Raw genomic sequence first — 252,500 nt, 5'->3', positions numbered from 1 at the left:
AGACAGAGATACAGTCTACAGACCAGACCAGACACAGGATCAGCAGTCTGGGAAACAGAGATACAGTCTACAGACCAGACCAGACACAGGATCAGCAGTCTGGGAAACAGAGATACAGTCTACAGACCAAACCAGACACTGGATCAGCAGTCTGAAAGACAGAGATACAGTCTACAGACCAAACCAGACACAGGATCAGCAGTCTGGGAAACAGAGATACAGTCTACAGACCAGACCAGACACAGGATCAGCAGTCTGAGAGACAGAGATACAGTCTACAGACCAGACCAGACACTGGATCAGCGGTCTGAGAGACAGAGATACAGTCTACAGACCAGACCAGACACTGGATCAGCAGTCTGAGAGACAGAGATACAGTGTAGCTGTGCTGTGGCCAGTAGAGTATAGATATAATTTCACAGGTAAAGAGTTCTTAACATTGACCCATAATGCATTAACAACTACCTTATAGTCCAATCAGACATCACTGTTCTGAAACTGTGGTGAGTGGTGACGGCTGGTGAGCCACACGTGTCGAAGACACATGACGAGTGTGCAGATCTGGCTGTCTGTCTGTCCAGCTTGGTCTCGCTGTCTCAAGCTGCTGTCTGTCTGTCCAGCCTGGTCTCGCTGTCTCAAGCTGCTGTCTGTCTGTCTGTCTGTCTGTCCAGCCTGGTCTCGCTGTCTCAAGCTGCTGTCTGTCTGTCTGTCTGTCCAGCCTAGTCTCAAGCTGCTGCCTGCCTGTCTGTCTGTCTGTCTGTCTGTCTGTCTGTCCAGCCTAGTCTCAAGCTGCTGTCTGTCTGTCTGTCTGTCTGTCTGTCTGTCTGTCTGTCTGTCTGTCTGTCTGTCTGCCTGTCTGTCTGTCTGTCTGTCCAGCCTAGTCTCAAGCTGCTGTCTGCCTGTCTGTCTGTCTGTCTGTCTGTCTGTCTGTCTGTCTGTCTGCCTGCCTGCCTGCCTGTCTGTCTGCGGTTAATCTTTGACTCGAAGAAACTTGACTCCCTCTATCTGTGTTTCTGAGAGATGAAGTGAGCTGTTTAAAGTACAGGAGCTGCCTGGGGGAATCTGATCTCCTGCTGCCTCCTCACCTCACCTGTAGCAGTCAGGTCACAGCCCTTCACCTGCCTGTCTGCCTGTCTGTCTGCCTGCCTGTCTGCCTGTCTGTCTGTCGGGGCTCTTGCTGTCACACAGCGTTTGAATCCTGACGTGAGTGGGATACAAAGAATTTGAAAACAAACCCGATTTTGATAAACTCCCATATCTACTGGGTGAAATACCACAGTGTGCCATCACAGCAGCAAGATTTGTGACCTGTTGCCACAAGAAAAGGGAAACCAGTGAAGAACAAACACCATTGTAAATACAACCTATATTTATTTATTTTCCCTTTTGTACTTTAACCATTTGTACATCATTACAACACTGTATATAGACATAATATGACATTTGAAATGACTTTATTATTTTGGAACTTCTGTATGTGTAATGTTTACTGTTCATTTTACATTGTTTATTTCACTTTGTATATTATCTACTTCACTTGCTTTGGCAACGTTAACATATGTTTCTCATGCCAATAAAGCCCCTGGAATTGAATAATAGGGAAGGGTAGAGTCTACCTGTTGTGAGTGTGTGAGCTAGTTTGTTACAATTGGTTAGGAGTTGACTTGTGTGACTATGCATGTGCCTGCTCTGAGTGTTTCAGGCCAAGGAAGTAGTTACCTGCCTGGAGTGTGTGTGTGTGTGTGTGTGTGGTGGCTGGGGGAATGAAGACAGTGTGTGTACAGTTACATTTGAACCTTTATTTAACTAGGCAAGTCAGTTAGGAACAAATTCTTATTTACAATGACAGCCTACCCCGGCCAAACCCAGACGACGCTGGGCCAATATGTACGCCGCCCTATGGGACTCACAATCACAGCCAGTTGTGATTAGCCTGGAATTGAACCAAGGTCTGTAGTGACGCCTCTAGCACTGAGATGCAGTGCATTAGACCGCTGCACCACACGGGAGCCCAAACCTGCATGGAGTGTGTCTGTGGTGGCTGGGGGAAACAAGAATGATAACCCTGCAAGATAAAGGGGGACTACCCAGCTGTGGGTTGACCCGGGATTCCCCTTGGCTTATCTTACTGTACTCCACAGATAAACACAGGTGAAGGCACTGTGCAGAGCAGTGTGTCTAATTCAGTGGATGGTTCTAGCAGGAAAACTGAGCATCCAAAACACATTCAAACACTTCACACTTAAAACAACGTAAAACAACAACCGACCTTGATTCAATAATTGTGCAGACTAGTGTATCAAACTGAACCAACGAGGCGTTTGACAAGCAGGTTTGCATTTCTTACTCTCATCTTCTCTACCTGAAGAGAAAACCCTGACACTTGGAAAGACAATGGCCAACCTTCATTTAAATAATTGTCATTGTGCAGAATAGTGTAACTGTCATCTTGTCTACCTGATAATCAGGTTATCTGTCTTACTGTCATCTTGTCTACCTGATAATCAGGTTATCTGTCTTACTGTCATCTTGTCTACCTGATAATCAGGTTATCTGTCTTACTGTCATCTTGTCTACATGATAATCAGGTTATCTGTCTTACTGTCATCTTGTCTACATGATAATCAGGTTATCTGTCTTACTGTCATCTTGTCTACATGATAATCAGGTTATCTGTCTTACTGTCATCTTGTCTACATGATAATCAGGTTAGTTGTCTTACTGTCATCTTGTCTACCTGTTTGTTGTCCTCTTCCTCCTGGGCCTTCCTGAACTCCTGTTCTATAGAACAGTCCAGCTCGCTGAACAGACCCACCTCCTCACAGTTCTTCAGGAAGCGCGTCGGGGTCGGCGTCTGGTCTGGAACACAGGAGACACCACTGAATTACATATAAAACTCACACTAGAATGGATATTAGCATCCTAGCAGGTAGCGACTTGGTCTGGAAAACATTAATTCTAGAGACAGATCAAAAAATGTTTAAATATCGTATAAAACAGTACATTTGTAGATAAATCTGCACGGTATGTTTGCTGCCTGAACTGTGAAGTTATGATAGTTTGCTGACAAAGAAGAACAGCTGATGAATATGAAGTGGGCAGAGGCAGAGAATACATTGACCAAGCTAATGGACATTCCAAATGGTTAGAACAGCCACTCTCCTTTTACATTAGACAGAGATACTACTCTCACTAGCAACATTTCAGTTAACAATGTCCAGACCTCACCTACAGAGAGGGGGAAGGGGGGGGGCTCGTTTGTCCCCTTCAGTCAGGCAGTGTTACTCTGCTCAGCATCAGGGGGCAGAGAGACCAGAGAGACCGGATCGTGTTTCAGACAGTCCAAGGTGATTTTAGGATCATGTCCTTTTCAAAGGCTAAAAGCATACTCCACCACAGCCTGTTTATCCATTCTGGCTAGACTGGGGATTGACCACCAAAATACAGTTTGACCAAACCAGTCTGTCTTTCCCCATAGGGAGTATGAGAGCTTAACTCTTCAGTTAAAACGGTTTCAAAAACTGGAGCGCAAGCGGTGTTCATTTCCAGAGAAGTATGATGACGTGACAACTCACCGCATATGTCAGGAGAACAGACAAAACGTGGGTGAAATCAGGTAAGCTTGGGTGTTACATATCAAAACGGGGAAGGGGCTGGGGGTCGTTCAAATCTCTCTGGGTGACATGTTGAAGTTGTTTTAACCCCAAACAGGAGAGTCAGACAGCCAGGTGACTTATGATCGTCAACCCTCTCACATCCCAGCCGGAAGGCTCCGAGGTTTCAGAAAGACAAATGGACAGAGCAGTAAGAGAGAGAGGGGGGGGATAAGGACACTGACTCGGCCGGGTCAGAAACCTGACTCTCCTGGTCGCTCAGTGTAAATAATAAAGAAGACCATCTCAGTCAGCATCAGCCTAACACACACACACACCACAGGCGGCCCGTAGCACCTTCATTGGGGAGGACGGGCTCTTAGTAATGTCTGGAATGGAATTAATGGGATGGTATTGAGCACATCAAACGGATGGTTTCAAAGTGTTTGATACCATTCCACCTACTCCATTCCAGACATTATTATGAGCCGTCCTCCCCTCACCAGCCTCCTGTGGCACAGACGTGCCCGCACATACACACACACACACACACACACACACACACACACACACACACACACACACACACACACACACACACACACACACACACACACACACACACCTACACACACAGTACCTTCAGAAAGTATTCATACCCCTTCACTTTTTCCACATTATCTTGTGTTACAGCCTGAATTTAAAATGTATTAAAATTGATGTTTGTGTCTCTGACCTAGACAAAGTGGAATCATGTTTTTCAAAATATGTTTACAAATGAATTAAAACTGAAAAACTGAAATGTCTTGAGTCAATAAGTATTCACCCCCTTTGTTATGGCAAGCTGAAATAAGGTCAGGAGTAAATGGACTGTGTGTGCATAGTGTGTGTGTGTGCATAGTGTGTGTGTGCATTGTGTTTAACATGATTTTTAACATGATTTTGAATGACTACCTCATCTCTGTAACCCACACATACAATTATCTGTAAGGTCCCTCAGTTGAACAGTACATTTCAAACACAGATTCATCCACAAAGACCAGGGAGGTTTTCCAATAACACAAAGGGCACCTATTGGTAGATGGGTAAAAAAAAGCAGACATAGAATATCCCTTTCAGCATGATGTAAGTTATTAATTACACTTTGGAATTGTGTATCCATACACCCAGTCACTACAAATATTTCACCATTAGGACAATAGTGACTTTAAAACAGTTACAGTGTTCGGCTATGATAAGGAGAAAAATGAAGATGGATCAACAACATTGTAGTTATTCCACAATACTAACTTAATTGACAGTGTGAAAAGAAGGAAACATGTACAGAATAAAAAATATCTCAAAATATGGATCCTGTTTGCAACAAGGCACTAAAGTCATACCTCAAAAAATGTGGCAAAGCAGGCCTCCTGGGTGGCGCAGTGGTCTAGCTGTGCCACCAGAGACTCTGGGATCGCGCCCAGGCTCTATCGCAGCCGGCTGCGACCAGAAGGTCCATGTGGCGACCCGCATTTGGCCTAGCGTCGTCCGGGTTAGGGAGGGTTTGGACGGTAGGGATATCCTTGTCTCATCGCGCACTAGCGACTCCTGTGGCGGGCCGGGCGCAGTGCACACTGACCAGGTCGCTAGGTTACGGTGTTTCCTCCGACACATTGGTGCGGCTGGCTTCCGGGTTGGATGAGCGCTGTGTTAAGAAGCACTGCGGTTGTGTTTCGGAGGATGCATGGCTCTCAACCTTCGTCTCTCCCGAGCCCATACGGGAGTTGTAGCGATGAGACAAGTTAAGATAGTAACAATTGGATACCACGCAAAAGGGGGTTAAAAAAAATGTGGCAAAGCAAATAACTTTATGTCCTGAATACAAAGTGTTATGTTTGGGGCAAATCCAATGCAACATATTCAATACAATATTTTGAAGCTGTATCATGTTATGAGTATGCTTGTAATCGAAGGACTGGGGAGTTTTTCAGGATAAAAAAGAAACGGAATGGAGGCACAGGCAAAATCCAAGAGGAAAACCTAGTTCAGTCTGTTTCCACCAGACACCGGGAGATGAATGACAATAACCTAAAACACAAGGCCAAATCTACACTGGAGTTGCTTAGCAAGAAGACAGTGAATGTTCCTGAGTGTCCGAGTTACAGTTTTGGCTTAAATCTGCTTGAAAATCGTTGGCAAGACTTGAAAGTGGTTGTCCAGCAATGATCAACAACCAATTTGACAGAGCTTGAAGAAATATGAAAAGAATAATGGGCAAATATTGTACAATCCAGGTGTGCAAAGCTCTTAGAGACTTACAAAGAAAGACTCACAGCTGTAATCACTGCCAAAGATGCTTCTAACATGTATTGACGCAGGGCTGTGAATACTTACATAAATGATATATTCCTGTATTTAATTTTCAAGACATTTGCAAAAATGTCTAAGAACATGTTTTCACTTTGTCATTACTTTGTCATATATTGTGTGTAGATGGGTGAGGATATATTTGAAATCCATTTTGAATTGAGGCTGTAGCACAACATGTGTGGAAAGAGAAGGGGTCTGTATACTTTCTGAAGGCATTGTACAGACACACACGTCACATCCTCATTTCACACAATTTGCTACACTCTTTGAAGAAGAACTGTTTTTCATTCCAAGTAGAACCCTTTTTGATTCTAAGTAGAACCCTTTTGGGTTCCATGTAGGACCCTTTCCATAGAAGGTTCTACTTGCCCCCAGAAAGGGTTCTCTTATGGGGACAGCGGATAATCGCTTTTGGAACCATTTTTTCTAAGAGTGACAGCAGGAAAATAATCCTGCTGCAACAGGAGAGTACATTTATTATGTGGGTTATAATTCATGGACATTTTTGGAGGGGTTGATACATTTTTCTTAAGGGAAATTACAAACTTCAGAAGTGCTTTTAAAATCTCACTACAAGTTTTAAAGGTCTCCTGCAAAAGGTTGATCAAATTGAGATCCTACAGCTGTACACACACACACACACACACACACACACACACACACACACACACACACACACACACACACACACACACACACACACACACACACACACACACACACAGTCTTCTGTTGCCTCAGCTGGGCTCTGTCTAGGCACTAAAGATCTGGAAGTATGACTTAGCCTGGGGGTGACACTTACAGGTGCTGAAAAAAACCTATAAATCAGGTATTCCTTTGAACTGTGGATCAATATGTCACCCCCAACCACACCCCATCTCCTCCCCTCTGTATGGTGGGGCAGGGAACCCCTCCTCCACCACCCCTCCCCACTGTCACAGCAAGACTAATGACATCTGTGATGATGACAGGGAGCCAGCGGCATCTTTGACAAAACATTTATCTTAACTTGGAAAAAGGAAAAACATGAATTTCTCCGACGATATATCATTGTCTCATTGTCCTGCTGCGTACTGCAGAACTACAAGGTATGGGTTAGAGATTAGACTCAATACACAACGAGGCTTTCACCGTAGGGAAATGAGGAGTCACAACAGAGTCGAGGTACAACACAGTAGTGAACCACAAACTCTCCTCAACACAACACACAGCACAGTTGGCCTGAATTCAGTTGTCAATTCAGTCATTCATTAAATGAAATTCAATAAATTGACTGAATCCAAAAAACTGAATCAACCCCAACCCTGATGTAGACTACACAGTACTGTTTGTTTATGGCCTGACTGACTATCTGCCTGGCGTAGAGAGTTGCTACTTCCTGAGGGAGAACTAAAACACTCATCTATTCCAGAACACCACGATGGGACCAGACTATTTGTCAAGTGTACTCCCGCTCCCCCTCTCCGGCGCTCCACGTGCCACTTGTCTCATCATCACGCATACGTGCCACCATCGTTACTCGCACCTGCGCCTCATGAGACTCACCTGGACTCCATCACCTTCCTGGTTACCTCCCCTACATCGGTCACTCCACTTGGTTCTTCCTCAGGCGTTAGTGATTCTGCTTCTGTTTCATGTCTGTTTGCTTTTCCTGTTTCTAGTTTTGTACTATGTTCTATTTATTATGACCTTTTCACTCCCTGTATTTGCTTCCCGACTCCCAGCGTACATGTTACACTATTAGACTAGAGGATGTGTCGCAAATGGCATCCTATTATGGGCCTTGGTCAAATGTAGTGCACTACATAGGGAATAGGATGCCAGTTGGGATGCAACCTAGAGAGTGAAGTTACAGCATAGAGCATGAAGCCATTTGTCACCTGATAACATGCTGTCGATCTTTATGGAGGGGAACTTCAGAGTCATCTCATGCTTGTGCCGGTGAATCATCAGGTGGTCCTCTGTGGGGAATCGCTGTTGAGACAGTATGATTTGATTTATTTTGGGGTGAAGAAAATGGTACTGTTAAAAAAGATGAGGACAACACATGAAACAATAAATATAGTTATTTTAAAACAAAAATACCGTTGTTCCAATGTGGTCCTCCTTGATAAAGAACACAACCACTCAGTTCTCTACACACACAGGCTCAAGCCTGGAGTCCAGTGATATTCAGTGATATTTTGGATGATATTCACTAGTGTTAATTCCAGGTTAAAAAGGCATGCAGAGACAGTTAAAGGAAAACTGCACTCCAGGAACACATTCCTGTGAGTGTTGTGGTTGTCTATGATCACAGAGTAAGAAAACATGTAGTAGTCCATCATCTTCATGTCCCTGCATGTGGACAAAATACCTGAGAGGTTAACACTGAACATACGGTATGAAAAGGAATTTATGAAGTCTAGAATGACTTCTCTATAATCTATACCTTATTTGTATTTAACTAGGCAAGTTAGTGAAGAACAAATTCTCATTTACAATGACAGCCTACCCCTGCCAAACCCTCCCCTAACACGGACCAATTGTGCACCGCCCTATGGGACTCCCAATCACGGCCGGTTGTGATACAGCCCCGGGTCAAACCCAGGTCTGTAGTGACGCCTCTAGCACTGCGATTCAGTGTCTTAGACCGCTGCACCACTCGGGAAGGCCCAAAGCCTTACATCAATATAAAATAGGACAATACATATTTGATCTTCACACTTCACCTCTACTGTGCATCCTAACAAAAGGGTGACAGACGTGGCCTTATTATGAACCATTATTCTGTGGTGTTTTTCTGCAGCAAAAAGCTCCTTTCTTTACAGCTGGAGTTTGACTGGAAGTCGGTGCTATTCTGTTTCTCCTGATGTGTGAGGCAGCACCGTGCTTTTCAGGCCCCCTCTCCAACCTCTTCTTCATGTTACAGGCACTCACACACCAACATGCACGAGCACACACACACACACACAACACACACACATAAGCAGTGGTGTAAAGTACCTAAGTCAAAATACTTTAAAGTACTACTTAAGTCGTTTTGGTGGGTATCTGTACTTTACTATTTATATTTTTGCAAACTTTTACTTTTACTTCACTACATTCCTAAAGAAAATAATGTACTTTTTACTCCATACATTTAGCCTGACACCCAAAAGTACTCATTTTGAATGATTAGCAGGACTGGAAATGGCCTAATTCTCACACTTATCAAGAGGACATCCCTGGTCATCCCTACTGCCTCTGATCTGGAGGACTCACTAAACAGAGAACATCCCTGGTCATCCCTACTGCCTCTGATCTGGAGGACTCACTAAACAGAGAACATCCCTGGTCATCCCTACTGCCTCTGATCTGGAGGACTCACTAAACAGAGAACATCCCTGGTCATCCCTACTGCCTCTGATCTGGAGGACTCACCAAACAGAGAACATCCCTGGTCATCCCTACTGCCTCTGATCTGGAGGACTCACTAAACAGAGAACATCCCTGGTCATCCCTACTGCCTCTGATCTGGAGGACTCACTAAACAGAGAACATCCCTGGTCATCCCTACTGCCTCTGATCTGGAGGACTCACTAAACAGAGAACATCCCTGGTCATCCCTACTGCCTCTGATCTGGAGGACTCACTAAACAGAGAACATCCCTGGTCATCCCTACTGCCTCTGATCTGGAGGACTCACTAAACAGAGAACATCCCTGGTCATCCCTACTGCCTCTGATCTGGGGGACTCACTAAACAGAGAACATCCCTGGTCATCCCTACTGCCTCTGATCTGGGGGACTCACTAAACAGAGAACATCCCTGGTCATCCCTACTGCCTCTGATCTGGGGGACTCACTAAACACAAATGCTTTGTTTGTAAATGATGTCTGAGTGTTGGAGCCCCTGTCTATCCGTGTACCATCTGGTTTGCTTAATATACACAATTTGAAATGGTTTATACTTTCACTTTTCAGACTTATTAAGTATATTTTAGCAACTCCATTTACTTTTGATACTTACGTAAGTATATTTAAAACCAAATACTTTTAGACTTTCACTCAAGTAATATTTTACTGGATGAATTTCACTTGAGTCCTTTTCTATTAAGGTACCTTTACTTTTATTCAAGTATGACAATTGAGTACTTTTTTCCACCACTGCACATAAGTGTGCACACACTCACACACGCTCCCTCACAAACACACATACACCGACGTGTGTCGACACACTCACCTGAGAACAGCCAGGGGCACTGCACACAAACGGCCTTTCCTGCTCAGAGTTCATCACTCTCACCAACTCCTCATAAGTCTACAAACAATGAGAGAGAGAGAGAGAGAGAGAGAGAGAGAGAGAGAGAGAGAGAGAGAGAGAGAGAGAGAGAGAGAGAGTGAGAGAAAGAGAAAGAGAAAGAGAGAAATAGAGAACAAGGAGAGTTTAGCTCCCAGCTCACATCAAGACATAGACTTCTCTTTCTTTCATTGAGTCGTTCTAGATTACTCTATTTATTGATGTTGTGCCTAAAAATAGCAGGCTTTTCAGTCGTAAACATACAACATATAGTATTCCATTCCCTCCTGGCAGTAGCCTACAGTCAGGTGTTCATTACTTCACACAGAGAGTGACAGGACGCTCTGTGTGAAAAGAGCTGTTGCAGATTCAAGGCAGGGCCCAGCCTGGTCTCTATGACCAGGGGTACGTCTCAAATGGCACCCTATTCCCTATAGGGCCCTGGGCTCTAGTCAAAAGTAGTGTAATATATGGGGAATAGGGTGCAATTTGGAATGTAGGTTGGGTGGTAGTGGGAGTTCTATTACTGAGAAAGAAAACAAGTAGGAGGCCATTACGATGCAGAAAACTTTACAGATTAGACTAGAGTTTTCAACACATATAATAGTAGGAGCAGATTAGAGTTTATAACACAAGTTTTTTTTATTTAACTAGGCAAGTCAGTTAAGAACATATTCTTTTTTACAATGACAGCCTACCCCAGCCAAACCCTTACAACGCTGGGCCAATTGTGCACCACCCTATGGGACTCCCAATCACGGCCGGTTGTGATACAGCCTGGAATTGAACCAGGGTCTGTAGTAATGCCTCTAGCACAGAGATGCAGTGCCTCAGATCGTTGCGCCACTCGGGAGCCCAAGATAATATATATACATATAATAGTAGGAGCAGATTAGACTAGATTCTACAACAAATAGTAGGAGCAGATTAGACTAGATTCTACAACAAATAGTAGAAACAGATTAGACTAGATTCTACAACACATAGTAGGAGCAGATTAGACTAGATTCTACAACAAATAGTAGGAGCAGATTAGACTAGATTCTACAACACATATAATAGTAGGAGCAGATTAGACTAGATTCTACAACACATATAATAGTAGGAGCAGATTAGACTAGATTCTACAACACGTATAATAGTAGGAGCAGATTAGACTAGATTCTACAACACATATAATAGTAGGAGCAGATTAGACTAGATTCTACAACACATATAATAGTAGGAGCAGATTAGACTAGATTCTACAACACATATAATAGTAGGAGCAGATTAGACTAGATTCTACAACACATATAATAGTAGGAGCAGATTAGACTAGATTCTACAACACATATAATAATAGGAGCAGATTAGACTAGATTCTACAACACATATAATAGTAGAAGCAGATTAGACTAGATTCTACAACACATATAGTAGGAGCAGATTAGACTAGATTCTACAACACATATCATAGTAGGAGCAGATTAGACTAGATTCTACAACACATATAATAGTAGGAGCAGATTAGACTAGATTCTACAACACATATAATAGTAGGAGCAGATTAGACTAGATTCTACAACACATATAATAGTAGGAGCAGATTAGACTAGATTCTACAACACATATAGTAGGAGCAGATTAGACTAGATTCTACAACACATATAGTAGTAGGAGCAGATTAGACTAGATTCTACAACACATATAGTAGGAGCAGATTAGACTAGATTCTACAACACATATCATAGTAGGAGCAGATTAGACTAGATTCTACAACACATATAATAGTAGAAGCAGATTAGACTAGATTCTACAACACATATAATAGTAGAAGCAGATTAGACTAGATTCTACAACACATATAATAGTAGGAGCAGATTAGACTAGATTCTACAACACATATAATAGTAGAAGCAGATTAGACTAGATTCTACAACACATATAATAGTAGAAGACATTAGACTAGATTCTACAACACATATAATAGTAGGAGCAGATTAGACTAGATTCTACAACACATATAGTAGGAGCAGATTAGACTAGATTCTACAACACATATAATAGTAGGAGCAGATTAGACTAGATTCTACAACACATATAATAGTAGAAGCAGATTAGACTAGATTCTACAACACATATAATAGTAGGAGCAGATTAGACTAGATTCTACAACACATATAGTAGGAGCAGATTAGACTAGATTCTACAACACATATAATAGTAGGAGCAGATTAGACTAGATTCTACAACACATATAATAGTAGGAGCAGATTAGACTAGATTCTACAACACATATAATAGTAGGAGCAGATTAGACTAGATTCTACAACACATATAATAGTAGGAGCAGATTAGACTAGATTCTACAACACATTTCATAGTAGAAGCAGATTAGACTAGATTCTACAACACATATAGTAGGAGCAGATTAGACTAGATTCTACAACACATATAGTAGGAGCAGATAAGACTAGATTCTACAACACATATCATAGTAGGAGCAGATTAGACTAGATTCTACAACACATATAATAGTAGGAGCAGATTAGACTAGATTCTACAACACATATCATAGTAGGAGCAGATTAGACTAGATTCTACAACACATATCATAGTAGGAGCAGATTAGACTAGATTCTACAACACATATAGTAGTAGGAGCAGATTAGACTAGATTCTACAACACATATAGTAGTAGGAGCAGGTTAGACTAGATTCTACAACACATATAATAGTAGAAGCAGATTAGACTAGATTCTACAACACATTTCATAGTAGAAGACATTAGACTAGATTCTACAACACATATAATAGTAGAAGCAGATTAGACTAGATTCTACAACACATTTCATAGTAGAAGACATTAGACTAGATTCTACAACACATATAATAGTATAAACAGGTTAGACTAGATTCTACAACACATATAATAGTAGGAGCAGATTAGACTAGATTCTACAACACATATAATAGTAGGAGCAGATTAGACTAGATTCTACAACACATATAATAGTAGGAGCAGATTAGACTAGATTCTACAACACATATAATAGTAGGAGCAGATTAGACTAGATTCTACAACACATATAATAGGAGCAGATTAGACTAGATTCTACAACACATATCATAGTAGGAGCAGATTAGACTAGATTCTACAACACATATCATAGTAGGAGCAGATTAGACTAGATTCTACAACACATATAATAGTAGGAGCAGGTTAGACTAGATTCTACAACACATATAATAGTAGAAGCAGATTAGACTAGATTCTACAACACATTTCATAGTAGAAGACATTAGACTAGATTCTACAACACATATAATAGTAGGAGCAGATTAGACTAGATTCTACAACACATATAGTAGTAGGAGCAGATTAGACTAGATTCTACAACACATATAGTAGTAGGAGCAGATTAGACTAGATTCTACAACACATATAATAGTAGAAGCAGATTAGACTAGATTCTACAACACATATAGTAGTATAAACAGATTAGACTAGATTCTACAACACATATAATAGTAGGAGCAGATTAGACTAGATTCTACAACACATATAGTAGTAGGAGCAGATTAGACTAGATTCTACAACACATATAATAGTATAAACAGATTAGACTAGATTCTACAACACATATAATAGTAGGAGCAGATTAGACTAGATTCTACAACACATATAGTAGTAGGAGCAGATTAGACTAGATTCTACAACACATATAATAGTATAAACAGATTAGACTAGATTCTACAACACATATAATAGTAGGAGCAGATTAGACTAGATTCTACAACACATATAGTAGTAGAAGCAGATTAGACTAGATTCTACAACACATATAGTAGGAGCAGATTAGACTAGATTCTACAACACATATCATAGTAGGAGCAGATTAGACTAGATTCTACAACACATATAATAGTAGAAGCAGATTAGACTAGATTCTACAACACATTTCATAGTAGAAGACATTAGACTAGATTCTACAACACATATAGTAGTAGGAGCAGATTAGACTAGATTCTACAACACATATAGTAGTAGGAGCAGATTAGACTAGATTCTACAACACATATAATAGTAGGAGCAGATTAGACTAGATTCTACAACACATATCATAGTAGGAGCAGATTAGACTAGATTCTACAACACATATCATAGTAGGAGCAGATTAGACTAGATTCTACAACACATATCATAGTAGGAGCAGATTAGACTAGATTCTACAACACATATAATAGTAGAAGCAGATTAGACTAGATTCTACAACACATTTCATAGTAGAAGACATTAGACTAGATTCTACAACACATATAATAGTATAAACAGGTTAGACTAGATTCTACAACACATATAATAGTAGGAGCAGATTAGACTAGATTCTACAACACATATAATAGTAGAAGCAGATTAGACTAGATTCTACAACACATATAATAGTAGGAGCAGATTAGACTAGATTCTACAACACATATCATAGTAGGAGCAGATTAGACTAGATTCTACAACACATATAATAGTAGGAGCAGATTAGACTAGATTCTACAACACATATCATAGTAGGAGCAGATTAGACTAGATTCTACAACACATATCATAGTAGGAGCAGATTAGACTAGATTCTACAACACATATAGTAGTAGGAGCAGATTAGACTAGATTCTACAACACATATCATAGTAGGAGCAGATTAGACTAGATTCTACAACACATATCATAGTAGGAGCAGATTAGACTAGATTCTACAACACATATCATAGTAGGAGCAGATTAGACTAGATTCTATAACACGTATAATAGTAGGAGCAGATTAGACTAGATTCTACAACACATATAATAGTAGAAGACATTAGACTAGATTCTACAACACATATAATAGTAGGAGCAGATTAGACTAGATTCTACAACACATATCATAGTATAAACAGATTAGACTAGATTCTACAACACATATCATAGTAGGAGCAGATTAGACTAGATTCTACAACACATATCATAGTAGGAGCAGATTAGACTAGATTCTACAACACGTATAATAGTAGGAGCAGATTAGACTAGATTCTACAACACATATAATAGTAGGAGCAGATTAGACTAGATTCTACAACACATATCATAGTATAAACAGGTTAGACTAGATTCTACAACACATATAGTAGTAGGAGCAGATTAGACTAGATTCTACAACACATATAGTAGTAGGAGCAGATTAGACTAGATTCTACAACACATATCATAGTAGGAGCAGATTAGACTAGATTCTACAACACATATCATAGTAGGAGCAGATTAGACTAGATTCTACAACACATATAATAGTAGGAGCAGATTAGACTAGATTCTACAACACATATAGTAGTAGGAGCAGATTAGACTAGATTCTACAACACATAAAGTAGTAGGAGCAGATTAGACTAGATTCTACAACACATATCATAGTATAAACAGGTTAGACTAGATTCTACAACACGTATAATAGTAGGAGCAGATTAGACTAGATTCTACAACACATATAGTAGTAGGAGCAGATTAGACTAGATTCTACAACACATAAAGTAGTAGAAGCAGATTAGACTAGATTCTACAACACGTATAATAGTAGGAGCAGATTAGACTAGATTCTACAACACATATAATAGTAGGAGACATTAGACTAGATTCTACAACACGTATAATAGTAGGAGCAGATTAGACTAGATTCTACAACACGTATAATAGTAGGAGCAGATTAGACTAGATTCTACAACACGTATAATAGTAGAAGCAGATTAGACTAGATTCTACAACACGTATAATAGTAGGAGCAGATTAGACTAGATTCTACAACACATATAATAGTAGAAGCAGATTAGACTAGATTCTACAACACATATAATAGTAGGAACAGATTAGACTAGATTCTACAACACATATAATAGTAGGAGACATTAGACTAGATTCTACAACACGTATAATAGTAGGAGCAGATTAGACTAGATTCTACAACACATATAGTAGTAGAAGCAGATTAGACTAGATTCTACAACACATATAATAGTAGAAGCAGATTAGACTAGATTCTACAACACATATAATAGTAGGAACAGATTAGACTAGATTCTACAACACATATAATAGTAGGAGACATTAGACTAGATTCTACAACACATATAATAGTAGGAGCAGATTAGACTAGATTCTACAACACATATAATAGTAGGAGCAGATTAGACTAGATTCTACAACACATATAATAGTAGGAGCAGATTAGACTAGATTCTACAACACATATAGTAGTAGGAGCAGATTAGACTAGATTCTACAACACATATAATAGTATAAACAGATTAGACTAGATTCTACAACACATATAGTAGTAGGAGCAGATTAGACTAGATTCTACAACACATATAATAGTAGGAGCAGATTAGACTAGATTCTACAACACATATCATAGTAGGAGCAGATTAGACTAGATTCTACAACACATATAATAGTATAAACAGATTAGACTAGATTCTACAACACATATCATAGTAGGAGCAGATTAGACTAGATTCTACAACACATATAATAGTATAAACAGATTAGACTAGATTCTACAACACATATAATAGTAGGAGCAGATTAGACTAGATTCTACAACACATATAGTAGTATAAACAGATTAGACTAGATTCTACAACACATATCATAGTAGGAGCAGATTAGACTAGATTCTACAACACATATAATAGTAGGAGCAGATTAGACTAGATTCTACAACACATATAGTAGTATAAACAGATTAGACTAGATTCTACAACACATATCATAGTAGGAGCAGATTAGACTAGATTCTACAACACATATAGTAGTATAAACAGATTAGACTAGATTCTACAACACATATCATAGTAGGAGCAGATTAGACTAGATTCTACAACACATATAGTAGTATAAACAGATTAGACTAGATTCTACAACACATATCATAGTAGGAGCAGATTAGACTAGATTCTACAACACGTATAATAGTAGGAGCAGATTAGACTAGATTCTACAACACATATAATAGTAGGAGCAGATTAGACTAGATTCTACAACACATATAATAGTAGGAGCAGATTAGACTAGATTCTACAACAAATATAATAGTAGAAGCAGATTAGACTAGATTCTACAACACATATAGTAGTAGGAGCAGATTAGACTAGATTCTACAACACATATAATAGTATAAACAGGTTAGACTAGATTCTACAACATATATAGTAGTAGGAGCAGATTAGACTAGATTCTACAACACATATAATAGTATAAACAGGTTAGACTAGATTCTACAACACATATAGTAGTAGGAGCAGATTAGACTAGATTCTACAACACATATAATAGTATAAACAGGTTAGACTAGATTCTACAACACATATAATAGTAGGAGCAGATTAGACTAGATTCTACAACACGTATAATAGTAGGAGCAGATTAGACTAGATTCTACAACACATATAATAGTAGAAGCAGATTAGACTAGATTCTACAACACGTATAATAGTAGGAGCAGATTAGACTAGATTCTACAACACATATAGTAGTAGGAGCAGATTAGACTAGATTCTACAACACATATCATAGTAGAAGCAGATTAGACTAGATTCTACAACACATATAATAGTAGAAGCAGATTAGACTAGATTCTACAACACATATAGTAGTAGGAGCAGATTAGACTAGATTCTACAACACATATAATAGTAGGAGCAGATTAGACTAGATTCTACAACACATATAGTAGTAGGAGCAGATTAGACTAGATTCTACAACACATATAATAGTAGGAGCAGATTAGACTAGATTCTACAACACATATAATAGTAGAAGCAGATTAGACTAGATTCTACAACACATATAATAGTAGGAGCAGATTAGACTAGATTCTACAACACATATAATAGTAGGAGCAAATTAGACTAAAGTCTACAAAACATCAGCACGCATTTAACTGCTATTTCCAGGAATGATTATTTCCAGGAATTACTATTTCCAGGAATGACTATTTTCAAGAATGACTATTTCCAGGAATGACGTGACCACTGGGACTTCATGTTTTATTCAGACTAGAGGTTCTACGTCTCACTAAGTCTTATAACAGTCTAACCTCTACTGTCTTATAACCAACCCCTCCACCCTCAGAACCTTGCCTGACCATTCAGCCCTCTGGGAGACTAGAGCCTAACAGCTTTACTGCCTAGTGTTTAGCCTGTGAGAGGGATACAAATGTTAAAGACACTTTACATTTTTATTTTAGCTAGAAATCATGTTTTGTCATTGATTAGTGAGCAGGCGCCCTTGTTCTTTGGATGAAAATGGGTGGGACATGTTAAAACCAAATGAATCCACGGAGAAGCACTCATACGATAAAGCCTAACACAAATGACTCTTCAAATGTACGCACAGACCACCGTATTAGGCCGCGATTCAATCCGACTGCTCATTCTCCACAACAGTAAATGCTGTATATATCGGTTCAATAGGAAATGGCCTTTAAAAGACACATTTTCCACCATGTGTGATCTGATTGAATCCCACAAAATATTTTTTTTGTGTCTCTCTATTTGAATCAAATAAACATTTGAGCTAAGGCCACACATGACTTGTTTAGCATGAATACCTTCATACATGATTAGCATGTGTGATTTTTTTTAACCTGTACAGACTATTTCCTCTAACAAAGTCAAAACATTCAAATGGCGTGTAAAGTTAACCAGAGCCTTCTTTCTTACAGGCTACATCTGTGGCAAAGCCTGCTGGGAAAGGTCTGGACAGGGTCCCTCTGACAGAGGGCAAGGAGGTCTGGGTCTCTATCTCTCCCTCCTCTCGCTCTCCTCTCTCCCTCTCTCCTTCTCTTTCGCCCTCTCGCTCTCCTCTCTCCCTCTCTCTCTTTCTATCCTTCTCTCTCCTCGTCCTTCTCTCTCTGTCTCCCGTGCTTCTCTCTCTTTCTCCCTCATCACGTTTTTCTCCTTCTCTCCTTCCCCCCCTCTCTCTCTACCTCTCTCTCTCTCTCTCTCTCCCCCATTCTTCTCTCTCTCTCTCCCCATCACTCTCTCTCTCTCTACCTCTCTCTCTCTCCCCCATTCTTCTCTCTCTCTCTCTCTCTCCCCATTCTTCTCTCTCTCTCTACCTCTCTCTCTCTCTCCCATTCTTCTCTCTCTCTCTCCCCCATTCTTCTCTCTCTCTCTACCTCTCTCTCTTTCTCTACCTCTCTCTCTCTCTCTCCCATTCTTCTCTCTCTCTCTCTCTCCCCGTCTCTCTCTCTTTCTCTCTACCTCTCTCTCTCTCCCCCATTCTTCTCTCTCTCTCTACCTCTCTCTCTCTCTCTCTCCCATTCTTCTCTCTCTCTCTCTCCCCTTCACTCTCTCTTTCTCTCTTTCTCTCTACCTCACTCTCTCTCTCGTCCTTCACCTGTTCTGTTTCTATTCATAACAAAGTCTCAAAGATAAACATGCTCCATCATCTCTGAACATGCATGGGCAACATGACTGATATTTTCACCACTCGCTGAAATATGAGAATCACTTTACTATCTTAAACAACACTTTTCAGAGCAACAGCAACAACCTTATCGATCAATTGTTATCTAATTGTACACTTAGTGAGCCTTGGCCACTCCAAGACAAAGAAGCAGGCTCTCCACATACTGTAGGTATAATACTGGTAGTAGACTCTCCACATACTGTAGGTATAATACTGGTAGTAGACTCTCCACATACTGTAGGTATAATACTGGTAGTAGACTCTCCACATACTGTAGGTATAATACTGGTAGTAGACTCTCCACATACTGTAGGTATAATACTGGTAGTAGACTCTCCACATACTGTAGGTATAATACTGGTAGTAGACTCTCCACATACTGTAGGTATAATACTGGTAGTAGACTCTCCACATACTGTAGGTATAATACTGGTAGTAGACTCTCCACATACTGTAGGTATAATACTGGTAGTAGACTCTCCACATACTGTAGGTATAATAGTGGTAGTAGACTCTCCACATACTGTAGGTATAATACTGGTAGTAGACTCTCCACATACTGTAGGTATAATACTGGTAGTAGACTCTCCACATACTGTAGGTATAATACTGGTAGTAGACTCTCCACATACTGTAGGTATAATACTGGTAGTAGACTCTCCACATACTGTAGGTATAATACTGGTAGTAGACTCTCCACATACTGTAGGTATAATACTGGTAGTAGACTCTCCACATACTGTAGGTATAATACTGGTAGCCCAGATATAATATAAAAAGATTGGTCTGAACAGCAGGATCCATTCTCTAACCTGGATACTTTCAATTCATCAAGCTTTGTTCACTAAGTAGAACTCTTCTCACGGTATTATCAACAACTTAAACTAGTCCATCAAGTGTTTAACAATGTGATTTGACTCATGTTCCAAAACCTTTTCTCCAAATGTCAATCAGAAAACCAACCAAGACTAACATTCAAAGAGAAACATTTTCTATTCCATTTCCACACATTAGGCCTATACTTTATTCCCGAGTCATTACCAGAATATGAAATAGGATTGGTTTGAGGCTTTTCCTTCAGAAATACATCAACTCAACACGTTGAAAAGGAAATTAAAACCATAATACGCATAAAAACACTGAAACAAGGGCTCCATGTAAGCCCCAGTGAGTTGTCCCACCGTCTACTCTCGCCTCTAAATCGCCAGAGCACAACGCCTTTCCCTTCAACGGGGCACTTGGCTTTTATTTGATATGGATGTTTTAGTTTAGCAGAGGAAATTTGGTTACACTTTACATTAACTGGGTCCCGATGTGAGGGAGGGGAAGGATTAGTGAGCGGAGTACGATTTCAACGGGGACCAGGGAACGAACTCTTCAGGTAGGGCACATATTACAATTCAAACAGTATGGTGTGTGTGTGTGTGTTCGGTGTGTGTGTGTGTGTTCGGTGTGTGTGTGTTCGTTGTGTGTGTGTGTGTTCGGCGTGTGTGTGTGTGTGTTCGGCGTGTGTGTGTGTGTTCGGTGTGTGTATGTTCGGTGTGTGTGTGTGTGTGTTCAGCGTGTGTGTTCGGTGTGTGTGTGTGTTCGGCGTGTGTGTGTGTGTTCGGTGTGTGTATGTTCGGTGTGTGTGTGTGTGTGTGTTCAGTGTGTGTGTTCGACGTGGGGGTGGGGGGGCCTTCAACAGTGCAGGTTCATGGTGGGATCACAGCGATCCCTGAGGCGAGGAACACGGCTTGCTCAAACAATGCTGTATGTGCTGTGAACTCCTCATATAGGCCCTATAGTATGCTGTACACACACAGCACAGAGGGGCCCCTGAGAGGCAACCCTCAATCACTGTCAATCACCACCTCTCAGTCCCCGCACGGTGTGTGTGTGTGTGTGTGTGTGTGTGTGTGTGTGTGTGTGTGTGTGTGTGTGTGTGTGTGTGTGTGTGTGTGTGTGTGTACATTTCCAACAAGCATAGTGACACCTCCACCCCAGGGCTTCATCAGACAACACACTCACATCCACATTGAGGACAACAAGGTGTAAACTAACGCTGAGCTGTGGAGGGGCCCGGCATAATACACAGTCAACCACAGGGCCTTTCTACACTATTACAATACCTGGAGTCAGATCGGCCTTTATTTATAGAGGGGACTGTGATTGTGTGGACGGTGTCACTCACGGCAAATTGTACGAATCACCCTCTTTATAATCATGTTATTAGAGTTTGTTTTATAAAAGTAGACTATTCAAAAACAACAAAAAAATCTCATAAAAATACAAACATTTTTGTAATTTAGCAGACGCTCTTTTCCAGAGCAACTTGATATATTTATGCACTTTTTCCCCATACCTGTCCCCTGTGGGAATCGAACCCGCAACTACGGTGTTGCAAGCACCACACACAACAGAGCGACACAGGACCCTAACTAACCCAAAGTATAATATGTAAAACCATGAGGATTATAACACCACATCTTAATCTATACCTAGTTAAATAGACTCAAAACTGGAAAGTGGTTGAATTTACAGCTGGTCAAAAGCACACATATAGTGGTGTATACCTGTTGTATTCACTTAACTACACTGACTAAGTTAACTTAATTAGTTCACTTAGATGATTAAGTAAATGTTTCACTCTGTGTTACTGTGTTCATTATTTTATACCAATGTGTTGATCATGGTAGCTGATCTATGGTGACAGATTTGATGAATATCTTCATATATAATAATTAAATTAGGAATAAACACATTTTTAAGAAGTATACTTCCGTCTACTCTCCGTTTAGTGTTAGATGTATTTTTTATATATACCCACTATCAGGCTTCAAACACAAGGACATTCGCTAAGAAATAATTAGTCTGTCAATAACAATGACAACTTTTTTTCCAGTCGTACCTCCATCAGTCAGAACAGTTATATTCAGTAGGCCTAAATTCCAGCACACTCTCTTTCCCTCGCTTCTACTAGTCTTATAACGATTATTTTTTATTTTAAGTTAAGTGCCTCAAATAATTTGGGTCATGTTCTTTTTAATTTAGGCTATTTAATACGAGTTTTTATTTTATTTATGAAGATGGATTCAGCGGATATTATAATGTTGCACATGAATCATATTTAGTTAAACCACAAACTCAATAATAATAGTTATTAACATTGTCATCATCGTCATCGATAGTGAATAGTAATTGCAGAAGAGAGGCACCCAGGTAAATTTAGAGAGGGAATGTTTGATCGTTATAGGCTACAATAATAATAAAAAACTGGAAACTGACAAACGGAGAATGGTTCGCCATCATTTAAATTCAATGACAATCTAATCATAAGATTAAAACATATTTTTATACCGCAGGCACTTAACGTAAAGTGTGCCCAGTCAGCAGAACTCCTCTGAAACCTTCAATTGCTCGGCGGCGGTTAATCAAATAGCGACTGCTGGCCTGCAGAATGACGTAATGTTTCGGTTAGATTACTCTTCAAAATGAACAGTATTATAGGCTACCACAGTATCATAAACATGTATTGGTATTATGGATGGAATGACAGCTCCTCTTTAGCTACTTTTACCGTTGTCGAGGACGTGACCGTTTGTAAACTGCGTCCGCGTCCCGTCCCGCAGTCCAGTTTGACACACAGGACAACGTCTAGAAGTGGGATGCATCCAACCATGGGACAGTGGGACAATGTTGCAAAGCACTGCAAACTTCAGAATCATTAAAAATATTACTTTGTAAAGCTCTAGATTTTTTTTTATAAGTCGACACGCATAGCCCACGCTGTGTCAGTACTTGCTGTTGATAACCATTGCCAATTCATTCCTCCAAATATTATCTTTAGTAATTGCGCGCCATAGGCTACCCTGCACTGGCACATCACTGGATACTACACATAGCTAACCTACTCACACATCCAGTTTGTGGGGTAAATTACTATGGTAGCTAGAAGCTACGGCTCTGACAGCTCGCGAGCAGAGAGCAACACTTGACATCTCTGCTCAACTTCAAAAACATTCAACAGTCAGTCCACGCGCGTCCTGAGACTTCTAAATATTGTACCGAGATGGCAAGCCTGCCACTATACGAGTAAATAACGGACTTAAACACATTTCTGCACATAATACAATATGCACGAGACAACAGAAAATAATATTCAAAGAAATCTGTAGAGCGCCGCAGCATTCTGTTGATGCGATTCTCTGAGCAACTTGTCACATCAACTGAAGTGAAAAGAAATAACAATGCAGTTGAACAAAACGAAATTAACAATCCATAATTGCATGTTTATAATTTACTGTGGTGGAAAGCAATTATTTTAACTTACCAAACAAGTGTAGAAAATACGCAACAGACTCTCAGAAGGAACCACGTTGGACTGAGAAAAGATTACAATACGTTCTATTTAGAGAAGCATTACATCACCCCTCGGTGACGTCACGTGGGATTCCTGAACTTCTGAATCATCGTGGGCCGCTTGGAGGCGGGCTGTTGGGGCGAGCAAGGCAGAGTTTGCAAACTGCTGGACATAAGGTACGTATGGCACAAAACTGAGAGGGTACACCACTATCAACTTGCACCAATACTTATTGAAAGGCTACCTTATACAAATGGGTATTCACGTCTTGTTAGAAAAAAAACTGATCAGCCGGAATAGTGGCTGCTTTTAACATGGTAAATAAAGTTTACATTTGAAATTGATATTTAATGATTTAATATACAGTAGTATAGTAGACCGATAGCAATTTGATTCATCTCCACTTACCCAAGTTCACAAACGCAAGAAAGTTAGCCTTGAATAGCAGACTTGGACCTTGTTTTGGAGAGAGCTCAAGAGAGAAAGAGAGAGATAGATAGAGATAGAAAGAGAGAAGAGAGAGAAAGAAAGCTAGACAGAGGGAGAGAGTTTATTTCACTTTTGTTTATTATCTATTTCACTTGCTTTGGCAATGTTAACATATGTTTCCCATGCCAATAAAGCACTTGAATTGAATTGAATTGAGAGAGAGAATGTTCTCCTCTCTCCATCCTCTACCTCTTAATAATGAATAATCATGCTGCTGCCTTGAGTAAATAAATCATTGGAGGCATTATATCGACCTCTAAGTGTTGGATTTAAGAGATGCTGTTACACAGACAAAGAACAAGTGAGATATTTTTCCAGAAGTAATGCTAGGTAGGCTAGAGGTAATGTGATGCAGGGGAAATCAAGGACAGACAAAACATCATCCTGGTTCTACCATCAAATTAAACAACCATTTGTCTGTAGAACATCATCCTGGTTCTACCATCAAACTAAACAAACTAAACAACCATCTGTCTGTAGAACATCATCCTGGTTCTACCATTAAACTAAACAACCATCTGTCTGTAGAACATCATCCTGGTCCTACCATCAAACTAAACAAACTAAACAACCATCTGTCTGTAGAACATCATCCTGGTTCTACCATCAAACTAAACAACCATCTGTCTGTAGAACATCATCCTGGTTCTACCATCAAACTAAACAACCATCTGTCTGTAGAACATCATCCTGGTTCTACCATTAAACTAAACAACCATCTGTCTGTAGAACATCATCCTGGTTCTACCATCAAACTAAACAAACTAAACAACCATCTGTTTGTTGAACATCATCCTGGTTCTACCATTAAACTAAACAAACTAAACAACCATCTGTCTGTAGAACATCATCCTGGTTCTACCATCAAACTAAACAAACTAAACAACCATCTGTCTGTTGAACATCATCCTGGTTCTACCATCAAACTAAACAAACTAAACAACCATCTGTCTGTAGAACTCATACAGACTCTTTCTATCTATGGCACTTCTCCATGTTTATGTCAGGGGGTGGTTTATGCACACATGAAATGGATGACAGACAAGAGAGGTGCTTAGTGATGGATATGGACAAATGAATTGCCTGTCACTTGTACAATGATCATCCCTTCTCCCTAATTCTGTCACTGTCTTAGATACGGTCATGTTTCCAGACAGAGCAGTGTTGTGTTTCCTCTACTCTGGTGTTATTTATTTCAGTTGTTAATGTAGGAGCCAGGAGGATAGTTAAATCACGTCATGATCTTGAGTCTTATTCATGCAACTGTTTGCAGCTATCCTACATATCATCACTTCATCCTCTGAATTCCACTTAGCATTTTTTTTTAGAATGTGACATAGGCCTAAAGAGACATGAAATGTGATGACATGCAATATTGTCTTTAAAAAAGAGTCTACAGACAGCCCTCCCTAACAGTGTATCAAGAGTTATTATAATCATAATGTAATTTAATAGAAAGGCCATTAAACAATGTAACCACCACTACTACCACCACCAGGATCATTGAAATTTAAGCCTCAGTTCAAATTTACCCAAAAAATAAAACAGACATCTGGATGGTGAAAAATCATGCAGGTTGGAGGTTATTGTGACCTGCTGGTGGCGGCTTGTAGGCTGGGCTGGACTGGGGGGCTGGGCTGCTAGGCTGGGATGCTGGGCTGGACTGCTAGGCTGGGGGGCTGGGGGGCTGGGCTGGACTGCTATGCTGGGGGGCTGGGCTGGGGGGCTGGGATGCTGGGCTGGACTGCTAGGCTGGGGAGCTAGGGGGCTTGGAGGCTGGGCTGGGAAGCTGTGGGCTGGGAGCCTGGGGGGCTGGGCTGGGGGCTGGGAGGCTGGGCTGGGGATCTGGGAGGCTGGGCTGGGGAGCTGGGAGACTGGGCTGGGAGGCTGGGCTGGGGAGCTGGGAGACTGGGCTGGGTTGTTGGCTGGGCTGGCTGGGTGTGATGTCTTCCCTCCTCCCCTCTCCTCCTCTCCTCTGTCCCAGCCTGGGGATTAATGACTTTCTCCTCTCCTCAAAGAGAGAGAGATGTCTACCGCTGCACCGTGTCGTCCAAGATGGCCCAGCCAGACACAGGCAGCAGCATTAAGAGGTCTCTGTCACAGAAACAATAACGGCGACTGAAACGCCTCCATAACTCAGGAACCTCTCCCGCCTGGCTCCTTTAAGAAGAGCTTTAATCAACGTTTATGACACCCCTTTGTCCTTTATTGCCTATATATTTCCAGAACAATCCAAACATCATATCCCCGGAGAACGGGACTATTAACGGTAAAAGAGGCATACAGTGAGGGGTCGTTGACCTCCACTAAAGGAGATTTGATCTATATTGTACAGGACGTGGTTTTATCCTTCGTCCTCCTCCTCCTCCTGAATGTGTGCTTTGCTTTCCACAGTGCTTTTGAATGGGATCACCTTGGAAAGGTTTCTTAGTGCACACCCCTATGAAGACAGTGGTGTACTGTACTGTTTAATACCTGGGCAGGGCTGTGGATGGCTTCTCTGTTTGATCTTGTTGATGGAATGTTACAGTGTCAGGGTGTTTACTTCTTACCATACCTTGGGAAATGATGGCTGGTTTGTGCCTGCAGGGCTGGAAACATTGGCGTTAGGCTTTATGTAATACTGTAATGCACTACATAGCCTTTCCTCTGTACAGTCCCTCAATATGGCAAAGGCTACGTCCCAATGGCACCATATTCTCTTTAAAGTGCAATAATTTTGACCAGAGCCCAGGTCAAATGTAGCACACGACATAGAGAAAGGGGGCCATTTGGGACGGAGACAATGCCTGTCTTAGGCAGAGCCAGGCATTTACCTGTTACTGTAATACTACAAAGGCCTACGTAATATATTTAATGCATCATCTGTAGCTACGTTGATGTTGACTAATGTCTCGGTGCGCTGCAAAGGTACAAAGCGAGGGAATTCATGAGTTTTTATGTCCCGACAATAGAAGGTTATGATATGAGAATGTCATGTTTATAATATACAGTAGTATTAGGAAGACATTGAAGATTTAGGATATAGCAGCAATGTTTTGTTTGTTGATGAAAAGTTGAGGCTTGTACAGAACCATACAACCTTAATGTGTAGAGTAATGATATCCAGGTACGCACATAATGATGTCATTAGCAAGTAACCAACTGTTTGTTTTCGCTTGCTCTTTCAAGAGATTCAATTTCATGTGAGGACATATTGTAATTGCTCGCTGCGTTGAAAATGCAATATTTGAACTTGGTCTGTAAACTCTGAGCTGCCCTTCCAGCACTGATAACTACGCCAGATTACACTTGATAAATAAACACAACGTATGGATTTGGAATTTAAACAAATACTGGGTTCCCAGGAGGCCTTCTGCTCTGTTAAATCTGTGTGTCTGATACTTTCCTCCTAATGCTTATTTTGAGGGACTTTGTGACATCAGAAGCTTCTCTGTCTAGCCAAGATATATGGTTTTGCATGAACAGGCCAGGTCAGCCTTGTAAAATAAGTCTTCTCACCTCAATGGGACTTCCTGAATAAATAAAGATTGAACACAAAATAAAATAAACATGATTTCAACAGTCATAGAGCAGTTATGGACCAGAACCATGGGAGAGTGATTCAGTAGATACATCCATACGGATATCTGTGGAAGTTCTGATTCCCAATCAAATACTGACAGTAGTCTGTCTACCCCACAATACCACATAGTATAGAACTAGTGTGTAGGTTGGTTTGCCAGAGGTTCAATGTCTTCACTAAATCTCTGATGCAGAAAATCACACATAACTGCTATGACCTCATCCGCTTTTATGAGCTGTAATGAATTGCACAGTAGTGAATGATGTCTGATTAGTAGCAGCTTTACTCATCAAGAACGACCATGGATAAATAGCCGTGGAGACTGGAGAGGCAACAGTGGCAGCATTTCATATGAAAGCCTTTGACTCTCTCTCTCAAACAGTACAGGGAGATGACTGTGATGTCATTATGCCATGATGCTTTCACTGTAAAGATCCCACACTACTCAGCCCAGCAGCCCTGGATTGTGTCCCAAATGACACCCTATTCCCTATATGGGGTTCTGGTCAAAAGTAGTGCACTATGTAGGGAAGGGGCCTGGTTAAAAGTAGTGCACTATATAGGGAATAGGGTGTCATTGCAACCCTGGAAAAAACAGGTTTACCAGCAGCAAGCGCGATGCTGCCGGTTCTGATGCTGCCTGGGCTGGGCCGGTGAGGAGGACCCAGTCCATTACACCACCACCGGGCACACAACCAGGGCCAAGTCACGTGCCAAAGAACGTGAAAGGAAAAAGTAAGGAGAGAAGGAGAGGTACTGTAGCTTAGGTAGGACTGGATGGAAGAGTTTTACTTACTTAATGAACCCTTTTCTTTCCTATGTGGAACATAAGGCTTCCATTAGAGAGCACTACTGCTGCCGATCTCCTGCCTTTTTGGTGATAGGTTTCTATGACAGACCACAGTCCTTCTTCACCTCCTACGTACGGTTCTGGATGGAAGGGTGGAGGAGGGGAAGGTACAGCATGGTTTGTTTATTTTTCATGTTTGAACTGACGTGAGAGAGAGCCCATCAGATGTGACAGGGCCTCAGGCCTGCAATCTGAGGTAGACTTCAGATGCCCCTTTTTTCCCTGTGGATCGCTGTGTGCACTCATGGTCAAAGTTATGAACTGTGTCTGTATAACTTTCTGTTGACAACAATGTATTTTCTTTCTGAAAACAATAAATATGAAAACAATAACTGCTGATCAGGCCTTATGTAGGGGATGCCAGTTTCATAATAATCCTTAATGTATTTAGTCAGTCCTGTAGGAAGCTTTCGCTAGGTAAGGACCCAATGTCTCTTTTACTAGTTGTTTTAGTTTTCTGTCACACACTCCCACCCTGTGGTCATTACCAAGAACTGTACAAGAAAGAAGTGAATGAAACATATTTGAATCTCTCTTAGATGTCTGTCAAACACACACTTATACACACAGTGAAAAACAAAACTATAGCATGAAAGAAAGAGAAAGTTAGCCACTACATGTAAACATAAACAACAATATTGTAGAAATATGAATACATAACTGAAAGACTAACCTCAATAGAGGCCAGGTTCAATACTGCTTGGACCCATGGGTGTCCAAACATGGGGGTCCAAACACAAACTGCAAACAAAAATACATTACTGCAGTGGCATAACTTTCTAAGCAATAAATAGTATTTTTGTTTGAATAAACAAACAGTGATAATCAAAACAAACAGATACATTAGTGTCAAATTTACCAGGCTTCAAACATTTCTTCAAAAAAGCATTGGCACTCATCAAAATGGTTCTCATAGCAACGATCACACACAGCCACTACACATTTGTCTACTGGACAGTTTTACCTCGAGATCCTAGTAAATTGTTCTAATTCCAAATTCTATGGAACAGACCATCTTTGGTCATCATCATTTTCACATGCTCAAGGGACTTGGAGGGAGGCACTTTGACGTCAGCAAATAAGCACATAAAGATACTTTTAATCATGTGTCTCATACATTGATGATGACCATAATGTGGTCTTGACACAAAAAAGAAAACAGAAATGGGATATTGTGTTCATTAGCCAGGAGAGATATTATGATGTAATTAAAGACACACTGAGTATACCAAACATCTCAGAACATCCTTAATTTGTCGGGGCATGGACTCTACAAGGTGTCCAAAGCATTCCACAGGGATGTTGGCCCATGTTGACTCCAATGCTTCAAACAGCTGTATCAAGTTGGCTGGATGTCCTTTAGGTGGTGGAATATTCTTGATTCACACTGGAAACTGTTGATTGTGAAAAACCCAGCAGCGTTACAGTTCTTGCCACAAACCGGTGCACCTGACACCTACCACCCCATACCCCGTTCAAAGGAAGGCACTTACATGTTTTTGTCTTGCCCATTCAACCTCTGAATTGTCTCAAGGTATAAAAATCATTATTTAACCTGTCTCCTCCCCTTCATCTACACTGATTGAAGTGGATTTAACAAATAACATCACACCTGGTCCGTCTGTGATGGAAAGAGCTGATGTTCTTAATGTTTGTATATTCAAGATGAAGAAAATGCAATGACAAACAAATAAAACAACTGAACACATACTGTCATTTATTTTGGATCAGTTATTTACTGTGGCCAAAGTATAAAATAACTGCTTGAATTAATTGGCTAACTTAGTCTACAATGTTTCCATAAAATACATATAAATTACTGGTATAATGCAACTTTCTATTTCTTCAAATGTATCCGTTTGATAGCTACATTCCTCACACGCTCACAAAAAATATAGATATTTTAGATATTTAAAAATGTCGTTTAGGATGGAATAAAGTTTAAACGTCGTTTGTGTTTTAGGTTTGGAAAGTGACGAAATCATCGCCTTCCACGCGCCCCTTTAAATGAGATCTGCGCGTGCCTCCAGTTGAACTCAGCCGTTGAATTTCAACTCAAAAACCGTTGGCTGTCTTTTTCACCTCCAAGTACCGTGCTATTAGCTAACGTAAGCAAATAATTCACAATTAGCTAGATATTAATTCGCGTAATATATTAGGGAAATATATTTCGTTTTCTTGTAAATGTGGCCAGTCTCCGACCGCAACATTTATTTTTCTAGTAACGTTAGCTAACGTTGCCAGCATAGCAGTAACAGTAACGTTAGCTAGCTAAAATTAGCTAGATGTTTGCTGTTTTGACGAAATTTCAGTTTGCTAACTAAGGTTTTATGAAGAAAAAATTGCCAAAGCCCCATGCTTGCTACTTTACTAAATGTCAATAGCGTATTGTTGTCAATTAGCTACTATAGCTAGCTAACATTAACGTTACCATTTCGTTTTCAGGATGGAGAGAGGATTCAACTTCAAGCTGTTGGTGCCTCCTAGAGTCAACCCAATCCCAGGACAGGTTTCTACCGTCAAACCACAAGAAATAGTGGAGGATGGGGGATGTTTCATGCAAACTTTGCAGCAGGTACCTCAGCTTTATGTTTTGTTTGAATTAAAATTGTTTGGTATTTTGTCAATATGAATGACTTTACACTGATGTGCTACTTCAATTCTTAGGGTTATAATAAATGTTTGGACAAAGAATCAAACATACCGTTTCCCTCTATGAATATGGTTGTGCCAACAAAACCCACCAGATCAGGTATTTTATTACCATATGCATTATAATTGTACAAATTCATATGGAACTTTAATTTCAGAAATCCCTTTTTTTTTTACATTTAGGGCTGGTTTGTCAAACCCAGATACTCCATTGAAGGTGTTTTTAGTCCAGGAAATAGGGATAGGCTAAACCGGTCCCTACAGTTTTGTGCAAAATGTATATATTCTGAATCATGAGTTGCACATGCATCTCGAGTTAGAATTATTTTCTCATAGATTTTCTCTCCCCCAAAAGATGTATTCAAGATGAAAGTTGTGCCACCAATGGAAAATGAAGAAGTAAGTAAACTTAGTTTGGTGTGAACACAGATGAAAACATAATAGTATGTGATGTGACTTGGAGCTGGTGGGACGTGGGGGAATAAAACTGCTATAGAGAGCAGATGGGGATGTTTGCTTTGCCCCTTGATTCCTGAAGTTTCCCTATACATTCACCTGTTTATATTACACCAATGAGTATCAACAAGAGTGGGTCTTTAGAAAACAACTTGGGATGTTCCAAACATTAATTTCTGAAAAGCCGTGGTCACATCAACTTTAGCACGCCACAATATTAGAGGTTGACCGAGTATGATTTTTCAACGCCAATACCGATTATTGGAGGACCAAAAAAGCTGATACCGATTAATAGGTTGATTTTTAAAATGTATTTGTAATAATGACAATTACAACAATACTGAATGAACACTTTTTAAAACTTAATATAATACATCAATAATATCAATTTAGCCTCAAATAAATAATGAAACATGTTAAATTTGGTTTAAATAATGCAAAAACAAAGTGTTGGAGAAGAAAGTAAAAGTGCAATATGTGCCATGTACGAAAGCTAACGTTTAAGTTCCTTGCTCAGAACATGAGAACATGAAAGCTGGTTGTTCCTTCTAACATGAGTCTTCAATATTCCCAGGTAAGAAGTTTTAGGTTGTAGTTATTATAGGAATTATAGGACTATTTCTCTATACCATTTTGTATTTTATATATTTTTGGATGTTCTTATAGGCACTTTAGAATTGCCAGTGTAACAGTATAGCTTCCGTACCTCTCCTCGCTCCTACCTGGGCTCAAACCAGGAACACAACGACAACAGCCACCCTCGAAGCAGTGTTACTCATGCAGAGCAAGGGGAACAACTACTCCCAAGTCTCAGAGCGAGTGACGTTTGAAACGCTATTAGCGCTAACCATTTCACATCACATCGTTACACCAGCCTAATCTCGGGAGTTGATAGGCTTGAAGTCATAAACAGCAGAGCTGCTGGAAAAACGCACAAAAGTGCTGTTTGAATGAATGCTTATGAGCCTGTTGGTGCCTACCATCACTCAGTCAGACTGCTCTATCAAATCATAGACTTAATTATAATATATTAACACACAGAAATACGAGCCGTAGGTCATTAATATGGTCAAATCTGGAAACTATCTGTTACGTTCTGACCTTTATTTCCTTTGTTTTGTCTTTATTTAGTATGATCAGGGCGTGAGTTGGGGTGGGCAGTCTATGTTTGGTTTCTGTTTCGGCCTAGTATGGTTCTCAATCAGAGGCAGGTGTCGTTAGTTGTCTCTGATTGAGAATCATACTTAGGTAGCCTGGGTTTCACTGTTGGTTTGTGGGTGTTTGTTTCCGTGTCAGTGTTTGTCGCCACACGGTACCGTTTCAGGTTTTGTTTCTTCACGCTTTCTTTGATTAAAGTTAGGGACACCTACCACGCTGCATCTTGGTCCGATCCTTACTCCTCTTCAGACGAAGAGGAAATATGCCGTTACACTATCATCTCGAAAACAAGACGTTTATTCTTTCAGTGAAATATGGAACCGCTCCGTATTTTATCTAACGGGTGGCATCCATCAGTCTAAATATTCCTGTTACATTGCACAACCTTCAATATTATGTCATAATTACGTAAAATTCTGGCAAATTAGTTCACAAAGAGCCAGGCAGCCCAAACTGTTGCATATACCCTGACTCTGCGTGCAATGAACGCAAGAGAAGTGACACAATTTCACCTGGTTAATATTGCCTGCTAACCTGGATTTATTTTAGCTAAATATGGAGGTTTAAAAATATAAACTTCTGTGTATTGATTTTAAGAAAGGCATTGGTGTTTATGGTTAGGTACACGTTGGAGCAATGACAGTCCTTTTTCGCGAATGTGCACTGTATCGATTATATGCAATGCAGGATATGCTAGATGAACTAGTAATATCATCAACCATGTGTAGTTATAACTAGTGATTATGATTGATAAAGTATAATGCTAGCTAGCAACTTACCTTGGCTTCTTACTGCATTCGCGTAACAGGCGGGCTCCTCGTGAGGCAGGTGGTTAGAGTGTTGGACTAGTTAACCGTAAGGTCGCAAGATTGAATCCCTGAGCTGACAAGGTAAAAATCTGTCGTTCTGCCCCTGAACAAGGCAGTTAAACCATTGTTCCTAGGCCGTCATTGAAAATAAGAATGTGTTCTTAACTGACTTGCCTAGTTAAATAAAGATTGAATAAAGGTGTAAAAAAAAAAAAATCTGCCAAATCAGCGTCCAAAATGACAAATTTCCGATTGTTATGAAAACTTGAAATTGGCCCTAATTAATCGGCCATTCCGATTAATCGGTCGACCTCTACACAATATACAGTGCATTCGGAAAGCATTCAGACCCCTTCCACTTTTCCACATTTTGTTACGTTACAGCCTTTTTTATTTTTGTATTTTTTATTTCACCTTTAACCAGGTAGGCTAGTTGAGAACAAGTTCTCATTTGCAACTGCGCCCTGGCCAAGATAAAGCATAGCAGTGTGAACAGACAACACAGAGTTACACATGGAGTAAACAATTAACAAGTCAATAACACAGTAGAAAAAAGTCTATAAGTCTATATACATTGTGTGCAAAAGGCATGAGGAGGTAGGCAAATAATTACAATTTTGCAGATTAACACTGAAGTGATAAATAAATGATCAGATGGTCATGTACAGATATTGGTGTGCAAAAGAGCAGAAAAGTAAATAAATAAAACAGTATGGGGATGAGGTAGGTAAAAATGGGTGGGCTATTTACCGATAGACTATGTACAGCTGCAGCGATGTATTAAATAACGTTTTCCTCATCAATCTCCACACAATACCGCAAAATGACAAAGCGAAAACAGGTTTTTATATTTTTTTGCAAATTTATTAAGAATTCAAAACTGAAATACCTTATTTACATAAGTATTAAGAACCTTTGCTATGAGACTCGAAATTGAGATCAGGTGCATCCTGTTTACATTGATCATCCTTGAGATGTTTCTACAACTTGATTGGACTCCAGATGTGGTAAATTCAATTGATTGGACATGATTTTGAAAGGCACACACCTGTCTATATAAGGTCCCACAGTTGACAGTGCATGTCAGAACAAAAACCATACCATGAGGTCAAAGGAATTGTCCATAGAGCTCCGAGACAGGATTGTGTCGAGGCACAGATCTGGGGAAGGGACCAAAACCTATCTGCAGCATTGAAGGTCCCCAAGAACACAGTGGCCTCCATCATTCTTAAATGGAAGACATTTGGAACAACCAAGACTCTTCCCAGAGCTGGGCGCCCGACCAAACTGAGCAATCGGGGGAGAAGGGCATTGATCAGGGAGGTGACCAAGAACCCGATGGTCACTCTGACAGAGCTCTAGAGTTCCTCTGTGTTGATAGGAGAACCTTCCAGAAGGACAACCATCTCTGCAGCACTCCACCGATCAGGCCTTTATGGTAGAGTGGCCAGACGGAAGTCACTCCTCAGTAAAAGGCACATGATGGCCCACTTGGAGTTTTCCAAAATGCGCCTGAAGAACTTTCAGACCTTGAGAAACAAGATTATCTGGTCTGATGAAGCCAAGATTAAATGTTTTGGCCTCAATGCCAAGCGTCACGTCTGGAGGGAACCTGGCACCATCCCTACGGTGAAGCATGGTGGTTGCAGCATCATGCTGTGGCAATGTTTTTCAGGGGCAGGGACTGGGAGACTAGTCAGGATCAAGGGAAAGATGAACAGAGCAATGTACAGAGAGATCCATGATGAAAACCTGCTCCAGAGCGCTCAGGACCTCAGACTGGGGCGAAGGTTCACCTTCCAACAGGACAATAACCCTAAACACACGGCCAAGACAACTCATGAGTGGCTTTGGGACAAGTCTCTGAATGTCCTTGAGTGGCCCAGCCAGAGCGCGGACTTGAACCCATTCAAACATTTCTGGAGAGACCTGAAAATACCTGTGCAGCGACGCTCCCCATCCAACCTGACCAATCTTGAGATTATCTGCAGAGAAGAATTGGAGGAACTCCCCAAATACAGGTGTGCCAAGCTTGTAGAGTCATACCCACGAAGACGCTAAGCAGTAATCGTTGCCAAAGATGCTTCAACAAAGTAAAGGGTCTGAATACTTATGTACAGATTTGCATTTTTAATACATTTGCAAACATTTCTACAAACCTGTTTTTGCTTTGTCATAATGGGGTATCGTGTGTAGATAGATGAGGGAATAAGAATAAAAATACATTTTAGAATAAGGCTGTAAGGTAACAAAATGTGGAAAAAGCCAAGGGGTCTGAATACTTTCTGAATGCACTGGAAGCCTAGATCAGAGGTATTCGAAGTCAGAGTCATGGGGGAATTGGAGTAGGGTCCCCCCAATTAAAATAATAATAATAATTTTGGGAGGAACAAAAAATGAGTACAAATTATTGTATGGGACAACATACAAACATTTTTTGGGAAAGATACATTGATAAGAAATATGAACATTTAATGAATTTAAGGTTGTTTGTTGATGTAAACATTGAAATTGACTGATTTTAAGGTTGTGTCATCAGATTTGGGGAGGGATGGGATCACCAGAAATTCTGGCTAAAGATATGGGGTCCCTTCTGAAAGAGTTTGCGTACCACTGGCCTAGATAGATAACACATTGTACAACTCACCAGCAAGCCAATATTAGTTGAGTGTTGATCTCTGGTGGACAGACTACAGAAACATAAATGGTACCGTAGGTCTGTCATGATACAACTGGTTGCGGGAGATGGTGAGCAGCATTATTTCCGGTCCTTGGGTTTTTTGTCACCGGTTATTTGGAAAAATCAAGATTTGGTGTGGTGTGTCGAATTTCGGAAGGGGAGGGGACATTTGACCCATAGACTTACCCGTAACTTGCAAAGAGAGAGGGTAGAGCTCCTCGTTCTCTCAACACTTCTTTACCCAGAACTTAATCGAGCATCTGATCAATTACGCAAGACTTTAGTTCTGGGTTAACCGAGATTAGTCGCATGTGAGCAAATTAGCCTTTATCTCAATTTAGCCTTTATCTCAATTCTCAGGAGCATTAGTTTTACATAATAGGCTGTGATTCAGAGGAGACTGGAGGAAATAGCTATAGGAGGACGGGCTCATTGTAAAGACTGGAATGGAATAAATGGAACGTATCAAACATATGGAAACCACATGTTTGACGCTGTTCCATTGATTTCATTCCAGCCATTACAATGAGCCTGTCCTCCTATAGCTTATCCCACCAGCCTCCGCTGATGTGATTATGCATAGATTATGCTGTAGAGTTCTGACATGTGTTTTCTAAATCTTCTTAGACCAATTGCAAACCCAGTCAGCTGTATTCAAAACTGTTTGAAGAAGTTCAGAAAGTAAAGTATTGGAAAGTCAAAGTGGACTCAGAGGCAGTGCAAAAAGACAGGAAGCTGCAAGAAAACAAAAGAACAATTGAAACCCAACGTAAAGCCATTCAGGAATTGCAGGTATGTACCTGTAAATGTACAAATGTGCCTATTGAAAAGACAGAGTAAAAATGCTAAAGTCCTTTAAAAAAAAAAGTATTATTATTATATATCCTATTTTTCCTTTTCTTTATGTTTTAGTTCGGAAATGAAAGCCTCAGCATAAAACTAGAGGATCAGATCAGTGAGAATGATGATCTGCAGAACAAGTATGTATTTGATTATAACATGATACTGTCACTATAGATTGTATCATCATTCTGTTTTTTTCTGTAATGTTTATTTTTCCAACAGAAACAATGCAACACGGAACCTATGTAATATACTAAAGGATACGTTTGAAAGATCAGCTGAGAAAATCCATCTATGTGAGTAAAACATGCCGACTACTCAGCCTAAGTGTACATACTAGTTGCCTGAATGCGAAATGATGACATTTTGTGGTCTACGTTGTCCTCAAACCAACCTATGTTCTCTTAGTTGAATCTGAAAGAGAGGAAACCCATCACTTGTTCATGGAAAACAGTGAAACTATTCAGGTAAACGTTATAATTTTCTGTTCTTTTGATTAAAATAACATAATTGATTTGTTATCTTCATTAATACACCATGTATGGCGTCAGTTATATGATGCTAGTGAAGAAGAATATTTGTTAAAACATTTTTATTCATTGTTATAGAGGATGAATGCTGCCTTTGAAAGCCTACGTATTCAAGCAGAAACTGACCGCCTTGAAATGCTGAAAGGTATATATACTTGAAATATATCATCATCAATGCACTTGTATTGTGTTGTTGTGAACATAACACTCGGCACTTTACACAGTATATAAAAAGAGAACAATAACGCCAATGATGTGAATATTTTACAGTTAAAGAGGATTTGGAAGAATTTGCCGTTTTAAAGGAGAAGTTTGAGAAAGAATTCAGTATGAAAGAAGAAGAGGTTGGTCTGACTGAACATGAGTAGAGTAATGGACACCCTCTGAGTGGTTTTTAAAACACATTTTCGGTAACCTATTGTTGTCACAAACAATATGAACAGTATTTGGCGTTGTGTATGTAGACTATATGGAAACTGAAAATGTCTCTTACAGGTTGTGATACTTCAGATGAAAATGAAGGACAAAGAAAAAGAACTTCAGGCAATCCTGCTCAACCTCCATGAAACCCGAGAGAGTTGCAAACGGTTACAACAGGCAGCACGTAAGATGGGCACTTTTTGTTCATTGATTAGGCCTAGGTCTTAAGCCCTATTTGGACAGGACTAGTATTACTAGAGACGTTGATTATGTAATTACCCCAGCATGTGCATTATTCCAGAGGATGATTTGCGTAGGATGTTTTTCCAAACAGCCTCCTATAATTCTTTTTTTTTCTTCATTCAAGGTGTGAAAATATTTAAAGGTCATGTCAAGATAGTAGGCTACATTGATAACTTGTGCTTGGCTGCCAACATGTGTAGGTGCCCTCATAATATTTAAATTGAGGAAGTGTGATCAAAATCATTATTTTAGAGATCCACGGTAAAAGTTCCTCCTAATAAAAATGCCCCGCATCCTGCTGATATGAGTTGCTGAACAGTAGACCTATTTGCACTTGAGATGCGTTTATGGATGAGAAAGTGAACTTGCCTTGTCCAACAAAGTTAACCTCAGTGGATCGGGGATGCTTTGTGTTCTATTGATCTACTGCCTACTACATCAACAGCCAGGGTTTCTTTAAAGAGACAATCAGCAGTTGAAACACTAACAATGCCTTCTCCCGCCCCTGTTTTGGTAAAAAAGCTTAGGGATGGGGTTGACCACTCTCAAATCCATAGACAGAACAATGGATGCTTAGTCTGGGCATCCATGATATCAACATTATAGTTGTAATCATGTTTTTAGGCTATGTAGTGTTTGTTTACATTTACATTCTTTACAAACAAAGTAAAACAAGCTTATATTTTTGTTTTTGATGTGGTACGACAGTAGAACTAAGCTCATGAGTCATTTATAAATTATATTCTTCAAGAATCAATGGCTACATATCAATAATTCACAAATCTCAAAATGGATGTAGCAAATGCAGATTGCCCCTTTTTAATAAGCTTATAACTGCAATACTTTTTTATTGCGTATTTAGGCTTAATTAAACTGATGCATTTGACAATGTTCAACTTCAGTTCACTGGCACAAAAGGTATAAACAAAAGTATTCACTTTGAAAGTTGATAAAGGCAGTTATATGAAATATACACTGTACAAAAGTATGTGGGCAACTTTACCCTCCCTCCCCCGTTCACAAAGCGAGGTCCATACAGAAATGGTTTGTTGAGATCGATGTGGAAGAACTTGACTGGCCTGCACAGAGCCTTGACTTCAACCCCATTGAGCAACTTTGGGATGCATTGGAACGCCGAATGCGAGCCAGGCCTAATTGCCCAACCTCACTTACTCTTGTGGCTGAATGGAAGCAAGTCCCTGCAGCAATGTTCCAACCACTAGTAGAAAGCCTTCCCAGAAAAGTAGAGGCTTTTATAGCAGCAAAGGGTGGGATCAGCTACATATTAATGCCCATGATTTTGGAATGTGGTGTTTGACGTGCAGGTGTCCACATATTTGATGTGCAGCACTTTGTTTTAAGCTTCAATTGATCAAATCAGTTCTATGTTTTCTTGCTCAAACTGCAAGCAATACCTGTCAAACTCTAATGTCACGGAAAACACAGTGATGTCGATAAGAACAAGAGTCGTAATATCAGAGGACCTTGGTTATTCTGGCTGGAATTGTTACTCTCCTGCCATGGCAGATTCAGGACTAAAATTACAGATGTGGTGTTTTGTTCTTGTACACAATTACATTACGCTCAGTAAAATGAATTCCATTCGAATAGGTCTTGGTGAACTTTTAAATCCATTTCATGCATTTTACTGGAAGTGAAACTTCCTTACTCCTGTATAATATCATATTTTACGACAAGAACATAACATCTTATTTCCTTTGACAGAACAACACCAGGAAGCCCTTCAACGTTCCAAACAAGAACAAGAATCTCTGTTAGAAAGTCTGCAAAATGCAGAACAGCTCAATGAAGAATGTGAGGTTAGTATGTTGTTTTGTACTCCAATATGCTATTAAAAAGTATATTTAAAACGCAAGTTATGCAGTTCATCATGTATAATCCAAGGAGGCATATGTTTGTCATTTTACATTCTAAGTTGTTATATATCTTCATGTGGCTGTGGACAGTACATAATGGGACAATGGAAAATGTGCATTGTTACTTTAAATCTCTATAGGAAAGTAGAAAAGCTATTGCTACAGCATTAGAGAGCAACAAAGAGGAGAATGCAAAGGTTATTGCCAAGAAAGACTCAAGCTTGGAAGAGCTCAACAAAATAAAAGATCAACAAGCAGACAAGCTTGTACAGATTCAGGCCACAGCCCAGGAATTTCAGACATCATTAACAGTTGAGATACAGAGGTGGGAAATTAATAGAGGTACTATTTTGTCCCCTGTTTGGTGAACCCCAAAATGGTAATCAAGATTCTTATATTACTTTGAATGTTAACTTGTTTCTCAGGGCAAAAGAACTTGAACTGAAGCTTACGGCAGTCACAGAGGAACTTGACAGGAAAAACCTTGAATTAGGTAAAGTATTGCTCGGCTTCGCCTCGTACTTGCGACTGTGCTAAAAAAAAAGTGTATCACACACCCTTTCGTGTTACAATTGCATTATTTTTTCGAACATTGACATTTGTTTTTAGCTTGTATGCAACCAGAGATTTAATATAAGTTTTGTTTTCTAGGAGAGATCAAAGAACAGAAAGAAAAGAAAGACAGACAGCTACAAATCCTTGAAGATGAATTGGTAAAGATTATATGTCCCCTATGTTTTGTGAACTCAAATTGGCACTTCCCTCATAACTGTCATGTCTAGTCCATGGTGAGGTTAATGAAAGAGCAATTATTTTACTCTTACCTTTTAGGATGTCAAAAATAAATCCATACAGTCACTAGAGGAAACAATTAAAGTTGTGGAGGCCAGAACATCAGAACTCACCACAGAGCTTGAGGGGAAACATGCTGAAATTCACCAAGTTAAGGTGAGATGATGTTTAGATGATTGTTGTGTAGATACATTTATAGTGCTACTTATTCAGAAGGATATTGTTTGCATAAATCTTATTATCTTTTAATATTGGAATATGTTGTACCCTTCTAGAATAAAGTGGAAACCATGTCTGTTGAAAACATTTTACTGGAAAAGGCTCTTGGAAATGCTGAAACGATGCAAAACGACTTGAAAGAAAAAGCCAATATGACTGAGGTTTCATTCTATTAATTATATTTTCCTTGCACAATATTGGCAATGCATATTTGTGTTTACATGTTTTGTTTGACACCTGTATGTACATAGATGAGTCCAGGAAAGAAATTGTTAATATGTTGTATCCCACAGAGGAAAATAAAAGAGATTGAGGGGCAGTTATCTGCTGCAATGAGAAGAGATGAAAAATCCATCAAGGAGAAAGAGAATCTAAAGACAGACATTGTACAGCATGAGTGAGTCCTTGGATGTTCAAGTATAAAGTATTCAATAACCTGAGGGATAGTTTTCCTCCATGTCTCTGTAAATGCTGAATGTGAATTATTCTCCAGGGTGAAGTATAAGGAGCTATTAGCAAGTTTCAATCAGCTGCAGCTTGAGAAGAAGACTATTCTGGAGCAGATTCAGAATGAATCCTCAGAGGCAAACATTCTGGTAGCACAACTTAAGGTCTGTATGAATTGAACATGTGATGCTGTCTGTATAGAATAATGGAGCAGTTTGCTGATAATTCATTCTTGTGTTGTAATGGGAATATTCTTGTCATTCAGGAGAGTGAGGCAAAAGAGATGAAGATGAAGAAGGAAATTGAAAGACTCCAAGAAGAAAACCACCAATTACGGTCAGTTAGAGTTAATTGTTTATAAATCTTTAGTAATGATAGTCATTATACAATGCTGCATGCAGCAACATTCGTTTTTTTTCTTCAAAATCATTCACCTTTTTCCTGTAGAGAGGAATTGAAATCCTTAAATGCCAAAGTTGAAGAGCAAGGCCAAGACACTGAGAATCTGCAGAAGAAACTTGAAGAAAGTGTAAGCAAATCAACTGTCTATGAGGTTGGAATAATATTGTGAAAATTATGATAATGCCCCTTTAGTGTAAAAGCAGTTTGAAATGACCACCTGAAATTTCTGCATGTTTTGGTGGAATGGAGTTTTGGCCTGCCTGATGTCATCACCATGTGGTAAATTAGTTATTAGACCAATAAGAAAGAGTGTTCCAAACCTCTCTGCCAATAACAATAATAGTTTTCAGTTTCCCCCTCCCTACTCAAACCACTCCCAGATAGTCCTAGCAAAATTCTTGCTTGAGAAATTGCTATTTGCTAAGAAGTTATTTTTATTTTTTACTATTTTATTTAAAACAATCACAGTAAGGTGCTTAATTGTTACCCAGAAAATATTTGATATTGAGATAAAATGTCTGTATTGGAACTTTCAACATGATGTCAGTTTAACACTGTTTTTAAAAAATATTATATGGCCGAGTAAATGTCCAAATCTAAATGCACGTCTGTTTTATTCTATATTCACACTGATGAGTGATAGTAAATAAAGTTCACTATTTTCTGTTTGACTTCATGTCTGTAGTGTGGAGATCTGCAGGCTGAGCTCTCAAAGAAAGATAAACAAATGAAAGCAGTGGAGTCAAAGGTGATTATCAAAGTCATGTCTACACTTTGATTATTTTTTCTTGAATTATCTTATCAAACACTTTGCTTTTTCTCTATAGCTGTCCAACCTGAAGATAAAATTAGAGAGTAAAACTAAAATCCAGGACGAATACCAAAAAGAGGTTTGTGTTGACAAAAAAATCGATTATAAAATGACAAATGAATTATACAATAATATAAACTGTTCAGCTTTCTATAACCTGTTTTTCATTTACTTGTTTGTTCTCAGAACAAAACTTTGAAGAAACAAATTGCAATTGAGACTGCAAAATCCAGTGAACTTGAAAATGAGGTACCGCGTTGCTTTAAATGGTAATTTACAAGTGCAAAATTGTAGTTCAGTTGTGATGCAACTTGGTTTTTCATCCATCACAGATAAACAAATTGAAAGAGGAGTCAGAAAATGTTCAACGATCAAATGAAGAGGAATGTAAAAATTTGCTTGATGACCTTGAAACCAAAGCAACATCTGAGGCAGAGCTTCAGAAAAAGGTGCTTATTGGAAGTTAATAATATGGTACATTCTGGTAGATGTGGCAACATACTTGCTGCACATATTGATCCCTGCAGGTGAAAAAGCTACATCTTACAGCAACAGATGCCATCAAGAGTAAGGAAGATACTGAAATCAAATGTCAGAACAAGATAGCAGACATGGTTGCCTTGATGGAAAAGCACAAGGTAAAGTTATCTTTAGGTCAATATCCACCGCTGTCATCTTGCATGTTGTTTTAAATGTTATCCATGTGTGTTTGTTAACATTTAGTTCTCTGTTGGTATCAGAACCAGTATGACAAAATGGTTGACGAGAAAGATGCAGAGCTTGATGAGAAGAAGAGGAAAGACATGGAGGCAACTGCTAATAGAACATCACTGGTATGCTACAATATAGTAGAGAAATACACATGAGATTGGATTAACTGGGAGCATTTCAGTAGTGTTATACCTCTGCTTCTTGGATATTTTTCTGATTTTTCCTCAGGAATTGGTGCTGTCACAGCAGAACATTGAGAATGACCGTTTGAAGGAACAACTAAAGAAAGAAATGAACGAGAGGGTAAGTGGTCATGTCCCATGCTGACAAAGCTGTGTCAAGTGACAAATGTTGTCTCTTTACTCAGTCATGATGTAATGTTGTGTTGTAGGAAAGCTTACTACAAGAGATTACAGCCCTGAAAAAAGAAAAGAAAATGAGCAGGCAACTGGAGACACAGGATGAACAGGTAGTTATTCAGATATCAGAGCATAACAACAGTTTTTGTTGTTTAAAAGTGTCTGACAAAAATTGTTATTTTACATTTACATTTTTATATTTACAAATTAGCTGCCTGAGCCAAAGTCCAAAGAAGTTAGGTGTTCTGAAACCCCCAAAGTATACTTCTCCGCCAAGATGCCTATGTTCCGTTTGGCAAAGGAAAGTCAGAGAAAGACAAAAACTCTGAAAGCCTCTGTAACCCCATCCCAAACCTCAGAGAAAATAGTTGTATTGACTCCAAACATTAATGTAAGTGATCATGAACTTCTTAAAAATGATTGTGTTCGGGTCAAACATTTTCTGAAATGTTTCTCCACTATATCCATGTGCATCATCACTGTATAATACCTTAGATGAACTGATAGTGTTGATGTGTCAAAGGAAATGGAAAACGAAGCCCCAAAAACTCCATCTTGGAGCTCCATGACTAGAGTTGCAGCAACACCACGAATTAAGGTATTGGAATTGGTTGATTATTTTGTATGTTGTATTCATAATGCATAAGTTAGGCTATTCAATAATAAAGGATCTGTATGTTGTATGATCACCGTAGAATTGATTAGATGAACTGACATGGTACTGTATGTTTGATGCGTCAAAGGAAACCGAAGCTCTCAGAACTCCATCTTGGAGCTCCACCAATATAGTTAGTGCAACACCACGGATTAAGGTATTGGAGTATGTTGATAAACATAAAAAAAAAATCTAAGATTCATTAACTGTGTTTTCATTTATTGACTGAGCCATTCCCCCAGAGGATTCTCTCCATCCTATTTCTTTGTGAGTGATTGAGTGATTTTCTCCACAGTCTTACAGAATCAGAACTCCTCCCTCCACTGGGAAGTCTGTGCCCTGGGGGATGAGCACCCTGGAGCTTGACCCCAAGTCTGACAGCTCGGAACATAATGATTTATTGGTAAATAATGCTTCAAGATCTAATGAACACACTGCTTGAACTTGGATAGACTTAAAACATTGGATTTGTTCAAACTCAGGATGTATTATCATAACTCTATATGCAAGCTGTATGGTGTGCACATGCACATTTAATTGTGGAAATCATTTTGCTTTACATATCACTTCTTCTAACTTGGGTCTTTCTGGTTCGTATAATGGCAGAGCATTGCAGTTGCAACTGATCCATTCAAGAGCCGCCTGCAGTCAAGTGTCCCAGCAGCACAGAATCAGAAAGTGGACATATTCAGGAAGGTAGAATGAGCCAGCCTTACATTAACACCAAATACTTGACTTACTTGGCAGTACACCCTCTGTATTATGAAATAAGTTGTGAAATACCATATTGTATGGTATAGTCTATACTCTGCAACTTCTAAAATATAGTCTGTAACTTAAAGGTAGTTAATGCTGTGATGTCCAGGTCAGTATTAGTCTGTAATGTTTCAGATCCAGAGCCCTGCCATTCAGAAATCACCTGGGAGTACTTTAAAGCTCGCCGCAATGAAAAGGATGCGGGATGCTGGTTGGACATCTGTCACTGGTGCTGAAAAGAAGAAGAAAAAAACAGTTGAAAAGATCTTTGCATAAAAAGCAAGTGCTGTGCTTTTCAAGATAGACCGTTTTCTGTGTGTCTGACAAATCTGAAAACAGTCTGCTATTTTCATTATACCACTGCTCTCAAGTTCATTCATGTCTATAGTTGTCTGATGCTGGGAAAGCTGTTGACCGAAATAGGAATTTCAAATGCAAGTCAAACGAATTTGAAATGAACCAAGTATGTTATATTGTTTTGTTGTTACTGTTTAGCAACTTACTCACATTATTCATGGAAGAATATGTCAAATGCTTGTTGTTTTGAGCAAACTTGCCTCCTTTGACTCCATTCAACATGAATAAGTTCATGTTTTCATGAAATTGTATTTATTTGTTTGTAACATTGTTTTTGCTTGTGTGGTTTTAATGAACCTATACACTATATATACAAATGGATGTGGACCCTCCTTCAAATGAGTGGATTTGGCTACTGCCGAGTGCTGAAGCGCGTAAAAATCGCCTGTCCTCGTTTGCAACACTCACTACCGAGTTACAAACTGCCTCTGGAAGCAACTTCAGCACAATAACTTTTCGTCGGGAGCTTCATGAAATGGGTTTCCATTGCCAAGCAGCCTCACACAAGCCTAAGATCACCAAACGCAATGCAGTCAGATGGACAAATCTGGGTTTGGTGGATGCCAGGAGAATGCTACCTGCCTGAATGCATAGTTTGGTGGAGGAGGAATAATGGTCTGGGGCTGTTTTTCATGGTTCGGGCTAGGCCCCTTAGTTCCAATGAAGGGAAATCTTAATGCTACAGCATACAATGACATTCTAGACCAGTCTGTGCTTCCAACATGGTGGCAACAGTTTGGGGAAGGCCCTTTCCAGTTTCAGCAGGACAATGCCCCTGTGCACAAAGCGAGGTCCATGCAGAAATTATTTGTCAAGATCGGTGTGGAAGAACATGACTGGCCTGCACAGAGCCCTGACCTCAACCCCATTGAACACCTTTTGGATAAATTGGAATGCCGACTGTGAGCCAGACCTAATCGCCCAACGTCAGTGTCTGACCTCACATGCTCTTGTGGCTGAATGGAAGTAAATCCCTGCAGCAATGTTCCTACATCTAGTGGAAAGACTTCCCAGAAGAGTGAAGGCTGTTATAGCAGCAAAAGGGGGACCAAATCCATATAAATGTCCATCATTTTATAATGAGATGTTCCACGAGCAGGTTTCATATTGTTATTTATATTGCTACCAAATAAAATGATGCTTCAATTTGTTAGTCATTTATTTGTATTTACTCAGATGGTAATATTATCCCTCTGACTAATACACTCGTTTTAAACCTTTTAATGTGACTCCCTAATTAGGATCCCAGGGGAAACAATGACCAAAAGTAAGGTTCTTACTACCCTATCACATAATTCAAACAAGTATGGTGTGTTTTTGAAATGTGTTGCCTACTGTTCTGGTCTACAATTCACAATATTGCAACGTAATACGTCAAGTATATTCGTGACGTTGATTATAAAGTGAGTGACCTAAGGGGTGCTCAAACGCAATGATATTGTCACTGTCCCTATTTTTTTTTTATTGTATTTTTTAATTTAACTAGGTATGTCGGTTAAGAACGTTTTATTATTTGCAATGACTGACTAGGAACCATAGGTTAACTTTTCCTAGGGGCAGAAAGGGGATATTTGTACCTTGTCAGCTCGAGAATTCGATCTAGCAACCTTTTGATTACTAGTCCAGTAGCGCTCTAAATACTACCTGCCGCCCACTAGCCGCAATCAAGTGCTAGTCGAAACTAGGAAACTCGGAAATGTTCGACTTGCTAACTGGTTGTAGTTATTCACGTGCCGCGTTCAACAAATGAGCAGATCGAAATTTCCGAGTTTCCTAGTTCCGACTAGCACGTGAACATAGCCCCTCTGCCCTTTCTCGCTCCACTCTCCCACCCCATGCTTATGCTCCAGCTGCTAGCTGGTGTCTGTAGCTGACTCCCCTCACTGGCACACATATTCAATGTACAGGTAGCTTAGACCATGACAGGCATCGCCGCTGCCTCCTTCTTCTCTAACATTTGTAGGTTCGGTGGTTGCGGACTCCACTTCGAATCGTTGGCCGAACTCATCGTGCACATTGAGGATAACCACATCGGTAAGCATTGAACGAACCAAACAAACAGTCAATCTGTGCTCATTCCACTTCTGCAATTGCCCTGGCTAGGGCTAGCTCGAACCAGTTAGCTAACTATAGCTACTTCCTGCGTCTGACAGCGGTGTTGTTAGGTGTGGTATTGATGGGACGTTTGTCTTTAGATTTTGTTTACTTACTGTCACGTTATAGCATTGCAATATATAGCTACAAACTGCACGATTGGGAACCATCTCGTACTTCGGGAGCGCCAGTTGGTCAATGCATTCAACGTTTACGCACGGAACCGTGTTGAGCTATTGCTCACTCTAACATGGCATTTGCAGCCCTGTCTGTTTGCAGCACCAGGCCTAGGCAAGCTACGTTGCAAACACTTGCTAGATACTGCAACTAGCAGCGCAATGATAGAACGAACAGTGGTGAAAAAAATACTGATTTGTTATACTTAAGTAAAAGTAAAGATGCATTAGTAGAAATTGACTCAAGTAAAAGTGAGTGATCCAGTAAAATACTACTTGAGTAAAAGCATTTGGTTTTATGTATACTTATTAAGTATCAAGAGTAAACATAAATCATTTAAAAATCCTTATATTAAGCAAACCAGACGGCACCATTTTCTTGTTTTTTATTTATTTACGGCTAGCAAGGGGCACATTCTAACACTCAGACGTAATTTACTAACGAATAATGTGTATTTAGGGAGTTCGCCAGATCAAAGGCAGTAGGGATGACCAAATATGTTATTTTGATAAGTGCGTACATGTTTCTGGCCTGCTAAGCATTCAAAAGGTATCAAGTACTTTTGGGTGTCAGGGAAAATGTATGGAGTAAAAATTAAATTTTCTTTAGGAATGTAAGGAAGTAAAAGTTGTCACAAATATAAATAATAAAGTACAGATACCCCCAAAATCTACTTAAGTAACACTTTAAAGTATTTTTACTTGAGTACTTTACACCACTGAGAACGAACCACTGTTGACAACTTGAGTAGCTTTAAATAAACCTAATTGAAGATCAAGCTCCTTGGTAACTAGTTAGTTTGTTGACAATTACTGTTTTTACACTTCTAACGGTGCCTTCCTTGTTACTATGAGATTACAATGGCCATGGGGCTCAGATCACAGTGCAATATAAGTTTAGTTACAATGTTATACTCATGCATTATAATTGCATTCAGAATGTGTGAGTCTCTCGCTCTCACACAAACTGCTAGAGTATGCAGTTGTGCAGCAGACAGTAGAGGAGTACAGAACAGTGAAGGTGAATGTTAGTCACCCTGGGAGACGCGTGGGCGTGAGTCTTGTGCTGCACAGAGTTACTGAATATTGATGAACCTGGATGTGGGTCACACCAAGCCCCCACCTCTTCTCACTCACACATGATGTTGTCCCTCAAGGGTCACAGTAACAGAAGATCCTCCCATATTGATTAAGCTTCTATCACTGTGAACATGATGCCTGTCTCTGATCAGCTGGCAACCATTCCTAAAGACTCCAACCAACCACTGCATTCAGTCAGGCCTGACAGGATTCTGGCTCAAGATAAAGGCAGTCTGTCTTGTTGGCTTTTTAGCTCCATGACATCACCCCAGTCCAGAATGATAAACAATCTGTTCCAAAATCAATTGTATCCCTTGGCTGAACCCCAGACAGAGCCCCTTGACACACAGAGAACCCCAGACAGAGCCCCTTGACACACAGAGAACCCCAGACAGAGCCCCTTGACACACAGAGAACCCCAGACAGAGCCCCTTGACACACAGAGAACCCCAGACAGAGCCCCTTGACACACAGAGAACCCCACACAGAGCCCCTTGACACACAGAGAACCCCACACAGAGAACCCCAGACAGAGCCCCTTGACACACAGAGAACCCCAGACAGAGCCCCTTGACCAGTCCAAAACCATGAGATGCAGTGCATTCGGAAAGTATTCAGGGCCCTTGAATTATTCCACATTTTGTTACGTTAAAGCCTTATTCTAAAAATTATTAAGTTGTTTTTTCCCCTCATCAATCTAATCAATTTTTACAAATGTATTAAAAACAAAAAAACAGAAACATCACATTTACATAAGTCTTCGGACCCTTTACGCAGTACTTTGTTGAATCACCTTTGGCAGCGATTACAACCTCGAGTCTTCTTGGGTATGACACTATAAGCTTGACACACCTGCATTTGTGTAGTTTCTCCCATTCTTCTCTCCAGATCCTCTCAAGCTGTGTCAGGTTGGATGGGGAGCGTTGCTGCACAGCCATCTCCAGAGATGTTTGATCAGGTTCAAGTCCAGGCTCTGTCTGGGCCACTCAAGGACATTCAGAGACTTGTCCCGAAGCCACTCCTGCGTTGTCTTGGATGTGTGCTTAGGGTCATTGTCCTATTGGAAGGTGAACCTTCACCCCAGTCTGAGAACCTGCTTGAGAGCACTCAGGACTTCATCAAGGATCTCTGTACTTTTCTCTGTTTGTCTTTGGGCTCCCAAGTGGTGCAGCGGTCAAAGGCACTGCATTCTCAGTGCAAGAGGCGTAGTCCCTGGGTCGAATCCAGGCTGCATCACATCCGCCCGTGATTGGGAGTCCCACAGGGCAGCGCACAATTGGCCCAGCGTCGTCAAGGTTTGGCAGGGGTAGACCGTCATTGTAAATAAGATTTTGTTCTTAACTGACTTGCCTAGTTAAATAAAATACAAATAACATCTTTCCCTCAATCCTGACAAGTCTCCCAGTCCCTGCCTCTGAAAAATATCCCCACAGCATGATGCTGCCACCACGCTTCACTGTAGGGATGGTGCCAGGTTTCCTTCACGCTTGGCATTCAGGCCAAATAGTTCAATCTTGTTTCTCATGGTCAGTCTTTTAGGTGCCTTTTGGCAAACTCTAAGCGAGTTGTCATGTGCCTTTTACTGAGGAGTGACTTCCGTCTGGCCATTCTACCATAAAAGCCTGATCGGTAGAGTGCTGCAGAGATGGTTGTCCTTTTGGAAGGTTCTCCCATCTCCACAGAGGAACTATGGATCTCTGTCAGAGTCACGATTGGATTCTTTGTCACCTCCCTGACCAAGGCCCTTCTCCCCCGATTGCTCAGTTTGTCCGGGTGGCCAGCTCTAGGAAGAGTCTTGGTGGTTCCAAACTTCTTCCATTTAAGAATGATGGAGGCCACTGTGTTGTTGGGGACCTTCAATGCTGCAGATAGGTTTTGGACCTTCAATGCTGCAGATAGGTTTAGGTCCCTCCCTATAAATCTGTGCCTCGACACAATCCTGTCTCGGAGATCTATGGACAATTCCTTCAACCTCATGGCTGGTTTTTTACTCTGACATGCACTGTCAACTGCGGGACCTTTTATATTGACAGGTGTGTGCTTTTCCAATCCATGTCCAATCAATTTAATTTACCACATGTGGAGTCCAATCAAGTTGTAGAAAAATCTCAAGCATGATCAATGGAAACAGGAAGCACCTGAGCTCAATTTAAGTTCTCATAGCAGAGGGTCTGAATACTTACATAAATACGTTTTTTCAGTTTTTTATTTTGATTACATTTGCAAACATTTCTAAACCTGTTTTTGCTTTTTCATTATGTGGTATTGTGTGTAGATCGATGAGGAAAACATTTTAGAATAAGGCTGTAAAGTAACAGAATGTGGAAAAAGGGAAGGGGTCTGAATACTTTCAGAATGCACTGTAGGTTCATGGCTGCCACGCTACGTAAAATTAAACATGTCACTGGGTGGAATGCAGGGAGAAGTCCTGGCAGGGTTGTAATCATTGCACCATTTGCTACTTTTAGAGGACATCAGTTTAATGACTAGGTCTCTGTCTAGTTTGTTCCACCACATCCTTTATCACTTCCTTTATAAAAATGGCATTACCAAAAACTGTTGAGGGAACACTGAAATCCAAATTCAATATATTTGCATTAATGCTGTGTAGACTAGGCCATATCGTAATGCTGTGCAGACTAGCCCGTATCGTAATGCTGTGTAGACTAGCCCATATCGTAATGCTGTGTAGACTAGCCCATATCTTGTAGGCCTGTTATTTGTATGTGTGTATTTAAAAATGGATCAAATTGAGGGGGCACGTGCTTTAGTTTTACTGGTGTGTGTTCATTTTGCGTGGTGGGGTTTTCTCAGGATCAGTGGGGATTGGAGAGGAGCTGTATGGTGACGAGGCATGAGCACTACTTTTGACTGGAGCCCTATGGGTATCCAATGGGCCATGGTCAAAGTAGTGCTCTATAAAGGGAATAGGGTGCCTTTGGGATGTAGATAATGGACTGGCTGCATGGAGAGTGGATGGGTAATGAGAAATCCCCCTGTTCTCTCTGCTAGGCCTGGGAGGCTATAGGGCTGATCCCCCTGTTCTCTCTGATAGGTCTGGGAGGCTATAGGGCTGATCCCCCTGTTCTCTCTGATAGGTCTGGGAGGCTATAGGGCTGATCCCCCTGTTCTCTCTGATAGGTCTGGGAGGCTATAGGGCCAATCCCCCCTGTTCTCTCTGCTAGGCCTGGGAGGCTATAGGGCTGATCCCCCCCCCCCCCCCCCTGTTCTCTCTGCCAGGCCTGGGAGGCTATAGGGCTGACCCCCCTGTTCTCTCTGCTAGGCCTGGGAGGCTATAAGGCTGACCCCCCTGTTCTCTCTGCTAGGCCTGGGAGGCTATAGGGCTGACCCCCCTGTTCTCTCTGCTAGGCCTGGGAGGCTATAGGGCTGACCCCCCTGTTCTCTCTGCTAGGCCTGGGAGGCTATAGGGCCTATAGGGATAGGCTATAGGGATAGGCTACATGGGGCCTTCCCGTCAGTGTTCCTGCTGTGGTAGCCTAACATACCACTGTTTAGCCGTGATATGGCTGTAGCCTCCATGATGCTGTTTAGAATGTTGAATTTTGTACAATAACTCATTGTATTAGTAATGACACAGTCTAGGCCTAAACTATCTATTTCAGATGACATTTTAAATCCCATGCATTTCCCCAGTATTCATAGGGGTCCTAGTTTGATTGTTAAACATTCAAAATGTTTAGTTGTATTTATTCAGAAGCCTATATTAGTTTAGTTTGACTGTGTTGGTGCAGAGAGGGAGCAGATATTTACATTGAGTTAATCTGACCAACAGAGGGAGATGTGTCCACCGTCTGAGAGTGAGACAGCTGTGAAACTGCCTGCAACACTTCAGGTTGCCACAATGGGCTCCCAAATGGTGCAGAGGTCTAAGGCACTGCATCACAGTGTTAGAGCCGTCACTACAGACCCTAGTTCAGTTACAGGCTGTATCACAACCAGCCGTGATTGGGAGTCTCATAAGGCAGTGCACAATTGGCCCGGGTTAGGGTTTGGCCGGGGTAGTGGCCGGGGTAGGCCGTCATTGTAAATAAGAATTTGTTCTTAACTGACTTGCCTAGTTATGGTTCAAGATACACACAGTGAGACAGTTGGGGAATCTGCCTGCAACACTTCCGGTTGCCACAATACACAGTGACAGCTGGAATATGAGGGTCATTCCTAGACTACAACACCTGAGGAATTCCATACCACCAGGAAGCTGAAGGACATTCTAGATTGTAGATACTGAGCACTACACAGTCAAACTAGCCTCTCTTGAAAAGAGTTTAGAAAACATCCACTACATATGCTCCAGTTTTACACGTTGGCCTACATTATATCTGCAGGTTCTGACCCAATCAATCCACCATCCTAGGGATCCAGACTGCTAAAGTATGGAAGCCAACCTGGCCCAGCCTAAACAAAGGCTCTGGCCCAGCCCAATAGAATGACCTGGCCCAGCCCAAACAAAGGCTCTGGCCCAGCCCAAACAAAGGCTCTGGCCCAGTCCAATAGAAAGACCTGGCCCAGCCCCAGCTAGAGGTTGACACAGGAACAGAATTCCTGCAGGAACGGGATTGAAATTCTAGAGTCAAATTTGGGACAAGATGGTCAGTCCACAGGAAGTACAGGAATTTATTTTTAAACTGAGTTATTTTTGTGTTATAAGCAGTTTTAGGAGGCCACATCATTTTTGAACAGTAACACGATTTCTTCAGTCTTCAATCACTAATTAAAACATATAGAATTGGCCTTTATCTGCTAGGCAGGCAACGAAAAGTAGCTAGCTAACAGTGAACTAACTGCTCTCTCTTCTAATGAGCAGCCCAAAATGAGTCTGTTGCTATGGAAACTCACACATAGCAGAGTGCAGGGAGGGGACAGAGTGGAGCAGCTAACAGAGGAAGGTATTTCTACTCGTTAAAATGAGGACAGGAAGGGAGGGATTTTTATCAGGACAGAAAAGTTGTGGGGGTTATAGAACTGTTGCGGGATCGGGACTGTACGGGAAAACATTTGACAGGACAAGACGGCACAGGAATGCATTTTCACTCCCATGTCAACCTCTAGCCCCAGCCGCCCAGACCCAGCCCAGCCATAACCCCCAGCCCAGCCCAACCCTCAGTCCTAGCCCAGCCCAACCATAACCCCCAGCCCAACCCTCAGTCCTAGCCCAGCCATAACCCCCAGCCCAACCCTCAGTCCTAGCCCAGCCCAGCCATAACCTCCAGCCTAGCCCAACCCTCAGTCCTAGCCCAGCCCAACCCCCAGGCCCAACCCTCAGTCCTAGCCCAGCCCAGCCCAACCCTCAGTCCTAGCCCAGCCCAGCCCAACCCTCAGTCCTAGCCCAGCCATAACCCCCAGCCCAACCCTCAGTCCTAGCCCAGCCCAGCCATAACCCCCAGCCCAGCCCAACCCTCAGTCCTAGCCCAGCCCAACCCCCAGCCCAACCCTCAGTCCTAGCCCAGCCCCAGCCTTAACCCTAGCCCCCAGGCCCAACCCCCAGCCCTCAGACATAACCACAAGTGCCAGGCCCAGCCCAGTCGTGCCGAGCTCAGTCCGGCCCAGCCCGGTCTTTAATATCCTATATCCCTCCTTTAGCCCTCTGATTGTGTGCTGTGCATGTGTCCAAGGTGTTAGCCCAAGGAGGGGGGCTCCCAACACTTCCAACGACTTATTGGGGAATAACGAGCCAATTAGTACTGCCCAGAGTGGAAAAACTCCACAGCTCCCCTGCCTCTCAACACACACACACACACTGATCCCTCTCTTAGGTCTGCTGCCCTGTGCCCGCCTTCGCCTCACAGGAGTGCGAAATCTGCCGCATCCTGCCAAGCGGATTACAACGAGGGTGCTTGATTTGGCGTTTCTTCCTCCTCATCTGGTGGCCTGCTGCTCTCAAACACATTCTGCTGTATAATTAGGGAAGGGGCCTGGAAAACAAGCTCACAAGGCATTCTTGTCCACATATTTTCCTTCCATGTTCCAGCCGGGAGCCTCCTGTTTGGGGTTGTGAGCAGTAGGGGGCAGCGGTGGGTCGTTGATGAGAGGCCCCTGTGCTAAAACAGTGGGTGCTTATTTGTCCTATTTCAAGTGTGTATTATACAAATGTGTGATTTGGAAATGTGTTTTTGGCATATCCCAACTCCCCCTGAGACACCCCGCAGCTAGGGTCGGCCATTATCAACTGGAGCAATTTAGGGTTCAGTGCCTCGCTCAAGGGCACATCGACAGATTTTTACACTTGGTTGGCTCTGGAATTCGAACTAGCGACATTTCAGTTACTGGTCCAACACTCTAACCGCTAGGCTTCCTGCCACCCATTTGAAAGAGCTGTATGGATCAAGCATCTCGGTGGGAGAGCTGATCCAGGATCAGTTTAGCATTTTGGATCACAATGAATAAGAGTACATGGACATGGAGGACACAATCCTAGATCAGCATCCCCTGGTGCCCCTAAAGAGGTGATGCTTTTCACAAGCATCATGTGACTGGATATATCTACTGAATGTGTTCCTGCTCATAGAGCGTGTAAAGAAAGTTACTGTTATTTCCTGCTCATAGTGTGTAAAGAAAGTTACTGTTGTTTCCTGCTCAGAGCGTCTAAAGAAAGTTACTGTTGTTTCCTGCTCAGAGCGTGTAAAGAAAGTTACTGTTGTTTCCTGCTCATAGAGCGTGTAAAGAAAGTTACTGTTGTTTCCTGCTCATAGAGCGTGTAAAGAAAGTTACTGTTGTTTCCTGCTCATAGAGCGTGTAAAGAAAGTTACTGTTGTTTCCTGCTCATAGAGCGTGTAAAGAAAGTTACTGTTGTTTCCTGCTCATAGAGCGTGTAAAGAAAGTTACTGTTGTTTCCTGCTCATAGAGCGTGTAAAGAAAGTTACTGTTGTTTCCTGCTCATAGAGCGTGTAAAGAAAGTTACTGTTTCCTGCTCATAGAGCGTGTAAAGAAAGTTACTGTTGTTTCCTGCTCATAGAGCGTGTAAAGAAAGTTACTGTTGTTTCCTGCTCATAGAGCGTGTAAAGAAAGTTACTGTTTCCTGCTCAGAGCGTGTAAAGAAAGTTACTGTTGTTTCCTGCTCAGAGCGTGTAAAGAAAGTTACTGTTGTTTCCTGCTCATAGAGCGTGTAAAGAAAGTTACTGTTGTTTCCTGCTCATAGAGCGTGTAAAGAAAGTTACTGTTGTTTCCTGCTCATAGAGCGTGTAAAGAAAGTTACTGTTGTTTCCTGCTCATAGAGCGTGTAAAGAAAGTTACTGTTGTTTCCTGCTCATAGAGCGTGTAAAGAAAGTTACTGTTTCCTGCTCAGAGCGTGTAAAGAAAGTTACTGTTGTTTCCTGCTCAGAGCGTGTAAAGAAAGTTACTGTTGTTTCCTGCTCATAGAGCGTGTAAAGAAAGTTACTGTTGTTTCCTGCTCATAGAGCGTGTAAAGAAAGTTACTGTTTCCTGCTCAGAGCGTGTAAAGAAAGTTACTGTTGTTTCCTGCTCAGAGCGTGTAAAGAAAGTTACTGTTGTTTCCTGCTCATAGAGCGTGTAAAGAAAGTTACTGTTTCCTGCTCAGAGCGTGTAAAGAAAGTTACTGTTGTTTCCTGCTCATAGAGCGTGTAAAGAAAGTTACTGTTGTTTCCTGCTCATAGAGCGTGTAAAGAAAGTTACTGTTGTTTCCTGCTCATAGAGCGTGTAAAGAAAGTTACTGTTTCCTGCTCAGAGCGTGTAAAGAAAGTTACTGTTGTTTCCTGCTCAGAGCGTGTAAAGAAAGTTACTGTTGTTTCCTGCTCATAGAGCGTGTAAAGAAAGTTACTGTTGTTTCCTGCTCATAGAGCGTGTAAAGAAAGTTACTGTTGTTTCCTGCTCATAGAGCGTGTAAAGAAAGTTACTGTTGTTTCCTGCTCATAGTGTGTAAAGAAAGTTACTGTTGTTTCCTGCTCATAGAGCGTGTAAAGAAAGTTACTGTTGTTTCCTGCTCATAGAGCGTGTAAAGAAAGTTACTGTTGTTTCCTGCTCATAGAGCGTGTAAAGAAAGTTACTGTTGTTTCCTGCTCATAGAGCGTGTAAAGAAAGTTACTGTTGTTTCCTGCTCATAGAGCGTGTAAAGAAAGTTACTGTTGTTTCCTGCTCATAGAGCGTGTAAAGAAAGTTACTGTTGTTTCCTGCTCATAGAGCGTGTAAAGAAAGTTACTGTTGTTTCCTGCTCATAGAGCGTGTAAAGAAAGTTACTGTTGTTTCCTGCTCATAGAGCGTGTAAAGAAAGTTACTGTTGTTTCCTGCTCATAGAGCGTGTAAAGAAAGTTACTGTTGTTTCCTGCTCATAGAGCGTGTAAAGAAAGTTACTGTTGTTTCCTGCTCATAGAGCGTGTAAAGAAAGTTACTGTTGTTTCCTGCTCATAGAGCGTGTAAAGAAAGTTACTGTTGTTTCCTGCTCATAGTGTGTAAAGAAAGTTACTGTTGTTTCCCGCTCATAGAGCGTGTAAAGAAAGTTACTGTTGTTTCCTGCTCATAGAGCGTGTAAAGAAAGTTACTGTTGTTTCCTGCTCATAGTGTGTAAAGAAAGTTACTGTTGTTTCCCGCTCATAGAGCGTGTAAAGAAAGTTACTGTTGTTTCCTGCTCATAGAGCGTGTAAAGAAAGTTACTGTTGTTTCCTGCTCAGAGCGTGTAAAGAAAGTTACTGTTGTTTCCCGCTCAGAGCGTGTAAAGAAAGATACTGTTGTTTCCTGCTCATAGAGCGTGTAAAGAAAGTTACTGTTGTTTCCTGCTTATAGAGCGTGTAAAGAAAGTTACTGTTTCCTGCTCATAGTGTGTAAAGAAAGTTACTGTTGTTTCCTGCTCATAGAGCGTGTAAAGAAAGTTACTGTTGTTTCCTGCTTATAGAGCGTGTAAAGAAAGTTACTGTTTCCTGCTCATAGTGTGTAAAGAAAGATACTGTTGTTTCCTGCTCATAGAGCGTGTAAAGAAAGTTACTGTTGTTTCCTGCTCATAGAGCGTGTAAAGAAAGTTACTGTTGTTTCCTGCTCATAGAGCGTGTAAAGAAAGTTACTGTTGTTTCCTGCTCATAGTGTGTAAAGAAAGTTACTGTTGTTTCCTACTCATAGAGCGTGTAAAGAAAGTTACTGTTGTTTCCTGCTCATAGTGTGTAAAGAAAGTTACTGTTGTTTCCTGCTCATGGTGTGTGTAAAGAAATGTACCATTGTCCTAATTGCAGTACTTTTCAAGTGTTTTGAGGACACAGCCTGACATAACCAGATATTCTCCCATCAGCCCTGGGATTCAAACCGTCAACCCTTACTGGCCCATCTCTCTAACCTCGAGGCTACCACCGCCCATAAATGCTGAGGTCTATTACAACTTCAACACCATTTCCAGTGAATATGTTGCAAGGTGGTGTGGCTTCACGGGACTCTGTTTAGTGGTTCTGCCTCCGTTTCCCCTAATTACAAACTCTATATTTCCACTCTGATATGAAAACAGACTTAAGCCGCTAATGTGAATATTGGCCGGTCCACTAAGTCCATTAACCCCTTCCAACCCTCAGCAGGGTTTATCACAACAGGTGCTAATGGATCCTGAACTAAATACTGAATAGCACCCTATTCCCTATATAGTGCACTACTAGGGCCCTGGTCAAAAGTACTGCACTATATAGGGAATAGGGTGCCATTTGGGACATAGCCCTGGACTGGCTCTCTAAAACTGACTGGGGAATAACAGGAGCTTTAAGGCTAATTTCAGCCCAACCACCATGTTATGGTAAGCTCCCCAATGGTCCTGTAGTGGTCTAGTAGTGGTTAAACTGACCAATGGTGGGTTTAGTTTGTCCCAGCTCAGATCTCTATGTGTGTTCTATGGGAGACAGGTCAGTGTAGGACCAGAGAGAGAGAGAGCCTTCTCCTCGGTTATGTAGCCCTGGCTGTGTCTCAGGCTGGCAGGGATGGAGGTGAGCCCCAGACAATCTGTCTGCCTTTTGTCTGTCTGTCTGCCTGCTCTAACAATGGGTGTGTTTGTAGCTGCTCTCTGCACAGGGGGCTCATTTAGGGGCTCGAGGAATGCACCCCCCAAAATCTGCTGAGCGGAAATAATACATTTGGGAAGCAGTAACTGGCGCCCCGATCTCTGCACCTGGTGGACCTAATTACATTTACTGCCCCTCCCCCGGCTGACACTTGTGCTGCAGACAGTTTAGTCAGTCAGTTAGTCACCCCTACCAGTAACACACACAATGGCTGACACAAGTCCAGTCAGTCACTGCTCTGGCCCTCAGTGCTGTTCTCAGTCAGGAGGTGACTAACTCTGACTCTATAACAGTCTTTATACTGTAGTGGAGCTGTAGTAGATAACTAACTCTGACTCTATAACACAACTGTCTTTATACTGTAGTGGAGCTGTAGTCGTCTGACTCTATAACACAACTGTCTTTATACTGTAGTGGAGCTGTAGTAGATAACTAACTCTGACTCTATAACACAACTGTCTTTATACTGTAGTGGAGCTGTAGTAGTCTGACTCTATAACAGAACTGTCTTTATACTGTAGTGGAGCTGTAGTAGATAACTAACTCTGACTCTATAACAGTCTTTATACTGTAGTGGAGCTGTAGTCGTCTGACTCTATAACAGAACTGTCTTTATACTGTAGTGGAGCTGTAGTAGTCTGACTCTATAACAGAACTGTCTTTATACTGTAGTGGAGCTGTAGTAGTCTGACTCTATAACAGAACTGTCTTTATACTGTAGTGGAGCTGTAGTCGTCTGACTCTATAACAGAACTGTCTTTATACTGTAGTGGAGCTGTAGTCGTCTGACTCTATAACAGAACTGTCTTTATACTGTAGTGGAGCTGTAGTAGTCTGACTCTATAACAGAACTGTCTTTATACTGTAGTGGAGCTGTAGTAGATAACTAACTCTGACTCTATAACAGAACTGTCTTTATACTGTAGTGGAGCTGTAGTCGTCTGACTCTATAACAGAACTGTCTTTATACTGTAGTGGAGCTGTAGTAGTCTGACTCTATAACAGAACTGTCTTTATACTGTAGTGGAGCTGTAGTAGATAACTAACTCTGACTCTATAACAGAACTGTCTTTATACTGTAGTGGAGCTGTAGTAGATAACTAACTCTGACTCTATAACAGAACTGTCTTTATACTGTAGTGGAGCTGTAGTCGTCTGACTCTATAACAGAACTGTCTTTATACTGTAGTGGAGCTGTAGTAGTCTGACTCTATAACAGAACTGTCTTTATACTGTAGTGGAGCTGTAGTAGATAACTAACTCTGACTCTATAACAGAACTGTCTTTATACTGTAGTGGAGCTGTAGTCGTCTGACTCTATAACAGAACTGTCTTTATACTGTAGTGGAGCTGTAGTCGTCTGACTCTATAACAGAACTGTCTTTATACTGTAGTGGAGCTGTAGTAGTCTGACTCTATAACAGAACTGTCTTTATACTGTAGTGGAGCTGTAGTCGTCTGACTCTATAACAGAACTGTCTTTATACTGTAGTGGAGCTGTAGTAGTCTGACTCTATAACAGAACTGTCTTTATACTGTAGTGGAGCTGTAGTAGATAACTAACTCTGACTCTATAACAGAACTGTCTTTATACTGTAGTGGAGCTGTAGTCGTCTGACTCTATAACAGAACTGTCTTTATACTGTAGTGGAGCTGTAGTCGTCTGACTCTATAACAGAACTGTCTTTATACTGTAGTGGAGCTGTAGTAGTCTGACTCTATAACAGAACTGTCTTTATACTGTAGTGGAGCTGTAGTCGTCTGACTCTATAACAGAACTGTCTTTATACTGTAGTGGAGCTGTAGTCGTCTGACTCTATAACAGAACTGTCTTTATACTGTAGTGGAGCTGTAGTTGTCTGACTCTATAACAGAACTGTCTTTATACTGTAGTGGAGCTGTAGTAGTCTGACTCTATAACAGAACTGTCTTTATACTGTAGTGGAGTTGTAGTAGATAACTAACTCTGACTCTATAACACAACTGTCTTTATGTTGTAGTAGATAGCCTGCAGGCTGTGTTGATATTACACATTCACTAGGGGATCTGGTTTTGGTGTGTGTGTGTGTGTGTGTGTGTGTGTGTGCGCGTGCGCGTGCCTGTGTGCGTGCATTGCCTATGTGTTTTCAGTCAAGTTTCACATCTGAGGTTCAGTCATTGTACAATCAGCCGTGTTATTTAAGTCTCTGCAGTAGCAGCAGATTACAGGCTACCAACCAGTGAAGTGCAGTTTGACTCTGTGGTTTAATTTCCTCTGTGGAAGTGGTACCAGGACTCTGGCCAGTGTCCCCCACTGCTCAGACCCACCATAAACATGTCACCATGAACCTTGCCACTCCACGCTGTCCAACAGTGTGCTGGGCTGAGGGGGAAGGGGCTGCTGGGATAGGTGACTGACTGGCTGGTTGGTGGAAATAAATGGGGTACAGGGGGCGTCACTTCCTGTCTTGCCTCAGGAAGGCGTGTTGTGTGATGATTGTGATCACCGTCCGTCCTGTGGTTGGCAGGCCCATGCAGTCTGGAGTCTGGACATAGTGAGGGGTCTCTAACTATCTGGACATAGTGAGGGGTCTCTAACTATCTGGACATAGTGAGGGGTCTCTAACTATCTGGACATAGTGAGGGGTCTCTAACTATCTGGACATAGTGAGGGGTCTCTAACTATCTGGACATAGTGAGGGGTCTCTAACTATCTGGACATAGTGAGGGGTCTCTAACTATCTGGACATAGTGAGGGGTCTCTAACTAACTGGACATAGTGAGGGGTCTCTAACTATCTGGACATAGTGAGGGGTCTCTAACTATCTGGACATAGTGAGGGGTCTCTAACTATCTGGACATAGTGAGGGGTCTCTAACTAACTGGACATAGTGAGGGGTCTCTAGCTATCTGGACATAGTGAGGGGTCTCTAACTATCTGGACATAGTGAGGGGTCTCTAACTAACTGGACATATTGAGGGGTCTCTAACTATCTGGACATAGTGAGGGGTCTCTAACTAACTGGACATAGTGAGAGGTCTCTAACTATCTGGCCTAACTAGAATTGGGCCGTTAAGTCATGTCTGCCTCTTACTGATGCTGCTGGGATGTTTTCAGTCTCACCTTACTACCTTTTACAGGCCTGTCAGTGAGTTTGTTAAAAGCCACAACTAATTGAGTCACTTTGTTCATTTGTGTTCACTGATTTAAAGTTTTCTTCCTGTACCTGCTTGCCAGTCACTGGCTCGAGGAGGGAGGGTGTTGTCTTTGTCACAGCATCAGGTGACTTTAACAAAACCAATACACCCTAGAACCAAAAGACAGACAGACCACTGCTGTGGACCACCTGTGTGCATGGTTTAGCCCTCTCTCCTCTCCAGGAGACACCCTGGTCCTAATTGGGGTCCACACCCTGGTCCTAATGGGTGGGGGGTCCACACCCTGGTCCTAATGGGTGGGGTGGGGGGGTCCACACCCTGTTCCTGGTGGTCCGTCAGGGGGATGGGGGATCAGAGGGGGCCATGGAGGTCTCTGCGCAGGTGGCCCCAGAGGGGAGCGGTTGGTTGGGTCTCTGGGAAGTTGGCCCCTCTAGCTGGCCCCCTACCAGACACACGGACACACACTCACGCCAGCTGAGGTGTGTGTGATTTACAGTGTGTGTGAGTGGATTGATCCAGGGCTAATAGAGTGGTCGGTGAGCAGCCCTCCATTACTCTGCTCTCTGCTCCTTGTGCTGCTCATTATCATTATTCACTTGTATTTAATCATGGGAGCCCCATTGAGACCACGGTCTCATTTGTAGTGGTGCTCTGACATCAAATAAAATATAGAATAACCAGTACATTACGTTAGAACATCACAAACATCACAGGCATCATAAACAAATGATTAGTCAATCAAAACAATTGCACACCTCGGTGAACTCATTTTATCATCAGGGTTTTAAAATGACTAGTGGCACCAGGGAATCCAAATGTCATGAATGTTGTAAGTGATTCCAATAATGTTGATCATGAAAACTAAAAGTGGATTTGCCTAGTTCGGCAGAGGAATCTCAAGAGTTAACCAATCCTGTGGGCGGGTTTGGAATCACAGTTTTATACGTTAACAACGAAGTTAGGTAAGTCGGAAGCTTGTAGAGTAGAGCTTTGTCAACAGAAAGACAGTAATGAAGTGATGTACAGGACTTTAAGGAGGAGCAGCCAACCTTCTGATACAGGATGCAGTGATGCATATTAAAACTGTCACCTGTGATAAAGTTAAGGACGCTACGGTAGACTGACGACATCCAATGGTTTCAAATTAGTGGCTGCTACACTCCCATGAATGGTGTCACCTGTGATAAAGTGAAGGACGCCACGGTAGACTGACGACATCCAATGGTTTAAGATTAGTGGCTGCTACACTCCCATGATTGGTGTCACCTGTGATAAAGTGAAGGCCGCTACGGTAGACTGACGGCATCCAATGGTTTCAGATTAGTGGCTGCTACACTCCCATGATTGGTGTCACCTGTGATAAAGTGAAGGCCGCTACGGTAGACTGACGGCATCCAATGGTTTCAGATTAGTGGCTGCTACACTCCCATGATTGGTGTCACCTGTGATAAAGTGAAGGACGCCACGATAGACTGACGGCATCCAATGGTTTAAGATTAGTGGCTGCTACACTCCCATGAATGGTGTCACCTGTGATAAAGTGAAGGGTGCCACGGTAGACTGACGGCATCCAATGGTTTAAGATTAGTGGCTGCTACACTCCCATGATTGGTGTCACCTGTGATAAAGTGAAGGGTGCCACGGTAGACTGACGGCATCCAATGGTTTAAGATTAGTGGCTGCTACACTCCCATGATTGGTGTCACCTGTGATAAAGTGAAGGCCGCTACGGTAGACTGACGGCATCCAATGGTTTCAGATTAGTGGCTGCTACACTCCCATGATTGGTGTCACCTGTGATAAAGTGAAGGACGCCACGATAGACTGACGGCATCCAATGGTTTCAGATTAGTGGCTGCTACACTCCCATGATTGGTGTCACCTGTGATAAAGTGAAGGACGCCACGATAGACTGACGGCATCCAATGGTTTAAGATTAGTGGCTGCTACACTCCCATGAATGGTGTCACCTGTGATAAAGTGAAGGGTGCTACGGTAGACTGACGACATCCAATGGTTTCAGATTAGTGGCTGCTACACTCCCATGAATGGTGTCACCTGTGATAAAGTGAAGGGTGCCACGGTAGACTGACGGCATCCAATGGTTTCAGATTAGTGGCTACTACACTCCCATGAATGGTGTCACCTGTGATAAAGTGAAGGCCGCTACGGTAGACTGCATCTGAAGTATTTCTATGAGAATTAGAAAACATAATTTAGTTTTTACTGCATGAAGTACCATTCTAAGTCAGCAAGGACTTTCTGCTAGGTGACAATCAGACTGCAGCTCCAACAGCCTGGTCAGCCGTTACATAACAGTGTCATCTGCACACAAATGAATGTTACAGGTTTTTGCAGATAGACCAATATTATTTATATAAATAGTGAAGAGGACAGGTCCCAAAATCGACCCCCGGCAGGACACCTTTAGTTAGCAATTTCAAAGTAACTGGACTTCACACCATCAGAAAGCACGTAGTGTCCTATCTGACAGATACAGTTGAAGTGGGAAGTTTACATACACCTAAGCCAAATACATTTAAACTCCGTTTTTCACAATTCCTGACATTTAATCCTAGTAAAAATTCCCTGTGGTCAGTTAGGATCACCACTTTGTCTTAAGAATGTGAAATGTCAGAATAATAGTAGAGAGAATGATTTATTTCAGCTTTTATTTCTTTCATCACATTCCCAGTGGGTCAGAAGTTTACATACACTGTTAGTATTTGGTCGCATTGCCTTATAAAGGTTTAACTTGGGTCAAATGTTTCGGGTAGCCTTCCACAAGCTTCCAACAATAAGTTGGATGAATTTTGGCCCATTCCTCCTGACAGACCTGGTGTAACTGAGTCAGGTTTGTAGGCCATAAAAAGCTTGCACACGCTTTTAAAGTTCTGCCCACACATTTTCTATAGGATTGAGGTCAGGGCTTTGTGATGGCCACTCCAATACCTTGACTTTGTTGTCCTTAAGCCATTTTGCCACAACTTTGGAAGTATGCTTGGGGTCATTGTCCATTTGAAAGACCCATTTGCGACCAAGCTTTAACTTCCTGAATGATGACCTGATATGTTGCTTCAATATATCCACACAATTTTCCTCCCTCATGATGCCATCTATTTTGTGAAATGCACCTGTCCCTCCTGCAGAAAAGCACCTCCAAAACATGATGCTGACTTCACGGTTGGGATGGTGTTCTTCGGCTTGGAAGCCCCCCCTTTTTCCTCCAAACATAACAATGGTTATTATGGCCAAACAGTTCTATTTTTGTTTCATCAGACCAGAGGACATTTCTCCAAAAACATATTTGGCACGATATTTGTCCCCATGTGCAGTTCCAAACCGTAGTCTGGCTTTTTTATGGCGGTTTTCGAGCAGTGGCTTCTTCCTTGCTGAGTGGCCTTTCAGGTTATGTCAATATAGGACTCGTTTTACTGTGGATATAGATTATTTTGTACCTGTTTCCTCCAGCATCTTCACAAGTACCTTTGCTGTTGTTCTGGGATTGATTTGCACTTTTCGCACCAAAGTACGTTCATCTCTAGGAGACAGAATGCGTCTCCTTCCTGCGCGGCATGATGGCTGCATGGTCCCATTGTGTTTATACTTGCGTACTATTGTTTGTACAGATGAACGTGGTACCTTCAGGCATTTGGAAATTGCTCCCAAGGATGAATAGGGCTTGTGGAGGTCTACAATTTTTTTCTGGGGTCTTGGCTGATTTCTGTTTATTTTCCCATGATGTCAAGCAAAGAGTCACTGAGTTTGAAGGTAGGCCTTGAACTACATCCACAGGTACACCTCCAATTGATTCAAATTATGTCAATTAGCCTATCAGAAGCTTCTAAAGCCATGACATCATTTTCTGGAATTCTCCAAGCTGTTTAGTCAGTCACGTTAGTGTATGTAAACTTCTGACCCACTGGAATTGTGATACAGTGAAATAATCTGTCTGTAAACAATGGTTGGAAAAATGACTTGTCATGCACAAAGTAGATGTCCTAACCGACTTGCCAAAACTATAGTTTGTTAATAAGACATTTGTGGAGTGGTTGAAAAACGAGTTTTAATGACTCCAACCTAAGTGTATGTAATCTTCCGACGTCAACTGTAGTTCCCAAACCACTTGCAAGACGCCTGGTCGAGGCCCATTTCAGACAACCTTTTGAATGAGTAGGCGATGGTTGATAGTATCAAAGGCCTTGGACAGGTCTATAAATATGGCAGCGTAGTGATTTCCTATTATCTAAGCAATTTAATATATAATTTAAGACAAGCACAGCTGCTGAAACTGTCCAGGTCTAAAACCAGACTGGTACACATTAAGAATAGAATTTGAAGTTAAGAAAGTTCTTAGCTGAGAATTTGCCAGTGATTGTAATATTTTTGCAAGGCAATATAGTTTAGAAACTGGGCGGTAGGTAATCAAGTTATGATTTAATTATGTGTAATTCTGTGTGATTAGTTAGGTATTTAGTAAATAAATAATTAAACCCAATTTTGTATTGCGGGTTCAACTTGTTAGCCAGTGTTCGTGCAGGTAACCAAGAATTTACAACTTTCAGATGAGACTGAATTAAGGTGACGATTAATATTGACTACTGTTGATGTAAAATATTACTAGGTCTTTACTAAGAGTTTATTCGGAAGATAACCGCTCTATAAATATTATTTCGTGGAGCCCGACTCTCTAGTTAATTACATTTACATGATTAGCTCAATCAGGTAATATTAATTACGGAGAAATTATTTTATAGAATAGTATGTCATATCACTTAATCCGGCATAGTCAAAGACACGACACACCCTACCCCACATCCACCCACCCTACCCCATATAATCCACTCTCCCAGCTTTTGGCAGGAGGGGAATAATGCAGTCATTAATGTGTCTTTCTAGCTTCATGTCTCCGAGCGTGTGGGAGAGGAGGTATGCGGCCCTTCTCACAGTGGGTAAATAACCCTTAATGAAACACTCAGTCTCAGTGGTGGAGCTCTGAGAGAAACCCTACCTACCTCCCTCCAGACTGCTGAGGTTGATGTTTGGACCACTACAATACATTACCTGGTGGGAGACCACAAGCAAACACTACCACTGCCACGCACTAGTGTAGGCCTAATGCCCAAAAAAGGGGATGCATCCCAATTGGCACCCTATTTTCTGTGTAGTGCACTTCCTTTTGACCAGGGCCCATAGAGCTCTGGGCCCGTATCCACAAAGCATCTCAGAAAAGGTCCTAGGAATCCTGTTACAACCTGTTTTAAGACTAAAAAAACTCTCAGCTCAGAGTAGGTTTTAGGATGATGTTAAGACACTGCCCAGACTAGCTCTGAGCCAGCAGTAAAATCAACTCAGAAGTTGGTATTCACGATAGTTTGATCGTTATAATGTATGTTGTTGCACGTTGCACGTAGGTCTAGATTATCTCTGGATTCATCGTACGGAAATATTTTTTAAATGTTTTAAATTGAACCTTTTATTTAACTAGGCAAGTTAGTTAAGAACAAATTCTTATTTACAATGCTGGCCTTCCGGGGAACAGTGGGTTTAACTGCCTTGTCCAGGGGAACAGTGGGTTTAACTGCCTTGTCCAGGGGAACAGTGGGTTTAACTGCCTTGTCCAGGGGAACAGTGGGTTTAACTGCCTTGTCCAGGGGAACAGTGGGTTTAACTGCCTTGTCCAGGGGAACAGTGGGTTTAACTGCCTTGTCCAGGGGAACAGTGGGTTTAACTGCCTTGTCCAGGGGCAGAATGACTTTTAAATTATTATTATTATTTTTTTTACCTTGTCAGCTCGGAGATTCGATAATGCAACTTTTCAGTTACTGGCCCAACGCTCTAACCACTAGGCCACCTGCCGCCCCAAATATCAAAACATTATTTCAACAGCTCCAAAGCAATTGCCTGACCATTGTTGTGGGGACCACTGACTGTCTTTATTCTATCAACAAGACTGCTGGTAACTCTTAACTGTTTAGGACATGAAGTCTCCTAAATATCTGTTGACCAGGTGGGACTCTTATGAGTAAAGATGCTTCATGCATAGTTTTTATGTTTAGCCATAAGAGTAGGAATAAAATGTCTCTCTTCTCAGCATTTCGATCAATGTTCTACTCTGAGATGCTGCTATGTGGATACAGTCCCTGGTCAAAAGCAGTGTGTTTTTATAGAGAACTGGGATCCATTTGGGTTACAGCTGTATTCATAGTCAACCTAGTGCCAGGAGTCTTCCCTGGTTGACCATATGACCTGGCCAAGAACAACGCTGGGCCCTGAGTAATGTGTAAAATCATTTTTGGGTCCTTGAAATACGCTATATAAAACCCATGTATTATAATTATGAATAAATAACTAAGCTATATACAACCCATGTATTATAATTATGAATAACTACGCTATATAAACCCCATGTATTATAATTATTAATAAATAACTATGCTATATAAAACCCATGTATTATAATTATTAATAGATAATTAGTAGGTCCCAGAGTTCTCCTGGTGATAAATGCACTTAACAAATCAAATGAATTATTTGTATTATTAAGTAGGTTATTATTATTAAGTCCACTCTCCCTTGCTACAACTAGGGTGTTCTCCTCTGTGGCTGGCTGGGTCAGACTCTGGTTCAGGTCTCACTGGTGTTGTAAAGATCAGGTGGTAGTATAGTGATAGTATAGTGGTAGTAAATTAATAGCGGTAGTGGCACTATAGTGGAAGTAAATGAATAGCAGAAGTGGTACTATAGTGGTAGTGAATGAATAGCAGTAGTGGCACTATAGTGGAAGTATAGTGATAGTATAGTGGTAGTGGTATTATAGTGGTAGTGAATGAATAGCAGTAGTCGCACTATAGTGGAAGTATAGTGATAGTACAGTGGTAGTGGTATTATAGTGGTAGTGAATGAATAGTGGTAGTAAAAACTGTCAGTAGTAATTTAGGCCGGTAGTCATTTGCGTTCTTGGGCACAGGGTTTATGGTGGTCTGCTTGAAACATGTTGGTATTACAGACTCAATCAGGGACATGTTGAAAATGTCAGTGAAGACACTTGCCTGTTGGTCAGCACATGCCCGGAGCACACGTCCTGGTAATCCGTCTGGCCCTGCAGCCTTGTGTATGTTGACCTGTTTAAAGGTCTTACTCACGTCGGCTACGGAGAGGGTGATCACACAGCCGTCCGGAACAGCTGATGCTCTCATGCATGTCTCAGTGTTGCTTGCCTCGTAGCGAGCATAGAAGTGATTTATCTCGTCTGGTAGGCTCGTGTCACTGGGCAGCTCGCAGCTGTGCTTCCCTTTGTAGTCTGTAATAGTTTGCAAGCCCTGCCATATAAGACGAGCATCGGAGCCGGTGTAGTATGATTCAATCTTAGCCCTGTATTGACGCTTTGCATGTTTGATGGTTCATCGCAGGGCATAGTAGGATTTCTTGTAAGCTTCCGGGTTAGAGTCCCGCACCTTGAAAGCGTCAGCTCTACCCTTTAGCTCAGTGCGAATGTTGCCTGTAATCCATGGCTTCTGGTTGGGGTATGTACGTACAGTCACTGTGGGGACGACGTCATCGATGCACTTATTGATTGATAAAGCCAGTGACTGATGTGGTGTACTCCTCAATGCTATCGGAAGAATCCCGGAACATGTTCCAGTCTGTGAAAGCAAAACAGTCCTGTAGTTTAGCATCTGCTTCATCAGACCGCTTTTTTATAGACCGAGTCACTGGTACTCCCTGCTTTAATTTTTGCTTGTAAGCAGGAATCAGGAGGATAGAGTTGTGGTCAGATTTACCAAATGGAGGGTGAAGAAGAGCTTTGTATGTTTCTCTGTGTGTGGAGTACAGGTGATCTACATTTTTTCCCCTCTGGTTGCACATTTAACATGTTGATAGAAATTCGGTAGAACTGATTTAAGTTTCCCTGCATTAAAGTCTCTGGCCACTAGGAGTGCCGCCTCTGGGTGAGTGGTTTCCTGTTTTCTTATTTCCTTATACAGCTGACTGAGTGCGGTCTTAGTGCCAGCATCTGTCTGTGGTGGTAAATAAACAGCCACGAAAAGTATATCTGTTAACTCTCTAGGCAAGTAGTGTGGCCTTCAATTTATCACAATAAACTCTAGAGACTTCCTTAGATTTCGTGCACCAGCTGTTGTTTACAAATATGCACAGACCCCCCCCTCCCTCCTCGTCTTACCGGAGTGTGCTGTTCTATCTTGCCGGTGCAGCGTATATCCCGCTAGCTAAATATCCATGTCGTCATTCAGCCACGATTCTGTGAAACATTGGATATTACAGTTTTTGATGTCCCGTTGGTAGGGTATTCGTGATCATACCTCGTCTAGTTTATTGTCCAATGATTGCACATTGGCGAGTAGTATTGACGGTAACAGCAGCTTTCCCAGTCGCCTTCTCCAGGTCCTGACCAGGCATCCGGATCTTTGTCCTCTGTACCTTTGTCGCTTCCTCTTGCAAATAACGGGGATGTCGGTTCTGTGGTGTGTTTGGAGAATGTCTTGTGCGTCATCTTTGTTGTAGAAAAAATCTTTGTCTAATCCGACCGAGGTGAGTGATCGCTGTCCTGATATCCAGAAGATTTTTTTTGCTGTAAGATACGGTTGCAGAAACATTATGTACAAAATAAGTTACAAATAACTCGGGAAAAAAACACATAATGGCACAATTGGTTGGCCACCCATAAAACTGCTGCCATTTCTTCCGGCGCCATTTTGTTGAATAATGATAGTATAGTGGTAATATCATCTCTATTCTCTTTTAATGGAGAGGTGGTGTTAATTTACAGCTTCAGGCTGCATGGCCAGCCTCATTTCACATCTACAGTGATGTGCAATGTTTGGTTTCAGTTCCACAGCTGAAAGTGACGGCTCCGCAGCTGAATGTGACGGCTCCGCAGCTGAATGTGACGGCTCCGCAGCTGAATGTGACGGCTCCGCAGCTGAATGTGACGGCTCCGCAGCTGAATGTGACGGCTCCGCAGCTGAATGTGACGGCTCCGCAGCTGAATGTGACGGCTCCGCAGCTGAATGTGACGGCTCCGCAGCTGAATGTGACGGCTCCGCAGCTGAATGTGACGGCTCCGCAGCTGAATGTGACGGCTCCGCAGCTGAATGTGACGGCTCTCCAGCTGAATGTGACGGCTCTCCAGCTGAATGTGACGGCTCTCCAGCTGAATGTGACGGCTCTCCAGCTGAATATGACTGCACCGCAGCTGAATGTGACGGCTCCACAGCTGAATATGATGGCTCCGCACCTGAATGTGACGGCTCCGCACCTGAATGTGACGGCTCCGCAGCTGAATATGACGGCTCCACAGCTGAATATGACGGCTCCACAGCTGAATATGACTGCACCGCAGCTAAATGTGACGGCTCCACAGCTGAATGTGACGTGAATGTGACGGCTCCACAGCTGAATATGACGGCTCCGCAGCTGAATGTGACGGCTCCGCAGCTGAATGTGACGGCTCCGCAGCTGAATGTGACGGCTCCGCAGCTGAATGTGACGGCTCCGCAGCTGAATGTGACGGCTCCGCAGCTGAATGTGACGGCTCCGCAGCTGAATGTGACGGCTCCGCAGCTGAATGTGACGGCTCCGCAGCTGAATGTGACGGCTCCGCAGCTGAATGTGACGGCTCCGCACCTGAATGTGACGGCTCCGCACCTGAATGTGACGCTCCGCACCTGAATGTGACGGCTCCGCACCTGAATGTGACGGCTCCGCACCTGAATGTGACGGCTCCGCACCTGAATGTGACGGCTCCACACCTGAATGTGACGGCTCCACAGCTGAATTTGACAGCTCCACAGCTGAATATGGGTCGTAGAAGAGTCAACATGAGTAACTGGGATATGTGTTTGTTTTTCCCTACTAAACAACATAGGCCTAGTTGAATGTACTGTCTGTAAGTCACTCTGGATAACGGTGTCTGATTAACACTTCAGCCTACTCTGAATGAACATAAAGGCAAGCGTTAAGAGACCTATAGCCTAGTCTATAGGATTTATTAGAGGACGAAGCGAATCATGGCAGTGAAGAAGGTTTCCTACTGAGACTGGTGGTGCATCTGTCAGCCATTACCCCAGCACGGCTTTGACGTGTGTGTGTGTACACCGTGTGTGTGTGTACACCGTGTGTGTGTGTACACCGTGTGTGTGTACACCGTGTGTGTGTGTACACCGTGTGTGTGTGTACACCGTGTGTGTGTGTACACCGTGTGTGTGTGTACACCGTGTGTGTGTGTACACCGTGTGTGTGTGTGTGTGTACACCGTGTGTGTGTGTGTGTACACCGTGTGTGTGTGTGTGTACACCGTGTGTGTGTGTGTGTGTGTGTACACCGTGTGTGTGTGTGTGTGTGTGTGTGTACACACCGTGTGTGTGTGTGTGTGTGTACACCGTGTGTGTGTGTGTGTGTGTACACCGTGTGTGTGTGTGTACACCGTGTGTGTGTGTACACCGTGTGTGTGTGTGTACACCGTGTGTGTGTGTGTACACCGTGTGTGTGTGTGTACACTGTGTGTGTGTGTACACTGTGTGTGTGTGTACACTGTGTGTGTGTGTACACCGTGTGTGTGTGTGTGTGTGTGTGTGTGAACACCGTGTGAACATCGTGTGTGTGTGAACACCATGTGTGTGCATGCGTGCGTGTTTGCATGCGTCCATGAGTGTGTTAGAGGGAGCGTTGTACTCTTGCCGCTATGTCCATCCACACAGCCCAGCTCCTCTGACCAGACCCACTGTCTACTTTCACCATTCTGCACACACAGCCCAGCTCCTCTGACCAGACCCACTGTCCACTTTCACCATTCTGCTCACACAGCCCAGCTCCTCTGACCAGACCCACTGTCCACTTTCACCATTCTGCACACACAGCCCAACTCCTCTGACCAGACCCACTGTCCACTTTCACCATTCTGCACACACAGGCCGCAGGACCTCAGATGGGGCGAAGGTACTAGGGTGTGTTTTGGTGCAGATAACACGTACACCGTGTGTGTGTACCTAGCTAGTGTTGTCCATGGACAACATTGGGCCCCCTAGAATTACATAAAGAACACTTAATTGAATAAGATCTCTATGTTGGACCCACCCAAAGTGAACGCTCTCCGGAAAATCTGCAGAAGTGGTTTTTATGAGGGGTCACAGGTCAGATCTAGTGTAAATCTGGGGCAACACCTCAGTGGGAGAGCTTTGAAGACATTCACGGGGTGCTTCTGCTTTATAAGAATAAGTCAGTGTGACCTCAGGCGGATACCAGGGTGTGTTTTGGTACACACACATAACATGTTGCTACTTGCTTTGCTCGTTTACTTGAACATGGAAAAGGCTTGACTATGTGATCTAAAGACCCTCAAACTGCACTTAGCTTATCTATTGATTTAGATATGCCAGCGAGGCGAACACCATACGCAGTGTCATTATATTGATACACTCTGAATCGGGTTGTTTAGGGCAGGGCTGGAGCAAAAGCCTGCCCACACACTAGTGGCACTCCTGTAGTTTTGAAGAGCCCTTCCCCTAAAGGCTGTGGTTGATTGGCTGTGTTCCAAATGGCCTATAGGCTGAGCCCTATGGGCCCTGGTCAAAAGTAGTGCACGATATACTGAATAGTAGTGCCATTTGGGATATAACCTTTGACCCTTGGGGCCACATGCTGCCAGTGTTTCTCTTCTTGGCCACGGGGGGGCAGCACTTTCCCATAGCCCAGACCAGGCAGAGGCAGGCACTAGGTAGGCAGGCAGGCACAGCTGGTGAGTGGCAGACACTGGGTGGTTTTATGGGGCATCGCCCCACTCCCACATGGCATGGCAGTGGGGAGGCTGTTTGAAGTTGGGCCTGGTTCACCTCAGGGTGTGGAGGGAGAGATGGAGGGAGAGAGAGAGAGAGAGAGATGGAGGGAGGGAGGTTGTCCATTGTTTGGCAGCACTGCAGAGCCAAGCCAAACGTCTGGAGCACAGCATGGGAAAGCACAGTGTGTGTGGCGTGTTGTCTGTTACTACGGGCAATATGGTGTCTGCAGTAAGGAAGAGTCTGCGTAGTTAAAGTAGAATCAGATCAGAAGACTTATGAGAAAGCCAGTTCCAGCCAGTATCATGGAAGACTTTATTAAATACGTTGTATAGCCTAGATTAGACCAGCCTTCTTTGTTGTGAGTTTTTAATAAAAAGCTCATTTATCTAGTTTGTTGATGAGATGTGAGAGAGGGGTTTGGATACGAGGTGGTTTGTTGACGATCTCCAGTGGTGCTTAGCTTGAGGACGACGACTAGTCTAGACAGCGCCCATGACATCATCACACTAGCTAGCTACTGTTGTTTTGGTGAGAGTGACACACACCCAGTCCGCACACACAACCACTCCTGTCCCTCTTGACCACATGCAATTGTTAGGAAGACTGTGCAGTGGCACCTTTGTGTGTGTCATATCTGCTGTTATATGATTAGGCTAACCTCTCTCTCCACCTCTGTCTCTCGTCAGACACAGATCCTCGTCAGTTGGAGAAGCAGGAGCAGCAGCAGCCCACCTATGTTGCCCTCAGCTACATCAACAGGTGAGCAGGCTACTAGCCTAACCCTAACCCCTAACCCCTAACCCCTAACCCTTAACCCTTAACCCTAACCCTAACCTACACTTTATAAAAAATATGAATACAACAATTTCAAAGATTTTGCTGAGTTACAGTTCATTGAAGAAAATCAGTCCATTTAAATAAATAAATTAGGCCCTAATCTATGGATTTTACGTGACTGAGCAGGGGCGCAGCCATGGGTAGGCCCACCCACTTGGGAGCCAGACACACCCAATGGGGACCCAGACCCAGCCAATCAGAATGAGTTTTCCCCCACAAAAGGGCATTATTACAGACAGAGATACTCCTGAAGACTATTTGTTCAGTGTATTTACCAATCAGACCTTGAACCATGGCTGAAAGGATCATGGTTCTGAAATCCCTAATGAACGCTATTCTTATGGTTCAGTTGAAACTGTCCTAACTCTGGCCAGAAAAGGCATGAAGGACCAAATGTCATTAGTAAATAGATGAAACGGTTACTTATGTCAGTATGACCGTGTGGAGGTTTGTGTTTGAGGTCTAAGTCCATGTAACAGTAGAGGTAAGAACATGCCTTCAGCTCACTCAACAGCTAGCCTGAAATGTCACCAATGGTGCTATCCAATAGGATCCTTTTCTATAGCACAACTGGTTGGTGCGTTGTCAAGAAGGGCGGCCACGTGTGTTTGTGATCAGAATACCTCTGGTTGGAGCCCAGTAAGGGGACCGGGACAGTGGAGGAAGAAAAGCTTTTAGCAGTGAACTGATGTCGTTTCATAGGGCCATGCACTTCAGCTTCCAAGGGAATCTGCTCCGTATGTGTGTGTGTGTGTGTGTCTCTCTTAGTTCCACTAGCAACTTCCATCTAGCAGCAGTCAGCCTCATCTGGTGGATAAGTCAGTTTAATTGTGTTAGCGTTGGGTAATAGGATGTTATATAGCCCTGGGTCCTACATTACTAGACCAAGATGACATTTCAATCTCATCCCAGTTCTCCATTCAATCACCATATCAAAGAGGTTTAAAAGGGCTGAGGCACTCTGAGGCAGCAGTGTAACTGTGTAATAAAGGGTCTGGCTACCGCTGTCTGTCTCCCTGTCTTTAGACACACATCTGATGTGGTTTCACATTTCATCTGTTCATTTCACTTCTGCTTTAACAGTGTCTGTGTGAACAGTTCATTTTTATGACTTACGTTTACAGAATACTTTATAATGTAACAATGTTTGGTCAGAGATATAGGCCTTCTGTTAAACATGAAGTTTGGTCAGAGATATAGGCCTACTGTTAAACATGAAGTTTGGTCAGAGATATAGGCCTACTGTTAAACATGAAGTTTGGTCAGAGATATAGGCCTACTGTTAAACATGAAGTTTGGTCAGAGATATAGGCCTACTGTTAAACATGAAGTTTGGTCAGAGATATAGGCCTACTGTTAAACATGAAGTTTGGTCAGAGATATAGGCCTACTGTTAAACATGAAGTTTGGTCAGAGATATAGGCCTTCTGTTAAACATGAAGTTTGGTCAGAGATATAGGCCTACTGTTAAACATGGGAGTGGTTTCAATGAATGATAGACTCAGAGCACATGTTGTTGTACAGTTACTTCAGCGATATACGTTTGTAACGGAGGAGGTTCTGTGAACAACCACGCTGGCATGATGAGACTAATCTTGCCTAAGATCCGACTTATGTTAACTCCCTGAGCTAACAGCTAGGCTTTAGCTCAGCAGGCTAGCACAGCCTTGTGGCGCGCAAACCGAGTCGGTCATATATGATGTGTGGTTGTGTGTCCTCATCCCTCTCTCTCTGGCCCCTCCCTTGCCCAGGTTTATGACAGAGGCAGCGCGTCGGGAGCAGCCTGAGAGGCTGAAGAGGAAGGTGCACCCCAAGCTGTCTCAGTCTCTGACAGGCAGTCTGCCTCGTAGCAGTGACGTCTCCACTCCTCCCAGACGCAGCAGTGGGAACCTCACCCCTCCCATCACACCCTCCTCCTCCTTCCGTAGCAGCACTCCTACAGGTAGGTTACCGTGACAACAGAGTACAGCACCGTCATCTAGGAGGCAGGCGTCAGTAGTTTATGTAATGTGGATTATGTCACTTCCTTGTCCCATATTTTAGTGTGGATCAGGAAATGCCTCTTAAGTTTCAGGAGAAGACATGGAGGTAATTCAGGGAAGATGGGTGCTGTAATGTCTCACAGCAGGGTCCTTAGAGAAGCATAGAGGGTTGACTCTCACAGTCAGTTGGTATAGTCATACACAGGGAAGGTACAGGGCTTATTTAATCAGAATCTCATCATTTTAAGTTGCCATGGTATTTACTTACTTGTGTTCTTTGTTTGTGTCTTTCCCATGTTGCCACTTAGTAAGATATGCTGGGTTTTTCTCTCCTAGTTGCTGCTCCTTGTCTCTTTGGTTCTTGTGGTTGTGGAGCCAAATCTTATTTTGCATTGCCTTAACCCTGGGACCTTGTGAAACGGGCTAAATTCTTTCCCACAAAACAGCATTTTTTTCAGTCTCTCCACAAACTTGGGCTCAGTAATAAGGCAACAGTAGAACCCTGTGGGAACCCTACAGCCAGAACACATGTGGAAGGCTTGAGTCTGAATCTGTCTCATCAGCCGGTCCAAAACCCTTGAGGCTAGGATGCCCATGCCAGTCATAGGATACGTCCCGAATGGCAGTCTATTATAGTGCACTATGGGCCTTATGGGCCCTGGTCAAAACTAATGCACTATATAGGGAATAAGGTACCATATGGGACTCAGCCTTAGTCATTAACTGTGCTTGAATCAGAGCAGAGTACTGGAGTTGCTGAAATAGGAGTATTACTCTAATTGTTTATGGACGGCAGTAGGCACGTTTTTATGACAAATCATATTGTGATGTGTGTCTGTGTGTGTGTGTGTTTCTCCCCTTCAGGCAGTGAGTATGATGAAGAGGAGGTGGACTATGAGGAGTCAGACAGTGGTGAGTCCTGGACCACAGAGAGTGCCATCAGCTCAGAGTCTATCCTCAGCTCCATGTGTATGAATGGAGGAGAGGAGAAACCCTTCGCCTGCCCTGTGCCTGGCTGCAAGAAGCGATACAAGGTGGGCCAACCGCACTCAGTCCATTTAATCAATACCATGTGTAAATGCTCTGACATGTGATCAGATGATTGCAACCAGATAATACAAGACGCATGTTATTACCGAGTGTAAATGGGGTCTCATATCCTCTCCCTTGCACTGCCCTATGAATAGAGCCAGGGGTATTCCATGTGACATGTCCAGGAAAAATCTCAAACAGCTTTTAACTAGAGCCCTGAGTTAAACTAAGAGCCAGAGTGTTTATTCATCAGGTCATGTGGTCAGGGAAGTATCCTGTCTCTACCTACCTGTCTGTGGATATTGGCTAGATACATAGTCTATGCTTTCTGTTCGAGTGTCTCCTTCTCATAAGACTCCAGATTAAAACCATCCATTACCCAAGATGTTGGTTTGGTCCGAAACAGACCAAGGCTCTGCATGCAGATAAAGCAACACCTCACGGCACAACGCCTCTCCCATATTTGACCTAGATAGCCTGTATGTATCTACTGATATGTAGGCCATGTGTGCCTTTTGTAAATTGATATAGTTCTGTCCTTGAGCTGTTCTTGTCTGTTGATGTTCTGTATTATTTCATGTTTTCTGTTGGACCCCAGGAAGAGTAGCTGCTGCTATGTGAGGTCTATATAACATCCCAGTTCAAACGGATGTCAAACACCGCCATCGTGTTCCTGCTGTTGAGAAAACAGGGTGTTGCAGCATGTCAACATCTTGACATACATCCACGTCCACTGCAGTGATTTAGGGAGTATTTCCAGGATGTTCCATCTGGGTTGGCTGTGTGTCCGGGATAAATGGTGCTCAGCTTGAGAAAATGGCATTGCTGATGTGAATGACAGGGTTATGGCTGATGACACAGTTAGTAGACTCTAGAACACGTGTCAAACTCATTCCACGGAGGGCCACGTGTCAAACTCATTCCACGGAGGGACGAGTGTCTGCGGGTGTTCCCTCCACCCCTGTTCTCCCCTCACCTGATTGTCTAGGTCTTATTTGAAAGGAAAAACATTAAACCTGCAGACATCCTGCTGTACAAGAAACAGGATATATAGTTAGTAGTAGACTCTAGGCTGTACAAGAAACATGATATATAGTTAGTATTAGACTAGGCTGTACAAGAAACAGGATATATAGTTGGTAGTAGACTAGGCTGTACAAGAAACAGGATATATAGTTAGTATTAGACTAGGCTGTACAAGAAACAGGATATATAGTTGGTAGTAGACTAGGCTGTACAAGAAACAGGATATATAGTTAGTATTAGACTCTAGGCTGTACAAGAAACATTATATATAGTTAGTAGTAGACTAGGCTGTACAAGAAACATGATATATAGTTAGTATTAGACTAGGCTGTACAAGAAACAGGATATATAGTTGGTAGTAGACTAGGCTGTACAAGAAACAGGATATATAGTTAGTATTAGACTCTAGGCTGTACAAGAAACATGATATATAGTTAGTAGTAGACTCTAGGCTGTACAAGAAACATGATATATAGTTAGTAGTAGACTAGGCTGTACAAGAAACATGATATATAGTTAGTAGTAGACTAGGCTGTACAAGAAACATGATATATAGTTAGTATTAGACTAGGCTGTACAAGAAACATGATATATCGTTAGTAGTAGACTAGGCTGTACAAGAAACATGATATATCGTTAGTAGTAGACTAGGCTGTACAAGAAACATGATATATCGTTAGTAGTAGACTAGGCTGTACAAGAAACATGATATATCGTTAGTAGTAGACTAGGCTGTACAAGAAACATGATATATAGTTAGTATTAGACTAGGCTGTACAAGAAACATGATATATCGTTAGTAGTAGACTAGGCTGTACAAGAAACATGATATATCGTTAGTAGTAGACTAGGCTGTACAAGAAACGTGATATATAGTTAGTAGTAGACTCTAGGCTGTACAAGAAACATGATATATAGTTAGTATTAGACTCTAGGCTGTACAAGAAACATGATATATAGTTAGTATTAGACTAGGCTGTACAAGAAACATGATATATAGTTAGTATTAGACTAGGCTGTACAAGAAACAGGATATATAGTTAGTAGTAGACTAGGCTGTACAAGAAACATGATATATAGTTAGTATTAGACTAGGCTGTACAAGAAACATTATATATAGTTAGTATTAGACTAGGCTGTACAAGAAACATGATGTATAGTTAGTATTAGACTAGGCTGTACAAGAAACATGATATATAGTTAGTATTAGACTCTAGGCTGTACAAGAAACATGATATATAGTTAGTATTAGACTCTAGGCTGTACAAGAAGCATGATATATAGTTAGTATTAGACTAGGCTGTACAAGAAACATGATATATAGTTAGTAGTAGACTAGGCTGTACAAGAAACATGATATATAGTTAGTATTAGACTAGGCTGTACAAGAAACATGATATATAGTTAGTATTAGACTAGGCTATACAAGAAACATGATATATAGTTAGTATTAGACTCTAGGCTGTACAAGAAACATTATATATAGTTAGTAGTAGACTAGGCTGTACAAGAAACATGATATATAGTTAGTATTAGACTAGGCTGTACAAGAAACATGATATATAGTTAGTCTTAGACTAGGCTGTACAAGAAACAGGATATATAGTAGTAGTAGACTAGGCTGTACAAGAAACATGATATATAGTTAGTATTAGACTCTAGGCTGTACAAGAAACATGATATATAGTTAGTATTAGACTAGGCTGTACAATAAACATTATATATAGTTAGTAGTAGACTAGGCTGTACAAGAAACATGATATATAGTTAGTATTAGACTAGGCTGTACAAGAAACATGATATATAGTTAGTATTACACTCTAGGCTGTACAAGAAACATGATATATAGTTAGTAGTAGACTAGGCTGTACAAGAAACATGATATATAGTTAGTATTAGACTAGGCTGTACAAGAAACATGATATATAGTTAGTATTAGACTAGGCTGTACAAGAAACAGGATATATAGTAGTAGTAGACTAGGCTGTACAAGAAACATGATATATAGTTAGTATTAGACTAGGCTGTACAAGAAACATGATATATAGTTAGTATTAGACTAGGCTGTACAAGAAACATGATATATAGTTAGTATTAGACTAGGCTGTACAAGAAACATGATATATAGTTAGTAGTAGACTAGGCTGTACAAGAAACATGATATATATAGTTAGTATTAGACTCTAGGCTGTACAAGAAACATGATATATAGTTAGTAGTAGACTAGGCTGTACAAGAAACATGATATATAGTTAGTATTAGACTAGGCTGTACAAGAAACATGATATATAGTTAGTATTAGACTATGCTGTACAAGAAACATGATATATTGTTAGTATTAGACTAGGCTGTACAAGAAACATGATATATAGTTAGTATTAGACTAGGCTGTACAAGAAACATGATATATAGTTAGTATTAGACTAGGCTGTACAAGAAACAGGATATATAGTTAGTATTAGACTAGGCTGTACAAGAAACATGATATGTAGTTAGTAGTAGACTCTAGGCTGTACAAGAAACATGATATATAGTTAGTATTAGACTAGGCTGTACAAGAAACAGGATATATAGTTAGTATTAGACTAGGCTGTACAAGAAACATGATATATAGTTAGTATTAGACTAGGCTGTACAAGAAACATGATATATAGTTAGTAGTAGACTAGGCTGTACAAGAAACATGATATATAGTTAGTATTAGACTAGGCTGTACAAGAAACATGATATATAGTTAGTATTAGACTAGGCTGTACAAGAAACATGATATATAGTTAGTATTAGACTAGGCTGTACAAGAAACATGATATATAGTTAGTAGTAGACTAGGCTGTACAAGAAACATGATATGTAGTTAGTAGTAGACTAGGCTGTACAAGAAACATGATATATAGTTAGTAGTAGACTAGGCTGTACAAGAAACATGATATATCGTTAGTAGTAGACTAGGCTGTACAAGAAACATGATGTATAGTTAGTATTAGACTAGGCTGTACAAGAAACATGATATATAGTTAGTATTAGACTCTAGGCTGTACAAGAAACATTATATATAGTTAGTATTAGACTAGGCTGTACAAGAAACATGATATATAGTTAGTAGTAGACTAGGCTGTACAAGAAACATTATATATAGTTAGTAGTAGACTAGGCTGTACAAGAAACATGATATATAGTTAGTATTAGACTAGGCTGTACAAGAAACAGGATATATAGTTGGTAGTAGACTAGGCTGTACAAGAAACATGATATATAGTTAGTATTAGACTAGGCTGTACAAGAAACATGATATATAGTTAGTATTAGACTATGCTGTACAAGAAACATGATATATTGTTAGTATTAGACTAGGCTGTACAAGAAACATGATATATAGTTAGTATTAGACTAGGCTGTACAAGAAACATGATATATAGTTAGTATTAGACTAGGCTGTACAAGAAACAGGATATATAGTTAGTATTAGACTAGGCTGTACAAGAAACATGATATGTAGTTAGTATTAGACTAGGCTGTACAAGAAACATGATATATAGTTGGTAGTAGACTAGGCTGTACAAGAAACATTATATATAGTTAGTAGTAGACTAGGCTGTACAAGAAACAGGATATATAGTTAGTATTAGACTAGGCTGTACAAGAAACATGATATGTAGTTAGTAGTAGACTCTAGGCTGTACAAGAAACATGATATATAGTTAGTATTAGACTAGGCTGTACAAGAAACATGATATATAGTTAGTATTAGACTAGGCTGTACAAGAAACATGATATATAGTTAGTATTAGACTAGGCTGTACAAGAAACATGATGTATAGTTAGTATTAGACTAGGCTGTACAAGAAACATGATATATCGTTAGTATTAGACTAGGCTGTACAAGAAACATGATGTATAGTTAGTATTAGACTCTAGGCTGTACAAGAAACATGATATATAGTTAGTATTAGACTAGGCTGTACAAGAAACATGATATATAGTTAGTATTAGACTAGGCTGTACAAGAAACATGATATATAGTTAGTATTAGACTAGGCTGTACAAGAAACATGATGTATAGTTAGTATTAGACTAGGCTGTACAAGAAACATGATATATAGTTAGTATTAGACTCTAGGCTGTACAAGAAACATTATATATAGTTAGTAGTAGACTAGGCTGTACAAGAAACATGATATATAGTTAGTATTAGACTAGGCTGTACAAGAAACATGATATATAGTTAGTATTAGACTAGGCTGTACAAGAAACATGATATATAGTTAGTATTAGACTAGGCTGTACAAGAAACATTATATATAGTTAGTAGTAGACTAGGCTGTACAAGAAACATGATATGTAGTTAGTAGTAGACTAGGCTGTACAAGAAACATGATATGTAGTTAGTAGTAGACTAGGCTGTACAAGAAACATGATATATAGTTAGTAGTAGACTAGGCTGTACAAGAAACATGATATATCGTTAGTAGTAGACTAGGCTGTACAAGAAACATGATGTATAGTTAGTATTAGACTAGGCTGTACAAGAAACATGATATATAGTTAGTATTAGACTCTAGGCTGTACAAGAAACATTATATATAGTTAGTAGTAGACTAGGCTGTACAAGAAACATTATATATAGTTAGTAGTAGACTAGGCTGTACAAGAAACATGATATATAGTTAGTATTAGACTAGGCTGTACAAGAAACAGGATATATAGTTGGTAGTAGACTAGGCTGTACAAGAAACAGGATATATAGTTAGTATTAGACTATGCTGTACAAGAAACATGATATATTGTTAGTATTAGACTAGGCTGTACAAGAAACATGATATATAGTTAGTATTAGACTAGGCTGTACAAGAAACATGATATATAGTTAGTATTAGACTAGGCTGTACAAGAAACAGGATATATAGTTAGTATTAGACTAGGCTGTACAAGAAACATGATATGTAGTTAGTAGTAGACTCTAGGCTGTACAAGAAACATGATATATAGTTAGTATTAGACTAGGCTGTACAAGAAACATGATATATAGTTAGTAGTAGACTAGGCTGTACAAGAAACATGATATATAGTTAGTATTAGACTAGGCTGTACAAGAAACATGATATATAGTTAGTAGTAGACTAGGCTGTACAAGAAACATGATATATAGTTAGTATTAGACTAGGCTGTACAAGAAACATGATATATAGTTAGTAGTAGACTAGGCTGTACAAGAAACATGATATATAGTTAGTAGTAGACTAGGCTGTACAAGAAACATGATATATAGTTAGTATTAGACTAGGCTGTACAAGAAACATGATATATAGTTAGTATTAGACTAGGCTGTACAAGAAACATGATATATAGTTAGTATTAGACTAGGCTGTACAAGAAACATGATATATAGTTAGTAGTAGACTAGGCTGTACAAGAAACATGATATATAGTTAGTATTAGACTCTAGGCTGTACAAGAAACATGATATATAGTTAGTAGTAGACTAGGCTGTACAAGAAACATGATATATAGTTAGTATTAGACTAGGCTGTACAAGAAACATGATATATAGTTAGTATTAGACTATGCTGTACAAGAAACATGATATATTGTTAGTATTAGACTAGGCTGTACAAGAAACATGATATATAGTTAGTATTAGACTAGGCTGTACAAGAAACATGATATATAGTTAGTATTAGACTAGGTTGTACAAGAAACAGGATATATAGTTAGTATTAGACTAGGCTGTACAAGAAACATGATATATAGTTAGTATTAGACTAGGCTGTACAAGAAACATGATATATAGTTAGTAGTAGACTAGGCTGTACAAGAAACATGATATATAGTTAGTAGTAGACTAGGCTGTACAAGAAACATGATATATAGTTAGTATTAGACTCTAGGCTGTACAAGAAACATGATATATAGTTAGTATTAGACTAGGCTGTACAAGAAACATGATGTATAGTTAGTATTAGACTAGGCTGTACAAGAAACATGATATATAGTTAGTATTAGACTAGGCTGTACAAGAAACATGATATATAGTTAGTATTAGACTAGGCTGTACAAGAAACATGATATATAGTTAGTAGTAGACTAGGCTGTACAAGAAACATGATATATAGTTAGTATTAGACTAGGCTGTACAAGAAACATGATATATAGTTAGTATTAGACTAGGCTGTACAAGAAACATGATATATAGTTAGTAGTAGACTAGGCTGTACAAGAAACATGATATATAGTTAGTATTAGACTCTAGGCTGTACAAGAAACATGATATATAGTTAGTAGTAGACTAGGCTGTACAAGAAACATGATATATAGTTAGTATTAGACTAGGCTGTACAAGAAACATGATATATAGTTAGTATTAGACTAGGCTGTACAAGAAACATGATATATAGTTAGTATTAGACTAGGCTGTACAAGAAACATGATATATAGTTAGTATTAGACTAGGTTGTACAAGAAACAGGATATATAGTTAGTATTAGACTAGGCTGTACAAGAAACATGATATATAGTTAGTATTAGACTAGGCTGTACAAGAAACATGATATATAGTTAGTAGTAGACTAGGCTGTACAAGAAACATGATATATAGTTAGTAGTAGACTAGGCTGTACAAGAAACATGATATATAGTTAGTATTAGACTCTAGGCTGTACAAGAAACATGATATATAGTTAGTATTAGACTAGGCTGTACAAGAAACATGATGTATAGTTAGTAATAGACTAGGCTGTACAAGAAACATGATGTATAGTTAGTATTAGACTAGGCTGTACAAGAAACATGATATATCGTTAGTATTAGACTAGGCTGTACAAGAAACATGATGTATAGTTAGTATTAGACTCTAGGCTGTACAAGAAACATGATATATAGTTAGTATTAGACTAGGCTGTACAAGAAACATGATATATAGTTAGTATTAGACTAGGCTGTACAAGAAACATGATATATAGTTAGTATTAGACTAGGCTGTACAAGAAACATGATGTATAGTTAGTATTAGACTAGGCTGTACAAGAAACATGATATATAGTTAGTATTAGACTCTAGGCTGTACAAGAAACATTATATATAGTTAGTAGTAGACTAGGCTGTACAAGAAACATGATATATAGTTAGTATTAGACTAGGCTGTACAAGAAACATGATATATAGTTAGTATTAGACTAGGCTGTACAAGAAACATGATATATAGTTAGTATTAGACTAGGCTGTACAAGAAACAGGATATATAGTTAGTATTAGACTAGGCTGTACAAGAAACATGATATGTAGTTAGTAGTAGACTCTAGGCTGTACAAGAAACATGATATATAGTTAGTATTAGACTAGGCTGTACAAGAAACATGATATATAGTTAGTATTAGACTAGGCTGTACAAGAAACATGATATATAGTTAGTATTAGACTAGGCTGTACAAGAAACATGATGTATAGTTAGTATTAGACTAGGCTGTACAAGAAACATGATATATCGTTAGTATTAGACTAGGCTGTACAAGAAACATGATGTATAGTTAGTATTAGACTCTAGGCTGTACAAGAAACATGATATATAGTTAGTATTAGACTAGGCTGTACAAGAAACATGATATATAGTTAGTATTAGACTAGGCTGTACAAGAAACATGATATATAGTTAGTATTAGACTAGGCTGTACAAGAAACATGATGTATAGTTAGTATTAGACTAGGCTGTACAAGAAACATGATATATAGTTAGTATTAGACTCTAGGCTGTACAAGAAACATTATATATAGTTAGTAGTAGACTAGGCTGTACAAGAAACATGATATATAGTTAGTATTAGACTAGGCTGTACAAGAAACATGATATATAGTTAGTATTAGACTAGGCTGTACAAGAAACATGATATATAGTTAGTATTAGACTAGGCTGTACAAGAAACATTATATATAGTTAGTAGTAGACTAGGCTGTACAAGAAACATGATATGTAGTTAGTAGTAGACTAGGCTGTACAAGAAACATGATATGTAGTTAGTAGTAGACTAGGCTGTACAAGAAACATGATATATAGTTAGTAGTAGACTAGGCTGTACAAGAAACATGATATATCGTTAGTAGTAGACTAGGCTGTACAAGAAACATGATGTATAGTTAGTATTAGACTAGGCTGTACAAGAAACATGATATATAGTTAGTATTAGACTCTAGGCTGTACAAGAAACATTATATATAGTTAGTAGTAGACTAGGCTGTACAAGAAACATTATATATAGTTAGTAGTAGACTAGGCTGTACAAGAAACATGATATATAGTTAGTATTAGACTAGGCTGTACAAGAAACAGGATATATATTTGGTAGTAGACTAGGCTGTACAAGAAACAGGATATATAGTTAGTATTAGACTATGCTGTACAAGAAACATGATATATTGTTAGTATTAGACTAGGCTGTACAAGAAACATGATATATAGTTAGTATTAGACTAGGCTGTACAAGAAACAGGATATATAGTTGGTAGTAGACTAGGCTGTACAAGAAACAGGATATATAGTTAGTATTAGACTATGCTGTACAAGAAACATGATATATTGTTAGTATTAGACTAGGCTGTACAAGAAACATGATATATAGTTAGTATTAGACTAGGCTGTACAAGAAACATGATATATAGTTAGTATTAGACTAGGCTGTACAAGAAACAGGATATATAGTTAGTATTAGACTAGGCTGTACAAGAAACATGATATGTAGTTAGTAGTAGACTCTAGGCTGTACAAGAAACATGATATATAGTTAGTATTAGACTAGGCTGTACAAGAAACATGATATATAGTTAGTAGTAGACTAGGCTGTACAAGAAACATGATATATAGTTAGTATTAGACTAGGCTGTACAAGAAACATGATATATAGTTAGTAGTAGACTAGGCTGTACAAGAAACATGATATATAGTTAGTATTAGACTAGGCTGTACAAGAAACATGATATATAGTTAGTAGTAGACTAGGCTGTACAATAAACATGATATATAGTTAGTAGTAGACTAGGCTGTACAAGAAACATGATATATAGTTAGTATTAGACTAGGCTGTACAAGAAACAGGATATATAGTTAGTATTAGACTAGGCTGTACAAGAAACATGATGTATAGTTAGTAATAGACTAGGCTGTACAAGAAACATGATGTATAGTTAGTATTAGACTAGGCTGTACAAGAAACATGATATATCGTTAGTATTAGACTAGGCTGTACAAGAAACATGATGTATAGTTAGTATTAGACTCTAGGCTGTACAAGAAACATGATATATAGTTAGTATTAGACTAGGCTGTACAAGAAACATGATATATAGTTAGTATTAGACTAGGCTGTACAAGAAACATGATATATAGTTAGTATTAGACTAGGCTGTACAAGAAACATGATGTATAGTTAGTATTAGACTAGGCTGTACAAGAAACATGATATATAGTTAGTATTAGACTCTAGGCTGTACAAGAAACATTATATATAGTTAGTAGTAGACTAGGCTGTACAAGAAACATGATATATAGTTAGTATTAGACTAGGCTGTACAAGAAACATGATATATAGTTAGTATTAGACTAGGCTGTACAAGAAACATGATATATAGTTAGTATTAGACTAGGCTGTACAAGAAACAGGATATATAGTTAGTATTAGACTAGGCTGTACAAGAAACATGATATGTAGTTAGTAGTAGACTCTAGGCTGTACAAGAAACATGATATATAGTTAGTATTAGACTAGGCTGTACAAGAAACATGATATATAGTTAGTATTAGACTAGGCTGTACAAGAAACATGATATATAGTTAGTATTAGACTAGGCTGTACAAGAAACATGATGTATAGTTAGTATTAGACTAGGCTGTACAAGAAACATGATATATCGTTAGTATTAGACTAGGCTGTACAAGAAACATGATGTATAGTTAGTATTAGACTCTAGGCTGTACAAGAAACATGATATATAGTTAGTATTAGACTAGGCTGTACAAGAAACATGATATATAGTTAGTATTAGACTAGGCTGTACAAGAAACATGATATATAGTTAGTATTAGACTAGGCTGTACAAGAAACATGATGTATAGTTAGTATTAGACTAGGCTGTACAAGAAACATGATATATAGTTAGTATTAGACTCTAGGCTGTACAAGAAACATTATATATAGTTAGTAGTAGACTAGGCTGTACAAGAAACATGATATATAGTTAGTATTAGACTAGGCTGTACAAGAAACATGATATATAGTTAGTATTAGACTAGGCTGTACAAGAAACATGATATATAGTTAGTATTAGACTAGGCTGTACAAGAAACATTATATATAGTTAGTAGTAGACTAGGCTGTACAAGAAACATGATATGTAGTTAGTAGTAGACTAGGCTGTACAAGAAACATGATATGTAGTTAGTAGTAGACTAGGCTGTACAAGAAACATGATATATAGTTAGTAGTAGACTAGGCTGTACAAGAAACATGATATATCGTTAGTAGTAGACTAGGCTGTACAAGAAACATGATGTATAGTTAGTATTAGACTAGGCTGTACAAGAAACATGATATATAGTTAGTATTAGACTCTAGGCTGTACAAGAAACATTATATATAGTTAGTAGTAGACTAGGCTGTACAAGAAACATTATATATAGTTAGTAGTAGACTAGGCTGTACAAGAAACATGATATATAGTTAGTATTAGACTAGGCTGTACAAGAAACAGGATATATAGTTGGTAGTAGACTAGGCTGTACAAGAAACAGGATATATAGTTAGTATTAGACTATGCTGTACAAGAAACATGATATATTGTTAGTATTAGACTAGGCTGTACAAGAAACATGATATATAGTTAGTATTAGACTAGGCTGTACAAGAAACAGGATATATAGTTGGTAGTAGACTAGGCTGTACAAGAAACAGGATATATAGTTAGTATTAGACTATGCTGTACAAGAAACATGATATATTGTTAGTATTAGACTAGGCTGTACAAGAAACATGATATATAGTTAGTATTAGACTAGGCTGTACAAGAAACATGATATATAGTTAGTATTAGACTAGGCTGTACAAGAAACAGGATATATAGTTAGTATTAGACTAGGCTGTACAAGAAACATGATATGTAGTTAGTAGTAGACTCTAGGCTGTACAAGAAACATGATATATAGTTAGTATTAGACTAGGCTGTACAAGAAACATGATATATAGTTAGTAGTAGACTAGGCTGTACAAGAAACATGATATATAGTTAGTATTAGACTAGGCTGTACAAGAAACATGATATATAGTTAGTAGTAGACTAGGCTGTACAAGAAACATGATATATAGTTAGTATTAGACTAGGCTGTACAAGAAACATGATATATAGTTAGTAGTAGACTAGGCTGTACAATAAACATGATATATAGTTAGTAGTAGACTAGGCTGTACAAGAAACATGATATATAGTTAGTATTAGACTAGGCTGTACAAGAAACATGATATATAGTTAGTATTAGACTAGGCTGTACAAGAAACATGATATATAGTTAGTATTAGACTAGGCTGTACAAGAAACATGATATATAGTTAGTAGTAGACTAGGCTGTACAAGAAACATGATATATAGTTAGTATTAGACTCTAGGCTGTACAAGAAACATGATATATAGTTAGTAGTAGACTAGGCTGTACAAGAAACATGATATATAGTTAGTATTAGACTAGGCTGTACAAGAAACATGATATATAGTTAGTATTAGACTATGCTGTACAAGAAACATGATATATTGTTAGTATTAGACTAGGCTGTACAAGAAACATGATATATAGTTAGTATTAGACTAGGCTGTACAAGAAACATGATATATAGTTAGTATTAGACTAGGTTGTACAAGAAACAGGATATATAGTTAGTATTAGACTAGGCTGTACAAGAAACATGATATATAGTTAGTATTAGACTAGGCTGTACAAGAAACATGATATATAGTTAGTAGTAGACTAGGCTGTACAAGAAACATGATATATAGTTAGTAGTAGACTAGGCTGTACAAGAAACATGATATATAGTTAGTATTAGACTCTAGGCTGTACAAGAAACATGATATATAGTTAGTATTAGACTAGGCTGTACAAGAAACATGATGTATAGTTAGTATTAGACTAGGCTGTACAAGAAACATGATGTATAGTTAGTATTAGACTAGGCTGTACAAGAAACATGATATATCGTTAGTATTAGACTAGGCTGTACAAGAAACATGATGTATAGTTAGTATTAGACTCTAGGCTGTACAAGAAACATGATATATAGTTAGTATTAGACTAGGCTGTACAAGAAACATGATATATAGTTAGTATTAGACTAGGCTGTACAAGAAACATGATATATAGTTAGTATTAGACTAGGCTGTACAAGAAACATGATGTATAGTTAGTATTAGACTAGGCTGTACAAGAAACATGATATATAGTTAGTATTAGACTCTAGGCTGTACAAGAAACATTATATATAGTTAGTAGTAGACTAGGCTGTACAAGAAACATGATATATAGTTAGTATTAGACTAGGCTGTACAAGAAACATGATATATAGTTAGTATTAGACTAGGCTGTACAAGAAACATGATATATAGTTAGTATTAGACTAGGCTGTACAAGAAACATTATATATAGTTAGTAGTAGACTAGGCTGTACAAGAAACATGATATGTAGTTAGTAGTAGACTAGGCTGTACAAGAAACATGATATGTAGTTAGTAGTAGACTAGGCTGTACAAGAAACATGATATATAGTTGGTAGTAGACTAGGCTGTACAAGAAACATGATATATCGTTAGTAGTAGACTAGGCTGTACAAGAAACATGATGTATAGTTAGTATTAGACTAGGCTGTACAAGAAACATGATATATAGTTAGTATTAGACTCTAGGCTGTACAAGAAACATTATATATAGTTAGTAGTAGACTAGGCTGTACAAGAAACATGATATATAGTTAGTAGTAGACTAGGCTGTACAAGAAACATTATATATAGTTAGTAGTAGACTAGGCTGTACAAGAAACATGATATATAGTTAGTATTAGACTAGGCTGTACAAGAAACATGATATATAGTTAGTATTAGACTAGGCTGTACAAGAAACAGGATATATAGTTAGTATTAGACTAGGCTGTACAAGAAACATGATATATAGTTAGTAGTAGACTAGGCTGTACAAGAAACATGATATATAGTTAGTAGTAGACTAGGCTGTACAAGAAACATGATATATAGTTAGTATTAGACTAGGCTGTACAAGAAACATGATATATAGTTAGTATTAGACTAGGCTGTACAAGAAACAGGATATATAGTTAGTATTAGACTAGGCTGTACAAGAAACATGATATGTAGTTAGTAGTAGACTCTAGGCTGTACAAGAAACATGATATATAGTTAGTATTAGACTAGGCTGTACAAGAAACATGATATATAGTTAGTATTAGACTAGGCTGTACAAGAAACATGATATATAGTTAGTATTAGACTCTAGGCTGTACAAGAAACATGATATATAGTTAGTAGTAGACTAGGCTGTACAAGAAACATGATGTATAGTTAGTATTAGACTAGGCTGTACAAGAAACATGATATATAGTTAGTATTAGACTCTAGGCTGTACAAGAAACATGATATATAGTTAGTAGTAGACTAGGCTGTACAAGAAACATGATATATAGTTAGTATTAGACTAGGCTGTACAAGAAACATGATATATAGTTAGTATTAGACTATGCTGTACAAGAAACATGATATATTGTTAGTATTAGACTAGGCTGTACAAGAAACATGATATATAGTTAGTATTAGACTAGGCTGTACAAGAAACATGATATATAGTTAGTATTAGACTAGGCTGTACAAGAAACAGGATATATAGTTAGTATTAGACTAGGCTGTACAAGAAACATGATATGTAGTTAGTAGTAGACTCTAGGCTGTACAAGAAACATGATATATAGTTAGTATTAGACTAGGCTGTACAAGAAACATGATATATAGTTAGTAGTAGACTAGGCTGTCCAAGAAACATGATATATAGTTAGTAGTAGACTAGGCTGTACAAGAAACATGATATATAGTTAGTATTAGACTCTAGGCTGTACAAGAAACATGATATATAGTTAGTATTAGACTAGGCTGTACAAGAAACATGATGTATAGTTAGTATTAGACTAGGCTGTACAAGAAACATGATGTATAGTTAGTATTAGACTAGGCTGTACAAGAAACATTATATATCGTTAGTATTAGACTAGGCTGTACAAGAAACATGATATATCGTTAGTATTAGACTAGGCTGTACAAGAAACATGATGTATAGTTAGTATTAGACTCTAGGCTGTACAAGAAACATGATATATAGTTAGTATTAGACTAGGCTGTACAAGAAACATGATATATAGTTAGTATTAGACTAGGCTGTACAAGAAACATGATATATAGTTAGTATTAGACTAGGCTGTACAAGAAACATGATGTATAGTTAGTATTAGACTAGGCTGTACAAGAAACATGATATATAGTTAGTATTAGACTCTAGGCTGTACAAGAAACATTATATATAGTTAGAAGTAGACTAGGCTGTACAAGAAACATGATATATAGTTAGTATTAGACTAGGCTGTACAAGAAACATGATATATAGTTAGTATTAGACTAGGCTGTACAAGAAACATGATATATAGTTAGTATTAGACTAGGCTGTACAAGAAACATTATATATAGTTAGTAGTAGACTAGGCTGTACAAGAAACATGATATGTAGTTAGTAGTAGACTAGGCTGTACAAGAAACATGATATGTAGTTAGTAGTAGACTAGGCTGTACAAGAAACATGATATATAGTTAGTAGTAGACTAGGCTGTACAAGAAACATGATATATCGTTAGTAGTAGACTAGGCTGTACAAGAAACATGATGTATAGTTAGTATTAGACTAGGCTGTACAAGAAACATGATATATAGTTAGTATTAGACTCTAGGCTGTACAAGAAACATTATATATAGTTAGTAGTAGACTAGGCTGTACAAGAAACATGATATATAGTTAGTAGTAGACTAGGCTGTACAAGAAACATTATATATAGTTAGTAGTAGACTAGGCTGTACAAGAAACATGATATATAGTTAGTATTAGACTAGGCTGTACAAGAAACATGATATATAGTTAGTATTAGACTCTAGGCTGTACAAGAAACATGATATATAGTTAGTATTAGACTAGGCTGTACAAGAAACATGATATATAGTTAGTATTAGACTAGGCTGTACAAGAAACATTATATATAGTTAGTAGTAGACTAGGCTGTACAAGAAACATGATATATAGTTAGTATTAGTCTAGGCTGTACAAGAAACATGATATATAGTTAGTATTAGACTAGGCTGTACAAGAAACATTATATATAGTTAGTAGTAGACTAGGCTGTACAAGAAACATGATATATAGTTAGTATTAGACTAGGCTGTACAAGAAACATGATATATAGTTAGTATTAGACTCTAGGCTGTACAAGAAACATGATATATAGTTAGTAGTAGACTAGGCTGTACAAGAAACATGATATATAGTTAGTATTAGACTAGGCTGTACAAGAAACATTATATATAGTTAGTAGTAGACTAGGCTGTACAAGAAACATTATATATAGTTAGTAGTAGACTAGGCTGTACAAGAAACATGATATATAGTTAGTATTAGACTAGGCTGTACAAGAAACATGATATATAGTTAGTATTAGACTCTAGGCTGTACAAGAAACATGATATATAGTTAGTAGTAGACTAGGCTGTACAAGAAACATGATATATAGTTAGTATTAGACTAGGCTGTACAATAAACATGATATATAGTTAGTATTAGACTAGGCTGTACAAGAAACATGATATATCGTTAGTAGTAGACTAGGCTGTACAAGAAACATGATATATCGTTAGTAGTAGACTAGGCTGTACAAGAAACATGATATATAGTTAGTATTAGACTAGGCTGTACAAGAAACATGATATATAGTTAGTAGTAGACTAGGCTGTACAAGAAACATGATATATCGTTAGTAGTAGACTAGGCTGTACAAGAAACATGATATATAGTTAGTATTAGACTCTAGGCTGTACAAGAAACATGATATATAGTTAGTAGTAGACTAGGCTGTACAAGAAACATGATATATAGTTAGTAGTAGACTCTAGGCTGTACAAGAAACATGATATATAGTTAGTAGTAGACTCTAGGCTGTACAAGAAACATGATATATAGTTAGTAGTAGACTCTAGGCTGTACAAGAAACATGATATATAGTTAGTAGTAGACTCTAGGCTGTACAAGAAACATGATATATAGTTAGTATTAGACTAGGCTGTACAAGAAACATGATATATAGTTAGTATTAGACTAGGCTGTACAAGAAACATGATATATAGTTAGTAGTAGACTCTAGGCTGTACAAGAAACATGATATATAGTTAGTAGTAGACTCTAGGCTGTACAAGAAACATGATATATAGTTAGTATTAGACTAGGCTGTACAAGAAACATGATATATAGTTAGTATTAGACTAGGCTGTACAAGAAACATGATATATAATTAGTAGTAGACTAGGCTGTACAAGAAACATGATATATAGTTAGTATTAGACTCTAGGCTGTACAAGAAACATGATATATAGTTAGTATTAGACTAGGCTGTACAAGAAACATGATATATAGTTAGTATTAGACTCTAGGCTGTACAAGAAACATGATATATAGTTAGTATTAGACTAGGCTGTACAAGAAACATGATATATAGTTAGTATTAGACTAGGCTGTACAAGAAACATGATATATAGTTAGTATTAGACTAGGCTGTACAAGAAACATGATATATTGTTAGTAGTAGACTAGGCTGTACAAGAAACATGATATATAGTTAGTAGTAGACTAGGCTGTACAAGAAACATGATATATAGTTAGTATTAGACTCTAGGCTGTACAAGAAACATGATATATAGTTAGTAGTAGACTAGGCTGTACAAGAAACATGATATATAGTTAGTATTAGACTAGGCTGTACAAGAAACATGATATATAGTTAGTATTAGACTATGCTGTACAAGAAACATGATATATTGTTAGTATTAGACTAGGCTGTACAAGAAACATGATATATAGTTAGTATTAGACTAGGCTGTACAAGAAACATGATATATAGTTAGTATTAGACTAGGTTGTACAAGAAACAGGATATATAGTTAGTATTAGACTAGGCTGTACAAGAAACATGATATGTAGTTAGTAGTAGACTCTAGGCTGTACAAGAAACATGATATATAGTTAGTATTAGACTAGGCTGTACAAGAAACATGATATATAGTTAGTAGTAGACTAGGCTGTACAAGAAACATGATATATAGTTAGTATTAGACTAGGCTGTACAAGAAACATGATGTATAGTTAGTATTAGACTAGGCTGTACAAGAAACATGATGTATAGTTAGTATTAGACTAGGCTGTACAAGAAACATGATATATCGTTAGTATTAGACTAGGCTGTACAAGAAACATGATATATAGTTAGTATTAGACTAGGCTGTACAATAAACATGATATATAGTTAGTATTAGACTAGGCTGTACAAGAAACATGATATATCGTTAGTAGTAGACTAGGCTGTACAAGAAACATGATATATCGTTAGTAGTAGACTAGGCTGTACAAGAAACATGATATATAGTTAGTATTAGACTAGGCTGTACAAGAAACATGATATATAGTTAGTAGTAGACTAGGCTGTACAAGAAACATGATATATCGTTAGTAGTAGACTAGGCTGTACAAGAAACATGATATATAGTTAGTATTAGACTCTAGGCTGTACAAGAAACATGATATATAGTTAGTAGTAGACTAGGCTGTACAAGAAACATGATATATAGTTAGTAGTAGACTCTAGGCTGTACAAGAAACATGATATATAGTTAGTAGTAGACTCTAGGCTGTACAAGAAACATGATATATAGTTAGTAGTAGACTCTAGGCTGTACAAGAAACATGATATATAGTTAGTAGTAGACTCTAGGCTGTACAAGAAACATGATATATAGTTAGTATTAGACTAGGCTGTACAAGAAACATGATATATAGTTAGTATTAGACTAGGCTGTACAAGAAACATGATATATAGTTAGTAGTAGACTCTAGGCTGTACAAGAAACATGATATATAGTTAGTAGTAGACTCTAGGCTGTACAAGAAACATGATATATAGTTAGTATTAGACTAGGCTGTACAAGAAACATGATATATAGTTAGTATTAGACTAGGCTGTACAAGAAACATGATATATAATTAGTAGTAGACTAGGCTGTACAAGAAACATGATATATAGTTAGTATTAGACTCTAGGCTGTACAAGAAACATGATATATAGTTAGTATTAGACTAGGCTGTACAAGAAACATGATATATAGTTAGTATTAGACTCTAGGCTGTACAAGAAACATGATATATAGTTAGTATTAGACTAGGCTGTACAAGAAACATGATATATAGTTAGTATTAGACTAGGCTGTACAAGAAACATGATATATAGTTAGTATTAGACTAGGCTGTACAAGAAACATGATATATTGTTAGTAGTAGACTAGGCTGTACAAGAAACATGATATATAGTTAGTAGTAGACTAGGCTGTACAAGAAACATGATATATAGTTAGTATTAGACTCTAGGCTGTACAAGAAACATGATATATAGTTAGTAGTAGACTAGGCTGTACAAGAAACATGATATATAGTTAGTATTAGACTAGGCTGTACAAGAAACATGATATATAGTTAGTATTAGACTATGCTGTACAAGAAACATGATATATTGTTAGTATTAGACTAGGCTGTACAAGAAACATGATATATAGTTAGTATTAGACTAGGCTGTACAAGAAACATGATATATAGTTAGTATTAGACTAGGTTGTACAAGAAACAGGATATATAGTTAGTATTAGACTAGGCTGTACAAGAAACATGATATGTAGTTAGTAGTAGACTCTAGGCTGTACAAGAAACATGATATATAGTTAGTATTAGACTAGGCTGTACAAGAAACATGATATATAGTTAGTAGTAGACTAGGCTGTACAAGAAACATGATATATAGTTAGTAGTAGACTAGGCTGTACAAGAAACATGATATATAGTTAGTATTAGACTCTAGGCTGTACAAGAAACATGATATATAGTTAGTATTAGACTAGGCTGTACAAGAAACATGATGTATAGTTAGTATTAGACTAGGCTGTACAAGAAACATGATGTATAGTTAGTATTAGACTAGGCTGTACAAGAAACATGATATATCGTTAGTATTAGACTAGGCTGTACAAGAAACATGATGTATAGTTAGTATTAGACTCTAGGCTGTACAAGAAACATGATATATAGTTAGTATTAGACTAGGCTGTACAAGAAACATGATATATAGTTAGTATTAGACTAGGCTGTACAAGAAACATGATATATAGTTAGTATTAGACTAGGCTGTACAAGAAACATGATGTATAGTTAGTATTAGACTAGGCTGTACAAGAAACATGATATATAGTTAGTATTAGACTCTAGGCTGTACAAGAAACATTATATATAGTTAGTAGTAGACTAGGCTGTACAAGAAACATGATATATAGTTAGTATTAGACTAGGCTGTACAAGAAACATGATATATAGTTAGTATTAGACTAGGCTGTACAAGAAACATGATATATAGTTAGTATTAGACTAGGCTGTACAAGAAACATTATATATAGTTAGTAGTAGACTAGGCTGTACAAGAAACATGATATGTAGTTAGTAGTAGACTAGGCTGTACAAGAAACATGATATGTAGTTAGTAGTAGACTAGGCTGTACAAGAAACATGATATATAGTTAGTAGTAGACTAGGCTGTACAAGAAACATGATATATCGTTAGTAGTAGACTAGGCTGTACAAGAAACATGATGTATAGTTAGTATTAGACTAGGCTGTACAAGAAACATGATATATAGTTAGTATTAGACTCTAGGCTGTACAAGAAACATGATATATAGTTAGTAGTAGACTAGGCTGTACAAGAAACATGATATATAGTTAGTATTAGACTAGGCTGTACAAGAAACATGATATATAGTTAGTATTAGACTATGCTGTACAAGAAACATGATATATTGTTAGTATTAGACTAGGCTGTACAAGAAACATGATATATAGTTAGTATTAGACTAGGCTGTACAAGAAACATGATATATAGTTAGTATTAGACTAGGTTGTACAAGAAACAGGATATATAGTTAGTATTAGACTAGGCTGTACAAGAAACATGATATGTAGTTAGTAGTAGACTCTAGGCTGTACAAGAAACATGATATATAGTTAGTATTAGACTAGGCTGTACAAGAAACATGATATATAGTTAGTAGTAGACTAGGCTGTACAAGAAACATGATATATAGTTAGTAGTAGACTAGGCTGTACAAGAAACATGATATATAGTTAGTATTAGACTCTAGGCTGTACAAGAAACATGATATATAGTTAGTATTAGACTAGGCTGTACAAGAAACATGATGTATAGTTAGTATTAGACTAGGCTGTACAAGAAACATGATGTATAGTTAGTATTAGACTAGGCTGTACAAGAAACATGATATATCGTTAGTATTAGACTAGGCTGTACAAGAAACATGATGTATAGTTAGTATTAGACTCTAGGCTGTACAAGAAACATGATATATAGTTAGTATTAGACTAGGCTGTACAAGAAACATGATATATAGTTAGTATTAGACTAGGCTGTACAAGAAACATGATATATAGTTAGTATTAGACTAGGCTGTACAAGAAACATGATGTATAGTTAGTATTAGACTAGGCTGTACAAGAAACATGATATATAGTTAGTATTAGACTCTAGGCTGTACAAGAAACATTATATATAGTTAGTAGTAGACTAGGCTGTACAAGAAACATGATATATAGTTAGTATTAGACTAGGCTGTACAAGAAACATGATATATAGTTAGTATTAGACTAGGCTGTACAAGAAACATGATATATAGTTAGTATTAGACTAGGCTGTACAAGAAACATGATATATAGTTAGTATTAGACTCTAGGCTGTACAAGAAACATTATATATAGTTAGTAGTAGACTAGGCTGTACAAGAAACATGATATATAGTTAGTATTAGACTAGGCTGTACAAGAAACATGATATGTAGTTAGTAGTAGACTCTAGGCTGTACAAGAAACATGATATATAGTTAGTATTAGACTAGGCTGTACAAGAAACATGATATATAGTTAGTAGTAGACTAGGCTGTACAAGAAACAGGATATATAGTTAGTATTAGACTAGGCTGTACAAGAAACATGATATATAGTTAGTAGTAGACTAGGCTGTACAAGAAACATGATATATAGTTAGTATTAGACTAGGCTGTACAAGAAACATGATATATAGTTAGTAGTAGACTAGGCTGTACAAGAAACATGATATATAGTTAGTAGTAGACTAGGCTGTACAAGAAACATGATATATAGTTAGTATTAGACTAGGCTGTACAAGAAACATGATATATAGTTAGTATTAGACTAGGCTGTACAAGAAACAGGATATATAGTTAGTATTAGACTAGGCTGTACAAGAAACATGATATGTAGTTAGTAGTAGACTCTAGGCTGTATAAGAAACATGATATATAGTTAGTATTAGACTAGGCTGTACAAGAAACATGATATATAGTTAGTATTAGACTCTAGGCTGTACAAGAAACATGATATATAGTTAGTAGTAGACTAGGCTGTACAAGAAACATGATATATAGTTAGTATTAGACTAGGCTGTACAAGAAACATGATATATAGTTAGTATTAGACTATGCTGTACAAGAAACATGATATATTGTTAGTATTAGACTAGGCTGTACAAGAAACATGATATATAGTTAGTATTAGACTAGGCTGTACAAGAAACATGATATATAGTTAGTATTAGACTAGGCTGTACAAGAAACAGGATATATAGTTAGTATTAGACTAGGCTGTACAAGAAACATGATATGTAGTTACTAGTAGACTCTAGGCTGTACAAGAAACATGATATATAGTTAGTATTAGACTAGGCTGTACAAGAAACATGATATATAGTTAGTAGTAGACTAGGCTGTACAAGAAACATGATATATAGTTAGTAGTAGACTAGGCTGTACAAGAAACATGATATATAGTTAGTATTAGACTAGGCTGTACAAGAAACATGATATATAGTTAGTATTAGACTAGGCTGTACAAGAAACATGATGTATAGTTAGTATTAGACTAGGCTGTACAAGAAACATGATATATAGTTAGTAGTAGACTAGGCTGTACAAGAAACATGATATATAGTTAGTATTAGACTCTAGGCTGTACAAGAAACATTATATATAGTTAGAAGTAGACTAGGCTGTACAAGAAACATGATATATAGTTAGTATTAGACTAGGCTGTACAAGAAACATGATATATAGTTAGTATTAGACTAGGCTGTACAAGAAACATGATATATAGTTAGTATTAGACTAGGCTGTACAAGAAACATTATATATAGTTAGTAGTAGACTAGGCTGTACAAGAAACATGATATGTAGTTAGTAGTAGACTAGGCTGTACAAGAAACATGATATGTAGTTAGTAGTAGACTAGGCTGTACAAGAAACATGATATATAGTTAGTAGTAGACTAGGCTGTACAAGAAACATGATATATCGTTAGTAGTAGACTAGGCTGTACAAGAAACATGATGTATAGTTAGTATTAGACTAGGCTGTACAAGAAACATGATATATAGTTAGTATTAGACTCTAGGCTGTACAAGAAACATTATATATAGTTAGTAGTAGACTAGGCTGTACAAGAAACATGATATATAGTTAGTAGTAGACTAGGCTGTACAAGAAACATTATATATAGTTAGTAGTAGACTAGGCTGTACAAGAAACATGATATATAGTTAGTATTAGACTAGGCTGTACAAGAAACATGATATATAGTTAGTAGTAGACTAGGCTGTACAAGAAACATGATATATAGTTAGTATTAGACTAGGCTGTACAAGAAACATTATATATAGTTAGTAGTAGACTAGGCTGTACAAGAAACATGATATATAGTTAGTATTAGTCTAGGCTGTACAAGAAACATGATATATAGTTAGTATTAGACTAGGCTGTACAAGAAACATTATATATAGTTAGTAGTAGACTAGGCTGTACAAGAAACATGATATATAGTTAGTATTAGACTAGGCTGTACAAGAAACATGATATATAGTTAGTATTAGACTCTAGGCTGTACAAGAAACATGATATATAGTTAGTAGTAGACTAGGCTGTACAAGAAACATGATATATAGTTAGTATTAGACTAGGCTGTACAAGAAACATTATATATAGTTAGTAGTAGACTAGGCTGTACAAGAAACATTATATATAGTTAGTAGTAGACTAGGCTGTACAAGAAACATGATATATAGTTAGTATTAGACTAGGCTGTACAAGAAACATGATATATAGTTAGTATTAGACTCTAGGCTGTACAAGAAACATGATATATAGTTAGTAGTAGACTAGGCTGTACAAGAAACATGATATATAGTTAGTATTAGACTAGGCTGTACAATAAACATGATATATAGTTAGTATTAGACTAGGCTGTACAAGAAACATGATATATCGTTAGTAGTAGACTAGGCTGTACAAGAAACATGATATATCGTTAGTAGTAGACTAGGCTGTACAAGAAACATGATATATAGTTAGTATTAGACTAGGCTGTACAAGAAACATGATATATAGTTAGTAGTAGACTAGGCTGTACAAGAAACATGATATATCGTTAGTAGTAGACTAGGCTGTACAAGAAACATGATATATAGTTAGTATTAGACTCTAGGCTGTACAAGAAACATGATATATAGTTAGTAGTAGACTAGGCTGTACAAGAAACATGATATATAGTTAGTAGTAGACTCTAGGCTGTACAAGAAACATGATATATAGTTAGTAGTAGACTCTAGGCTGTACAAGAAACATGATATATAGTTAGTAGTAGACTCTAGGCTGTACAAGAAACATGATATATAGTTAGTATTAGACTAGGCTGTACAAGAAACATGATATATAGTTAGTATTAGACTAGGCTGTACAAGAAACATGATATATAGTTAGTAGTAGACTCTAGGCTGTACAAGAAACATGATATATAGTTAGTAGTAGACTCTAGGCTGTACAAGAAACATGATATATAGTTAGTATTAGACTAGGCTGTACAAGAAACATGATATATAGTTAGTATTAGACTAGGCTGTACAAGAAACATGATATATAATTAGTAGTAGACTAGGCTGTACAAGAAACATGATATATAGTTAGTATTAGACTCTAGGCTGTACAAGAAACATGATATATAGTTAGTATTAGACTAGGCTGTACAAGAAACATGATATATAGTTAGTATTAGACTCTAGGCTGTACAAGAAACATGATATATAGTTAGTATTAGACTAGGCTGTACAAGAAACATGATATATAGTTAGTATTAGACTAGGCTGTACAAGAAACATGATATATAGTTAGTATTAGACTAGGCTGTACAAGAAACATGATATATTGTTAGTAGTAGACTAGGCTGTACAAGAAACATGATATATAGTTAGTAGTAGACTAGGCTGTACAAGAAACATGATATATAGTTAGTAGTAGACTAGGCTGTACAAGAAACATGATATATAGTTAGTAGTAGACTAGGCTGTACAAGAAACATGATATATAGTTAGTATTAGACTCTAGGCTGTACAAGAAACATGATATATAGTTAGTATTAGACTAGGCTGTACAAGAAACATGATATATAGTTAGTATTAGACTCTAGGCTGTACAAGAAACATGATATATAGTTAGTATTAGACTAGGCTGTACAAGAAACATGATATATAGTTAGTATTAGACTAGGCTGTACAAGAAACATGATATATAGTTAGTATTAGACTAGGCTGTACAAGAAACATGATATATTGTTAGTAGTAGACTAGGCTGTACAAGAAACATGATATATAGTTAGTAGTAGACTAGGCTGTACAAGAAACATAATATATAGTTAGTAGTAGACTAGGCTGTACAAGAAACACATGATATATAGTTAGTATTAGACTAGGCTGTACAAGAAACAGGATATATAGTTAGTATTAGACTAGGCTGTACAAGAAACATGATATATAGTTAGTATTAGACTAGGCTGTACAAGAAACATGATATATTGTTAGTATTAGACTAGGCTGTACAAGAAACATGATATATTGTTAGTAGTAGACTAGGCTGTACAAGAAACATGATATATAGTTAGTAGTAGACTAGGCTGTACAAGAAACACCTGATATATAGTTAGTAGTAGACTAGGCTGTACAAGAAACATGATATATAGTTAGTATTAGACTAGGCTGTACAAGAAACATGATATGTAGTTAGTAGTAGACTAGGCTGTACAAGAAACATGATATATAGTTAGTATTAGACTAGGCTGTACAAGAAACATGATATGTAGTTAGTAGTAGACTAGGCTGTACAAGAAACATTATATATAGTTAGTAGTAGACTAGGCTGTACAAGAAACATGATATATAGTTAGTATTAGACTCTAGGCTGTACAAGAAACATGATATATAGTTAGTATTAGACTCTAGGCTGTACAAGAAACATGATATATAGTTAGTATTAGACTCTAGGCTGTACAAGAAACATATATACAGTACCAGTCAAAAGTTTGGACACCTACTCATTCAAGGGTTTTTCTTTATTTTTACTATTTTCTACATTGTAGAATAATAGTGAAGACTTCAAAACTATGAAATAACACATGGAGTCATGTAGTAACCAAAAAACTGTTAAACAAATATATTTGAGTTTCTTCAAAATAGCCCCCCTTTGTCTTGATGACAACTTTGTACACTCTTGGCATTCTCTCAACCAGCTTAGTGGAACGGTATCAAATACATCAATCACATGGTTTCCATGGTTTCCAGGTGTTTGTTGCCATTCCATTTCCTCTGTTACAGACGTTATTATGAGCCGTCCTCTCCTCAGCAGTCTCCTGTGAACTCAATATACTTTAAAATGAGTAAAACCATTTTGAAACTGCGTACAAATGATATTGTACCTACATTCATACAGTATCTTGACTGTGTCCAGCTCACTGATAATCACCCAAGTGAAAGCTAGACAGTCAGGGAGTATAAAAAAGTATAGGACAATTGTTTTGCACATTTTTACAGTGAGGAAATATATTTTCAGTGCAGCCCCCGGAGAGCGTTGAAGACCGAATGCGGCCCCCGGGGCTAAATGAAATTGACAGGCCTGCTCTAGGCTGTACAGGAAGCACGCAGAGATGAAGGACGTTGAGTTAGATCAGCTGACAGAAGACATCTGGACAAATATTGTTGAATCATTTGCGAGATGTAGAAATGATCAAGTATATTTTTATTCTATTCTCACTAGGCTGTACAGTAAACATGCAAAGAGCTGTGTAGAGCGCTGACTCAGGTTTAGTTGACTGAAGACATCTCTAGGTGAATCTAGGGTACTGTAGTGTGGTGAGAGACTCATGACTGTTATAGGAGACTGATCCAGTGTTCTCCAAATCCAGTCGAAGACCCTGATTGGTTGAATATTTGAATCAGATGTGTATGAATCAGGGCTAGATCAAAGGGCCCTGTACACACCCAGTAGCACCCCAGGACTGGAGTTGGTGAACACTGGACTAATTCAAACTTAGCTTACTCTGCCCTCTTCCACTCTGTCCCCTCCCCCTCATTCAGAATGTGAACGGGATCAAGTACCACGCCAAGAACGGCCACCGGACACAGGTCCACATCCGCAAGCCCTTCAAGTGCCGCTGTGGGAAGAGCTACAAGACGTCCCAGGGCCTGAGGCACCACACCATCAACTTCCACCCGCCAGTCTCCACCCACATCCACCTGCCAGTCTCCGCCCACATCCACCCGCCAGTCTCCACCCACATCCACAAGATGCAGCAGTAGCACCGTCCCCACAGAAATAGAATCCCTTGAACATCATCCTGTTCTAGTGATTCTGTTTCTATGGACCCAGTACTCTACTCTTTTATTGCATGCTTTAAAATCACCTTATTTGTATAGATATATTTTTTTATTTTTTATTTTTTGGAATGTATTTTCTTCACAGCTGTTTACTTTGTCACCATTGAGCGATCATGTGTCTTTTTGATAATGTTTTTGGCACATGGGGCTTGCTGTTAAGATGATGATGCGTTTGAAAGAGCTCGTATTGCCACGTTCAAAACACCTCGGAACTCTCCCAGGGATCTTTTCTTTTTATGACTGGGAATTCCGAACGGTCATCCAACTCGGAAACTCTGGCATCTTTCTAGAGCTCTGACTTTCCGACCTGAAAATCACTGACATCATGATTTGATCAGTTTTTTTCCCTGCGAGTTCCCAATGGTCTTGACATCACCATGAGTCGAGGTTCACAGCCATGCTTCTGGGCTGTTCGCCAGAGCAAAACATTTACATACAGATATGTTGTGTACGTTGCAACCCAATGAATTTGACTTGAGTGTTCAGGTAATGCTGTGTTTGAAAAGAAGAGGCATGAGAGTGGTGAGGCCAGGGGAGAAAGCAAGCATCACCACCACACCATCACAAAATCTGAATGTTTGTCAAAGATGACGATATATTCCTGAAAGATGTATAAACTTTCATAATCAGGTGTGAAATAGTAAGCTCTTATATTTTTCGTGTCCTGTTCTGAAAGTGTATTTTTATGATTCACTTTGCCAGGATTTTCACTTGTTTTGTGTTTTAGAACTAAAAGACTCAGGTGACAATTCACCACAAGCATTTCAGCACCACAATCCTGCCTGTGTGTTCTGATAGGATGCGTCCCAAACGGCACCGTATTCCCTATATAGCGCACTACTTTTGACTAGAGCCATGTGGGTCCAGGTCAAACAAAAGTAGTGCACTATATAGGGAGCCATTTGGGAAACACAAAGTATTTTAGAGTCAGCTGTTATGCTGTTCACTGGAATCTTGGGATTGGGTGTCACAGCAGTCCCAGTTATCCAGAACCCTTCCATTCTAGGGTGCTGAGCAGTTATCCTCTTCGCCAAAGCCGGGTGAAGCATTTAAGCACTTTGTAGTAACCAGTTGCCAATAACTCTGCTGCTGCACACACCAACCTGACATGTAGCAGTCACAGGAACTAGAGAGAGCCAGACTGGAAGTACTCCACCTCTCTGCTGCACACACCAACCTGACATGTAGCAGTCACAGGAACTAGAGAGAGCCAGACTGGAAGTACTCCACCTTTCCAAGGAGTTTTCCATTTGTTCAGGTCTCCAGTGTTTCCTGGGTTGAGATTATGTATCTGGTTGCCTTGAATTGTAGACCACAAGATTGAGTTCCAATCCCGTAAGTATCTGTGTATAGCTTCAGGAATGGCTAACTTGAGTTACAGTAGACATTCTTGTCAAAATAAAAGATGGCCAGATCTCAATTCTGGTATTTTGTCCCTCTAGCCTCTATGTAGTCTAATAAACGGTACTGTGTCATACTGGTGATCAGAGAGAGCAAGGGGCTAATCAACAACCCAATCAAAACATCACGGAAATCAATGTCCTTATGGAACTACACGTTAAGGTTGCGTCCCAAATGGTAGCCTATTCCCTCTATAGTCCATATGGCTCTGGTCAAAAGTAGTGCATTAAATAGGGAATGCATTATGTAGATGGTCATTGACAGTATTATACTGCCATATGGAGGGAAGTATTTGATATATTGTGTATAGTAAATGTATTGTGTCAAGTGCATTAAATTATATTTTCATATGTTTCTGGAGAATGACTGTGTGTATGTATCCTATATATTTATTTATTTAACTCGTATTTAACTTGGCAAGTCCGTTAAAGAACAAACTCTTATTTACACTGACGGCCTACTGGGGAACAGTGTGTTAACTGCCTTGTTCAGAGGCAACACACTGACGGCCTACCGGGGAACAGTGTGTTGCCTTGTTCAGAGGCAGAACGACAGATTTTTACCTTGTCAGCTCGAGGATTCCATCTAGCAACATTTTGGTTACTGGCTCTAACCACTAGGCTACCTGCCACCCCTATAAACTAAGGCAACAGCAGAGGTTGTTTAGTAACTGACTGATGTACAAAACTAGCTGCTTTAGGAATGTAGCTGTGATTACAATACAACTGCCTCTGTGTTCCTGGACATTTCTGCACCATTACAGATGTTTTACATTGAGACCCAGGTCTGAGTATGTATGTGTACAAGGCATGGAAGTAAGTGGCTATATTATAGTCTGATACTCTATATTGTTCCAAACAGACTTTATTAGTTAAGATGTCATTACATGGGACTCAAAGAAATCAAAGGTTTTGTATAATCGTGAAATAACAGAATCCTGGCATGCATGTTAATCAGTAGCGAAAGGTGAAACATGACTTCTTTATTCAGACAACCAAACCAGTGGACTAAATCATGAGAATCAACTGACACTAAAATATAACAGCTCTTTCTAACCAGACATACTGAAAAAGCTTATAACGCCGTTGGCTCTTAAAAGATGATTCTACAATAGATGATTTAAAGATAATATAATAATCAGGTTTAGAAGCAAATGATTTGTCCCGTCTGTCTGCATATAGTGCAGCGAGGTGGCTGCTTTCTAAACATCATGAATACCTGAATTTGACTATGAAGCTCAGGGGAAAGCATTTGGGTTGGAACAGTTGAAATGCATGTTTGATGTAGCTTACTTTCCCTGACTTCACATAGTCTAGTAGTGTCTGGGACTGATCCGAGGGGTCAGAGATGAGCACAGCCATAACATCTCACTAATACAATCAGAGGAATAACAAATAAAATGGGACACTTCATATTAAAGACTGATTCACACAGATATATGTAGCCCTGATCTGAATTATACATCAAATCAGAGCACCAATCACACTGCCGAATAAGAAGACCGTTTCCCTAGTTAATAAAAGACGCTCATCAAAACGCCACCGGTCCTAAAGGTGAATCAGAATGAGATCGTCACACCTGTTACATGTGTCAGGGGAAAAGAGCAAGGCAGTTTCATTTCAGTGGCGACTGACAGAGGGTTGTAGCGGGGATGAGGTTTTTAGTCAAAGTTGAGCACGTTGGCGGAGTCAAAGTGGGTGAGCACGTGGTTCTCAAAGACCTTCTGGTCACAGTCGAGGGGGAACTGCTCGCTGCACATGGGGCACACCTTCCAGTGGCTCTCTACATGCTCCACAAACTTACTCTGGTCGTAGTTGGGCGGGAAGATCAACTCACACAGTGGACAGCGCATGTGGACGTTCACACTGCACAGAGGAGAGACGGAGAGAGAGAATGGAGTGAGAAGGAGAAGGAAGAGATGGGGAAAGAAACAAAGTAAGGTTAGGGAGAGAAGGTATTGAGAGGGCAACAGAGAGAAGGTATTGAGAGAGAAACAGGGAGAGAAGGTATTGAGAGAGCAACCAAGAGAGAAGGTATTGAGAGAGCAACCAGGAGAGAAGGTATTGAGAGGGCAACAGAGAGAAGGTATTGAGAGGGCAACAGGGAGAGAAGGTATTGAGAGGGCAACAGGGAGAGAAGGAGAGAGGGCAACAGAGAGATAAGGTATTGAGAGGGCAACAGGGAGAGAAGGAGAGAGGGCAACAGAGAGAAGGTATTGAGAGGGCAACAGGGAGAGAAGGTATTGAGAGGGCAACAGAGAGATAAGGTATTGAGAGGGCAACAGGGAGAGAAGGTATTGAGAGAGCAACCAAGAGAGAAGGTATTGAGAGAGCAACCAAGAGAGAAGGTATTGAGAGAGCAACCAAGAGAGAAGGTATTGAGAGAGCAACCAAGAGAGAAGGTATTGAGAGAGCAACAGGGAGAGAAGGTATTGAGAGAGCAACCAAGAGAGAAGGTATTGAGAGAGCAACCAGGAGAAAGTGTATTGAGAGAGCAACCAGGAGAGAAGGTATTGAGAGCAACCAAGAGAGAAGGTATTGAGAGAGCGACAGAGAGATGGTATTGAGAGAGCGACAGACAGAGAAGGTATTGAGAGGGCGTTGGGTTAATGAGCGGCCAAGTGATGATGTTGGCAGAGGGAGCAGAGCAGGACAGCTAACAGGCTAATAAAGACCATCTGTCAGGGGGTCTACTCTACGTGGGTGGGCCACTAGCTGGGCCACTCATGTTAACACCTACATTACAGAACAAAGACTTTACACAGGTTGGAGCTGGGAAGCTGCTGTGCTGGGGTGAGAGACCAACTTCAATGCATTTTGGGGAGTGCAGGCCTTCAGAGTGTGTGTGTGTGTGTGTGTTACCTGGACTCGAAGCCAAGTGGAGTCTGTCCATCATTTAAGAATGGGCTGTGGGGTTCAGTAGTTGCTGCAGGCTGTTCATTGGCATTGCCCTGTGGTGGAGGGTAGAAAACTACTTCAGAAATACTATCTATCACACACAACTGTTGAAGCAGAAATCCTCCTCCCACTGTGTATGATGCAACATATCACTGAGAACCTCATTGGAGGCTGGTGTCACTTAAATCAGAGGACAGCTGTAAGGCTGTAATGAAGGTAACAGTATCAAACATGCTTTCATAACGTACACTTTATTCATCTCCAATTATTACTAGGAGCTGTCCTCCCTTCACCAGCCTCCTCTGGTCTATCTTTAAGGCAGACTAACTGACATTGTGGATTTTTTTCAGACTAGCTAACTACCGTTGTTGTTCTCAGACTAGCTGACTACCGTTGTTGTCCTCAGACTAGCTGACTACCGCTGTTGTCCTCAGACTAGCTGACTACCGCTGTTGTTCTCAGACTAGCTGACTACCGTTGTTGTCCTCAGACTAGCTGACTACCGTTGTTGTTCTCAGACTAGCTGACTACCGCTGTTGTCCTCAGACTAGCTGACTACCGCTGTTGTTCTCAGACTAGCTGACTACCGCTGTTGTTCTCAGACTAGCTGACTACCGTTGTTGTTCTCAGACTAGCCGACTACCGCTGTTGTTCTCAGACTAGCTGACTACCGCTGTTGTTCTCAGACTAGCTGACTACCGTTGTTGTCCTCAGACTAGCTGACTACCGCTGTTGTCCTCAGACTAGCTGACTACCGCTGTTGTCCTCAGACTAGCTGACTACCGTTGTTGTCCTCAGACTAGCTGACTACCGTTGTTGTCCTCAGACTAGCTGACTACCGTTGTTGTCCTCAGACTAGCTGACTACCGTTGTTGTTCTCAGACTAGCTGACTACCGTTGTTGTTCTCAGACTAGCTGACTCACATTGTTGTTGTTCTCAGACTAGCTGACTACCGTTGTTGTTCTCAGACTAGCTGACTACCGTTGTTGTTCTCAGACTAGCTGACTACCGTTGTTGTTCTCAGACTAGCTGACTACCGTTGTTGTTCTCAGACTAGCTGACTACCGTTGTTGTTCTCAGACTAGTTGACTACCGTTGTTGTTCTCAGACTAGCTGACTACCGTTGTTGTCCTCAGACTAGCTGACTACCGTTGTTGTTCTCAGACTAGCTGACTACCGTTGTTGTTCTCAGACTAGCTGACTACCGTTGTTGTCCTCAGACTAGCTGACTACCGTTGTTGTTCTCAGACTAGCTGACTACCGTTGTTGTTCTCAGACTAGCTGACTACCGTTGTTGTCCTCAGACTAGCTGACTACCGTTGTTGTCCTCAGACTAGCTGACTACCGTTGTTGTCCTCAGACTAGCTGACTACCGTTGTTGTCCTCAGACTAGCTGACTACCGTTGTTGTTCTCAGACTAGCTGACTACCGTTGTTGTTCTCAGACTAGCTGACTACCGTTGTTGTTCTCAGACTAGCTAACTACCGTTGTTGTCCTCAGACTAGCTAACTACCGTTGTTGTTCTCAGACTAGCTGACTACCGTTGTTGTTCTCAGACTAGCTGACTACCGTTGTTGTTCTCAGACTAGCTGACTACCGTTGTTGTTCTCAGACTAGCTGACTACCGTTGTTGTTCTCAGACTAGCTGACTCACATTGTTGTTGTTCTCAGACTAGCTGACTCACATTGTTGTTGTTCTCAGACTAGCTGACTACCGTTGTTGTTCTCAGACTAGCTGACTACCGTTGTTGTTCTCAGACTAGCTGACTACCGTTGTTGTTCTCAGACTAGCTGACTACCGTTGTTGTTCTCAGACTAGCTGACTACCGTTGTTGTTCTCAGACTAGCTGACTACCGTTGTTGTTCTCAGACTAGCTGACTACCGTTGTTGTTCTCAGACTAGCTGACTACCGTTGTTGTTCTCAGACTAGCTAACTACCGTTGTTGTCCTCAGACTAGCTAACTACCGTTGTTGTTCTCAGACTAGCTGACTACCGTTGTTGTTCTCAGACTAGCTGACTACCGTTGTTGTTCTCAGACTAGCTGACTCACATTGTTGTTGTTCTCAGACTAGCTGACTACCGTTGTTGTTCTCAGACTAGCTGACTACCGTTGTTGTTCTCAGACTACCGCTGTTGTTCTCAGACTAGCTGACTACCGTTGTTGTTCTCAGACTAGCTGACTACCGTTGTTGTTCTCAGACTAGCTGACTACCGCTGTTGTCCTCAGACTAGCTGACTACCGTTGTTGTTCTCAGACTAGCTGACTACCGTTGTTGTTCTCAGACTAGCTGACTACCGTTGTTGTTCTCAGACTAGCTGACTACCGTTGTTGTTCTCAGACTAGCTGACTCACATTGTTGTTGTTCTCAGACTAGCTGACTCACATTGTTGTTGTTCTCAGACTAGCTGACTACCGTTGTTGTTCTCAGACTAGCTGACTCACATTGTTGTTGTTCTCAGACTAGCTGACTCACATTGTTGTTGTTCTCAGACTAGCTGACTACCGTTGTTGTTCTCAGACTAGCTGACTCACATTGTTGTTGTTCTCAGACTAGCTGACTCACATTGTTGTTGTTCTCAGACTAGCTGACTACCGCTGTTGTTCTCAGACTAGCTGACTACCGCTGTTGTTCTCAGACTAGCTGACTACCGTTGTTGTTCTCAGACTAGCCGACTACCGCTGTTGTTCTCAGACTAGCTGACTACCGCTGTTGTTCTCAGACTAGCTGACTACCGTTGTTGTCCTCAGACTAGCTGACTACCGTTGTTGTCCTCAGACTAGCTGACTACCGCTGTTGTTCTCAGACTAGCTGACTACCGTTGTTGTCCTCAGACTAGCTGACTACCGTTGTTGTCCTCAGACTAGCTGACTACCGTTGTTGTCCTCAGACTAGCTGACTACCGTTGTTGTTCTCAGACTAGCTGACTACCGTTGTTGTTCTCAGACTAGCTGACTCACATTGTTGTTGTTCTCAGACTAGCTGACTACCGTTGTTGTTCTCAGACTAGCTGACTACCGTTGTTGTTCTCAGACTAGTTGACTACCGTTGTTGTTCTCAGACTAGCTGACTACCGTTGTTGTCCTCAGACTAGCTGACTACCGTTGTTGTTCTCAGACTAGCTGACTACCGTTGTTGTTCTCAGACTAGCTGACTACTGTTGTTGTTCTCAGACTAGCTAACTACCGTTGTTGTCCTCAGACTAGCTGACTACCGTTGTTGTTCTCAGACTAGCTGACTACCGTTGTTGTTCTCAGACTAGCTGACTACCGCTGTTGTCCTCAGACTAGCTGACTACCGTTGTTGTTCTCAGACTAGCTGACTACCGTTGTTGTTCTCAGACTAGCTGACTACCGTTGTTGTTCTCAGACTAGCTAACTACCGTTGTTGTCCTCAGACTAGCTAACTACCGTTGTTGTTCTCAGACTAGCTGACTACCGTTGTTGTTCTCAGACTAGCTGACTACCGTTGTTGTTCTCAGACTAGCTGACTCACATTGTTGTTGTTCTCAGACTAGCTGACTACCGTTGTTGTTCTCAGACTAGCTGACTACCGTTGTTGTTCTCAGACTAGCTGACTACCGTTGTTGTTCTCAGACTAGCTGACTACCGTTGTTGTTCTCAGACTAGCTGACTCACATTGTTGTTGTTCTCAGACTAGCTGACTCACATTGTTGTTGTTCTCAGACTAGCTGACTACCGTTGTTGTTCTCAGACTAGCTGACTACCGTTGTTGTTCTCAGACTAGCTGACTACCGTTGTTGTTCTCAGACTAGCTGACTCACATTGTTGTTGTTCTCAGACTAGCTGACTACCGTTGTTGTTCTCAGACTAGCTGACTCACATTGTTGTTGTTCTCAGACTAGCTGACTCACATTGTTGTTGTTCTCAGACTAGCTGACTCACATTGTTGTTGTTCTCAGACTAGCTGACTCACATTGTTGTTGTTCTCAGACTAGCTGACTACCGTTGTTGTTCTCAGACTAGCTGACTCACATTGTTGTTGTTCTCAGACTAGCTGACTCACATTGTTGTTGTTCTCAGACTAGCTAACTACCGTTGTTGTTCTCAGACTAGCTAACTACCGTTGTTGTTCTCAGACTAGCTGACTACCGTTGTTGTTCTCAGACTAGCTAACTACCGTTGTTGTTCTCAGACTAGCTGACTACCGTTGTTGTTCTCAGACTAGCCGACTACCGTTGTTGTTCTCAGACTAGCCGACTACCGTTGTTGTTCTCAGACTAGCCGACTACTGTTGTTGTTCTCAGACTAGCTGACTACTGTTGTTGTTCTCAGACTAGCTAACTACCGTTGTTGTTCTCAGACTAGCTGACTACCGTTGTTGTTCTCAGACTAGCCGACTACCGTTGTTGTTCTCAGACTAGCCGACTACCGTTGTTGTTCTCAGACTAGCCGACTACTGTTGTTGTTCTCAGACTAGCCGACTACCGTTGTTGTTCTCAGACTAGCCGACTACCGTTGTTGTTCTCAGACTAGCCGACTACCGTTGTTGTTCTCAGACTAGCCGACTACCGTTGTTGTTCTCAGACTAGCTGACTACCGTTGTTGTTCTCAGACTAGCTGACTACCGTTGTTGTTCTCAGACTAGCCGACTACCGTTGTTGTCCTCAGACTAGCTGACTACCGTTGTTGTTCTCAGACTAGCTGACTCACATTGTTGTTGTTCTCAGACTAGCTGACTACCGTTGTTGTTCTCAGACTAGCTGACTACCGTTGTTGTTCTCAGACTAGCTGACTACCGCTGTTGTCCTCAGACTAGCTGACTACCGTTGTTGTTCTCAGACTAGCTGACTACCGTTGTTGTTCTCAGACTAGCTGACTACCGCTGTTGTCCTCAGACTAGCTGACTACCGTTGTTGTTCTCAGACTAGCTGACTACCGCTGTTGTCCTCAGACTAGCTGACTACCGTTGTTGTTCTCAGACTAGCTGACTACCGTTGTTGTTCTCAGACTAGCTGACTACCGTTGTTGTTCTCAGACTAGCTGACTACCGTTGTTGTCCTCAGACTAGCTGACTACTGTTGTTGTCCTCAGACTAGCTGACTACCGTTGTTGTTCTCAGACTAGCTGACTACCGTTGTTGTTCTCAGACTAGCTGACTCACATTGTTGTTGTTCTCAGACTAGCTGACTACCGTTGTTGTTCTCAGACTAGCTGACTACCGTTGTTGTTCTCAGACTAGCTAACTACCGTTGTTGTTCTCAGACTAGCTGACTACCGTTGTTGTTCTCAGACTAGCTAACTACCGTTGTTGTTCTCAGACTAGCTGACTACCGTTGTTGTTCTCAGACTAGCTGACTACCGTTGTTGTTCTCAGACTAGCTGACTCACATTGTTGTTGTTCTGCTGCTCCTCTGGGTCCTCCAGGCCGTCGGGCCGGCTGAGGTTGCGTGCTGGCTGGATGCAGACCACGTTACTATCCCAGGAGGGGGGGCCCACAGGAGGAAGGCGGGGCAGCAGGTCATCAGAGAACTCCCCGTCCGCTCCGTCTAGAGTGATGGGGAAGAGAGGGTCAAAAAGAATAGAAGCATATTAGGGTTGAAAAATTCCGCTTTCTCAAAATTCCCAGTTGGATAATTCTCAGAATCAGGAAATCCAGGAATCCTTCAACCGGGATTGCTGGAAAACCTGGGAAAGTTACCGGCGTTTCTATATCCTACGTTAGCATATTGAATAATTTTCCAGGTACTGAGGTGGAGTAGGGTTAGTAAGGGGGGGGGGGACAACAACCTCTCATATTAAACTGAAATGTGACTGAGGTGGAGTGGGGTTAGTAGTAGGGGGGGGGGACAACCTCTCATATTAAACTGAAATCTGACTGAGGTGGAGTAGGGTTAGTAAGGGGGGACGACGACAACAACCTCTCATATTAAACTGAAATGTGACTGAGGTGGAGTAGGGTTAGTAAGGGGGGGGGGGGGGGGACAACCTCTCATATTAAACTGAAATGTGACTGAGGTGGAGTAGGGTTAGTAAGGGGGGGGGGGGGACAACAACCTCTCATATTAAACTGAAATGTGACTGAGGTGGAGTAGGGTTAGTAGTAAGGGGGGGGGGGGGGGGGGGGGGACAACCTCTCATATTAAACTGAAATGTGACTGAGGTGGAGTAGGGTTAGTAGTAAGGGGGGGGGGGGGACGACAACCTCTCATATTAAACTGAAATGTGACTGAGGTGGAGTAGGGTTAGTAGTAAGGGGGGGGGGGGGACAACCTCTCATATTAAACTGAAATGTGACTGAGGTGGAGTAGGGTTAGTAAGGGGGGGGGGGGGGGGACAACCTCTCATATTAAACTGAAATGTGACTGAGGTGGAGTAGGGTTAGTAAGGGGGGGGGGACAACAACCTCTCATATTAAACTGAAATCTGACTGAGGTGGAGTAGGGTTAGTAAGGGGGGGGGGGGACAACCTCTCATATTAAACTGAAATGTGACTGAGGTGGAGTAGGGTTAGTAAGGGGGGGGGGGCAACCTCTCATATTAAACTGAAATGTGACTGAGGTGGAGTAGGGTTAGTAAGGGGGGGGGGACAACAACCTCTCATATTAAACTGAAATGTGACTGAGGTGGAGTAGAGTTAGTAAGGGGGGGGGACAATCTCTCATATTAAACTGAAATGTGACTGAGGTGGAGTAGAGTTAGTAAGGGGGGGTGGGACCAACCTCTTGCATCTGAGGTGGAGTAGGGGTTCCCAAAGTGCAGCTGTGTGGGGCTCTGGGGGACCAGCAGTGGAGTGGGGGCATCCTGGGGGTAGGGCAGGGGATACTGCAGGAACACAGACTGAATTCTCATCTCCTCTGACACTACAGCCTCCGTCTTCCTGCCAGCACCAGCACTCGTCTGAAGATCCTGGTGGGGACAGACAAGACAACAGACACTATTACATTATAATATATATTTAGGATTGGAAAGAGAATCTTTTAAAATAACTGATCTTGTATTTTCTCTAACAGAACAGTGCTATCTTGTGGAGAAAATGTATTCATATATTGTAAATCTGATCTTTTGATGCTAAGAAGTGCCATGCCTGAAACATGACTCAAAGTGTAGCTGGTCCTGAGAAGAAAACACAGACACCATGTCCGGACCGGACACGCACCCAGGTTGAAATATCAAAACAAACTCAACCAATTATATTCATTTGGGGACAGGTCGAAAAGCATTCAACATTTATGCCAATTTAGCTAGTTAGCTTGTAGTTGCTAGCTAATTTGTCCTATTTAGCTAGCTTGCTTATGCTAGCTAATTTGTCCGATTTAGCTAGCTTGCTGTTGCTAGCTAATTTGTCCGATTTAGCTAGCTTGCTGTTGCTAGCTAATTTGTCCTGGGATATAAACATTGAGTTGTTATTTTACCTTTAATTCACAAGGTCCTCGACTCTGACTTTTAATCCACACAAAAAATTATGGTGCGTGCGAGCAGTGTGGGTGCAATGATTGAATAACATGTATGTGTACATTTATTTTACAACGCTCGGTGTGGTCAGCATGTTAGCCAGCTACAGATCTAACTTCAGCTACATTTCTATGTCCCTCCTCTCCAGGAGAGTCAATACTGGCCACAACCACCTCACAGCAGCACCTAGAACTATGGTCGTTCTCCCTCCGCTCGGTCCCTCCCTCCCTCCCTCTCCCTCCCTCAGCTCGGTCCCTCCCTCCCTCTCCCTCCCTCAGCTCGGTCCCTCCCTCCCTCTCCCTCCCTCCCTCCCTCCCTCCCTCCCTCCGCTCGGTCCCTCCCTCCCTCTAGTGGTCTCTCGCTCCCTCCACCCCCTCCCTCCGCTCAGTCCATCCCCCTCGGTCCCTCCCCCTCCCTCCGCTCAGACCCTCCCTCTCTCCCCCATCTCCCTCTCCCCCCCCCCGTCTCTCTCTCCCCCTGTCTCTCCCGTCTCTCTCCCCCCCTGTCTCTCTCTCCCCGTCTCTCTCTCCCCCCCCCCCCCCGTCTCTCTCTTCCCCCCCCCCATCTCTCTCCCTCCCTCCCTCCCCCCATCTCTCTCCCTCCCTCCCCCATCTCTCTCTCTCCCTCCCTCCCCCATCTCTCTCTCTCCCTCCCTCCCCCATCTCTCTCTCTCCCTCCCTCCCCCATCTCTCTCCCTCCCTCCCCCATCTCTCCCCGTCTCTCTCTCTCTCTCCCCCGAATGTCTCTCTCTCTCCCTCTCCCCCGAATGTCTCTCTCTCCCCCCCGTCTCTCTCTCTCTCTCCCCCCCGTCTCTCTCTCTCTCTCCCCCCCTGTCTCACTCTCTCTCTCCCCCAATGTCTCTCTCCCCCCCCCAATGTCTCTCCCCCCCCCCAATGTCTCTCTCTCTCTCTACCCCCGTCTCTCTCCCCCAGTTTCTCTCCCCCCGTCTCTCTCTCTCTCTCTCTCCCCCGTCTCTCTCTCCCCCGTCTCTCTCTCCCCCGTCTCTCTCTCCCCCGTCTCTCTCTCCCCCGTCTCTCTCTCACAAACAGTTTAATTAGTCATTCATTAAAAAAAGAATATCCTCTCATTTACAAAAGGCAATGGAAGGTTTGTGTTTTACTGGAAGTTTGAACCAGACGCCAATTTAATTGACAGTCTCAACCTCAAATTGGGTCGTTTTGTTGCTCTTAGTGACGAATGCGTACGCGAGCGAGCTACCCTTCAGCAGTTTCCCGGGCCCAATGTGGACTCCTCTGTGGTCCAGAGTAATTGAATGGAAAATAAGAAGTCACTTTGCTTTACTTCACCAATTAGAGATGTGTTAAACCCCAGCCAGATTAGGATATGGGGAAAATTGCTGCTCTTTTGGGGTGTTTTTAGTTCAGAGAGAAGTCTAGAATGGAGGAAAATTAAAGCTATAGTGTAGTGTTGCTATACTTACTAACTTCCCCAACTATACTAACCTCCTCAAGTCTCTCCTTGTCCTTCATCAGAGCGGACAGAGTGTCCTTCAGTTCTTTCAGCGCACGCCCCTTCTCAGCCACCTGACTCTGTAGGAGGGAGACAGTCAGGAGACATGGAGGAGACAGTCAGGAGACAGACAGGAGACAGTCAGGAGACATGGAGGAGACAGACAGGAGACAGTCAGGAGACATGGAGGGAGACAGTCAGGAGACATGGAGGAGACAGGATACAGGATACATGGAGGAGACAGTCAGAAGACATGGAGGAGACATGGAGGAGACAGTCAGGAGACATGGAGGAGACATGGAGGAGACAGTCAGGAGACATGGAGGAGACAGTCAGGAGACATGGGAGGAGACAGTCAGGAGACATGGGAGGAGACAGTCAGGAGACATGGAGGGAGACAGTCAGGAGACATGGAGGGAGACAGTCAGGAGACATGGAGGGAGACAGTCAGGAGACATGGAGGGAGACAGTCAGGAGACATGGAGGGAGACAGTCAGGAGACATGGAGGAGACAGTCAGGAGACATGGAGGAGACAGTCAGGAGACATGGAGGAGTCAGGAGACATGGAGAAAGGATACATGGAGGAGACAGTCAGAAGACATGGAGGAGACAGTCAGGAGACATGGAGGAGACAGTCAGGAGACATGGAGGAGACAGTCAGGAGACATGGAGGAGACAGTCAGGAGACATGGAGGAGACAGTCAGGAGACATGGAGGAGACATCAATTTAAGATTATGGGTGTTGAGAAAATGATTTGATATCAAATAAACATCAGACTCATCTTAGCTCCTTTGTCAAAAAGTACACTTGAAAGCAGAACTAATTTTTCCCTTCATGGAGTTTTAACCTCTAGTGACGAACAATGAATTGATAGCAGCTATAAAAAGGCCTTGACAGTTCCTGTTCAGACAGTAGATTTACACCAGGAGGGACTTCAGACCAGAACATGCCGTTTGAATTCCACAGAGACACTGAACAAAGCCAACTCCTGCATTAGTCAGGCAACAGGAGTCCTCAGTCCAACCCCGTCCCTGGCTATCTCCGTGGGTGTGTCCCAAACGGCACACTATTCTCTATATAGTGCAATACTGTTGTCCAAAGCCCTACAGATCAAATTTATTTCAAATCAAATTTATTTATATAGCCCTTCGTACATCAGCTGATATCTCAAAGTGCTGTACAGAAACCCAGCCTAAAACCCCAAACAGCAAGCAATGCAGGTGTAGAAGCACGGTGGCTAGGAAAAACTCCCTAGAAAGGCCAAAACCTAGGAAGAAACCTAGAGAGGAACCAGGCTATGTGGGGTGGCCAGTCCTCTTCTGGCTGTGCCGGGTGGAGATTATAACAGAACATGGCCAAGATGTTCAAATGTTCATAAATGACCAGCATGGTCGAATAATAATAAGGCAGAACAGTTGAAACTGGAGCAGCAGCACGGTCAGGTGGACTGGGGACAGCAAGGAGTCATCAGGCCCTGGTCTAGTGCACTATACAAGGATAGGGTCCCATTTGGGACACAACTTCAGAGTCCGAACCTGGCGGTCTCCAGAACTCACAAACAATAATAAAACCTTCCTTTGAACGGACTCTGCCCATCAACACAACTGTCCCTGGAGTTGGCCTTCAACTGGACTGATATCTATTTATCTGCTCTGATTCTAGCCTGGTCCCAGACCTGTGTGTGCTTTGGCATGACTATGATAAGTCAGAGGAGATGGCTACATCACTATCACATCCAGATCTGGGACCAGGCTATATCATGGCATGACAATGATAGGGAGAGGAGGTTGGATAAAACATTCTGATCTGGGACCAGGCTTCTCATCACTTGAACTATCTAGCTCTCCAGGACTGGAGTAGGAGAGTCCTGCTCTACACTGACCTGGTAGTGATTCTCCTAGCCTGGTCCCAGACCTGTCTGTAACCCTACTCTACACTGACCTGGTAGTGATTCTCCTAGCCTGGTCCCAGACCTGTCTGTAACCCTACTATACATTGACCTGGTAGTGATTCTCCTAGCCTGGTCCCAGACCTGTCTGTAACCCTACTCTACACTGACCTGGTAGTGATTCTCCTAGCCTGGTCCCAGACCTGTCTGTAACCCTACTCTACACTGACCTGGTAGTGATTCTCCTAGCCTGGTCCCAGACCTGTCTGTAACCCTACTCTACACTGACCTGGTAGTGATACTCCCAGCCTGGTCCCAGACCTGTCTGTAACCCTACTCTACACTGACCTGGTAGTGATTCTCCTAGCCTGGTCCCAGACATGTCAGTTTTGGGTTTGAGGAAACAGAAGCTCAACTGACAATATATGATCCTCCTCTGGTGATCTCAGATCTGTGTACTGCTCTACATAGTCTACAATGTACCTGGTAGTAGCCCTCCTAGACTGGTATCTACAGAATCTATCCTGTACCTGATAGTGGTCTTCCCCAGCTGATCTCAGACGTCTCTGTAGTACTGCTCTACAATGTACCTTATAGCGGTCCTCCTCGGCTGCCAGCTGCAGCTTCAGGCTGCCGTTGGTCTTCAGCTGCTCCCTCAGCTTCACCTCCATCTTGGCCAGCTCATCAGCAAACATGCAGCTACGCTCCTTCTCCTCCTAGAGAGACAACACTCTGGTCACAACATGTAGCTACTCTCCTTCTCCTCCTAGAGAGACAACACTCTGGTCACAACATGTAGCTACTCTCCTTCTCCTCCTAGAGAGACAACACTCTGGTCACAACATGTAGCTACTCTCCTTCTCCTCCTAGAGAGACAACAACACTCTGGTCACAACATGTAGCTACTCTCCTTCTCCTCCTAGAGAGACAACACTCTGGTCACAACATGTAGCTACTCTCCTTCTCCTCATAGAGAGACAACACTCTGGTCACAATATGTAGCTACTCTCCTTCTCCTCCTAGAGAGACAACACTCTGGTCACAACATGTAGCTACTCTCCTTCTCCTAGAGAGACAACAACACTCTGGTCACAACATGTAGCTACTCTCCTTCTCCTCCTAGAGAGACAACACTCTGGTCACAATATGTAGCTACTCTCCTTCTCCTCCTAGAGAGACAACAACACTCTGGTCACAACATGTAGCTACTCTCCTTCTCCTCCTAGAGAGACAACACTCTGGTCACAACATGTAGCTACTCTCCTTCTCCTCCTAGAGAGACAACACTCTGGTCACAATATGTAGCTACTCTCCTTCTCCTCCTAGAGAGACAACACTCTGGTCACAACATGTAGCTACTCTCCTTCTCCTCCTAGAGAGAACACTCTGGTCACAACATGTAGCTACTCTCCTTCTTCTCCTAGAGAGACAACAACACTCTGGTCACAACATGTAGCTACTCTCCTTCTCCTCCTAGAGAGACAACACTCTGGTCACAATATGTAGCTACTCTCCTTCTCCTCCTAGAGAGACAACACTCTGGTCACAACATGTAGCTACTCTCCTTCTCCTCCTAGAGAGAACACTCTGGTCACAACATGTAGCTACTCTCCTTCTCCTCCTAGAGAGACAACACTCTGGTCACAATATGTAGCTACTCTCCTTCTCCTCCTAGAGAGACAACACTCTGGTCACAATATGTAGCTACTCTCCTTCTCCTCCTAGAGAGACAACACTCTGGTCACAACATGTAGCTACTCTCCTTCTCCTCCTAGAGAGACAACACTCTGGTCACAACATGTAGCTACTCTCCTTCTCCTCCTAGAGAGACAACACTCTGGTCACAATATGTAGCTACTCTCCTTCTCCTCCTAGAGAGACAACAACACTCTGGTCACAACATGTAGCTACTCTCCTTCTCCTCCTAGAGAGACAACACTCTGGTCACAACATGTAGCTACTCTCCTTCTCCTCCTAGAGAGACAACAACACTCTGGTCACAACATGTAGCTACTCTCCTTCTCCTCCTAGAGAGACAACACTCTGGTCACAACATGTAGCTACTCTCCTTCTCCTCCTAGAGAGACAACACTCTGGTCACAACATGTAGCTACTCTCCTTCTCCTCCTAGAGAGACAACAACACTCTGGTCACAACATGTAGCTACTCTCCTTCTCCTCCTAGAGAGACAACACTCTGGTCACAACATGTAGCTACTCTCCTTCTCCTCATAGAGAGACAACACTCTGGTCACAATATGTAGCTACTCTCCTTCTCCTCCTAGAGAGACAACACTCTGGTCACAACATGTAGCTACTCTCCTTCTCCTAGAGAGACAACAACACTCTGGTCACAACATGTAGCTACTCTCCTTCTCCTCCTAGAGAGACAACACTCTGGTCACAATATGTAGCTACTCTCCTTCTCCTCCTAGAGAGACAACAACACTCTGGTCACAACATGTAGCTACTCTCCTTCTCCTCCTAGAGAGACAACACTCTGGTCACAACATGTAGCTACTCTCCTTCTCCTCCTAGAGAGACAACACTCTGGTCACAATATGTAGCTACTCTCCTTCTCCTCCTAGAGAGACAACACTCTGGTCACAACATGTAGCTACTCTCCTTCTCCTCCTAGAGAGAACACTCTGGTCACAACATGTAGCTACTCTCCTTCTTCTCCTAGAGAGACAACAACACTCTGGTCACAACATGTAGCTACTCTCCTTCTCCTCCTAGAGAGACAACACTCTGGTCACAATATGTAGCTACTCTCCTTCTCCTCCTAGAGAGACAACACTCTGGTCACAACATGTAGCTACTCTCCTTCTCCTCCTAGAGAGAACACTCTGGTCACAACATGTAGCTACTCTCCTTCTCCTCCTAGAGAGACAACACTCTGGTCACAATATGTAGCTACTCTCCTTCTCCTCCTAGAGAGACAACACTCTGGTCACAATATGTAGCTACTCTCCTTCTCCTCCTAGAGAGACAACACTCTGGTCACAACATGTAGCTACTCTCCTTCTCCTCCTAGAGAGACAACACTCTGGTCACAACATGTAGCTACTCTCCTTCTCCTCCTAGAGAGACAACACTCTGGTCACAATATGTAGCTACTCTCCTTCTCCTCCTAGAGAGACAACAACACTCTGGTCACAACATGTAGCTACTCTCCTTCTCCTCCTAGAGAGACAACACTCTGGTCACAACATGTAGCTACTCTCCTTCTCCTCCTAGAGAGACAACAACACTCTGGTCACAACATGTAGCTACTCTCCTTCTCCTCCTAGAGAGACAACAACACTCTGGTCACAACATGTAGCTACTCTCCTTCTCCTCCTAGAGAGACAACAACACTCTGGTCACAACATGTAGCTACTCTCCTTCTCCTAGAGAGACAACACTCTGGTCACAATATGTAGCTACTCTCCTTCTCCTCCTAGAGAGACAACACTCTGGTCACAATATGTAGCTACTCTCCTTCTCCTCCTAGAGAGACAACAACACTCTGGTCACAACATGTAGCTACTCTCCTTCTCCTCCTAGAGAGACAACACTCTGGTCACAACATGTAGCTACTCTCCTTCTCCTCCTAGAGAGACAACAACACTCTGGTCACAACATGTAGCTACTCTCCTTCTCCTCCTAGAGAGACAACAACACTCTGGTCACAACATGTAGCTACTCTCCTTCTCCTCCTAGAGAGACAACAACACTCTGGTCACAACATGTAGCTACTCTCCTTCTCCTAGAGAGACAACACTCTGGTCACAATATGTAGCTACTCTCCTTCTCCTCCTAGAGAGACAACAACACTCTGGTCACAACATGTAGCTACTCTCCTTCTCCTCCTAGAGAGACAACAACACTCTGGTCACAATATGTAGCTACTCTCCTTCTCCTCCTAGAGAGACAACAACACTCTGGTCACAACATGTAGCTACTCTCCTTCTCCTAGAGAGACAACAACACTCTGGTCACAACATGTAGCTACTCTCCTTCTCCTCCTAGAGAGACAACACTCTGGTCACAACATGTAGCTACTCTCCTTCTCCTCCTAGAGAGACAACACTCTGGTCACAACATGTAGCTACTCTCCTTCTCCTCCTAGAGAGACAACAACACTCTGGTCACAACATGTAGCTACTCTCCTTCTCCTAGAGAGACAACACTCTGGGACAACACTCCGACTGTTCCCATTCAAACCAGAACCTCTTGGAAGTGAGGAAAAACTGTCACCTTTGGGGAAACAGTGTTCTCTTTCTATATTTTTAGATTGATTGGTTGCTCTGGTCGACTATGCAAGAACTGGTGACAATACGATGAGGAACACACCAGACAGGAAGCCAAGAAGAGTTCTTACACTCAGCATCTGTTTGCATTTCCTGTACTTGTCGCTCCTGTCGGATGCCTCTCTGCTGAAACCTTTGAGTTTCTCCTGGATGATGGCCTCCAGCATGGGGTCAGCAGAACCTGGACTCCCTGGGGACACACAGGACAGACCGTTACTGACCCATCAATAGGTTTAACATCAAGGACCTAGAAATAGTTTTATCCTCTGGGATCAAATGCACATCTTGTCTGATGGAAGTGTTATTTTGACCCCTAATTCAACTCTGTTCAATTGACTTTAAATCAAACATTTAGCATGTAAACCAGACCTGACAGGTTTACAACAAAGGAGGACTTGTTTTAATTCAGGGTTTGTCACTGGTAGTAATATATGAGGGGAACGTGTGTGTACCTGGAACAGAGATGTCTGGACTGACAGACAGAGGGACGGCCATGGTCTCAGCTGCTGGGTTCTTCCTCAGTTCCTAGACACAAACAATATGAAGACACATGTTGTGTGTGTGTGTGTGTGTGTGTGTGTGTGTATCCATGCCTGTGTGTGTGTGTCACTCACCCCAGGTTGTTCAGAGAGCTTGACCACCTGTCTCTGCAGCCTCTGACACTCCTTGTACTTCTCTTTGTAGTGTTCTGCAGCCATGTGCAGCCGGAGCTTCAGGTCCTCCACCTCTCTCTGCAGCTCAGCCACGGTGGCTGGGTCAGCCTCATCCTCCACCTCTCTCTGCAGCTCAGCCACGGTGGCTGAGTCAGCCCCTGCCTCATCCTCCACCCTGCACACTTCAGACTTAGCCTGCTGCTCCCACAACACAACACACAGGGGGACAGTGAGAACAGAGATGGCCACTTCATGTTAACATCAGACCTGTCAAATATTGGAGCAAGTAAACCTTGTCCGATTCAGAACAGGAGCTTAGTTACCAGTTATGTTTAGAGTGAGGTTACTTGATGTACCAGGACACCCCCTGGACAGGACACTAGTCTATCTCCTGTTTCTGTAGTGAGGCAGCTTGATGTACCAGTACACTTCCTGGACAGGACACTAGTCTGTCAAATATATCAGCTGTACTTGATTTAGTTTGTTCCAGTATAACGGGAAAAATGGAATCGTCCCAAAAGTTCAATCTCCAAGCTAAATCGAGTGCAAACTAATTATACATCCCAAATTCAAACAGCCCTATGGCTCCTGGTCAAAAGAAGAGCGGTAAAATCAAGCATCCTCCTTACCGCCTCCTGCTGGGCGTCATCCTTCATCTGTTTCACCAGGCCCTCCAGACGGCTACACTGGGCCAGGGCCTCCTGCTTCCCCTGCTGCAGGGCGTCTGTCTCCAGCCTCATGCGGTACAGGTCAGCCATGGTGCGGTCGCGGGCGCTGGACGCGTCCCTCAGCTCAGCAGACAACATGGAGGCCTGCTGCTGTTTGGCCTGAAGCTGCTCTTCCTTCTGACGAAGCTGTTCCTTCATGGCCTTCAGCTCACTCTGCACAGGGACACCAGGGGAGAGAGGTCAATACATACACAGGGACACCAGGGGAGAGAGGTCAATACATGGACAGGGACACCAGGGGAGAAAGGTCAGTACATACACAGGGACACCAGGGGAGAGAGGTCAATACATACACAGGGACACCAGGGGAGAGAGGTCAATACATACACAGGGACACCAGGGGAGAGAGGTCAATACATACACAGGGACACCAGGGGAGAGAGGTCAATACATGGACAGGGACACCAGGGGAGAAAGGTCAGTACATACACAGGGACACCAGGGGAGAGAGGTCAATACATACACAGGGACAACAGGGGAGAGAGGTCAATACATACACAGGGACAACAGGGGAGAGAGGTCAATACATACACAGGGACACCAGGGGAGAGAGGTCAATACATGGACAGGGACACCAGGGGAGAGAGGTCAATACATGGACAGGGACACCAGGGGAGAGAGGTCAATACATACACAGGGACACCAGGGTAGAGAGGTCAATACATACACAGGGACACCAGGGTAGAGAGGTCAATACATACACAGGGACGCCAGGGGAGAGAGGTCAATACATACACAGGGAGAACAGGGGAGAGAGGTCAATACATACACAGGGACACCAGGGGAGAGAGGTCAATACATGGACAGGGACACCAGGGGAGAGAGGTCAATACATGGACAGGGACACCAGGGGAGAGAGGTCAATACATACACAGGGACACCAGGGGAGAAAGGTCAATACATACACAGGGACACCAGGGGAGAGAGGTCAATACATGGACAGGGACACCAGGGGAGAGAGGTCAATACATGCACAGGGACACCAGGGGAGAGAGGTCAATACATACACAGGGACACCAGGGGAGAAAGGTCAATACATACACAGGGACACCAGGGAGAAAGGTCAATACATACACAGGGACGCCAGGGGAGAGAGGTCAATACATACACAGGGACACCAGGGGAGAGAGGTCAATACATGGACAGGGACACCAGGGGAGAAAGGTCAATACATACACAGGGACACCAGGGGAGAAAGGTCAATACATGCACAGGGACACCAGGGGAGAGAGGTCAATACATACACAGGGACACCAGGGGAGAGAGGTCAATACATACACAGGGACACCAGGGGAGAGAGGTCAATACATACACAGGGACGCCAGGGAGAGAGGTCAATACATACACAGGGACACCAGGGAGAGAGGTCAATACATACACAGGTATGAAGGTCAGTACATATACATCTCTCTCTCTCTCACATATACACAGGTATGGATGAACAAATCATACACTCGGAATTAACATTTGTTGTGAGTTCGAATCCCCAGTCTACCCTCTGCCTTTGTGCCTTTGAGCAAGGACGGTTCCATGGGCGCTGCTCTGCGGCTTTGACGGTGTTGCCTCTAGTCTCTTGTATGTGTGCGGTCCATATTCCCTACTACCTATATAGTGCACTGGTCCAAAGTAGGGATCTGGGAGGCTGCCATGATAAGATCATGATTCTTACCAAGGGAGAGGCCTGGGCCAGGACCTCCTGGTGTTGTTTCTCCTTCTCAGTGAGGCAGGAGCGGAGGCGTCCCACCTCCTCTTTGAACTGGGCGATGGTGTTCTCCTTGTTTACATCCACAGCCTTCAGCATCTGCAGCTCTGCACTCAGCTTAGTGTTCTCCAGCTCACGCTTCTTCAGGTGGATCTAGAACCGCAAACAAATATTTTAAAATAGCAAATCACATTACAATCAGAAAGGATCCAAGCATTTTAAATGGTCCCAGAAAGACGGACAATGTAGGGGGTTGGTATACAAAAGGGATCATTAAAAAGGGCTATGTTTCCGCCTGGTGTTCCAGACACCCCTCTGTGCTATATTAATCAGCATCCTTCATCAACATGTAGCCAGCAGCGTTTCTGACTCCTAAAAGAAATGCAGCATAACCTTAATTACAACACAGAGATTGAGGTGGGCTCGTTAAACTACCCTGCAGTCCCACTCTGTGTGACGCCACCAAAATGGCCCCCTATTCACTATGTAGTGCACTACTTTTGACCAGGGGTCATAGGGTTCTGGTCAAAAGTAGTGCACTATAAAGGGAATAGGGTGCCAATTGGGACACTAAATGAGCAGCTTTCACTGGTGCTGCCGTGGCGACAGCGTGCCTGTGTGTGTTCCACTCCTAGTTCCTGAGCTGTACACACCAGTCACCAAAACCACCACTACTAAACTCCCCGGAAACAGCAGGCGAGAACCAGGCGGAAGAGGGCCGGAACAGACCATTCCCTGTTCAGCCAGAACACTGTGGGATCCCACTGAGCAGGGAAACAGCAGCTACATACACTAATGGCTTTATCTGGACTGAGAGAAGTGGTAAGATTATCTGGACTGAGAGAAGTGGTAAGATTATCTGGACTGAGAGAAGTGGTCAGATTATCTGGACTGAGAGAAGTGGTCAGATTATCTGGACTGAGAGAAGTCGTCAGATTACCTGGACTGAGAGAAGTGGTCAGATTATCTGGACTGAGAGAAGTGGTCAGATTACCTGGACTAGGAGAAGTGGTCAGATTACCTGGACTAGGAGAAGTGGTCAGATTACCTGGACTGAGAGAAGTGGTCAGATTACCTGGACTGAGAGAAGTGGTCAGATTACCTGGACTGAGAGAAGTGGTCAGATTACCTGGACTAGGAGAAGTGGTCAGATTACCTGGACTGAGAGAAGTGGTCAGATTATCTGGACTGAGAGAAGTGGTCAGATTACCTGGACTGAGAGAAGTGGTCAGATTACCTGGACTGAGAGAAGTGGTCAGATTACCTGGACTGAGAGAAGTGGTCAGATTATCTGGACTGAGAGAAGTGGTCAGATTACCTGGACTAGGAAAAGTGGTCAGATTACCTGGACTGAGAGAAGTGGTAAGATTATCTGGACTGAGAGAAGTGGTAAGATTATCTGGACTGAGAGAAGTGGTCAGATTATCTGGACTGAGAGAAGTCGTCAGATTACCTGGACTGAGAGAAGTGGTCAGATTATCTGGACTGAGAGAAGTGGTCAGATTATCTGGACTGAGAGAAGTGGTCAGATTATCTGGACTGAGAGAAGTGGTCAGATTACCTGGACTAGGAGAAGTGGTCAGATTACCTGGACTGAGAGAAGTGGTCAGATTACCTGGACTGAGAGAAGTGGTCAGATTACCTGGACTGAGAGAAGTGGTCAGATTACCTGGACTAGGAGAAGTGGTCAGATTACCTGGACTAGGAGAAGTGGTCAGATTACCTGGACTGAGAGAAGTGGTCAGATTATCTGGACTGAGAGAAGTGGTCAGATTACCTGGACTGAGAGAAGTGGTCAGATTACCTGGACTGAGAGAAGTGGTCAGATTACCTGGACTGAGAGAAGTGGTCAGATTACCTGGACTGAGAGAAGTGGTCAGATTACCTGGACTGAGAGAAGTGGTCAGATTATCTGGACTGAGAGAAGTGGTCAGATTACCTGGACTAGGAAAAGTGGTCAGATTACCTGGACTGAGAGGAGTGGTCAGATTACCTGGACTGAGAGAAGTGGTCAGATTACCTGGACTAGGAAAAGTGGTCAGATTACCTGGACTGAGAGGAGTGGTCAGATTACCTGGACTGAGAGAAGTGGTCAGATTATATGGACTGAGAGAAGTGGTCAGATTACCTGGACTGAGAGAAGTGGTCAGATTACCTGGACTGAGAGAAGTGGTCAGATTATCTGAGTGGCATGTTGACTATAGTCTAAAAGACATCTCTGGTATGATTCCAGTCACTTTGCCAAAATTCCCAGGCTTTTCATAAATCCCGGTTGCAGGAAATCTGGAATCGTCCGAGCAGGATTTATGGAAAACCTGGGAATTTTGCAACCCTTGGCATGATCCTTCACAGCCAGTCACATGACTCATGGTACACAAGCAGTGTGCGCGACGTGTGTGTGTGTGTGTGTGTGTGTGAGAGAGAAAGAGACCTTGTAGAGCTCCTTCTCATCCTTCTCATCCTTCTGGTGTGACTCCAGGCCGTCCTTCTCCAGAGTCAGCTTCTTCACTCGGTCCTTCAGGCTGTCCAGCTCTGTCTCTTTCTGCAGGCCCTTCTGGGTGACTCTTATCAGGTCATCCTCCAACTGCAGGACCCTGGCTGTGGCTTCCTCCAGCCTCCTTTTCACCTCCTCTCTCTCCTCCTGCAGGGCCTGGCACGACGCCTGCACCTCCTGGGGACAGAGAGAGAGGGAGGGAGTTAGTAACTTGTAAACTTAAAAATGTATGTTTTGTGTCCCTTTTTACACAGCAAACCAGAGAGCAGGAGACAAGTTGTGAGAACCTGAGGCAGTGAGATTCTCTTCTATCATCAACTAGTTTCCCTAAAGAATGTTGTTGGTTTGTCATTACCAACGTTCAGATAGAAATACGTGACACAGAACAGACATGCTTCTCTGTCATGTAGATTAGAATAGGAAACCATGTCAGGACATATATCTGCAACGTCTTCAATTGAATCACTTCCTGTCTCTAAAGCACAACAAGAACAAACCCTCAGTGCTGTGACAGACAGGCGGCTGCTGGAGGAAATCCCAGCCATTTCCCAGCCAGTCCCGTCTGTGTCAAACACTGAGACACTGCCAGGCCTTTATGGATTCAAATCTTCCAAACACACACACACACCCTGTAAATCCAATACTAACAGTGTGGCTGTGAGCGGAGGAGGAAACAAATAAATACTACTTCTGAGATGTAAAATCATCTGGCCACAAATCATCCATTTCAATCTGGCGTGTTATTGTTCTTTGAGGCTGGAAGGGAAGTTTGCTCTGTCGTAAGTACAGGCCTGCACAACGACGGCTCCAAAAGACAGCAGCAGATTTGGAATTGGTTTCTACTGTAAGTTTATGAGCCGAATTTTGGAATCATTTTTTTCGCAGCACATTAAAAAACCATATAAAAAGTGTTGTCGTAAAATTAACAGCCACCAAATGTGTAATTATGTTTTCATCTCAAAGCCATTTTCAAAACCAGCAACTTTATGGAACGGAATAGTTCTACGAGTTATCATTAACACAATGTTTTACAGATACATGTCAAAGTATTACATATCTGCTGTTGAACAGTGATCACACTCAAGATCATTACTGTCAACTTCTCTATTTATTTATAATGGTTAGAGGTGGAACGATGTGTGTGTGGCACACTGGGGGATACTGAGAGACAGGCTAGAGGGAGACGTTTCAACTGCCACCAGGGTCGTGTGTTTAGTGGACACAGCACAGAGAAAAAATGGTTTGGAAATGAGTGAGGAACAAACTGAACTTGACCAGTAAGAACACTCATTGTTGTCCGTTTCAAAGAGTTTTGCTACGTTTTGCTCTACCTGCCAGGGGTTGTTCTCACCTGGGTCTCTCGTCTCAGTTGGGCAAACTTCTCTTTCTCCTGCTCACACTCTTTATGCAGTCTCCCCTTCTCCTCCTCCAGCTGCGCCTTCTCATTCTGCAGGAGGCTCATGGTCTGAACCAGCTCCTCCTTCTCTCTGTGGGCCTCCTCCATCTTTTGCTGCAGGGACAAAGAGAAAGCATTGAGGTGTGTGTGTGTATTCATGCAGGTGCGTGTGTGTATCGTTGCGGAGCCTGGTTCTCTCTCTCTGACATACCTCCAGGTATCCGGTCCTGGTGGTCACCACCAGGATGTCCGAGTTGCACTCATCCTCCACGGTCAGCAGCTCGTCCTCTGAGGGGCTCTGAGCCCGGAACAGGAAGGGCGTGCTGGCCCCTCGGATCTCCCCCTTGTGGGTCACATAGCAGAACTGGTAGAACTCCCCATCATCGTTGGGCACGTAGTATCCTGAGGGAGGAACACAACAACCAACATCACAAACAGTCTAGGGCAAGGGGGTCATTCTGGACGGGGCCTAGGTATCTAATCCTTGAGCAAGGCACTTAACTCTAATTGCCCCTGTAAGTCGCTCTGAATAAGAGTGTCTGCTAAATGACTCAAATGTCAAAGTCAAGCCTCTCAGAGTAGGAGAGCTGAACTATGAACCCCACCCCCAATCTACATAATCATGTTCATTGTGATTTAAAACAAAACAAATGCTCAGGATCTCAGTTTCAACCTTAAGCAACAGATCCCTTTTCTGGTCCCAGTCCCAGTCTACCTATTAATAAAGAACGCAATGAACACAATGAAAACCATCTTGTTAACACCAAAACAACAAATCCCTTAATGGGTAGAGTTTCATATTTTACTGTGTTGGTATAAAAGTCTTAACAGCTCTCTGAGGTGCCAGGCCTCTTGACTTGAGGTTAGAAAAAGTGTCAAAACCACGGCGCAGTCAGTGGTCCCAAATCACACCTTGAAACACCACGGCTCTGTGGATGGCAGTGCCCTCAGTGTGGTCCTCAGGAACAGGACACCACAAGAATGTGTAATAGTCCCTCGCTGTGCTCCATCCAACCTGCAACACAGAGGAGTGGGGGGGGGTGGACACAATGCACCACATCACATACAGGTTGTACCTAAAAATGGCACCCTATTCACTACAGAGTGCACTACATCACACTACCTAGTGCACTACATAGGGAACAGGGTACCATTTGGGACATAAATCCAGTAATAATGGAGCAGGTTAGTGGACAGAGAAACCACCCAAAGCTGTGAAACAGTATCCTGCCTACACATGACACAGTGGCATTGTAGCCACCCTGAAGAAGGCACAGCGATGACGAAACGTTGCTGTTTTAACCAATAAACCACTGAGTTTATATAGAGAGTGTGTGACTGTGTATTTGTTATAGCTTACAGTTTATTTGCCGTTAGTCAGCACCTCTACACTAAATCATTTTCTCTGGTTGTACGCCAGCTCATGCTTTTTATTAGCCAATATGGAGCTACCACAATGTAGAGGAATGGTCCTATATGGTGTCGATATGGGCCACAATCATGAAAACCCGTTGCAATATAAAAACGTAAACACCACTTAGGCTCTAGGTTATGTGAAGGTTTTAGACGTGAAAATGGGGGATGGTTTCAACATTCCTATATTCCTGCGTGCCACGTATCGTGTATGGCCTATAATGAGGCCCGGCCCCGTCAACATGCTCCACTGCGGAACAGCGGCAACAGCTCACCTCAAACAGGAAGGGGAAAATAGGTGAAAATGTTATACATCAAAATGGAAACCAAGATGTAATTATATGAATTTTATGTGTTAACTGATGGCTGGTGAGGGGAAGTACAGAAAATACATCCAGAATGTCAGCCCAGGGTCATAAAACTGTCAAACGAAATCAGGATCACAGTGCTGCCTGGGGTTCCAGGTCTAGGCTACAGGCTCAGTGCTGGCCTGGGGTTCCAGGTCTAGGCTACAGGCTCAGTGCTGGCCTGGGGTTCCAGGTCTAGGCTACAGGCTCAGTGCTGCCTGGTGTTTCAGGTCTAGCCTAGAGGCTCAGTGCTGCCTGGGGTTCCAGGTCTAGGCTACAGACTCAGTGCTGCCTGGGGTTCCAGGTCGAGACTACAGGCTCAGTGCTGGCCTGGTCGGTCAAACTATGATAAAGACAACACCAAAACTTTAATCTAACCAATGAGACTTTATGTAAGCAAAAACAAAATCTCTCCCCATCACAAATTCTCTCACAGTTTGTTTACATATGGTCAGCGTGCTCCTTCCATCTGTCTGACCAGCTTGTTTTCCCCCACTACCGCATCATTGCTGTGTGTGTGTGTGTTACAGATGCTCCTGTGCTACGCTACAATGATGCCAGTGTTGTTGAGAGTACCCGGGGTAGTTGTCCCTGGGGGGCATTCCCACTTCCAGCCGTAAAGAACAGGAAGTTATTAAAGCAGGCACATAGTTAGTGACTGTCATTACAGAATGAAGGAAGGCCAGTAGAAGTAGGCTTTACTGCAGTAACACTCATTAGTGGTGAGAGAGGTGAGAGTCAGGGGCTGAAGAGACTCTCAGGACTGGACTAAAGCACCTTTCACAGGACCAGAGGGCCTAGTCTGCCCTGTAAGCAGCCACATTTACAACAGGAGAGGAGTGGATACAGGGTGCTTACATGGGTCTAATCATGCTGGAAACGTAGACTTAATCCAATAGGTCTATTGGCGGGATAGGTTGGTATAACAATAGCGTGCACAAAGTGAGAATCTTGAGTTCCCACAACAGACCAAAGCCATTTAGCTGATCCAAGAGCTAAGCTAATTATACCCTTTAAACATGCAAAACACATTCTTAACAAAAAACATTATGCCAACATGCTTAAAATACTTCCCATAAAACCCACCACGTAATGCCAGCACACTGTTCTTCAGCAAGTTGCAGGTTAGGGACTAGTAGCTAGCATAGTAAACTGCAGGTTAGGGACTAGCAGCTAGCATAGTAAGCTGCAGGTTAGGGACTAGTAGCTAGCATAGTAAGCTGCAGGTTAGGGACCAGTAGCTAGCATAGTATGCTGCAGGTTAGGGACCAGTAGCTAGCATAGTACGCTGCAGGTTAGGGGCTAGTAGCTAGCATAGTACGCTGCAGGTTAGGGACTAGTAGCTAACACAGTACCCTGCAGGTTAGGGACTAGTAGCTAGCATAGTACGCTACAGGTTAGGGACCAGTAGCTAGCATAGTACACTGCAGGTTAGGGACTAGCAGCTAGCATAGTACGCTGCAGGTTAGGGATGAGTAGCTAGCATAGTACACTGCAGGTTAGGGGCTAGTAGCTAGCATAGTACACTGCAGGTTAGGGGCTAGTAGCTAGCATAGTACGCTGCAGGTTAGGGACTAGTAGCTAGCATAGTACGCTGCAGGTTAGGGACTAGTAGCTAGCATAGTACGCTGCAGGTTAGGGACTAGTAGCTAGCATAGTAAGCTGCAGGTTAGGGATGAGTAGCTAGCATAGTACGCTGCAGGTTAGGCATGAGTAGCTAGCATAGTACACTGCAGGTTAGGGGCTAGTAGCTAGCATAGTACGCTGCAGGTTAGGGGCTAGTAGCTAGCATAGTAAGCTGCAGGTTAGGGATGAGTAGCTAGCATAGTATGCTGCAGGTTAGGGATGAGTAGCTAGCATAGTACGCTGCAGGTTAGGGACTAGTAGCTAGCATAGTACGCTGCAGGTTAGGGACTAGTAGCTAGCATAGTACGCTGCAGGTTAGGGGCTAGTAGCTAGCATAGTACGCTGCAGGTTAGGGACTAGTAGCTAGCATAGTACGCTGCAGGTTAGGGGCTAGTAGCTAGCATAGTAAGCTGCAGGTTAGGGATGAGTAGCTAGCATAGTATGCTGCAGGTTAGGGATGAGTAGCTAGCATAGTACGCTGCAGGTTAGGGATGAGTAGCTAGCATAGTACACTGCAGGTTAAGGGCTAGTAGCTAGCATAGTATGCTGCAGGTTAGGGGCTAGTAGCTAGCATAGTAAGCTGCAGGTTAGGGATGAGTAGCTAGCATAGTATGCTGCAGGTTAAGGGCTAGTAGCTAGCATACTAAGCTGCAGGTTAGGGAGGAGTAGCTAGCACAGTACGCTGCAGGTTAGGGACTAGTAGCTAGCATAGTACGCTGCAGGTTAGGGACTAGTAGCTAGCACAGTACGCTGCAGGTTAAGGACTAGTAGCTAGCATAGTACGCTGCAGGTTAGGGATGAGTAGCTAGCATAGTATGCTGCAGGTTAGGGACTAGTAGCTAGCATAGTAAGCTGCAGGTTAGGGATGAGTAGCTAGCATAGTATGCTGCAGGTTAGGGATGAGTAGCTAGCATAGTACGCTGCAGGTTAGGGATGAGTAGCTAGCATAGTACGCTGCAGGTTAGGGATGAGTAGCTAGCATAATACACTGCAGGTTAAGGGCTAGTAGCTAGCATAGTACGCTGCAGGTTAGGGATGAGTAGCTAGCATAGTACACTGCAGGTTAGGGGCTAGTAGCTAGCATAGTACGCTGCAGGTTAAGGGCTAGTAGCTAGCATACTAAGCTGCAGGTTAGGGAGGAGTAGCTAGCACAGTACGCTGCAGGTTAGGGACTAGTAGCTAGCATAGTACGCTGCAGGTTAGGGACTAGTAGCTAGCACAGTACGCTGCAGGTTAGGGACTAGTAGCTAGCACAGTACGCTGCAGGTTAGGGACTAGTAGCTAGCACAGTACGCTGCAGGTTAGGGACTAGTAGCTAGCATAGTACGCTGCAGGTTAGGGACTAGTAGCTAGCACAGTACGCTGCAGGTTAGGGACTAGTAGCTAGCATAGTACACTGCAGGTTAGGGACTAGTAGCTAGCATAGTACACTGCAGGTTAGGGACCAGTAGCTAGCACAGTACGCTGCAGGTTAGGGACTAGTAGCTAGCACAGTACGCTGCAGGTTAGGGACTAGTAGCTAGCACAGTACGCTGCAGGTTAGGGACTAGTAGCTAGCATAGTACGCTGCAGGTTAGGGACTAGTAGCTAGCACAGTACGCTGCAGGTTAGGGACTAGTAGCTAGCACAGTACGCTGCAGGTTAGGGACTAGTAGCTAGCATAGTACGCTGCAGGTTAGGGACTAGTAGCTAGCACAGTACGCTGCAGGTTAGGGACTAGTAGCTAGCATAGTACGCTGCTGCAACAGTTGAAGGCGTTCTTGTTTGCCATGTTTGTTAGCATATAGCCTAGTCCGAGGCAGGAGCCCATCTCCTGTTTCTGTAGCATGGGGCGGCGCGATGTAAGAGCACCCCCTAGACAGGACTATCACACTGTATCAATCAAACAGGTAGGACAAGTGGCTCATGAATCAGGCAGCGGGGCTGTGCTCTACGACAGGATCATTATAAAGGATGTGTTTGCCTGTCCCGGCACTCCTCTATCACGGTTTGTGTGTGTGCGCTCAGAGCACAACTCAAAGCAACCATTCCAACATCAAAGAGCCATAGACAGATAGAACAGGCAGAAGACACGGTGCTGCCTAACAAGAGTCTGTCTGTCCCCCACTGCTCTGCTGCCGATGCTAAATAAATGGTTGGATGAAACGTTTTGTTTATCTTGGCGAGTGGTACCGTGCAATTGTAACAGTATAACTTTAGACCGTCCCCTCGCTCATACCTGGGCGCGAACCAGGGACCCTCTACACACATCAACAGTCACCCACGAAGCATCGTTACCCATCGCTCCACAAAAGCCGCGGCCCTTGCAGAGCAAGGGGAACTACTACTTCAAGGTCTCAGAGCAAGTGACGTCACCGATTGAAACGTTATTTAGCGCGTACCACCGCTAACTAAACTAGCCGTTTCACATCCGTTACACAATTATGACATTTGTTGTACACAACTATTGGTTTGCATAGCCTAGGTACATGTACAAATGTTCTGAGAAACTAGGTTAAATCATGGAAAAGCAACCTTTCAGTTAGTGGCCCAGCGCTCTAACCGCTAGGGAACCTACACACCCAGTATAGGTTTAACACCCTATTGCTCTACCCTGACTTATCATGGAGATAAAGAGAAAAAGACAAGGACCATTTCAGGCTGAAAGATAAAGACAAAATGTTTATCTGAGTTCATCCGTTATGAGGCGATAGCAGCTCCAAGTCACTAGGGGGCGATAGCACCTTACAGGCTGAGGTATTGGACCCAGCCGTGAAGCTGCACCACACAGCACAGCTCTGGGGACAGTGAGTGAAGTAGAATTTGATTAAAAAAAAATAATCTGTGTGTTTTGGTATGAGGCCTTAATCATTTTTATCTACTTCCACTGTCGTCCAAGAGTCGCTGGATTTCCTCGTCACTTCAGTTTGGTCCTCAAGGTAGGTAGCAGCAGCGTTCTTCCCTTCCCACAGTGAGAGAGTGAGTCATGGTCCAGGTATCTGTCCTCCTGTGAGTGCTGCCTGGAGCTCAGCTTGGCACCCCAGCCTCCTGTCTGTCAACACGCCCCGGGAACATTTACACGATTTATGTTCCACACTGCTCTGCTTTTTCCACCTTGGTGAATTAGCGTGTTTGGGGTTTGGGAGAACTTGCACCACTGCTGCAGTTAGGTGCTGTGGTATGACATCGCCATCAGACAACACTCCAATCAAATCCACGACTCCAATATTTCAAACAAATTCCCAGATGTTCCCTGATCCTCCCCCTTGTGTCGGACGGACAGTCTCAGTCCCAATATAACAACAAGACTGACTGGAGCTTGTCCTCCTCTCTGCCATGCTACACTTCACAGATTAAACAGCAGGTTCATGTTTAAAAGAAACTTGTGTTCTGCTTTTATGGAGCCAGTTTATGGTTCTGGTTTAAACTCAAACTTAATCATTTTATCCGTTCAATTAGATATAATTATATGACACTGAAAGTCACTTTTTACTGAAGGCTTCTGCCATACGCTCTGATAAAAATAAAAATAAAATCTGCAGTGCCATAAAACTACAGAGAAACAGAAGCAATCGTGTGTGTGTGTGTTTGTGTGTGTTGAACTGCATTCAATCCAGCCCACATAGAGAGAAAACAGAAACAGACTGCTGCTTTGATCTGGTCTGATGAGATGTGAGCCCAGACATACAGACCACCTCTCATCAGTTCCACATCTCCTTTATAGTAGCATTCCTGCTGCTGGTCTCCTGCTGGATGAGGCCCTCGCCCAGCTCCACTCTGCCCGCTATCTTTCACTACAGAAGTGGCTCAAATCAATACCTGCCAGTGCATTGGATTTAATGTGCTCCCATAACCAGATCCATCTGGGACACGCCAGTCTGCAGAGCAGGACAAAAATACCCCCCCCCCCTTCTGCTCTGCCAACCTCACTTTTCATACTGAGAGTGCACTCAAACACATTGGTTACAGGACATGGTTTACCTTACTTTAAAAAAACACTTACTTTTTTTTTTTTACATGAGTAAAGCAAAACCTCTCAGATAAACCAGGAGTCTTGAGAGTTCAGTTAAGTACTAAATGGCACCCTATATAGTGCACTATTGTTTACCAGAGCCATATGGAGCCTGACCAAAAGTAGTGCCCTATAAAAGGGGATAGGTAACTATTAGGGACACACAACAATTCTAATATGCTTGCTCACAGCGAGTGGATTGGGCCAGATAGGAATTATAGGTCAGTAGGTGTCCAGGTTCCCACTCTAGAAGTGTAATCAAGTTTGGAAGACAGATGCCCTTGGTCCTTTAAAATAGAATTGACCTGTTATGGGCAGATGAATAAGCAACATGACATTATTATTCTACACAGTGTGGCCAGGGGTACTTCCTGCTTACAGGCTTCAACAATAACACGATGACCACAACTGACCAGACTAACACAATGGAACGCATTGGGAACTAGTCTGGTCCCAGGTCTGTTCGTGCTCTTGCCAACTCCATCGCTGTGGAAAAAATGTTTGGCGTGACAAGGTGTTGGCATGACAGCATAAACACAATGACACTATAGGCTAATTGGAAGGAGGTAAATAATGGCAGATTTGGAATTGTGTTTGATTTCTGTAAGCTGAAAGTAACCCTGTGTGATGTACGCTATATTACTGAGTCCACCTTAAAAGAGACGCATGGGAGAGGAAGGAGAGAGGACGGACTCACCTTGAATATGCCAACCCAGTCCTTCTGGTGTGGTTTGATGAACTGGGTGAGAGTGTAGTGACACTCTAGAGCGGCGTGGGGCAGGTAGCTCTTCCCCACGTTCTGGAAGATGACGTGTGCAAAGTTTGACGTGTCCATGGCACTGCCTACTGATGTCCCGTCCAGGAAGAGAGCCATCGGTCACTCAGCACAGGCTGCATGGGAAGAGGAGGACAACAGAGAGGCATGGGTCACTCAGCACAGGCTGCATGGGAAGAGAAGGAGGACATCAGAGAGGCATGGGTCACTCAGCACAGGCTGCATGGGAAGAGAAGGAGGACAACAGAGAGGCATGGGTCACTCAGCACAGGCTGCATGGGAAGAGAAGGACAACAGAGAGGCATGGGTCACTCAGCACAGGCTGCATGGGAAGAGAAGGAGGACAACAGAGAGGCATGCCGCAACCGTATGTCTTCTTTTAAAGCTGGAGTGTCTTAATATTTCTAAACAAAGCTCAGTCTCCAGAAGGGCAGATGACATTGGGCCTATTAGCCTGGTACATTCAGTTACAGCTCATTAGTCTGTCATAAAGATATTCATCTCTAGTAGCTGTCTTATAGGCGCATGCCGGACCAGAAATGCCGTCATCAATCTTGTCCATGTAGTTGTTCCCGTGGCGTGCGCGACCACTGTTGCTGCCGTGGTGAATATGACTACAGTTGTTGCCGTGGTGAATATGACTACTGTTGTTGCCGTGGTGAATATGACTACTGTTGTTGCCGTGGTGAATATGACTACAGTTGTTGCCATGGTGAATATGACTACTGTTGTTGCCGTGGTGAATATGACTACTGTTGTTGCCGTGGTGAATATGGCTATTGTTGTTGCTGTGGTGTGCATGACTATGACACGCTCATCATCCCTGACTAGAGTTGACAAGGGTTGGTCTGTTACGGTCTGTTCCCCAGCTCTTCACTAAACTATGACGTCAATGACTGAACAAACAGAAAGTTTAACATACCAACATCATAAGTCGATCTGGATAAGAGTGTCTGCTTAGTCACTAAAATGTCAAATGTAATCTAAATGTGCCAACAACAAAGGTCTTATCTAAAAATGCAAATCAAATTGGTTAGGACGGTGTTCTTCCTGTGTTTAGCTTTGCAGTGTGTGTGGTTGGTTCACAGAAAGCAGCATGGATACCATCTCATTCAGACGGTTCTTATTTAGTAGTCCAGATACGGCCTCCAGTTGTTTCATCCGCTGAGACCTCTGAGGAAAGAACCAAACTAAATGTTGCCGGTATATTTAGACAAAGGACTTGATCAGCGACCACAGTGAGAGAGCGTTTAATGTCCAAATGCTATTCCCCATATAGTAAAGGGTATAGGTTTAGTCTGGCCTAAACTGTCGCCTAAATGTGCTGATGAATTCCTCTGGCCACAACATCTGTCAGCATTTTCCCTGAAACAAGATAAGAGATTCTACATTCCACAATGTTGCAATGAGAAAGAAGTTAACAGTCAAAGGACTTGTGCAAAAAATGCTGTCCACGATCTCATTCTCAATAGATAAAAGGTATATCACTGAAGTCTAGCTAAAAGTCTTATAAAGGCATGTAGGCTTTTCTATTTTATTTAACTAGGCAAGTCACTTAAGAACAAATTCTAACTTACAATGATGGCCTACCAAGGGCCAAAACACCTCATTTGGGGCTGGGATAAAAATAAATTGGAGAAAAAAAACACACATCATGACAAGAGAAACACCACAACACTACATAAAGAAGCCTAAAGATCAGACAAGATGAGCAGGAATTTCCAGTCTCTCTGTTCAGTCACAGTTACGTGTTCAGGAAAATGGTGCACAAGAGAAGTAACTAAGACAACATTAGTAAATAGAGAAAGAAAACACAGGCCAGGGGTTGTAATCTAGACAAAACACACCAGTAACACACACCACTTTTTCATGTTAATCATGTTAAAAACAGGCTCGTACTAAAACATTTCCAAATTATACAATTCATCATTGCCAGACAATAGCAGAGCATTGTTCGACATGACAAATGTATGTGACCTAAAAAAAATATATATATAATTATACATTTATTATATGGATTGTGATGAGTGACATGAACCTACCTAGTTTGGTTTTACAGGTTGATAGCATCTTTATCTGAACTGTTGACAACCCAGTGCGTGTGTCGGTGAGTGTGTTAGAGCCAAATTAAAATCACACAATGATGTAACTTTAGGGCTAGCTGACGTTAGTTAATGTAATGGCATTAGAATTAACTGGGCAAGTATCATATGGCTTCCAGACATAAATATAGCCATGTGGCAAAACAAAGAAATAAGCCTAGCTAAATCGTGTAGTTAAACTAGCATCCTGCTGTAAAGTGCTTGTTTAGGCTAGTAATCTAACATATTGCTAGCTAACTTCTTAAAGATAGCCTAGCTAGCTTGTTCCTATAGCTAGCTAGCTATGTATCTAGCTAGCTTTAACAGAGATGAATGACTATTCTGGAAAACGTGATACGGGGCAAAGACTTCAGCCAACCTTGTACTATGTCCTCCCAAGATAGCGTGAGTTGTCCGTCCACCCACCTAGCTAGTTAGCTAGCTAGTTATCTGTTTGCTGCCCTGGCTTTGTCAGGGACCCTTTGGTTTGGCTAGTTAGCTAGCCAGTTAGTTCGTTAGCTAGCATATCAAGTTACCAGGGCAAGACGAATACATTTTTCAATAGTTCTTCTTTTTTTATCGACAAGAGCACATAATATGATAACATACCCATTTGCCATGCTGAAGAGTTGAGGAAAACCAAAGATATTCGTCAAAACTGTTATTGACGCAGTTGCTCGATGTTAAACGCAATCCCCGTCCTCTCTCTTCCTGGAATAGAATAACAACATTAGGTACATCACTTCCGGAGAAATACCGTTATTTGTCATGTGGGAATTCCAAACGTGTTACAATGTAACAAATTGTTAACAACGTGTTGCTAAAATAACGAATGGCACAATGAATAAGATATTTGACTCACTTTCTGTTACAGGAATGAAACTCTGAAATTTGAGTAGGACCCTTCAAAATGGTAGATGTCAATATATTTGGGCCATTTAAAAAAAAAAACTTTATTTAACTAGGCAAGTCAGTTTAAGAACAAATTCTTATTTACAATGACGGCCTAGGAACAGTGGGTTAACAACAGATTTTTATATTGTCACCTCGAGGATTCGAGCTATTTGATATCTATTTATAAATGTAACCTGTATTTAACTAGGCATGTCAGGTAAGAACAGATTCTTATTTACAATGACAGCCTACCCCAGCCAAACCCAGACGACGCTGGGCCAATTGTGCGCCACCCTATGGGACTCCCAATCACTCCCGGATTCGAACCAGGGAGTGCCTTAGACCGTTGCGCCACTCGGGAGCCCACAGCTGTCAGGCAATCAGCCTTCAGGGCTAGAACCATGTTTATAACAGACCTTATACCAGGGGTATGACAAAACATGTATTTTTACTGCTCTAATGACGTTGGTAACCATATTATAATAAATAGCAATTAGGCACCTGTTTTATGGCAATAGCAATTAGGCACCCAAGATACTGTTCTTCCATAATATAATATAACTCGATCAAAATGGACATATTTAGGGAAACCCTGACTGCCAAAGCCTGTATGTACAGTATGCCCCCTATGCCGTTATTATATAGTTTATTTCAAATCGTATTTTTATTAGTCACATACACGCGTTTAGCAGATGTTATTGCGGGTGTGGCGAAATGCTTGTATTTGCTGATAACGTTAGGTTTCTTTAGGGTTGAGCTATTGAAAACGCGTTTCCACCGCCCGAGCAGACCATTGAAATTGTGTTATTAACTTCTGATTGTGCATTTCAGTGCTAGATGTATGAAATCAGCCATGTCCTTCAAGTTCAAGCAGTTCAGATGTCCCGCCCCCACTGTTTCTCATCGCAAATAAACCTGTGTAAGTGGCTTTGTGATTGGGCAGAAAACGTGTCATTTACAACCCACCCAATTATGTCACGCTGAATCCGTGGTCAGAAAGGAAAGAAACATGGCCGCTGTTTTAAGGGGGTCTCGGAACCTATGGGGAAGGAGCCTCAAACATGTTGACTTTACTTTGGGTAAGGAGTTTAAAAATATAACAAAAATATGTCTACCATCAATGTTGAGGACCTGTTTGATGACCATTCCCGCCTATGTCACGAAAGGCACCGCAGCGTGAAAAATCAACGTTGAACAAAAGTTGATTAGCATTGGCTGTTGTGGCTCGCTCACTTCTGCTAACGTTAGTTAGTTTGCTGAAATGGCTAGCTAGCTATAAGAGCTAGCTAAAGTCATGGGACGTTGGTTGATCGAAACATTTGTTGTTTATCAAGACGACCGATAGCCAACACCAGCAAATGTTCTAATCAAAGGTGTGTCCGTGTGCATCTCGCACAAGTAACAAGTTCAGGGTCAAGTCAAATCCCACAGCTCTTGTTAGCAAGTCAGTCGATTAGCCAAGCGAGTTCTGTATTGAATAGGGTGATTGTTTGCACAAATATTGTCAATTATAATGTCACGCCTTCCGTAGATGTATGCTGTACAGTACACGTGTTAGACTCTTCCGTGTTTTTAGTAATAACTTTTAGCTCAGTGGTTCCCAACCTTTTCCAGCTACTGTATTTTACTCATCCCTGGGGTACCCCTGAAGTCCCACGTCCCCCATGTTCCTTTTACCAATAGACCAAGTACCCCCAGGGGTCCTAGTACCCCCAGGTTGGGAACCACTGCTTCAGCTTATCAACCAGCTCCCATGCACAATGGAAGGAAAGGAAAAGCGGGGGAGTGAGGCCAGTACAGATCATTGAGATGTAGTCCAGCTATAGCTAGTCTGTTCTGCTGCATGTTTTTATTACATCTCTTCTCATACCAGTGCTGTGCCCCTACTGTCCTCAAGGTAGCTCAACCCTTACCTTGATAACCCAGCCCACTGTCCTCACTGGTAGCTCAACTCTTACCTTGATAACCCAGCCCACTGTCCTCACTGGTAGCTCAACTCTTACCTTGATAACCCAGCCTACTGTCCTCACTGGTAGCTCAACCCTTACCTTGATAACCCAGCCTACTGTCCTCGCAGGTAGCTCAACTCTTACCTTGATAACCCAGCCTACTGTCCTCGCAGGTAGCTCAACTCTTACCTTGATAACCCAGCCTACTGTCCTCGCAGGTAGCTCAACTTTTACCTTGATAACCCAGCCTACTGTCCTCGCAGGTAGCTCAACTCTTACCTTGATAACCCAGCCCACTGTCCTCGCTGGTAGCTCAACTCTTACCTTGATAACCCAGCCTACTGTCCTCGCTGGTAGCTCAACTCTTACCTTGATAACCCAGCCTACTGTCCTCGCTGGTAGCTCAACTCTTACCTTGAAAACCCAGCATTGTGAAAAATGTGACCTCCTAGCTCTCAAACTCTAGGCGGCATTCTCCCTACAGTTTTCTGTGGTTAGCTTCGACCCCACGACTGGCTTGTGTCAACTACAATCCCGACACTGTTTTCACGTTTAGAAATGTTAATAATTATCGCTTGCAAAACAATAATCGTGGCTTTTGAAGCATGGCCCTTACATCCGCGACACAGAATCCTAAATATAAAAAAAGATGCTCTTGATGTAGCAGGTTTGCACAGATACGCTGGCACACAGGTGTTCGGAGAATGCTAGATGGCTAATTAACCTGTCTTCTGTCCGTTTTCTGTTCAAAAGAGCTGCAACATGGAGATATGGCTATGTTGGAACACTAACCTTTATAAAGGTGTGTGTAAATGTATCCTTTTTTTTTAAAAAATGTATATTTTCTCGTTGATATGAAATAACCTTTATGCTTCCAAAACCATATCTCAAGCGATGCGTGTTCATGTTCAGACTGAGCATCGGGGCGCTTAACAAAACTCCCCCATACAGAAGACCCCTTTCTCTAATGACTAGGTGTAATGGAACTGAGTCATGATTAAGGGCCAGTGACCTTCATTGCAATGGCAGTAGGTCTACCACACCAGACTGAGGTTGGGTCCCAACAATCTCTCGACGTATGCTCTGGTTCACGTCCCTTCATGGAATTGACTGGCACTGGTACATGGAAACTCCCTCTAGCCCATGCCTACACCATTCTAATGCCTTTACATTCGTGGGAGGACACAGTTCAGGAGGAAGTAGAGATTATTGAGACGCAGCCATGGGGTTTTGTGTGCTGTGTGTTTCCTAGTTCCAACTAACAAGTGAACACGGCGTCAGTCCAACAGTGGCAGGTCAGGTGTCTTTTTCCACTGAAGCCACTATGAAGATTGGCTGGGAGAGCCAGCCATGTGAGATACCTGTAGCCTGGATGCCTGCCCCCCCCCCCCCCCCCCCCCCCCCCCCTCCTCACATTTACACACCACAGTTTATTTATAAGATGCCCTTTGGCCAATACGTCTCTACTTTCAGCCTTCATACATGTTTTTATAGGAAATGGGGAGTTCACTACCTGTTTACTGCTTTGATATGCAATCATCGTGTTCGCATCAGCTTGACTTTGGCACTGCAACGGCCGCGGTGGGTTTTCATATCAAATGGTTTAGGATTTGAAATTAATTTCATTCTCAGGAAAAAATGAAATGTCTGGAATCAAAGTAGAAACGTCTGGCCAACTTTCCTTGGTCGTATTTAGTTTTTACCAAGCTTGCCTCTGACATTACCCACTGCAATGTACTATACAGGTGTTGGGTAACTATTGATAGGGCTGGGTTATGTTTGGATTTCATTGAAACAGAACAACAAGGCCTAGATTAGAAGTGTCCTGGCTGTTTCAATGGACTAGGGAGCCTTTTAACAGCATTTTGCAAGAGACTATAGTTTTTCACATTCTGACATTTTATTTTTGTTAGTGAAGGCCTACACAGAAAAGCTGTATTAGAGCTGTCTCAGCTTGGCTGAAAGGATAACAAAAGGCTTCGGGTAGTAGTCTAGTCTTAATACAAGTTGTTCCTGGGGTGTATTAGGAACCAAAAGCGGAGGGACCTAGGCCTACCTGAACTTGTCCAATAAGAAACACTAGTTTTTGTTGGAATGTTTTGCTTCAGATTGCACCGGTTTGCACTGATGAATACACCCTTGTACCTCCCAGTCTCCAGCAGGTCCATGGCCTCTAAGACCCAGGTGGGTTTCATCGGCCTGGGGAACATGGGAAAACCCATGGCCAAGAACCTGCTGAAGCACGGATACCCCGTCATCGCCACTGACGTCTTCCCTGAGTCCTGCAAAGAACTGCAAGAGTTGGGTGCCCAGGTGGGACAGAAAAAAACTAGCTTGCTTGTTTGCTAATGGCAGTGCATTGAGCGAAATGCGCCAGCTGATAGCATGTCATAGCTCTCTGATGTGATGTCAGCTGATAGCATGTCATAGCTCTCTGATGTGATGTCAGCTGATAGCATGTCATAGCTCTCTGATGTGATGTCAGCTGATAGCATGTCATAGCTCTCTGATGTGATGTCAGCTGATAGCATGTCATAGCTCTCTGATGTGATGTCAGCTGATAGCATGTCATAGCTCTCTGATGTGATGTCAGCTGATAGCATGTCATAGCTCTCTGATGTGATGTCAGCTGATAGCATGTCATAGCTCTCTGATGTGATGTCAGCTGATAGCATGTCATAGCTCTCTGATGTGATGTCAGCTGATAGCATGTCATAGCTCTCTGATGTGATGTCAGCATGTCATAGCTCTCTGATGTGATGTCAGCATGTCATAGCTCTCTGATGTGATGTCAGCTGATAGCATGTCATAGCTCTCTGATGTGATGTCAGCTGGTAGGTGCTCAAAAAACACAAACAAAATACCATGACTAAACAATCTATTGTAGATGGGTGAAACCACTTAAATGAGTGTCCAAACAAACTGAGTCCGTCATAAGATTTTACTCTCGTCATTGCCGATCTACTTCTTAATTAAATCCTAATGGTTACGCATGCCTGGGGTGTAGCTTATTCATTAGGCACCAACAGACTAAAACAGGGAGGGGCTACCTGAACTTGTCCAATAGGAAACACTCGTTTTTGTATTTGAAACATTTTGCTACGGCGTGCCCTAATGAATAAAGCCCTGTTTTGTCAGATTGTGGATAACCCTGCGGAGGTGGCAGACCAGGCAGACCGTGTCGTCACCATGCTGCCCTCCAGTCCCAACGTCATCGAGGTTTACACTGGGCCCAACGGTATCCTCAAGTAAGATCCCTCTCTCTCTCGATTACTCACTGGCTATGTCCCAAATGGCTCCCTGTTCCCTTTATAGTGCACTACTTTTGACCAGAGTCCTAATACAAGAATCAAGTCACTTAGCTATCTGTCTTTAACAGAAACCCTTCAGACTGCTGTTTTAAACTATAAGGTGGGTACTTTACTGTTCTACAGGAAGGTTAAGAAAGGCTCGCTACTCATCGACTCTAGCACCATCGACCCAGCCGTTTCTAAGGAGATGGCCGTGGCCGCGGAGAAGATGGGGGCAGTTTTTATGGACGCACCTGTGTCAGGAGGTAAGGACTAATACAGGCTGCGTTCCAAATGGCACTCTTCCCTATATAGGGCTCCCGAGTGGCTCAGCAGTCTAAGGCACTGCTTCTCAGTGCAAAAGGCATCACTACAGTCCCTGGTTCGAATCCAGGCTGTATCACATCTGGCCGTGATTGGGAGTCCCATAACGCGGCGCACAATTGGCCCAGCGTCGTCTGGGTAGGCCGTCATTGTAAATAAGAATTTGTTCTTACCTGAATTTCCTAGTTAAATAACAAAACATATAGTGCACTACTTTTGACCCGGGCCCATAGGACTATGCTGACATTTGGGACGCAGTATTGCCTTGGGGGGTCTCTGCTGCAATCTGAGAGGACCAGCCTCTCCACTCCCTAATTGTTGAAATGGACCAGATTTAGTAGATTGCTCTCTCTAGCACATTTGTGGCCCATGATGTGGATTATTTAAGATCCCAGCATCTGGAGTTTGATCCGATGACCCTTCCATCCAAACGCTCCGCTCTCAGATCCCAGCAGCTCAAAAAACTATTTCTGACCCTCCTTTTCTGAAAATGTGTTTTTTAAAGTCTACTACCAGTGCATCTCTCTCTCATAGCACAACTTCACAACAATTAAACATGTTTTTTTACTGCAAACCATTTGACCAAGTTATATAAAGAGAAACATCTCCGTCATGATCATATGTGTACTCATGTCTCTGTTGCCACACGTGTGTATCTGTGAATTCCACTGGGAGGAGGACTGATTTGTATTTCTTCTGACAACCTGCTGACTCTACCCAGGACAGCAGACTCCCATGTGGGCCTTGGTTCAGGTTAAAATGGCCGACACTGGATCATTTCCTTTCATGTCTGACAAAATGGTGAATCCATTCAGTCTCTCTGCTTATCCTATTGATGGTTCAGCCTGGGTCATAAAGAGGAGGAGTACCTACCTGACAGCCTGGGTCATGAAGAGGAGGAGTACCTACCTGACAGCCTGGGTCATAAAGAGGAGGAGTACCTACCTGACAGCCTGGGTCATAAAGAGGAGGAGTACCTACCTGACAGCCTGGGTCATGAAGAGGAGGAGGAGTACCTTACCTACCCAACAGACTGGGTCATGAAGAGGAGGAGGAGGACCTACCCGACAGACTGGGTCATGAAGAGGAGGAGGAGGAGTACCTACCCGACAGACTGGGTCACGAAGAGGAGGAGGAGGACCTACCCGACAGCCTGGGTCATGAAGAGGAGGAGGAGGAGGACCTACCTGACAGACTGGGTCATAAAGAGGAGGAGGAGGACCTACCTGACAGACTGGGTCATAAAGAGGAGGACCTACCTGACAGACTGGGTCATAAAGAGGAGGAGGAGGAGTACCTACCTGACAGACTGGGTCATAAGGAGGAGGACCTACCTGACAGACTGGGTCATAAAGAGGAGGAGGAGGACCTACCTGACAGACTGGGTCATAAAGAGGAGGAGGAGGAGGAGGAGGAGGAGGAGTACCTACCTGACAGACTGGGTCATAAGGAGGAGGACCTACCTGACAGACTGGGTCATGAAGAGGAGGAGGAGGAGTACCTACTTGACAGACTGGGTCATAAAGAGGAGGAGGAGGACCTACCTGACAGACTGGGTCATAAAGAGGAGGAGGAGGACCTACCTGACAGACTGGGTCATAAAGAGGAGGAGGAGGACCTACCTGACAGACTGGGTCATAAAGAGGAGGAGGAGGAGGAGGAGGAGTACCTACCTGACAGACTGGGTCATAAGGAGGAGGACCTACCTGACAGACTGGGTCATGAAGAGGAGGAGGAGGAGTACCTACTTGACAGACTGGGTCATAAAGAGGAGGAGGAGGAGTACCTACCTGACAGACTGGGTCATAAAGAGGAGGAGGAGGAGGAGGAGGAGGAGGAGTACCTACCTGACAGACTGGGTCATAAAGAGGAGGAGGAGGAGGACCTACCTGACAGACTGGGTCATAAAGAGGAGGAGGAGGAGGACCTACCTGACAGACTGGGTCATAAAGAGGAGGAGGAGGACCTACCTGACAGACTGGGTCATAAAGAGGAGGACCTACCTGACAGACTGGGTCATAAGGAGGAGGACCTACCTGACAGACTGGGTCATAAAGAGGAGGAGGAGGACCTACCTGACAGACTGGGTCATAAAGAGGAGGAGGAGGACCTACCTGACAGACTGGGTCATAAAGAGGAGGACCTACCTGACAGACTGGGTCATAAAGAGGAGGAGGAGGAGTACCTACCTGACAGACTGGGTCATAAAGAGGAGGAGGAGTACCTACCTGACAGACTGGGTCATAAGGAGGAGGACCTACCTGACAGACTGGGTCATAAGGAGGAGGACCTACCTGACAGACTGGGTCATAAAGAGGAGGAGGACCTACCTGACAGACTGGGTCATAAAGAGGAGGAGGAGTACCTACCTGACAGACTGGGTCATAAGGAGGAGGACCTACCTGACAGACTGGGTCATAAGGAGGAGGACCTACCTGACAGACTGGGTCATAAAGAGGAGGAGGAGGACCTACCTGACAGACTGGGTCATAAGGAGGAGGACCTACCTGACAGACTGGGTCATAAGGAGGAGGACCTACCTGACAGACTGGGTCATAAAGAGGAGGAGGAGGACCTACCTGACAGACTGGGTCATAAAGAGGAGTACCTACCTGACAGACTGGGTCATAAAGAGGAGGAGCCGTACCTTATGGGTTAGGGAAGATGGGGGAAGAGCCATACTGACCTCCAAGCTGTAAAACACTATCACAGTCTTCAGGGTAGACGCACACTTCAGGGGAAACACACACTACACACACACTGTTTGTTTGAACTCCGCCTTTTAACTTGAAGAAAGCCACTTTGAGTTGATGTTGGCATATTTTACCATCAGGCCCTAAAGATTAGTAATGATTTATATGCATCCTTCCTGTGGCAGTGCTCATGGATTAAGGCTGTCCAGCTTCCCACGTTGAACTTGGGTGGCTGCAGGTCACAGAGGTGTGTGTTTGGTTAGAGTCAAGTATTGGAGCAGTTACTACCTTGATACTGTGCTGGAATGCCTGTGGTTGAGGGGGGGGGGGGGGGGCAAATGAGTTGCATGGTAGTAATAGAGCACAGGGGAATGCGATGAGACTTGTCATTGTTACCCAGATGATGGTACTGTAACCAAGACTTGAGCCTTTGATCAGGAGACCACATCACATTTAGAACTTCCAACTCTGCTGGTTCTGAATCCAGCAAGGAGCTTTGCTGTAGCCCGGTTTGGACGTATCCAGGGTACCTTCTCCAACCCAGACTCTGCTGGTTCTGAATCCAGCAAGGAGCTTTGCTGTAGCCCGGTTTGGACGTATCCAGGGTACCTTCTCCAACCCAGACTTACTTTGTGCGAGATGGTCTAAACTCAGGCTGTTTCCCTGTGCTTTTGAGAGACCTCTGGTTCTCTGTCCTTCATGTGTTGCCTCTTCCAGCCAGAACCCACAGTGCGTCAGAGAGGTTTGGCAGCAGACTGACTGTTGGAAGGAATGCCTTGTTTTCTGGAGCAATAATAGGAAAGCCACAAAACCTGGGATGCAGCCCAAATGGGCCCCTGTTCCCTATATAGTGCACTACTGTTGACCAGAGCCCAGTTCCCTATATTGTGCACTACTGTTGACCAGAGCCCTATATAGTACACTACTGTTGACCAGAGCCCACAGGGAGCTAGTTAAAAGTAGTGCACAATATAGGGGAGTAGGGTTCTATTTTGGAACGCGCCCCTGCTCTGTCAGCGTAGTCATCATACAATAACCTAGTCCCAAATCCAGTCCATTACGACACAGAAAAATAAAATTGTTGAAATCAATTAGACTTGTACGTAAAGCCTTGGGAAATGTTTATCATTAAAGACTACTGTGCTGACTGGAATGAAAACATTTGACCACAGAACTCTAGCTACGTAGCCACCAAAAAAACACATTCACTTTCACTGTAATGCATGTCCTTAGAGACTCCATAATTGGTGTGTGTGTTGGTTCCCAGGCTGTGTGAGATGGCAGAGATGCAGTCGTCACACACACACACTGCCCATTATTATGGCAGAGACCGAGGGCCTGTAGCTTTGGCAACAGAAATGAAAGGGTTGCCTTTTTTATTTATGCATTTTGGGGCTTTGTGTCTTAAGTTTTTAATGTGTTTAAAATAATCCCCCCCCTTTTTTTTCTATATTTTAACTGGTTACCCCACATTTGTCATGAGATTTGAGACAGCTTTCTCTCAGCCAGCTTTTTGCTGCCACTTCGTTTTGTCTAAATATGTTTAGCTCCCTTTACTTTCCCCACAACCTTATGTTTGACTGAGTATGAAGCTGTTGAAATAATCCACAACCTTATGTTTGACTGAGTATGAAGCTAATGAAATAATCCACAACCTTATATTTGACTGAGTATGAACCTAATGAAATAATCCACAACCTTATGTTTGACTGAGTATGAAGCTAATGAAATAATCCACAACCTTATGTTTGACTGAGTATGAAGCTAATGAAATAATCCACAACCTTATGTTTGACTGAGTATGAAGCTGTTGAAATAATCCACAACCTTATGTTTGACTGAGTATGAAGCTGTTGAAATAATCCACAACCTTATGTTTGACTGAGTATGAAGCTGTTGAAATAATCCACAACCTTATGTTTGACTGAGTATGAAGCTGTTGAAATAATCCACAACCTTATGTTTGACTGAGTATGAAGCTAATGAAATAATCCACAACCTTATGTTTGACTGAGTATGAAGCTGTTGAAATAATCCACAACCTTATGTTTGACTGAGTATGAAGCTGTTGAAATAATCCACAACCTTATGTTTGACTGAGTATGAAGCTAATGAAATAATCCACAACCTTATGTTTGACTGAGTATGAAGCTGTTGAAATAATCCACAACCTTATGTTTGACTGAGTATGAAGCTAATGAAATAATCCACAACCTTATGTTTGACTGAGTATGAAGCTGTTGAAATAATCCACAACCTTATGTTTGACTGAGTATGAAGCTAATGAAATAATCCACAACCTTATATTTGACTGAGTATGAAGCTAATGAAATAATCCACAACCTTATGTTTGACTGAGTATGAAGCTAATGAAATAATCCACAACCTTATATTTGACTGAGTATGAAGCTAATGAAATAATCCACAACCTTATGTTTGACTGAGTATGAAGCTAATGAAATAATCCACAACCTTATGTTTGACTGAGTATGAAGCTGTTGAAATAATCCACAACCTTATGTTTGACTGAGTATGAAGCTAATGAAATAATCCACAAGCCTTGGGCTTGCCTCATGTTTAATTTCAGTTGATTTGATGTGGAATGACTTTCTCAGCCAAACTTGGTGAGAGAAGGGTGGGTGTTTAGACAAGGGAACAAGCTGTTTAGTAAAGTCCTCTGTAGATTTGCATCAATCTTTCTGTGATTACCTCATAAGTTTTGAGAAGTAACAGCAGTGACTGACAGACTTACTATTGTAATGAAACCGCCAGGTTTTATAAGCTACAAGCACAGCCCATCCCAAGGCCCTGTGCGTGTGCTTGTCTGGTGCGTGCTATGCACCCAAATGTACAACGTTTCCACTTCACCCAAGTCTTCATCAGATATTCTCCAGTTTAGGATGTGCATCTCACCCTCCTTTTGTCCAGGTGTGGGGGCTGCCAGCTCGGGGAAGCTGACATTCATGGTGGGGGGAGTAGAGGAGGAGTTCACTGCGGCCCAGGAGCTGCTCACCTGTATGGGAGCCAACGTGGTGTACTGTGGGGCTGTCGGCACTGGACAGGTAGGTAGTCCTACACATTTACATGACCTGTGTCTCAAATGGCCCCCTATTATTTATTTTATTTATTTATTTATATAATTTAAAAAATGGTGGGGGGGGGTCATTTAGCAGACGCACCTATCCAGAGGAACCTACAGGAGAAATTAGTGTTAAGTGCCTTATCACCAAGTCGGTGCAGGGATTCAAACCAGCAACCTTTTTGTTACTGACCCAATGCTCTTAACCGCTAGGCTACCTGTCCCCGAGGCCTTGGTCAAAGGTAAACCACTTTAGGGAATAGGGTGCCATTGGGGATACACACATTACATTCCTACTAGGGGCATTATGGGTGGATTATTACAAAATGACATGTGACTACATGGGATGTAACCAGTAGACTGTTTCTTACAGGCAGCCAAAATCTGCAACAATATGCTGCTGGCGATAGGCATGATCGGGACCTCTGAGACCATGAACCTTGGCATCAGGTTGAGTATTCCCAATACATTCACAGCAGAGAACGTATCTCCAACAAAATGTCTTGTTGCACTTAACGCTTGATGAACAGAACCATGCTGTGAGTATCGTACAGATCTGTAACACTACCACTATAGTCGCTCTCTTAAAGTAACTATCCAATGGAAAAGCTCCTTATTTTTATGAAGCTCCTACTCTATCAGCTGTCTACATGTTGTCTATGACTCGTCCTTTACTTGTAGTTATGACTAACCAGCAATCAGAGAAATTACACACAGTAAACAGTAACCCACCTTAAACTTGTAAAATGAATGTTTTTATTTTATTTTTTAAATGCTTGTGATTTCCTGGCCCCTGGCAGACTAGGTCTGGACCCTAAGCTACTGGCTAAGATCCTGAACATGAGTTCAGGCCGCTGCTGGTCCAGTGACACCTACAACCCTGTACCTGGTGTCATGGAGGGAGTCCCCTCTGGAAACAACTACCAGGGAGGCTTTGGGACCCAACTCATGGCCAAGGTGTGTCTCTCTCTCTCGCGCACTCTCTCGCGCTCTCTCTCTCTCGCGCGCGCTCGCTCTCTCTCGCGCTCTCTCGCTCTCGCAAGATGTTTAGTACACAAATGTTTGACTGACACAGATGATTCTTCAGGGGCTCTTTAATTTCCTGTGACTTTATTTTAGTTAATGTCTCTGTCAATAGTATTAACTTTCATGTAACTGGAAAGAGATGTGCGTTTGACATGTGTTAACTGTGCTGTGTACAACAAGCGGTGATGGCAGAGAGCTAATGAGAGTTTGTCCTCTTCAGGACCTGGGGCTAGCCCAGACTACAGCCACCAATACCAAGACCCCTGTCCCTCTGGGCTCCCTGGCCCACCAGATATACCGCATGATGTGTGCTCGGGGCTACGCCAGCAAAGACTTCTCCTCTGTCTTCCAGTTCCTGAGGGAGGATGAGGAGAACGAGGGCCAATAGGGGTGGGGGAACAGTACCCCCAACCCCCATCCATAGCTTTAGCAGGGTCTATTCCATACAAGACTACTACCATGTAGTTAGGATGCGTCGGTTTGCCCCCCCCCTTCTCCCCAGGACTTGTCAAGACGTGTGTATTGGGTCAAAGCCAAGAGAGCGCAGCCAGCCGTGATGACATGACAGATCATCTCAGCAGAGTACTAGACTACACTGTGTCTGTAAGATGGGAGTCATGTTGCCTCTGTGATCCTGCCTTTTGTTAAAGTAGCTTTCTAATAATGTTTTCGATGGCTTGGCTAGAAGATGGATGTTTGAGGTGTGGGGAGGCTCTCAAGTCACTGTCACTCAGTAGGCTGACTAACCACTACAGCTATCATCATGACGATATCAGCGCTACCTTAGGACACGTCGTCATGGAAAGCAGACCCAGGCGTTGTCAAGGAAATGACCCGCATTATACTCGTTAACGACCACACTCGTCAACAATAGACCACTGGGACTTCAGATGATTGTTAGTTCTAGTCACCACTCACTTCACTGCAATGTCACACGTGTTGATCCTGTTCATTGATTTGTTTTTCTCTTCCTGTTGGGTTTATTTACTCTTGACATGGGGAGGGATAGAATGTTCCTGTCTTATTTGTATGTGTTTTACTGTTTAATAAAAGGAGAGAGACTATAGGTATGTTTCCTTCCAGTGATATTGGATTGCTTTTTGACCCACTACTCTAAAGCCTTTCACAGGTGTCTGTTAGCAGGAGGATGTGTCTGTACTGTCTGTTAGCAGGAGGATGTGTCTGTACTGTCTGTCAGCAGGAGGATGTGTCTGTACTGTCTGTCAGCAGGAGGATGTGTCTGTACTGTCTGTCAGCAGGAGGAAGACAAGGTGCCTGATGAGACTGATCTAGATAATTACATCACTCTTTATTTTTATTAAGCTCCTCGTTAGAGAGGGTAAGCACTTTAAAGTGTTGCATCACAGTACAAATATGTATTCTAGTATAGATGTCTGTGTGTTTATTAAGCTGTCCCACATACTTTCATTCATGTCTGTAGGTGACTGCTTTTCTTTTGGGGAAATAAGAGTGTAAACTGGGGTGTATTCACTAGGAACCAAACTGAAAGAAATGGCTGAAATGGGGGAGAAATTACCTGAATTTATCCAATAAGAAATGCTTGTTTTGTTAAATGTTTTTGCTACATTGTGAACTAAATAATACAACTGGCCCTGATTTTTAACATAAGCGTGTGTGAATTCTGCATGCACAGGAACTGATTGGCTGCTACAGTATAGCTTCTTCCTATAGGTCAAACAAAATTAGCAATGCAATGTGCTGTACATACAGAGGAGAAGATGGCCAAAGACCAGAAGTGGAGCGTCTCTATTGCTGCCTTATGCAACCAGACGGGGAGGAGTGAGCCAGAGTGCACGTGACTGGCTGAAGGTGGTTGTGTAGTAAGCCTATAGAATTCAATAGTGGTTCTTATACACAAGAGTATACCAAACATTATGAACAACTTCCTAATACTGAGTTGCCCCCCTCCTTTTTTGCTCTTAGAACAGCCTCAATTGGCTGAGGCACGAACTACAAGGTGTCAAGCGTTACACAGGGATTCTGGTCCATGACTCCAAAGCTTCACAAAGTTGTGTCAAATTGGCTGTATGTTCTTTGGGTGGTGGACTGTTCTTGATACACACAGGAAACTGTTGGTTGTGGAAAAACCCACCAGTGTTGCAGTTCTTGACACAAACCAGTGCACCTGGCATGTACTACCATACCCTGTTCAAAGGCACTTAAATATGTTGTCTTGCCCATTCACCCTCTGAATTGCACTCATACACAATTCATGTCAGTTGTCTCATGGCTTAAAAAAATATTCTTTAACCTGTCTCCTCCCCTTCATCTACACTGATGTGAAGTGGATTTAACAAGTGGAATCAATAATTGACCTAGTCTGTGTCGTGGAAAGAGCAGGTGTTCATAATGTTTTGTACACTCAGTGTAGACGTTTCCTATAAAGGTTGCCAATATAACAGTGAGTTAACCCTGAGGTAGGAGAGGCCTTCCAAAGCGTGTCAGGAAAACAGGAAACTTATAGAAGCAAGGAGGGAAGTGCTTCCAGGATACAGTCAAACGCTGTAGATTGAAGTGGCTCTTCAGTTAAGGGGTGAAATGGTCATCAAAAATCAAGAAGGTCCTTGTTTTCTGAGGGAAATAGAAAAACTGTAGTATTCTCTTTCACTCTCTCTCTCTCCCCCAAGACAAAGGAGAGAGCGGCATGTTTCTCATCTAGTTTACCAAGAGAGAGACTGAGAGGCCAGGATGCCATAGGTCACACGATCACAAGACTAACCCATAAAAAGTCCATTAAGCACTGGAGACTAAGTGCTGTGTTATCTGCTTGGCAGCTATTACAAACAGAGCACCACTTTGGTCCTAGATCCTATAGAGCAGAGCAACCAGGCCAGGCAGGCCAAAGTGAAAGGTTCTTCTGGGTGTCTCTGGGTTAGCTGCAGAGCCTGGGAGTTCTACAGAGTGTGTCTGTCCCAGATGGCACCATATTCCCCAGAGCCATATTGGCCCTGATCACAGGTAGTAGGAATAGGGTCCGATCTGAGATGAACCCACTGTCGCAGGAAGAGGGTTGGGGGTGGGGGTGGGGGGGTCACTGGTATATGTTGTGGACTTAACTCTTATTTAACACATATTGGTAGATGTGCATTCAATCTACTGTGACTACAAATGCAGTGCAGTTAGAGAAAGGAGAATTTAAATGGTGTGACCTTGAATAGGAGTGTGTCCTCTTCCACCTCTGTAGGTTGTAGTCTACCGACCAGCAGCCAACTCCACTGACACCTCTTCCACCTCTGTAGGTTATAGTCTGTCGACCAGCAGCCAACTCCACTGACACCACTTCCACCTCTGTAGGTTGTAGTCTACCGACCAGCAGCCAACTCCACTGACACCTCTTCCACCTCTGTAGGTTGTAGTCTACCGACCAGCAGCCAACTCCACTGACACCTCTTCCACCTCTGTAGGTTGTAGTCTACCGACCAGCAGCCAACTCCACTGACACCTCTTCCACCTCTGTAGGTTGTAGTCTACCGACCAGCAGCCAACTCCACTGACACCTCTTCCACCTCTGTAGGTTGTAGTCTACCGACCAGCAGCCAACTCCACTGACACCTCTTCCACCTCTGTAGGTTGTAGTCTACCGACCAGCAGCCAACTCCACTGACACCACTTCCACCTCTGTAGGTTGTAGTCTACCGACCAGCAGCCAACTCCACTGACACCTCTTCCACCTCTGTAGGTTGTAGTCTATCGACCAGCAGCCAACTCCACTGACACCACTTCCACCTCTGTAGGTTGTAGTCTACCGACCAGCAGCCAACTCCACTGACACCTCTTCCACCTCTGTAGGTTGTAGTCTACCGACCAGCAGCCAACTCCACTGACACCTCTTCCACCTCTGTAGGTTGTAGTCTACCGACCAGCAGCCAACTCCACTGACACCTCTTCCACCTCTGTAGGTTGTAGTCTACCGACCAGCAGCCAACTCCACTGACACCTCTTCCACCTCTGTAGGTTGTAGTCTACCGACCAGCAGCCAACTCCACTGCCAGAAGTAAATAAGGAACTCTATTCTGTTCCACGTGCACAATATATTCCCGAAGTTTGTGGGTTTTTTTTTTCAAATTCTACTTTCATACAGAGGTTATGGAAGCGACTGACTTTTAGGGACATTTAAGGATTTTGCTCCTAAGTGTTAGGCATTAAGGTCATTATTTACCAGCTTTGTCTCCACAAATAATTCAACACTATTTTATGTGTGTTGCTATTAGTGAATTAAATCCCATGCCAGAACAAATTCTGACTAGCAGGGATCAATAATGGCTGTCCACTCATTGAAAATTACAGTATATTACATACGCTATTTATAAACTAAGCAGGTGATCCAGTCTTTTTAAAGACGAAATAGGCTAAAGGATTATATTGTGATATCACCTTCCTTTCTAGAGATTTCGTTCAATGGAATAAAACATTATTCTGAGGAATATATGCGTTTTTCAATATAATCTCACTATCTCTCCTATAAATTGGCACGAGGCGTAAAGTGTATCTTCACGTCATTGTATTTGTATTATCGAACGAGCTACACACACTAGTCAGTAAGCAGAAGCCTGTATTGTTTATATTAAATTAATTCTGCAACGCTCATCAGACAGGATGCGTCATTCGCTGATTGTTTTAGTTCTTTTACCGCTACTTCAACGTTAATGTCAATTTGGACGTCAAATATAATAATAATTATGATTAATGGTTTAATAATGATGTTAAGTTAGTAGTTGTGTTATTAGTTTAATAATTGTATTTATTCAATTGGCATAGAACGTCGCTGTTTGACATTCACATTTGTGTTAGGCTTTACTAAAAATATTTTTGTAAAAGGTTGTATAGCCTAGTATTTTTGAAATGTCTCTATTTCAAAATGTACCCTTAACGAACATTTTATTTCTATTACTTCTAAAGGGTCATACTCAGACAAGTTATAGCTAGTAGGCTATAGGCCAATTAACATCTAAATAGTGAGTTGCTGCAATTAAGCGAAATCCTTAATGAGCCACAGCCAAATAATAAACAATACAATCATATTTAAGAAATGCAGTTCAAACCGGGTTATTGGATTGAACAAAATGTGTACATTACCATCTACACCGGCCACTGAGATACACGTTTTAGTCACATTCTGAACTCAGTTCTTAAATAGACCATCAATTTATTTGGAAAAAAAAACAACAAAAAAAAACAACGTTCGAATAACTATGCATATAATGAGGTATACGGATTCAGGGTTGTTGTTAAGGTCTATATCATTCGCGAAACAGTATTTCTAGTATTAGGCCTATTTTCTAGTGGGCCTATTTAATCCTCAATAGCCTTGTGGTTAGTGTCGGTCCTGAGATTGGCAGGTTGGGAGTTCGATCACGGGCCGAGTCATACCAAAGACTGTAAAAATGGGACCCAATGGGTCTCTGCTTGGCACTCCGCGATAGATTGGGGGGTTGCATCCTGTCCAGGGGGTGTACTTGTACAAGCTGTCTCGCGCTACAGGAGATGAGCAGTTCCGTATCGCACAAGCCAAAGCTCATGCAAGGCTACTACTAGTATTCCTAAAGTATTCAAAGTCTTCAAAATATATCATATTTTTCCCAACAATAGATTGCCCATTTTAATTATTGAAATGTCTTAATTGACTTCTACCATCACGTGAGCCTATGTGTTTTGTTTTGTGAAACGAAAAATACACCTATGAAGCCCTACTGAAGAGACGCGCACATACACAGGATAACACACGCACTATACACACACGAACACATAGATTTTGTGTTGTAGATATGTGGTAGTAGATACTTGCATATCGTTGATTTTCTCTCGAATTTCTCTAAAGTTATATAGCCTACCGCATTCGATTATGACGTTATGGACCCTTTTTCATTTTTCAGCGGGTCAAACGCGTCTTTGAAAATGACTTGACCCTCGATTACTATCTCCTCTTTATCTATCCGCCTTGTGATGAACGCATTTACACAAGAACCCAGATATTATTTGTTAAAGCTATAGGTCCAATGTATCGCCTCTTTCTACTGTGTGCGCTATATGTCCACGCTGATGTTTACCAGTTTATTAAAGTAGCTTACCAAATAAGAAACCATATTGTGCCACGACATGGCGTATTAACATCTCCTCTAACTGGTCCCCCATAGAAAAGCTGACGTTATTGTTGACCGCGAAATTCACCGTCCAGAGCCAGTGTGTGGCTATGGCACCACAAGCCATTATTTGTCTAAGAAGAGCCTGAGTGTGACCATCATGGCAGATAGGAGTATAGGCTAGATCCCCTCCTTTCCCACACCGGCCCACTCCACCACTGCACTGGGGGTCTGGCCATGGTCGATGTTGGTAGTAGCACAGCGTCATTGCTTTATTTATGACTAGCTACATGACACTTTTTCGATGTCTGCGGTAGGGCCGCTAATGTCTCCACTGCGACCATTGAATTCTCTCATAGCCGCATGAACATAGGCTTAAATAACATAGGCCTAACATATGGTTTAACATAGCCCAGCCTCATTGAACTCGGCTCCATTCGAAGGGAAGGAGTTCTGACTGTGAATTTAGCAGCCATTTAGCAGGCTGTGATATTTCCTGCCCACTCGGTTGGGTGACAATACGCCCAACGTTTGGAATGAAACACTTCAGTATAGTATAGCAGTATGCTTAAAGCACAGGCATATATCTCATCCCCTCCAAAATAACTTGTTAACAGCATCGACCGAAACCGTTGAAACAGATTTCAATATATATGCACAATTGTATACTTTGTGTCCTCAAACATACAGGGACAGGCTATATATATTGGGAACTGTGTATCTTGGAAAACGTGGGCAGTTGAATAGCTATGAAGAATACAGGTAACTGTGTATCTTGGAAAACGTGGGCAGTTGAATAGCTATGAAGAATACAGGTAACTGTGTATCTTGGAAAACGTGGGCAGTTGAATAGCTATGAAGAATACAGGTAACTGTGCATCTTGGAAAACGTGGGCAGTTGAATAGCTATGAAGAATACAGGTAAAGCCATTTTGGTGCAGTGTCACAACCAAATGCTAATGTTCTCCTGCAAATACCTTAACCATAAAAGGCACCTTCTCGGCCTATTGTATTGGTGTTCTTGCTTGTAAAATGTCGAATACATTGTTATTAAAATATTCCACGCAACTACGTCTAATGGAAGAAATGCAGTACAATGTATTCGTTCGTTCTCTCTCACAGACTAAGCCAGTGGCGATGTTGTTACCTATAGTCTTTTGCTCATTCTAACTTAAAATAAGATATCGTCTAGCTCCGTTTTTCTTTTTCTTCTCGGCCGAATTTTCACATGTTATATTTGTGCACAAGTAAAATGCAATTTCACAAACAGCTACTTTGTCATTGATTCGAATTGATTAGCTCAATTCGTTCCTCTAATAGCCTGTAGCCTAACTGAGATGGCCTCTTACCACATGCATAAAAAATCATGGGAGAGCAGAATTTTTTCTCTCATTCTTAATGAGCTGAAAATATGGTGCAGTTGAATTTCTCTTTGAAACCACGGTTTACTATTGTCTGCTAATGTTTTACCCGTCTGAAATGCGAATGGAATGGGTTTAGTTCCTAGTCGGCCAGGCCTATGTCTTTACCCAGGTGATATTACCCCTGGATAAATGCCATGTCGGTAAACACGAAAACCGGTCGGATGCCCTTACATTTTTATGTTCAGCATGTTTCTGCAATTACATAATTTCCTCACTACTTTGTCAAAAGCTCACATGGACAAATGAATACATATCCCCCACCCCCAAGTCACTAAGAAATGCTATGGCCTTTACTGAAGAAGCGCAGAGGTTTCTTTAAACATCGACAAAAGATCACCAATGGGTTTATTCAACAATGTAGTTGTTTGTTTTCTCACCGCTCCTGAAGGAATTCAAGCCATACGGTCAGTGGTTGGATGACAACAACATCTCTGGCTAGACGGACTGCAACTAACTTTCAACTTGACCTTGTCCTTGGCCTCCAGCAGTCTAACCCATGTGTGAAAGAGCTCGCTGCCAAATAGTGTGCTAGCTGCTTTCTCTCGGTAGGTTATAAAGCCCATAAGAGACCGAACAGCAGCTAGAATAGCAGTGTGTTTCAGAATATTGCCGTGGCATGCATGGTTTACATTTCAGTGAGTTTTAAGCACAGACTATTCTTGATTTCCTTTACAGTTTGAATGACTGATATTTCTCCACCAAAGCATTTTAATGTAGTTTCACCTTCCTTGATATTTTCCTATTAGCTTAAAACAAGATGTATGCTACTTCGTGTATATATAAAACAAATGGGGGGATAAAACACGTATCTAACGGCATGTTGTTTCCAAGCTATTTGCAGCACGTTGTTTTCAAGCTCAGCGCATTCTGGTCAATTAGAAGGTCGTTTAAATGATTTTCCATACTCACACGGTGTAATAAAATAAATACAAAAATATAAATGAATGAATTAAATTTGTATCAACCCATATTTCGTACAAACTGCCTTGGCCATATAACTGTTGATAAATTGAAATGCGTAATGGCTGCATACATAAATCTGCGTCCACCGTATCTCCATTCTACTGTTTTTATCAGCATTTTGACAAAAAGGATTTAAATGTCAGTCTCCATCCATGTGATGTTTCCTCAGCAAAATGCTAGGCTATAAACCAAGAATGACATCAGACACATTCCAATAGATTAATTAATAACAACTATATGGAGTGTAAGCCTATGGTTGTCTGTATGATATCTCGAAACGGATCATCTTGTTTAAAACATGTGTCTTTTTCCTCCTAAATGCTATATTGTTTTAGAGTATAAACATTTTGGGCTTGGAGCTGCATTATCTGCAGTCTAGACGTTTATCAGCTCATTTGCATATCACGTGCCTGGCTTTGCCCAATAACCTTGCGATCTTTAGATCCACACAGGCGCGTGAATATCGGTTACTCTCCCAGATTCCGTATCTCTTTTTTCAGTCGTGGGGATTTTTTAAAAAGAGCTGGTTGTCTCGATGTAGGGCATGCTATGACAGCGTCATTACTTCTCCATTCGCGCTGGATTGACCCAGTCATGTTTCTGTATGATAACGGTTTGGATGAGATCAATAAAAACATGGAGGGGTTCACAGGAGGCAATTATGCAGCAAATCAGTGCAGGAATTTGTTGGCGCATCCGACGTCCCTGGCTCCAAGCACTACCTACACGTCGAGCGAGGTGCCAGTATCTGGCATGGGCGAAGCTGTCAAACAATGCAGCCCCTGTTCCGCAGCCCAAAGTTCATCAAATGCGTCCTTGCCTTATGGATACTTTGGCAGCAGCTACTACCCGTGTAGGATGTCACACGGCAGCGTCAAGTCCTGCGCGCAACCCTCCTCTGCCTATGGGGACAAATACATGGACACATCCATTTCAGGAGAGGAGTTCCCAGGGTCCAGGGCGAAGGAATTCGCTTTCTACCAAGGCTACTCCTCCAACCCTTACCAACCTGTCTCCAGCTATCTGGACGTCCCAGTGGTACCCACCCTCAGCGGACCCACCGAGCCCAGGCATGAGCCTCTTCTGCCAGTGGAGCCTTATCAGCCATGGGCTATCACCAATGGATGGAATGGTCAGGTTTACTGCGCTAAGGACCAGCCACAGTCAAACCATCTATGGAAATCGTCCATTCAAGGTATGGACTTATGGCTGGCTATACATTCTTAAATGTTTTCACAAGCTTATGCATATTTCAACATTATAAACCTCAGTTTATCAAAAGCAGAAACACCATAATTCGCCCTGCGTTGTTTTTCCTTTTACAATTTGCATATTAATAATTCGTTAGAAGAAACCGTCATCCATCTTGTCACCGTAATGTGAATTGTGGATAGACACGACAGATCCCATCGTTATAAGAAACTATACTACGGTTTTAGCAATTTTCCAGATGGTTCTAGGTTAATTAAGCATGTGTTTATGCTCTTCACACAGACACCGTATCTGGAGGGGATGGCAGCTCTATTCGACGTGGGAGGAAGAAGCGCGTGCCATACACCAAGGTACAGCTGAAAGAACTGGAGAGGGAGTATGCCGCCAATAAATTTATCACAAAGGACAAACGACGAAGGATATCTGATCAGTCAAACCTGACAGAGCGACAAGTGACTATCTGGTTTCAGAACAGGCGAGTAAAAGAGAAGAAGGTTGTCAACAAATTTAAGAGTCCCAGTTAGCTGTATATGGAACAACTGAAACAAAAAGACAGAAAAAGAAGAGACTTGAAGGTTGTTCAATGAAAATGAACTATATTATAATTTATTACACAATATAAGGCGTCTCCTTCTCGCCCGCCATGGGTTGGCTCTGTTTTTGGAGGTCCACTTGGCTTTTTTGTGTGTGTTTTTTTTTTGTCGTAATTAATTGAAACCATTCGATGTCCTGTGTTTGAAGGAAATGGGGAAATAACTTCCTCCTTGTTTATATATTCTATCTCATACTCTATTCGACGGACATATAGCTTTTATAATTTTCTACAAACTGTTCCCAATACGCTAAATAACTCATAGCCTAAAATATGACATCTCTACTCAGAACATAGCCTTCTGTAATTGGAAAAACCGTTTAAAAACTCAAATCTGTGTGGGACAATTGTATTTTAGCTCCATCAGAGTAAGAATTAATGACTCAAAAAATTGTGCAGCATTGATATTGAGGGTTTGAGATTATTCGTTGAATTTGAGTATACATTCCCTGAATTGATTGAACTATATTATAATTATTGATATTGAAATGTTGGTGAGAGCGCTACAGCGCGCAACCCGCAAATCGTTTATACCTACGAATATAATTTTAGAAGCTGAAACATTTCCCATCACGTAATGATTGAGCTATTAATTAGTACATTGCTTTACATTTACTTTATGCATTCTGTCAATATTCAGTTAATTAATTATAAACGATTAGATTGTTTTATTCTGTCTGAGTAGGCTACGTCTTTTTTTCCCATACAGTAATAATCATCTTAACTCTGTTTTTTACGCAACAATTTTCTGCGCCGTTATCATTGTTTGAAAATGCTGTATTTCGTTTTCTATCACAACAAATGGAAATACATCTGATTGCAATTAATGAACAGTTGCATTTAAAGTTTCCCCTGTTTTTGACTGCAAACATATAGCCAATAAGCTCTTCCCAATAAAAGTTGGAGAAACCCCGTTACTACGTTGTTCATATTTTTTCTCAGACAAATTTAAAGTCAGACTAGTAATGAGCATTTATTTTGCAGTAACGTTTTGTCGGGGACATTTTATTAGCTTTTTTAATTTAATTTCTTGAATTTAGGTAGGCTACAAGCCGATTAGACCTATGATTAGCGTTGATACAACGGGTCAAACAGCTTTCCATTTTGTCATTTTAATGTTGTAGAGGCTTGCAACATTGAGCCCTTATAATGCCATTAGGCTATTGAATGAGAAATGCCTTACTGATAATGATGAGATGACAATGTTGCCATCTGCTGCCGGATCTGCGTCATTGCATTTGATGAGTTCAGGTGTAGGCCTAACCATGGTCAAACTGAACGAAAATATAAACGCAACATGTAGTGTTGGTCCCCTGTTTCATGAGCTGAAGAAAAATATCTAATGAAATGTTCCATACACACAAAAAGCTTATATCTCTCAAATGTTTTTCAACAATTTGTTTACATCCCTATTAGTGAGCATTTCTCCTTTGCCAAGATGATGTATCCTGACAGGTGTGGCATATCAAGACGCTGATTTTACAGCATGACCATTGCACAGGTGCAACTTGTGCTGGGGACAATAAAAGGCCACTCTAAAACATGCAGTTTTGTCACATACACACAACACAATGCCACAGATGTCTCAAGTTTTGACAGAGCTTGCAATTGACATGCTTACTGCAGGAATGTCCACCAGAACTCTTGACAGAGAATTGAATGTTCATTTCTCTACCATAAATCACCTCCGTCATTTTAGAGAATTTGACAGTATGTCCAACTGGTCTCACAACTGCAGACCATGTGTCACGCCATCCCAGGACCTCCACATGAGGCGTTTTCATCGTCTTAGACCAGCCACCTGAACATCTGATGAAACTGGGAGTTTTTGTGTCTGTAATAATTCCCTTTTGTGGGGAAAAACTCCTTCTGATTGGCTACCCCAGTGGGTAGGCCTATGCCCTCCCAGGCCCACCCATGGCGGTCATGTGAAATCCATAGATTAGGGCCTACTGAATTTATTTCAGTTGACTGATTTCCTTATTATTAATTTAACTAGGCAGGTCAGTTAAGAACAAATTCTTATTTACAATGACGGCCTACACCCGGACGACGCTGGGCCAATTGTGCGCTGCCCTATGGGACTCCCAATAACGTCCGGTTGTGATACAGCCTGGATTCGAACCAGGGTGTCTGTAGTGACGCCTCTATTACTGAGATGCAGTGCCTTAGACTGCTGCTCCACTCGGGAACTGTAATTCAGGGAAATCGTTCAAATGGTTGCATGTTGTGTTTATATTTTTATTCAGTATATATTGATATATGCCTCCGACCATTGCCTAACCCATGCAGGTGAAAAACATGGAATGATACTTTATCCAAGATTTCTTCATGTGAGAAATGTTGCCGAATGGAAACGATTCACTATTGAGTACTATAGGAAATGTAAAGGCTTATCTTGATGTACGTAATATTTCTATGCTTGTCCTTAATATGGCAATAATAGCGAAATTGTCAATTTGTGTGTTAGAAAACAAAGAGTGAAACACATTCCAAAGGGAAATACACTTTTTTTTGTCTTCTCAATTGAGAACTTTAAATATGTAGTGCAGTCGTGGAAACCAATAGCTAGTACTGCCTTGTGGGTATTTTTTCTTCTTCTCCAAATAGGAATGAATGCACTGATTTAAATGTGGCTAATATTTGGCAATATTGCGTGCATGGTATTTAGTCATCTGATTACGTTTTGTTACAGACTCGTTAATGAATCTCCAACCTGGGCCTATATAGAAATCGACGGTTTTTCGATGCGCCCGTTGTTTTTTGAATCACTTTTAAAGGAAGGCAGACACTATTGTGGATATATGATCAAATGCTCAATCATTAAAATTCTTCTCAATATGTCCCATCTCCGTTCAGCCTATAACAACTTTGAATGTAATGCTATAAAAACTGGTCATTCTCAGAAATGCGAAGGGAATTAGTGTGGATAGACTATATACAACTTCATATCAATTCAGCAGAAAAGGGGTATAGCTGTTTTATGGATAAAATGACCGGAAAAACAAATATATAATTAAATAAATAGTTAAATATGAGAGATTATATGTTTAATCAATAGACTATACCTAAAATCAAAAGATGGGCAATATAAATGTTTTAATTTTTTTACAGTCATTATATATACAGCACTAATAACTATGACTGAAAGGAGGAATGTCAAATCAAACGTTCCAACTTAAGCTATACCGACTGGCGTCAAATTATACTCATAAAATGACACGCAGGCCTGTATCGTGCAATTAACACTTTTGTGAACTATTTACAGACATACTTTATGGTATGGTAGGAGCAGATCGACAGGCTACAGGAGGATGCGTCTCCACAGAACAGGGTCTTCATCAGGCTAAACATCACATGACAACATCACAATAACTAAATACAAACTATACATTATATAAGGGATAATCAACGAGGGGCTATGCTTCTATGGAAATAATGAACGAAATGGAAAGTGTGTTACACGACGTGCTAGCGAGTATTTTCCAGAGAACACAGAGCACCGAGTTGATTATCCCTTTTATACCATGGCTATAATTTAACACATTTGCCACTAGAAATGTGTTAGTTTGCCGCTATAAATGTGTTCAACATCCACTGAAGTAGCTAGCAAGTTAACTAAATAGCTACAGTAACGTTAGTTGCAGTGATAACCAAACAAACAGACTTCCTAGTTTAGCTAACCAAACCATCAGTCCTAGTGTGCTATTATGAAAATAGAATTCAACATTATTGTTTTCAATTCGACTTTTGCTTTCAAAAGCAGCTCAAACAAAACATGTACAAATATAGTCATTCAATTCTACCGTCCAAATATACTGTGCATTATAGGGAAATAATGCACGCTCTAGAATGCCCTTCAAGCCAATCAGAAAGGAGTATTCAACAATGCCATGGTATAAACAGTCCTAATGCAAAGACAACTCTATGGTAATTCATACATAACAAAATGTGTGTGCAAAAAAATACAAATACTGTGTAGTTACGTGAGTGATGCGTTCTTAAAAGTCAACATTCCATCTATCAGAAGACCCCCATGATGTAGAATACAAGGACTAATCACGTGGATAGCAACTATATATTTAAAAAATGACATGGGATAGGTATAGTAGTTCCAGGAAACAGGTTAAACCGATAGGAACAACTGTGTCCAGGAGGTGGATCCACGGCTCGTTTAAAAGGGCATGGCCCAAATCATCTCTTAAATGGATTGTTACTCAATGAGTTGGTTTTCAATGATAACATTGAGTTGATTATTTGGGCATTACATGTAAAGCATTCTAAAAGTGTGGATTGCAGTCACTTGTCCAGAGACTTATTTCAAGGTAAGGAAACAAATGTGTAAATATGTAAAATCACTGAACTGTCCTTTTATGCTACACCCACATTACCCAGTATGTCCCACCAAGGAAAGGTCCCGCTATAGGTGCGGGGTCGAGAGAAATTATGGCGCTGGACTTTGCAAGTCTGGACTGGAGCGTCTTGCATATATATAACCTGGGTCCTATTCACTGATAACCAAAGAGAAGAAAACAAACTGGAAAAAGGGAGAGGCTAACCTGAACTTGTCCAATAAAAAACACCCGTTTTCATTAGGAAAGGTTTTCAATTGCAGAACGTTTTGCTACGGTGTGCACGAATGGATACAATTCATGATTGTACTGTTTTTGCTGCCACCCAAAGGCTAATTTAACTGCAACACTTCAAGTGATTCAAGTGTACACTTGGGTGTGGTCTATAGTAGACAAGCAGAGGACTGTTCAGTTCCCTGCATGAGATAGATATAACTATAACAGTCAATGGAATACATCAGATCTCTTCTAAAAACCAGAAAGATCATTTAAATTAAAGGGGCAATGGGAATTCCAATTCATCCTTCCTATACTCTTGTTATATTCATATTCAGATTTTTCTAAATCATGCAATTAAAGTTTGACATTCAAGGGAGCAAGTCCGTACACATCAATTTAATTGAATCAGGAATACATACTCGTTTAAATAACTGTTGTAAACTTGTGTATGCTTGCCTTGGACATGTACAGTACCCATAGAACGAATACTCCTTACACATGTTGCCTTACAGCCTGGATTTTCAATGGATTGAATTAGAATATTCAGCAGCACATTAGTTATTGTCCAATTTCCAACACCAACCCAAAAACATAAGTCTTGCAATGACTGTTAACGGCGCTTTACCATGCAATTAAATGGCTCGGGGGTCCAGACACATTTCCGTTTTTTAAATGTGACGTTTTACACAAAGTAGGCCCCAGTCGATCAAATGATCAAATGCAATGCTACACAATACTCTCTTAGACAATAGGGTTCGAAAAGGGTTCTTCGGCTGTACCCATAGGAGAACACCTTTTGGTTCCAGGTAGAACCCTCTATAGAAAGGACTACATGGAATCCAAAGGGGTTCTGCCTGGAACCAAAAAGGGTTCTATTTAAAGGGTTCTCCTATGGGGACAGCCGAAGAACCCTTAAGTTGTAGAATCCGCCTTTTTTTAAAGAGTGTATAGTCATTATCATTATAATTAGTTATGGTAATAAAATAACAAGTATGCCTGCTAGAACTATTACTAATAGTAACTGTAGTAGTAATAATAATAATAATAATAATAGTCTATAATAAGAAAGAATGGTAGTTAATGGTGTGATTACAAATATGACGTTATTTTTTACAACGATTATAACCTTATAACTCAAGTAAATAATATCTAAGGGGTTCACATGTTGAATGGTTCGTCCCACACACAAAGCTGTCTTTTAAAATCCTGCTTCCAGGACTCTTGACTGCAAGTATGTCCTTAAACTATCCGAGACTTTAAGGAGGATGGATGGTGATGGGAGTTCCGCTTGTTGCAACAACATATCCAATGCATCCGGGGTTCTTATGGTACTGCCAACTAAAGCATCCTCGGTTACTCCCTTTTCGTTTCCATAAGCAGCTCTTGCCGTACATCTTCCATATAAGCATCTCTTGGCGTACGTCTTCTTTTATCATGATGTCTTTAGTGATGAGATGAGGTCTATCATGTTTATTTTCTCCTCTGTGCTATGCTTCTCCGGCTGTCAGCCGTCTCTTCTAAAGAGGCAGTATAGAGAGACATAAAGCTGTAATGTTCCCGCCACCCATCTCATCTACTGTAAAAAGGCAGTATAGAGAGACATTAAGCTGTGATGTTCCACATTTCCAAGTGCAAGGCACTTGTGTCGTAGAGATGTAGGCTAAACTCCCCCCACCCCAGCCTGAAGAAATGCTCGTAGGCATTTACTGCTATAAGCAGTAAAGCCTATAGCGCCTATACAGAAAAACAACATCTAAATGACATAAATATGAGGGCGCGCCAGTGGAAAAATGGCTCACACCCAAGTAGTGGTAAAGTACAAATGTGTTCTATTTAAAGTCAATGGCAATGGAGCGTGTAAGATACATAACTAAGTTACCACTTGTTCTATAACACCTGCCTCTCACATGTCGACGAGTTCTTAAATATCGAGACAATTCCATTTTAAAAGCAGCCTTCGTGGCTATGGGTATAGGCTTATTTCATTCGGCTAGATTGGAAAGGTAATCGAAAACACCACAATTGAATGTCAAATCACTGCAACATTTTAGAAAGTCACCAATATCTTTGGCATATAGCCTTGTTGATGAGCTTGGTGGAGTACATGTGTTCATCTTGAACGTGACCACCCATTTGTTGATCAGCCATGTTACATCTGAACAAAAAAGGTCAAACAAACAACTGGTATCAAATAGCTATATTTTTCATGTCATTTATTTTTCAAAAGTAAAGTTTAGCATCCTATTTTATTTGTTGACAACGTTTAATTCGAATTTATAGGCGTTTCATACCGAGTTTGAGAAAAGCTGCAATAGGCCTATCAAACAGTTAACGCGAATTAACCATTGAGACATTTGTCACGGTAATGAACGAATGAACTTCATCCGGGGCACAGGGCAGGGGTGTTTGTGGCCCCTTTCTCACAAATGGTGACCCTTTTCCTCCCCCGAACTTGAGTTCTGCAGCACGCAAAACGAGACTCACTGTGCAATCTGAAGAATGGGATACAACACACGAGATACTTTAGCATGGTTTAAAACCATTTTTAACCTATATGTAGTTAGCCTACGGGACTCATGTCATGCTCACAGAGAATACAACCATTAGGCTTTTGCCATAAAGTTGTATTATTTAACGAACCATTTAATCATTCAATATTTCGTAGCCTACAAATTACACACATTCCAACAATTCCAAGACATTACAGTCTCCATTTTACGCACAGGTTCTCACCTGGAGCCTTGTTTTGAGTCTCGTTTCATTGAACTTCATTGAATGCCATCTAGTCGTCTGGTGAGCACGCCAGCCGCAGCAGTCCCCACATGTCTGTTCTGACAATGGCAACTACACAGCCAACTGCAAAGTGCAATAAAACATGTCTGACTCGAGCTGATTTTGTTGGTTGGTGCTATATACCCTGAACTCTATTGTTGCATTTTAAAACACTAATGTCCGAACGTGTCCACTGATGCAGGTGATAGGAAAGAGAATGCATTACGCGCGTATGCTGCCATTCCATTCATGTATCGTACTCTCACTAGACTCTCAATAGTTTAGTTTATTATGAACCATAGTGTACTTTAGGCTATATGTGTATTAGAATATCCAAGAGATGTCCCATTTCCTGTAATGTTGGAAGCAATATTCATTTTTAGAGTGCCCCACAATAGTATTACAATCTGACGCTAGTCTTGCTATGCTACGGCCCTGCATCAAATTGTTTAGCCGTAAGAGATTGAGATTGAGACACGAGAGATTGTTTTGGTCAACAAGTGACAATTCTAACTTCGGATAGGCCTTATAGAAACTGATTCTGAATTTGCATAAAGCCTATCCATTTATATGCAGATAGAAATGGAAATGCGTCCAAATATATTGATATATAGAAACGGAAATGCGTCCAAATATATTGATATATAGAAACGGAAATGCGTCCAAATATATTGATATATAGAAACGGAAATGCGTCCAAATATATTGATATATAGAAACGGAAATGCGTCCAAATATATTGATATATAGAAACGGAAATGCGTCCAAATATATTGATATATAGAAATGGAAATGCGTCCAAATATATTGATATATAGAAACGGAAATGCGTACAAATATATTGATATAGCGCTAGATTAAGATGGGCTTTTGTATAATACAATTGTATTCTTCTTGCAGCCTTAGCCCACATGCTGTAGGCTAATATTACTACTAGCGTAATACATTAGTGGAAAATGCATAGTGGTTGTGGAAATATATTGACTCAGAGCCTTTTATGGCAAATAGAAGGCTCTGGGTTGTTCTGGTATAATTCATACACATTGTATTTTACCCATACACTTTACAATGCCTTGATGTGTCCACACAACAGCACATGCGCCTTATTGACCAATGTATGTTCCAGAGATAGAGAGAATATAACACATGAAAATCATATTCAGAAAGTATTAACACCAGGATTGTCGTTAATAACAAAGGTTATTCGCACATGCTGCCAACAAGGCCTTGATTTATCGTGACTTCAAAGGTGTGTGATATGAAATAATTTTCCAAATGTACAAGTAACCATACCAAATAATGTATTGGTATGATTACTTGTACATTTGGAAAATTATTTTATATCACACACTTGAATTAAGAAACGCATTCACTCATTGCAACGCATCAGTTGAACAGACGTATCTGTCCAGTTCTGCCCCTGGTCACATGACTGGCGCTCTGAGGAATGGATGGAGAACAAACTGCACGTCAGCTTCACGTCTTAGAATTTGTTGCTCAACGGATCTGCTTCAAAGTGACTGGAGCCTAGCAGCACATAGGAACGATGCGAATGGAGGGTTGGTAGACTATTAGAGTAGGCTACAGGCTACGCAAGATCGAATCATTATGGATTTTGATGAGCGGGTCCCAGTTGGGTCTAATATGTATTTGCCCGGCAGCTGCACCTATTACGTCTCGGGAACAGACTTCTCAAGCCTCCCTCCTTTTTTGTCCCACCAGAGTCAGTCTTCTTGTCCCATGACATATTCCTACCCATCCTCAACTCTGCCACAGCTTCCGTCTGTCAGAGAGGTAGCTTTCAGGGACTATCATGGCATTGGTAGCTCCAGTAAATGGCACCACCATAGGGGCGGTATGTCACACTGCTACCCCACTGAGGACACGGTGCATAGGGACTGTCTATCAAGCTCGACCTCCTTGGGGGAAATATTCACGAGAAATAACTCCAGTGATGTCTATCACACCAGCAGCTCCAATCCTACATCAAGTCTCCAGGGCAGTGTGAGTAGGAATGGAGTGTTACCGCAAGCCTTTGATCAGTTTTTCGATACTGCTCAAGGGAGCGCAGACACCACACCAACAAGCGAACACTCCGTGGACAGAACTGCCACCAAACAACCTATAGTTCCGGTGACCGGTTCCGACAAGTGCCGGGATAGAGAGGAGGGACCGCCGGGCGAGGTGAGCTGCAGCCCCGTGTCTTCTTCCGGCAACAATGAGGAGAAATATAGCGCCAGCGGTGAGTATAAAGACGACGTGCACCAGTTCTGTGAGAAAGTTTGCAATCTAACGCGCTGCTATTAAGGCGTTTATATGCTGTTTTATAAGCGCGTAAGGTTTATTGTGGGGCTGTAGATCTACCCCAACAAAAACGTTGTTATAAACGACAAGATCACGTGCTTGGAACTGAAATTGGCCGTGAAAGACAGAGAATTTCCCTTTCTAAAATATTCGAGCATTCTTTTTAGGCCTATTAGTTGTTCTAGACGCATAGCTTGGCTTACTTTTCATAACGTATCAAACGACTGCAACGACAACTTAATGAATTGATTGATTTATTGCAAAATTATATTTTTATACATTATAACTCAAGGACGTATTGAATATGTGCTGCATGTGTGCTGCATCCCCTATAACCTGAATGGTATATTGTTATTATAGTAATATAATCTTAGTGATATAGTATAAGGTGATAGGGTAAATAATTTAAAAAATGTAATAGATTTAATTGATTATTTAATATTTTTAGCCAGGAGGATAGTCCACTCAGTAACAATTGCCACCCACTGTGCACAGACGTCAGTTCAACGTCTAGTTTTGATTTACATTTGGTTGAGTTGTCAACTAACGTGAATTCAACATGAAAGCAACAAAACAATTCACCATGTCATTGGATTTTGGTTAGAAGTTGGGTGAAAAAGAATTCCCTTACGGTGATGACTTTTTGCAAATCCAATCAGTTTTTCACGTTGATTCAACGTCATCACATTGAATTTTTTGTTGTTGAAATGACGTGGAAACAACGTTGATTCAACGTCATCATATTTCATTTTTTGTTGTTGAAATGACGTGGAAACAACGTTGATTCAACCAGTTTTTGTACAGTGGGCACTGTTTTCCAGGGAGTCCTGGGATCCATCAAATCTATAAAAACATACCCATTACATAGAAAATGTGTAGAAAGCACAGCATACACCGTAGAATACATTAGGCTAGTATACACCGCGCTAGAAAGCGTTTACCACTGCGTTTTTGTAATGATGTTCCGTTTGGGAGGTGTTTGATGTTGTCCAGAGGTGTTATTATTGGGGCCATTGCTTTTTACCACCCGTCATTTCCATATACTGAACTCTAAGATAATATTTAGGGCATAATGTACCCTAAATATGCATAGAAATGTTGGGATGTCATGCTTATTAAAAGCAAAACATGGCCAAAAACATGTATCCCGTTTCTACCTTAATTCAAGGCTTTCAGTTATAGTTTTTATGATAAAAAAAAGCACAACTTATTTTGTTGTCAGTCTATTTAGACTCTTGTTTATAAACCTTTTGACACCATGTATGTATTTTTCCACAGAACGAAAGCAGCTTCCTATTTGATCTTTCTATCTGAATTGCAATTCTTCCTTTCAGGTGGACAGAGAACCCGTAAGAAGAGATGCCCATACACAAAATACCAAATCAGAGAATTGGAGAGGGAGTTCTTTTTCAGTGTTTACATCAACAAGGAGAAACGTCTTCAACTTTCGAGGATGCTCAATCTCACCGACCGCCAAGTTAAAATCTGGTTTCAAAACAGGAGGATGAAAGAGAAGAAACTGAACAGAGACCGTTTGCAGTATTATACCACGAACCCTATGCTGTAACACTGGCTGATGGATGTCGCCTCCCCTCAGACAAGGCATGCATGAAGCTCAATCGCTAATTTCAAGTTCGTTGGTCTGCAAATTCCTGATTACACCCCTCCCGCGATGGACAGACAGATTTATTTGTCCATCATACTTAATTTGTTGAGAGTAATATCTAGTGTAATATTATTACTATTAGGCCTATTGGCCTATTTTAATTGTAGGTGATTTTCTTGTTGATCTTTTAATCTTGCTATTTGTTGTTATGAAAGTGCGGTGCCACCAAAACAGAACATATATCTGGTCGAATCCTAACTTGCGTAAAAGTCACATTTTCGAGCAAATTATTTAATTGGCATCAATGCATAATGCATGAATTACACGAACGTTAGATTTACGCGCGCCCATTTCATATCAAATTCGACATTTAACGATGTAACATATTTAACAACCTGTATCTTTACATGTATTATATATATACCTACAAAGGGTACATACCTTTTCCATGACGAGAAGGCAAGATTTATCCCAAACTTTGTTGGTTGTTTGTTGTCGCCATTACACACGCACAGAAGGACTAGGCTATAGTTTAAAATAGGCCTGTTATTTATGCATTGATTGCCATTGTTTTTGTTCTCGTGAAATATTCGACATACAAAGGTTATATTGTAAAATTGTTCAATCATCCCTGATACTTGAAAGTGTTCGTTTTGTTTAAGTTCTCAATGTCGTGACATATCAGCTATTTTCCTGCGTTTTTGGCAAGAGAAAAGCTGCTCCAATACATTGAGCTATTGGGACATTTTAGTTCTTTGTCTTCATTTTTGAGCCAATTCAAATGTTCCTCGGTGTAAATAGCCTACGAAGGATTTTGGAATGATTAGGCCCTATATAGGCTTAGCCTATTTCACACACCCTATTGGAGACATACGAGTCACAGGTCGAGACCTTTCCGTTTGTTTTCTTAGTTTATTTTTGGATGAATGGGTCTATACGTCTCGAGAAAATATCTCCTTGTATAATTCTCGACATAAAACCTGGCTGCGTGGGTCATATCAGATGTATGATGTATTTGACTTTACATTGCCCCCATGGGCCGAAATGGGATCCTATGCCTTTAATGTTAAATATCCATTACGGAAGTTCCACCCAAAAGGTTGTCTAGCACGTTATTTTATTCAACTTTATGTACCATGCTAAACCATCTATCACCGGACGACTTTTATATACAATTAACGTCTGGAGTTTAAATGTCCCGCGTTTATGTTTATTGTTTCAAAAATAATACTAGGCCTATAAAAAGAGAATGTATAGCCTACTTTAAATAAATAAAGCAAAATACTTAAGGTAGCCTATATTTAAAATAAACTTGATCAGTTGTTGTTTTATTATATTGCCAAATGTTGACATTAGACCTACTGATTGTGTATTAGGCCCATGTGTAAAATTGGCTCACGTTTGTCAATATTTCGGTTAATGTCTTATAGTTCAAAGCCTATGGGCGTTCATGAATAGTGGGCTAGTGAAAACACCAATTAAGAGTGATAGCAGCATGAAGCTAGTGTAGATGGCCGGCTGCAACCAGTCCGGGTGATGATGGTCTTAGGCCGTGCATCCTGTCCGGTCAGGCTAACCGGAATGCCGCCTTTACGGACACATCCTCCCTGTTGCTGCAGCAACTTGGCCATAAAACGCGTCTTCGTCTGGAACATTTGTACAATTGGAGTGTAGTGCAATAAACCGTCTGAGACCAAGGTTATTAACTGTGACTAAGGGCTTTAAAAACAACGGCTGCCTGCCTGGGAGCATTGAAAGCTTGTGTTCGCGGACTTTTCCTGCTTCATTTGTCTCAGCAGCTCAGCGTGCACGGGCAGGAATATATTCAGGGTGGAATCTGCAGTTCGAACGTGGTTGTTTGTTTGTTCCACTGGGAGGCGCTGCTCGGATCAATGTCATGGATCAATGCCGTGGATGTGGACGGAACTCTGGCCGAGACTCTACTTCCCATGCATCAAACATCCAAAGATTGACAGACTCATTACATTACAGGGTTTCATTGTTCAGGTAATTATCCCGATGTGTGTATAATTGTTACATATTCTCTTATTTTTATCGAAATATATTTCAAAATGCTCGAAATGGGAAAACAAATACATGTGTGGTCCATTTTTTCTTGGCAAAATGGGATAAAGTGAGGCGTTTTTGTAAGGAGCCTTTCCATCCTGCTAGAAAATGATATATAAAGCTGGTTTATCGCTGAAATCCACATTATTGGAAATATAATATTAGATGACACAATATATTAGAACCAATGTATTCCGTGTGGGAGAGGATGACTGAATAGGCCTACCTACCGTTACACAGCACATAATATAATATACAATATAACCAATATGCTAAACGGAAAATAGCTGTATACATCGGCCTTATCCTGTCTAGAGATGTCTATGGCGTTTTTCTGGAAAAATAACACGAACGAATGGTTCTTATTTGAGTCATTATTACCATAGTTTACCAAATACGAAACGTGAGATTATAAAATGTGTTTGGTTTGTGTGTGTGTTTGAGAAGGGGAACATTCTAGCTGAGTATCCCATAGCTACCGGAGGGCTTTTTAGTCTCCAGTGAAAAATAAAATAGCTGTTAGCGGATGTAGTAAAGTACCACATTACGCACGAGGGGCGCAGGCATATTTTTTTGTCCGGTTGCAAGAATAACTTGGAACAGAAGAAACATTGTTAACATGATTTTATTAGCCGCTATAAGGAGACATGCATTAAATGATTTTAAGTATGATTATAACTTAATAATAACTTAAAGTACCACTGGCTAGAGGTAAATAAATAGGCTGTTGAAATTATTATACGCACGTCATGAGACTAGTACCCACTCAAATCAATGGTTTAGGCTATTCATTTTAAAAAAATATTTCTAAATCGGATAAAACCCCAAATAAGTCGCACCATATAGTGTTTTTGGTGTCAGAACAATAACGTAATATAACCGTGGTAATTATAGTAACAAACATAGCAAGGATGATATTTTTCCCAACTGCATGGGGGAATAATAAAGGCAGTGGTATTTATAACGGCTGTGGTTAGAACCACATAACACAGCTAGGCTTATTGCTATGATTTACATAGGCCTAATCGATTTCTATTCAATTTGGGGATATGAGTCTGAGGATATTGTTTTCAATTGATTCTTAAGGAAATACATGGGATCCCACCGAAATTGGTTCTGGCGGTGTATAAAATAATCGAAACGTGCCGAGTTGTACACTTGTAAAATGCATTACGCACCAATTACGCACAAGCTATTTCATAACAAATGCACATGTATTTGATAAATAACGTGTTTGTAACGTGTTTATTTCAGATTATATTTCCCATTATGTTAACAAGATAGGTAAACAATCTTTGCCACGGCCTATTTTGTTTCTGACTTAACCAGCAGCAAATTAGAAAACTCATTTTGTTCTACTACTATACTCTGGCTTCATGTAGGCCCATTAACCTTTATATTGTCAAGGCTGTTGATTATTGTTTTCGCATGTAAAATGATCTGTAATTGGTAACTAAGGGACATTAACTAATAGTCAAATAGATATTTTGTCACAATGTTCTGTGAACTTGAATAGAGCAATGTTTTGACGCTTCCTGGAGAGGAAAGTGTAACGAGCTTTCCACTAAACTTTTTTCAAGGTCTGCAGACATCTGCAGTTATTTGCACTGTCCCTTCACATGTAAATAGTTATTTGTGTATGATTATATCTTCCCCCCTCTCGTGTGCGTGTGCGTGCGTGTGTGTGTGCGCGCGTGCGTGTCTGTGAAAGGGTGCCTGAGGTCAATGTTTACAACATAGATTATCGTAAAAGGTAATGCAGCCCATGTCATGTCACCTCTACTATCTATCCACCATTTTAGGTTGAACTGAAAGCTTCTAATACACCACTTACCTTTACTTTTTCATTTATTATATTAAATCTTTAAACAAAATGAATATGGCATATTGGCATTACGTGCTTTCAATGGGAGGAGTCTCTCTTCTTGTGTTTTAATTGGCTGTCAGCTAAAGCGCAGAGAAGTGTGAGTATCTGTAATTATATTCAGCATGTTTTGCACAAGAAATGTCAGCCAGAAAGGGCTATCCTCATCCTCCGTCAAATTATACACCAACGATGTCATGCTCTGACAACCAAAGTGGAAACTCGTTTTTAGTAGACTCCTTAATCCACGGACGAACCGAGAGCGGTGCCTCATACTACCAAAGTAACGGCGTGTATTTGTCACCAGGCTCGGAGTACTCCTATGGACTACCCAACCGCGCTTTTTTCTCTGGGCTCAGTAAACGCAACGAGAGCAATTCTCAAACTATGGTACCCTCATCTGGCCCATATTCACATATTCAAGGGATGGAAACATGGCTAGAGACTTCGAGATCTTGTCGAGTAGATCAGCCGAACAACCAGCAGCAAATTGCTCATTGTTCATTCTCTCCGAGCATCAAAGAGGAGAATGCGTATTGCCTGTATGAATCAGAGAAGTGTCTTAAAAGGTCAACAACGACGGAAGACATTTCCTATTCCCGGTTAACACCGGGATCATGCCCGGTTACAAACAGCACCGTGCCTGTTCCCGGTTACTTCCGTCTGTCTCAGACATATACCTCTTCAAAGGTTTATCAAGACGTTCCGCGGAACCCACAGCCTACTCAGTTCGCTCTACAACGTCCGGCCCGTTTCGACACCTCACCGCCATCTCCTACCCCGGTGGTGGATACAGGCAGGAGGGCGAGTGAAGCACTGCCTGACCCACCGCCATGTGCTCCGGATGAGGACACCCGGGCATCGTCTGTAGATGGTTTGTCCTCCCCCGAACCCACCGAGAGCTGTGCGGAAAGTCCAGTCAAACCCTTTAAAGGTGAGTACTGCTCTAAATCCAAAAAATGACGTTTATGACAATGGGATCTTGATGGGTGTACATGGAGGGAGTGTAGTGTCAATGCCCCCGAGTCAGTGTAGATGTGCCTTGGCGTTAACCTTGGTTTTTAGAGGCATATCCTACTGCTGTATCGATTATATTGTGGACATGAAAACTTCCCATATGTGGGTTATATGCGCAGCGGTAAAGGTATGTCTTTGTGGGGTTTGACAGAGTGGCCACGAGCTGGGATTTCCTCCAGTGTTTTTATGTTATTTTATGACGAGGAGCAGCAAGGCCAATCCTGTCCAGTACATCTGTCTAATACAACGCGTTGATGTCCTCAGTCTTCCCCCTAAACCGTCAACTGCAGCCATAATTTCAGCAGACTATGAGTTACTTTTATGTCTTAATAAAGGCGCATTAATACATTGAAATATAATTAAGTGAATCTTGAGCACAACGTGGATGTAATAGCTTAGGTGTTTGGATAGATGCAAAATATGTGCATACAACGGGCATTGTGTGTGTCTGTCTACATTAACTTCGTATTACTGCCAAATAAACTCATGGGCTCAGGATGGCTATTTAAAGATAATTTTAGACAAATCATTTTTTATTTTGATAGGTATTAGGTCAGTGTTTGTCTATAGATGCAAACATCTTATGGAATTGCATTATTTCTGTGTACAATAATTACAATTATTACAATTACTATAAAGTTACATCAGTGCAGTAGCATGAAGAAAAAATATGTTGCCCGCAATAATTTCTCTTTCAATATCTTTCTACAGGAGATGGAACATCTGAAACCAAAGCTAACTGGCTGACAGCGAAGAGTGGCCGGAAAAAGCGTTGTCCCTACACCAAGCACCAGACTCTTGAGCTAGAGAAAGAATTTCTCTTCAATATGTACTTGACTCGTGAGCGTCGCCTGGAGATCAGCCGCAGCGTCCACCTGACAGACAGGCAAGTCAAAATCTGGTTCCAAAACCGAAGAATGAAACTGAAAAAAATGAGTCGGGAAAACAGGAGCTATCGCGAGCTAGCGAACAACTTCAGTTTTTCGTGAGACATTCGTGCAGTATTTGGCGCCCTCCTCCATCAATGGCCAGAGCGCCTTCCTTTGAGAAACCCTGTCGTGTGAATATGACCGTGTAGGTTAGGGCTACAATTGCTAACTTATTGATATGTCGTTTTGTTGTCATTTTACCTGATTACGTCTCTGTTTTGTTTTGTCGTGGTTATGTATTTATACTGTCATAACATATGGTTGCTCCCTTTATGTATATACCAACAGTTAATATAGACATGGAACTACTTAAGTGTTTCAGAGCTGCACAATATCGGCATTCGTGGTACATAATACATGTATATAGCCACCTTGAGTGACGCATTGACATCTGTGCATGCTGGAATAGCTCTTGGGGAAATGTTGTAACCTGTAGCAATATAGGCCTACGTTACGTCATGGCTAAAGAGCCTCGATGGATTTGATATTTAATATCTGCACATTTTGCTGGTATTATAGCCATATATACTAAAAGCATCACACAATAACTATTTTGTAAAGGGTTTTATTTATACACAAGAAACGTATCTGAGACTTGTAAATATTGTTTACAGTTTGCCTTCTCGTATTTTTATTCATATTTTTATTGTTCTCTCCAAACCGTTTTAATAATATTGTCATTGCTTTGTCTATAGAGAGACTATACTGTGAAATGAATTGATATGTTGTCTGTTGGCCTCACTAAGTAAGTCAATAAAAACATGGCACGTTTTTACCTTGCATTGGAATGTTTCAGTCCACAGATCATCTCTCCTGTTTAGAATGTAATCGTTCATACCCACGAGAGGAATAGCCTGGTGGTGGGACCCCCTCTTTATTCCACGAGGTTCCATTTGTTCAGTTGCGGGTTGGTTTTACAGTAAAGGAAAAAATAACATCAGTTTCCTCTTTTGTGTGACGCTGATGCCCTTAATTTCAATAGGAATCATTGCCTGAGCCATAGCCATGATGCAAGCACTACACTTGTTGTCTAGGACTCCCTGGAAAAGAGTGGCATGTGTTACTGAGTGAACTCTCCTGGCTAAATAGATACAAATGAAATGACCATTGTGAAGTTTTATGGTCAAAGACACTCCATCGGGATAGCTCTTGTTTACTGCAGGGTGTACTGGATAGATGATGGCAAAATGACCCGGAAAACAACATGGTTTTCTCAAGGACATTACTGGCGGTAGTTTGGTTCATCATCATATGCTATCTATGAAAGGACACTACGTCTGTCGGCATGTGGAGCGTTGAGAAATATGCACGCAATAAGACACACCATTTGGACTGTATCTTTTCAGGTGTGCAAATGTTGTGTTATGCGTAAAACAAGTGTAAACATTGAGAAATGCTAGAATTTTGACAATCTAATTACAATTACGCATAGGAGAGTGAATTATAGGATCCCTATGATTTCGACTGTATCTGTTACAGTTTTGCGAACGAAATGAATGCGTAAAATAAATGCTTGTAGACTATATATATTTATTTAGGAGGAGAGAGGGCTGTTGAGGGGTTTAGGTAGTTTCGTGTTGTTAGGCTGTATTTTCCCCCACCACACGAAACTGCCTTAATTGCCTCAGTAAAAACTCTTGCGTTTCACAGAACACTCCAAATCGTCTCTGGCAACAGAGCTGTGCCCAGAAGGAAGTAGGCTACATTTACTGAGTAGCCTAGTCGTGTGTAGAATATTCTATAACAATTCCGATGCATTTGTTTAAGTCATGTGTCTGCGGAAATGTATTGTCTCTCATGTCGACATTAGGCTATTATAAGCATGCATACAGTGCAGCGGAAACAGGCTACAGATTTCGCGCCAACCTGTGACTTGCAAAGCACAAAAACATCTCGTAGTCTGCATTTTTTAAACGTTATGTTTATTGTGGTACAGCGTGATATATGTAGAATTCAATACAATTCCAATGCAAGAACCCCCCCAAATGTAGCCCATTCCCCGATTTCAACTGCCCCCTTAGTCACTTTATCCTGGCGCCGGGTCTGATATATATAACAGAAAGAAAAAACGATTTCAACTGCCCCCTTAGTCACTTTATCCTGGCGCCGGGTCTGATATGTATAACAGAAAGAAAAAACGAACAAAAAAATCAAGACCGCAAAGGAAATGTTGTTCCTCACATATATCGTCATATCTATTCAAAACAACAACAAAAGACGAGCAATAGACGCGGCCTTTAGCCTTTATGTCTCAGAGGGAGAGATAGCGAGTTGGCTTGAGGGAGAGGAAGGACTGCAAGGCCTCGGTTATGATCATTGCAGTCTGGCCAAAGCCTCGTGCGCTGCTGCAGCGTTCCCAGTGGCACACATTCGAAGTGCCAGATGCGTCTGCTGCGCCACACAATGGACACAAAGCATGGATTTTATTGGCGATATTTAGCCCAGACAGCCAGGTTGTAACCTAAGAAAAACAACTAAATAGCCCCCGTGATAAAAACAAACTGCAATAGCACCTAACGTTTTTTCTCTCTCCCCACTTTGATAGCTAAAAGCGCCGCGCAGACCGTCCTAGTGTTCACTCATTGGTCCATAAATAGTAAGGGTCTGTTATGGTTTTACACACTAACACAACGGGATCTTTCTCCATAATCTATTGACACTTGGATTTGTTGACGCTACTATGTAGAAGTATTGTGTTTTTATTTCTGAACACTAATTCGATGGTAGAATACACATAGCTTGTTCCTCGTGTACACATACTGTGTCAATGGCTGTATATGCCTGTGTTTTTCAGTATTAAATATAAATAATTAGTCTTAGTCTGACTATCAAATAATAGCCTATATGAGGTATGCATTTTTAGATTTGGTCTTAACTTTTTCGAACCGATTTGGGACAATAATTTGGTAAGTAAGATCTAATTCATTCGTTCAATTAATAATACACACTATAATAATAAAATACAAAAATGTATGACTGAAAAGCCCTTTCAATGGGAGTTAGCCATTGGAGATTCTCTACTGAACATTATTTTTAGTCCAGGACTATGGTTCAATCTGTGTCCGGGAAACCGGCCCTTGGTGTGTTTCTCCTGTAGGGTCACATAGGTCTACATATATAAGGTTTTACATGTCATTTAAATGTTCATATCCCAGAGCAATGGAGACAGTATCACTCAAATATTTACTGTTTTAGTTGTCCTTATTTAAGTCCACCAAAATCGAATAATCTCAAGCCATTTGAAGAGAGCATTACTCGGATGATAATCGAAATATCAGGTTTGAATAACACATGTAATAGCCTAATAACAATGAAAATGATGTACACCACAGCAGATATGGTAACCTATAGGTCTGGCTGTGACTTTATTATGAATACATCAGATGGCATATAATGGCAAATATGATGAATATGGCAAATGTCAACTCACACTCACATCAGCGTACCTATAGTATATAGGTCTATTAACTCACAGGTCTACTATGTTTAAATGTGGGTGTGTATTTGGCCAAATAATATTGCTGCATGTCTTTTCCTATTTAATAAGTAGCCTATATAACGATATCGCCAATCTAATGCTATAAATTATTTGGAATAACCTCGGAGTTTTTGCCCTTATAGGCTTATAGGCAATCATGGACTGAATTATGTTGATAGATACCGGATAATTTATTGAATAAATTCATTCTATAGAATTCCACATTTTAGATCGGTGGTGAGAGTTCTTATAAGGAAATGAATGTGACTTATTCTGCGCGTAGTAACGACTACACGTCACAGTGGATATATAGCTCCTTACTACTTTGCTGCATTCCTTTCTTTTTTTAAGGAGGCTAGAAAAACATGCTATACTCTCTCACTTTCTAGACTTATATAAAACATAGCAACGTATATCAACGTTAAAGTCTCATTTCAAAACAAAAATCATAAACCTTACTGCTTGTATAAAATGATATAGGCATATGACTTTGCTATTAAAAATATAACGGAGGAAAATGGTGACCATTTAGCTAGTTGAGTAGACTGATTTATTATTTATTGTTCTGTCCCACGGTCACGTGTCTGCGGCACCCAATCCAATCCCGGCCAAGGTTCAATTTATTGAACGAATGTGGTGGTTCTTGGTGCAGCGAATAGTATCATGATCCTGTTTTTCTAAATATATCACCGTGGAAGTTTAGTTGCCTTTGGCTTTGTGTATTTGTTGTCATGTCGACATTAGGCACGCTTAGTTACTATGCAGACTCTCATCTTCCCCGCGACCAAGGGGATATTATGGCACACACATACTCAAGCGGACCAGGGGTGGAACAGGCGAGCCAGCCGATGCTAACTGAATATGGCGGTCCGGAATCTTGCCCTTTGCAGACGAAATCTTCTATTTTCAGTGCGTCTTGGAGTCCCATTTCTGCTCATCAGCCTCCGAGCAGCGCATCTATAACACACCAGCCATATTTACACCACCATTGTCCAACAGGAGATACCGATGGGATGTTTATGCGTTCCTGGGCGTTGGAACCGGTTTCTACGTCGATATGTTTAACGGGATTATCGTCAAATATTAACTATGATATCAAACCCGAGCCGCTGATAGGAAATGGGGACTGCACAACGCTGGAAACGCACACACCTCTTGTGTCCGACATTGACAACGGACCGTTCCGCGCAGAGAAGGATACGATCGCGTGTGATGCCATTTTCTCCAAACCCAACGAAGAGAGCAGCACCTCAACCGTAGAGGAAAAGAGGGAGAGGGAGATCAACACAAGTAAGCACGGCATCTTTCATTTGGATTCATGCGTAATGGTGATCATGATCTCATATGTGTCTAGATCTTTGGAATTAATTCATGTTGAATTAAGCAGGAATCTAGAAATATAAGGTCAGAGACTGACGTTAATACATTATTTATGATATAATATAGGCCTTCTCTAAAGGTTGAGTTTACGTCAAACTATTGTATCCATTATTTGATAACGAATGGATCATATTGCGCCAAAGCAGTACCACTGACCGACAGTAGCAAAACTCTCTCCCCTCCTCGATCTAGTTTGTAACCTACTGTGAAAGATAATATGATTTTGCTATTTGGATTATGACTAAACTATACCAGTTCATTTCTCACTGTTATGGGCAGTAGACTAGGCCTTAGGGTCAGAAGGCCGAAACGAGCACATAAACGGCGGACTGTATTAGCTACTGCATGTTGGCTATTTCAGCAAGACACTGTCTGCTGTTGTTCGTCATCCACAGTTTGTAATACCAGTCTGACTCTTGTGGAAAACACTATTTCTCATGAGCTCTGTCGAACCCTCTTTCAGATGACCCATCCTCCAACTGGCTTCATGCAAAATCCACCAGAAAAAAGCGCTGTCCATACTCTAAGCATCAGATTCTCGAACTGGAGAAGGAGTTTCTGTTTAACATGTATCTCCCCCGCGACCGTAGATACGAAGTAGCGAGAGTTCTTAATCTGACTGAGAGACAAATTAAAATCTGGTTCCAGAACCGCCGGATGAAGATGAAGAAAGGGAATAAGGACCGTCGAAAGACGTGTTAAAAAGGCGAGCAGTGCGGGCCCTGTAGACCCGTAGAATAAACTGTGAATAGTTACAATTGGTGGACTTTCAGGAAACGAAGGTATTTCTGGAGAATAGTTGCCAATCTATCTACATTTTGCTTGATCTATAGTCTATGTTGTGTTCTGTAGGGCTGTTGTGTTGTTGTCGTTGTAAAATCTGTCGGCTCGTTTTCTTCCTAGAGTGTTCTCTGTTTGACAATGCTTATTTGTTTGATTGGAACTTTGATGTTATCTCAATAACTTGGATGTAATTGGTAAATCATTTCATTAATGCACACAGATTACTGTTAGACATTGTCTAATGTTCGTTGCATGAAATGTTTCATGAATTGATTCTGTGTTTTTTTTCACCCAGAGTTTAGTCTATGTTATTGGCCTAATCATGTTTTTGCGTTGACTACCTGAATGTGTTTCAACTACCTGTCAGACTATTTATTTATTTATAGTTGTTTTTTTGCCGAAAGAAACATGTTTAGACGGTGTGATATTTTTTTTTTAATTGCTGGGATAAAAATCCTTAACAGTTTTGTCTATGGAATTAGGACAACACTGTGCACACGCAAAATACCTCAATGTCAGAGTATTTCGATTCTAAAAGTCGTTTGTATGAAATATCAAATAAAATGTCAAATTATTTTGTGCGTCGTAATCCATATTTTTTTGTTTGGAAATCAGAGAATGAATTGTTACTAAGATTATAATTGTTGATAAATGTCCAACATCTGACAATATATCTGTATTTATTTCCTTTTATCCAAAACATAACAACTATAGTTGCTACAGCACTTAATCTTATTCAGTTATAATTTTCATTTAAAAAGGCAACCATATTTTTCATGTATAGGTCTATGCCTGATATAAATGTTGCGTATGATAAACTATCACAAGATGAATAGGCCTATTTATTAAAACATTAAACATATCCCTACTCAATATTTACAGAAAATTTTATTTATTTAGTAAAAGGTTGAGAGTATAGGTAGGCTAGGCCTATGAGCATAATTATATCCAAACAGGTACTAAAGAAGCGAACAGATGTAAATCCTACAGGCCTATATAGGATTAGTGGATTTAAAACGGGCACGGGAAATGGTAGTCCATGTTGGCTTAGTACTACCACACACCATTTCAACAGCCCCTTCTCTCCCTTCCCTTTAGGCCTTGTTAATAGCACGAGCATGAGTTCTGAATCCCAACATACAGTACATATACAAGGCATTGCTGGACATTGGACAAGCCAGCTCCATGCTATTTGCTACAGGCCAATGTGCACTGGCACACGATATTGGTTGCCATGCAGCAATAAACCACAATCACAGCTTTTAACTGTTTATGGGGTGCAAAGCGATTGAGAGCGGAAAGGAAGCAACACCATGCAAGTCTGAATATCACTATAATATGCTTTTCATACGGGCTATTTTTAAAGGGGTAAACATTTTAATGGTTGTAATTACACACAACCATGGTTAACCACGTCGTTCAAAAAACATATATTCAAACACACGAAAACACCTATGTTTCCAGTCACACACACACACCACACACACACACACACACACACACTTCACATTACTCCACACTCACAGGGCCTGCTATGGTGTTGTTTGGCCGCGCTGTGACGCAGATGGGGCCTGTCTTCAAAGGTCTTAATCCAGAAAGCTGCTCCATAAAACGCGGGCTCAGCCATGCTGTCTGCTTTTTCTATTTGAATTACTTTATGACTGTTCACCAACAATTAGACTGTTTCAGCGCCCAGACATGTGTTGTTTTCCGGGACAAAAGGCTGGCTGACACCGAGGCTTTATTGCCGTTTCCAACCAATGACTAATCTCAAATCCTCGCCTCTGTGGTCCGATTGCAATAGGTATCGTAAGCAATTGAAACAATTAGAATTTCTAATTTTTTAAAACTATATATTTAATGTGTTGAAACACAACATTATGGTAATTCAGTCACAAAAAAGTCCTATGCATTATCTCACTACTGACCTATGCGGTCATTTTGTGTTGCTGTCGTCGTATAACCAGCAGGTGGAAGCAACGTCACGTTTGAGATCGAAATGTCCTGCTGCTTGAATAGGGACCAACGACCATGTATTCTAGTGTGTAGTTCAATGTACGCAGGAAATACGAGAATAACACGCCTGTCCAAGATGTGGACAGACGTCGGGCTACTTATATGCAGTTGAAAGTATGTTTTTTTTTGTCCATTTTCACTTTGAAACAGGAGACCAAGGTGACACAAACAGCAACAGAGAGAGGTTTGAGAGGTGATTACATGTTAATTATCATGGAGATACTGCATCGACAAAATGGCTGTTCAGCAGAATTATCTTTAGCCCATTATATGTTATGGATGGACATTCATTGTATACCTTTGGTGTGTTAATAAATAGAATATCGCCAATAAATCACCAATTTTATCACCAAAATGAAACCAATGAAACCAAACCAATAAAAGAAAGAGTAGTTATGCTTTAATTGGTAGATTTTCCCATGTTACTCCACAACATTACAAAAAAACACATTCGCAGCATGTGAGAGAGTGCAATAATGCAGAATTTCATCATGCAGGTCCTCTGCTTGAGCTGTATGATAATGCAGACCCTCTGCTTGAGCTGTTTGATAATGCAAGTCCTCTGCTTGAGCTGTTTGATAATGCAAGTCCTCTGCTTGAGCTGTTTGATAATGCAGGTCCTCTGCTTGAGCTGTATGATAATGCAGACCCTCTGCTTGAGCTGTTTGATAATGCAAGTCCTCTGCTTGAGCTGTTTGATAATGCAAGTCCTCTGCTTGAGCTGTTTGATAGTGCAAGTCCTTGGCTATAGCTGTTTGATAATGGAGGTCCTTTGCTTGAGCTGTATGATAATGTAGGTCCTCTGCTTGAGCTGTATGATAATGTAGGTCCTCTGCTTGAGCTGTTTGATAATGCAAGTCCTCGGCTTGGCCTGCTTGAGCTGTTTGATAGTGCAAGTCCTTGGCTATAGCTGTTTGATAATGGAGGTCCTCTGCTTGAGCTGTTTGATAATGCATGTCCTCTGCTTGAGCTGTATGATAATGTAGGTCCTCTGCTTGAGCTGTATGATAATGCAAGTCCTCGGCTTGGCCTGCTTGAGCAGTACATACGTCCTCTGCTTGAGCTGTTTGATAATGCAGGTTCTCTGCTTGGCCTGCTTGAGCTGTTTGATAATGAAGGTCGTCTGCCGGGTTTCTAGCACCAGTCTCTGTGTTTATCTGTTTAGGGAGGGAGGGTCATTAAGGGCAGAGGGGAGGGGTCATCAAGGACAGAGGGGAGGTGCTGAGGGGGAGGGTCATCAAGGACAGAAGGGAGGGGCTGACAGGTAGAGGAGAGGGTCATCAAGGACAGAGGGGAAGGGCCGAGGGGGAGAGTTTATCTGTTTGGAATCTAGCCACTGTCTCCAAATAGCCTATTCCCTAGTTGTTCTGCTGTAGTGGGCTCTCTCCCCCCTCAACCCTTCTGTCTGTTTAGCTCTCTTGGACTTGTTGTTGCAATGTCAATAATAATTCTTAGAACTATATTTGTCCCTCTCACCTGTTCTGATGTACAGTTACAGTCACCTCCGAAATTATTGGCACCCTTGATAAAGATTAGCGAAAACTACTTCGTAAAATAAATAATACAAATGTTGAGCTATTTTGTATGTTCAAAAACATGGAGAAATTATATTATTTTATACTAATACAATTTCTCAGAGAAAGAGTAAAGTAACTTACTTTCATTTTTGTAAGATAGGGGTCAAAATTATTGGCACCCCTGTTGTCAATATACTCCGGCACCCTCTCCTTGCGTAGATAATGGCACTGAATGAACCATTTATTTTAGGGGGGAATTTTTGCTTGGGGTTTCAGCCTCCTGGCAGAGACAACCAGGTTTTTGTCTAAAATATCCTGGTACTGTAAAGTTCATGATGTGTTGACCTTAACAAGGGCCCCAGGACCAGGGGAAGAAAAATAGCCGTATAACATCAAAGATCCACCACCATATTTTACAGTAGTTATGAGGTACTTTTCTGCATATGTGTAACCGGTGTGAAATGGCTAGCTAGTTAGTGCGCTAATAGCGTTTCAATCGGTGACGTTACTCGCTCTGACCATGAAGTAGTTGTTCCCCTTGCTCTGCAAGGGCCGTGGTTTTTGTGGAGCGATAGGTAATGATGCTTCGTGGGAGGTAGTTGTTGATGTGTTCAGAGGGTCCCTGGTTCGAGCCCAGGTAGGGGCGAGGAGAGGGACGGAAGCAATACTGTTACATTGGTGCCGTGACCCGGATCACTGGTTGCTGCGGAAAAGGAGGAGGTTAAAGGGGGTGAACCGGTGTGAAATGGTTAGTGGGGTGCGCACTAATAGCGTTTCAATTGGTGACGTCACTCACTCTGAAGCCTTGAAGTAGTTGTTTCCCTTGCTCTGCAAGGGCCGTGGCTTTTGTGGAGTGGTGGGTAACGATGCTTCATCGTGGGAGGCAGTTGTTGATGTGTTCAGAGGGTCTCTGGTTCGAGCCCAGGTTGGGGCAAGTAGAGGGATGGAAGCAATACTGTTACATAATATGTGTCCTTCTTTCAACGCCAAAGCCACCACTGGTGTTCGTGGCCAAAAAGTGATATTTTAATGTCAACTGACCATGGCACCGGTTCCAGCCCAAGTACCAATGCGGTTTAGCAAATTCCAGGTGTTTTTTTGCTGGATGACATGAAAATATCCTGAAAAGTATTGTTTATGTTATGAGGTGATTTTGCTTCCACTGGTCCTGGGGCCCTTGTTGAGGTCAACGACATCATGACATTTTCCCAGTACCAGGATATTTGAGCCAAAAACCTGGTTGCCTCTGCAAACTTGGATGCAGCTGAAAGTGGATATTCCAGCAAGACAATAACCCCCAAAACACATCAAAATGTTTTAATTGACCACAAAAGTAGCATTGTAATCTTAGTATTGTTTCTTCAACTCCATTGAAAAACATGTGGTTTGACTTGAAGAGAGCAGTCCATTAGCGCAGATGAAGGATATCAAATATCTGAAAATATTCTGTACAGAGGATTGATAAGATCCCTCCCAATGTGTTCTCCAATCTAATAAACCATTTTAGAAAAAGGCTCAGTGACATTATCCTCGCAAGGGGAGGGTGCCAGAGTACTGAAAACAGGGTGCCAATATTTGTTTTATCCTATTTTTTTTGTTGAAAAAAAGTATTACTTATTAAACACAATTTCTTTCTCTGGGCAATTATATTAGTATAAAATAATAGACATTTCCAAAGATTTTGAGCATACAACGTAGCTTAGTATTTATTCAAGTCTTTTTTGCTTATCTTGATCAAGGCTGCCAATAATCTCTTGGACAAACATGATATTCTCATACTTCCTGTGTGCATTAGTCTACCTACAGTTTCCCCACTTTGAACTTTTTGAAACCTTTGTGTTAGGGGTGATCAGGAATTTGGTTATGGGCTAAAATAACCTAAAACTATACCCCGAAGAAGCAAATCTGAGGGGAGAGTGAAAGGTGCACAACATGTTGTTGTACAGGCTTCCCAAACTGAGTTCAATGTTGTGTTAACATCTTAGCCTACTGTTGCAATGGTTGTTGAGCACAGAGCACCCTAGTTTTATTGGGTTGTTTATGTACTGACCGTAAATCACTCTGAGAGAGAGAGACAGAGAGAGAGAGAGACAGACAGAGAGAGAAAGAGAAAGAGAGAAAGAGAGAGAGAGAGAAAGAGAGAGAGAGAAAGAGAGAGAGAGACAGAGAGAGAAAGAGAAAGAGAGAAAGAGAGAGAGAGAGAAAGAGAGAAAGAGAGAGAGAGAGAGAGAGAGAAAGAGAAAGAGAAAGAGAAAGAGAAAGAGAAAGAGAGAGAGAGACAGAGAGAGAAAGAGAAAGAGAGAAAGAGAGAGAGAGAGAAAGAGAGAGAGAGAAAGAGAGAGAGAGACAGAGAGAGAAAGAGAAAGAGAGAAAGAGAGAGAGAGAGAAAGAGAGAAAGAGAGAGAGAGAGAGAGAGAGAAAGAGAAAGAGAAAGAGAAAGAGAAAGAGAAAGAGAAAGAGAGAGAGAGAGAGAGAGAGAGAGAGAGAGCGTTAAAGGTCTGGCATGTAAAATGTAGATTCCATTCAGTTCACTATGTCAGGGGTAGACAACGTTCAACATGTCTTTGGCGGAAGCGACCATTTGAGGAGCCATGCAAGCTCAAACACAGCGCTGCTTGGATGTTGTTTGCTGTGCCCCCTCCCGACCCCCTCCCGGCCCCCAATACATCAAGTCCCATGTCAGCTCCAATGACAGAGGCCATTATTGAGGATTCGCTAGAGAAGTTCACAGAGCTGTCATGGTGATGATGAACACCTGGGTTACGTCCCAAATGGCACTCTATTCCATATATATAGTGTGCTACTGTTGACCGGGCCCGGTAGGGGAAACAGGGCTCTGGTCAACAATAGTATAGTGTAGTGTAATGGGACTCCCAATCACGGCCGGTTGTGATACAGCCTGGATTCAAACCAGGGTGTCTGTAGTGACGTCTCTAACACTGCGATGCAGTGCCTTAGACCGCTGCGCCACCCGGGAACCCAAAATATATCATATAAACATAGTTATGTGGACTCTTTTGCAATGAAAAGTTGCAAAAGAAATCCAATTCCAAATTCCTTTAATTATTAAACCATATATTTACCACAATAAATTACAACTCTGATTAAAACATGTACAGCAGTGCCCTGTCAAATCAGAAAACATATATTTACCACAGTAAATTACAACTCTGATTAAAACATGTACAGCAGTACCCTGTCAAATCAGAAAACATATATTTGGACTGATTAGAAGAACAGGTCTTTTCTTCTGTTTGCTTTGTGATATTATTGAGAGCCCATGAACACACAGTTAGGGCTATAGTATATACACCCGTGTGATGCAAAAGGTCATATGATACAATATACACCACTTTAATGTAAAAGGTCATATGATACAATATACACCACTTTAATGTAAAAGGTCATATGATACAATATACACCACTTTAATGTCAAGGTCATATGATACAATATACACCACTTTAATGTAAAGGTCATATGATACAATATACACCACTTTAATGTAAAAGGTCATATGATACAATATACACCACTTTAATGTAAAGGTCATATGATACAATATACACCACTTTAATGCAAAAGGTCATATGATACAATATACACCACTTTAATGTAAAAGGTCATATGATACAATATACACCACTTTAATGTCAAGGTCATATGATACAATATACACCACTTTAATGTAAAGGTCATATGATACAATATACACCACTTTAATGTAAAAGGTCATATGATACAATATACACCACTTTAATGTCAAGGTCATATGATACAATATACACCACTTTAATGTAAAAGGTCATCTGATACAATATACACCACTTTAATGTAAAAGGTCATATGATACAATATACACCACTTTAATGTAAAAGGTCATATGATACAATATACACCACTTTAATGTAAAGGTCATATGATACAATATACACCACTTTAATGTAAAAGGTCATATGATACAATATACACCACTTTAATGTAAAAGGTCATATGATACAATATACACCACTTTAATGTAAAAGGTCATCTGATACAATATACACCACTTTAATGTAAAAGGTCATCTGATACAATATACACCACTTTAATGTAAAAGGTCATATGATACAATATACACCACTTTAATGTAAAAGGTCATATGATACAATATACACCACTTTAATGTCAAGGTCATCTGATACAATATACACCACTTTAATGTAAAAGGTCATATGATACAATATACACCACTTTAATGTAAAAGGTCATATGATACAATATACACCACTTTAATGTAAAAAGGTAATATGATACAATATACACCACTTTAATGTAAAAAGGTCATCTGATACAATATACACCACTTTAATGTAAAAGGTCATATGATACAATATACACCACTTTAATGTAAAAGGTCATATGATACAATATACACCACTTTAATGTAAAGGTCATATGATACAATATACACCACTTTAATGTAAAAGGTCATATGATACAATATACACCACTTTAATGTAAAAGGTCATATGATACAATATACACCACTTTAATGTAAAAGGTCATCTGATACAATATACACCACTTTAATGTAAAAGGTCATCTGATACAATATACACCACTTTAATGTAAAAGGTCATATGATACAATATACACCACTTTAATGTAAAAGGTCATATGATACAATATACACCACTTTAATGTAAAAGGTCATCTGATACAATATACACCACTTTAATGTAAAAGGTCATATGATACAATATACACCACTTTAATGTAAAAGGTCATATGATACAATATACACCACTTTAATGTAAAAAGGTAATATGATACAATATACACCACTTTAATGTAAAAAGGTCATATAATACAATATACACCACTTTAATGTAAAAGGTCATCTGATACAATATACACCACTTTAATGTAAAAAGGTAATATGATACAATATACACCACTTTAATGTAAAAAGGTCATATAATACAATATACACCACTTTAATGTAAAAGGTCATCTGATACAATATACACCACTTTAATGTAAAAGGTCATATGATACAATATACACCACTTTAATGTAAAAAGGTAATATGATACAATATACACCACTTTAATGTAAAAAGGTCATATAATACAATATACACCACTTTAATGCAAAGGTCATCTGATACAATATACACCACTTTAATGTAAAAAGGTCATATAATACAATATACACCACTTTAATGTCAAGGTCATCTGATATTTGTCCGTTTCTTTTCTTTTTGAAATGGGTTCAGATAATGCCGAGAGGCAAGTGGTGACATTACATAATATACTGGTCCTGAAAATCCTGAAGGCCTATTATTATTTACACCTTTATGCATTAACAGCCCGGGCCTCACAGCCTGGCATGAAATATCAAATAACGATTAAGAAAGTATTTCATCAAATCAATCAAACTTTATTTAAAATGCATTTAAAACCTCATCACATGTTACAGTAAACCATGAGAGAATTAAAAGCAAACCAGAAGCAATAAAACAGATTAATAAAAGAGCATAAAACACAAGAGGATGCCTTAAACAATAACGTCTCTGATTAAAGGCCAAGCTAAAAAAAAAGTGCATTTTTAAAACGTGATTTGAAAAAGGCCTAAATATTACCTCATAACTACAAAACACGTTTGAAAACAAAGGACGTTGTTAAATCATTCAGCACAAGGCCTTGTCGTCTCCTGACCCAATTCCTGGACTCACTCTTAACACGTGCCTTGATGTTCAGTCAGAGAGGGAAGAGGAAGCAAGACATCCCACTCCCTATTTTTTTCTGGTTCATGTACAGTCAAAGAACTAAGCAGACCAGACCCATCCGCTAATGCACTGGTGCCTATGGGAGAGCCATTCCGTTAAGCAGAATTGAAATGACAACTTTTTTTTCAACGGTTAACGGCCTGAGTGGGACATCTTTATTTATTCACCATCTTTGGTTCAGTGACATACTCCTCTCAGCCGATTCCATCTTCTATGGTAATTTCCGGGACCAACATAGCAGCATAATATCCTAGACCTATAGGCTATATTCATAAGGTATAAACCCTATAGCTACACGAAGAGAGTATGACTTACCATGAATTCATATGTCCGGATATGTAACTACACACTCATATTCTCCGTTGAGCTGTGTCTGTGTGGGGGAGGTTTATCTACAGAACAATACCATATGTGTAGGTGGATAGTCATCTCTCTAGTCCCACTCACTGCCATCGCCATTGTGAATGATCCTCCTCCACACATATACAGACCTACACATGTTTCTAACGGATACCCAGTCTTATCCATCATGTCTTACTACTCCACTCCTATCCCACTGCAACATGTCTGTTCAGGAATACTCGATATGTTATGTGTTTAGTTCCTGTTCCATGATAATAATGTTCCATAGCTATTTTCCCACCAAAGGGCTCAACGCAGGTATGGATTACATTGTCATACTGGTCCAACAATAATTCGACTGATTATGATTCATTCATAAGACAAAACATAACATCCATGTGAGAGAACGTTTTAATTGTGTTCAGGAAATTCAGGAATAGAAATAAGACAATGCAAACATCAAACTATTAACTGACCTTTCATCGATGCCATCTGTCTTCGATCTAACAATTAACTTACTTGAACCGAATTCGCTATACAGCAGGATCCTTTATTTTTTAAACAGAAAACGTCAAAAGAAAGTAAAATATTATTTACCGTTAATTACAATTAAAACACTATTTGTAATGTCTGGTTATTCTCACTATTATATTGATTCCAAAATTAACAGGCCTAGTGCAGCTATTATATACTGCTTGGTACTGCTGTTGATTTCAATATCCATGTGGAATATTAAAGTATTCTAACAACATCATCTGGAAACGTTTACTTTCCTGCGATAAGTAACGTTAGTCATCGAAGAGAAAAAAGGTTCACTTCTAGTCCACTTTTTTTCCTGCCATTGCTTCCCAGGTGTCTCGTCTTGTCTTGACGGGGGGACAGACGGTTAATGTAGCTCCTGTCCACTACCCTGCCAGATACACATCACAATGAAGTTAAGCTTCATTCAACCAAAAATGTCACATTGATTTATGCAGCTATATCTCGGATTGAAGTTGACACACAAACAATAATTCAAGCCGTAAAATTTAAATGAAAAGGATAAAAGTAAACTCTTTTTTGTTTAGTAAAAGTGCATCTGTAATAACAAATCATGTCTATGTTCATATATATTATTGATATAACAAACTAATTTATGATAGCATAACTAAAAATAATATTTTTCGATCGATTCTCTGTATTCCTCACACAATTTTTAACACGGGCTAGACCTATTTTGTGGCTACACCTCGTATCTGAAAAACATCTGATATCCAAATGAGCTTGAACGGTTTAGACCTACCATATAAGATATACATCTTTCTTCTAAAATTAAATATGTACAAATGTTTTTCTCGAGTAAAAATAGTCCTTATTACTGAGCATTACATGTGTTTGGATTATTAATGCACTGGTGATATTTCTATGATGAAATGATTACCATAATGTGTCTCTCTGATGACAATTTGATACTGCATTAGGCCTATGTGCAAATATAAACTTTAATCATAACAAATAAATCCCATTTTCGTGTAGCCTATGGGCTTCTCTCATGGCATGCAGAGAACTAAAAGGTGTTTTGTTTTCATATGTTTTATTGTTCTCCATCCGGGACATTTTGGAAGAGAATAACACACGATCTGCCTGTCGTGCTCCGAAGGCAACGCAAGATTGCCTATATTGCAATTAAATATCAAAACAACAATATTGTAGGTTATTTGAAACACGAAATACAGTAAGATAATGTTTTTAGAAGTTATGACAAGATGATACCATATATATTATATATATATATTATGGTAGCCCAAAGACAGAAACTGCGTGGGATTGAATGGGATTTCTGCAGAATGCCAACACCCACTCACCTCTGCAGACAATAGACGCCGTGTAAAAGTAAATCCATTCGATTCTTTCTCGCCATCTCAGTCAATCCACTCTTTTGCTGCTATTTCCCACTAACGTTCTTTTGAAAACGAAAATGTTGTAGATTTTCCTTCCATTTAACAAAATAAAGCAGGATAAGATAACCCACCTATAGTGTATGTCGATATCATTGTCCGCTCTATGTAGAACATCCATATTCGGAAATGGATTCCTATTAAAGAAACGTCCAAGTTGTGTAGTTTCCCCCCATAAGTAGCAAGTTGTTGCCGTCTTCCTGGCGGCCACATATGATCTAAGGCAGAGTTAGATGGTTTAAATGTGTTCTTAGGGCAAGGAGCTGTCAGACCTTTTGGCGAGCAAGATTGATAACGTGCAGGCTTTCCAGGCTCTTTGTTTGGAATATAAGCAATAAACAGCCCGGGGCCTACCACTTTTTCAAAGTTCAAGACAGGGAGGAAGACAATATGACAATTTTATTATTAACAAAGAATATAGATCTTATTGTTTCACTTCAAAGATTTTATGAGAGGTGAATGGGAAGGCATCTATTCAAAGTACTATGCTATAACCAATTGTTAATATATTGTGCAATAGGCCAATTCTTAGGTGTCAGTAATACTGATGACAATAAAGTATTAAATACGGATCTGGTACCATTAAACTTGCACAAAGACCAATAAATGTCTAATTTGAGGTGTAAAACTCGTGCATAAGCGCGTGCATCACATTCAATGTTATTTTTCTTCAAAATATTGTGTCAGCGGCTACTCTTCCTGTGTCAGTAGGCCTATATACGTCTCTCATCCACATGCATTTTTCTATTTCTGATGCAATTCAACGTTGACAGATCTTGATGGTGGATTAAAGAGATTTGAAGCAGCTGCGTCTCCAGAAATATGATGCAAGTTTACAACCACGTGCCACACTGTAATATCTCCATACAATAGGAGTAGGTCACCAAAAACATGCAGACAGGGATTTCATGCATCCCGTGATAGTTCCACATGCAAATAGCACTTTATTCCTAATATATCTGTGCTCAATCAATGGCTTTCCATGAAGGCAACAAATGTATAAATAATAATATTTGTTAAATATTTTATACATTTGTTTACAAAGTCTGACATGAGAACAACAAGTAATACGTGAGTGAGTATTAAAGAAAGTCCTCATCTTTAAAGGTATTCAGATTCTTATAGGAAATATCAAGACCTACGTTTAGAATACAAACTTTACAGACTGTGCAAAAATATTTATCTTTCTCTCTCGCTCACTCTCTCTCTCTCAGATTGAAAAGGAGGGAGACTGCTCTGAATGTCTGCTCGGTTGTGTCTCTGTGTACCACTCTGCAGAGCCACAGGCTTGGTCAGAATTATTTTTCTGATTAACGAGTTAACTTTGATAATGACTTCGTCTTTAGTCGTTACATTGAGACATAAACCCGGGACAATTAGGTGTTGGATCCAAAGGACACACACACACACACACACACACACACACACACACACACACACACACACACACACACACACACACACACACGCACGCACGCACACACGGGCTCTTCTTAAATGGACTATCCTCCATTCGGGGACAGTACTGTGTGTAAATAAAGCAGACTAGACCCTACCCCCAGAACTAGGCGTTACCTATCCGACTTTCTCCATCAATCACAGAGGACAGTGGCTTCTTTTGATTAAACCCCAAATTGTCATTGGGCAGAGGTAATCATGTGACAAGTAATACGGTCCAATTTCAACGTTGTCTCCATGAAAGCAATATAGTTTAATGGCATCGCTGTCCCCATACGGCCGTAATCAGCAACATTGTTGGAAAAAAAACACTTGTCACGAAATTTCATAATTTTCTCCTCGCCCACAAAATTACGACCGGTGACTTTTCAAAGACAAGAAGAGAGGAGATGAATTACGAATTTGAGCGAGAGAGCGGTTTTATCAATAGTCAGCCGTCGCTTGCTGAGTGCCTGACATCTTTTACCCCTGTCGGTGATGCATTTCAAAGTTCATCAATCAAGAACTCGACGCTTTCACAGTCGACACTGATTCCTCCTCCTTTTGAGCAGACCATTCCCAGCCTCAACCCGGGCAGCCACCCACGCCACAGCCGGTCAAAGCAGAATCTGAATGGAGTCTGTAGCCCTCTGCCAGCCGCATCCCTACCCCCGGAGTACCCTTGGATGAAGGAGAAGAAAGCCTCCAAGAAAAACCACCAGACTACTGCCACAGCTACAACTCCCGACACTGCGCCACTTCACTTCTCTCCCCAAGGTAAGACATGATTGATTAGCCTATCTATTGGCTCTATTATATTTTAATGAAATTACAGTCGGGGTAGGTAGCCCATTAGCCTATCAAAATGCAAAGGTCTGTCTGGTCTCAACATTCTATTTTGGGGGTAATTCTCTCTCATGACTTGCAGAATATCTATTAGCAAAAGTGTAATTATTTGAACATTTTCAGTGGTCAGTGTGCTGCTGACTGGTGATGCAGTGGAAGAATGTTAATGTGTGACAGTAATGAAGAGTGATAGATTACTCTTACAGCAGGCCGACCGACCGGCAGCTGGCATGTTCATTAATCTTCAAGCCAGTCGGCCTGGTCCACGCAGACCCATCATATTCTGCTCCGGGCTCATAAATCGTTTCAGCGCGGTGTCTGTGCTCACACAAACCATTTGCTGTGCGGCCCAGTAGAACCTCGATGTTTTATTTACCAACTGCCATTTATATATTTATAATCAATCATCAATTGCTTTTTTTGTATTGGTTGAACATTTCAAATGTCTTTCAATGTTTTTCAGGGTCGCCAGAGATTGCAGAGAGTGGTGGCGGGGGATCTCGGAGGCTGAGGACAGCGTACACCAACACCCAGCTATTGGAGTTGGAGAAGGAGTTTCACTTCAACAAGTATCTGTGCAGACCCCGGCGGGTGGAAATAGCTGCTTTACTGAATTTAACTGAGAGGCAGGTGAAAGTCTGGTTCCAGAACCGCAGGATGAAGCACAAGAGACAAACCCACTGCAAGGAGAACCAGAACGGCGAGGGGACATTCACTAGTCTGGAGGACGGGAGAGAGGAGGACTTCGAACAGGCTGGTAACAATGTAGGCCTACCCGCCGGCGCGCTTCTAGAGAGGGAAAGCTGCTCTTTTCACCAGAATACCTTAACTTCACAACAACAGTCTCAGAATTCACACAATCACAATGGAGATTCCCAAAGCTCAACTGCTTCGCCTTTAAACAGCGATGACAAAAATCTGAAACATTTTCCTAACCCGGCACCCACTGTTCCTATATGCGTGTCAACAATAGGCCCGGACTGCGCATCTGGCGGGGACAATGCGCATTCCCCGGCCCTGGACGTCTCTTTGCAGGACTTTCACGTTTTCTCATCGGATTCCTTCTCTCCAAGTTTGTCAGATTCTATAGATAGTCCAATGGGTTTATCATCTGAAGGTTTCGATTTTTTCTCAGAAACGCTCACAACAATCGACCTGCAACACTTGAGCTACTAACTATTCTAAAAGAGAAAACAACAATTCAAACATCTTAGTTTAGGAAGAGCTTCCTGTCTTCCAAGTTCTTACAAATAACTGGCTTCAGTTTTTATTTTGATGTAATTGCTTGATTGATTAATACATGGCTCCAATGAGGTAAGTTTGAAAACAATAAATTCATCAATTGAATAGTTTTTTTTTTATGTTGCCAATAATATGCCTCCAAATAATGATATACAAGATCTTTTCATTTTATTTTTGTATCATTTCCCGGTACAATAATGTTATAAATAGCCTATTTTATTAGAATAAAATGTTTCTTATTTACGAGAGATATTCATCATCATGTCCTTTACTATTTTCCATTCACCTGAACGTTGATGTTGTTTTCATTACTTAAACAATTTTGTTTTAATTTAGCATACAATGGGTCTGAAAATAATTGTCTCAATATTCTTAGAATATTCTTAGATTTTTAGACATTCTTACAAAGAATATTGTTGCAACAAGTGATCTTTTGATGATGAAATCTTTCCTTCAGAATGGAAGGCAAAACTCTTGATCCTGAAATATAGAAAGTGAATTGATTGGTGTTAAATGGACAATAGTGAGCAGATTTGATCACAAATATAAACTACTGAAACGACACTGCGATCATTTCCAAACATAATTTCAGCCCAAAACAGTAACAGACTTAACATACTTCCAATAACAATAGGCTACTTCTAACGAAGTTACAATAAATATTTTCCAACTGTAGCTTGTTTGGCTCTTGAATATTTTTCCTAGAAAGATTGATGATTGAATTAGCCATACGCTATGGACTAGAGCTGTTGAATGAGACATAGATTACATTGTTTCTGAGTCCATAAATCACAGTAGTTTATGATTGAGGACGTCATTAAAGAGATTAATTGCCGTAGTACATGCGCAAATAAAAACAATCTTCCTATTGGGGGATACCGGGAGTCCTCGGCCAAAAGCTGTAACTTTGTTGACGTTCTACAATTACATTTTATAGCCTATAAAACTTACATCTTGGGGAGGAGGGGGGGAGTATAGCCTACTACTTCACACTACGTAATTCAATCCGCCGTTGAAAGAGATTCATGCTTTTTGCCTCTTTAAATCTTTATTTTTACAGTATTGAAACTAAACAATTAGTGTCGACACCGTGGTTATTTTCCAACTAAACCCAATCTGTTAATTGACTAGGCTATATGTTTGCAATTAACATATTATAATATTACTAATTAAACTGAATAATGTGCATGTGCTGAACGGGTAAATTAAATCCATGGCACTGTTTATTATGATTATATTTAAAATATGGAAACGTATTATGATCACTTGTCAGACTATTTTGGTTGAATATTTTAAGACAATTCGTTGATTACAATATGACATGCTGTAATTCTAGCCTAGTCTACCATGTCAACGGTAAATCACTGCTCAGACAAGATGCGCTAAACCTGATAGTTCCTCTACAAATCGGTATAGGTCTAGTGAATTAAATATAAGATAGGGATATCCAATTAAGGGTACAAAATACTATTTTCTTTCCCAATGATTAGGCCCTGTATCACAACACCAGACGCACTAACAACGGCATAGTGTGCTAGGCTACGCTAGACTAGGGCGTGCTTCTTTCAGTGGGCCTGCGGATAGGGGGATACGGTCAGACCACCGCCATTTTCTACAACACCATCGAACGGTCAGCATGCTGTCTGAAGCTAGTTATGAGGTGTCTTTCAAACAATAGTATGCAAATAAATTGTAAAAAAATAAATAATCACATTTACGACAAATTCCGTTCTTTAATGTAGGATTATATTGAACAAATGTGACAGAAAAATGTTTAAGAAAATACATTTGGTCGGGGATGGACTATAAATGTAGCCTAGTAGCCTGTAGCCGTCTGCCATACAAGCTATAGTAGGTCCTTTTAAACTACATATTCATTAGAGTAAAATCGACAATTATAGTCTATGAAACAGTTGAACTGAAATGATCATCTCTAAAAATCTAATCTGAAGAGTGCAACAAATCATGCTCTTGTAGTCTTGTCACAAACATTCACAAAAGGTAGACAAGTAATAACTAAGATTATCTGGCTGATATGACAATGATACATTTATTGGGTTGAAACCATTGAATCTCACCCAAAAAGGGCATTATTCCTTTCCCAAATGGCAACCTATTCCCTACACTGTAAAACCGGATAAATTCTGGCTACTCAAACATTTTGAAGAAACAATTACTTAACTTAAATAGCTGAAGTGAGCAGTACTACCTTCCTATGAGTAATAAAAATGCATTTATTTTGAGTAAGGTATACTTAAATTGAACGCCACCATTAAGCCACGCCTCCAAGAATTTCTCAGTGTGCCTCGCCTTTTCGATTGAATTGTAGTTACCACCCATGACTGTGTTTGTTAGTGACAGAGACGTCGTTGTAGAATTCGTTCAATTTCAGTCCGGGGGCATTCACCAAGTGTGTTCTTAGGGGAACATTAGAATTATAATTGAACCATTACATCTATCAAAAGGCCTAATACAGTGGCCTGAAACTCATAGTTTTACAGGCCACATCAGGCCTGCAAGTAGGGTTGTAAAATTCCCTACATTTTTACAATAATCTTCCAAACAGGATTTTTGGAAAACCTGGGAAATTCATCAGAATTTTGCAACCCTTACTGTAAAGCACATTATACTGTGTCTTGCAAAGTGATGTGTAATTTATATTGAAATCTAGTCAGCATTAGGCTATCCAACAGTTGAAATGTGTATTCACCTGCAACCTACATTCATAATGACTGCCAGGGTTAAGAACAGTGGGAGGAAACCTAAGCCACTTAAACTGGAACAATGTATGTAAGGGGTGCACAAATCCATTGATTGGACTAGTTTAGAAAACAATTATTTATCTTTGATTTATTAAATGTTATGATACACAATCACTGAATGTACATTCAAACAAACACATATATATATATATATATATATAAAAACACTTTTCCAAAAAATCCACCTGCAGTAGAGCATGCTGGTAAAACATTTCATTTGTTATCATATATCTTACAAATATTTAGTTGGTGTGACTTCTCATTTAGTTGAGTCAGTACCACATCGATATTTTAAGTAATAATGACTAGTCATTGATTTTGAGTACAACTTACTAGAAGTATTTCAGGTAAAAATGCCTTAGAGTTAACAGTGTGCACTACTGTTTTTTTTTTACCAGGGCCCCAATATCTCATGCGATTATTCATAGTTTTGCTCATGTCAACTCCACTGTGATGTACTACTGTACCCCAGTCCTGTCTGTCCACAACTCCATGATTAGTTTGTCCACAACACTGAAGGGGGACACAGGTGGTGAACTATCATTATGTGAGTTGTGACAGGAGAGATTTGAAGTTAAATGGTAAAACAATCCTGAGCCGTTTCAAAACACCACTGGAGTAGGTTAATCCCCGTAAGCCGAGGAGGCAGTCAGTCACTTTCAAGCTTTGCTTTTGACTTGAAACAAACTGTAAATGTAACACCTCTGAAACCTCAGCCCAATGCCCCTGCAGGGCCAATGAAAGTCAGTCTGAGGAACAATCAACAGAGCTTGGATCAAGACCCGACTCACTTTACCTTCAAGTTGCCCTCATGCCCATGTACCTGCAAAGTAATAACTGTAGTAACAACATTGTAGATGGACCTGGGTTCAAGTAGTATTTGTTTTTCTTTCAAAGTGCTTCTCTGGCTCAATGGAACCAATGGTTTAGTCCCAGAAGTGTAAACCTTTCCCATCTGACACTCACTGCCAGTATAGGCTCAAAGTGTTTGAAAAAAAACCAAATAGTCTATGAACCCAGGGCTGATGTAGGGCTACCTGCAAGCTGTCCGCCAGCTGCCGTAGCCCTGCCATATACTTTTTGTCCTCCATTTTGCATCCAAATGTAAGTATTGTCTTTTCACCAAAACGCTGTTGTTGACAAATGCGAACACACACACACACACACACACATACATACTCTGGTGCCAATCAACCAATGTCAGAAGGTAAAACATTGGTAACTGACCTAATTCAGGACCTGAAACCAGATGAAAAACACAGTCAGCAGCGAGTGCGGTGCATTGTGGGAGAGGAGATCCGACACCGTTCAGCACTCTCCCCGAAGAGGTCAAAGGTCAGGCCACCTCTCATCTGCCTCACCACACAGGACGGAACCCCTGGCAGGTCAGCTGGGGGTCAACAGTGTGGTCCTATCTGCTGCTCAGTTAAAGGTCAACAGGAAAGGAGGATGTTTGAATATTGGTACATTCTTACATTAAAAAGGATATTGTGAATGGTGAGTAATGAGACTGAGTCCTATTGTTTAGCAGGGCCTGTATTCACAGTATCTCAGAGTAGGAGTGCTGACTTAATCAGATGCCCCTCTCCATTCATTATTTTGGGCTCCTGAGTGGCGCAGCGGTCTAAGGCACTGCATCTCAGTGCTAAATGCGTCACTACAGACCTTGGTTCGATTACAGGCTGTATCACAACCGGCCGTGATTGGGAGTCCCATAGGGCGGTGCACAACTGGTCCAGCGTTGTCCTGGTTAGGGTTTGGCCGGGGTAGCCCGTCATTGTAAAAAATAACTTGTTCTTAACGGACTTGCCTAGTTAAATTAAAGTTAAAAAACAAATAGGCCAAACTGATCCTAGGTCAGCTCTCCTGAATACTGGCCCTGGTCTAGTAGGCCTAGTTATATTCATTCAATAAGCACTCCACCTGGGTTTTATGCTTGAGTACATGTTTTCATACTATCATGGAAGGCAGGACAGACAGGAGAGGAATTGTACACTCGTCTCTGGATTTAGGCTCTGTCAATCCCAGAGGTCCTGGTAGGGTCACAAAAATTCCATGAACTTTCCAAAAAGTTCCCAGGTTTTCCAGAAATCATGGTTGGTATATTCCCATAATCAGAAAGGAAAATTCTAAAACCAACATTTCTGGAAAACCTTGGAATTTTGGGAAAGTTGCTGGAACTTTGCGACCCTAGAGATCCTGGTGATGTCAGAGGTCAGAGACAGCCCCTCTCCCATACCCATCCTGAGTCGGACTGCTCCTGAGACAAGATAAGAAAAGGGGAGGTTTCCTAGGGCTCTGGTCAAAAGTAGTTCACTACATACGGAATAGGGTGGCATTTCAGAAGCAGCCAAAAAAGGTGGGGTGACAGCTGGATAGGTTCAGTCATCACTGCCTGTCTCACTATATAAACTGTCTGAAAGCTCTGCCTCACTCAAAGGCCTTTAACAAGAATTGGGTGGCACGGTTTGACACAATGTTATAAACAAGCTTCATAGAATGGTGACAATAACCCCTGCTGTGTAGGCTACAGTACAGGAGATACAGGGGTATAGGCTGTTGTTTTAGAGACAGACAAGACAGCAGAGGACAGGAGTACTATGCTTCCCTGAACATGTATTGTAGCGTCGTCATCATGCCCCAACTGTCTCCCACATAGGGCAAGTTGAGACGTAACACACACACAGGGCACGTTGAGATGTAGCACAAACTCCCGACTGATTCACAATGGATGACAGACAGTACTGTACATGGAATTGATTGGACAATACATTTTGATATACCAGGCTTGGACAGGACAGAGAAATAAACACCCAGTTGAGTCTGAGATCCCTCATAAAACATGTGGGTTTAGGAACCACGTTTGAGTGCAGTGTCTGGTAGTTGAATGACACTCAACCCTGCCATGGCCCCAAACCTCCCCAACAGACTGACACTGACTGATGATGCCCAGGTCTCTTTCCTAAACACACAAAAGGAGTAGAAGTTGTTTTTTCTTAGAGAGGGCTCTGTGCTTGCATAATAACAGTGTACATTGGCACAAACCAGGCATCCATCCAAGGAATTCTTATCACACCTACATGTGCTTCATCCCAAATGGCACCCTATTCACTATATAGTACACTACTTTAGGCCCCAGTCAAAGGACCCATAGGGTCCCAGTAAAAAGTAGTGCACTATATAAGGACTAGGGTGCCATTTGGGAGGGAGATATTATCTATGAAGCTGTGATATGTGGGATTCATTGACGTGTGTTACGATCTGCCACCACAGATCTGTTGTTCAGCAACACTCAGAGCAGCTCTAGCGCCTATGCTCCTGATTGGAAGAGATCAAGTCTGATTCAATAAAACTGCCATTTTCTGTCTGTGTTTACTACAAATAGCACATTACATTTAAGATCTGAACATAGAAATCTGTACGTTAATTATAGGTTGCCTACCAGAACTCACATAATTGTTGCTTAAAACTGTGGCGTGACGGGGGCCACGTAAATAAACCAGAGAGGGAGGCAACTAAACGACACTGAACAAAAATATAAAAATGCAACATGGAAAAGTTTAAAAGATGTTACGGAGTTACAGTTCATATAAGGAAATCAGTCAATTGAAATAAATTCAATAGGCCATAATCTATGGATTTTACATGACTGGGGAAACAGATATGCATCTGTTGGTCACAGATACCTTAAATAAATAGGTATTGGGTGTGGATCAGAAAACCAGTCAGTATCTGGTGTGACCAGTGTAACAGGGTTATATTGGTAATTCCCCTTGCCACTTTATTGTTAAGCCAATGGGTTTTTGGTTTGAGTTTGTCTTGCCTTCACCTACTCAACATGGCATCTTATTGGCTGGTTTGCGTAGCTTGCTTACGAGGGGGGGGATGTTCCAGTTAGAATCGTCCCAGTGAACAAGCACCAAACCAGCGGTAAGTTGTTGGTTGCAAAGCACTGTACATCAAAAGTGATTTTTATACTCTCAAGTGATGATTTAAATGTACAATTTATATCAAATTGTTTGTAAATGTTATTCGAACATCACACATAAGATGCAGCGGTTTTTGGAGAATATTTGTTGTGCATTTTGTTGTAGAGAATTCTCGCCAGTACTAGCTAGTAACTTACTGTGTCTGGTGGGGGGGGGTTCATAGATTTTGTACAGTGCGTGAGTGCAGAGTTGGATGGTGATACGTGCATTGCATGACGTGCAATTTTGTGTCGTTCTTATCAGAATAAATCTACGTGACTGGTGCTACATGTTGGAGTTCCGTGTCGATGACTGATTGTACACAACGCAAGAAGAGTACTGTTACACCAGCATATGCCTCATGCAGGGCGACATCTCCTTCGCATAGAGTTGTTCAGGCTGTTGATTGTGGCCTGTGGAATGTTGTCCCACTCCTCTTCAAATGGCAGTGCGAAGTTGCTGGATGTTGGCAGGATCTGGAACACGCTGTCATACACAGTGATCCAGAGCATCACAAACATTTTCAAAATGGGTGATGTGTCTGGTGAATATGCAGGCCATAGAATAACTGGGACACTTTCAGCTTCCAGGAATTGTGTACAGATCCGTGCGAAATGGGGCCGTGCGTTATCATGCTGAAACAAAGTGATGGCGGTGGATGAATGACACGGCAATGGGCCTCAGGATCTTTTCACAGCACATCTGTGCATTCAAATTGCCATTGATAAAATGCAATTGTTTTTCATGGTCCGTGGCTTATGCTTGCCCATACCATAACCCCACCGCCACCATGGGGCACTCTGTTCACAACAAGATCAGCAAATCACTCGCCCACACAAAGCCATACACGCGGTCTGCCATCTGCCCAGCACAGTTGAAACCGGGAATCATCCGTGAAGAGCACACTTCTCCAGCGTCCCAGTGGCCATCGAAAGTGAGCATTTGCTCACTGAAGTCAGTTAGGACGCCGAACTGCAGTCAGGTCAAGACCCTGGTGAGGAAGACAAGCATTCAGATTAGCTTCCCTGAGACGGCTCCTGACAGTTTGTGCAGAAATTCTCCGGTTGTGCAAACCCACAGTTTCATCAGCTGTCCAGGGAGCTGGTCTCAGACGATCCCGCAGGTGAAGAAGCTGGATGTGGAGGTCCTAGGTTGGCGTGGTTACACGTGCGGTTGTGAGGCTGGTTGGACGTACCGCCAAATCCTGTCAAACGACATTGGGGGTGGTTTATGATAGAGAAATGAACATTACATTCTCTGGCAACAGCTCTAGTGAACATTCCTGCAGTCAGCATTCCAATTGCACGCTTCCTCAAAACTTGACATCTGTAATATTGTGTTGTGTAACAAAACTGCACATTTTAGAGTGGCCTTTTATTGTACCGAGCACAAGATGCACATCTGTAATGATCATGCTGTTTAATCAGCTTCTTGATATGCCACACGTCAGGTGGATGGATTATCTTGACAAAGGAGAAATGGTAATTAACAGGGATGTAAACAAATTTGTGCACAACATTTTAGAGAAATAAGCTTTTTGTGCATATGGAACATTTCAGGGATCTTTCATTTCAGCTCATGAAACATGGGAATGAATGTTACGTATGTGATAATTCTCACCCGTCTGTTAATTGAATGATTAGAATATTCCTCCCTGAAACATAATTGTATGGAATTGATTAGAATGTATAAAATCATAATCAATAAATGTGTAGTCCTAGTCAGAATTAGGGTAAAACAATGTCTTTATGGTATTCTAAAAAGACTGTCTGAGCTCGGTGCCGACCTGACTAGAGATTTGGGAGAGAACGGGGAGTAAGGACAAGGTCACTGTCGGCTGGGTAGTGAGACAGACAGTGTGTGTGTGTAGCAGGACGTGTGTGTGTGTGTGTGTGTGTGTGTGTGCATGTGTGGGAAGTCAGTATAAAATGAGAAGTCAGTATAAAATTAATTGCTTTGTATTCTTGACTTTAGAACGTTCCGTGAATAAACCTTTTTGACTATTTAGCTGGGCCTCCGTCTGTTTCATTCAACCAGGATCTTACACATTCTGGTTTGCAGACAGAGTAATATAATTAAATTGGGTTATGTACCTGGAGAACATAATTATCTTATCAACCACGGTTGTAACCACGGTTATGTGAGCTATATGGATCACTCCAAGGCGGAGGGATACATCCGAGGTGAGGATTTACAGACTTATGCTCGTGTACACCTGTGTCACGACTGGGGTCATAAAATAAATAAATAAATAAATAAATAAATAAATAAATAAATATAGACCCCATGGCCGCCACACACATTCTCTACATAATTTGAGGCCCCTCTAGCACCGTAGAGGATTGGAGTGATCCATATTGCTCACATAACCGTGGTTACAGTACGTAACCTGTTATGTTTCACTATTTTGGATCACTCCAATATATTTATATACCCGTACCAGATTTAGTCGGTACTAGAGGGACCTGGCCGTCAATGTGGAAGGGGGGGGACCCGGCACAGTCCCCGGAAGGGGAGGCGATGCCCAGGACCGCTGAACCAACCACAGAGGGAGGTGCCACATTTATCCGATAGTACCTAGCAAAGGTGCAAGAGGAATGCTGTCGTAATCGTGTCCACGATCCAGTGAGAGCGCCTCTGCTTTGATAGCCCAGCCCCCAGGACGCCCTCACCATAGCAGACAAAGAGGGGGGGGGGGGGGTCAGGATAAAAGGGATGTCCACATGCCGGTCTGACAGAACCTTCAGGAGAAATGAAGGGTTGGGGCGGAGCGATATACTCTACCCCCCAGGTCTATCCGGTAGCACTCGGAACTTATTGAAAGAGCATGGAGGTCACCCACCCTCTTCATGGAAGTAATCGCTACCAAGAAAGCCACCTTTATAGAGAGGTGTTTCAGGGAAGCAGATGCCAACGGTTCGAAAGGCGGCTTTGCCAAAGCTGCCAAGACCACATCCAGATCCCAGCTCGCCATTGAGCGGGTCCTAGCTGGACGCAGGCGACGAACCCCCTTCATAAACCTGGAGACCAAGGGATGGCGGCCCACTGGCTGTCCATCCACCCCACATGGCAGGCAGATATAGCAGCCAAATAAATCTCAGTGTAGAGGCTGCCAAGCCCTCATCCAAGCGAGACTGCAGGTATTGGAGGACATACTGCACCCCGCATGACTCAGGCACAACCTCAATACCAGTGTACCAAGAGCAGAACTGCCAGCGCAACTGGTATGCCGTGGTTGTAGCCAGTGCCCTTGTGCGCTGCATGGTGTTCATTATCCTGTAGTCCCAACATGGACCATTGGTGCGGAGGCGGTGTGGCCTTGGATGCCACAGAGTTCCCCCGGTCTCAGGGGACGTTGCCAAGGTGTCCCAGACAACAGGAGAAGGCTGAACCAGGATCATCTGGGTTACTATGGGGCCACCAGAAGCAAACGATGCGCTGCCATCCTGGTCCTGTCCAGCACAGCCTGGATCAGGGAAAAAGGGGGGAATGCTTAAAGCTCCAGCCCTAGCCAATCATGAGCCAGAGCATACAAGCCAGAGGCCCTGGTGGCAATGACATGGAGTACCACAGAGGGAAGTGTATATTGTCCAGGTAGGCAAACAGGTCCACCCGCAGCCTCCCGAACTTGGGGGGGGGGGGGGGGGGGAATGTAGGCGGCCTCCCTCGAGAGCATATCCGCTGCCACATTCAGGATGCCAGGTAAGTGAGATAGAGATGCTAGACGTCCCTGACCCCAGAGAAGGAGGTCCCATGCCATAAAATGGAGGCTGTAGGACCTCAGTCCACCCTGATGGTTGATGTAGGCCACCACTGTGGTGTTGTCCATTCTCACCAGGACATGTCTTCCTTTCAGATGTGGAAGGAAAGACTGCAGGGCCAGCAGTACAGCTCGGAGCTCTAGTGTATTGATGTGCCTTCCCGCTCTAAGGGGGTAGCCAACAGCCGCTGGCCGACCTGCCCTTGGTCACACCCCCCCAGCCGATCTGGGAGGCGTCTGTGCTAACCAGCTCCTGGTGGCACATCATCAGCATCTCCACCTCACCTGAGAGAAAGGAGCGACAGCTCCACCTCAACAATGCCCCGAGGCACTGTGCCATCACCCTCAGCTGGTGGTGACTGGTGCTAGGGTGCAGCCGGCGGGAGTTGAACCACCGGTGAAGAGGCAGGAGATGGCGCAGGCCCAGGGGAATCAACAACGAGGCCGATGTCAGCAATCCCAACAGGCGTTGGCAGGGATACCACCCGCCCCTGTCGAGAGTGGTCAAGGCAAGATCACCTGAACCCTTCTTGTGGGCAAGTGTGTGGTCATGAGGACTGAGTCCAGTTCCATGCCAATGAAGGCCACCCTCTGGGTGGGCGTCAGACGACTCTTGTTGTTTACAGGAGCATGTCTGACAGGACCTGGGTCCTGGTCGGCCACCGCGGTGACACAAAGGCCCCTGAAGGAAGGGGGCCGGCAACTGGAATTGGAGTCGGTACCCCTGAAGCATTGTGGACAACACCCGTGGGGACTCCACACACTCCTCCCACCTTGCCCTTTGAGACCTGGAGATGAGGCCAGCGCCTCCTCTGGCGCCCCGAGCACCTGGGTCCCCCAGGCATGTCCCTATGGCGGTGACGGTTGACAGGTTGTTGCTCCACCACACACTGTGCCCTTCCCTGCGGTCATCCCACAGCATGAGGCGATGGGGCAGGAGAGGGACCCCACCGTTGTTTGGCTCAGGTGGGTGGCGATGGTCCGTCTGCCTTGGACCCGGAGCCTGAGGAGGTGGCATGAACGTCTCAGGGTCTCCCGGTCCCTACGAACCGCATCGGTCTGCTCCAGAATGTCATTAACCCCTGGGCCAAAAGTCAGCCCTGGGGTGATTGGGAGAGTGGCAAATGTGCTCTGGAGAGCAGCTGGCAGACCGGATTGGACCAGCCAGAGATGGAGCCGGGAGGTACCCACCTGTGCCATGGCCTGTCCGTTGGAGCGGGCCACATCCCTCTGGAGCAGGGAAAGCAGGCGAGACACCTCCATCACTTCCCGGAGAAGCTCCTCTGTGCCCTCCTGCAGCCGGGGAAATATAGTCTGCAGGTAGGCCTGCAGCATGGCCGCATTGGTAAGGCGGCCAAGAGAGCAAAGGGAGCCATATGTGGCTTACAAGTCCTCAAAGACTCCGGGGGGTCCCAGCTTCAGTTGCGGGTTCCGCCCTATATTCTCCCGGTCTGGGAGGACCATGGCACAGGCCCAGCTCTCCTGCAAGGCCTTGCAGAACTCAGCAGAGATGGGGACAGATTGAGTGATCACTGTCCACCAGTTTGATATCCAGTGCAGTGGCTACCCGAGTGAGTAGGCCCCTCATAGCCTCTAGTCGCTGGGGGCAATGAAACCCCACTGCCGGTTTCTGATGGCCTGTCAGGCTCGTAGCGTCGGTGGTGAACAGTGCCAGCACCGTCACCCAGGAACAGCCTATCACTGGACAACAGGGAACAGCTGTCATTGCCATCGAAGCCATCAACCTCCTGACGCAAGGTGGTTCAAGGTGGTCCCAGCGGTCTGACTCTGTCCCCGTCCAGGACTGGCAGCAGATGGGCTCTGCCTGGCTCCGGTCACACTTCCTGGGAGGGGTACCGGGCCTAGTAGAGGGACTAACGGCTCGCTGGCACACCACTCCTGAGGAAGGAGCCCGCCTCAGCCTGGCCGACCCACTCGCGCATGGCCCCCAATCACACCAGGCACAGGCGTTCTGAGAACACCACACAAAACAGGCATCCAGTAGGGCGCGTCACCACCCTCTCCGTGTGGCTCAAACCCAGGCAGTGCATACCAGGTATGCAGATCACCAAGGGGGGATGCCACCATCACACCTGTCACAAAGGGAAGCCATAAGCTAAGCCAAGCTAACAAGGCCACGGAGTAGGGGTCCGACACCCTGGGAGAGCTATGTCGTAACCCGCTTGGAGGAATAGGAACCTGGAGGGATAAATGACCCAGTACCTCTGCAGAACACAGGGAAGACCCGTTTGGGAAAAACAGGCAGACAAAAAAGAAACAGCAACCAGGTAATGGATTTGATTTATGGGTTGTTTTGTTTTTTACGCCAACTGCAATATTACCTAGCCGGTTTAATATCCAAGCAGAAAACAAAAAGCACCATATGGAGTAACTCTGTTAAGGAACTCCAAAGTTAATGTCTCTACATAGTGGAAGCCCACCATGATACTCTTACATTCTGCAAGGGAATTAAGAAAAAAAACCTGCAGGGTAATTAAAGCAATTCACAACACACACAGAACAAGCCAGTCGGCAATATGTGTAAGGTAAATACAGTCTGTGGCAGCAAGAACCACCAATATATTAATGGATGCACACTGAGTCATAGCGTAACTCTAACTAAACATAAGCAAGACAAACCACCGGCAGGAGATACAGATCAACCACGCGTAGCGAGTAGAGCACTGAAGAGGGGCTGGCCACCTGGTCAGCTGCTCCAGGCTGCAAACAGACAGTGAGTATACTTCCACGCAAGCTATTACACTTACCAGTGACTTACCAAGCGAACTTCAGAAAGTTTGTACATCAACCCATACGGACATCCGCCGAGAAAATGAAAGAGAACGTCTGTGCCGCGGCCATGGGGTCTATATATAAGGGCGGACCCCAGCCTTGACACAGGTGTACACCGGAGTAAATGTGTAAATCCTCACCTCGGATGTATCCCTCCGCCGCAGAGTGATACCAATATATTGGAGTGATCCAATATAGTGAAACATAACAACACGTCACATGTTGCGTTTATATTTTTGTTCAGTGTGAAAAACGCATTCTATGAAATACTATTGGGCGTGCGTGCAGGTACCGCGCGTGCAGGTTAAACGCGATGGCGGTGCAGGTGCAACAAGAGAGGAAGGATACGGCCCGCGGTCTATATTTGAACCACTGCAGTGTCACTGCACTGTAGCCAGTGGTCATTGTATTTGATTAGTGAACTTATACGGTAACTTCCGTATCTCTCAGCCCTCCAGAGTTTCCGTATTAACTGAGTTTCTCAGTCTACCCTGGCTGGATTTTTGACTCTGTAAAGCTATGCGGTCAATTCCGGAGGAGTTAACGACGCTTATTTCAGGTATTTATATTATATATTATTAATCGACGTGTTAGTGTAATGGATTTCTATCCTATCGTTGTCAAACGTAAAGTTTTCCAAAAACATTTTATAACTGTTTTGAAAAAGAGGAAGTAAGTGTCTGTCTCACTGCAATATGGCTGGTAGAGGTCTTCCCACCATAGAGACGATTGCCACAAACAAACAGGTGCACCCTTGAGTTGTAACTAATATGATTCCTTTATTAGTTGGCAGTATTGAAATGAGTAGGCAGGCAACCTATTGTACGCACGTTTGCATCCGAAGTGTTTGGTTATCGCTCCAAAGCAATTATACCAAAACAAAAAAGGACACTATTTTCATGTGTAAAAGTTGGATAAAAATGGACCTTTTTTTGTCGTGTGTAAAAGTTAGAAATGTATCCTAAAAACGGGGAATTATTTTTAATATTTAGAGTATAGTTGAGAACTCTATTAAATATTTGGGAATGGGCTGCATGATTCTGGTTGATTATTGTGATCACATGACCTGAAACTTTGATGCCTTCACATTTCTTCCCCTTTTTAAGATCTTGAAGATTTCCTCTTCGATGGTCTGAAAGGAGAGAATTTGAGTAAGAAGGCAAAGGAGAAACGAGAAGCCTTCATAAAGCGGATCAAAGAGGTCAAATCTGGGTATGTTTAGACTCCAGCAGGACCTATCATAAATACTTAGTGGTTTTGCAACAGCTCGTTAGTTAAATAATATAACTCTGTCTATAGCTGTTTTGCAGTTGTACTATGGCGATATATCGTTTCCTTCTTCCTTCTTGTGTTTTACAGATACCCTCAAGAGTTCAACGAGAATCGTATGTTTTTACTCAGTGTGCTTGATGTCGATGTGTTAAAAAAAGGCACCTTACTCCGGGTGGGTATAATTTGTGGAACGTTCCAACAGGAATCTGTTCCAAAAACTTTGTAAGTACAAGGTTGCCAACAAACAACGCATACAAAGTAACATGATCAATTCACCTAGCTGCCGAATAGGCATCAACTCACCACATAGCTTATTCTTAATGTTTGTCCATAGGCTACCAGAGTGAGGACAGACATTTTTCTGGAATAAACGTGGTGATTGAAAAACGTAATGAAATAGCCCACTCCCTACCCGGTATCTTATTATGCCTCTATACAACTTTGTATGTGTTGTTTGTTGGCAACTTTGATATTTCTGAAGGTTTTGGAGCAGATTCCAGTTGGAATGTTCCACAGATTATACCTCCTCCTTCCCCCCTATGGGCCCTGGTCAAATGTAGTGCTCTATATTTGGTAGCAACACAGCATGGTAGCAACACAACATAACAACAACATGGTAGCAACACAACATGGCAGCAGCACAAAACACGTTACAAACATTAAGGGCAAGAAGGTAGAGACAATAATACATCACACAAAGCAGCCACAACTGTCAGTAAGAGTGTCCATGATTGAGTCTTTGAATGAAGAGATTGAGATAAGTGTCCAGTTTGAGTGTTTGTAGAGAATAGTTGTCCATTTGGGACATGCATGGGTCTTACTGTAATACATCAACAACTACCGTTTTGAACCAGGAGATGCAGAGGACTCAGAAGAGGATGAAGTGGAGGACAGCAACAATGATGGAGGGTCACTGCATTCAGAACGCACAGATAAGGAGGATGAGACCTGTGAAGGTACGTCACAAACACTTGTACCTGGGTTAACACGAGGGTTTATACCAGGGTTAACACGAGGGTTTATACCAGGGTTAACACAGGGTTTATACCAGGGTTTATACCAGGGTCAACACGAGGGTTTATACCAGGGTCAACACGAGGGTTTATACCAGGGTCAACACGAGGGTTTATACCAGGGTCAACACGAGGGTTTATACCAGGGTCAACACGAGGGTTTATACCAGGGTCAACACGAGGGTTTATACCAGGGTCAGCACGAGGGTTTATACCAGGGTCAACACGAGGGTTTATACCAGGGTCAGCACGAGGGCGTAGACCAGGGTCAACACGAGGGCGTAGACCAGGGTCAGCACGAGGGCGTAGACCAGGGTCAGCACGAGGGCGTAGACCAGGGTCAGCACGAGGGCGTAGACCAGGCTCAGCACGAGGGCGTAGATCAGGCTCAGCACGAGGGCGTAGACCAGGCTCAGCACGAGGGCGTAGACCAGGCTCAGCACGAGGGCGTAGACCAGGCTCAGCACGAGGGCGTAGACCAGGCTCAGCACGAGGGCGTAGACCAGGCTCAGCACGAGGGCGTAGACCAGGCTCAGCACGAGGGCGTAGACCAGGCTCAGCCCGAGGGCGTAGACCAGGCTCAGCCCGAGGGCGTAGACCAGGCTCAGCACGAGGGCGTAGACCAGGCTCAGCACGAGGGCGTAGACCAGGCTCAGCACGAGGGCGTAGACCAGGCTCAGCACGAGGGCGTAGACCAGGCTCAGCACGAGGGCGTAGACCAGGCTCAGCACGAGGGCGTAGACCAGGGTTGGATTCAAAGAATTAAAATTCCAATTCATGCTTCTCTGTAAGAAAACAATTGGAATGAGCTAGAATTTCAGTTTATATCCTGAATTGACTGAATTTAATTTAAATGGAATGGACCCAGACTGATACAATCTACAAACTTGCATACATACTGTACCAGTCAAAAGTTTGGACACAGCTACTCATTCAAGGGTTTTTCTTTATTTTTTACTATTTTCTACATTATAAAATAATAGTGAAGACATAGAATCATGTAGCAATCAAAAAAGTGTTAAACAAATCAAAATATATTTGAGATTCTTCAAAGTAGCCACCCTTTGCCTTGATTACAGCTTTGCACTCTCTTGGCATTCTCTCAACCAGCTTCACCTGGAATGCTTTTCCAACAAACTTGGTGGAGTTCACACACATGCGGAACACTTGTTGAAATGCATTCCAGGTGACTACCTCATGAAGCTGGTTGAGACATTCTAGACATTTCTGTACTTCCAACTTTGTAGCAACAGTTTGGGGAGACCCTTTCCTGTTTCAGCATGACAATGCCCCTGTGCACAAAGTGAGGTCCATACAGAAATGGTTTGTCGAGATCCGTGTGGAAGAACTTGGCTGGCCTGCACAGAGCCCTGACCTCAAGCTCATCGAACACTTTTGGGATGAATTGGAACACCGACTGCGAGCCAGGCCTAATTGTTCAACATCAGTGCCCGACCTCACTAATGTTCTTGTGGCTGAATGGAAGCAAGTCCCTGCAGCAATGTTCCAACATCTAGTGGTAAGCCTTCCCAGAAGAGTGGAGGCTGGTATAGCAGTCAAAGGGGGGCCAACTCCATATTAATGCCCCTACTTTTGGAATGAGATGTTTGATGAGCAGGTGTCTACATACTTTTGTCCATGTAGTGTTTGTGGTTATCTCACTCTCACCAAGTATGTGTGTGTGTGAGCGAGAGAGAAAGCTGAAGTGAAGGAGATTGTGAGACCACTGGCATTCCAGTTGTAACTTGGCAACTGACTTTGGAAGCAATTTGAAGGGCACAGCTGTGGGTTGGCCCCTCATGACAGAGAGAGGGAGCATAGTTTATTACTCACATCCTGGAACCTCGCAGAGTGGCAGTCAAGAGGTTTACAGTCACCACTTTACATTTCTACTACAGTCCAAGAAAAGGCATGCCTATGTATACAGTAGTCTTTCTCCCATAACAGTAACCTACACAGCGTTTGTGTATTTGGTTTGGGTTAATAGAGTATCAAGATAAACCTTGTGAAAGGGTAAGGGGTCTGGGTTTTATTGGCCTTTAAACAGCTGCCAGTTTTATGGCCCCTCTTTTACTCGGAGCAACTTTGACACAGAGAGTTCAACATGTGCATTGAAGTTGCACTAGTTGGCTGCAAAATATTGTTCTCTTCTGCACTAAGAGATGCTTAACTTCTATATCGACCCAATTGATGACAAACCAAATAAGCAAAGATGTGTGTTACCCTCTTTTTGGACATTGTACGGGTGCATTTTCACTGTGAGATTCATTGGAGTCGGGGACTGTGTAGTAGGTCGTCTTGGTTTTCGGGAGCAAGAAAAGACAAAGCAAAACTGTACTATTTCCTGTTTTTCCAAAGTAACAGTTGTCCAATCAGCTTAGCCATAGTCATTGATCTAAATGATGAGAATGTAAAGAAGGTTGCTAGAAGGCTGATGGATTTGCATCGTTGTCTCTATGCCTATAGGTGCTCAGCAGTCTCTAGCCGTGGCGGCTCAGGACCTCCAGTCTGTCTTCAAGGCCGGACACCTGGAGAAACGCAGGAAGGGTGGGGTTCTTCCATAGACATGCATATATTAATATATATACACATATATTGGTTATATATATGACATTGGTGTCTTTACTAACATACACGACACATACTCTGGGACTTTTGGGGAAACGACACTGTTTATGAGTCTCCAGATTCTGGATTGTATGACTATGTTGATGGTGATGTTCCCATTGTCTTCCACAGATCACAGCTTCTTTGGCACAGAGTGGCAGAAGAGATGGTGCGCTTTGAGCAACCAGACATTCTACTACTACGGCAGTGAGAAAGGTATTCAACCACACATTCTACTACTATGGCAGTGAGAAAGGTATTCAACCACACATTCTACTACTATGGCAGTGAGAAAGGTATTCAACCAGACATTCTACTACTACGGTAGTGAGAAAGGTATTCAACCAGACATTCTACTACTATGGTAGTGATAAAGGTATTCAACCAGACATTCTACTACTACGGTAGTGAGAAAGGTATTCAACCAGACATTCTACTACTACGGTAGTGAGAAAGGTATTCAACCAGACATTCTACTACTATGGCAGTGAGAAAGGTATTCAACCAGGCATTCTACTACTACGGCAGTGAGAAAGGTATTCAACCAGGCATTCTACTACTACGGCAGTGAGAAAGGTATTCAACCAGGCATTCTACTACTACGGCAGTGAGAAAGGTATTCAACCAGACATTCTACTACTATGGTAGTGAGAAAGGTATTCAACCAGACATTCTACTACTATGGTAGTGAGAAAGGTATTCAACCAGACATTCTACTACTACGGCAGTGAGAAAGGTATTCAACCAGACATTCTACTACTACGGCAGTGAGAAAGGTATTCAACCAGACATTCTACTACTACTATGGTAGTGATAAAGGTATTCAACCAGACATTCTACTACTACGGCAGTGAGAAAGGTATTCAACCAGACATACTACTACTACGGTAGTGAGAAAGGTATTCAACCAGACATTCTACTACTACGGCAGTGAGAAAGGTATTCAACCAGACATACTACTACTACGGTAGTGAGAAAGGTATTCAACCAGACATTCTACTACTACGGTAGTGATAAAGGTATTCAACCAGACATTCTACTACTATGGTAGTGATAAAGGTATTCAACCAGACATTCTACTACTATGGTAGTGATAAAGGTATTCAACCAGACATTCTACTACTACGGTAGTGAGAAAGGTATTCAACTGTAGTTTGAGGTGTTGGGGAATGTATATTTGATCTTTTCATAGTTTTTATTTTCATTGAATATATAGAATTTATAGCCAAACAGTGATGTTACTCTAGTAATCATGACTTGTTGTTGTAGTTGTGTTTCTCTCTCTCTCTCTCTCCTCTGACAGACAAGCAGCAGAAGGGCGAGTTTGCAATTGATGGCTACAGTGTCAAGATGAATAACAACCTGCGAAAAGATTCCAAGAAAGATTGCTGCTTTGAAATTTCTTCCTCTGACAAGCGAGTATATCAGGTGAGAGAGCTCGTCTCTTGATGACACTTAGGGGCCATACCATACGCTAATCATTGCAGTCTGTCCATGTAACATTTCTGAAACCACTATAGGACTGTTTCCCGGACACCGATTCACCCGAGTCCTGGAGAATATATAGAATCTCATTGAAATAGATTTTTAGTCCAAGACTAAGATTTATCTGTCTGGTATAACGTCCCTTTAAACTTTGATCATAGTCCAACACGTGGACGCGTCCACACAGCAGAGTTCTAGAATATTGGACCTTTGGCTTTCAGACTCGTTGAGTTCTCTGCTCAGCTCAAGCAATTTCTCCAACTGTCAACGCATTGAAATGAACAGAGGAGGCGTACAGGAGTCACGTTGGTTGGGGATTGTGGGGAGGTGTTCAGGCAGTACGTTCCCCTGCAGATGGTCTCAGAGCCACATAGTCCACCGTCCCATTGGGACATAGCGATCTCGTGTCTGTGAACTATGATTTACGCCTTAAAGGGAAAATCCATTCAAACTATATTTTTAATGTTTTGTATTAGTCAGCTGTTGATTCAGTCCCAAAATGTTTTGCATGTTAGCAGTCAATTTTTCAAAAGATTGGACTTTCAAGAAGCAAAGTGCCACTGACCACATCATAATGATGATGCAAAACACACACATTTAGAGTTTTGGTAAAGTATTTCTCACATACATATTCAGGTTTCTTAGCTAGTTTTTTCCTTCCTTGAGGAAAGTTTAGCTAATGTATAAATACAGTGCTATTTGTTTATGTTAATTAATTTAGGTGCAACTACTGACTGTCGTTTTCTTCTACCTCTCTGTCTCTCGCTATGTCTCTGTCTCTCTCTGTCTCTCGCTATGTCTCTGTCTCTCTCTGTCTCTCGCTATGTCTCTGTCTCTCTCTCTCTCACTCTCTCCTCTCTCTCTCTCTGTCTCTCTGTCTCTGTCTCTCTCTCTCTGTCTCTGTCTCTCTTTCTCTCTCTGCCTCTGTCTCTCGCTCTCTCTCTCCTGCTCTCTCAGTTCTGTGCGTCATCTCAGAAAGAGGCAGAGGAATGGGTGGAGCAGATAGATTTTGTGTTGAGAGGTTTGTAATACTCACCATTATACCTCATATTTTATCCACTGTACTTTTCATGTCAAGTCTTTTATGAATATTTGAATAGTAACCAGTATAGACTAATTCCCTTATTTAATCTGAGGCTGTGTGTGTGTGGGTGGCTGTGTGTGTTTGTAGACATGTCAGGGGTCATTCCATTGGACGAGGAGGATCAAGAGACGTACGATGACATTGGCGCTGTCGAGGCGGAGCCTATTGATGATGACATCTACGAAGAACTCCCAGGTCTGCCATTTCTCTCTCACACACATATATATATACACACACACACACACACACACTGTGTACTCTGTCAGAGAATGTAACCAAGAATCCTGTTCCTCTAGAGGACTGTTTTGATTGGATGCTTCCTGATTGACACATCCTCTATGCTCCGGCTCTGTCATGTTATTACTACTATCCTTATTATGGGATAGATGGGGGAGGAGACCCAAATGGTACCCTTTTCCCTTTCTAGTGCACTACGCTTTACCAGAGGCCAATGGACCAGAATGGAAAAGTGGTGCCTCATAAAGGGAATAGCAGGCCATTTGGGACTCAGGCAGGGTGGTGCAATGTTGACGGTACATTTCTCCTCTCTCTGCTCGCTCTCGTTAACATAAACACATAGCTGTGAATGAATTGAGGTGTAAATACTAACTAGTGTTTACTTCTCTCTATCACTCACTCACACAACCGTTCAAAAGTTTGGAGTCACTTAGAAATGTCCTGTTTTAAAAAGAAAATGTCAAAATATTGTCCATTAAAATAACATCAAATTGACCAGCAATACAGTGTAGACATTGTTAATGTTGTAAATGACTATTGTAGCTGGAAACGGCTGATTTAAATAAAAATACATCTAAAAATAGAATATCTACAGAGGCCCATTATCAGCAACCATCACTCCTGTGTTCCAATGGCACAATGATGAATATCTACATAGGCATACAGAGGTCCATTATCAGCAATCATCACTCCTGTGTTCCAATGGCATTGATACCAGTCTCAATGTCAACAGTGAAGAGGTGACTCTGGGATGCTGGCCTTCTAGGCAGAGTTCCTCTGTCCAGTGTCTGTGTTATTTTGCCCATCTTAATCTTTTCTTTTTATTGGCCAGTCTGAGATATGGCTTTTTCTTTGCAATCTGCCTAGAAGGCCAGCATCCCGGAGTCGCCTCTTCACTGTTGACGTTGAGACTGGTGTATTGTGGGTACTATTTAATGAAGCTGCCAGTTGAGGACTTGTGAGGCGTCTGTTTCTCAAACTAGACACTAATGTTCTTGTCCTCTTGCTCAGTTGTGCACCGGGGCCTCCCACTCCTCTTTCTGTTCTGGTTGGAGACAGTTTGTGCTGTTCTGTGAAGGCAGTAGTACACAGCATTGTACGAGATCTTCAGTTTTCTGGGAATTTCTCGCATGGAATAGCATTCATTTTCAGAACAAGAATAGACTGACGAGTTTCAGAAGAAAGTTATTTGTTTCTGGCCATTTTGAGCCTGTAATCGAACCCACTAATGCTGATGCTCCAGATAATCAACTAGTTTAAAGAAGGCCAGTTTTATTGCTTCTTTAATCAGAACAACAGTTTTCAGCTGTGCTAACATAATTGCAAAAGGGTTTTCTAATGATCAATTAGCCTTTTTAAAATGATAAACTTGGATTAGCTAACACAACGTGTCATTGGAACACAGGAGTGATGGTTGCTGATAATGGGCCTATGTAGATATTACATAAAAAATCTGCCGTTTCCAGCTACAATAGTCATTTACAACATTAACAATGTCTACACTGTATTTCTGATCAATTTGATGTTATTTTAATGGGCAAAAACAAGGACATATTTCTAAGTGATGCCAAACTTTTGTGTGTGTGTGTGTGTGTACACACTCTGTCAAAAGTAGTGCACTATAAAGGGAATAGGGTGTCATTTGGGACACAGCTTTGCTCTTGCAGCCTTGCTCTTGCAGTTGTGTAACTTCTATGTTACAAGCATGTTAAACAACAGGTGTGGCTGACTAGCTGGGGCTTTGCATTCCTCACGTTATCCAGACACACATCTGACCCTCTCTCTGTCCTGGGGCCATTTACATCCCTCACGTTGTTCAGATCCACATCTGACCCTCTCTCTGTCCTGGGGCCATTTACATCCCTCACGTTGTTCAGACCCACATCTGACTCTCTCTCTGTCCTGGGGCCATTTACATAGTCTCAGAGTAGAAGTGCTGATCTGGGATCAGGTCCCCCATGTTCATGTGATGTCATTCATTAGGATTTATCTCTCTCTCTCTCTTTTTATCTCTCCCAACAGAGGAGGACATGTCCGCTCCTCCCTTGCCCACACCTCCAAAGCCCAAGGTGGAACCACCCACGCCACACAGCAAACCCACCCCACCCACTACAGCTGCAGGTAAGTGGAGAGAGAGACCTGCCTCATCCTTTAACCTCACCAAACACAGACTTCAGAGTGGTTCAGATCTTTGCAGAATCAAGAAGCAGATGCCAGTTTAGAGAGAAGGCCTTCTAAGACACACTGTGAAAGGGAAGTCATGATGACATGGACAGGAAGTCCCTGTGAAAAAGCAACTCGGAGGCATTTCACACTGTTCTTGAAATAAACACATTTCAGTTAGATCTTAGCATAACGTCAGTACAAACAAACTGAAAGCTACTTTAACCACTCACACAATAAATGTTCTGAGTGTTGTGTTACCATGTATACAAGCTATAGAGGCTCAATCCCCTGTACATTTCATAGGAGAAAACAGAGAAGTTTACTTTATTCATTAGATCATAAAAAAAACAAGCCCACATAAATGTTGAAAATCCATACATGCACATTAGTAAAATCCTGGAGGATAACACAGAGTCTGGGACTTATTTCCATTGTGGTCCTTCTGAGATAAGATGGCTGGGCAACGTCCAACAGGTTGAACACCATATGACAGGAAGATAAAACACAGAAGAAGAACATCTATGTTATCATTGTAGTTGTATCATAATGTACAGTCAAATGTCATTTTTACAGCTGCCCAGAGAGGACCTGGTCTTTATGAGCAGAGGCAACACATTCCACTCTGAGGCTCCAGTATACCACAGAGTATCTTTCCCAGCATTACTCCTGAACCTGTATAAGCACACATCAGCCACACCTGATCTGGTGCTGTGATTGTGTGCATCTCTACCATGGGGAAAGTTATCAGTCAGATATCTGGGCACAGAACATAGAGGAGGAGAGGGCGACAGGGAGAGATGACTAGTCTATTGTTCTGTCAGAGGAAGACCTCTTGTTAGCTCTCTACCACCTCAGAGAGGGTGACAGGGAGGGAGAGATGACTAGTTTATTGTTCTGTCAGAGGAAGACCTCTTGTTAGCTCTTTACCACCTCAGAGAGGGCGACAGGGAGGGAGAGATGACTAGTCTATTGTTCTGTCAGAGGAAGACCTCTTGTTAGCTCTCTACCACCTCAGAGAGGGTGACAGGGAGGGAGAGATGACTAGTTTATTGTTCTGTCAGAGGAAGACCTCTTGTTAGCTCTTTACCACCTCAGAGAGGGCAACAGGGAGGGAGAGATGACTAGTCTATTGTTCTGTCAGAGGAAGACCTCTTGTTAGCTCTCTACCACCTCAATAGGTTACACACCATGACATCACAACAACCACCCATGTACTGTAGAGACTGGGGAACATTTTGATTGATCCATCTCTCCTATAATATCTCTGTCTATCTAGTGAATAAGATCACAGACTACCAGAACTACTATCAGGGGATATGGGACTGTACAGGAGATCAGCCAGATGAACTGTCCTTCAGACGGGGAGACGCCATCTACATCCTCAGCAAGGTCGGTCTGGGCTGTAGGAACCAACCCTCCTCATCCTCACTCTCACCTCCAGACAGGGATCATCAGCAGTCCCTAGAGGTTTAGGATGATCTCCTTTTCACAGGCGTATGGCTGCTCGAGGCGGCTCCTGCTCGAGGCGGCTGCTGCTCGAGGCGGCTCCTGCTCGTTGTGAAGAGCTATATACACACATGTATCTTCTCCTTAGAAGACAGTTGGTTTGCCTTCTTATGCCAAGTGTTACTAGATTCTGTAGTATTTCTAAAGGTCTCTATGAGTGGCTGCACCAGACCAGACAGACCACCTAAAGTGGTCAGTTATTACTGGACCCTCTGAGGAGTAAACAGTTCATATGGCAGCTGCTGGCCTGTAGCCCGTAACCCGTAGCCTGTAGCCTCAACGGCAGGTTGAGGTGGGCCTGGGTCTGGGCCCTCTCTCTGTCTGTGTCCCAAATGGCACCTTATTACCTACATGTGCACTACGTTTGACCAGGACCCATAGGACACTACTGATCCATAGGGCTTTGGTGACAACCAGTGTACTATGTAGGGAATAAGGTGCCTTAAAGGATGCAGCCCCTCTCTCGCTCTCTCTCTCTGGCCTCTGTGTGATGGGAATTAGTTGTGTCACAATGGAAAGGTTTTTAGTGTTCTTGGCTTGGTGTCCCTCTCACCTAGCCAGGCCTTAATGGGGATGTGTGTTCTCAGGAAACGGCAGGTCCTCCACTCCATTCAGACCAGGTGAGGACGTGTGGTGGGAGCCCCATTTCCGAGGCTTGTCAGCTAGCGAGGTGTAGGAGGGGTGTTTGTATGCCAGGTGTGGGGAATTAAAGAGCGATTGTGTGGAGTGGCCTAAAATATGAATCCATTAATGGACTAAACATTGTTGATGTGTAATCAGCCATTTTAAATCATCTCTCCAATATGTTGTAATTGAAGGCTGCGTAACCCACTACATAGTTTGTACCTCCATCCATTCACTTTCTTAGTGATTTAATGACGGATGTATTTGCGGAGCGTCACTGGCCAAAATAATTTAACTTTGCAGTGTTTCACATCAGTCTCTTATTTATGGTGATTTTCTACAGAGACTCAATGAAAGCGCTGTTTTTATGATCAAGCCTGCCATCTAGTGGTTGATATAAGAACTGTCAGCTTGAGTTTCTGAAAACGACTGACTGCCTTTCTTTACCAACCGGGCAGTTTATTACTGTGTAATGATTTATTATCTATTCATCCACGTTACCATTCTATGTCCAAAGTGTTTAATTCTAGATGAAAGGGTGAATGATCAGAGATGCTGTGCAATGCCAATGTGCAGAGTAGACAAACATGTCAACACAACAGCCCACATCCGGCTTCTTTTCCTGTATCGAAGAGAAGCAGGAATCACGTTGTCCTTTCATTGGGTTTAGTGTGCAGACTGAAAGAGCCTTCAGTTGACCTGGAACCTTGGTGTTGGGGGTTGTGGTCTGCAGGGAGGGAATGACCATAAAACCTGTCTGGACGCTCACACAGACCAGCTGCATCAGGAGGAGGAGGAAGGGCTGCACACACACACACACACTCCTCCTATCCAGAGACCAGGAATAGCCTGAGCGAACAGTGCCCCCCCCCCTCCAGCTGCCAGACCCCCCAGAGTGTTAGAGGGTGTTGTGTCAGGCTATCTAAACTAAAGTATCCTGCTGCACACAAAGCGTGTGTGTACTTGTTTGTGTGCTCATATGTTGTCACAGTGTGGGGTCTGTGCTCCCTCCTTCCTCATGAGTCCCATATACCTCCAGTGTATTAGTGACTGAGGCCCAGCTTCCAGCCCCCAACACTCACTCAGGCAGCCATGACTTACCTAGCAGCAGACAACACTGGGCTGGTCCTGACACCACACTGAGGTGTGGCTGACTTCTACAACAGACACAGGAAGCTCACACACACAGAACCCTGTATCACTCCCAGGGGGCTTGGGACCAAATGTCAATTCCATCATGTCACACATTAACAAGACGATTGTGACATTCACATAATGGCATAAACACTGATGTGTTTCAGTGTGTAGTTAATTAGATGAGGTAATTGGCTTCCGCTCTCTGCATGGCATCGTCTTCGGACAGTTTTTCCTCTTATGTGGCTTTAGCCCTGGTCCAGGGCGTCACATGTGACTGGCATAGCTCTGGTCCAGGCCGTTACATATGGCTGGCATAGCTCTGGCCCAGGGACGTTACATATGGCTGGCATAGCTCTGGCCCAGGGATGTTACATATGGCTGGCGTAGCTCTGGCCCAGGGACGTTACATATGGCTGGCGTAGCTCTGGCCCAGGGACGTTACATATGGCTGGCGTAGCTCTGGCCCAGGGACGTTACATATGACTGGCGTAGCTCTGGCCCAGGGACGTTACATATGGCTGGCGTAGCTCTGGCTCAGGGATGTTACATATGGCTGGCGTAGCTCTGGCCCAGGGATGTTACATATGGCTGGCGTAGCTCTGGCCCAGGCCGTTACATATGGCTGGCATAGCTCTGGTCCAGGCCGTTACATATGGCTGGCATAGCTCTGGCCCAGGGACGTTACATATGGCTGGCATAGCTCTGGCCCAGGGACGTTACATATGGCTGGCATAGCTCTGGCCCAGGGATGTTACATATGGCTGGCGTAGCTCTGGCTCAGGGACGTTACATATGGCTGGCGTAGCTCTGGCCCAGGGACGTTACATATGGCTGGCGTAGCTCTGGCTCAGGGACGTTACATATGGCTGGCGTAGCTCTGGCCCAGGGTGTTACATATGGCTGGCGTAGCTCTGGCCCAGGGTGTTACATATGGCTGGCGTAGCTCTGGCCCAGGGTGTTACATATGGCTGGCGTAGCTCTGGCCCAGGGTGTTACATATGGCTGGCGTAGCTCTGGCCCAGGGTGTTACATATGGCTGGCGTAGCTCTGGCCCAGGGTGTTACATATGGCTGGCGTAGCTCTGGCCCAGGGTGTTACATATGGCTGGCGTAGCTCTGGCCCAGGGTGTTACATATGGCTGGCGTAGCTCTGGCCCAGGGTGTTACATATGGCTGGCGTAGCTCTGGCCCAGGGTGTTACATATGGCTGGCGTAGCTCTGGCCCAGGGTGTTACATATGGCTGGCGTAGCTCTGGCCCAGGGTGTTACATATGGCTGGCGTAGCTCTGGCCCAGGGTGTTACATATGGCTGGCGTAGCTCTGGCCCAGGGTGTTACATATGGCTGGCGTAGCTCTGACCCAGGGTGTTACATATGGCTGGCGTAGCTCTGGCCCAGGGTGTTACATATGGCTGGCGTAGCTCTGGTCCAGGGTGTTACATATGGCTGGCGTAGCTCTGGTCCAGGGTGTTACATATGGCTAGTATTGCCGTGGACCAGCGCTAACATGGCGTCATATACACCTCTATCATCAGACTGCCCTTCATCATGCCTGACCTGAGGTCCTCAACATGGACACGTTACCAGCATCCACTAGTCTGTATTATGTGAGCAGGCCAGGGCCAGGAGTATCACCCTGACCGGGAGAAACTCTGGGCCCTACATGGGAGGGATAATCTCTCAGCCCCCCAGCCCGTGTCTGTCAGCCCCAGGGAAGACTTTCATGTGAGGTCAGGCTCCTAGGAACTGAGAAAAAATATGCGAGTGGGGAGAGCGGCTGCTGTATGGGGCACCAGCCACACGCTGCTCTGCTGCCTAACTGGGCTCATATCGGTGTGGGCTGGTGATGGTTCTCCAGTGTGGTGTGTAACCGGGCCTGAGACCTAAGAACGTCTATTAGCTCAAGATGCATCTCTGTTTTTATTTTGTTTTTACAACAAATGCTTTGTAGTGTATTCAATGATACAACATGCTCTCTGTTCTCTCTACTTTGATCTGTTTTCTCTCTCGCTTTCTCTCTCTCTGTTTTCTCTCCTCTTGTTCCCTGTTCTCTCTACTTCACTCTGTTCTCTCTCTCTCTGTTCTCTCTACTTCACTCTGTTCTCTCTCTCTCTGTTCTCTCTACTTCACTCTGTTCTCTCTACTTCACTCTGTTCTCTCTCTCTCTACTTCACTCTGTTCTCTCTCCCTGTTCTCTCTATTTCACGCTGTTCTCTCTCTCCCTGTTCTCTCTACTTAATGCTGTTCTCTCTCTCCCTGTTCTCTCTACTTAATGCTGTTCTCTCTCTCCCTGTTCTCTCTACTTCACGCTGTTCTCTCTCTCTCCCTGTTCGCTCTACTTCACCCTGTTCTCTCTCTCTCCCTGTTCTCTCTACTTCACTCTGTTCTCTCTCTCTCTCCCTGTTCTCTCTACTTCACTCTGTTCTCTCTCTCTCTCCCTGTTCTCTCTACTTCACTCTGTTCTCTCCCTGTTTTCTCTACTTCACTCTGTTCTCTCTCCTCTCGGTTGACTCTTTTCTCTCTGTTCTCTCCTCTATCAGGAGTACCAGAACTATGGTTGGTGGATCGGGGAGATGAAGGGGTCGGTTGGCATCGTTCCTAAAGAGTACCTCATGGAGTTGTACGCCATTTAAAGGCCTGAGTAGGTATTAGATCATGCAACTCAGTCATGGGTGAAATAACTGTTGGGTTGTTCCAGCAACACTAATATGTAGTGTTTTTGTGTTCTGTTTCAGGGCATCTAAATCCAATCATCTTCCATGTGAGATGCATGGAAACAGACCATATCTGAAGAGAACACTGAACTAAGCAGCAAAGCCAAACTGTCTGTCGCAAAATGAAAAATATCAGATGCAGGTCGTGTCCATCTTGATCTCGCTAAGCGCTTTAAGGAGTTGTCTCGGCAGATTGAGTTCAGTAAACTGTTTTTATTTCATTTATTATCGCTGCATTTCCCCTTTTGACACAGTCTTTGTATTGTGAACTGTCTAGAATGAATCACTTATGGAGTCTTTGTATTGTGAACTGTCTAGAATGAATCGCTTATGGAGTCTTTATATTGTGAACTGTCTAGAATGAATCACTTATGGAGTCTTTGTATTGTGAACTGTCTAGAATGAATCGCTTATGGAGTCTTTATATTGTGAACTGTCTAGAATGAATCACTTATGGAGTCTTTGTATTGTGAACTGTCTAGAATGAATCACTTATGGAGTCTTTGTATTGTGAACTGTCTAGAATGAATCGCTTATGGAGTCTTTGTATTGTGAACTGTCTAGAATGAATCGCTTATGGAGTCTTTATATTGTGAACTGTCTAGAATGAATCGCTTATGGAGTCTTTGTATTGTGAACTGTCTAGAATGAATCGCTTATGGAGTCTTTATATTGTGAACTGTCTAGAATGAATCGCTTATGGAGTCTTTGTATTGTGAACTGTCTAGAATGAATCACTTATGGAGTCTTTGTATTGTGAACTGTCTAGAATGAATCACTTATGGAGTCTTTGTATTGTGAACTGTCTAGAATGAATCACTTATGGAGTCTTTGTATTGTGAACTGTCTAGAATGAATCACTTATGGAGTCTTTGTATTGTGAACTGTCTAGAATGAATCACTTATGGAGTCTTTGTATTGTGAACTGTCTAGAATGAATCACTTATGGAGTCTTTGTATTGTGAACTGTCTAGAATGAATCACTTATGGAGTCTTTATATTGTGAGCTGTCTAGAATGAATCACTTATGGAGTCTTTATATTGTGAACTGTCTAGAATGAATCGCTTATGGAGTCTTTGTATTGTGAACTGTCTAGAATGAATCGCTTATGGAGTCTTTGTATTGTGAACTGTCTAGAATGAATCGCTTATGGAGTCTTTATATTGTGAACTGTCTAGAATGAATCACTTATGGAGTCTTTGTATTGTGAACTGTCTAGAATGAATCGCTTATGGAGTCTTTGTATTGTGAACTGTCTAGAATGAATCGCTTATGGAGTCTGGCTGAGAAATACATGTGTATATTAGAGGTCAGGCGTATTTCATAAATACTTGATACTGACCCAGGTTGTTCGTTTGTTTTGTTTGCATGGGTTCCATGCAGAGTTGGATCACATTGCCTCTACTAGACACTTATCTCAGGTCAGTTTTCCATTTACCCCCTTATGACCTGCTGAGGATTGGGTGATAGCAAGCTGATCCAAGGTCAGTGCTTGGGGAAGCTCTTCTACCCAGTGTATTCTGCTGTGCAGTATGAAAAACCAACCACCAGGTGGCATCAGAGTCCCTGTCTGCAGTAATTCCAACAGCTCAACTGGTACAGCTTTTCCCCATTGATGATGTCAGAACCTGTGTTCCTGCACAGAGACGACCATGGAATTAGAACTCACTGCAATATCATCTCTATGGACTACACTCTGGCATGCATTTGATGTGAGTGGTATTGGTATTTATTTATATATATATAGTTATAAAAGTGAGCTTGCCTGTAAGATAAACAGTATTCTACCTCATGACATTAATTGAATTGATTTAGAGAAAAAAACCGTCTGGTTTCCCAGACTCATTAAGAACAACCCTGGACTAAAAAGCCTGTTCCATGAAATAGTGTTTCAGTCTTTGATCAGGCTTTACTCTGACAAACCAGTCCTAGGATTCCCTTGGTTCATTTAGGCTGCGTGTCTTTGATCAGGCTTTACTCTGACAAACCAGTCCTAGGATTCCCTTGGTTCATTTAGGCTGCGTGTCTTTGATCAGGCTTTACTCTGACAAACCAGTCCTAGGATTCCCTTGGTTCATTTAGGCTGCGTGTCTTTGATCAGGCTTTACTCTGACAAACCAGTCCTAGGATTCCCTTGGTTCATTTAGGCTGCGTGTCTTTGATCAGGCTTTACTCTGACAAACCAGTCCTACGATTCCCTTGGTTCATTTAGGCTGCGTGTCTTTGATCAGGCTTTACTCTGACAAACCAGTCCTACGATTCCCTTGGTTCATTTAGGCTGCGTTTATACACGCAGACAAATTCTGATCTTTTGACAATAATTTGTATTTTTTTTACCAATCGGATCAGATATTTCACCAATAATTGGGCAAAACAATCTGAATTGGACTGCCTGTGTAAACCAACTCTGAGCCTTTTCATACACTGGTAAATCGTCTGTATTTTCTGAAGATGTGTAAGAGGTGGGATAATTAATTTCCCGATGAGTCAAGTTGGCCTGCTTTAGGCTACTGGACCATATCATTAAGGAACAGCCTCGCTACGCTGCTGCTGATTCTGAGAAATGTCTGTGCCTGTTGAAGTGAATAGACTTAATTAAAAATCTCAGTCTCAAATAACACCCTATTCCCCTACTCTACATAGTGCACTACCCATAGGGCTCTGGTGGTCAAAAACAGTGCACTATATGGGTATTAGGGTGCCATTTGGGACGTAGAAGGTCTGTGCTTGTTGAAGTGAGAAGGCTTGATTAAAAAGATGAGAGATCTGAGTGAACCTGTACTGTATAAAGTTAGCAGAGAAACAACATGGGAGGAAGAGGGAGACAAAGCGGCCATGGAAGTTCTGTGTTGGTTTTATTATACCTGAGAGACTGGGACCCTGCAGAGGAGCCCTGTGTGGCAGATGGGCAGTCCTGCTGTGTGCCTGATTGAAATGGCGAGGACGACCCACTGTCAGCAGTGGGGGTAATGGCCCTCTGAGGGGCTGTTTGGCAGGCAGGATCTGGGCTCTGACATCAGGGCCTGAGTCTGTGTTGAGAAGGCATATTATTCTGTCTGCATCTCAAAAGTCTACAGTGGCTTTCTCTCCCCTCTCTCTCTCTCTCTCTCTCTTCTTACCCTCTCTTGCTCTCTCTCTCCCCTCTCTCTCTCTCTCTCTCTTCTTACCCTCTCTCGCTCTCTCTCTCTCTCTCTCTTCTTACCCTCTCTCTCTCTCTTCTTACCCTCTATTGCACTCTCACACTTCTCCTGCTGCCCACCTCTTTGCTCCCTCTGTTCTCTCCACTCACTATTTCATTCTTTATCTCTTTATTTCTTTCTCTCTCTTTCTCTGTTTCTCTCCACCCCTCTGTCTCTCCTCACCAGTAAAGTGTCTGTGTTTTGTTCTGTTCAACTGAGTGATGTAGCAGCAGTCCACTGCCTGTCCTCTGGGTGACATTCAAGCCAAACATAAATCCAGATCTTTACGGCACCGAGGGGCGATAAAGCCCACAGCTAATTGGAGATGTCATGAATTACCATAATTAGTTATTGAATATATTACAGTGAATATGGAGAGAGGAAGGAGAAGAGGGAGGAGTGGTTATGCTGCTCTGCAACAGACAGGGAGTTACAAGAGAGATATGCAGCTAAATGTTCCAATTTCCACACATTCTGAGGTTCCCACTTAGAACGCATGTCCAGTACATCGCTTCCCTTTCTTCTAAGTAGTATGCTAGTATGGATATTGGAGCAGAGCCAAGGCTCCTTGTCCCAAAAGGCACCATTTCCTCTATATATTTGAGTGCACTATTGTAGTGCACTACTTTTGACATGAGCCCTATGGGTAGTGCACTATATAGTGAATAGGTATCCATTGGAACAGAGCCACAAGGGGACTAGGAGCTCTGCTGTGGAGCTGGTGTTTTCATACGTCTCATTTCTAAATGAGAGGGAACATTTTAAGCGGACCATTCTGCAGTCATAAGAGAGCCATCAGATCAGTGGCACTGAGCTGACATCACATTCAGGCAGCATCACATGGGTTGTATGATGGAGCTGTGGTATTCTCGGCTTGGTTTTCCACATTTCCTGACATTTCAGGCATATCATAATAACAACCATTTCCAGACGTATTGCAGGTCATCTCCTCATCTGTGAACCCCTGGCTCCCCCCCCCCCCCTAGGACACCAAAGCTGATTTAGGTTCATTGTCTGTCTTTTAGGTCACAATGAACACGATTAGATGGCCAGGATGGACCTGATCCTAGATCAGCACTCCTACTCTGAGAGGGTTGCCACATAGACCCACAGCTCTCTAAGATGCAGTAGACAGAGATATGGGGTTAGGCTGCCAAATGCAAGTTAAGCTAAATATTGCCTCTCCCTTTAATGGCGCTAATAAAGTATTTTGTTAATGGACGTGGACTTCACGCACACCTCAGCTTTGGACAGCCATAGGCCCAGAATATACAGGCTCTTTTATCACAATGTAGCAAGATATAATGTTTCATAGATAAATGCCACCATGATATTAATCTTCAAGAGCACTAAAATGCACTAATGATACCAGAATATCACTAATTAATACTTGCAACCATAAAATGAAAGTTTTACCTGCCGAATATACAGTTTGAGTCACTGAGGAATGACGGGGAGAGAGAGAGAAGACAGAAGAAAAACGAAGCTTGGAGAATTCCTCCATCTGTCTTTGGCAAGACACCAGTTCAGAGAGGATTCTGGAAGCATCCTGGTGTTAATCCTTGTATCACAAACAATATCCTCCTTGGCTTCCAAGACAGGTTTCAGTTTGGAAAATGTGGGTAACTTTCCCAAAAATCCCCAGGTTCTCCAGACATCCTGGGTGAAGGATTCTAGATGTCCTGTTTATTCCATATTGATTCAGGGAATCTGCTCAACTTGGATTTCTGGAAAAACTGTGAATTTGTAGAACGTTACCAGAATTGTACAACCCTACACTGGTTCCACCCAGAGAGCCACTGTCCCACAATGAATCCCTCTATTGGGAAGCCCTTCATGTTCCCTGTCTACCTGATGTACCTGTGGTTGGGGAGAGACGTGATCTACACCACGGTGAAGAGGTGCTGAAGTCTTCATAAAGCAGCCAGGTCCTTCCTCTTCTCCTCTGCTCTGGTTATTCAGTCATAGATCAGTGCCCGGCGTCATTGAGGCTTTCTGTCAGGGAAACACAGTGTTATTTATGTGCTGCTATCCCCAGGCAGGGCAGGCTGACTGGGGGAAATGGCCCTCTGTCAGCGTTCCATTAAAGCTTCTCCTGTATAAACCCACGTTGAAACCTTTAAATCTGGACACAGACATTTTCTAAAATGGAAGTCTGTATTAATTGAGGTCAACTTCCCCAGATGCAGCTCAGGAGGAAGATAAATGGGGCACATCCCAAATGACATCCTATTCTCTATATAATGCACTACTTTTAACCAGGGGCCATACAGAGAAGTAGTGCATTATATAGGGAGTAGGGTCTCATTTGGGGCGCCGCCTACCTCTGCTGGCTGCTGAGTTGTCAGAAGATGACTTGGTGAATGTACAGTATGGTTTCATATTAGTGACAGTATGTTTTGATTTGAAACCCAAAATGGACGCCTTGTTGCTATGATACCTCTGGAGTAGGCCTACATTAGCAATCTGATGAACACACGCTCCGCTACAGTGGAAATGTTGTCATAGACGGATCCACTTTGTGATGTCACTTCTACACAGATGACTTTACTACATGTAAAGACACAGTCTATTTGTCAGGAGGAGAAAGTCAACATAAACTCCTAGAGATGTAGAGAGATTTCTCTCCTGTTCTGCCCAATGGATGTGAATACAGTGCTGTGAGTCAGTGGTACATTACCATCTGCAGGGCCAGGCTGGGATGTGTGTGTGTGTGTGTGTGTGTGTGTGTGTGTGTGAGATGGGTGGTGTTGGTAGTGGCAGGGTAGTAAATCCTCAGCTATTCTCCGAGGCTCGCTGGCGCTGAAAGAGCAGAGGGGTCGTTCGTTTCCACGAGGCCGCACCCACCGCTCCCTGGTGCTATCAGCGTTCACTCGAGCCCGTGCTAATTGGCTGCTGACTGGGAGGGAGCTGCAGGCGGCATCTAGGGAGGAGGTCGTATATCACAGGGAGGAGGGGAAAGGGGGTAGACGCATTGAGTTGGATAGAGGGCACAATTAATGTCACAGAAGAAGGCCATTTCTAAGATAGGAGACGAGCTCTCTAGTACATCTCTATGGGGAGATGGACTGGTTGAAATAATACCAAATGGAATGTTGCTCTGACTCAATGATGATCCCTGCATTCAGTCTGGTTCAACCATGCTAGTCTTCCACCACACACCCTGTAAAATACCCCTCTGTCCTGATCCCATCTCCCCTCACCCCTCTGTCCTGATCCCATCTCCACTCACCCCTGTGTCCTGATCCCATCTCCACTCACCCCTGTGTCCTGATCCCATCTCCACTCACCCCTGTGTCCTGATCCCATCTCCACTCACCCCTGTGTCCTGATCCCATCTCCACTCACCCCTGTGTTCTGATCCCATCTCCACTCACCCCTGTGTTCTGATCCCATCTCCACTCACCCCTGTGTTCTGATCCCATCTCCACTCACCCCTGTGTTCTGATCCCATCTCCACTCACCCCTGTGTTCTGATCCCATCTCCACTCACCCCTGTGTTCTGATCCCATCTCCACTCACCCTTGTGCCCTGATCCCATCTCCACTCACCCCTGTGTTCTGATCCTATCTCCACTCACCCCTGTGTTCTGATCCCATCTCCACTCACCCCTGTGCCCTGATCCCATCTCCACTCACCCCTGTGTTCTGATCCCACCTCCACTCACCCCTGTGTCCTGATCCCATCTCCACTCACCCCTGTGTTCTGATCCCATCTCCACTCACCCCTGTGTCCTGATCCCATCTCCACTCACCCCTGTGTCCTGATCCCATCTCCACTCACCCCTGTGTTCTGATCCCATCTCCACTCACCCCTGTGTTCTGATCCCATCTCCACTCACCCCTGTGTTCTGATCCCATCTCCACTCACCCCTGTGTCCTGATCCCATCTCCACTCACCCCTGTGTTCTGATCCCATCTCCACTCACCCCTGTGTCCTGATCCCATCCCCACTCACCCCTGTGTTCTGATCCCATCTCCACTCACCCCTGTGTTCTGATCCCATCTCCACTCACCCCTGTGCCCTGATCCCATCTCCACTCACCCCTGTGTTCTGATCCCATCTCCACTCACTCCTGTGTCCTGATCCTATCTCCACTCACCCCTGTGTTCTGATCCCATCTCCACTCACCCCTGTGTCCTGATCCCATCTCCACTCACCCCTGTGTTCTGATCCCATCTCCACTCACCCCTGTGTTCTGATCCCATCTCCACTCACCCCTGTGTTCTGATCCCATCTCCACTCACCCCTGTGTCCTGATCCCATCTCCACTCACCTCTGTGTTCTGATCCCATCTCCACTCACCCCTGTGTCCTGATCCCATCTCCACTCACCCCTGTGCCCTGATCCCATCTCCACTCACCCCTGTGTTCTGATCCCATCTCCACTCACCCCTGTGCCCTGATCCCATCTCCACTCACCCCTGTGTCCTGATCCCATCTCCACTCACCCCTGTGCCCTGATCCCATCTCCACTCACCCCTGTGTTCTGATCCCATCTCCACTCACCCCTGTGCCCTGATCCCATCTCCACTCACCCCTGTGTCCTGATCCCATCTCCACTCACCCCTGTGTTCTGATCCCATCTCCACTCACCCCTGTGCCCTGATCCCATCTCCACTCACCCCTGTGTTCTGATCCCATCTCCACTCACCCCTGTGCCCTGATCCCATCTCCACTCACCCCTGTGTTCTGATCCCATCTCCACTCACCCCTGTGTTCTGATCCCATCTCCACTCACCCTTGTGTCCTGATCCCATCTCCACTCACCCCTGTGCCCTGATCCCATTTCCCCTCACCCCTGTGTTCTGATCCCATCTCCACTCACCCCTGTGTCCTGATCCCATCTCCACTCACCCCTGTGTCCTGATCCCATCTCCACTCACCCCTGTGTTCTGATCCCATCTCCACTCACCCCTGTGTTCTGATCCCATCTCCACTCACCCCTGTGTTCTGATCCCATCTCCCCTCACCCCTGTGTTCTGATCCCATCTCCACTCACCCCTGTGTCCTGATCCCATCTCCACTCACCCCTGTGTTCTGATCCCATCTCCACTCACCCCTGTGTCCTGATCCCATCTCCACTCACCCCTGTGTCCTGATCCCATCTCCACTCACCCCTGTGCCCTGATCCCATCTCCACTCACCCCTGTGTTCTGATCCCATCTCCACTCACCCCTGTGCCCTGATCCCATCTCCACTCACCCCTGTGTCCTGATCCCATCTCCACTCACCCCTGTGTCCTGATCCCATCTCCACTCACCCCTGTGTTCTGATCCCATCTCCACTCACCCCTGTGTCCTGATCCCATCTCCACTCACCCCTGTGTCCTGATCCCATCTCCACTCACCCCTGTGTCCTGATCCCATCTCCACTCACCCCTGTGTCCTGATCCCATCTCCACTCACCCCTGTGTTCTGATCCCATCTCCACTCACCCCTGTGTCCTGATCCCATCTCCACTCACCCCTGTGTCCTGATCCCATCTCCACTCACCCCTGTGTCCTGATCCCATCTCCACTCACCCCTGTGTCCTGATCCCATCTCCACTCACCCCTGTGTTCTGATCCCATCTCCACTCACCCCTGTGTTCTGATCCCATCTCCACTCACCCCTGTGTCCTGATCCCATCTCCACTCACCCCTGTGTCCTGATCCCATCTCCACTCACCCCTGTGTCCTGATCCCATCTCCACTCACCCCTGTGTCCTGAAGAAACCCATGGTATAATCCATAACTAGAGTTGCAAAAATCCACACAGTTTCCCCAAATCTTGGTTTGAGTATTCTGGATTTCCTGCGTATGTTCTCCCGTTTCTGAGAATGTTCCGACTGGGTTTTCCTGATTTCCGTCCTTACTGTATCGGCTGTGACAGACTGGTTGTCATGTGCTGGATGGGCCTTGTAAAGTAGTAGCCTGTCCAGGCTGTCTGTCTGTCGGCCCGGGGGAGAGAGAGCTATGTGCTGACATGCCTCCCAGGATAAATCAGTCTCATCAAAGTGAAAGGTGTTTGTCCACCTGCTATAAACATCTCTCCCACATTGTGGCCCTGCTCTGCCCTGCGCCGTCCCAACATCCATTCACACAGTATTTACAACCACAAGATCTGGGCTCTCTCCCCTTCCCCTGTCTGTCTCTCTCTCTCTCTCTCTCTCTCTCTCTTCCCCCCCCCCTCAGCCAGTGATCCAGTCAGCCAGTCAGTCAGCCGGTGATCCAGTCAGTCAGTGACCCAGTCAGCCAGTGATCCAGTCAGTCAGTGATCCAGTCAGTGATAGTGATCCAGTTAGTCAGCTAGTGATCAAGTGAGTCTGTATGGCGCTAATATGACAACTGCCTGCCACAGTGCAGGCTGCCTCTCTCTCCTAATTAGAGGATGAATGATGACCCCCTGCTGGGCAGTATACCGGGGGAGGTGGCCCCCTGCTGGTCAGTATACCGGGGGAGGTGGCCCCCTGCTGGGCAGTATACCGGGGGAGGTGGCCCCCTGCTGGGCAGTATACCAGGGGAGGTGGCCCCCTGCTGGGCAGTATACCGGGGGAGGTGGCCCCTTGCTGGGCAGTATATCGGGGGAGGTGGCCCCCTGCTGGGCAGTATACCGGGGGAGGTGGCCCCTTGCTGGGCAGTATACCGGGGGAGGTGGCCCCCTGCTGGGCAGTATACCGGGGGAGGTGGCCCCCTGCTGGGCAGTATACCGGGGGGAGGTGGCCCCCTGCTGGGCAGTATACCGGGGGAGGTTGCCCCTTGCTGGGCATTATACCAGGGGAGGAGAGACGTGAGGGATGCTGACTCAAACTAGAACCACACACACGTCTTAAACCGAACAGCTGCCAACTTGTCAATCCCTTGCACAGACCACCTCTCTCTCTTAAATGTTTTCCCCCCACAAAGACGTGCCTTGGGGCTGTGACACCAACACCACCTGTGAAGGGTCTTGCTCACTGTCACAGGTCCAGAGACAGCCCTGGTCAAGATATAACAACTTGGCTGTGAGACGGCCGCAGGGCCCCTGACTCTGGATCACAAGAAGTGCAGGAATGAGGCTTAGATTACCGTTGGAAAGGCTGAGATGAACTCTGTCACACTGTGCCTGGACAAAAGGCCTCTGGCCTCATTCAGTGTTTGCATCCCAAATGGGACCCTATTCCTTACATAGTACACTACGTTTTGTACCACAACAGCAGAGCACTATACAGAGAATAATGTGCCATATGGCACGCAGCCCGTGGGTGGTTTCAGCAGGTGTCTACACAGTATAAACCCTGGTTGTCAAGATAACCTTGTGTTGATTTAGAGGGTTAGCAGTACAGGATCAACACGCAGACTGCTGACTCATATGACCAAGGTCAGGAGACAGACAGACAGGCCCATAGAGATTCTGTCACACCCTGATCTGTTTCACCTGTCTTGTGCTTGTCTCCGCCCCCCACCAGATGTCTCACCCTGATCTGTTTCACCTGTCTTGAGCTTGTCTCCGCCCCCCACCAGGTGTCACACCCTGATCTGTTTAACCTGTCTTGTGCTTGTCTCCACCCCCCCACCAGGTGTCTCACCCTGATCTGTTTAACCTGTCTTGTGCTTGTCTCCGCCCCCCACCAGGTGTCTCACCCTGATCTGTTTAACCTGTCTTGAGCTTGTCTCCGCCCCCCACCAGGTGTCTCCTATTCTTCCCCATTATCCCCTGTGTATTCATTTTCTGTTTGTCAGAGCTTGAACCCAGGTCAACTGAATGGACGACTGGGGATTTGGGAGCAGAGCTGGGTTCAAATAGTATTTGTTTTCTTCCACAGCATTTGATTGAGCCTACCTGGAGTGCCAGATGGGCAGGGTTTGCACCTTTGGGAGTCTTCCACTGGTTTCATTGCGCCAGGCAAGCTCAATCAAGTGCAGAAAGAACAAATGCTATAAACCCAGGAATGCTAATTTTTAACTCCTGTTTACCACTGGTTCTTCTATTAGAGTGAGTTCAACCTCCTGTTACATAAACACTGTACATGGTACCATCTCTGTTATACAATACTGAGAACCTGGTTCACCACGCCATGTCAGGTAAATATGGACACACATTTAGTCTGTGTATAAAACATGCTCTGGGACAAAAAACATTCCATGAATGATAATGACATGAATCTAGGATACTCATTACATACGTGTTACATGAGCAGCAGGTGGGGTAATGTGAGTCGTTTGTGACTTGGTTGAGGCGCTGGGATGATCAACGACGTGTGCAGCAGACAATCCGAGCCGGTCAGTGGATCTACTGCAGAGGAAGGAGAATTTAAACTCATCATAAATGACTTCTCTTAGCCTCTATTTCACTCGGACACTTTTATGTTATTATTTTATTTTCTACCTCATTGCAACCGTGAGCCGCCTGCTGATTTCCATTGCTGGCAGTGAGGCGTGGAGGGAGGCCTTGAGAGACAGGACCCTCCACCCCTCCATCTATTCCTCCATCTCTCTACCCCCCTCGTTCCTCCTCCCCTGCCAGCTCTCCACCCATCCATCCTTCCACTGCCTCATTTCTCCCACATGTCTTCTGTCCTCCCTGCCAGCTCTGCCTCCCTCCATCCCTCCACCCCACTGTCCGTCCATCCCACTATACCTCAGCCCCTCATCCCTCCATCCCACTGTCCGTCCATCCCACTATACCTCATCCCTCCATCCCTCCATCCCACTGTCCGTCCATCCCACTATACCTCATCCCTCCATGCCTCCACCCCACTGTCCGTCCAACCCACTATACCTCATCCCTCCATCCCTCCACCCCACTGTCCGTCCATCCCACTATACCTCAGGCCCTCATCCCTCCATCCCTCCACCCCACTGTCCATCCATCCCACTATACCTCATCCCTCCATCCCTCCATCCCACTGTCCGTCCATCCCACTATACCTCATCCCTCGATCCCTCCATCCCACTGTCCGTCCATCCCACTATACCTCATCCCTCGATCCCTCCATCCCACTGTCCGTCCATCCCACTATACCTCATCCCTCGATCCCTCCATCCCACTGTCCGTCCATCCCACTATACCTCATCCCTCCATCCCTCCATCCCACTGTCCGTCCATCCCACTATACCTCATCCCTCGATCCCTCCATCCCACTGTCCATCCATCCCACTATACCTCATCCCTCCATCCCTCCATCCCACTGTCCGTCCATCCCACTATACCTCATCCCTCCATGCCTCCACCCCACTGTCCGTCCAACCCACTATACCTCATCCCTCCATCCCTCCACCCCACTGTCCGTCCATCCCACTATACCTCAGGCCCTCATCCCTCCATCCCTCCACCCCACTGTCCATCCATCCCACTATACCTCAGCCCCTCATCCCTCCATCCCTCCACCCCACTGTCCAGCCATCCCACTAAACCTCAGGCCCTCATCCCTCCATCCCTCCACCCCACTGTCCATCCATCCCACCCCACTGTCCATCCATCCCACTATACCTCAGCCCCTCATCCCTCCTCCCCACTGTCCATCCATCCCACAATACCTCATCCCTCCATCCCTCCACCCCACTGTCCGTCCATCCCACTATACCTCATCCCCTCATCCCTCCACCCCTCCACCCCACTGTCCATCCATCCCACTATACCTCAGCCCCTCATCCCTCCATCCCTCCACCCCACTGTCCATCCATCCCACTATACCTCAGCCCCTCATCCCTCCATCCCTCCACCCCACTGTCCGTCCATCCCACTATACCTCATCCCTCCATCCCCCCATCCCACTGTCCATCCCACTATACCTCAGCCCCTCATCCCTCCATCCCTCCACCCCACTGTCCGTCCATCCCACTATACCTCAGCCCCTCATCCCTCCATCCCTCCACCCCACTGTCCGTCCATCCCACTATACCTCAGCCCCTCATCCCTCCATCCCTCCACCCCACTGTCCATCCATCCCACTATACCTCAGCCCCTCATCCCTCCATCCCTCCACCCCACTGTCCGTCCATCCCATTATACCTCAGCCCCTCATCCCTCCATCCCTCCACCCCACTGTCCGTCCATCCCACTATACCTCAGCCCCTCATCCCTCCATCCCTCCACCCCAATGTCTGTCCATCCCACTATACCTCAGCCCCTCATCCCTCCACCCCACTGTCCGTCCATCACACTATACCTCAGGCCCTCATTCCTCCATCCCTCCACCCCACTGTCCATCCATCCCACTATACCTCATCCCCTCATCCCTCCATCCCTCCACCCCACTGTCCGCCCATCCCACTATACCTCAGCCCCTCATCCCTCCATCCCTCCACCCCACTGTCCATCCATCCCACTATACCTCATCCCTCCATCCCTCCACACCACTGTCCGTCCATCCCACTATACCTCATCCCTCCATCCCACTGTCCATCCCACTATACCTCAGCCCCTCATCCCTCCATCCCTCCACCCCCCTGTCCGTCCATCCCACTATACCTCAGCCCCTCATCCCTCCATCCCTCCACCCCACTGTCCGTCCATACCACTATACCTCAGCCCCTCATCCCTCCATCCCTCCACCCCACTCTCCGTCCATCCCACTATACCTCATCCCTCCATCCCTCCACCCCACTGTCCGTCCATCCCACTATACCTCATCCCTCCATCCCTCCACCCCACTGTCCGTCCATCCCACTATACCTCAGGCCCTCATCCCTCCATCCCTCCACCCCACTGTCCATCCATCCCACTATACCTCAGCCCCTCATCCCTCCATCCCTCCACCCCACTGTCCGTCCATCCCACTATACCTCAGGCCCTCATCCCTCCATCCCTCCACCCCACTGTCCATCCATCCCACTATACCTCAGCCCCTCATCCCTCCTCCCCACTGTCCATCCATCCCACAATACCTCATCCCTCCATCCCTCCACCCCACTGTCCGTCCATCCCACTATACCTCAGCCCCTCATCCCTCCATCCTTCCACCCCACTGTCCATCCATCCCACTATACCTCATCCCCTCATCCCTCCATCCCTCCACCCCACTGTCCATCCATCCCACTATACCTCAGCCCCTCATCCCTCCTCCCCACTGTCCATCCATCCCACTATACCTCATCCCTCCATCCCTCCACCCCACTGTCCGTCCATCCCACAATACCTCAGCCCCTCATCCCCTCATCCCTCCACCCCTCCACCCCACTGTCCATCCATCCCACTATACCTCAGCCCCTCATCCCTCCATCCCTCCACCCCACTGTCCATCCATCCCACTATACCTCAGCCCCTCATCCCTGCATCCCTCCACCCCACTGTCCATCCATCCCACTATACCTCATCCCTCCATCCCTCCACCCCACTGTCCGTCCATCCCACTATACCTCATCCCTCCATCCCTCCATCCCACTGTCCATCCCACTATACCTCAGCCCCTCATCCCTCCATCCCTCCACCCCCCTGTCCGTCCATCCCACTATACTTCAGCCCCTCATCCCTCCATCCCTCCACCCCACTGTCCGTCCATACCACTATACCTCATCCCCTCATCCCTCCATCCCTCCACCCCACTGTCCGTCCATCCCACTATACCTCAGCCCCTCATCCCTCCATCCCTCCACCCCACTGTCCGTCCATCCCACTATACCTCAGCCCCTCATCCCTCCATCCCTACACCCCACTGTCCATCACCACTATACCTCAGCCCCTCATCCCTCCATCCCTACACCCCACTGTCCATCCCACTATACCTCAGCCCCTCATCCCTCCATCCCTACACCCCACTGTCCATCACCACTATACCTCAGGCCCTCATTACTCCTTTCCTTCCTTCCTTTCTCTTCTCTTAACTGTGTCCACCCAGAGAAGTCCCACTCTCTTCATTCCTAACCTCTAAGAAGACATTAGACTGTCATGATTCACACACTGATGCTGTGACTGACAGGCTGAATGACCCTCTAAGAAAAAAATCTTATTTTCAATGACAGCCTAGGAACAGTGGGTTAACTGCCTTGTTCAGGAGCAGAACCACAGACGTTTTACCTTGTCAGCTCGGGGATTCGATCTTACAACCTTTCGGTTACTAGTCCAACGCTCTAACCACTAGGCTGCCTGCCACCCCATGTGCATGTAAACACAGAATAAAAAATTCTGCATACCACCCTGCGTACCACTGCTGGCTTGCTTCTGAAGCTAAGCAGGGTTGGTCCTGGTCAGTTCCTGGATGGGAGACCAGATGCTGCTGGAAGTGGTGTTGGAGGGCCAGTAGGAGGCACTCTTTCCTCTGGTCTAAAAAAATATCCCAATGCCCCAGGGCAGTGATTGGGGACACTGCCCTGTGTAGGGTGTCGTCTTTCGGATGGGACGTTAAACGGGTGTCCTGACTCTTTGAGGTCATTAAAGATCCCATGGCACTTATAGTACGAGTAGGGGTGTTAACCCCGGTGTCCTGGCTAAATTCCCAATCTGGCCCTTAAAACCATCACGGTCACCTAATAATCCCCAGTGTACAATTGGCTCATTCATCCCCCTCCTCTCCCCTGTAACTATTCCCCAGGTCGTTGCTGTAAATGAGAACATGTTCTCAGTCAACTTACCTGGTAAAATAACGGAAGAAAAAAAATATATATATATATTTTTTACTAAAAACCCCATGATGGTAGTGACTGTCCATTACTGCTGGTCCCTTATTAACCATCATGGATTCACAGTACTTTACTTTAATAAAATATTTCAGTTGTTGTGTATATTACATTTATTATATTTGATGACTTTATTATTTCATTCCAAGTCATCTCATCTCTATAGAGCTCCTCCCTATGCTGTCTGACAAAATTCATATTTTAGTAGTTCTTCAAAGTATGTATCAAATCAAATCAAATCAAATCAAATTTTATTTGTCACATACACATGGTTAGCAGATGTTAATGCGAGTGTAGCGAAATGCTTGTGCAGTTCTGATGTAAGGCATACCTGTATGACTGCTGAATACCTGAATACCTGCTGAATACCTGCTGACTACCTGTATGACTGCTGAATACCTGTATGACTGCTGAATACCTGTATGACTGCTGAATACCTGCTGAATACCTGCTGAATCCCTGTATACCTGCTGAATACCTGCATAATACCTGTATGACTGCTGAATACCTGCTGAATTCCTGCTGAATACCTGTATGACTGCTGAATACCTGCTGAATACCTGCTGAATACCTGCTGAATACTATCAACCACTTAGCGAGGTTTCATTACATGAAAATACATGATCTAAGTAACTGCTCTGCTCTCGATTGCACGTTCTTCTGTCTCTTTTAAGTAGCAGGTGTGAAAGAAACACAGATATGTGCGCAATGGGTTATGGTCATTATAGTTTTCTGCACTAAACGATGTAGAATATTGGCCTGTTGGAAACTATCACTATCGCACAGTTCTGATCTGCTGTATCTCTATAGAAACTGTGCAATGTGCACATTGAGCTCACAGAAAAAAAACAGAACAAATTGGAATTCAAATAATTGAACCGATGTCAGTCAATTAGTTGTATAAACACTGAAAAATAACCAATATTTTGGCTAAATGCTCAGCACTATTGGTTTCACATTGGTTGTGGGAATGAAGCCATACGTTTCTTGACCGGTAAAACAACGTTTTTCGAACGTTCTCGGAAAACAGAACCACGAGGAAACCTTTAGGAAACGTTATGCTTGAAGTACTGAAATTCCCACAGAAAAACGTTGCTTCTTAATGTTCTCTGAACTATTTAAGAACATTGCCAATGTCAAATCAGTTGGAGAATGTACCTACAACATTACCAAAATGGAAATTAAATGTAACCACGTTTGAACTTTTAGGAATCGTTCTGTTAAAGAAGTTCCTTAAATGTTCTGAGAATGTTCCAAAGCCAAGAATCTATCCTGCATTATTCCCAGAACGTTGTGGGAAGGCAAAATACCCATAAGACATCCCTGCTCTCGCCAAGCGTTAACAAACACATGGTTCTCAGAACATTTTGCGCTAGCTGGGATGTCTCTGCTTGATATAAACTCTATTCACCTGTCCAACAGAGTCACCGCTAGCCAGGAGTTAGTAATACATCACACACCAGCTCCTACTGTCAGCTCCTACTGTCAACTCCTACTGTCAGCTCCTACTGTCAGATCCTACTGTCATCTCCTACTGTCAGCTCCTACTGTCAGCTCCTACTGTCAGATCCTACTGTCAGATCCTACTGTCAGATCCTACTGTCAGCTCCTACTGTCAGATCCTACTGTCAGATCCTACTGTCAGATCCTACTGTCAGATTCTACTGTCAGATCCTACTGTCAACTCCTAAAAGTCAGCTCCTACTGTCAGATCCTACTGTCAGCTCCTACTGTCAGCTCCTACTGTCAGCTCCTACTGTCAGCTCCTACTGTCAGCTCCTACTGTCAGCTCCTACTGTCAGCTCCTACTGTCAGCTCCTACTGTCAGATCCTACTGTCAGATCCTACTGTCAGATCCTACTGTCAGATCCTACTGTCAGCTCCTACTGTCAGCTCCTACTGTCAGCTCCTACTGTCAGCTCCAGAGGGTCGGACGGTATCTCCCATTTTACACTACATATTATTATGATACAGAGATCTTAACTTCCTTCCCTCTCCAGGCCATGTAATCGCTGCATTCCAAATGGCAACTATTCCTTATAGTGCAGTTCCTTTTCCCAGAGCTCTTTGGGCCCACGTCAAAGTAGTGCACTTTCTAGGGAATACGGTGCCTTTTGGAACGCACCCCAGAAGGAGTTGGGGGTGCAACGCTCCAGTAGTTCCTGATTCCTGGAGACGAGGAGCTGTAGAAGCTTCGGTGCTGTCTGCCCGGCAACAATAGAAATAGCAGGTTCAGCCAAGCAGAACCAGGCTAAGGTAGCCAGGGCTAAGGTAGCCAGGGCTAAGGTAGCCAGGGCTAAGGTAGCCAGGGCTAAGGTAGCCAGGGCTAAGGTAGCCAGGGCTAAGGTAGCCAGGGCTAAGGTAGCCAGGGCTAAGGTAGCCAGGGCTAAGGTAGCCAGGGCTAAGGTAGCCAGGGCTAAGGTAGCCAGGCTAAGGTAGCCAGGCTAAGGTAGCCAGGCTAAGGTAGCCAGGCTAAGGTAGCCAGGCCTGTCACAGTTGATGAGTGAAGGACAACTCCCACGACTGCTCACTTCCACCTCTGACAGCTGACAGCTGACTATCTGACTGACAGAGAATAATCTAGCAGCCCTGAAATGGCAGGAGGAAGAGGAGGTGTTTTTCACAGATGGAAGAGGGTGTTCAGATGGGGACGACACACACGCACGCACACACACACACACACACACACACGCACGCACGCACGCACGCACGCACGCACATACACATACACATACACATACACACACGCACATACACGCATTCTCACGCGCACAGACACACGCATGCAGAGGCGACAGACGAGGACAGATGTGATGTTGTGTGGAATCACCCCCTACTTTTCTGCCAGCTGAAGAGTTGTGTCCTCAGTAAATGTGTTTGACGTACAGCCATACTAAATGACCTGTACCAAGTGCTGCTGCTCCCCAGTTCAACTCATTCAGAATTCAGCCACACCTGATGAATACTCAACACTACTGCATTGTATTCACAGTCATTTATCATTATACCCAGGTCTAGGTTATGTACTGTACCTAACCCTTGTTCCCTGCTAAAAGGAACACGATATCACAGAGGCTGCTTCCAAAATGGCACCCTATTCTGTATTTAGTGCACTTCTTTATGACACAGCCTAAGT

General features: G+C 42.4%; 11 protein-coding genes across 19 annotated transcripts in view; 9 read left to right on the top strand and 2 right to left on the bottom strand.

The window, feature by feature from the left end:
• Positions 1–24,091, bottom strand: part of creb5b (cAMP responsive element binding protein 5b) — a 90,751-nt gene extending 66,660 nt beyond the window's left edge. The window contains exons 1-4 of one of the 2 annotated variants that reach the window (XM_036936841.1): positions 23,999–24,091; positions 10,146–10,223; positions 7,823–7,916; positions 2,723–2,859 (exon numbers count right to left, since the gene is read on the bottom strand). In XM_036936841.1, the coding sequence (XP_036792736.1) occupies positions 2,723–2,859; positions 7,823–7,916; positions 10,146–10,199 (285 nt within the window). In that variant the 5' untranslated portion in view covers positions 10,200–10,223; positions 23,999–24,091. The remainder of the gene's footprint in view (positions 1–2,722; positions 2,860–7,822; positions 7,917–10,145; positions 10,224–23,998) is intronic. The other variant, XM_036936848.1, reaches the window with a different exon arrangement.
• A 6,833-nt stretch (positions 24,092–30,924) lies between these two features.
• On the top strand, positions 30,925–46,678 carry sycp1 (synaptonemal complex protein 1). The gene is made up of 35 exons (XM_036936834.1): positions 30,925–31,040; positions 31,378–31,507; positions 31,600–31,684; positions 31,940–31,983; positions 37,315–37,479; positions 37,600–37,667; positions 37,753–37,826; positions 37,939–37,997; positions 38,139–38,205; positions 38,331–38,404; positions 38,556–38,664; positions 40,449–40,543; positions 40,741–40,925; positions 41,026–41,093; positions 41,252–41,313; positions 41,432–41,548; positions 41,668–41,772; positions 41,905–42,008; positions 42,105–42,222; positions 42,324–42,394; positions 42,506–42,587; positions 43,146–43,208; positions 43,288–43,350; positions 43,458–43,520; positions 43,604–43,720; positions 43,799–43,909; positions 44,012–44,104; positions 44,211–44,285; positions 44,374–44,451; positions 44,553–44,732; positions 44,865–44,939; positions 45,085–45,153; positions 45,292–45,399; positions 45,603–45,692; positions 45,888–46,678. Exons 2-35 carry the CDS (start codon positions 31,379–31,381, stop codon positions 46,026–46,028), a joined length of 3,207 nt encoding a protein of 1,068 aa, XP_036792729.1. The 5' UTR covers positions 30,925–31,040; position 31,378; the 3' UTR covers positions 46,029–46,678.
• Positions 46,679–47,560: 882 nt separating this feature from the next.
• On the top strand, positions 47,561–108,243 carry jazf1b (JAZF zinc finger 1b). Of its 2 annotated transcripts, XM_036936822.1 has the most exons (6): positions 47,561–48,143; positions 75,083–75,155; positions 76,985–77,175; positions 78,080–78,249; positions 106,180–106,332; positions 106,381–108,243. In XM_036936822.1, the coding sequence occupies exons 1-6, from the start codon at positions 48,029–48,031 to the stop codon at positions 106,399–106,401; spliced, it is 723 nt and encodes a 240-aa protein (XP_036792717.1). In that variant the 5' UTR covers positions 47,561–48,028; the 3' UTR covers positions 106,402–108,243. The 2 variants fall into 2 exon arrangements, with proteins under 2 accessions (XP_036792717.1, XP_036792708.1); XM_036936813.1 differs by having other exon boundaries at positions 47,563–48,143; positions 106,180–108,243.
• Positions 108,244–108,726: 483 nt separating this feature from the next.
• Positions 108,727–143,818, bottom strand: tax1bp1b (Tax1 (human T-cell leukemia virus type I) binding protein 1b). 4 transcript variants are annotated; one of them, XM_036936801.1, is made up of 18 exons: positions 143,664–143,818; positions 140,896–141,089; positions 133,734–133,836; positions 133,033–133,223; positions 132,777–132,935; positions 131,363–131,602; positions 128,899–129,084; positions 127,131–127,382; positions 126,658–126,699; positions 126,463–126,609; positions 126,301–126,373; positions 125,920–126,038; positions 122,145–122,270; positions 119,658–119,744; positions 117,462–117,648; positions 116,131–116,288; positions 110,742–110,830; positions 108,727–109,745 (listed from the first exon to the last, which is right to left on the bottom strand). In XM_036936801.1, exons 2-18 carry the CDS (start codon positions 141,070–141,072, stop codon positions 109,541–109,543), a joined length of 2,541 nt encoding a protein of 846 aa, XP_036792696.1. In that variant the 5' UTR covers positions 141,073–141,089; positions 143,664–143,818; the 3' UTR covers positions 108,727–109,540. The 4 variants fall into 4 exon arrangements, with proteins under 4 accessions (XP_036792696.1, XP_036792701.1, XP_036792678.1 ...); XM_036936806.1 differs by having other exon boundaries at positions 126,658–126,696; XM_036936783.1 differs by having other exon boundaries at positions 126,463–126,699.
• A 1,051-nt stretch (positions 143,819–144,869) lies between these two features.
• hibadhb (3-hydroxyisobutyrate dehydrogenase b) lies at positions 144,870–157,375 on the top strand. Its single transcript, XM_036936774.1, has 8 exons — positions 144,870–145,027; positions 148,050–148,210; positions 149,036–149,145; positions 149,332–149,453; positions 155,133–155,266; positions 155,657–155,733; positions 156,084–156,240; positions 156,530–157,375. The coding sequence occupies exons 1-8, from the start codon at positions 144,958–144,960 to the stop codon at positions 156,695–156,697; spliced, it is 999 nt and encodes a 332-aa protein (XP_036792669.1). The 5' UTR covers positions 144,870–144,957; the 3' UTR covers positions 156,698–157,375.
• Positions 157,376–165,266: 7,891 nt separating this feature from the next.
• Positions 165,267–167,968, top strand: hoxa13b (homeobox A13b). Its single transcript, XM_021585721.2, has 2 exons — positions 165,267–165,992; positions 166,292–167,968. Exons 1-2 carry the CDS (start codon positions 165,347–165,349, stop codon positions 166,531–166,533), a joined length of 888 nt encoding a protein of 295 aa, XP_021441396.1. The 5' UTR covers positions 165,267–165,346; the 3' UTR covers positions 166,534–167,968.
• A 7,325-nt stretch (positions 167,969–175,293) lies between these two features.
• Positions 175,294–179,163, top strand: hoxa11b (homeobox A11b). Its single transcript, XM_036936745.1, has 2 exons — positions 175,294–176,186; positions 177,583–179,163. The coding sequence occupies exons 1-2, from the start codon at positions 175,553–175,555 to the stop codon at positions 177,813–177,815; spliced, it is 867 nt and encodes a 288-aa protein (XP_036792640.1). The 5' UTR covers positions 175,294–175,552; the 3' UTR covers positions 177,816–179,163.
• Positions 178,400–204,732, top strand: hoxa2b (homeobox A2b). Of its 2 annotated transcripts, XM_036936728.1 has the most exons (3): positions 178,400–179,861; positions 202,967–203,171; positions 203,704–204,732. In XM_036936728.1, the coding sequence occupies exons 1-3, from the start codon at positions 179,760–179,762 to the stop codon at positions 204,414–204,416; spliced, it is 1,020 nt and encodes a 339-aa protein (XP_036792623.1). In that variant the 5' UTR covers positions 178,400–179,759; the 3' UTR covers positions 204,417–204,732. The 2 variants fall into 2 exon arrangements, with proteins under 2 accessions (XP_036792623.1, XP_021451239.2); XM_021595564.2 differs by lacking the exon at positions 178,400–179,861 and having other exon boundaries at positions 202,482–203,171.
• hoxa10b (homeobox A10b) lies at positions 181,888–184,508 on the top strand. Its single transcript, XM_036936734.1, has 2 exons — positions 181,888–182,719; positions 183,514–184,508. Exons 1-2 carry the CDS (start codon positions 181,927–181,929, stop codon positions 183,789–183,791), a joined length of 1,071 nt encoding a protein of 356 aa, XP_036792629.1. The 5' UTR covers positions 181,888–181,926; the 3' UTR covers positions 183,792–184,508.
• Positions 187,883–189,947, top strand: hoxa9b (homeobox A9b). The gene is made up of 2 exons (XM_021585700.2): positions 187,883–188,499; positions 189,053–189,947. The coding sequence occupies exons 1-2, from the start codon at positions 187,941–187,943 to the stop codon at positions 189,289–189,291; spliced, it is 798 nt and encodes a 265-aa protein (XP_021441375.1). The 5' UTR covers positions 187,883–187,940; the 3' UTR covers positions 189,292–189,947.
• Positions 204,733–217,967: 13,235 nt separating the features above from the next.
• Positions 217,968–234,950, top strand: skap2 (src kinase associated phosphoprotein 2). Of its 3 annotated transcripts, none has more exons than XM_036936705.1 (13): positions 217,968–218,324; positions 218,872–218,977; positions 219,125–219,150; positions 219,892–219,993; positions 222,517–222,597; positions 222,790–222,873; positions 223,961–224,085; positions 225,100–225,163; positions 225,314–225,421; positions 227,486–227,584; positions 228,906–229,018; positions 233,435–233,539; positions 233,630–234,950. In XM_036936705.1, exons 1-12 carry the CDS (start codon positions 218,285–218,287, stop codon positions 233,525–233,527), a joined length of 1,041 nt encoding a protein of 346 aa, XP_036792600.1. In that variant the 5' UTR covers positions 217,968–218,284; the 3' UTR covers positions 233,528–233,539; positions 233,630–234,950. The 3 variants fall into 3 exon arrangements, with proteins under 3 accessions (XP_036792600.1, XP_036792607.1, XP_036792597.1); XM_036936712.1 differs by having other exon boundaries at positions 233,609–234,950; XM_036936702.1 differs by having other exon boundaries at positions 217,973–218,324; positions 233,435–233,535.
• Positions 234,951–252,500: the final 17,550 nt, after the last annotated feature.

Source organism: Oncorhynchus mykiss, chromosome 2 (assembly GCF_013265735.2).
Source record: "Oncorhynchus mykiss isolate Arlee chromosome 2, USDA_OmykA_1.1, whole genome shotgun sequence".
Classification (NCBI taxonomy): domain Eukaryota; kingdom Metazoa; phylum Chordata; class Actinopteri; order Salmoniformes; family Salmonidae; genus Oncorhynchus; species Oncorhynchus mykiss.
This window is presented reverse-complemented; position numbering and strand designations above follow the sequence as displayed.

Coding starts and splice junctions, on each gene's coding strand:
- sycp1 (XM_036936834.1), top strand. CDS start 31,379: ATGGAGAGAGGATTCAACTTCAAGCTGTTGGTGCCTCCTAGAGTCAAC. Junction 40,544..40,740: donor AGCTCAATGAAGAATGTGAG/GTTAGTATGTTG, acceptor AAATCTCTATAG/GAAAGTAGAAAAGCTATTGC. Junction 45,693..45,887: donor AAGTGGACATATTCAGGAAG/GTAGAATGAGCC, acceptor GTAATGTTTCAG/ATCCAGAGCCCTGCCATTCA.
- jazf1b (XM_036936813.1), top strand. CDS start 48,029: ATGACAGGCATCGCCGCTGCCTCCTTCTTCTCTAACATTTGTAGGTTC. Junction 75,156..76,984: donor GCCCTCAGCTACATCAACAG/GTGAGCAGGCTA, acceptor TCCCTTGCCCAG/GTTTATGACAGAGGCAGCGC. Junction 77,176..78,079: donor CCGTAGCAGCACTCCTACAG/GTAGGTTACCGT, acceptor TCTCCCCTTCAG/GCAGTGAGTATGATGAAGAG.
- tax1bp1b (XM_036936783.1), bottom strand. CDS start 141,072: ATGGCTCTCTTCCTGGACGGGACATCAGTAGGCAGTGCCATGGACACG. Junction 132,936..133,032: donor CCAGGACCGGATACCTGGAG/GTATGTCAGAGA, acceptor TTGTCCCTGCAG/CAAAAGATGGAGGAGGCCCA. Junction 122,271..125,919: donor AATGCAAACAGATGCTGAGT/GTAAGAACTCTT, acceptor TTGTCTCTCTAG/GAGGAGAAGGAGCGTAGCTG.
- hibadhb (XM_036936774.1), top strand. CDS start 144,958: ATGGCCGCTGTTTTAAGGGGGTCTCGGAACCTATGGGGAAGGAGCCTC. Junction 148,211..149,035: donor TGCAAGAGTTGGGTGCCCAG/GTGGGACAGAAA, acceptor CTGTTTTGTCAG/ATTGTGGATAACCCTGCGGA. Junction 155,734..156,083: donor ACCATGAACCTTGGCATCAG/GTTGAGTATTCC, acceptor GGCCCCTGGCAG/ACTAGGTCTGGACCCTAAGC.
- hoxa13b (XM_021585721.2), top strand. CDS start 165,347: ATGACAGCGTCATTACTTCTCCATTCGCGCTGGATTGACCCAGTCATG. Junction 165,993..166,291: donor ATGGAAATCGTCCATTCAAG/GTATGGACTTAT, acceptor CTCTTCACACAG/ACACCGTATCTGGAGGGGAT.
- hoxa11b (XM_036936745.1), top strand. CDS start 175,553: ATGGATTTTGATGAGCGGGTCCCAGTTGGGTCTAATATGTATTTGCCC. Junction 176,187..177,582: donor GGAGAAATATAGCGCCAGCG/GTGAGTATAAAG, acceptor TCTTCCTTTCAG/GTGGACAGAGAACCCGTAAG.
- hoxa10b (XM_036936734.1), top strand. CDS start 181,927: ATGTCAGCCAGAAAGGGCTATCCTCATCCTCCGTCAAATTATACACCA. Junction 182,720..183,513: donor TCCAGTCAAACCCTTTAAAG/GTGAGTACTGCT, acceptor ATCTTTCTACAG/GAGATGGAACATCTGAAACC.
- hoxa9b (XM_021585700.2), top strand. CDS start 187,941: ATGTCGACATTAGGCACGCTTAGTTACTATGCAGACTCTCATCTTCCC. Junction 188,500..189,052: donor GGAGAGGGAGATCAACACAA/GTAAGCACGGCA, acceptor ACCCTCTTTCAG/ATGACCCATCCTCCAACTGG.
- hoxa2b (XM_021595564.2), top strand. CDS start 202,805: ATGAATTACGAATTTGAGCGAGAGAGCGGTTTTATCAATAGTCAGCCG. Junction 203,172..203,703: donor ACTTCACTTCTCTCCCCAAG/GTAAGACATGAT, acceptor AATGTTTTTCAG/GGTCGCCAGAGATTGCAGAG.
- skap2 (XM_036936705.1), top strand. CDS start 218,285: ATGCGGTCAATTCCGGAGGAGTTAACGACGCTTATTTCAG. Junction 222,598..222,789: donor CCTGGAGAAACGCAGGAAGG/GTGGGGTTCTTC, acceptor TGTCTTCCACAG/ATCACAGCTTCTTTGGCACA. Junction 227,585..228,905: donor CCCACCCACTACAGCTGCAG/GTAAGTGGAGAG, acceptor CTGTCTATCTAG/TGAATAAGATCACAGACTAC.